Below are 288,358 nucleotides of genomic sequence, written 5' to 3'. Positions count from 1 at the left end.
GAGACCCCTGAGGGGACGGTGTCTACAGCAGCCAATGAGGTCAGAGGCATAGATGTCAACAGGCAGGTAAAAGGCCTCAGTGTTGAGGCAAGAACTCAAAGGGGATTGTATCAACTTTATGTTTTCCAGAAAGCTATGGAAAATCATTAGTTGGATGGAGCAGAGGAGTGAAATTATCTAATGTACATCTTAAAGAAGTCCCTCATGTTTATAGCAGCAATGTCCACAATAGCCAAACTGTGGAAGGAGCCTCGGTGTCCATCGAAAGATGAATGGATAAAGAAGATGTGGTTTATGTATGCAATGGAATATTCCTCAGCCATTAGAAATGACAAATACCCACCATTTGCTTCAACATGGATGGAACTAGAGGGTATTATGCTGAGTGAAGTAAGTCAATCGGAGAAGGACAAACATTATATGTTCTCATTCATTTGGGGAATATAAATAATAGTGAAAGGGAATATAAGGGAAGGGAGAAGAAATGTGTGGGAAATATCAGAAAGGGAGACAGAACATAAAGACTCTTAACTCTGGGAAACGAACTAGGTGTGGTGGAAGGGGAGGAGGGCGGGGGGTGGGGGTGAATGGGTGACGGGCACTGAAGGGGGCACTTGACGGGATGAACACTGGGTGTTATTCTGTATGTTGGTAAATTGAACACCGATAAAAATAAATTTATTATATAAAAGAAAAAGTCCTTCAAGGAAACAGGGAGACGGGTGTGAGTAGATTGTAGTTGGAGAGACCTTGATGGCCAGCATCAGGATGGTAGCATCCAAAGTTGTAGGACAAGTCCTTGGATTCCTGACATATTTGAGGACAAAGCAAAGGTACTGGATAAGGGCCTTATTACATGACACTTGGGCGTAAGATAGAGAAAGAAGGGAGGGAGAGTAATGTGACAGTTAAAAGCACAGACGCAATCACAGTTCTGTCAACATTATATTATGTAACCTTAAAAAGTTATATAAACGCTTGGAATTTTAGTGTCCTCGTCTATATGGTAAAGATTGTAATATTTGCCTCTACTGAAGAATTGTGAGGATTGAAACAAGATAATATAGGTAACATTTTTTACAGTGACACACACATAGAAAGGAATCCATAGATGGTAGTTGTGTGTGTGTATGCACACGTGTGTGTGCGTGTGTGTGTGTGTGTGTAGTAGGGATCATAGGTTGAGGGTAAGTTTGAGGTTCAAGCTTGTGCTGTCTGACTGATGGTAAAAGTAGACTAAGGTAGTCTTTGAGAGAAAATTCATTCAAAGGGAAGAAGGAACCAGGTATGAAAATGACAAGAAAATATAGGAAGGGGAAGAGCAAATCTGACTTGCTTTCTGGTCCAGCTATAGGAGCTCATGTCTGGCCCCTAGGGAGAGAGATTATACCTGTAAATTGAAAAAAAAATTGAAAATAAAAATTAACCCAAAATTCATTTAAATATATCAGGGACCCAAGCAGCACTGCATTGTGCCTTTTCAACAGGGTAGAGAGCTCAGGGGTGCCTGGCTGGCTCAGTCGGAAGAGCATATGACTCTTGATCTCAGGGTCATGAGTCCAAGCCCCATGTCAGATGTAGAGATTATATAAACAAACAAACAGTTTGAGAAAGCATGAGAAAGTTGGTCTGCCATAAACCACAGTCCATTTTGGCAAATTGAGGACTCCAGTGTAGCAATAGTGGTATGGTCAAGAGTTGGCAAAAGCCGTAACAGTGTTTTATAGGAGACCATCATTCCATGTGAAAATGGTAGTGGCTGGCAGAGGCAGCTGGTGTTACATCCAGTGGAGATGGGAGCTGTGCTTACCAAAATAATGGTACCCAGTAGAATTGGCAGTGGTGCTGGTGGGTGGCTCAAAGTGGCTGAAAGGACATATACGTTAGTGAATATGAGACTCCACTAGGGCCATCTGGAAGAACTGTACTTGGAGGGCAAGGTAGAAATAGAAAGAGGAAGAGAGGAGGAGGCAGTTCTGCTGTACTAGGGGGCATTGGTAGAGGTAGGGAGAGGCAAAACAGGAAGTAGTATTTACATTCCCTGGGATCTCATCATATCCAGAGCTAAGGGAAATGGGAAAGTTTGGCTCCCTAAAGATAATAGGGAGGATTAGTAATTAATGTATGTCTATGCCCAAAGCAGTTTAAGTATAGGATTGCTATACTTAAATCAGGAGAGAGGATTTTACAAGTATACTGTGAGCTCTAGCTTCAACCTTACTCGGTTTTATTTTTTAAAGTTTAAATCAATGTTTAGATAAACTTGGAGAGAACATATTTGTCAAATTTACTGTCACAAAAAAGGATAATTGCTAATAATGATAGCTAATATTTATCAAACTTTTCTTATATTGCAAGTACAGATGGCTTAGCCACAGCATATGTGAAAAAGAAAGATTTTAACTGACATGACTCTCAATATAAAAAATAATGTGAATGGTGCCTCCCCCCCAAAAAAAGCCCCAAAGAAATATGCTTTTAAGAGGCATTTTAAAAGCTTATGTTTAAAATTAGGTAGGTAATTGTTGTATTCAATAGTATTTAGAACACACATGAAATGTGTTGTCCAGATGCTATACTTTAAAAAAGAAATAAATGAAGTATATATTTCCAAAGAAGGTGTGAAACCTAGAAAAAGGACTCAAAACTCAGTCCAATGAAGTGTTGTTGAAGGGACAGGAGATTTTTCGTTTGGAGGAGAGAAGACTGAGTAGGGGAACATCTTTATTATCATCAAATACAGCACTAGTCAGAGGAAGAGTGATTATTTTTCTGGATGACCCCAATTGGGCAGAACAGGGATCAGTGGCTGAAGATGCCAGGAGACAGATTTTCATACAATATAATGAAGACATTTCTAAGAGAGATGTCTGATGTTAGAATGGGGAACCTAAAGAGGAAGTGAGGTCTTTTTCACTAGAGGTATCCAATTATAGATGCACAGTCACTTGGCAAGGGCAACAGAGCCAATTTCAGTGTTTGAGTGGGGTCCATTTAAATGGCCCCTTCTCACTTGGAGGTGAGTGGGTTAGATTAGTTGAGGTCATAAAGCTAGTGGCCTGTGCGGGGCTGTGGCGCACCTGACTATATTCCAGAACCACTGCTGATCCCTTCAGTGGCCATAAGTCGAGTGTCACTTGTGTTGACAGAAAAAGAAATACTTTTCAGAAAAGCCATGTAAATGTGAAATCTAAGTCAAGATTCGATTTTCTCTATAAAGATATTTAAAATTGCAAGCATTTCAGAGCACCTGACTGGTTCAGTGAGTGGAGCATGCCACTTTTGATCTCAGGGCTGTGGGTTCAAGCCCCAGGTTGGATGTACAGATGACCTAAAAATAAAATCTTAAAAAGAATAAAATAGAATTGTAAGCTTTTCATGAGAAAATCCAAAAATAAAGTAAAATCAAGAAGTTAGGATAAGCCTTCTGATGACATGTCAATGTCAACATAAGGCTCAAATGGAAGGGATAGTCATCCTTACCATGCCCTAAACATATCTCCAGGTATGAGTCACATCTTTCCAACACAAGCTGAGAGAATACAAACTTCTACACACTGTACATAAGAATCCATATCCTTGTCACCCCTATAGATTTCAGGCATCCTGAGTTAGGACCATGTGTGAGTTAGCTTTGGACTCCACAAAGCTCCTTGCACAGGCCTTTAGATGCAGATGATGCCTTTTACTGAATGAATAAATCAAAACTTTCTGCTAAAGAGTCCCAAGGAAGTGGTTATTTTAATGTCAAAAGTCAATCCAACAGATTATTTGATATCATATATTTTTTAACCTTCTCAAGTAACCTAACCTGTCAAAATGAGTTTCACAGGATAGTCATCTGCATGGAAAGGTAAGTTACACAGTGAAAACCATTCCCATTTCCAAAGAAAATGAACTCAGTCCAAGTTGAATTTATTAGGCATTTATCAAGAGCCTACTATGTGGCATTCATCTGGCCAAAAACTCCATAGGGATTATAAAAATGATTCAGATGTGAAACCCACTTACAAAAAGCTCTCAACCTTATGTGACAAAGTGATAAACTATTGCCAGAGTCTCCAAGAGTTGGTCCCACTTTACCTGCATAAGAAGTAAGTAGGAACTTGGGGGTTGAGACTAAGCCAGCAGAGAAGACAGGAGATTAAGAGAGAGGAGATAGAACTTGGAGACATGATGAGGGGTGGAGCCCTAGCAGAAGAGAAGGTTAGTGAATATTCCCTGGTGACAGAAAGGTATATGTGACCCTTACAAACAAAGAAGTTGAGTATTTAGTTTTATTATCTGATCTTAGTGCAATCACATGGGCTTCTTGTTATTACTATTGAAATCTCCAGTAAAGTTTGCTTTATTGGGCTCTGTTGGGTGAGAGATGTTTGGGATAAAATAAAATAAAGGGATTATATCCCATTCTGGGGCTCCCTTGGGGTCCACAGTGTGAAGAGCCACACAACTGAGCTATGAGGAAGATTGAAAATTTATTAGAAGTGGCAAATAGGGACCAGAATGACTAGCTGGTATATAAGATCCCCAGAAAACTCTGGAAACTTTGGGAGAGACATTGAGGTTTCTTTTAAATGGAGAAAGGGGATATGAGCCAGCCTTGAAGGAGCACACAACCTCATCAAGCCAAGGACTTGGGACTAGACCCGCTGATATATTGTTTTGCAAAGAAAAGAGAAATATGATTTGGTAAAGCAGTGAGATGCGGGTAGAAGAATAAAAAAGAATAATTCAAAGATATCACAGTTTCTTTTGCAAGAGTTCACAACAATGGTAGTGGCATTGATAAGTGGTAGCAAGAGAATGCTTTGGATCTAACTGAGTTAGCAATGATGGCAGAATATTTTTGACACAAACATCCTGGTGGATTTCAGAACTACGGGATCAGAGCTAAGTAAGATTTGGGGATATACAATGGGAATATTAGGGTAGAGGTGATAATGGAAGCCACAAAATGGAAGGCTTCAGAGAAATTGATGTGTGATATTCAAAATTAAGAGGTGACAGAAAATCAAAAATAGCTGGGGAGAAAGAGGAAGCAGGGAGCTAGGAGAGCCAACAAGTCAATGTAATGGGAGGCCAAGAAGAAGCATCATCCAGGAAGTGATTGATCGACAGTGGCAAATGCAACAAAGGTGGAAATAGATAAAGGGGAGCCTACCAAATTTGTATTAACATGTGTATAAAATATTTTACTTTTGTACATAGACTGCCTGAATTCAAACATCATGATCATGATCAAATAACAATCTTGTTGGGATAAATGCAGAGGCAGGAGAAAATATTTTATATTCTTTTTAAAAAAGATTTTATTTAAGTAATCTCTACACCCACCGTGGGGCTCGAACTCACAACCCCAAGATCAAGGGTTGCATGCACCCCTGACTGAGCTGGTCAGGTGCCCCTATATTCGTAAAGATATTCCTAAAGAGTTCATGGTCTAAAAGGTAAAGCAAAGGTCAAAACCAGTACAAACACATACACACATTAAACAATTATGACAGTATTTGCACAGCATGAGATATTTCCAAGTTCTGGCTTATGAACCTTTAAAACCATATTTGATAAAGATAAATTTGAATTTAAGCAAAAGATTTGGATTGTTCCATAGAATTCAACATAATAAATGCCTCCCTAGAGATTTAGCAAAAAGGATTCAATATTTAAGACATATATTTTAGAGAAGTACTAGTATTTAACCCCATCTTCCCAAAATCTAGCATTTAAAAACCTGGTAGATGGGACACCTCGGTGGCTCAGTGGTTGAGTGTCTGCCTTTGGCTCAGGTCCTGATCCTGGAGTTCTAGGATGGAGTCTCACATCAGGCTCGCCTCTGGGAGCCTGCGTCTCCCTCTGCAGGTGTCTCTGCCTCTCTCTCTGTGTGTCTCTCATGAATAAATAAATAAAATAAAAAAAAAAAACAACCTAGTAGGTAATTGGTAATTTGTATATCTGATGCTGGTGCTTTGCATAAAAATAAACCCTATTCTGATGACTGGACATTCTTGTTCTTCAATACCCTTCACTCTGCCTTTGCTGGGAATGTCTTCCTGGCTACCTGCCTCTGAAATATCTAGATTTCCTCTGACTTCCTCTCATTTTTCTTCTTCTTTGCTTTTCTACAGCCCCCTATTGTTGTCCATTTCTTGGTTGCTTGCATACAGAATTCCAGCTATTTCTCTGTTTTACAGGTCTTCATCTTTTAATCTGTGGGACTTAGGAAAGTTACGCAATCATTAACCAGATAGAAAAGCTTTCTGTTGTTATTTGAAAGTAAGGTAAACAGTTGCATAAAACTTATGGAAGCAAGAAACCAAAAATGTAGCACGAATTCCCTCTCTATTTTATGTTTTTATAATTACTGAAGCTGTGTCTGATGATGAGCTCACTGATAATGTGTGGTAGTGACCTTGACAATGAGCCTAGTAGGCCTCCAACCCTAGGGAGTGCAATTGACCATGGCCTCCAGCTGTTGTGCTGTGAAATCTATGGCTGCATTTACACCAAGGTCCGGCTTCCCATGGGCATTTTCCAGCCAATGACTGAGTGTGGCATGAATACTAAGGCAATTTCGACCCTGGGAGACACTGGACTCCTCTGACAGATGACTTTGACTGCAGGACTCTCCAAGGTCTTGTTGAACTTTCCTTAGAATGTATGGCATTCTAGTATGCTTCCACCCAACTACCAGCCTTCTCTCCTTCTCTTGGGGTCATACTTGTAGGACTGCCTGGTGGGTCTTCCAGTTTTTCCTGGTTTCCTCACCATTTTCTACCACAGACCTTTCCCCTAAAAAAATTCTTGCACATCTAATCCTGTCTTGATGTGTGCTTCTCAGAGACCTGGACTGATACACACACACACTCACACTTGCGTGCACACGCACACACACACATACACACCTAGTAGAAGAACAAGGCTTACAATTCCACGGGTCTTAAACCTTGGTCTTCTCATTAGCATTTGGTTCTACTCATACAACCTACGTCAAAATAGTTGAATGAAAGTGATCTTATTTACAAAGAGGGTGATGGTGGCTAAACAAGCAAATCTGGTGAAGAGTCAACAAAGGTTTTATTGAGACTGGTGTTCAGAAAGTCAAATGCTGGAAGACCTTTGCTAAAACTGTATACTCACTTGGCATTGTATTTCTCTCTTATATCCACATATCACCCGAGAGATAGGATTGAGTGAATGGATATTGCTTGGGTAGGGTCTGATTCTCTGGTCTTTAACAAATTTGTTCAACATCGCCTGCATATTTGAGGGAAAAGACTGACTCAGTATTACTATGAAATTGTTCTGACTCAGAGAACAGAAAGTTAGAAATATTTGATTTTCTACAAATGATCTATAAAACTGAGATAAAATTTTTTACTTATCAGATTAGCAAATATTTAAAAGATTGATCTTATCCTGTGTTGGTAAGGGGATAAGGAAATAAGCAACTTCTTTATATTTGTTAGCAGTATACACACGTAAAGACTTTTAGTAAGGTTTATTTGTCAGGATCTTTCAAATTAAAGATGGACATAATCTAAGGTCAAGGGATCCTGTTTTAGAATCTTTTATACAGAAATGTTTGTACAAGAATACAAAAATCTATACACAAGCACTGTCACTGTGGCTAATTATCATGTTATTTTGTAATAACAGCGCAGGAAGCAAGGTAAATGGCCAGCAAGATGAGGTTGGTTATGCAAATTATAGTAGATCCATATGATGGAATATCACATAGCTGTTAACAGGGCTGCCACTAGTTCAGAAGGCACCTTCGCGTAAATCCGAAAAAGCCTCTCCTCTGGGTGAACAAAGCCAAATGCCAGGAAGCACAATTCGTTGAATGAAGCACGGGATAGAATTTAACTTCCATTATCCTCCTCTGCCAGGTGCTCCTTTGCAATGCACACTTTGAAAAATACTTAGCAACCCTGGCTGTTAAAAATAATGAAATAATGTTTTATATTGTGACATGGAAGGCTATCCATGATACTGTTAACCTCCTTTCTCCCAAGAAAAGAAGAAAATATATGTAAAAGAAGAGAAGAAAGTTAGAGAATGTATTATTTGCTTTTCAAATTTTCCCCAAAACTCAGTATCTTGAAACAACAAATATTTATTATCTCACAGTTTCTGTGGGTCAGGATTCCTGGCACAGCTGGACCAGGTCTTCTGGACCAGAGCATCTTGAAAGACTGCCTTCAAGGTGTTGGTAAGGGCTGCAGTTATCTCAAGGCTCGACTGGGGAAGGATCAGCTTCCGAGCTTATGTATGTGGTTGCTGGCAGGATTTAGTTCCTTCTCTGCTGTTGTGCTGAGGGCCTCAGTTCCTCAAGAGCTGTTGGCTGGAAGCCACCCTCACTTCCTTGCTACGTGAACTTCTCCATAAGGCAATTTGAAATATGGCATCTGGCTTCCCTTAGAGCTAGCAAGTGAGGGGAGTCAGAGAAAAGAGTGTAGCAAGATGGGACTCCCAGACTTTATAATCTGCTTTCAGAACTGACATCCATCACTTTTGCAGCATGCTATTTGTTAGAAACAAGTCACTAGCTTCAGCCCACACACAAGGGGAAGAGGATCACGTAAGGGCTTGAACACCAGGAGGTTGGGGACATTTGGAACCATTTTAGAATCTGCTTACCACAGAAAATATGCATTGTAACTGTAAATATGTAAATAGTTATCTCTGAGGCAGAAGATTGGAGGAGGTTTTGCTTTTTTTTAATGTTATTCTACACTTAGAGAAAAAATTGCAAGAATCGTACAAGGACCGCTTTATATAGGGTTTACCCAGATCAACCAAGTGTTTCGATTTTGCCTCATTGCTTTGTCATTCTTTCTCTCTATGTATATGTTCATGTATGTATGCATATTATCTTTTCTTTCCAAACTATTTGAAAGTAAGTTGGAAATACAGTGTCCCTTTATCCCTTAGTATCTCAGTTCTTATTTTTCAGGATTAAAGACCTTTCTTTACTATGGTAAAGTATTAAAATTAATCATGAAAATAAACATTGAAACTGCACTATTACAGACTCAATATCCAAATTTTACCAAATTTCTCAAGAATCCCTTTATAGTAGGACACCTGGGTGGCTCAGTGGTTGAACATCTGCCTTTGGCCCAGGTCATGATCCCAGGGTCCTGGGATCGAGTCTTGCATTGGGTTCCCCACAGGGAGCCTGCTTCTCCCTCTGCCTATGTTTCTGCCTCTCTCTCTCTGTCCCTCATGAATAAATAAATAAAATCTTAAAAAAAAAAAGAGTCCCTTTGTAGCTATCCTTTTATTCTTGGTGCAAAATCCAATCCAGAATCATGCATTTCATTTAGTGATCATGGCTCTTGAGTCTCATGTAATCTAGAATGAGTCCTCAGTCTTTCTGCGTCTTTCCTGACTTTGACATTTTTAAAAAGAGTATATAGGCCAGTCATTTTGTAGAGAATCCCTTAATTTGGATCTGTTTGGTGTTCGCTTATAATTAGATTTAAGTTGTACACTTTTGGCCAGAATACTGCCAGAGCATTGTTACCATTAAAAGCACTGTGCTTTTAATAAATATATATTAATAAACCTATACTTAATAAACAACAAAATCTGTCATCATGCAGATTTATTTTTGTGTATAAAATGGAGCATTTTAATACCAGAAAAAAAAAGAAACCCTGTTTCTCCATCTTTACCAATTGCACCAATCCTTCCTATGACAAATGACAGGATATTGCTTTTGGTGTTTACAGTGGACACTGACCATGGGTTTATTTATTCTGACCATCCTTCTGGTTATAGCATTCTCTTGGATGCTCTAAAGAAAAAGCCAGACGAGGGTGGCAATCATCAGTGAAATGAATAAATACTTTGAAAATGAAGTTTTAACACAGGGAATGACCTGCTAATCTTTAAGGGCTATCAACTGTGATGTTGGATTTCAGCTGGGGATGCCAGCAAAAATTCAATTCTAGTTCATGCCAACATTACCTGGCCAATGATAACACTAGTTAGAGATTCAGCTAATCTTCAAAGGACAAGGAGAACTTTCTAATTTTAGAACCAGCATTTATTCGCGCTCCCAATGACTGTGTGGTTACTCCTAAAGACCGCCGCTAGAGGAATGATAACTAATAAACTTACGGTAGTGGAAGAAAGAAACATGGAGAAGAGGAAATGATAGTAGAGCTGGAATCTAAGAACACATCTTACTCGAAGGTGGGCTATTTTTCCGGGATCTTTGAATGTCATCTCTCTCACTATGGTTCACACACCTTTTATGTAGCCTGACCATGGGACCTTGGCCTTCTGAACTGAAACCTTCCAAGTGGACCATGGATGACAGATAGGCAGTGCAGGTGGGGAGTGTTTAACCTCTAGTCATCTTTTGATTTTGCCATTAGGAAGGGCAAGGGGGATGTGTTTCTGGAATGTTGTTCCTACAGGCACCCAGCATTTGAACTCGTGGACCCTCCTTATGCCATCTGCCACATTGGTCCAGACATCTGCCTTGGTGCTGCAAAGCACTGCCCAACCGGAAGGCTGAATCCTGAGGGTGGCTCGCCTGGCTTGGCTGCATACGGTTGTAGCTCATTCTCTCTCAAGAACATAGAGCTGAATTTTTGACCTCCACTGGCACAGGTTCCCTATCTTCTCTTCCCCAACTGGCGGAGTGCTTGGTCCTGAGCCACCCCACTCACTTTCCACCCCCTTGATTCTCATCTTATTATCAGATTTTCTCCCCTTCTCCTTAATGGGAGACTCGGGGGAAGGGATTGTTTTGGCTGGAATTTGACAAGGCACAGGTGGTTTTACCAGCTGCAAGTTCTTTAGTTCTTGTTGGCTGCCCACCAACTCTTGGTCTTTTCACAGTCCTTTCTGTGGTGGTGGAGGAGGAGGAGGGGCAGGAAGGGACAGTAGGCCCTTGATGTTGTTGTTCAACATCAGCAGCTGTCTCAGGTTGGCATTGGGTCTGGAGCGGTCCTTCAGGAAGGGTTTTTTTTTCCCTCCCCCCTCTGAGTGTTTTTCCCTCTGGGGACTGGAGGGAGCTGGGGGGAACAGCCACGCAAGTGGCAGCTCGGCCAGCATCTCAGGTCAGGGGGCCCAGGGACAGAAGGGCCGCTGGCCGTCCTTGCACACGTCCCCGCCGCCGTTGTGCGTGGCTCCCACACTCACGTGGCTGCCACTTGCAGCCTCAGGAATTCAGGCCCAGACTCGGCTGCTTGCCTCTCTACTCCCTGGCTGGTTGGAGTCCAATGACACCAGCATCGTCTCCCAAAATAGACAAAAATAATCCTCAGCCCGATCTCTCGAATGCCTCTTTTTGAGGAAAGAAAAAAGGAACGCAAAACTTAAAAGCATTTTTTCCCTTCTTCCTTTCCCTTTCCAAGCATCTTTTTGATAGCAACAATAAAACACTTGAATGTGCCAGGTGACCTCTGGTGCCACTCCGTGCACTGTTCTCTTCTCAGCCTTTTTTATTTTGAAAACATTCACCCGACCCCTTTCCTTAGTAGGGTTTCAAGCCCCGGCTGACGCTTCCTCAGACTTTCCTTCTGACCAGGCTCTGCATGCAAAGCTGGGTTCTGTGCTCTCCTTATGTGTGGGCGCTGGCCTCCCACAGGACTCTGAGCCCGCGTGAAAGGGGCCGCCCCGATGTCCTTTATTGGTTAATTCCTCTCCGGCTTCTTGCCTCTGATCCTGCTGCTTCATTTCTCCTTGGCCTCCTCCTCCCTAATTGCCTCATCCCTCAGCACCAGACCTTCATGTGGGCCTCTGCGGATGAGAGCCAAGGGCCGCCGGCCTAGGCTCCTCCAGTGAGGGCGCAGAGCCGGGCGAGGCCTGCAGATGTTGTCTTCTTACCAATTGCCCCTTCCTGGCTGATTTACCTGGTTGTCTCTGGGGGGACGTCCACACCACAACTCCTCCCTCCCCCTTGACATCAATCACATGCTGCCTTCATCTGGGACGGGATGATTCTATGGCTCTCCCGACGTGCCCAAGAAAGCCATGGAGGGCACATCCTGGTGACTCGGTGTGCTCCCGAGTTGGGTTCTCCTGGCCCAGAATTGGCTCCTCTAGAGATCCTAAGCCCATTAGCTGTTGAATAATGCTTTGTTGATACTCCACCACTTTCTGTTTGCTTTGCACACAGAGCATTTCTTTGAAACCCAAACAGCCTGGAATGAGGCACAGGGAGAAGGGAAGGTGGAAGTGTGGTGGGTGTGTTGTTTGGGGATGGTGGGGCGAGGGTGGGAAAGCAGAAATGGCAGGACCGGGAAGGAGAAGAGAAGAGGAAGGATGGGCAAGTGTTTCTGCTTCTCAGATTTTCCTGAGGGACGACAGGGGGGGTGGGGTGGGGGGCGAGGGAGGTGGGAGAGGCTGCTACATTGCTACGTTTGCATTCTCAGAACTTCCGAGACACCCATCATCAAAGATAAGCACAAACATACATTTGAAAGCTCAGTATATATGAATATATATGAATGTTGGATTACCTACTACTCTGGATTTTCTAAACTTAAAAAAGAAAAAAAAAAGATCTTCTTCAACTAGAACAACCAGGAATGAACATTATTTGATTTGGCCAACACCACTATTTTTTTAAAAACCCAAGTTCTGTTTTATATGTCACTGCAAAGTATTCATCATACTTAAGGGGTGCTGCATACACCTGTCCATTTAATAGAGCACACATGCATCTTTCCTATCTCTCTCTGCTTCAAGGGCCCAGCAATGCTAATCTTTAGCAATATTCTTTTTCCAATAAGAGCTCACATCCAATCTGAATGCTAAATAATGTTGTCACGAGGTTGCATGGGCACTGGTTAAGATCTATGCCCAAACTATAATGAATCTCTCTTCTACATAACTGTTATTGTGGCCAAAATTGGTGAACAGCCCATCCTCGAGGGAGCAGTGGGAGGAGACTGGAATACTGTGTTGGATTCTGTCCTGGACATATCTTCGGCTAGACTCCTGGAGCAGTTTAAATCAAGGGCTGGGCTGAGCAGGCCTGAATGGCTTTCAAATGACAGATTTATGGAGGGAGGCCTAATTAGATCATGGTAATTTGTAGTACGACAGTATCTTTTGCTCAAGATCTCAAAGCAAATTTCTGCCTTGATAGGTGAGCAAAACAAAGACCTATGAATGTCAAGGGATAGTCTCGATTTCACAAAATAAATCCTTAGGCAGTCCAGGATAAGAGTCACACCTTGCATGTGGAAAACACACTGCGGTTTTGCTACCTGTTTATATAATTTTGTCTTATTTGCACCTCACAGATTCCAGTGGTGGAGTTAGGAAAGGCAGCCAGTATTTCCCTCATCTTAGAGTAGAGAAAATGGAGGACTTTATTGGTTAAGTGAACTGCCCAAGACCATGGGGTCGGTAGCAGGGTTGATCTTTCCATACCCTATCTGGGTTGACAAGATTTTTTTTTGAGAAACAACGTGGTGTGACTCTAAGCAGTAAGGGCAGAAGGAAACCTCAAGATATGGAGATTCTCCTAATGACCTTAAAAGGGAGCATGGCGGAGGAATTTCAGCTGCAGAGAAGCCAAGCTGGGGAACAGTAGCAGGAGAGCTGGGATTGACATAGATCAAGGGCTTAAAATGGATTATGAACCTGTGTTAGGAGTACGCAAAAGCCTCGAGTTTGCATATCATGGTGTCACCTTGGCAAAAAATACTTTTGTATGTATGTGGCCACTGTGGTGGCACGTCCGTTATCATATAGCTGCCAAGAGGGGCGGTGATGCCCTGAAAGAGCAGGAACAGTAGTGGATGGAATTCCTGAGCGCTCTCCCCAGGGCCTCTCTTCCCTAGATCACAGAGAGTTGATGAGACTGTCCAGTCCAAATGACATTCATTCACTTACTTAATTCATTGGGAATCCACTTCCTGTTGGTTGCTATTGAGGCGATGCATGGATTTTGCCTCTGAGCAGTTTACCTTCCAGGAAGAGGGCCAAAACTTGTGCCTATTTAACAATGAGCAAGGGGGAGAGCGATGCCTGTAATAAAAACAAGAAACCAAAGAACAAACCTTGTCTTGGTCCCTTGTTGCTACTTTAAGTGGTACATCCTCTAGGTCTTTTGTAGGAAATAGATTGGGCTGGGGAGGTGGGCGGGGGGATGGAGGGACTGACTGATGGGCACTGAGGGGGACACTTGATGGGATGAGCATTGGGTGTTATACTATATACTGGCAAGTTGAATTTAAATAAAAATTTTTTTAAAAAAAGAGAAATTGCTTGAGCCTTATTTATTTATTTATTTGTTTGTTTGTTTGTTTGTTTGTTTTTGGATTCTACACATGGCTGAGGCTCATAAAAAGTTGCTTATGGCCAGATGATGGTTGCCTTTTCACTTCTGGTTTCTTGAGGCCTCTTACTGGAAAAGATCTTGATAAACAACTGGCCTATGCCAGTAGTTTGGGGTTTTTTTCATCTCTCTCTCTCTCTTTCACTCTGAACAGAGATACTCTGCCATTTTGGAAATGGAGCCAACACATACCACTGAAGGAACCCATCATGGCCAAATGTCGAGTGCAGAAAAACTTCATTTTCTAATCCTTAAATGTCCCCAGCCTGTAAGGGACAATTTTAAATATGGTCATATGCATTTAGCAAGTCCTAGGATTTGCATTCATTCCTAGGAAATGCATAAGAAGGAAATCAATACAAGGAGTCATGGTCCTGGCTCAGGCTTGCCCTGCCTCCTCCTCAGAACTAACCCTGAGTGGCGCAGACAGTGGGGGGGCAGCTTTGGGGACCCACAGAATCTTGAGACAGTCTCCCCTGACAGTTTAAGCACATGGATTACGACAAAAATCACAAACTGCGGACTTGGCAGATTCTCCAAGAGCAGGAGGGGAAGGTGATAGCCTTCTCCAAAGTCAGAGGAGGGATGGGTATTGAATAAATCACAACAAATATGTGATATGTCCTGTGAATGATATGAAAAATTAAATACAAAGAAAAGTGAAGACAGGCCTTCTCAAATGACAGAGCTGCAGAGAGGGCGAAGGGGGAGGTGGGGAGGGAGGGGGGCGAGGGAGCAGGGGGGAGGGGGCAGAGTGCTAAATTTGTGCAAAGAAAAACACTGATGCTATGCATAGTCTGAAAGATGACATGTTTCCCTAGTCCAGATGGCAGTTTTTTTAGAGTTATACTTGCATTTTCTGATTGAACAGACTTTGCTCGGATACTGTTATTAGTGTTAGAACTCGGGCTCCTTTTTCTCACCAGTGCAGGCTGACACTGCTGTTCAGGTGAAGGGGGGTTCAGAGTCTAGGGGAGCAGCAGCAGCAGCAGCTTGTGCTTCGGGGGAAATGGAAGGACGACTCCCAGGCAGCCGGTCCTGCCACTCCATAAAATGGAAGAAGCTTGGCTCTCCATGCACATTCTCTTTGTGATTTGGAAGACAAATACCTCTGCTTAGTTGTCTCTGAACAGGTACTGCAGATGGTGGGATCCCGATTCTTACAGGCGGTGTTGGGAGCCAGGGAGGCTATTTTACTGTGGGTTCAGCCCTGCTGAGTGGTTAGCCAAGGATGGGCTCGTGGAAGATATCCAGCCACATTTGCTATAAGTAACTCTGAGGGCCATAGTGGGGATGGAGGCTACCGTGTCAGGTCTCACTGAGAATAGATCATGTACTATCTCAGGTTGCTCCTGTGATAAAGCCACGATGCAGCTTGGAGGTATAAGAAAATTGCCAGGTACTTTCTCTTCGGGAATCCCAGGCAACAGGGAATTCCTCAGAATCCTCTCTCATCTTGATACTGGAACTCAAGGGATATCTTTCTGAGATCAAAGAACTTCAAGGGAAGCAAAAAAAAAAAAAAAAAAAAAAAAAAAGGAAGACACAACAATTACTTTCCAGTGTGCTTTGCTTTTCTCGAGATTTCTCGATGATGATGGATGCCCAGTTTCTTTGTTCAGAGATGTCAGCCTGTGAATCAGGGGCAAAGCTCCCTTTTGGTTTTAGTTGTCACTGATGTCTATTTATAGTCACGGCCAAATGTGACCTCATCTTCTAGGTTTTGCAAGCTCAGCAAAGTGAGGCCAGGTTAGCCTGGCCACAGGTCTCCGAGGAACACCCCAGATGCTGCAGTGTGTCTTGTCAGCAATGCCAAGGTTTTTCCCTTTCTGCGACTCCTCAGATGCCTTTCAGCCTGGAGAACAAGGTGATTGGAGAAGCCATCTTTGAGGTCAGAGATAAAATGGAAGTCTCTGGATATGCACAAGAGTTGCCAATTTTCTTTCTTTTCCTTTCTTTCTCTCTTCCCTCTCTCCCTCCTTTTCTTCTTTCTTTTATCTTTCTTTCTTTCTTTCTTTCTTTCTTTCTTTCTTTCTTTCTTTCTTTCTTTCTTCTTTTTTTTCAATTCTGTTTTCTTTTCCTTTTTTTGAAGAATAGAATGGAGAAAGTAGAAGATGGTGAGACAAGGAAGAATGGGACACCTCTCTGATGGAAGAGTCCCCATGGGGCCAGACTGACAAGAGTTTCTAGGGATTTGAGCTGGAACCTGATCCTTTCCCATAAGTATTTAAATATTGAGACCCTCACAGACAACCCATCTGTGAAAATTACAGCTCTTGTCTTGGGAGGAGCCATGGTGTTAGCGAGCTCTGCTTAATTTCACAGTCCATTTCTTGGGGCCCTTAGTTCATCCAGCCACATCCAGGCTATGTGCTGCCTATGTGCTGGGCTCCCTCCGAAGGCACCTTCTCTCTGTTTGCCTGGAGTTTCTCATCCTCGGTTTGAGAAAAACCGACTTAGCAATAAAGCTGGAGCTTTATCATTAAAGAACAACTCCATTGCTATGACATGGTCTACTTCATTGAAATCGATGAAAAGTTCTTTTCCTAACCTGAGTCTAATTTACTAAGCTGTGGATGGCTCTAGTAGTGACCTCTTCCTTCCTATTTCATTCACTACACATTTATTTGGCACAAGCTAAGCAGTGTGTCCTCAAGTCTACAAAGTCATAGGAATCGGTCGCTTTGGTTGATTCAATTGAAAGATCTGTTGAACCAATTGTTCCTTTTTTTTTTTTTTGTATATTTTTTTATTGGAGTTCGATTTGCCAACATATAGCATAACACCCAGGGCTCATCCTGTCAAGTGTCCCCCTTGGTGCCCGTCACCCAGTCACCCCATCTCCCCACCCACCTCCCTTTCCACCACCCCTTGTTCATTTCCTAGAGTTAGGTGTCTCTCATGTTCTGTGACCCTCTCTGATATTTCCCACTCATTTTCTCTCCTTTCCCCTTTAAACCTTTTCACTATTTTTATATTCCCTGAATGAATGAGACCATATAATGTTTGTCCTTCTCTGATTGACTTATTTCACTCAGCATAATACCCTCCAGTTCCATCCACGTCGAAGCAAATGGTGGGTATCTGTCGTTTCTAATGGCTGAGTAATATTCCATTGTATCCATAGACCACATCTTCTTTATCCATTCATCTTTCAATGGACGCCGAGGCTCCTTCCAGTTTGGCTATTGTGGACACTGCTGCTATGAACATTGGGGTGCAGGTGTCCTGGCATTTCACTGCATCTGTATCTTTGGGGTAAATCCCCAGTGGTGCAATTGCTGGGTCGTAGGGTAGCTCTATTTTTAACTCTGAGGAACCTCCACACAGTTTTCCAGAGTGGCTACACCCGTTCACATTCCCACCAACAGTGCAAGAGGTGAACCAATTGTTCAATGTGACTATTCGGTCAAGAGCGATTGCTGCGGCTGTACGTTGATGTGGCCAGGGGGGTGACGTTGCCTGAGACACAGTGGTTTGCAGAGATGGAGTCCCTGCTCACCAATTAGTATGCTAGCCAATGCATACTAAAATGTAGGGCACTTGGAGAACCCCAAGAAACTCGGGGGAAAGAGCTCAGTGATCGGGAGAGACCTGCTGAAGGAAAACCAAAGATCTCATGCCTGGGAAGAGGGGACATGTTCTCCCTTCAGCTTCTACCAGTCACAACCATATCAAAACCATGTTTGTCCATAACAGAGATGAATCCTATAAAGAAGCCTACCTCAATTTTTATGCATGCGTGCATGTGTGTGTCTAAACTTGAGTTTTTCTGAGATGAAAATAACCTGAAATAAAGATGAACGAAATCAAGGTGTGGAAGTGCGCAGCAAAGAAACAGCAGTACAAATATTCTTCTTTCACTAATGTCCCCATAAACTAAAATCCCAAGCAGCTTCTTTGATTTCATTTTTGGTAACTGCAACAGAAAACTGCATCTGGACTGACAATGTGTATACCATGCTTCAGCCCAGTGTGCTCACAAATTGCCAAGTTATAGCAAACCCCCAGCAGAAAGGATGGAGACTTCTCACGGAAATACTGGCAAACCCTTAAGAGCAGTGGCATTTACTGACACTACATCCTAGGAAAAAGAAATGAACTGGAAACTGTACATCAGGGGGATCATCAGTGTCAACCAAGTCCTGCTTTTTCTTCTCACTCCCCTCCAAATAATTTGGCTTTCAAAATTGCATCTGCTCTTCTTTCTTTAGTAGATAGAGCGATGATGCAGCATCTGACTGGAATTCTCCTTTATCCTTCCCTCTCTACCTCCTGGAAATTTGTCCACTTCGAGGCAAATCCGAATTTTGAACAGAAGCAGTCAGGCAAAGTGTTATAGACAAATTTCCACCACCCACATGGGGGAAAGAATCCATTTTTGAGAACTAGACTTTAAATATTTTAGAAAATATCTAATTCCAATCTGGTTTTCCTGTCCCATTTAGAACTCTCTTGGTTGTTTTCCCCAGGCTGTCGGTAAATACTTTTTAAAAAAAAGAAAACAGATTTATTTTCAATATTTGCTTGAATGAAACATGCAGATTTCTTAACCAAGTACAATTGACTTCTGCATATTTCACTGGGCGGGGTTAATATATCTCTGTAATTATGAAAGATCTGCAGCAATTGGAGCTAAAGTGGATGTTAGAACTCTCATAATCCTGGAGCAGTGGTTGCCAACTTTGGGTCAGTGATTGCCTGTGTCCATTAAGTATCATCTGTGTAAAGAATTAATGTTACAGGATGCTGGGGGTGGGGGAAAGAGGGAAATCATCCCTCATCCCTGAAAGTTTGGGAATATGTTCTGGAACATGGAATGTTTAAGGTTTAATTCTGAGCTTTCACTGGGTTCACTTGAAGAAATAGGAGTCTGGTCCCCCACCCTGATAAAAATCAAACAACACAATATATGTATACACATCCCAAACACTAAACAGCAATAACATGGTTGTGTGTGTGTGTGTGTGTTTTGTACTTAGGCCATGTCTATACATGTGAGTCAGCTTGAAAATAATACACCAACATCCACTTAATCTCAGATAATCATTTCAAACAAGAATTCACTAATTCTTTGGTGGTTTTCTTTTTCTTTTTCTTTTCTTTTTTTTTAAAGATTTTATTTATTTATTCATGAGAGACACAGAGAGAGACAGAGACACAGGCAGAGAGAGAAGCAGGCTTCCTCAGGACTCGATCCCAGGACCCCAGGATCACGTGCTGAGCCAAAGGCAGACGCTCAACCACTGAGCCACCCAGGTGCCCCTTCCTTGCTGATTTTCAAAATAAAAGTTTCATGATAGAAATCATCTGTTGTTTCATGTTTTTCCCTACGAGATGAACAAGGACAGAATCTCTATTTCCTATAATACCTGGCCAGGAATAGACATTTACGGAACACGGTTTCCCTTATTTACATGCTGCAGAGAATCACACCTTAATAATGATAGTCGCTCTCACCAAGATAGAGCATTGTTTGCATCTTTTAAAAACATTCATGCTGATGAAAGGATTAAATGGTCACATGGCAAAACTTCTCACTAAGATAGAACAATTGAAAATATGCAGAAAGTCTAGTGCTCTTTAATAAATTCATCTCTGTGCAAGAAGTGCACGCCCAGTCTTTGAAATAATTATCAGTCAGCGCCATGGCACTGGAGTGGGTTCTATCAATACGGAGGTTATCTTTGCTTTGCCTCCGCTGACCCCGAGTGGGGAAGGAAGACTAGCCCGGGCACACCTAATGGCCACTCTCCGTCAAGCAGCCGTGGGAAGGGCAAGTGTACTGAAGCAGCAGAATCAATCACCAGACTCATTAACCCGGCAGCCTCCCACCCCTCCCACGAGCTCCCCAGCCTTTCAGCCGGCCACTGCCCTCCCCTCTCTGCGGAGCAGGCTCACGCAGACCACCTTCGAGGGGCCGTGCACCTGCTCACTGCACTACACTTCCCCGGGCGCTGGCGGCGGGCAGCTGCAACTTACAAGGGAACATCTCCGAAAGAACACCTTCGCTTGCCCCAGCGCACACACGCGCACGCACACACACGCTGGTGCGCATCCACCCACATGCACACGTGCGCATGCACCCACACACGCCGGTGCACAGCCACCCACACGCACGGGCGCGCGCACACACATATGCTGGTGCACACCCACACACTCACACGCATGTGCATACACACGCTGGTGCACACCCACCCTCACACACGCCGGTGCACACCCACCCACACGCCGGTGCACATCCATGCACACGCACGCACGCATGTGCGCACACACATGCTGGTGCACACCCACACGCACGTGCACACGCGCACACACACGCCGGTGCACACCCACCAACCCACACACACACGCCGGTGCACACCCACACACATGCACGTGTGTACACACCCACGCGCGTGCGTGCACACACACGCGGGTGCGCATACACACATGTGGGTGCGCATCCACCCACACGCACACGTGCGCACGCGTACACACACACACGCCGGTGCACACCCACCCACACGCAGGGGCGCGCGCACCCACACACGCCGGTGCACACCCACCCACACGCACGTGGGCGCGCGCACACACACACACGCTGGTGTACACACGCACACACACGCGTGCGCGCACACACCCACCCACACGCACGCACGTGCAAACACACGCTGGTGCACGCCCACCCCCACACCGCCGGTGCACACCCACCCACACGCACGCGCGCACACACGCGCGAACGCCACGAGCCCCCCCTCGGGGCGCGGGGTTGTGGACAGACGCCCCTTTGCTCGCGGGGCGCCCACGGCCCTTGGTCTCTGCGCCCCCCGCCCCCCAGGAGCCCTTCTCGCGGTGCGGAGACGCCCGGCTGCCCGCGCCCCGAGACCCCGCGGCCGCCGCCTTTCCCGCAGCCTCCTCTCTGGGCGCCGTTGGCCAGCCCCGTACTGTACTTCATTAGGCAGCTCTATTTAATGGTTTCAACAAAAGCCATCATTTTAGCCCAACTGCCTTGACTAAATTAAAATTTCCAATCTCTGTTTTAGTGTTCTGCAACCGATGTATACATAAGCAAAACTGGTCAACATCTGCCAGGGGGTTGGCAAAAAGTTCTGTAAAGATGTACTTCACATTTCTGAAGCATGTGCAAAGTAACAGCGTCCTTATCCTCCCGAGAGCTCTCATGGTTTTACTTCACCATTTGTTCAAACACACTTTAGCTGCGTAGAAGCCATACAGTTGATTCTCCCCTTGGTTGCCGTTTTATCTGTAGTGTCATTTTGAGTAATTGGGGTATGGTAGCTGATCAACTTACAGGTTTCTCATTGGCAGAAAGGGACCGTATTGGCACCAAGAAAGAATATGATGGGTCCTCTCGGCGCATAAGCAAGTGTCCCTCTCTTGCACTTGGCTACCCAAGGCCATTAGGAAATAAGCTTAATAAAGCCTCCAAGTGCGGACGTCTTCACTCCTCCCGGGCCGGGGGAGGCACCTATAGAAGAAACGTTGCAAACCAACGTGGAAAGATGGTCAATGTACATATTTAGTCAGTGATCTGTGAAAGTTTTTGAATTAGTTTTTAAAGCTTTGTTAAGACCAGAACGCACAGATGTTGAAAACAAGTTCAGATGTAGCGACAGATGGTATTTGATTATGAAGCAGACTGTTCATATAATACAAAGATGCTGCTTCTGCCATACACAAGTAACTGCAGAGAGTGCAGTAGAAATTTTGGAAGGCAGGCGGTTCGAGAGGGTCTTTGTGCAGCAATAACTTTCCCATTTTCCAGCAGTGCGAGAATTGGGATAATTTTCCCCCTTTCTTTTCATTCAGGGCCTCTCTCTGCTCCTCCACGCCCTGCCTCCCTTTGCAGCCTCTTTCACTCCAGCCTCCAAGACTCCTCTCTCCCTTCCGCCAGTTGCCTTACCTTGCCAACGTGGGCCCAGGCAGCCAGTGTAGACCCGCGGGGGCGCGGCCTCCCCAGACGCAGCCTGAGGCCTGGAGCTGGGAGAAAGAGGAAGCGATTGCTAATGCTCTCATGGTCCGAGAGGAAAAACTCATCTTTCCCGCTTTACAGTGGGAGCTCACCCTTGAAACAGCAGCCAGGATGAGGCCACGCGGGCCCTGAGGTTGCTGCTGGCACAGCGCGAGCGCCAAGACCCGGCTGCCTCATCTGTAAAATGGGGATAATGTTTACCCCACTCATCTCCCAGAGGTGCTGAGAAGATCCTATGGGATGTTGGGTCAGAAAGGGCCTTGAGAAACAGAAAGCGCTCTTCACAGGCATGCGAGTGTCACTGTGGAGGTCTGAGGGTGGGAGGGGGCGGGTATCTTTCATTGAAAGGAGAAATTAGGGCACCTGGGTGGCTCAGTTGGTGCAACATCTGCCTTCGGCTGGGGTCATGATCCTGGATTCCTGGGATCGAGCCCCATTTCAGGATCCCTGCTCAGCGAGGAGTCTGCTTCTCCCTCTCCCCTTGCCTCTTCCCCAGCTTGTGCTCTCTCTCTCTCAAATAAATAAATAAAATCTAAAAAAAAAAAAAATCACCCTGTACCTTGGGAAACCCCACTGGAAATCCATTGTCCCTCTTCCTGCCAGTTCTAGAAAGATGCTGTGGTATCAAAAGTAAGTGAGATGAAGCCAGCAGCACCCCTGGCTGCAGAGGTATGCCCTTCAGATGGTTACTTTCCTTTTTCAGACTAGAAACTTGGAGGATCGGTGACTTGGAGATCATGGCCATGATAGAGTTTCCTGTGGAAGGTTCTGGGTGTGGTGCCAAGAAGCAGATGTGCTTAGAGGAGGACAGTGTGGTTTCAACAGCCTCCTTTCTGCCTCCTTCAGGATCCAAGCTTTCAGGTATAGGTAAGTGATCAGGCCTCGTCTCCAGAGCTCTTGATGGCTCTGTTATTTATCTTTCTCCACACAGTCGTGGCTGGGCGGGGGCTCCAGGGTGGCTGCGGGTGGGGGAGGGAACAGGAGGGAGGTGAGGGCAGCGCCAGTACAGCCTCTCTCCTCTTGCATGACTCGACTCCAAACCCACCGCCTGTCCCCTGCAATCCAAGTCTCTTGTTTTGAAGAGCTTACTTTGTGCCAAATAATATTTAACAAACACAGATGAGCCATAAGAGATGAGGGAGAGAACGAGCGTGCCAAGATGTATTGGAGGAGATTTTGAGGGAGCTGCAGGAGGGAAGGCGTGCAGTTGTAGGTGGGTTCAGGATGCAAGTGGAAGAAGAGACAGAGAGTTTTCAGGCGTCTTCCTACAAAAAAAAAAAAAAAAAAGAAAAGAAAAGAAAAGAAAAAGAAAGAAAAAGAAAAAAAAAAACCTTTTCTTTTTTTGTTGATGTTATTGCTTTACTGATCAGAGAAATCAACCTGGTTCTATTTATTTATTTTTTTTCAACCTGGTTTTATAGAGGCTAAAGCTGATACAATACTAACTTAGAATAAATGCCCAGGGTTTGATTGGCCAAAAAGAAAAGGAACTTCTATTTTCCCTCCAATTTGCAAATGTATATGGAAGCCCACCGTATCTTTGTTGCACACAGAACTGGTGATGTAATTTGTGGGGCTCAGTCCAAAATGAAAATGTGTGGTCCCTTGTTTAAAAATTATTACGAATTTCAAGAGGGTGACTGCAGAGCAATCAAGCACACGTGAGACTCTCTCCTAAGAGTGGGATGCTGTGTGACTGCACAGGCTCATGCCTAGGAAGCCGGCCCTGATTGCAGAGGAGGGATGGAAAAGCAAACTTCTCTGATCACCTCCCATGCACAATCTCTGCAGCACTCAGAAGATACCTGTGGTTTGAGTATCAATTTACTGAACTGTGAGACATTAATAGATGGCTGTGAGTGAGAAGGAGAACGGAAGGCAGGGACCACGGATTCATAAAAGAAAACAGAGTGGGCAAGAAGGTCGGCTGGATGAAAGAGTCAGAAGTCCTAGGTTTATACTCGAATCTTATCACTAGTTGGATTTACGAACTCATCCGTGAAGAGGAATAGCCAAGCGTTCCTGTTCCAAGAGTCTCCCAGGGTTGGTGTGAGCTCCAAGGATGACTATGTGAACGTCAAAGTACAGAGCGCTGGCAAGTCGGTGCCCGTGGCTCAGGCAATGTGTGCAACACGTTGGGAGGTGGGGTGATTAACCAGGATTTAGGATTTAGGTCAGGATTTAGGAGGCCTCCTTCGTGCTCAGCACTGTGGTGAGCGCCGTAGTTACTGCAGTGATGACTCTGGAGACACTGGTGCTTGGAACCAGGCTGATGGATCCTGTCTCTGAGTATTCCACATTCCACAGAGCCCAGAAGAAGAACCTTAAAGGCAAGGTATGCAAGTCCTTAGAAGGTACATAGACCACTCGGGAATGCTCACGTGGGTCGGGAAACCAGCTCTGGAAGAGGCTACGCTAACCCATGAGGAATACAAATAACTGTGAATCTGATGAGCAGAAATAATGTATCTGCTGATGAATCGGTGCTCTGATTAGAAAGCTCCATTAAATGGCAAGACACACAGCTCTAAACAGAGAGCTGAGGGGGAAGAGGTGCCTGGCCCTCGCTCAGGCTCTGTTCCTTGTATCTGGTCTTTCCTCTGTTTTTGATGAGGACTAATGTTTTTGCTCCCCACTCCTGCAACCACCATCCCTCCTACACTGAGGACCAGAATCTCTAAAGGAAGTATTTCCATTCCCTTGGCTAGGACTATGAGGAAAAGACACGTAAATAGCTCACTATTCCCAAAGGGGCCTGATTTGTATGTCCTGCTTTGGGGTAAATTGCCCTATTAAAGTGACAGCACGCAGCTAGCCCATGCCCAGACTCCTGCCCATGGAAACCATGAGACAATAAATATGTATTGCTTTGAGCCACTAAATGTGCGGCAATTTGTCACACAGCCATAGCAAACTGATACATATTGTAATTGTTTATTACCATATAGTAATAACTGCCACTTGTTGAGGGTCTACTGTGCTCTTGGCTTTTATGAGGGCATTTATACATAGTCTCTTAATTCTTCCAACTTGGTGTTGGAAGTACTTGAAGGGCTATTTTAGAGATGAAGAAACTGAGTTTCAGGTAACCTGTTCCAAAGCACAGAATAAGAAATGAGAGGAGGGATTTGAACCCAGGTCCACCTTATCTAGAGTTCATGCCCACGAAGTATGAGGGCAATTTTCTTTCATTGTGGTTTCTTTCTTTCTTTCCCAGCCTCCACCCAATTCATTACCTTCTGGGTTTGGTGACATATCAAGATCCTGCTACATGCTTTGACTCTTCCCCCGCTTGCCCCATACTGCCTCCCCTCCCCCCACCAGTGCTCAGTTCTGCAAAGTGCTCAGAAAACCTAGCCCATCTCCTGTCCAAGTGCCTGGACACCAAGCCCTCCTCAGAGACACATAGCACTCCCAGTGTGTCTCAGACAGGGCTGCCCTAAGAGTTATCCTTGCCACCTCCTGGGTCTAGGATCCAGGAGCTGTAGGCTCCAGGGTTCTTCACAAGAGCAACTTTATCCAGTGCCCACAACCCCCTACTGGACACTGCCATTGACATTGCAGTATGAATTCCTTTTCTAAGGCTGGGTAACAAGTGCTCACAAATTCAGTGGTGCAGTGTGCAATAACAGGGCATAGGGCAGGCAGTAGGAGGGCTTTTGAATCAGACATATTTGGGTTTAAGTTTTGGATTCCTTGAGCCTCCTATTTACTAGCACTTAGCCGAGAGCTAGCACACAGAAGACACTAATTCAAGTTTGCTGAACAAATCAGTGAAGTTAGGAACTACTTGTGATGATGGTAGCAAGAAGGTGGAATAGGAAAAGTTCTGGAAACCAGTTAAGAAGTCATTGTACCCCAAATTGAAGCCAATAATAGCCGTATTGAAACAGCTTCATCCACTTGAAATCAAAAAGCATTAATGACCCGGAGACCGTGTCAGAGAGATCGCCAGCTCGATGATCCTCTGAGTTGGATCAGAATCTTGGGAAGACACTCTAAAAATTTAGATGCTTGGGCAAAACCATCAATACTTAACCTTTACTTAAAGAAAGAAGAGGTCAGAGAAACATTTTTGGAGCTTTTGGATGTTTCTTACCGTTTGAGACTTCAGCTGAGTCAAGTGTATCCGGCAGCCTTAATGAAATGTATGTCTACTAATTTATATATTTTGTGATCGGAATTGTTTTATGATTTGGGATCTGATTTATTTATAATGCTTGTCGCGTTATAGGTAATAAATCACACTTAGTTATACACTGAATAAATCATTGTTGTTGAAAAAAAATTTAGCAGCACAAATTTATTATCTCAGGTTTCTGCGTGTCATGTGAGTCTTGGTAGGGTTTAGTTAGGGTCCTGTGCTTGGCATCTCATCAGGCTGAAATCAAGGTTAGGGCTTGTGATGTTATGTAAGGCTTGAGGGTCTCCTCCAAGCTCTCAGGTCAGTGGGGGATGTAGCCATATAGGTCCTATTTTCTTGTTGGCTGGTGACCAGGGACAATTTTCAGCTCCCAGAGGCTGCCATCGGATCCTTGCCATGTGGCCCCCTCCAGAGACTGTTTACAACAAGGCATTTCAAGGCCAGCAGGAGAATCTTTTTAAGATCTCACCTAATCAGTCTAGGGACACTTAGGATAATTTCACTTTTGATCAACTGCTTGGGGACCTTAATTATGTCTCTAAAACGCCTTCATCCTTGCCATGTAATGTCACCTAATTATGAGAGTGATAGTGCATCATATTTATGGGTTCTGCGTACACTCCTGCATGTACACCAGGGATGGGAATCTTAGGGCTTGCCCACATGTTGCCAAACACACAGAATTTGAAGAAAGAAGAGCCATCTCTGAAGACTAAAGAACGCTGAGAGGCTAAAATAGTGGGTGTCATTCTTAATGGTGCTTGGGGAAACCCACAGGTGGATGATAGCCCTCCAAAGCACGATACAACACTGATGGCTTGGAGTCTCCTAATCCAGAGAAATTTAGGATTTCCTTTCAGTTTGCATATTCCCACAGTTTTCAGAAGCACATTTATTTCCATGCATTTTGTTCTTCTTGTTTATGATGTGGCAAAAATTATTACTATTGTTTCGAGAAAAAAATATATAATGACTGTTTACAATTTTCCTTCTTGTCTTGGTTTTTAACAGGGAATAATTAGTGTTTGTAGAGACAGTTCTTGGGCTTTTAGTTTGTTGTGGAAAATCTAGGTAATGGGCATATGATACAGGATATTTATTTTTTGCTTCCCCTTTCTTATTGTTACAAGAAGAAACACATAATATCATCATGTTTTCACATGTATTTTCTGGTTTCTTAGTTCTTCTGCCCATTGTGTAGAATCTTTCATGTTCTTCTAAAGACATCTTTCTTGGAACTATCAGGTTCCTGTTCTAATTAGAATGAACCATGGTGTAAGGCTGCTGCACAGCTATCAGTCCATCTTCCATATAATTCCTGATTTGTTTTACTTTTTCCTCCCTCCCTACTTCCTTTTTTTTTTCCTTTGGATTTTCACCTTAATTCTGTTGGAATACATCTCAGGTAAACATTTCAGAAACACCACATAGAAAATAGGCTCTTGAATCAGTGCATATTGGAGTGTTTACTCATGATTGATAGTTTGGATTAATATTATATTCTAGGTTTCCATATTCAGGCTCTGGGTAATGTCTTAGGGAGTAACAAAGAGTTCAGGAAGTAAGTAAGAAAAGCATTCAGGCAGAGGAAACATCTATGCAAATGTACTGTGGCATGAAATAACAGAGTATGCCTTGGGAACTAGGAGCAATTCAATGCTGTAGGAGGGATGCACAGGGCAAGACTTAGAGGAAAGGGAAAAAGTATTACGAAATATGGCAGAAGGAACAGGTAGGGATCTTGTCAGCCAGACTAAGGGAATTAGATACAACACTGAAGTGAAAGGGAACTGCAGATTAGTCTTAATCTGGGAAATACCAGAGCTGTGATCCAGAAAGATTAATGACTTACTTAGATCCGTTGTATGAAGAAAGGCCATGAGATCGGAAGAAGAGGAACCAGCGCAAAAGAAGTAGTTCATTATAGCTGAGTGGAGGAGAATGGTAGAGTAGTAACCAGGGACAGATCATAAGGGGTATTACAAAACCACGTTAAGGACTTTGGACTTGATTCTGGAGCAGTGGCAAAACTCTAGAGTGAAATAGAGGGACAGATTAATGCTTAAGAAAAATCACTCAGTACAGTGCAGGAGAATGAATTAGTGTTGGAGTAGAAAGACTGAAGATAGGAAGGTCAATCTCAACATTGTTCACTTCTTGCCATTGTAGAACCTGAGATGCGAGTTGATGGGGCCTGAATTAGGGTACTGAGGCTGGACAGGAGTGAAAGGCTTTGAGTGATTTAAGGAGCATGAATTGACAGCCAAATAATGGTTGATCCGATGTGGGAAATGAGAGAAGAAAGACAGAGTGACTTGTGGGTTCTCAGGTTGGTCCAGTGGATGGATGAATGACGCCATTCACTTAAGAAAAGACATTTTGGGGGGAAGATGTCCTAATCTGGGATAAAGCAGATGAGTCGCATGTGGATCTCTTTCCTTCTCTCCTTAAATATTAATTACTTTTGTCTGTGAAGCAAAGAGCTTAGTATGCTTCTTCCTCCAGAGTGTTAGAACATTCTCCTCCTCACACCAACCTCTTCTAGAAACATCCTCCCTTTGGTTTCCTGGCTTTAGAGGGACCATCTTCTTTCAAATGCTCTTCATTTACTCCAAACATAGGGGTCCTTTACAGGTGCCAAACCCTGGACCGAGAACGGCTTTCCCTCCTCTTGTCACATGATGCTTACCCTTTAGATATCAGTGCCAAGCCGCTTCCTCAGGGAAGCCTGCCTTCTCCCTTCCCAGCCCTGGGGACACTTGTTTCACCATGACCCTTGCCTTCACATTACTAAACTTCTGCACCAATAAAGAATTTTGTATTCTATGTGGTTCCTTTGTTTTTGTGAATAACTGTCTACCTCCCCTAGAATATAGCCTCCACCAGGGTATAAGAACTATGTCTTACTCATCACTGTTTTCATGAAGCCTAGAACAAATGTTTGTTGAAGGAATGAAAGAGAAGAATGCCCTGAAGCTTAGCATAGCTGTGACCACAGAGGCTTTCTGCCCCCAGAGTGAAATGACTCTTCTCAGACAATTCTCAGCAGCTGTTTGAGAAGCTGCGTGGCTAATTCCCAGACAGCAGTTTATCACGGGCCATGTTGGGGCCACGGCACACAGTTCCGGTGAAACTCTAGGTCTCTGAGATGCACGGCTTCAAGTTCTGATTTGGGGAAGCCACGCTTGCTGCCAGGTCACTCTGGACAACAAACCAGCAGGAAGCTTGCAATTTTACCTACAGACAAGGGGGCACGTGTAACTGAAGCACTCCCCTTTTGGTGCATTTGCTCTCTGGAGACCAGGAGTTCCTTGAGGATAAATGGTCATGTCCATTTCTCCCTGGATCCAGTTGAGTGCTGGGCACATAAGGTGAGCTCAATTCAAATGTGCTAAATAAGCAAATGTGTACATCAAATTGGAGCTATTGATTTATATCATTTTTTACAGTAAAATTCTTTTATAAAATTGTTTTAAAATGATAAAAGCAATAAAGCTTGTAAAAACTCAATAATAGAAAGTTTACACAGTAAAAAATAAAAGACACCCTTGATGTCTCCTCTCCAATCCCAAGTATCTACTTATTGTCTGTCTACCTGTTATCTATCTACCTATCGAATCTATCATCCATTTGTCTATCTTGTACAAATTGGTCCAGAGCATTTAGAATCAAACAATAGGCTGGGGCTCAGTCAGTTGGGTATCCGACTCTTGATTTTGGCTAAGGGCATGATATCAAGGTTGTGAGATCAAGTCCTGAGTTGGGCTCCATGCTTAGCAAGGAGTCTGCTTGGGATTCTCTCTCCCCCACTCCCTTGGCCGCTCCCCCCGGGTGCGCTCCTCTCTTTCTTTCCATCAAAAATAAAAAAATAAATCTTTAAAAAAGAAAGAATCAGGCAATAGGACATTTCCTTCTATAATGTGCCCCAGTCCTCACCCACCAGGGCTGGCTAGATATGTAATCTGCGTTATAGAAATACTCTCTCTTTTCCTTGAGGTTGATTGAAAACTCCAGGGTTTGTGGATGGACCTTGGGTCTCTCATCAATTACTCTTTTGTATTAGGTTCTTTCTCCTTATAACACTAAAGGCTACTAAAAGCAGGTAAGCTCTTCTGGGGCACCTCTGCTACTATGAAAAGCTTGGTTGCAGACATTTTGCTTCTGCCTTTGACACTACATTCCTGGCACTCAGAACTCCACAGGCACCCAGGTAGCAATTCCATCCATCCTTCCACTTTAGGGAAACAGCTTTCTGGCCTCCTAAACCTAAACCCTAAATTCCCATCTTCTCTCACCAGGACATGGAGTTGTCTACATCCCTCTCTTAACTTGAGACACAAAAGCCTACATCCTCTCATTTTCAGAGGCAGTGATATTACCTGATAGCTCTGATGGTTAAAGCTTATAAAGTCGCCTGCAATGTATGACCCAAGTTCAATGAGATAAAGAACAGGGTGCGGGAATAGAAGAAAATTCTCTTTCTGCTTCGCTTCTTCCTCCTCTCTCTTCTTTATTTCCCTTTAAGACTGGTACACAACAAAGGCACCAGTCAGGAGTACCTGGGTGGCTTAGTCGGTTAAGTGTCCAACTCTTGATTTCGGCTCAGGTCATGATCTCAGGGTTGTGGAATTGAGCCTCGTGTTGGGCCCCACACTGAGTGTGGAGTCTGCTTAAGATTCTCTCTTCCTCTCTCACTGCCTTGTCCTTCCCCCTGACCTGAGCCATGCGCTCTCTCTCTTAAAGAAGTCACCAGTTAAGTTCTCAATTACTCATTCTGTTAGATGTATAAATAAATATAATTTAAATATAAATAAGATTATGTGATTTACTATTCATAAAATCTAAGAAGCTTCAATTGTAAACATGCCATCAGTTTACATTTTACTAAGAAGAAGAAAATGCTACCTATTATAATTTTTAGAAGCTGTTGATTGCAGGATGCACCACAATTTCAGAAGTATTGATATGTGGGAAAATGATTTTTAGAATCAACAAAATATAATACTGTAGCATTCTGCTCCTAGACTTTTCTAGTTAGTAATTTGCCCTGAAGACCTTTCTGTGTTGTTATATAAAGATCTATTTCATCTTAAAAATTATTCTATTGTATTCCAAATAAGGATATCAAATAATTTACTTAATCATTCATCGACTGATAGATAATAATTGTGGATTTGAAAACAATGTTTTAAATAAAATTTCTTATCTATTTTTGTATATTTTGTGCATATATCCACTTCCTAGAGGTAGAATCACTAGGGCATATTAAATTTTGACAGTTATTGTCAATTTGTCCTCTTAAAAATTATCTATCTATCTATGTATCTTAAAGATTTATTTAGTTGAGAGAGAGAGCATGCATGCAGACAGGAGGAGGCACAGAGGGAGAGGGAGAGAGAATCTTCAGGCAGATTCTCTGCTAAACAAGGAGCCCAACGCGGGGCTCAATCCCAGGACCTCGAGGCCACGACCTGATCTAAAAGTCAAGAGTAGGATGCTTAACCGACTGAGCCATTCAGGCAACCCTAAAAAAATATCTACTTATAGTCTGGCAGTAATGTCTCAGAGTGCCTATTTCCCCATACCCCTGTCAAAACTGGGTAACATCAATAATTTCCATTTTTTCTAATCTAATTGGCAAAAGATGGTATTGTTTTAATTTGCACCTCTCTGATTGAGAGTCAAGTTAAGCATATTTTCACATATTCACTAGCCACATTTATTTCTTCTTTGGCATCTTGACTATTCATGTTCTTTGACCATTTTATGATTGAATGGTACAATTTTTTAAATGACTTATTGGTGTGCTTTGTACAGTAAGGCTAATTAGTCTAAGTGTACCTAATTTGGATCTTCTTTTTATTTTCTCTAAATTTTTCCACTTTTGTTGTTGTTGCGGAGATTTAGCTTTTTTATAGCCACATCTTTAATTTTACTTCTCTATAGCTTCAAGCTGGTTCTCTGTTGTTTAAAATATCTTCCAACTGCAAGATGGTAGAATTTTTTTCCAGAATCTTTGTGTGCGTTGTTTATAGTAAGAGTGTGTGTGCATGTGTATGTGAATATGTATTTTCAACCTTTTGGCCATCAATAATTTATTTTTGCATATATTGTCAGATGGGGATCTAACTTTCTTCCCTATCATTAGCAAATCATCATAATGCTCTTTGTTGAGTAGTTCTGAATGTCTTTTGCTATGGAATATCTTTTTGTCCTGATTTGAAAGTTATTTTTAATTATAGACAAAATTTCTATGTTTACTGTGTCTGTTTCTGGATTTTCTTATGTGCTTTCTTAAACTGTATTTCTCAGTTCTGATTACTGTGACTTCATATTTTGTTTTTCTCTCCACTGGGGCAAATCATTGAAAAAATAGATAGAAATATACATTGATTCTCCAAATCAATTGATTTGCTTGTCCTCTATGTGCTGGGCTTCATTGTAAGTCCTTGAATGCACCCAACAATCTTACTGAACTTCAATGTAGTTGTTAATAGTTATAAAAAGTAATTTTCTTCTTAGTCTTTGATACTTTCTTGGCTTTCTTTGTAGCACTTTCTCTTCCAAGTGAACTTAAAAATTGTTTAAGTAAATAGATAAATAAAAATTATTACATTCCATAGAGTCCTCTAATTTGATTGGGACTGCATTAATTTATAGGGTAAATTGCATTAATTTAGAGAATAAAGTCATCGAACAAATTAGGCAAAATAATTGTTTATCATTTTGAGTCTTCCTGTGCAAAAAGTTATACCTTCCTTTATGTGCCCTACGTTCCCTTTTTAAAAAAAAATGAGGATAATCACAATAATAACTCATAAGATTTCTGAGATTAAAGAAATCATCTAGATAATTCCTGGCACATTATAATGTAATAAACGTTAGCTGCTATTATTATTATTATTGTCTGACTTCATTCTTTTAGGTCTTCTTTATGTCTTTGGAGTATAGTTTTATAGCTTTACTCTTGATATTTTACGTTTGGTTATTTTATTTCCATTGTGTGCTTTCATTGTTTAACACATAACAAATAAATTAAAATGTACATGAATTCTCCAAATACTTAGAGTGTCCTCTATGGGCTTTTCCCAATCTTTGCTTGAGTCTAGCTCTGGTGCCAGTGGGAAGTACCATGTATGGAGAAACAGAAGCTAGTATCAGGAGTTACCATGTGAGCTTCTCTCAAGGTTGACATGTTATCACTCCAAAATCAAACATAAATATATTTTCAATGCTCAATTGTCCACTTAATCTTCCCTCTGACCAGGTCGGATACATTAGAGAATGGGCTATATTGTGTATGGAAGTAATAATTGCCAACAGAAACTCTGAATACTGACTTATACAAAATACAGATCTGACCATCTACTTTGCAAATAGCTATTTAATCTAAAGGTTAGGAAGCAAGTTTGTTTTTGAGACATCAGGGATAACTTAGGATACCCAACAAGAGGATATGGCTTGGTAGATTCCAGCCACTCTTATTTTGCTAAGAGAGGAAGTGGCTAAAGATTACCCAGTCTACCAGAATATTTAGATACGATACTTTCAAACAGAAGATGGTGTATAGGGACCCTAGGTGTCTCAGCGGCTGAGCGTCTGCCTTTGGCTCAGAACATGATCCTGTGGTCCCTGGATTGAATCCCGCATGGGGGCTCCCCACAGGGAGCCTACTTCTCCCTCTGCCTATGTCTCTGCCTCTCTGTGTCTCTCAAGAATAAATAAATAAAATCTTAAAAAAAGAAGAAGATGGTGTATAGCATCTCACTATGCTATGCTACTTAGAATAGAGTGGCTGAAGCTCCCATGCATCTAAAAGAATATCATCTCTCCCTTGAACAAACTACCTGGGAGATTCATCGGTGCATTGGGCAACTGAGTCACATCGTTAATATCAAAGGAAGACTATGACGGCCTCTATGGTATTTAGATTAAAACAAACAAACAAACAAACAAACAAAACAACTCTCCAAGCAAAAGCCTCCATGTGTAGATTTTTTGTTGGCTGTGTCCAGGTCTAGGAAGCAGTCATCCAAGTACAAGTTTATTTATGTATTTGCAGTCTTTCAAATGTCAGTAAAGCCCCCTCAGTGTATGCTCAAATCATTTAAGAGTGAGTATTGCTGTTCTGACCATTGTTTAACTTTCCTTTATCTCTCTTCATTCGTACTATGATGGTATCCCCCCAAGTATCACTGGCCTGATTCCACTATGTCAAATGTATGCGGCAGAGAAAGGGGATACACCAGCAGCTGGAGGAGCTGAGCGGAAGGAAGGAGACTAAAACATATTAATCCCATTTTAAGTAACAGGCACTGTGTTAAATGCTTTCAGATACAATACTGCATTTAATCCTCATGGCAGTCTTGCAAGGAAAGTATTGTTATGATTATTTTCACACATGAAAAAACCGAGGCTTAGAGAAATGAAGATCTGAACCAGGGTCTCTGTTGAACTCCAAAACACATTCGTCCGAAGTGTTAGTTCATTCTAAGCTCCAGCTAGAACGAACAACCAGAGATCTTAGGCCGGGTCTCCAGGAATCTCCGAGACAAGACTTAGGAAATACTGAGGCCAAAGATGAGTCTAAGTGAGCTGGACTTATCCACTTGGCCCCGGGGTTTCTTTACTGGGAGAGTGCTCTGTCAAGCTCTACCCTGATGGGCAAGTCAAAATTCTTTCCAACAGAGTGAAGACCTGTAGTCATCATGGGAATGTTGCTATGTTGTTCTTTCAGCCTCACAATTGGCTTCTTGGATCCGGGTCACAGACTTGTAGGAGTTTCCATCCACAATTTTGCTTAGTCTGGGAAGATCAGATGAACAGGGCTGAGGAAGCTGTAGGCAGACAGAATTAGTGGTAATTCTTTCCCACAATACTGCACTCCATTCTTCTAACATACCTCAAGTGCATGCCCTCGGCCAAAACAGATCTGGCAAGAGGGAGATTAACAATGATGACAAAAATAGTCCCTGACTTGATAAAACAAATATCAACTGGGTCAGGGGACAAGAACTGCCCATAACCAACCTTGGGATCTAATATGTTCTTCACGAGGGCAGGATTGCACCACCTTAAGTATTTCACCTCATGCTAACTCTGAAGTTAGACCTTATGCCGCTGCCCTTGAACTTAGTCAATATTTGCAAACTGCAGGGGGAGAAAAAGAGTATACAGATCAGCAAGAGGGGGTAAATGGAAGATATTCGGGAATAACTTTTTTGGTTTTCAGTCAGCTCCTAATTCCCTGTTGATCTTTCAGAGCTGCCCTTCGGAGACGAGGTTAGGCCAGCAGATGTTTTCTGCGATGGCGTGTGTGTTGTTGGGGGGTGGGGGGTCAGGGGGGGAGGAGGTGGAGTTAGATTTTCATTGAATAAAATGTGGCTTTGTCTCCGTCTGGTCTCCCTAATTTCCTCCCAAGATAAAGATGAGCTCATTTGCACCTATCCGCCTCTAGATCAGTAAACACTCTGCGTGGGTCAAATTCCAGCCCCAGACCCGAGGCTCCGGCACTTCGGGAGCCCAGTGATTGATTTTCCCTTTCCTGAGGCTTCAGGGTGAGAGGTCAGGGCAGGTGGGGGTGCCCGTGGCCTGGATTTCCTCTGCCTCCCATCTCTGCCACTCTACAGGCTCTGCCCGAGGCTCCTGTTCCCAGAAGAGGGAGCAGCAAATCCCAATAGGCCCAGGGTGAGTTTCCTACCTGAGTGCACTTGCTTCACCATGCCCCTCTGTGCCCTGGCTCTGCCCTCCACCCGGACTTCCAGCACGGTTTTCATGTCACCCATATCACAAGTTAATTTTATTTATTTATTCATGAGAGACACACAGAGTGAGACAGAGACATAGGCAGAGGGAGAAGCAGGCTCCCAGCGGGACTCAAGACCGTGGGATCACAACCTGAGCCAAAGACAGGCACTCAACCACCGAGCCACCCAGGCACCCCTCCCTCACAAGTTTATTTATTTATTTTTTGTTTCCTGCTCACTCACCCTGCACTCTGGTCTTCCTAAATAAAGTTGCCCTGCCTCTTTGCCTACGTCTTCCTTCTCTGTGCTGGGGAACTATGAACCCATGGTCGCATTGACCCAAGCAACACATAGCACATCCCTCCTGCACATTTGATGCCCCCAACTTTCCCACTTATCACATGCACCCCCACATCCCACATGGAGCATACTCATCTGAGAAGGCATATCTCTCAGTCCTGTTTGCATCCCCTGCTTGTGTCCCTTACCAGATGCTCCATGAGAGTTGATCTGGGGCGATCAATTTGGCAAGAGAAAGGAAAAGGAATCAAGAACCAAGGGGTGGCATTTAAAATGTCAGTGACCACCCACCCTGTGGGGGCAGCCGAGCCGCCAGGCTTCCCACACCTCATGGTGAACCATCATTCTTCCCTCCTGACCACCTCTGCCTCCTCCCATGTATTGAGCACATTGTACACCAGGCCCTTCGCACAGCACAACTTGTTTACTCCTTCATTTGAGAGGTAGCTGCTATTTTTACAAAAGGTCTGGATTTTATAAAGCCAAGGTTCAAAAGGACTAAAAACCTAGTGAGTCATGGGCTTTGGATGTAGGTATGGCTGGCTCTGTGCCTCCACCTTCTGCAGGTGTCGCTGATGGCTGTGTGAGCTGGGTGGTACAGGCAGGCCGCAGGAGGACACAGGCCAGGCTGGTGGATCCATCCATCCAGCGCAGGACCTCATTTCCTCTCTGTAGTGAAGGGTGTGCTTTCCCTCTGTGCTTTCATATCTCAATATAAATGCCTTGCTTGGGGATCCCTGGGTGGCACAGCAGTTTAGCGCCTGCCTTTGGCCCAGGGCGAGATCCTGGAGACCCGGGATCGAATCCCACGTCAGGCTCCCAGTGCATGGAGCCTGCTTCTCCCTCTGCCTGTGTCTCTGTCTCTCTCTTTCTCTCTCACTGTGTGCCTATCATAAATAAATAAAAATAATAATAAATGCCTTGCTTGCTGAAAAAAAATCAAATGTGTACATTTATTCAGAAATAATAGGGTTATTATTAGGGTTGCCTGGGTGGCTGAGTGGCTGAGCATCTGCCTTTGGCTCAGGTCATGATCCCAGGGTCTTGGGATTGAGTCCTGCAGGGAGCCTGCTTCTCCCTCTGCCTCTCTTTGAGTCTGTCATGAATAAATAAATAAAATCTTTTAAAGAAAGAAATGTATGACATAGATGTGGAAACTTCTCTGTAAGCTAACTGCCTCTTTGCCTACTTCCACTCCTCAGTGGCAGCGTTTATTTATTTACTGTGTGTCCTCACAGAGAGAGTGTCTGTGTGCACGTGCACAGAGATCTAGATCAAGATATATCAGCTTAAACAAAAGAAACCCAAAGTGGAGTCATGTTATATAAATATATTTGTCATGTTTACTTTAAAAAATTGACAACATATTATGGGTAACTTTCCATTTCACTATATGGTTATAGCTCAACCTCAAACTTTTATTGGATACATAATATTTCACAGGCCATGGAATTAAAATACATATCTTACTACTAAAAGGCACAAATAAAACTTTAAAAAAAGCAGAGACAAGATTGTGTGTGTGTGTGTGTGTGTGTGTGTGTGTGTGGCTGTGATAATATAACAGGGAAACTTCCTGAGATCATTTGTTCCCAAGTTAAATATAACTTAAAGAGGAGTAAAGTAACATATTTTAACATTTTACCTACTGATGGATGTTTGTTTATCTGCAATTTTCCCTTGTTACTTATCACCCTGCAATGAATATCTCTGAACATGCCACACAAAATTTAGATACAGTAACTGAAGTCTTTCCTTCTTTTAAGGGAGTTATCTGTGACTCTTCCTTGCTCCATCAGGGCAAGAATTTCTTCTAGAAAGGATTCATGGAGCACATGCAGAGAATTAAGAATCAAGGTTTTGACTTCAGAATTTCTAAATAGGGTCTTAACATTTAGTATTGAGATAATAGTCTTGAAAGTCAAGGCTTTTAATTTGCCAGAGCCAGGCTTTTTTTTTTCCTTCAGTGATAAGAAAGACTGTTTTATGTTCTTTGCAGCATTATTTACAGTAGCCAAGATATGCAAACAACCTAAGTATGCATCTATGGATGAATGGCTAAAGAAAATGTGATGTATATATACAATGGAATATTATTCAGCCATAAGGAAGAAGGAAATCTTGCCATTTTTGACAACATGGATGGACCTTGAGGGTATTATGCTAGGTGAAATAAGTCGGACAGAAAAAGACATATACTGTATGACCTCATTTATGCATGGAATCTAAAGAGCAAACAAATAAACCAAGCTCATAGATACAGAGAACAGATTGGTGGTTGTCAGAGGTGGGGGGTGGAAGATGGGAGAAATGGGTGAAGGGGGTTAAGGAGGTCAAAGAGGACAAACTTCCAGTTATAAAATAAACCAGACACGGGGATATAAGCACACACACACACACACACACACACACACACACACAGAAACAGTTATTGCTGTTTCATTACACATTGGATGTGGGGAGGGGATGAAGTGGAATAAATCTTAAAATTTTCCTGAAAACTAATTTTGACAGAGTAAGGGGAAAAAATGTATGTTTACATGCTAAAAGAAGAGACTTTTGGGACACCTGGGTGGCTCAGTCATTGGGCATCTGCCTTTAGCTCAGGTTGTGATCTCAGGGTCCTGGGATTGAGTCTCTCATCATGCTCCCTGCGGGGACTCTGCTTCTCCCTCTGCCTATGTTTTTGCCTCTCTCTGTGTCTCTCATGAATAAATAAATAAACAAAACAAAACAAACAAAAAAACACAAATGAGAAAAGACTTCTTAGTTTCAAAAGGAAAGCACCAAAGGAATCAAAGCAAAAAGCTTAATCCACAACAAAGAACAGAGTAATAATGAATGAGGAACCAAACTAACTTATCCTCACTGGCTGGAAGTTTTCCTGGACTGAGGGACAGAATGGCCAAGAGACTTAATCAAGCCCTGTCTCTGCAGAGGCACCCTGCCCCTGGTGTCCTGGGCTGAGCCTGAGGCTTGGGGAGAGGACAGAACAGCCAAGTTAGTATGTCTGGGGTTTAGAAGAAGGAATTTGTATCTATGTTCCATCTGGCACTTTGGCTATAGAAGGCATATAGAAATGTCCTGGATCGACATGGTGTGTCTATGGTAAGGTATGGACTTTATGAGTACCGGCCTCAGAGTCACTTGAGGAAAGAGTCAAACATTCCTGTGTCCAGACCACTGGACATCAGATGGCAAAGAATTGAGCCAGTGAGGGTCTGAGAATGCCTCAGAGGAACGTGGTGTGAATTCTGCATCTCAGAAGCCCAATGCAGAAATGAACATTTTAGCAAAGCATGGCACCTTGGTAACAACTCAGAATCAAATGCCTCATGCTTCCTTGCTCAAAGACTAGAGAGGACTTTAGCTGAGAACCAGAAGCCTCCTTGCTAGCCCAGGAACTTAGATGCCCGTCCTGAAGGAAAGGCACAAAAAAGGGATAAAACCTTGTCTGAGATGGTTGAGGATGCCCGATGTGACTAGATAGTTTCTCCCATCAGACAAAAAAGGAGCTTGATATAAGAGTTTAACTTGAGTTCTTAAAAAAAAAGAAAAAGAAAAAAATCATACATTTTAATATAACCAGATACGTGCCTTTGTAATTCCTATGTGCTCATGTGTGAAGATATTCTTAAGACTTGATTGCTGGATGTGGGGTTGGTGAGGCAAAGCCATGCACATTTTAAAAAATTATGGATAATGTCAAGTTCCTCTCCAGTGCCCTGTTGCTTATAAAGGCAGCTCTTGTAAGCTTCACCAAATTGCTTGGGGTGCGTGCTGCCCAACTCACTTCTTTAGAGCATGGTATCTTACTCTTTCCTCTTAGAATATAAACAACCAGGTTTTTATTTTATTTTTTTAAAGATTTATTTATTTATTTATGATAGACATAGAGAGAGAGGCAGAGACACAGGAGGAGGGAGCAGGCTCCATGCCAGGAGCCTGACGTGGGACTTGATCCCGGGACTCCAGGACCGTGCCCTGGGCCAAAGGCAGGCGCCAAACCGCTGAGCCACCCAGGGATCCCCGGTTTTTATTTTAAATTGACATTCTGGAAAATGAAAGTGTCAGTATTCCTTTTACATAGATCAAATAGCCTATTGTTAATTAGCATTACTTTTCTGGATTTCTTTCCCCTTTATCTCCTTTTTTAAATTGAGAGAAATCCTTAGAGCTCTTCTATATGAATCTGGCTTTCTCCAAAGACTTGGCATTTCAAAAAGACATGTTCAAATGAGATATGACCTCTGAATTAGGCAACCCGGCAAACTAAAATGGCCGATGGAGCAAAGGCTACTTGGCCCTTGCTGAAGAAGAAATTAGGAGACAATAGCACATACTGGTTGGGTTAACTGTGCCAACAAGAAATATTTGTTGCCATTGTCATTAGAAGATAGGGAAGACAAAACAAATCAACACATCAAGAAACTTTTTCCTGCTTTTCACCGAGAAGTAAATCCAGATCTTCCCACATCCCAGTTTACTACAAGTAATGAACCCTGCTTGTTTGTAGTATGTTATTTTTCTTCTTCACTACGCTGCTCAACTACATTTATATATTTTTATTTAGGATTTTTGCATTTGTGGTACTAGATGTGGGCTTCATAAAACAGATTGGGATGATCTGTTTATCCATTATGGCCTCTTTTTGAATATTTGATATATTTCACCCATAAAACTATAAAGGCCAGATGCCATTAGACGAGGAGAGACTTTGTATTTAGTTTAGTTTTTTTGACAACTTTTACAATTTCTTCTATGGCCTTGGTTCTTTTAATTATTTTTTTATTACTTAGAGAGTAAAATTTGATACCTTCTTTTTGCTTAGAAATGCATCCACTTCACTGAGATTTCTCACATGTTTAATCATAGTGGTGATTCTACGAATTCTTGAATATCAAATGGAGAAAAGACATAAATAATACTCAATTGGTAATGTATAATGATTCATGAGTTTTTCAGTTGCCTACACTCATACCACGCTTGGGTGCATAATCATTTCCCCTTGTCTGTGCCAGACTTCAAGACTCTTTTACTCCACCTTCCTATCAGTTGCTGACCTGGGACTTTGGGAGAACATTTCTTCTGGTTACCGAATATTTTCCACTTGTGAATAATTGGAAATAGGACCATTGATTTTTGGAACTATTTCCCAACAGGTCAAGGGTAACAACAATGACAAGAAATCCATAGCCCCAATTTTGATGGTCTAGAGCTACTCACACCAAGGAATTTCCAATACCAGCAAAGCACAGAGTACTATTTGCACAAGCAATGGGGAAAACCCAGTGCTTTCTCCACCGGCAGATTTATTTGCAGAGACACAGGCATTTTTTCCAGGGTGGCTGCCAAACTATCTCCTGAGCCTGTCTAGCTAGCACCTGGACTACTCAGCAGGGGGCTTTGCAAATAATACCCTCCCCTTTGCCAGGGTAGAGGCAGCCTGAGTGATTCTGTTTCAGGCTGTTGTGGCACTTTAATCTTTCTAAGCTGCTTCACTCCTATTCTGGGGCTTACCCAAGCATGGCTGGCTGGAGGTGTGGCTACAACAACTCTAGGCCTGAGGCTGAGGGCAAGGGCCTGGGGAAATGGTAAGTGTGAGAGAGAAGCTTTCAGTTCCTGAAGAACTTCTGTATTCTTCAAAATTTGAATGTCCTGGGAACTTGCAATGGGTCTGGGCATAATTCTTCAATCACAACTTAAAACAACATGGCAGGCTGACAAAAGCCATCCACTGCAGGAGAAGAAAGGAAACGAATAGTGATTCGGCACAAACCCATGTACCAGGTTCTGTGCTCTTTTTATGTTGTAAGAATGATCTCTCTTTCTTTTTCAAAGGTTTGACAGAACTCATAGAGGCTGTTATTTAATTTTTACATTCATCCTTAAAGATCTCTTGTTCTACTCAATGAGTCCTGTGTTGTTGGTTAGCAGAAAACTGCTTTCTTTATTTTCTTTAAAGATTTTTTGATCTATTTATTTGAGAGAGAGAGAGAGAGAGAGAGGAAGAGAAAGAGAGAACACGTGTAGGGGCAGAGGGAGAAGCAGGCTCCTCACTGAGCAGGGAGCCGGACACAGGGCTCCGTCTCAGGATCCCAGGATCATGACCTGAGCTGAAGGCAGACGCTTAACCAACTGGGCCACCCAGGTGCCCTGAAAACTGCTTTCTTTAGATAAAGGTTCAGCAGAACTTAACTCATTACTTACTATTCATATTTACGCTTAGGGATCTGCTCCATCACACCTGACGAGATCATTGTTATTTTAAGCAGAGAACTTTTATTTTTCAATGAACATTTTATCATACCTTAGTATGAAGAAGCAGCTCCTCCAGTTAAAAGAGGTCTCAATCTGGTAGCTTTTGAGAGAAGATCATATTGCCTTAGAGATCTGGGGCATAAAAGCCACTGAATTTGATTATCTCTAAAATATCTTGAGTGCTAATCATTTAACTCTACCAGGAAAATCTCCAAGATCCACGGGAGAAGGGTCCCTCCTTCTGGGAGTTCTTACGAACAACTCTGGGGATATTTGGAAGGACTCTATGACTGCAAGCAGGAAACAAGTCCTGGAAAGGGAGTGACAGAAGCCTGAGAGACAGAGCTGCCTTGACAGACAGTACTGCATCTAGGCAAGGTGTAGCCACGAGTGACACCACCCGAAAGACCTGGCTTTATGTTTTCTGGGGGAGGCCTCTAGTCCCTAATCACTCACATTCAGGTGACCTTGGACCTAATATGAAAATGTAATATGTATTCCTGTGCACTATGTATCTTTTTGTGCATATACCACTGGAAGAGAAACACACCAAGTCAGGGACCACTTGTTAACTTGACTAGATGTCTCCTCTCCATGGACAGAGGGAGGCTGGGGCAGCAAGAGGCAGAATGGATCATGAACAAAGAGGATCCAAAGTCACACTTGGCCAACTTTAGAATTTTGCCCTTGCCTTGTCCTGCATCTTCAATTCTCTAAGAAGAAGCAAAAATGTTTCAACAATTTTTTTTTCACATAGGAATCTGTCAGAGAAAGTCAACAGGGTGGCTCCACTGATCCTAAGAATCCTTTAGCCTCCTTTGGCTTCTTCTGGGCACTTAGAGCGGTTAAGTGTCTTGCCTAGGTTTCCTTGGGTAGAAAAGATGTTTAGAAATGAGCTGGTTAAAGGAAAGTCTTCTGGCACCCAAAGTAGTGCTCTCTTGGTTATTTTTCCTTTAGTAAAAGAAGTTACCCTTCAAGATCTGACACCAGTGTCTTGACCCTCCAAAGGGCTATATTGGTGAGGGGAAGGGGGTATAGCACATTTATTTCTCTAGCAATCTTTCACAATTTTGTTTAGACAAAATGTCATTAGTCATACCAACCAGTTTTTAAAACTGTATTAGTTCTTTTCCTTTCTATATATGTCCCCTGTATTTTATGACTTTTATTTCTCATTTCAGGACAGAATTCTTTTTTTTTTTGTATATTCTTTTTTTTATTGGAGTTCAATTTGCCAACATATAGCATAACACCCAGTGCTCATCCCATCAAGTGCCCCCTTCAGTGCCCATCACCCAGTGACCCCATCCCCCTGCCCACCTCCCCTTCCACTACCCCTTGTTTGTTTTCCAAAGTTAGGAGTCTTTCATGTTTTGTCACCCTCTCTGATATGCCTTTTAAAATACAGAAGTATTCGTAGATACCAGGACTAGGCAATATGTGGCAAGTATTTGATGTTTTCCTGTGACTTTTATTCAAGGGCATCTATTCGTTAACTTAGCATGTGTTAGTAAATTAATTGTGGAAATGGGGTGCTTCTTAGCTGTTAGTCTTTGGGAAAAACTTGTAAATTATTTATGATGATAAATGGCGATCACAATGAATAAACCCAACATTTCCTTTATTATTAGCTTGTAGTGCTTATACTTTCAAGAATAGCAGGAGTACTGGCAGACATGGGGACATCTGTGGAACAAGGCCTGTGATCAGGGGTCAGATCACTGTTGAGAACAGCAGTACATATTGTTCTAGACCAACACCACTGGATAATTTAAAGTCACAAAATAAACAATTTGGTGCTATATTTTCAATAATAATAATAAACCTATATTTGTTATATTTAATAAATTATTTATTAAATAAATTAATAGTTTATTTAATTTATTATTTATAATAATAAATTTATAATAATTTATTTATTAAATAAACTAATGTATTTAATAATTTGTAAACAAAGACACTCTTCCTCTTCCACCTGCTTTTGGATGGAGGAAGGCATTTGAAGTAGTATAATGACTCTTCTATCTTCTTGTATTTATTTAAAACTCATCTGCAAAGTGTCTTTGTTTCCTCCAATCAGAGAATAAATATTTTGGCATAGAGAGACGCACGCTCTTTTGCCCAATTAAGTTAGGAGGACTGGAATTTAAATTTGTGCCATTGATACAAAAATAACTTTAAATGGAAAAATACTGTTATTATTTAATAGTTTTGTTATTGCATTGATTCTAAGCATCTTTGCATGAACAGGGTCAAGATATCATTTCATCTCAGGTGAAAGCAAAAGAAATCTGAGATTAAGAAGACTCAGTCTACAGTAATATGGAAGGCAGAAAGGGAGGTGCAGCTGTGATGTATAACAGAGTTAATTTCAAGTAGGTAAAAGATTTTTGCTAATTATTCCTGCTTCTGGGGCACCTGGGTATCTCAGCCCTCAGCTTATCATGATCTCAGGGTCCTGGGATGGAATCCCATTATCAGGCTCCCTGCTCAGTGGGAAGTCTGCTGCTTCTTCTCCCTCTGCCTCTCCCCTCTGCTCCTATGTGCGTGTGCGTGGTCTCTCTCTCTCTCTCCCTCAAATAAATAAATAAATCCTTAAAAAAAATTCTTTCTGCTCCTAATTCAAGGATAAAGAAGACAGGATTTTAAACCAACGTGAAAGAGATAAAGGAAATTTTCAAAAGCCACAGGAACAGTGGTCTCAGTATCACACATGCTGCCAGTCATGTTTAAAGGAACATTCTAGAAAAGTTTTGGGAAATTTACATTAGTACTTAGTTCCAAGTCCAACCAGAGTAGAAACAATACGAGCTCCCCCTCCCCATATTTCAAGTGACCTATTTGCCACTCCTTGACTTTTGGGAACATCTCTCCTTGCTCTTAGAATCGTTAGACATTTGCAATTGTTGAATTAAATGTAGCTCACAATATTGTTTTGAGCCAAAGCTTTTATCATTTTAAAATTTTGATGGCTAAATAAAGTTCAATCGGGTAGAAGAGGTGTTTTTTTTTTAATTTTATTTATTTATTCATGAGAGACACATACATACAGAGAGAGAGAGAGAGAGAGAGAGGCAGAGACACAAGCTGAGGGAGGAGCAGGCTCCATGCAGGGAGCCCGACGTGGGACTCGATCCCGGGTCTCCAGGATCATGCCTGGGCTGAAGGCTGAGCTAAACCACTGAGCCACTGGGGGCTGCTCGGGGAGAAAAGGTTTTAAAGAGAAATCTAACCAATTACTACAACTGTCTGAAGAAAAAAAGATCATTCCTAGGAGTTGCATGCATTTATGTTAGACTTGTGTAATTAAACATTTTAATGAAAGCAAAGCTCTATAATGGATATTGGTCACACCTTGCCTGTTGTCCTAAAATGGGACTTGGACCCAAAAGTTAAATGTTTCATTTTTTTTAATAAAATCAAACGGCACTGAGCTTGTAATGTATATTTTATTTTGCACAAGCTTGCATATATACTGCACATACATTCAGTTTAAGAGAAGATGGAAGGCACACAAGGCAATTGGACTACTGTATCCTTTAAGTGGTACAAAGCAAAAGGTAAAAGTTTGGAGAGTATACAAAAGCTTAAAACACACAAAGTAAAACCCCCTACCCACCCACCCCCCAACAACTTTTTTTCTGTTTTAAAATTTAGTAGCTGCCAAACTAAATTTTTGTACTTTTATTTTAAAATCAATTGTCTACTGCACCTTTTTTATTTTCTTTTTAATATGGACAGGGAGTCTCATTTTTTTTATCATATCAATTAATATTACAGTACATCCTTGGTAATACAAAATTGTACACCTTCATCAAATAAATTAGGATAAATTAAACCAATAAATTATGCAAAGTCTTCAGAACAATAGACAACAACAAAAATCCACAATTGAAATTGCCTCTAGCTAAAAAAAAAATCAAAAATTGACTTTATCAGTTCAGTTATTGTACTATATTCAAATCAAAGGGTCTTTATTACAAAAAAAGAGCTTAATAATGCTATTTACAACATATTGCTAAATAATATAAAGGCAGTGTTTTGTCACGGTTTATACTATATACATATGAAAAATGGCTGGGACAACATTGGGAGAAGCCATGACCTTTGATTCTTGTAGGTAGCGCTGAGACCAACCCCAAATACAATTTGTTTTTCTAATTCTAATTTTGAAGTGGTAATATACAATTTGAAAATGCTTTTCCCCCCCCACGTGGAGGATTAGAATAATTCTAAAACACAGAATGAATACATTTTCACAAAAGAGGGCCAGTCTGTTTGCCTTTTCTGCTTCTGTCTGTGCATTTTAGAGGGTGTCAGATTTGAGAGAGGGCTCAGTTGAAAGACTCAAAGTCCAGACGCTTCCAGATCCTGTTATATTCTTAGAAGGATAATTATAAGAAGATGCAAAGGTTAAATACCAGTTTTGATCCCAGCTCTGAATATGAACATTTTAGCTTTAGTTTTATAGATGGTTTACAACCAACGGATCTACAGAAAACAAAACTGCATTTCCTTCAACAGAACATTTAAGTGCAATGCAGTAACCGCTTACTCATATAAACCAGTTACATTCTTTTAAGGGGAGCTTTTTGAAAACAATGCTTCTTGCAATTTGCAAACACAGAGTTTGTACCAGAAGGAAACATTTGTACTATTCACACGGATGAATATTCTATAATATACATGGCAAAGAGATTTTGCTCTGTCCTCACATGTACACTGCTTTCAGGGAATCTGTAAACCACTTTCTCTTTGATGAATTTATGATTGCTTCTGAGGGACATCCTATTTTTTTGAAGCCCCCAAATCTTTAGCTTTATGACTTAGTATTAACCTGTATATGTGTGTGTGTGTGTGTGTGTGTGTGTGTATGTGTGTGTGTACGTGTATGTGGTGGTGGGGGTTTCTTACTAAGTGTTTTCATGTACATAGAAAAGAAATTTCCTAAATTTACAGAAACTGCATTACCCTTGCCCTTGACATCTGATGAAAGAGACTGTTATCTTTTAAAAGTAGAGAGCAGGATTTTCAAGAATGCTTTCAACTGTCTATACAGTCACTGTAGTGTTCCTAATAAATTCAACAGATGTTGTGAGAATGTAGTTATTTATTAAAATCTCATGTCTTACGTAACAACAGCCATGAGGTTAAATATTTACATTGCTTTATAAAAGTTCCCCTCTTGCTTTAGTGTTTTTGTTTTGCTTTTTTTTTTGTTGTTTTTAACATTTTTAAAAATGATATCCACCCACTTCCCTAGCACAGCAACAAAGATTCTGCAAACATAAAACACTTGAATTAAATAATACTCGGAGGCACAAAGCAAACTTCAGGAACATGTGGGTGAACATTTTCTTAAATAATTACTACATTCTACCATCTTCCACGTTGTTTTACCATTTAATGCGAAACGTCCTCATTAAACAGCCAGAGATACAGTAAGAATTAAATGTTTTGTTGTTGCAAATAGAACATTCTTTTCACAAAACATAACAAATGTCTAAAATAGGTCCTTAAATCTAGATAGGAAAAGGTAAGCTTTCCACTTCACACGCATATATATATGTATATTTTTACATGTGTGTATATGTGTGTATGTGTCTTTACGTTCACACACCCGCACACACATATATAGCACATGGTATGAAATATTGCTTCTATACTACTTTTCATTAGGCTAAGAAAACACAAGATTTGCACCACAGTTACAAAAAATTGGCTTCTACAAGAATTTTCAAAACTCGAATGCTGCTCAAACAATTGAAGAAAAAATAATTTGCGGTATCAAACTGTTCTAAAAATTCTCTTCTTCAAAAACGTATTCTCCCGCTTTGTTTTTAAAAAGACACAAAATATGCATAGCTATCAACGTTATGTCAAACAGCCAGAAAAAAAATCTAGTGTTTATTGCAGCTGTAGTAATTGGAAATAAAGTCAAAAAGATGAAATCGAAAGCCACAGAAGGCACAAGAACAATTGTACTTGTGGGAAAAAACTGGTATTTTGAAGGATTTTTAAAAATCCCCCCGCTGGTGCATTTTAGGTCTAGGCACAGACTATCACCTCAAGTGTATATGCAAAAATAATTTAGGGTTAGCAGAAAATAAGTGGTAATGTGGTATTTCAACATGCACTTTAGACTTCCTTTTTCCTATGTAAACTGTCCCTCATCCTCCCTCCCACCTTCCTAGAAAGTTAACTTTCTCCCAGGCAGCCAATTTTCACTTGGTGAGAGTTGAGCTGAGATTTGAAAGATGGTGATTAAAAAAAAAGTAAAAAATAAAATAAAATAAAAAACAAACCAAACCAAGCCAAACCAAACCCAAAATTGTTAAGTAGGAGTTTTGAGAGACAGACTTTTGTCACTTTCCAATGCACTGGCAGGCACAAGATTTTTGTGATTGTAAAAGGGGAAAAACCACCTACACGCAGAAGTGATTGCGTTCTATTTTCAGAACAAAGAGGTGAGTTTATCCTCATGCAAGTTCTACTCGAAATAATTTCTATGCCTCAGTGAACCTTGAGCGGATATGATCACAGATAAGCACATCAACATGGGTGGTGACACACACTTTTGCTTAATTTGTCTACTTAAATTCGAAAGGCAGGGTAAAATAATACTAAAGATCCAAATGAGTCTGGAATCAATACCGAATGTGCCCCAGATCAGAAGATACTAGCAGTCTGTCTGCGTACAGGTGAATACACTCCGGTCTTGCCTTTTACCTTGCCAATGGCAACATAATGTTGATGTGAATTACTTGGAACAGCAAAGACCCACTTGCATAATGATGTGAACAATGAATTCATACTCTTTCCCATGAAGCAAGGCAAAAGAGTGTGACCACAAGTTGAGATTGCTTCCCTACTTTGTGCTGATTGGGTTTTTTTTTTTTTTATTTCAATGTCATGATTACCTGAACATGTTTTTCTTTTTTTTTCTCCCTCAAGCAAGCCAGAATGAGAACAAATTGGATCTGCTGGCTCTGTGCGTGCTACGTAGGGGAGCACGAGCTGGACAATGCATTTGGCTTGTGGGTGCGGAGAGAAGCCGGTAGTGTTCAAGCCTGCGTCGCTGCCCTCTGTCCACACTGTGAGAGTCTGTGAGCCTCCCGAATGATGCAGGGCATCATAGGACTGTGCCGTTTAATTTAAAGTCAGCAGGTTTTAAGGCTTTGTGCTGACAATAATTGCCTCCATACATTCCTGTCCATCAGCAGAATTTATAAACGATGTTAAATTACCGCGATTGGGTCAGCTAGTAGTCACATGGGTCAACCTGCATTCTCCAGAGTCAAATGTAACTTTTATGAAAATTAAGGAAAAATGGTATTTGTGTTCAATATAATCTAAATACCAGGTTTGTTCCTGTGTCACTTTAAGTGTGTATCAAATGACCTAAGGGGAGGGGGGGGGTCTGGAAAAGCCTATTAGAATGAACAAGGAATTCTTACTGCATCTGCACACAAAACCCATCTGAGAAAACAAGCGTGAATGCCATATGACTTTTTAAAAGCAAGTATGGGACACTGTACACCTTTGAAAAACTGGAAAAAGAGAAAAAAGGAAGAAGAGGAGAACCATTGAAGAAAGCATAAAATAGCAGCTAGCTTTCTTATGTGTGCTGAAATTGTATCTTTTGGGTTAACCCCAACCTCTCCTATGCTGTCTCTACACTGTTCACACATTTTGGTCAGTACTAGCTTCTGAATTCGAAGAGACTTTATCAGTTGCTTTAAAATGCTGTACCTAAAATGAAGAAACACTTCATTAGACTGTCACCACTTTGAATATCCATCCGGGTAGTGTGGAATCGTATACGAAAATAGGTCATTCTTACATGTGCTCCTCTTCGGAGGTGAAGACCAAGTCAGCTAGCAGCTGTCAACAAGAGTCTAATGTAGGCAGGAGTTCTATGGTCAACTTGGGATGTCCTTTATTCCTTACTAGAGAAAGGTATTCAGAAAATAGTGTTTTTGGAAAAAAGTATTAAATATTAAACAGACATCATAACTCTTTGAAGCACATAAACAAAGTTGAGCAAAGAGTACATTGGAAACGTATGTGCCTTTTTAATATCTGACGTAAGATAATAGAAAATTATGCCATAGGGGTTTTTCTCTATGAAAAATGACATGTACTCACTCATTATGAAGAACCAATTGTAAAATTTAGAGAGGTAATTTGAAGATCAGGTATGAGTTTCCCGCCTCATCTTGATAAAGAGTCAGTTTTGTGTAGAATTGCTCTGCCTCCGTAAGAAACTGGTACTAGTTTGGGCTACCTGCCATTTCTCTTACGGAAAGGCTTGACAGTGACTATTTTTCTATTTGAAATCTGGCCTTTTGGGGGTAACTTGTGAAAAGTGAGCCGTTCATCTGCCACTGACATTATTTTTAAACATGTAATAAAAAGCGACTTAATGGAGTTCCAACCAAACAAAATTATTTAAGTTTACGTAGTGGTTTCATTGAGTTTTCTGGCCTTCTTAGCAGTAAAAACGAGAAACACACCACCGTCTGTGGAGTGGTGCTGTGTCCCGGGTCTCCCTCTGCCAACTGCCATTTGTGATAAACCATCAATCAAGCAGAAGCATCTTTAAAATGCCTTTCCTTGCGAATAGAGATTTTACACACGTCAACATTCTTTTTTTTTCCCTGAAAATTAACCCTATTTGAAAGTCTCCAAATGTTAAGGGCCTCGGGCAAAAGTAAACTAAAGACCGATGGAAAAGAACCATCCCCTTGCAATGGAAAACCAAAGAAAATGAGTGAAAGATGATGAGGAGGAACTACCAGCTGATTTCATAACATATCCATGCCTCCCATACACATATATATGAAATCAAAATCTAGACACGTACAACTCGGACATCCAAAGGGGACTGCTACTATTCATACATTCGAAAAGAGTTGTTGAAATTTCTACTCATGAAGCAGCTCTTGTAGGCAGTTCGGGGATTTGAAAATCTCAGGGACTTCACTATCCAGCTTGCAGATGACCTTGTATATGGCCTTCTTCCAGGAAGGATCAACATCTTTGCCTGCGATAATGGCATTGAAAAACTCTCGTAATGTGATCTGCGCAACTTCCAGGAATCTCTCTGGAACCTGCTGATACAAGGAGACAATGGCATTAATAAAGTTTTCAGTTTCAAGTCTCCAGTTCTTCAAAGGAAATTGAGCTAAGTTCTTTCTTGCAGAAAGGGGCTTACATGGCACCTGCATTTGCTAAAAATGGCCGGCCTCTCTTCTCTTATGTAAAGTCGTTATATATAGTAGCATTGTAATGTAGGGTGGACAGCTTTGTGAAGTCTTAGAAAGGGCCTTGGGGAAAAAAAAAAAAAGAAAGAAAGGGCCTTGGGCAAAGGATACACGCAGACACACGGAGAAACCAGGATTCCCTTCTGAATATTCAGGTAAGAAAAGGGGACACGCTGTTGGGATTCCCCACTTCACCAAACAGGTGTATTCCAGGGACAAGTCTCTGGCTAATCTTTCAGAATTTGAATCCTATTTTCTTTGGATTTCCATTATGAAGACGAAGCATGTTCCCAAAAATAGAATAAGAAATCACTGGCCTTTGATATCAACGAAACCCCTGTAAATGAAGAAAACCTAAAATCTGTTTCCTACTCAGAGCAGCAGAAGAGTGTTGACCTGAGTGCTGAATTGTATATGAGAGTAATATGCACCATGAAGTACCCTGCATACAGACAGGGCTAAGATAATGAAATGAATGCTGAGTCCCAAAATACCAAATCTGTACTGAGTCCTAAAATTCTACCTCGGAAATTACTTTACTTTGAGATTAGGATCGCTCCATAAGAGTGATTCATGCAGCTGATGGTAACAACGAAAACTAACATTTCTGGCGTGCTTATTACGGGTCAGGCGCTGTGTTATGTACATGAATCATGCCATTCAATTCTCCCAACATCTCCATAAGGTGTCATTGTCCCCTTTTTACTGTGGGGAAAACTTGGGCTCAGAGAGATCAAGGGAATTTTTCAAAGTCCTTACATTCTAAGACCAATATCCTCCAAATATTCTTTTTATTTTTAAAAAGAGTTAATTAATGAATTTAATTTATTTTTTAAAAATATTTTATTTATTTATTCATGAGAGACACCAAGACATAGGCAGAGAGAGACCGAGACATAGGCAGAGGGAGAAGCAGGCTTCCCGCAGGGAACCGGATCCAGGACTCCATCTGGGGACCCAGGGATCACGACCTGAGCCGAAGGCAGATGTTCAACTACTAAGCCACCCAGGTGCCCCATCAATTTATTCATTTTAGAGAAAGAGAGAAAGAGACAGAATGCACGTGCTGGAGGAAGAGGGTTGGGGGGCAGAAGGAGGGGACATGTAGACTCTGTGCTCAGCAGAGGGGCTGAGTTCCCGACCTGAGCCAAAATCAAGAGTTGGATGCTCAACCGATTGAGCCACCCAGGCGCCCCTCCAAATATTCTTCTTAGAATCCCTATTTGCTTATCCTTTTCTTCCACAGCAACTATTATGTGCATGGGTGTGTGTGTGCATGTTCTTAATTGTTTATTTAATAGTCTGACCTCTTGTCCAGGGAAAGGGGTAGCCATTGATGTACTTAGTATTCTTTGTCAGTTACTAAAGGTAAAAAAGCATGGCTTCTCTTTCCCCACACCAAGATAAAGGATTAGCAGAGCCCTTCTGTGAACTCTTAATTTTCCAAGTACACATGGACACTCAGTAGATTTCTTTTAGTAGGGTATGTATGCATTAGTAATGTTTTATTTTTATAGTAAGTGCAGATACATGAGGAAGTAAATGTACTATAGTTGTAAGTGTAGATAGATCTGTCTGCACATACACAAGAGGTGAAAAGATTTTCATCCCAGTTCACATATGCCACTTTATCAAATAAAAAGGAGGTACGGTCACGTCGAACAGATTTGATCTCTTTCTCCCCTTTGTTTCTCAATTTGTGCAATGGACCATTTTATAATGATAGTAACTATTAAAGAAAACTAAAATGATCACCAAGCATCTCTGTTTTATATATTTAAAATTGGACAAAGAAATTCACTCCTTCCAATGGTAAGTAAGTCACTTGTCTTTTGTAAAAAAAAAAAAATTAGTAATTTCCTAGAAAAAGGGATCCCTGGGTGGCGCAGTGGTTTAGCGCCTGCCTTTGGCCCAGGGCGTGATCCTGGAGACCCGGGATCGAATCCCACGTCAGGCTCCCGGTGCATGGAGCCTGCTTCTCCCTCTGCCTGTGTCTCTGCCTCTCTCTCTCTCTCTCTCTCTCTGTGACTATCATAAATAAATAAAAATTAAAAAAAAAATTAAAAAAAAATTTCCTAGAAAAAGAAGGGACCCTATCTGGGGCCTATCAGAGTCTAGAAAAAGCAAAAAATTTGAGAAGTCCCTTCCAAAGACATATATATCATGTCCTGAGAAATGGCCAGTTTCTCAGGACATAGCTCCCCAAAATCATCCAGACACTACCTCCTCCCCACACATCCCAGGGGCCATTCCCTGATGAGAATTCATCTAGATTTGCTGCAGAAGGTTGGTGATTTCTCCCCTAAAACTCTTGCAGATACAGGATAGGAGGGATAGGAGGAGCCTGGAGAGATTAGCTCTCCCACTCACCTCACACCAAATAAAGAGTCATTAAGCAGGCTTTCTGAGTACTCTCCCCTCTTCCCTCAAAGATAATCCTTCACATTTTATCAGCTGGGCATTATTGAGAGAGGGAATCTGGCTGGAGAACAGTAAGGCAGTACAACTACCCACTCTAACTACTTGGTTTGGGAGCTGTTAGCCAAATGCTACAGAAACATAATCATAGGCATTTATTAAAATAAACAATTCAAGAAGTGTGGTTTTCCTGGTCACTGGCACCAAAGGCATGACAAAGATCTATGTTCCTTGAACACTTGGGGAACGCAGCATGGCATGGCAGAGAGCTGTGTGGGGCACAGGGTACGGTGGCCGCTCCAGGGGAAGTCAGAGAAGAACGGAGCCCCTCCACACCAAAGGGCCCCACAGGAGGTCTGGAGTACCAGGGCCCAAAGGGAACAGAGTATTGTCTGAGATCCTCAGAGGAGAGAGATGGCATCAGCTCTAGAGTTGGGAGGGAAGCAGAGTTCCAGGATTTGCCTGAGGGCAAATAAAAGTAACTTCTCGGGGTGAGGGGGTGGTGGGTTATGCAGCTCCCATCTTTTTTTATTTTATATTTTATTTTATTTTATTATTTTATTTTATTTTATTTTATTGCAGTTCCCATCCTATTATTACCATTTGTCATGCCTGTTAATGGTTTTTAGTGGGTTTTATCTTGTTTTAAACATTCACTTCTTTTGGTGGTAATCTTGGGCCATCCTTCACCATCTTTTGTATTTGTGTCTTGTGTTGTTTAATTTTCACCTACTTCTCGCTAGCTGTAGAACTAGCTAGCAATGAACTTGCCACAAGACTTCTCTAGATAAAGAGCCACAGTTTCTATTCTGTGTATTTCGCAAACCACCCCTGCCCGCAATGATTACCTACAAAAGTTCTCTTGCCTAGTCTTTCAGAATGAGAACTTGTTTTCTGCTTTACTCCATACTGCTCTGGAGTCCTACCTACCTTCTCCCTCAAACTTTTTTTTTTAAAGAAATTTTAAAATAATGCCCCCCCAAAAGATAGCATATGAAGAGTTGGAATCGATCTCAAAAGTCAATTTTTGTAGATAAGAAACTACGAGACTCTACAAGATGAATGAATTATGAGAACAAGAGACTCATGAGAAATAACATGTCCAGGTGTCTAAGCATTAAAGCATGCTGACTCCTTTTTAATGCATTTTCAGTAATTTCTATTTAGATAGGGCATCAAAACCTTGACAAGCTACGGATCTGTGTCTGAGAAAAACCACAGAAGAGCTGGTAACTTCAAAATCAATGTGAACAAAGGATTCCCAGGAGGAAATTTAGGTTATTGGTTTATGTTTGAGAAGGGATGAATTCTTTTTGAACAAATGAAATGGTTTGCTAATTTAGTGCTTACTTTGAGGCAATACTTCCCACAACAGATTGGGCTGGTTTAGAGCAATTGATAATGAGATCCTCTAATGCTAGAGCAATTAATCTTTTTTGGTGGCTCCAGAAAGGTAAACTGATGAGTAGCAACTGATCTTTTGAGAGAGTGCCAAGGAATTCATCCACAGGTAGAAATAGCACCCATGGGAAAAGAGACCCTCACCTTTCTGCTTTAAAACTTTCCCCAACTCCATTTAACAGAGTAAGGGGTGGAGGAGTCCTTTCTGATTTTTTTTTTTTGTGGGGGAGGGACTGTCTTAGAATTCAGGCTTATGAGAATGATGTTGCCCATATTTTTCTGGACCTCTTCACACCTAATGGATTTCCAATCACTAATAAACATCTGCAGAAAATCCCTTAGTGACAAGTAATCCCTTATCTAGGTTTCTTTTAATAGAACCCAACAATCTGCAGAATGAACCCCAGAGTATCTCCTCAGCATCAGGTGGCAACAGTCAATCAAGTCCCTGGAATGCAAGACAATGCAGGCTGCTGGGAGGGGGGAGGGAAGGCCATGCCTTTGGACATGCCACAGGGAAAAAACAAAAGGCTTCCAAAGTCTCTGGCTGGAACTCTGAAGCTATTGTGGGAGCTGCTGTGCCGAGTGTTCTTCAGGAGAGGAGAATGGAAACTTTGCTTGATAAAAAGGCATCCCAATATAGGAACCTCACCCCAAATGGTCTTGCCTCTCCTTGCCTTGATATTTGGAGGAGAATATAATTGCCATGAGGTACTTGAATGCACTCATAAATTTGAAGGGGGCTGGCTATCAGCATCTACCAATTTCATCACAATCTTTTGTACTTGAGTCTCCTCAGAGCAAGCAAGGGCCTTATGGGCTTTGATAAAATGGGGAAATCGGAAGGATGTTTTCAAATCTGCTCCAGCTGTGGCTGAGTTGCGCGGGTGCGCGCACGCGTGGACACGAATACACATGCACGCACGCACACTCACGGTGTGTTGGGTGTGCGGCTGTTTTGTGGTTCTTTTTTTTTTTTTTCCCCTCAGAATGAGTGGCAAAGACACATTTTTCCCCTGTCTTCCTCCTCCTCTTCCCAGTTGCTTTACCTTCAAGGATGATTTGTTTTATTAAACTGACTGTCCCTAGCCTCTGCAGTACATAATAAAAGCCTGACATAGCAGGCTGCCTGCCTTCTGTGTCCTGCAGACACTCATCATAAGTGTCAGGACATACCAAGGTTAGTGGTCACTGGAAGTGTGCTCGCTGGCCCAAACCTTGCCAAACGCTCTTGGCAGCTGAATGAATGTCACAGAGAATAGAAGGGGAATTACAAAGGTTAAAAAGAAGACAGCCTCTCCTATTTTCTGGAGACAGAGAAGCTGATTTTTCACACCTCTGAAATATCCACAAGCTCATCCCTTGGCCTTTTGCAGGAGACCTAAACCTGGCCCCTTGCACAGTTTCCCACGGATACCTCTCCATCCTCAATCCCCTTTAAAAATTGGTCCACTGGCCTAATTTTATCAGCAAAATGATCTTTGTTGAAATGGACAGAAAACAAACCAGGCGTAGAGCTGTCTCCCCAGCCCCTCCCCAATAACCAAAGGCTCAAATGGCTTTTCGAGGTTATCAATAGGTTTCAATCTTATCAAGGGAGATCCTCTATTCAGTTCATCTCTTTAACTATTGTTTTTTCAAACTTACTTCGACAGGGAAATGTAAGAGGGGACCTGTGTATAGACAGGAGATGGAAAAGTAACAACGTGGCTACTATTTTGGTGAATTAGTTTGTGTGTGGGTTTCCTTTCTTCTTCCTCCTCCACTTTTTTTTTTAATACTATAAAAGGACAATAAAATGCTGACTGTAAGAAGACAATGTCAAGGAGAAAAGGGTACTGGTATTTTGGATACTCTTCACTGCTCGCCTTGGAGAGAGAGTTATTCTTGTCACAAACCCTTTTGTCTGCATCTGCTGACTGCTTGCCTGTAGCCAGCAGCATACTTTAACTGTTTTGTCACCTCCTAACATCACATGCATCAGCTGTTGGGCTTTTGTTACGGGTATTGTAGAACTAATCCACTGTGGCTGTTCTACTGTGCAGTAAATAAAACAGAAACGGGCTTCTCAGACAATTCTGCATGAATATTTCAGATGGCTTTACAACTCCAATTCACAAAATCAAATAAATAAATAACTCCCCCAGCCTCTCCCAGCCTCTACCCACACAGAAACAAAACCCCTCGAACTAGACCCAGATGCCTCCAAGTCAACTGGATTGGAGACACTGACTTGAGCCTTCAAGCAATTGTTTCAGTGATGTTGAAAGAAGAGTGCTCTCTAAACTCAAACGCCGTGGTGTTCATATTTACTATTAGTGTTAGACACATCTAAGTTCAAAAACTGGGTAAGCAGCTTTGAAAATCCGGAGAGTTGCTTTTCTCCTTGGGCTTTCAAAGAAACCAAAAAACCCAAAAACAAAACAAAAATGAATGTAATGCCCTCAGAAATATATAGTTAGAGTTGCCTTGTCAAATTGCTTTCACCGTTTCCATCTGCGTTTTCTTCCCTCCCACTTCTCTGAAAGGGGTCAGAGGAAGATGCTCGTGCATCTTGTTCATCCCAAGAGTCTCTTCCCAAAATGTTTCACCTGTGCAGGAGCATGAGAGTCGCACTTTGGGCTGGGGCTTTCAAAACCGAATTTGCATCATGAATTCTCTCTTACAGGGTAAACAACGCACTGATCATAAATTGCGAGGCATTCTCTAGATGACTTCTAAGTGTCTTTGGAGAAGCTAGGAAGAGAAAGGGCATCTGCTCGTGTACACGCACACACGCACATGCTCAGAGAGGTCCTAGAGAAGGAGACAAAGTTGAAGTACTTTCCCCAGCACTCATTCACCCTGGTGTGCACATGATTCCTCTAAACAAACTCTCCCATCCCCGCTGTTTGTTAAGTAAATATTGATCAAGGAGAGACCTAGCTCCTGACGGCAGTGGCACAAGCTGGGGACTTACACTGCAGACAGAGTGGACTTAAATGGATAAACTCAGATGCTTTAGTAACTCCTCAAAGAGATTATCAGATGAAAAGGCAAGAACAGATATGATATTGCTGCCCCTTTCCACCGGTGCATTCTCACTGAATTTTCCTGCCAGGCAGGGGAGGAAACCTGGAGTTATCAACTATGGTTATAAGATGCTGTTATGGAGGGTCTCCCTTGCAGCCAGGCATGCATTTACTGTGTGTGTACATCTCAGGACTAACTGGCCCAGAAAGAAGACATGGCACTGGATGCTGCACGGAGTGCATTGTGGGATTGTGTCCCAACGTCCCCGGTGGGAAAGCAAACGTGAATGTGCTTTGGAAAGCGTAACATACCACCCAAATGTAAGGGGAGGCTTTGAACCTTTAAAGAAGAGTCCGATTCCTGGGAAGTATTTCACTGTGGTTAGTAAGTGTGTGCAAAGCAGTATTTTGAGAGATGCTCTGAGTACGTCTGCTTGAGCAATGTTATTGGCTGAGTCAACAGGTTGAGAAAGTTGCTTTGTGTTTCCTAAGTTTTATTTCAGTCATTTCATGATTGTGATTTGAATCTCTGTCAGGAGCTGAAGGAAGCGCCATGTGTGCTTCCCTTGGGAAGGCCAGTTTTACAATGATCACTAGAGATTAGGTTTTGTATATTAATCACTGAGTGCCACAGTCAAAGAACGGGGTATTATACCTAAGAGTTCCCACTAAACGGCTACATGGCGTTTAAATTTTATTAGGATGCTCACACCTATGTTTGGAAGGCCTGGCAGTATCTGGGGAGCACTGGCTGCGAAGCCACTTGCCAATGCCTGCCTGGTTATACCAGAGGAAGATTCTGGTTGTGGCAGCAACCAGGCTTCGGACTAAAGCCTTTTTTACTCTGATGCTCCAAGTGGCGTTCAGTGTTTGGGCACCCTAGAGGACTGGCTCAGCATAACGCCCATGCAGTTTTAGGCCTAAGAGTGGGGCTCACTTCCTAGTTACATGTTTTGCCACTTAAATATGTGAGGAGTAAATGCTTATAGGAAGTGGCTATAGTTCAAGGCTGTCCTTAAAAAAAAAAAACAAAAAAAAAAACAATAAAACAAAAACAAATCCACCCCCCCCATGTTTCCTCTAAGCAAGGGAACACATGGCAATAACAGTCTGTGTGTATATATATATGGATATATATATATATATATATTTTTACAAACCTTCAAAAGAACAATGTTCTGTTGAGCAAAATTCAGTAGCATTCTGTAAACATTAATTTAAGCAAATCAATACACTCAGTGAGCTAAAGCCATATTGCAAGATAAACTGGCCAGAGTGCCACTTTGTCAAATAGATTTTCGTTTTCTCGGCTAGATAAAGACAGTTTCAAAACGGGGCAAACGTGTTGCAACCAAGGTTTGAAAAGTATGTGGCCTTCAAACAGCCTGCTTGTTCCTACTGCAAAGCTGGATAAACATACTTTAAAAATGATAAGATGGCTTAGAATTGATTTGGCTTTCAGATTGTACGTATAGTAGATTTCTTGGTTGTCTCACAGGAAAAGGATAAAACAAAATCCCATGCATTCAGAAAAAAAAAAATGTACTTGGGAGAAGGGGTTAAATTGTCTTGAGAAAAGGAGCTTTGGGGGCAGTGTCAGTTGGTGCTTGACTTTAAAAAAGAAAGGAAGAAAGAAATCTTTATTCATGCTGACCTGATGGGCAACAGGCCTTCTTGCCAAAATCCAAAAGCCAAACTCTCTAGTGGGTTTGGGATCAGAGGTTTCAGCTGGTGGAAGCTGCTCGCGTTCTGTGCACACCACGCAATGTCATGTTAATGTGCGAGGGGTGGGGGTGGGGACAGAATGGGAGGGAGACCCACACACAACGGCCCCCAGGTTGCTCCCAGCCAGCGTGAAAGAGCTGCAGGGATAATTAGAAAAAGTGGCAAAAGGGAAGCATGTCTCTCCGTCTGTCGCTGCAGCAGGGACATACATTGGGCTTGTGGCAGGAAAACTTCCAAGTGAAACGGCCTGACATCCTCCAGGGCCATACCAGTCTATACAACCAGATAGGACATGGTGGAAATGGCCTAGTGGAGGAAGTGTAATAAAAAGAATGAACAGTCATGTGGAAATTGCAAAAGAGGGAGGGTAAGGATCTACCCTGAATGGACAGTGGAACTTCATGAACAAGCATCAGAGGAAGTGGACTTTGGTCCGTAGTGTGGGCAGAGAGGGGCTGCTACAGGCTGTCACCCGTTGTGTGGGTGAAGTGAAGGACAGTGAAGGAAGGACTGAGGCACGCCCTGAGTATTTTGTTTCCTCACCCGCACGGAGTCTTTCTCTTTTAAAAGTGGCTATTTAGAAAATCCAAAATTCCTACACCTCAATGAGGTTGGTAACATATGTGTTGATAGAAACATCGTGTGATGATCAAGAACTGTCCTTGGATGGGGCGTTTTGACTGTGAATAAAAAAGAATGTCTTAACATCTACTCTTCCTGTTAATAATTTGTGTATACTTTCCAAACTGTATAAACATTCCATTGGTAACTCTGTGCAGCGATATCAAGATAAATAAAACCATCTCTCCCACAGCCCCAGAGAGGGAGGTACTTAACTGGCTTGCCGGGAGTAGAATGGCAAATGTCATTATAATACACTCTGTGACAACTTAAAAATTATTTTGTGGGGCTGAAATTTGGTTCACCAAATATGATTAAAATGGCTAGTTTATTTGCTCATGCTTGGAAGTCTTGGTTGTATACGTGCCAGGAAACACAACGACTGTCATGTTATTTGTGGTGATGGAATAAAATTTCCTTCCCTCCAAAGCTCTGCACGTGTTTCAAAGAGTGACTCCAAGTTTAAACAATGAACACATAAAATTAAACAAAAAGAAAACCAGAAAAAAGGTATTAAAAGGGAAAATCTAATACTTTCCTAATCTCTTTACCCCCAGGATACATTGCAAATACTCTTGGATCTGAAAAAAAAACTGGAAGCTCTCCACTGGAATTATGCAGCTGGTAGGCTATTCAGGTAAGACCTGGATCAAGGCTATTCCACCAAAGAAACAGGGAGTTTAGGAACCTCAGGACGAGGAGAGAGTTCATGTTCTCCAAAAGGGTGAAACGATCTGAGCCAGAGGCTGGCAAACTTTTTCTGTAAAGGGCTAGATAGTAAACACACGGGCTTTGTGGGCCACATTCAGTCTCTGTTGCCCATTCTTCTTCTTGTTTACAACTTTTTAAAAATATAAAACCATTCTGAGCATGGAGTCATAAAAAACAGGCTGAGGGCCAGATCTGGCCCATAGGCCATAGTTTGCCAGCCTCTGCTCTTAGCCAAACTTGAGGGCTGAGAATGAATGCGCTTTCATTCTTCACTAACCCTGTGCGCCTCACTGGGTCACCACACTACTTGTTCTTGCAGGGTAGCTGGGATTGATTCGCCCAAATGCAACCCGCAGTGTCACGTCATTTCTCAGGTGTACCGAGGGCTGCGCATGTCGATGGGAACAGAGTGGAACCACACCCAGAGATCATCAAGGACCAGTCTTGCTTGGTCCACCAAGACTTCAGTCTTGCTCCACCTTGATGAGGAGCTTTTCCTTAGGAACTTTCCTGCCAGTAAACACTCAAATGTACGAGATGGAGGAATCTGTATTTCCTTCAAAACCCATCAAATGAATCAACTCGATATTTAGATGGAAAAATAAGCAGCGTACTGGTCACTCTGTAGCGTTAACTAACTTCCTTTCAAGGCAGCCTCATGAATTATGTGGCATCGGTATCTGAGTTCAAGACAGGCTGGGAGTGCTTAAAGTTTAACTTTTGCTACAATTACCGGGTGAGGCGGTAAAATAAATAGGGCCAAGCTTGGTGCCATTCTTGGATGGGAGATTATCCAAAAACAACAAGACATAAACTCTCCAATATTGCACGAAAGGAAGCTGGGGCACAGATAATCCACAGTTACTCCTGTTTCGTTCGAGAATGCATTACGTGATTGTTTTCTGCAGCAGGTTTATCTTCGTAATTAAGCTTTGCCTAGGCTAACATGGAAACTAGCCTGCGTGCCCTGTATTCATGCTGATAGAGCATATGAGTGAGGAGCCCAGGGAGAAACTGTTAGGAAGTGGGGGTTCAGGCAGGACGATGAGAACAACATTACTCGTGGCGAGCACCAGAGCAGGCACTGTGAGATACGGGTGATAATCAAAAGAATGCTTCCGAGAACACCGGATCCTGGGAGAGACGGCCACTCTGCTAACAATAGAGCATGCATCCCAAATAAAATCGAGGCTGCTCTGAGAAAGGGCTGGGATTAAAGGCCTCAGTCCCATCTTTTGGTTTTCACTAAAAGATCTTTGTTCTGCTGGAGAAATTCTGTTTTGTTTCTGGAGTATTCTATTGGTCTCTCCTCCACAATTACTCTTTGCAAAAGGAAGGATGAGCTATATTTCAAAGCAACCTAAGAGCTTGGGATTGGCTCTGAAATTCCTTTTTCAAGAAAGGTAAATAGTTTGGAAGAGGGGAGAAACAGATTCCCGAATGGCCCCAGGAGACTTCGGGAGCCCTGGACCCATGCCAATACTGAATGGGACTTGAGGTATTGCCTGCGGTGGGGCATCTTAGGATGCTGTCAGGGGCATTTTAGGATGCTGTCAGGGATTGGCACTTGCAATGGCCCTGCCGGAAGGCAGTTACAGGAGTCTACATCCAGGTGATCATGTATGCCATCAGGCCACTGCAAAGGAGAAATCTTTGAAAATAGTCTCTATATTAAAAGAATGGTAGTGGCCTTGAAACCAGAGCCTTTTATCTTCTTCCACCCACTTCTGCTTCTGGCACCACACAAACCCCTACACTTGTTCTCAGTCAACATAGTACCTTTTACTAAAAGTCACTGTTAGAACCAGATTTTACTTTAAAATGCTACAATAGCCCCTTCCCCCCAAAAATACAGAAGTTGGGGGCCATGACCCTAAAAAGATGAAGACTACATATCCAAATGACTTGTGTGAGGATTTAATACCTGCCAACCACAAATGCATGAACACACACAAAAACCCAGTGGGAAAGACTTTCATGATGGAGATTACCACATTGGGAGGCCTTAAAATAAAAGGTGGGTGACGCTTTTGCAAAAGTTTCCAGCCAAGCCTAGTCGTGAAGGTAGTTATCCGAAAAACTCCTTCTGACCCTTAGAAGAGGGGAGGTGCTGTCTATCATACAGAGGTTAACGCATAGCGCAAATGCTGGCTATCTGGGTGGAAGTGTGGCACAGTCTGGATATGGGTGGGAACCGGTCTACAGACTCTCCCTCAGTTTGTGCAGTTCTGTGCCATCTCCTAGAAAACCCACTTGCACGAGGGCTTCACCGACAAATGTCCTCATGGTTTGGCTGCCCTAGCCAACACAACAGATAAAGTGAGCAGCAAGTATAATGATGCGTGCCAATTCAGTCAATAAATGTTTATGAATTTAAAAAATTAGTCTCTATAATCCCAGCAAGGGAGTTGCCACGTCTCCAAGGGCACTGTTGAGATTTAGATCTGCAAAGCGGGCCTTGGGAGAAGGCTAAAATGGGCACCCTAGAGATTTTCACTGAGATAATTAAGCCACAGCAGAGCCACAAGGGTGTCAGTGGCCCCACATGGACACCATCTGGATTCCTAGGGGCTCCACAATCACTGCTTAAAGCTGTGCATCATGCCTGGGATTTATTTAAAGAATGCAGAATGTCTTTATTCTAGAATCACAGAATTTCAGAGATAGAACACAGCTCTGTGTTTAATCTTATCACTTCACAGGTGAGCAAAGGACAGCCGGACAAGGCAGGTGTTGCCAGAGGCAGACCCTTCCATCCGGTGCTCCCTCACCCTCATTGCTGCCCTTCTCATCTGGAACCCACGACTCCAGAATCCTGGAGCCGTTCCAGGTTGGTGTCACCTTTACAGCCACACCTGGGGCAGGAGGAATCACTTTCTCTTTTTCAAACCAGTTTTGCATTGACTCTTTGTCCCAATTCTGATGAGAAGTCCCTGTTTGCTCATTTGTTTGTTTGCCTATTTAGGGTCAGCAGGAAATGGTGCAATAGTTGAGGTACTGATAACAGCAACATGGTAACTTTTACTCGGCTCTATGGATTAATAAAAGCAAAGCCTTATACAGCACTAACTTTGTACTACTAAGTTCACTTAATTCTCAAGACAACTCTGTGAGGTAGTTGCTATTATTTTCCCCATTTCGTAGACGAGGAAATTGAGGCACAGGAAGCGTAAGACACTTGCCAAGGTTTCAATGCTAGGAAGTGGCAAAGCTGGGATCTGACCCCCGGAACCAGTTCCAGAATCCATGCTCTTAGGCTCTGCATTATTATTAGTTCAGGACCTGACATTGCAAAGACTCCCCAAAGGATTTCCTTCTTAGGATTTCAAGGTTGTGCTTTCATATGAAATAACACCTACTCATAAGTGAAGAACATTTTCTTTCCTGCCCGAGAATAATTTAGAGACCAGAGCTTTCTCGCCTTCCTTATCATTGTTACAGACTCAAGCCCAAGACTAAGGCCATGTCTTCGTGATATTAAATATTCTGATACTTTATCTACAAAGACCCTAAAAACATCCGGACAGCATGGTGGATCTGCCCATTTTTTATTTGGCTGGTTGTGCCCTGTAGACACATTCAGATTTGTCAGAATACTGGCCAAGAGTCACAGAAATTGGTCTCCTGGGATCATTTTTAACCAAAAAGTGTTCCTGAGATATTACTCAAGAAATCCAACTTCTGAGGATAAACTTTTGGGACAAACAAAACAAATCTCACTGGGTGTGCGTGAGAGAGGTACAATCACCAAACTGGTGTGGCTGCCCACAGCTGGAATTCTGTGCCATGGTCTAGTAATTGCGACCGTCCCTCGCGAGGGCACAGTCATGCCGGAAGCGCATTACAGAGGGCAGCGGAAATGATCAGGGGCAGCCCACTTACTGTATGAGATTAGACTTTTAAAAAGGATTAGAGCCCCTTAATCTGGAGAGATGAAGATTAAGAGGGAGGAATGATCAAAGTCTATAAAATCAGAAAGGAAATGGAGAATATGGCCACAGTCCTGTTCACAAATCCCAGGATATTATACCAAGGGAGATCCCTTTGGAGTTCCAGGGAAATCACTTTAAGAGCCATAAAAAGAAGATACAATTTTCACAGCAGGTAATAAATTTAGAGAATTATTATCTTGAGGAGTGGTATACTCTGAGAAGGCAGTCAGATTTAAAAAAGGTTTAAATAAACCCATGGGTGATAAAACCGTAATGAGCTAATAATAGAAGGCTGGGAATGTTGCGGCGACATCCTAAGTTTTTCGAAAATGATTCCACGAATGACACGTACCAGCCTCTCCCGACAGGCTTCCTGCCCGGGGCCGGGTAGCCTACTGATCTGACCACCTCTCCTTCCACTCTGCCAGCCAGGTCGGTCCTAAGATTCGGAATGGGGCTCGGTGACTGGAAAGCATAGGGGCCTGGCACAATAGGACAACTCATTCCTTGCAGGGAGTTTCCTTTATTCCTTACCAATGTCTCTGTCCTAGGGTCTGCCCGTGATGCCCATAAACATATGAACTTAATCCTTAAAAACGAAGAATCTGTGTTTGACTCAAAGATAGGGACGTTTCAAACATCTTCTGTGGCAGCGACTGGGAGATAAAAACTGGTTAACCTCTCCACTGGCGAGGCTACTCAGAGTATGCTAACACAGACCAATTAATTCAAATTTAAGGGGAAATTAAACATCCCAATTATGGAGCACCCATCACAGCCCAAGACATTAAACTCTGAAATTTACTGCAGTTAATGGAGAAACCAGCACACCTTAACAAAAGCTGTGGTTCTGTGAAATACACGGAATAAAACTTAAGGGAAATGTTTTAGCTCCTTCCTAAAAGAGCCAAGTGTTAATCTAAATATCTAATAGTAGGTCTTGGGGGGGAGGGGGTGGGCACGGAGAGGGGTTAGGGCTGCAGGAGGCAGGGGACTTGGGTCAGGGGTCGAGTGGAGATGAAGATCCCATTCAGAGAAAAAGAACCCTTAGACTGACCATGACATGCACAGTGAAGCCTGAAGAATCTTTTCCATACTCGTATTTTCCGCTCTTTTCCGAAAACTGGTAAAGTGTGGCAAAGCGTCGGAAGCAAATAAAGGAGCCACGGAGAGGAGAGGAGTGGCGTGGATGAGAAAGGCACCGTCCCACAGGCGGTATCTAGCAGCTTCCAGTCCCCACCCCATCTACCCCATCTACCGTCGTAAACTGGGAGCAGGCCCTTGGTATCTATTCCAACCGCAAGTTTTGAAAATGTTAGTCCTCGTGGTGGGGAGCCTCAAAGTCACAACCCATCCGGGGAGCGGAAGAGCAGGAAGGCGGCAAGTGGTGGGGGACGGGTTCAGGGGTAGAGTCCCCCCGTTTCTCACTGTAGACTCGGGAGTGATCTGGGCAAAAAAACCGGGACATCTGGAGTTGAGAAGTCGAGGGAAATGGGGGAAGAACCGGGAAGATGAATACATGATCATCAGCCACACAAAAGAACGGAGCGAAAAGAAGCCGGGATTTGGGCCCTGGCGTCTGGCAAGGAGGCCGGCAGCAGGGCTAATGAAGCATTTGTGGTGTGGGACGTGTGCCAGCGCAACAAAGAAGATGTGCTTGGGCTCTGCAGATGTGCCAGGGCCCCCAGAGCAAAATAATGACATAATCACCATCAGTGTCACAGACCAGACTGTACACAAGGTGACAGGGGAGGGGGGGAGGACTCGCCATGGCCCGCGGCGGCGGCTGCCCCGAGGCCTGGGACGCAGGCCCAGCTACCTGCCTCTGCCTCCAGCTGCGTCTTCAGTCCTAAGGTGAGGCTTTGTCCCCACCACCGGTGGCTGGGGCTCAGCTGACCCGAGTTACTCCTGAGGCGGGGGCAGGAATCTGACAAGCCGATGAGAGCTTTAGACTGGCGTGGAAAAGGCTGACTAAAGAGAAGCCAAGGGAGGAAATGGAAATGGAAGGAGTTTGGAGACAAACTCCCTCTGTCTTCTTTCAAGTTCCGTGCTCAAACTTTTCAGGAACCTGGCCCTGGCCATCCCACCTGAGCATCAATACTGATCCCGGATGGCAGCGGTTCATGTTAGAAAGAGAAGGCAGGGAAAAATCTGGGGGATCTTGAGGAGGGGGTGGAGGGGAGTGGGGGGGAGCGGATGGTCCCCCCTCGGCGCGAGGGTGCCAAGCAGCAGGCAGGCCGGGGGAGGCGGCCCCTGCCCATCTGGAACGAGGAGGTCTCGCAGAGGGCCCTGCACCTGCCCGCGGCTCCGGCTCGCTAAGGTGGGTGTGTTAGTACAGCTGTCTGGCTTTTAAGTGACTTTTGTCGGTTTGAAAGTGAAAGTCTGTTTGAGGAGCTGCAAGAACAATAGCCCAGAGCCCGGAAGAAGAGCTCGCAGCACAAAGGACTCCCGACTACACTCGTGTCCCTTTTCATTGCTTCTGATGAAAGATTCATAAGAATAACTTTAATTTTTTATGACCCCCTTTTTTGGTATGACTATATTAGTTGTGTCAACTTCCATGCACAGGTTCTCTTTAAATACCAAAAGGTCTGCGGGGAAAGTTGTTCAAGGAGGCTCCGGGGACAGAATCAGTTCTGGGCACCCTTATGGGTCCCTTCCTGCAGGAGGAGCTGCTCTGAGAGACACAGAGATTTCCTTGAGGTAGGCCGCCCCTCAGCCTCGACGTCACCGTACACACTACAGTGAAGTGATCTTAAACCTTCCTAATGTGCCAGTTCAACCGCTCTTTGGAAGAACAATTATATTTGTTTTTCTTGGCTTCACCCTATTTAACAGGAACAGAAGTATAATCATCATTAATGGTCCTCTCCTCCTTTACTTCTCAAATAGCTGTCTCCGCATCGCATCTTTAGTTTGTGTCTCAGGCGAAAGCAGGGGCTGGGGGGCACACGGATTGCATTGTTTTGTGTCCTGTTACCAAACAGCACTGAAGACTGGCTCCAGGCAATCCCTGAAGGGGATACGGGTATTTTTAAATGACAACGGTCTGGTCTGCGTTGAGGAACCGAAATCCTGTGCGTCACCAAAAAGAACGTTTGCAAAATTCCTTCTCCTGGCAGATTTATGCTGAGATACTTAAGAGAAATGAGTGACTGAGCCCTAAATTTTCTGCCCCACGGCTGAACGAGAACCAAACAATTACAGTGAAATCAAATCCAGGGGCGGGAGGAGGACGAGGAAAATTTGATTTAAAATATTATCTGCCCTGTGAAAAGGGATCACCAACTTTTTGAACGAGCGTCAGGTCGCTAAATGAGTTTGCTTAATCTAGACGAAATAAACAGGCTCCTTTTCAAAAGGCTGTTAGAACTTCTTCAGACATTTAATCCGGGATGGGCCGAGCACAATGATAACATCCCACCGAAAGCTCCAACCACCACCACCAGCGGCTCTCCGCAGAGAACTTGCTCCCTTTCTCCTATTGATAACCCTTTGTGGGGCGAAGAAAAAGAGCAGAGGCAAGGAGAACTGAATGTCAGACAATAGACATCACTCCACACTGTCTCTGAACTTCCCTCATCTCTGAAGGACAATTAATTATGAAGGCCTTAGGGGTAGGTCGAAGCAAGGGAAAACCCACTGCCATCCCAGCACCACGGCTGCCACCTCTGTATTTGCTAAATGGCTTCTCCTGTTGGGGTACAGCCACCCAGAGAGCCAATAGATCATGGGGGGGGGGCGGGGAGGGAGGAAAGCAAAAGATTTTTTTTTTGTGTGTGCGTCTGCCCTTGTATAATTCTATTCTCACTGTGAACTCATCCATACACAAAACACAAGGACAATTTTTTTTTTTTAAAGAGAGAAAAGCCACAGGGTAGGTTGCAGCAGAAACGGCCTCTCAGTGGTGTGTTAAAAAGGATGGTCTTTTCACCAAATCATTTCACAGAGGCAAAACAGACAAACACAAAGAGTTGAGACTTTTTCTCCGACATTAAATGGAGTAACTGATAAGGTCAGACATATGATACCTAAAGACATGAATCTGTGAACTCTTGAAGTCAAAGGGCCTCTCTGTGCTGAGGAACAATCTTTCAAAGGAAATAGATCATAGAACTCCACTGAATCCGCTTTAAACTTTATGAAGCAGGAGGAGAAAAAGCTCTAAGTAGGGAAGCTTGACAGAAGAGCCTTGAACTATTTTCTGAAGGAAAGATGAGACCCTCCCTAGGCTGCCACAAAACATTTTTTTTTTCTAAAGGCTCCTCTGAACTTTGATATGTGCCAAGACACTGCCATTGAAAGCTGTATAATTATGTGCTATAGCCACTGTAGAAAATGCTTTGTTCACCCCAACAAAGGACAATAAGCAAAGTAAAGCGACGTTACACTGTATCTTTTTCTTTAAGAATGTTGAGAAAGGTCATGGAATGCTATAACTAATAAAGCTGTTGAGTAAGGAGGTTTTAAAGCTGATCTTACTGTGCTTGAATGTAACCCAATGACAAAAAAGACACAGGGAGCTAAAAATGCAACGACATTACCAAATAGATGATAAATCAATGGGCCCGCTTCATTATACTGATCAACACCTTGAATCCCAAAAGGACAGTGGTGCAAAAACGAAGCTCCGTGCGTGCGTGCACCATCCTGCCTCTGCTCCCCCCAACACCCCCGCCCCACCCCCGCCCCCAACCCCTCCAGCCCACCTCGAAGCCGGCATCCTTACTGTTCTCTCCCTCACACTTCAGGCCATCATTCTGTACAGGAATATGTTCCCAGACAGCCAGCCATGTGTGTACATATATTTAGAGAACATTCATTTAGTCTCTTAAAAGATCAATTTGGCTTGTCAGTGGCGGGACTGGCAGGGGAAGAAATGGTAAGAGTCTCTTTTCCTCCTCGCCGCCCACCAAGGGTGTGTGTCATGTGATCACTCAAACGGCTCAGCGGCTCGGAGGCCAAAAGACTGCAACAGCAGTAAAAGGTTTTCGCTCATGTGCCAGTTTTCCAAATGATCACTCATATTTAAGTATCTATTTGGAGCGGAGGGAAGCGCTTCCTAAATCCACCTGTCCTCATTTTTCTTTAAAGAGATGACAATGTGAATGAGAGATTTCCAAATGCATTAAATCTTCTAAAACGTGTGTTGTGCGGGAAGCAGGAGGGTTGGGCATAGGGGCAGGCGGGGTGGAGAGAATGTATTCAGCACATGTATTTCAGTGTGTGTGTGTGTGTGTGTGTGTGTGTGTGTGTGTGTGTGCCGGGTGGGGGGGGCGGTGTGATGTGAGGGGTGCTGCTGTTCTTCTTTTCTCTTTCTAAGAGGAGAGTGTGACGACACAGAAGCAGGCCTGCAGAGGTACCCTCCTTGGCCGGTCAGGTGACACCTGGGAAAAAGTTGAACCGTGGGCTCTGTGATGGAGCACCTGCTCGGTGGGATGTCAGTATTTCAGGAAGTGGTTTGGACGAGCCCCATAATCAAGGAACTGAGTTCCCCGTGTTGTTTTTTTCTCAGCCTCCCAGCCTCCCACCTGAGTCTCTTTAGGGACGGCAATGGGGGCTAAGTGCTCTCCCAGGGCACGTGGACCCTCCTGCAGATAAACGGCTACCACTGGCAGGCCTGTGAGGGATGCTGGCTGAGGCCGGTGGGGACAAGAGCCACCCTCTGGTCCTGCAGATTGACAGACAGTCCTCGGCGCCCCCTTGGAAATGGACAGCCATCCTTACCTTCCTTCCTGTCCCGGTTGTGAGGGAAGCAAAAAAGTAATAAAATCCAACTCATCTGCCCCTAAAGTCAGAAGTATCAGTATGATTTAAAAACTGGGAAGGGATCCCAACCCTTCTTTCCCTCCCCATAAAAAAATGTTGGAACCTCTTCAAAGGGAAGTGAGAACGAAGCAGGGAAATATATACCATAACACCTGGAAAGACAAATTTATTGTTGCCAATCTCATTAAACGTGAGAAGTAGGAGAGAGATGCAGCCTGTCATTAAACCCCCCTCTCCTGCACACCTTGGCACACTCACCTTCAGAAGCGAGATGCCCCACCCCGTGTGAGGTGGCCAACTTCCCTTCCTCGGGCAATACCCGGGGGCCCCTCCCCCTTCAGTGTCTTCCACTCCCCTCCCCTGGGTCTTCTCAGGCTCTCACCACACTGGGGCTGAGCGCTGTGCCAAGGATCTTGGCCATTGTGTAAACTGATACAAAAGGCAGAACAAGCCCTCCTGTCACTTCGAAGGTCCTGACTCATAAAGGCCAGGAAATGCAGGGTTCTAGAGGAGGAGAGAGATGCAGGCCACTCCCTCCTCGCTAGTGATAAACCTTCCCCATCTGCTTTATTTTCCGGGAGGCCAGGGGTCAGTAACCACTCTGGCCTTGAAAGCCATGAGCAGCAGGGGCTGGAGGGGGATGGTGCTAGGCAGTGACAGAGGTGCCACCAGCAAGCTTATGACAGAGGCAGAGACAGCAGAAAGCTGAAGAGAGATAAGCAGCTGCAGAGAAAGAAGGAAGAAGAAAGTCATCGAGAAGGAGGGAAAGCCTTGGTTGGCTTCATTCTCCCTCACCCCTCTGTCTGCCTGGCTCTACTGGTTCCCACCAGTTTAGAATCACTTAAAAAAAAAGGTATAAAGCTTTAGGCAAACTAAACTTTTTTCTCATATTAACAACCATATGGTTATTATTGCTCACATTAAATAAGTTAACAACGGGAAGATATTCAGAAGAGTGCCTGGGACATAGCACAGTCAAGAAACGTTAGTTATTTTGTTATCGTTACAAACTGATTGAGAAACTTAAAAATCCCATCAGTAAGCAGTTCTTTTATTTGACTAACTCATACTCAACTGGGTTAATATATTCCTTGAAACTGACTGGATCTTTGGGCATCATGTAGCCATAACTTCAAAGTCTCTCTACCATATTTCGTCTCGGTTTAATGAGAAAAAAAAAAACAAAAACCCAAGGTATACAGTTCTCTACTTTGCCATCCTCTTCACTTGCTCCTGTCAGACTACAGATTCACTTGATCTCAAGAGGAGAAACTTAAATATAAAAGTCAAGCAGTGCACACAGTATCACTTGAGACATTCAGCTGGAGGTGCCAGGTCTACTTGTGGCTCGTGGCCACGACCCACAGTGGTAAAGCTACAACGATAGGACCAGTGGCTTTTTAAGCATCTCACTTAAGCGCTGACCTCCATGCACAAAGGCACAGAAAAGAAGGGATCATCTTATCTGAAGCTTTTGTTAGTAAATGCGCCAAACTGGGAGGCTAAATTAGAAGCTATTTAGTGATCGTCAGTGGCGGCGAGTATGCATATGTGCCTGTGTGCGTACGTGTGAGGGAACAGCACAGAATCCATGTTCCTGCTTTCTTTCTTACCACATTTCTGGAAAGATCCTAGTTTTTACTGAAGAAGGAAAAGACCCAGAATAGACCAAGAACTTGTCTGAAGTCACATGAGAAGTGACAAAACTGCTCCCCGGGCCCCATACTCCTTGCACTGAAGCAGTCTTAAAATAGACACTGCAGATAAAGGAGAGGTGGCCTGGCTGGAAGTGGATATGATTCACAAAGAGAGAAATATCAGATGTTAATCATATTAAAGGAGGATTTAGATGATGCTAAATGGAGCAGCTTGTTGGGTACCTCTTGATGCCAGCCGCCCCTGCTTGTGTCATTTCGGCCCTTATGCTGTGAGCAGGGGATTAAATTCCAACCAGGTAAGGTTTAAAAACCCTAAAAATCCTAATGTGCACCGTAAGGATTTGTCCTCTCGAGTATATTACACAGCAAAAACGCAGAACTCATCTCATGAATCTTGGACAATTCTTTTAGGAAGCTTGACTCATGCTGCCAAACAAATATTTGCCATAATCAGCTGTAAAGAGCTCACTAGCACACAGTTGAACTCTCTTTGGGTAAAGTTGAGAGCAACAGACTTCTCAGAAAGGGAGAGGAAAAGAAATCGAAGTCTTCATAAGATTTCTTTAAAATGTTTAGCCATAATCCTATTCATCAGCTTTAGAAGAAATTCTGCTAGAGAGTAGTCAGGAGAAGAAACCAGAGCTCTCCTACAACAGACTTTAAACACAGAGACTTTGTAATGGTGAAGAAATCCAAGGAGGATCCCCACATTTAATGTGTTCAGCCAAAGAAAAACTTGGTTCATAACACTTTTAGCAAGAAAAACATATTAGTCTTGGAAAACAAAGATAAATTGGCTTGCAGTGCAACTGTTCAAACTTTCAAGGGAAAACCATGACTTCGCCACAGCTAAGCTCCCACCTTCAGGGCCTGATAAGCCACCATCCCTGATCTGCACTGCCAAAAACCTTGTGAGAAGGGCCCCAAGAGGAATGGGCAGACAGGGCGGTGGGAGGGCAGGTCCTTTTATTGACAAGTCTAGACCAAGATGCCTTTCTCTTTCTTTGAAGCTGCCAATTTCCTGGGTGTTTCTGGGTGCCTATCTACGTGAGGAAAGCAAGAATATTAATGTAAGGTCCCCCTGTACGAGGAGATATAAGAGAAGAAAATTCTTATCCTCAAGATACCCAAGAAAAGGACCAACTGTGTCAAGTCATCCATAGCCTATCTACAGTCACCAGCGGGGGTTCAGCCCGCAGAACCCTTGCCACGTTCCCACCTCTAACTATTGTTGCCTCAGCCAGCAGGGCTCAGCAAAATGCTTTTGTGAGGACTAGGAGATTCGCTAGTGTTGTCTCATAGAGAGTCATCACGTTGCAATGAAAAATGTTTGCTGAGGCACCACATTAGCCAGTAAAGAAACGCCTTACTCATAGCCACACATCTTTCATTGTTGTGTGGCTATTGCTTTCTGGGAATCGTCTACAACGCTTCGTGTGTATCTAGAATATGCATGTTGTAGATACGTGTGTGTGTGTGTGTGTGTGTGTGTGGATAAAAAGCAGCATGCCTGTGAAGTTACACATATGCGAGATACACACACTAGACTGTCCCCACCAGAGAACAAAAACAGAAACAAAACCATAAAAAGATGTTGATGGCTCTCTTATAAGACGTACTTAGTATAATTCTCATACCATTTCTTCCATAAAGGAAAAAAAATGCTGATTAAAGTAGAAACCACAGAATCACTTCCCCATCAACCTTTCTAGACTTTTTTTAGAAAACAACTTTTGCGGCTATCAGTGCACACAGCATATGTCAGCTCAATCGACATGCCAGGACATAAGTAGCAAAAAGGCCTATGAAAGTGGAGACCTCTTCTCTGGAAAGGGAGTCACTGTGAGTGGGTCCCTTGCTGCAATTTCCTGCGAATTCTCCAGTTCCCTTTGCTATGGCCAATGGGTCTTCATACAGCAGAGCTGGGGAAAGGGAAAGGATGGAGAGGCAGGTCAGCTCCCCGTGACTCTGATGGGAACCAGACTGGGGGCTCCTCATTGCTACTCTACCTCTTATCCTATTGGGGGATGCTTGTGTGAGATAACAAGACTACAACTGATTTGGGGGACACTGCTAAAGAAAATAAATTTTTCAAAAAAAAAAAAAGAAAAAAAGAAAAGAAAAGGGAGATGACCAAACAATAAAGATGAGTTCCTACCTCAAAGTCATTTGCTTTATTGTAGTGCATGTTCAGAGCCCTGTACAGCTCACAGTCTCTGGTTATAGACAGCTCTTCGGTACTGGTGACTCCATCGTTGATGGCTTGACGCGCATACTTCTCCATCTGAATGTAGTAAAACTCACGGAAATTGCTAAACCACTTGATGAGCTGAGAGGTAATGCATCTGTTGAACTGTCAAATTTAAATGTTGGAAAGGATAAGAACATTGCCATTTTCTTCATTCATTCTTTAAGCATTTGATGTATTTTTAAAGTTCTCCTCTCCTTCTTCCTTAGGTATGTTTTTGATTCCACCAAAATGGTGGCAAGAGGGCTGGTGAAAGCAGTAATACAGTTATAAGAGATTGTAAAACCCATCAACAATGGAAATCCCTTCCCAACCCTTTGCATTTCAAATGGAAAACTCATGTTCTAAATCTGATTTTCCTTAAGAAGCTGAACATCTTATTTTAAACACTGCTGGAGCAAACAGTATTTGTAAACTTCTTAATGGCAATTCATTCAAGCCACAGAACCCTGGGAAGAGTTGTTACTTTCAAGTGCAGACTTCCCCCTGCTTTTCAAAAGTTCATGTTCTGCTACTTTGCTTTTACGAAAAGACCTACGTTGGTACCTGGTTTCCCTAACCGAAAGAAATCCAAAAAAGGATTTCTGCTTTTCAGAAAAGAAGCACCAAGGGAAAATTGTGTTCAGCGCCCATTTTGCAGCGAGCCATGAGGGAGGTGGCAGGCACCCCGAGCAGCAAGAGGGGCCCCACCAAGCTCCTCCCCAGAAAGCAGGCTCAGCATCTCAGCATCATGCTGCCATGGCTTTGCACTGTGTCTGTGAGCATCTGTGCTTTATCTTGATTTATTTTGTGCATCTGTTATCGAGATGTGTCCTAGGGTATCCGAAAAGTCTAAAGAGAGGTTATTTTTTGGGGTCTGGGAATGCTCTAAACATTTTTTCCATATAAATTGACGGTAATTGCTTCTTTGCTTTCTGCCATTTTGGCTTATGGAGGGTTTCCTAGGAACGCTCTACTTTTGGATAGCGGGGGAAACCTGCACCAGAGATGGTGAGCCATGTGACTTCACCACTAGCATGATTTCTTTTTTTAAATGAGAATTTGTGTCATCACATGACAGCCTTGTACAATGCTGGAAAACAGCTTTTGCACCAAAGGGGAGGAATCTGGCACTTGCTTATTTTTTGGTGATGGGTGATCCCCATGGCCATCCAGCTGTGACTCCACTTTATTTTTGCACACGGTACTCACATCTGTCCAGCCAGACGGCCGCACCTGTTTGTACACTTCCTACAGCCAGCATTAGGTAAGGCCCACGCCCCTTTCTGTTGGAGTCTATGCTGTTTGGAAGGTGTGGTTAAGACGTAGTACACAGACAGCATAGACAGAAACTTTATTACATTTTTTTTTAAATGCCAAGTTACCATAACATGATTAGGCTTTAAAACTTTGTTTACCAAGGTTTCCTGATGACCTTTTAAATGAAGATGTCTTCCTGGACTCACTGCAAATGATACCATTCTTATTGACAGTCCTCTGTTCACGGTAAAGGACAGATGCATCTCAACTTGCCAAGTCAAAACCAATAAATCCATAGCTTTATATCAGGCGGGCTGACAGACAACCCCCTGCCTTTTGTCATCACAGGCATTCCCTTCCCTGGGCCCCCAGAAAAAAGATGTACATTCATCAAAAATCAACAAAGACCACTTATCAAACATTGGCCATGAGAACATCCAGACTCCCAACAAGATGACAGCTAAAGTGTGTATTGGGGCTGTAATTACTACACAGAAAGTTGTTTCTATACTAGCAAAGATAATAAATGAATGAAAATTTATGACAGAGAATGGACGTAACAAGGAAACAGAAGCAGGGAGGCTGGTGTTTCTCCCAAAAGGCCAACTTGCATCATAATTGCCATGGAGTTGCAAGGGCCCTTACAGATAATTGACCAGAAAATGATTAAGTCATCAGCAAATCGCTTCTGCTTGCAAGAGTTCAAACATGTACTTAACCTATCCAAGAATTATATTTTCACTCTGTGTGTCTGCTCTGTCTCTATTCAGCCTTGCGGGGAACCCGATTAAAAAGACAACTGAAGGACCCCCGTTATCTGATCTTCTGGTTGCCGATTTCAATAGAACTTAAACCCATTACGATTTGCTGAACTTGGAGTTCTTTCCATTTTATCTCAGCAGTAAAATACACTGTCCAAATTTCCAGACACTGAGATAAGGACTACAGGCCCCCGTGACGGCTTACTGTTCCTTTTTAATTCTTTTAGAATAAGAAACAAAACATTACAAAATGATAGCAGGCTGTGCAGTGGGGAATGAAAATTGCTTTGACATGGAGATTAGGCTTCTGCATTGTTACAAGACATTGTCTCCTATGGACAAGAGTACTGTAGAGGAAAAAAATAGAAGGGTATTTTTTTTTTTTTTTCTAGAATGGTCATGAATGACCTAATGGGGGAGGACAAAAACGTAAGTGCACTTGCCATTATTTAGGAATGAGACATAAAGGGAGATTTAAAGCTTATTGTTACAGAATGGAAATACCAGAGAGAAAGAATGGGCAAAAACAACAGACTCCCCCGACATAAGACAAGTGAAATGACCAGCACAACAGCTTGGAGAACAGGGTTTCCCTCCACCAGAAGTGCACTGAAATTTGTTCTGTTTTTAGTTGCTGGCAAAAAAAGCAAAGGCCACCCCTCCCACCCCCCACCGCCTCTTTTCCAGATATTCACGCTGCGGGAGAAAAAGTGTTAAACTTTAAAGAGTTAATTCCCCCCCCCCCCCTTTCTGTAGTGGCTTACAAGAAAAGGATCAATTGTTCTATCAAGGAAAGCTCTGTAGTGTGTTAATGTGTTACTGCAAAAACTAATCGCTACAATAAAGAGGCTGTGTTTCCACAGTGTGTGAGTCTCTCTGACTTTGATTAATGCTTCCCACGGGACATCTCAGCCTCAATATGGGCTGAAGAAACTTCCTAAATATTCAATGAGCATGGTCAAAAGATGTATAAAACAAATCAATCTGACACCTTAATCTGGCTAGGCAGCAGTTGACTCAAGGGGTGGAGGGAATGAGATACATCATTTAACACTGCCGGCTTGAAAAGCTGTGAGCGTCTGTTCTTCAAAGCTAAAATGACACTGAATCTGTTGTACTTAGTGGTCTAAGAGTTATTAGTTGATACATTAAAATCAGCACCCAGTAGTGCACAGGAAGATGGTGGGGCCCATTGATCCTTGGCATGTCTCACACATTTGCCCCCTTGCTCTTCTCAAAGGATTTTGAAGCTCTGATGAGCTGAGCTTTTTGTCTGGCTAAATGTCGCAGGGAGGGGATGGAGTTGGACTCTGTGAGAACATGGAACTTTGTTTAGATTCTTACTCTAGGAATTAGACCAAGTCAGCCCTGGTTTCATCCTTCATAGAGATCATTCGCTGGAGAGCTCACACCAAGCCAGTGTCTGACGTGTACGAGGTTTTCTCCCACCTCTCTCTTTCCAGAGTAATTTAAAAGCATTCACCTCTTGCTCAAACAGAAGTCACTTGTGGAGAGGGAAGCGCTCTATCCCTCCCTAAGGAAAAATGCAAGGCAGGGTGTATCACCCTGGCTGGGCTCACCTTCTGGGGTGGATCAGAGGATTCACTTGGTCTAGTACCATCTTCTAACTGTGTCTCTGATGACACCTAGGCTACATTTTACTCACGAAACAAAATATTTTCCACTTGTGTTGTTTCTCTCTCTCTCTCCCTCTTTTTCTTTTACTTGCAAAACTAACTTCTGATCCCCATTTGAAATGAAATGACTTTTATGACGTGGAAAGGTACATTTTGTTAGGATTAGGGATTTTCACTTAAATGAATGCAGCCACAATCCAGTATAGGCCTGTGTCATTGTGACAAGTCTTACTTGGCCCACAGACACATGAACATATCTTTCTCAAGACAGGTGATGCAGGCTGTCACTTCTGATAAACTCCTAAGGTCCTTCCTCTAGTTTCCAGGGATCTCTTAATTTTGTAGTGGTTATCTTGAATCTACAGTGAAATTAAATTTTGGATTGCCTATTCATATATAGAAAAACATCTAGTTATTTCCATCTTGCAAATTGGTATCCACCTTTACATATCTCTACTTAGAAATAGATATGTATGTGTTTATATATCTACACCCATTATATCTATGTGTACAACATTATAACATAGGCATAAATATACATGTGTATGAGCATATGCATCGTCAGCATTCAAATTCTGGATTTTCCTTAATATTAAAAAGTCCAAGAATGCTCTACCATTGTTTTCTACAAAGTTTCTGGAACACGGTGCCCGGACTATCCTTCCCTTTTCTATGCATGCCTTTCCAATCTCATCAGCATAAGCTTAGGGAATACAAATTCATTTATTACTAGCCAAAGAAAAAACATAATTAGCAAAGTTAAAAATGTATAATTCATTCCAAAAATAAAAGAGAAATGACCTTCGGTGATTTTCCGCTATGCATTATATGCCCTACTGTTTCCCCTCCATTAGAGTGGATAATTGGGAATTAACCAGACTCACGTATACTTTAACAGCCTCCTCTCTCAGTATGGATAGAGAATGGAAAGAATCTATAATCTGAATATTAGTGCTTTTTTTTTAAATAAAATATTCACCCTGGTATTTAATTGTTGTTTACATAGTGATTATTTGCAAAGCTGAATTACTAGATGTATTCTAAACGAATAGGAACAATTTCTTATAAGTTTACACTGCAGTGCATTTATAAAGATTACAGATTAACTACTACAGATTAACAATCTCCCCTACTCTGGCCTCCCCCCCACCCAACAAATGTTTCTAATATTTACATCTACAGTTGGACAGTGTTGCTGGCTCAGAATGGCTGCTGCTTTCTATCCTCCCAAGTGGCTGCATTTCAATGGTAGGTGAGAGACCCCTGTGTATGAGGTCTGTAAAGCTCTTTGGCCTCCTTCTGATGAAAAGCACTATCTAAATAACATAAGGTATTCTCATTATTATATCACAACACTGCAGATCATTGCCCTAAAGAGGAGTGGAGGAGGTAACATGGGCACCTAGACGCGCGCGCGCACACACACACGTGCACGGTAACACTTTCTCCCTCTCCTCCACGTTCTCCCCTTCTTCCTGGAACTAGAGTGTTGAAAGGAACCCCCACCCTAACCCCAACCCCAAAAGAACGAGGCTCCAGAAGCTGTCCAGTCTTCCACCAGTTGACAAATTCCTTCCCTGGTGTCTGTTTCAGATGGTCTCCCCACAAAGTCCAACCCCTTTTCCTGGCCTATACTGTGTCACTCGGCCTTTTCTGCACTTTAATGATTCTCAACCAGCCGTTCAAATTACTGCCTCTCTGTGCCTTCCCATCCTGCCCCGTATGTTGGCCCTAAGTGGGGAGAAAACATGCCTTCCACTTAAGGAGCTCAGCCAGGGAAGGAGAAAGATAAAAGGCTGAAGTTGATACACAATTCAAAAGCAAACAGGAGGGAAAACAGAACTTTTCTTATAAGGCCAAATAAAACATCAGTGAAGGAAACTAAAATGAGTTGGCCTGCAAAAGGGGGCCAATATAGCAACTGGCCATTGGGCACGGCATGGAGGGAGCGCTGGAGCAACAAGCATGTTTTGGCAGCTCCCGAGTTCTCCGTGGCAGAAATAAGAACTTGTACATATGGGGGTGGGCAGCAGGGGGTGGGGGGGAAAGCACCCAAGCCTAATAAACTAATCTCAGCTAATGTAATGTTTATCAAGTTCCTCGGATAATGATACCATGCATGTGATTATCATCATCAAAACCCAATCTATGTTTTAAAAAGTTGCAGATGATTAACACAACATCAAGTTGTTGCAAACAATCACTTAAAACCCACACACAGACACAGACGTGCGCACACACATCCACACACACACAGAACCAGGAGGTCCCCATATTCTGTAGAATGAGGGAGGCTGCAGCTGTAGGCCGACAGCTTTCATATCCTCATTTGAATAATGTGTCCTGAATCTGTCACTTTATTCATTCTCCTTATGCTCAGTGTACTCTACATCAACAACAAATTAAGTTGTAAATAAGAGACAATCATCACTTTTGTTTTTAAGCAGCTACTGCATAGAGAATTTCAATGTACGCGCCTTTCGACAGGGGGAAAAAGAGGTGCTAGAGTTTGCTTTCATAAGCACAAATATGGGGAAACCAACAGAAACCAAAACAGAAACAATTTACTGTTGCTGAGGGGAGGGGAAAAAAAAAACCCATTCTCTAGAGCACACCCCTCCGGGGTCGGCTGAAATTTCTTCCAAGAAGTTACTAAGACATATAAAGACAGAGGCTAGGACTGCTGGCTCACACTGGAAATGCACGTGACTTGGTACCAGCCTTCTGGTCTTAGGGGGCATCTTTGCCTGGCACGGCTTTAAACAAAAAGATTGAGCGCATTAAATCAATTAGAACACAGGTGTATCAATGGATTGATTTTACACTCATGTCCACTAACTTCCAAGAGTTCAAATCACTACCACGTGCAAAGAAATTGAAAAATCACAAAAGAAAGATGTCCTTACCTTCACATCGGAGAAGTAGGTCTTCAGCATATTTGAGCTGGGATAACGGGTATAAAAGAACATGAGCTTTGCTTTTTTCAAGTGATTGGGTGACAATCCTTCCTGCATGTAGGAGGCATTTGGTTAAGGAAAAAAATTTCTTTAAACACAAATATCCACCACCCACCACTCCCCCAAAGAATCTGGAGGCCCATCAAGCAGCCCGGGGAATTGTGGAAGGTAAATGGCACACTGGCCACAGAATCCATCACTACCTTGCTGCCGCTTGCTCAAAATGACCATTGCTTGTCAGAATTTGCCAAGAGTGATGGTGAGGATGTACAATGTGGTCGCAGAATCTTGGCTACTCCGTGGTGAGGATGGCAAAGCATTCCCCCCGTTTGAGATCCTGATGTTACCTATACGTTCACTTGTTGCTAAGGAGACAAATGCACCCAACACGTATCATACAACTCTTATCGTAAGAGTTATTTTTCTTCTTCGCAATTACAGTTCTGTTTGTTCTTCTCTCCACACTCTGCAGTTTACATCAAATTATTATCCTAATGTGCGGGAAAATATAAAATGCATTATTTTGAACACTGTTAGCCAAGCTTCATAGTTTACCTTTTAGCGCTAATCTAATGGAGCATCTTGACTCACTTTCTTCCTATTTTATTATTATATCCTTTTAATTGTTTCCTTTTAAATAATAGCTAAAAGTTAGGAGGGGTAGTTTTGGCACAGAGAGCGCAGGGAGGGGGTGTCGCTTTTGTTAAAGCAACGATCCAAAACCAAATACAATTTGCCTCTCCTGGATTTATAGTTAACTCCTTTGAGAGTGGCACAGTAGTTGGGGCTAACAAATCAATAAATGTGGGTTAGCAGATCAATAAATGGCCACTTACCCAAAATAAGAAGGCCTATTTATCTGGAAACATCATTACCTTTTAGATCTGTAAACAGCAGCAACTAAAACAGTTCCCAAGAGAATGTGAGGCTCACCATAACAATCCAGGCTTCCTGATTCTCCCCCAGATTCTTGGCACTCCTCAGCAGACTCAGAGCTGGGATGGCTCTGGTCACATCTGTGCTACAGCCTGGCCCTGCCATTTCCGCAGCAAATTAATGGCTTTATAATTTATCAGAAATGAAGATGCACGTGGAGAAAATCAATGTGGTCCCCCACAAGGTCAATTAAGGGTCCTTCCTAGAAGCTTCTCTAAGGATTTTCTCTTAAAAGAGAGTATGAGAAAAATAAGGAAGAAAAGAAAATCTGCACTTGTGTGTGTGTGCGCGTGTGCACACACATGCGTGCACACGCACACACACATTTTACCACGCAACAAAAATGCCACACCTGGCGAAAAAAGGTCAAACAAATACACGCATTTTAGGAAAAGTCAACGTTTCTAAATGACCTCCATCAAGAGCAGCGTGACCAATCTTAGGAAGAGCGAGAACCAGGAAGTTAGTAGAGAAGCGTAATCAAATTAATACTGATAAGCTCTTGACTACTTACAGCAGGGTGTTTAACCAAATATTCTGCTGAGGATTTGATCAATTAGCATTCCCTTTAACATCGTGCAATGTTTAAAAGATCACCTTGGTTTGTAATTAGAAAAATTAAACCTTGTGCCTCCCCCAGACCCCCTCCCACACCCCCACCACGGAGAATACACACTGAAGGAAGAAATTTCGATTTTCTATCTGTAAGCCAAAGCAGCTTAACTGAACTTGTGTTTTTGTTTCAGATCCTTAATGATCACAAAGACGATAATTTATGACTGACATACTTCTTGTGCCAAGGAAAGAGCTGAAAGGCCCTCCAGTAACCTCCATTAGACTGGTAGAGAAGACTAAAGGAGCCCGGCACACTTCAGGACCATCTGTCCAAATGGGTAAGTGAAATAATAGTGGCAAGCTGTCTCGTCTTGCCTCGTGATAAGAGTTTTCAGGCAAGTCTAAACTTCAGCAGACGTTCTCAGATCTGGGTTCTAATCTTTTCTTCAGATGCCCAGATTAAAAAACAACCTTGCACACTGAATTATTATCAGGGGAAAATACCAAATTGTCAAAAATGTGGTCTCCTACAAAACACCTTGTTTTGCTGTGGTTCTCAGAGATACAGCTACCAGAACTTCCTGATGCTTTCAATATGCTTAACATTATGCTTCGATGTTTTAGTTCTTTTTATTTAAAAAACAAAAACAAAAACAAACTCTCCATCTTATTTTGATCAGGATTTGGAGGCTTTTTTACTTCATGAAAAAAATTATTCTAATTCCAGTGTCTCAAGTCCGTTTTGCTTTAAAATGTTTCCTGTTGGTAATACTTAGAATTGATCAGTTGAAACGGAACACAGAATAAATCTCTATCTCCTGCTCATCGTGTAATTAAGATAAAATTCCCATAAAATATATGTTTCTAATAAACTATTAAAAATAGCTAATGAAACATTTAAAAGCCAACAGTTAGATAATCCTTTTTTTTCCTCCTCAAAATAAATCTGAACTGACCAATTGGTTAATTTCCCTTTTAAGTGCTTGTGCTGAAAAGCAACTGTTCTTCCAAGAAAGCACTAGCTGTTTCCAGGATACTTACACACGCACAATGACTCATGATGGAATAGATTCAGTAAACATACAGCTGTACTGAACACGAGCTAAGCTCCATTCAAGGCCAGGAAAGAAAATGAGCACAAATAAATATTAAGGAGGTAAGGGGGGGTGGGGCGAGGGGGATGGAACGCAAACAAGATCTGTCCCGGCAGCTCATGTGGCTTTGCCTCAATTCTCTTAGCCATAGCTTTGTGAAGACAGATGACATTCAATTCTATGTGTAATGCAAAATAGACAATAACTACTGAAACTTGAGACAGCTGCCAGGTGTAAAAAAAAAAAAAAAAAAAGAAAGAAGAAGAAAAAGGGAAAAAAAGAAAAGATGATAAATCCATAAATTAATGAAAGACATCTGCTCAGGAATATAAAAGATCAGAGAAGTAGGGTACTGCAGCTGAACCTGAAGCGGTGTTCAAACAACCTGAGAATCTGAGTGTTGTCTGTTTACCCAGCACAATATAACCTTACCTACACAGCAGTGGCAGGGGAGGAGCAGAGGTGGCAAAAAGGCAAATGCAAGAACACATTGTGAGGCCTGGAGGAAGGGAATTCTTTTTTCTTTTTCTTTCTTTTTCTTTTTTCTTTTCCCTCCAATTGAACTCCAAATTGTGGCTAGAGATTTTACCAGCTGCAGTTCCAACCAAATTGGATTGGGGCTCCTTACTCACATTTTCTAAAAGGCTTTGAAACCCAAAGAATTTTCGCGGCCTCCTTAGGCTCTGATTTGCTGTTTCTGAGAGGATTTCTCTCCCTCAAATGGGGAGAAAAGGTCTAGACTGTCTCATTTCATGAAGGTGCTAAAGCCAGTTGTTACTCCAGTAAGAAGTTGAACGCGTAAGATGTGTCACTTATAGAAAATAAAAAGAATTCGCTTAGTAATTTTTTTTTGTGGGCGGGGTAGGAACCAAGAGTCTCTCGGTCTTTAATATAAATGTTTTCCCCGTAGCTCTTACAACTAATACAATTAATATGGCCCCATAAGGCTTCTAAAAATGTCTATGGACTATTTCACATATCAGAAATTCATTTTTAATCCATATGTTCCCGTTGGATTTTAGTTTCAAATTACCAAACAATTTTCCTTTCTAAACTTGTGTTTTCAGCGTTTCCCCTAAAAGTCAGGTAGGGAATATTGGCTATCACAGGAAACTGAGCTCAGTTTCCTTACCTGCACATCTTAATGGCTCATAATACTACTCTTGCGCTTTAACTGGGTGCATGCAAATGTCTGAGGCCCAAACAAGGCTATTTTTCTTGAGATGCAAAGAGGATGAATGACAAGGAACATCATGAAGAAAAACAATTGGCTGGCTGTTTCTTTTGGAATTTGAATAAAACTTAATATTTGATTAAATAGATTCATTTGCAAAGATACTATATATATATATATATATCCAAGATGTGAGTTCTTGGAGCAGGTGCACTGACATTGCTTCCAAACATGCACACACTCACTACTTCCTATTAGAAAGGATAACGAGGTAGCGCTTTTATATAGATTATATATGCCTAATGTGCTGAATTTAGAATGGATTTATCTGATAAGCTGGTATTCTTAATAGTTCTTATCTTGGCTACTTTGTTCAAAGAAGCGGATGATGCCCTTTGAAGCGGGAAAGAATCATTCCTTAAGAAATTATTCATTACTATTTGGAAAGCCATGACTACAAAGTAAAACATAATGATCATCATAGAGGTATGATTTCATCCCATTTCTACTCAGGTCTATTGAATTTTTTCCTAGGAATAACTGTGCTTCAGGGCTCAAAGATGGCCCTTACACACCTAAAACTGAAGTAGACACCACTCCCCAGGATTCCCAGAGCATTCTTTAAACTAAAAGCTTGGCAATTTTGCTGCATGCCATCAGGTAAATCAAGGCAACAACAACTGCCATACAAAGATGGAGACAGGAGAAAAGAAAAATGGGCCGAGTCTCCCAAAAAAACACTCAGATTCTCATTGGCTTCAGAATCGTGGGGATTATAGAAAGGGTTGCTGGCCTATCTTCTTCCTGAGAAAGAAGGTATCAATGAGATAAATGGTTAAAAGTACAGCATGATGGAGGAGAAAGAAACAAGAAGATAGAAAGCCAGAAGGTGGGAGATGTAATCATTAACTGCAACAAGAAGCCAAAATTATTTAGCTCCATGAAAGAAACAGCTCCAGGGGTAAGCAGCATTTCATATGAACACAGGTGTTTGCAAGCCATCCTGTTCAACAGACTCTTATATTGGTAGCAGAGGGAAGTTATTCAGCTGAAGAAGCAACTATATTCTCCTTAAAGCCTTTGATATGTATAGAAATAAAAGGAACTTCTTTCAATTCAAATCCTCTAAATTCCTCAGGGGATTTAGAGAGCCTGAGACAATGAATGTAGCCAACACTTAAAGCAATCTAAAAGATTTTTTTTCCTAGAAGACCCAACTTACTTAAAAAAAAAAAAAAAAGTCAGAGGCAAAATGATCCAATTACAATGAAAAGTCTAGTAAAAAAAAAAAAAAACTGGTTAAAGAGTTTAGTTGGCACGTATGGGACTTTGAAACCTGGTTTGAAATATTTCTTGAAATAGGTATGTTCCTTTCCTCTCTCTCTTTCTCTCTCTCCCTCTGTGTGTGTGTGTGTGTGTGAGAGAGAGAGAGAGAGAGAGAGCGAGAGAGAGAGAAAACAACCCACCATCATGACTACTGCCTTCAAAATGAAGTAAGAGATGTATGAGAGCAAGAGGGGCTAGCGCTGGACCTCAGCCTTGTGTGCACCTCAGATGCTCTTTCTGCCAATGATAGAAAACCATTCCAGGCACTGCCATCTTCTTGCTTGGCCTTTCTCATCACCAACATTATACGGCAATCATTTTGACCAATGTTTGTTAACTGTTTACAATGTGCAAGGCACGGTGCTTGGTGCAGCTTTGATTCATGGCTGGTAGTTTAAATTTTAGGTCTTTGAAAGGTGGAAGTTAAATCAGCAACCAAACCAAGACCCAATTTCTATTTATATATCCAAGTCCTCAACATCTTTATCTTCCTTCCTCGCATGACATTATTCTCTTCTTTCTCACTGTGGAAAGAGACTGTGTTTAACTGCCCCAAGTGGGTCTCATACTTGTGGCTCTCATTCACCTTATCAGAAATCTTCACTACCGTCCTCAGAGCTGGTTAGAAGGATGGCCTTCCCCACATAGAAAAAAATATATTTCCATCATAGCTGGGACTTTGCACTTACGTGGCAGCCTCTGGAGTGGGCTTAGATACTAAAATGTCAATCTCTAGTCATCAGGACAATTGCTCAAAATCCTCAATTTAGCAACAGCCAACTTAATTGCTAAATTTTATGTCCATCTGGCAATTGATTATAAAAGAAACCTGCCTCTACCTGCCCCCAAATGCTACTATTCTACGACCCCAAAACACCAACAACCACAAGATTTTTAAAAATTTACTGAAAGGAGCAATTTACAGAGAAAAAAAAAGTCAGTTAAAAATAACTGGAGTTCAGGACAAGTCTAATAAAAAATACAACTGGCATCTCTACCTAAAAGTCAGGTTCAAAATATAAAAGAGTCATAAAAAAGAGCCATTTTTACGTCGAATACAGCTGAGTTTTATATTTAATTGTGCTCTCTCGCTTTCCAAAATAATTTGCTTTGTGTATGTTAGGACAAAAGATTTCTGTGTATGGCTGAACAGAGGTTAATCATGCATAGAGGCAGCTGCACCAGACCCAAAGAACAGACCTTGGGTGAACGAGAGAGAGAGAGAGAGAGAGAGAGAGAGAGAGAGAGACCAATGTCGTCTGAATAAATCAGTACCTGTATATTTCCTTAAAGAAACAACCACAACAAACCATGTCTCACTTAAAGATTAAAGAGAATCTCTTTCCACCCTCACTGCCCCCATGTTCAGTTTCTCCCACCCAAGCCTCCCACCAGTAAAGTGCTCTTCATAAGATTTAATCAGGTCTTCTTTACACAGCCCAGGAGCCTTGCAGATGGTTTAAAGGGAGAATTCTTCTTATGGAATCTTAAGGATCTCAAAACTGACTTTTCTCTTGGCTCCATTATAAAACTTAATACCCTAAAAAATCGGATAGAATTCAATATGACAATGAGATTTTTGTCCATCTCTGAATCTAATCCTAAAGAGAGAGAGAGAGAGAGAGAGAATATACAGGAAGAATAGCAGAAAAAGCACTGCTGAAAAAGCACATATTAAATCCCAGCTCTTCGAGGCAATTAACAACTTGTGAAAGTTGCAAAGATGTGGGTTTCCCGTGAAGCTTTTGTGCGATCAGAAGTGCCACACGTGTGTTGATGAAAGCCTATTACTCCGGATAATAGGAAAGATTGCATTCCTAAGAAGATACTAGTCTACATTATTCTATATATTGTGGAAACCTGACCTTTGGGGAAGCCTCTTTTTGTTTTGTTTTCCTCGAGGGGGAAAATAAAAGGATATTGCACTTCCCGAATAAGGTGAGATTTCGGACATGTCTTGAAGATCGCCACACTCGGACTTGATGAGTGACAGGGAGAGCCCTTCTGCGGTGCTGGGTGGGTGTGCTGGTGAACAAGGATGGTGGCTCAGGTGGTGGGATGACATCTTGGTCCTCAGACTCGTTGTCTCCCTAGTTAAGTCTAAGGATTCAGGAGAGGCTCTGTCTTTTCCCGAGAAGGAGCCGGAGGGAGCACCTAATGGACTCTGAAATGGGTAGGCCATCAAGGGAAGGGGGAAGGGGTGGCGGAAGGTGGACGTGGTGAAGCCCGCGGTGGCAGAGAGAGGCGACTGGTGCAGGGGCTGGTGGTGGCCGCCGGCGGGGGGGCCGGAGGCGGACTGGTCGGAGGAGTTTTTGCGGACAACCAGGGGCAGCGCTTCCGTCTGGTCTGTGGAACTGGGCATCTGCACGTTGCCAAAGGTGTCCAGGGGGTTCGGAATGATGACGTCGCCAAAGCACTGCAGGCGCTGGTTGGCGGTGTGGAAATTGTGGTTTTCCCCGTTGACTGCAAATCGGGCCTGGGGAATCTGGAGAGGCGGGAAGACCTGAGGAACCTGGCGGGAGGGTTTGGCGGAAAAGACTTTGACCACAGTGTCCACAACTTGCGACATGGCAGTGTTCAGTTCCTGCTTCAAGGTCTCGGCCAAATGTTTGCCTTCTGGTTGTAAGGAGTTTGGCCCGTGATCTCTTTCTTTGTTGTTGCCTTCTCGTTTCGGCTTGTTTTCAGCCAGCTCCTGCTCCCTGATCAGGGCTCGGGCTCGGTCGATGAACTGCCCTGGGTCCAGCTCGCACATCTCGTTATCTGACCGGCCCACGGAGTCCTGCGCCCTGGCGTCCAGGATCTCCGAGCGCATGCTGTCTTCAGACAGGTTCCCATCTTCATCATTTTCAGAATCGGTGCTGTCATAGATTTGGTAGAACTTCTCCTGCAGCTGGCGCAGCTGTTTCTGCATGTCCTCCAGCTGCTGCTTCAGCTGTCGGCGCTCCTCTCGCTTCTGTTCTTTTCGGGCTGAAACCAGCTGCTGGAAACTCTGTTGCTGCTGCTGGGGCAGCTTCTGCTTGCGTTTGTTTTCTCTGTAACTTTCTCGGGGACTCACAGACTGCGGGGCCATCTCTCTTTCATTTTCATTGCCCCTTAATGCCACACTGGGGGAATGGCTCATACCCCGAATGATATTCTCAACCCGGGCGCGCTTTGCTCTCAGGTGCTCATCACATAAGCGATCCATATCAAACTGGCTCATAGTAGGCCTGCCAAAAGGGGAAAGACACTCTGGGGGGCTGTCTCTTGAAGAGTTGCTGCATATATCCTCCTGATGTACTTCGGAGCCTGTACTAGAGAGACCGCTGGCTTGGAAACTGGGCTCCGTGCCACCATTTTTGTTCATGTTATTTTTCAACAGCTGGGAAATTATGGTTGCTCCTGGAAAAGGCATCATGGCATCTTCATACGAGTTCGCCCTCTTCAGCAGCTTGCGGAGTACATTTGACTTTTCCCCATCTGCATGCTGCACCACTGAATACTCAACATCCTGCTCAGAACCTTGGGGATTCATGGCACTAAAAAACGTTGCTCTTGCCTTAGCAAAAAATGCAGATGCTGTCCCTACCGTCCTTTTCACTCCAATGTCAACTCTTCTCCTCTTGGTTTGCCGGCTTAAGAGGGCTGTGCTGTCATGGTCAGGCATCACTGGACAGTTATTGTGCCATCTTCAAAAGCTCGTCAGCTGGGCACAGCTCAAGAATCCCGGGACCCTGGCCAACAGAACAAAAGGACTGATGAATCATTTTCTTTAAATTTCTCCAAATTTCCTGACCTCAATCCTGAATCAAATGCAAAATGCATAGGCTCTGGGATTTATGGCACATTACAATTATTGCAATTTATTATGCACTCTGCTTGAAATGAAACATTTTTAAATATTTCTGCTCCACTGGTTTAAGATGGATTAAGATTAAAAAAAAAAAAAAAGCAAAAACTGCTTAAGCACCAGTAATATGATTCTCTTTCACAAATGCCTAAAATGATACTGTTTATCTTCAGAAGAAACGGTAGATTATAAGAACACAGCCTCTGACAACCAATTGATTAAATTTTGGGTACTGAGATTCATATTACAAAAGAAGATGAAAGTGGTCTATACTTAAGAAATAAGGTTAAAATTTGAGGCTGTGTGAAATTTGGAGGAAAAATTCCATTTCTGAATTAAACTTACGGTGATTTTAATGCTCTTAATGGAAGAAGACTTGAAAATAAATGCAAATACTTAACACTCCCCCCCTTTTCACAGATTTTTAAACTACTTTTGTCATATGTGAAATGGGAAGGAGAACACCCCCATCAGCATCTTTCCAATATAAATGGTCAATTTAACATTGAAATAAATGCACAAATACTCATTTTACAAGTCTGCTTATTTAGCATAGATATGCATTTTTATTAGTAAAATCACATTTGAAAATGGTATCTGTTGCTATATTTTAACACAAGGGTAAGAATATTTATACATTTTCATGATGTCCTTTTGATAAATTATTACAAAGTTGGACTCACTGCAAAAGAAGGGAATTGTCACGTTTTAGAAATCAAAATGTGGAACAATAAATTGAGTTAGGCAAGGATAAATACATCTTCAGTATCAGTTTTCTTCTATTCAGATCTGCCAAAATCTGTTCCAATGCCTAAGGAAACTTTAACATACACTGTTTGTGAATCGTATTTCTTATGCCAAATTAAAGGGGAAAAAAAGATAAATAAAGAAGGAAACAGCATTAATCAAAATACACGATAAAGAGAAATATCGTCTCTGCATATGAACTTCCATTGTTTCTTGAGGACACAATATGAAAAGAATAGCTTTCCTTGCATGTTATAAAAGGCACTTGACATATTTTGTGACTTATTACCTAGTGATACTAACCCCAAATTCTGTATAAATCTAAGATGTCGTATCTTTTTGCTTACAATTAACATTTTATGAAGAAAATGAAAATATTTTTTTCACACAGGGTTTATCTCATATTAAACTTCACGTTTGCTTAACAGAGCACATCTTCACAATAACAGGGTCTATTGCCAAAGGCAGCGTGCAGAGTGTTTGGAACAGCTCCCATCTCTTTCGGTTCACCTGTAAAAACATCTACGTGCTCCCTAGGACTGCATCTGTGGCTAGTTTTAAAGAATGACTATCCATGCAAATAGGCATAATTTCAGCATGAAATAACCTGTAAAAATCAAGAAAATGCTCAATGCTTAGATGACAATGTGTGGGTTTTTAATTTTTTTTTTTCAAGCAACAAAGATTTCATCCTGCATTCCTTGTTCCTGGTTTCTACGTGAAGATACGTTTTTTTTTTTAAAAAAAGCCTGTTTTAGAGTATTATGCAAGCAATATGATGCTTCTTTATATTTTTTGTATACTTAAAAATAAAATACTTTTTGTACGCCTCAGGATAAAATTTCCTGAAGTCAGAATGGAAACAGATCTTAAGAACTTCAACACTGGGTTCAAAATTGGTTTCAGAATGATTTTGAACCCTCAACACATCAATAATAAAACTGTGTTCAGGAATATCAAATGCAATGACAAATATTTCACTGACACATTAGATCTGATAAATCAGGTATAGCGATCAGATGAGAAAAAGAAAAAGACCGAGACAAACAAGAAAAGGGATGAATTATTTCAAAGCCTAGAAAGACTTGCACACTGGGGGTAGGTCTTTGCAAGGAGGACTTTGGTGTGTGTATCTCAGCTTTCCAAAAATAGAGTTCATTGCCATTATTAAAAATTTTTTACCTCTTTCCTTTTTGTGTGCAAATCCTTTCCTCTTTAATATCACCTGAAAGGCACATGAGTCTCCAATCAAAACGGTGAACAAACTTTCTGCAGTCTTTTTTCTTCCTCTGTTCATCTGAACACCCCATCTGGATTTTCCTCCTACCCATCCTTGCTAGGGAAAGAGCATCTCTGAAACAGAGGCTCAGAAATGACAGGCTGGTGTAAGAGATGAGCACAAGGTCATCCCCAGGCATCCTTCCTTTCCCAACTGCCATTTACCTCTGCGTCAACTGCACTTCCTCTCATCTAGCCTAGGTATCAACAGCTGCATCCCTGCTTCATGCCCAAGCCAGGAAGAGGGCTGTGCTCTTCCTAAGGTGGAAAGACATGATACTCTCATCTTCAGTGGACAGTGTTAATTCGACATGCTTTGGGGTCTTTCAAGAACAAAATATCTTGCAACTTCCTTCAAATTCACCAAACTAACCTGGTTTTTGCAATCCCTTTTTTTACCCAGTCAGGATTTTTGGATTAGATAATGACTTGCCTTCTGTTTTGGGCTAAGAGAATTTAAATATTTTTAGGTCTTGTAAAATGTCCAGCGAAGATGTAACAAACAGGACAAAACAAATAGGAAAAATTATATATTCCACTAAGACAAGGCACTATATCAGTAGGCACAAATAAATATATCTCTCCACATAGCTAAGGCCTAAACTTAGAACTAAAGGTATGGTAGTAGTACACACTGGAATCATAACTCATGGAGGCAAGAGACGACATTAGGTAATTGTAACTGTTTGACGACATTAGGTAATTGTAACTGTTTGACGTAATACTTCATTAGCATCTTGATTCATAAACAAGATCTATACGTGAACATACTGACCACAGAAGAAAATGTTTTGTTAAATGTCTGCAATAGAAATTAAATCACTTGAAAACACTTTTAAAGGCGCTTCCATGAATTTCCCAATTCAGAATTTAGAGATGCTATGGACTGACTGACTTTATCACTCATACCATCTTGGCCCGTTAAGATTTGTAGAAATTCCTTTATTTCTCAACATATGTACTGCCACAATGTTTCAACTACAATTACTATTGACTCTTATTGTATTTTAATTTTAACATTAATTTTGAGTTTAACCAGGCAGCAGGAAACCTTTTGATCAGCACTTGTGAACATTAATATCAGCAAGTACGCAGAAAAAAATACTGATACAGAATTTGAACCCAAATGTATTATTGTTTGGATACGCATATTCTACTCCTGTAAACTCCTCTTTAATATTAAAATTCACATGGAATATTTTTATTATTAAATATTTTGTCATACCATTTGGTATTTTACTACACAGATGCTTTAATAATTCCTATACGATGAATATCTTGACATAGCAGATTCCTCTCAGAAAAATGTAAGGACACATATCCAGGTAAAATCAAGTCAGATTTTAACTACTCCAAAAGATTCATTAAAACCTGAATTATCTGACGTCTGTTGTGTAATTTAACATGGAGAATCCGAAGAAACCTGGTGAGTTAATGTTAGAAAAGAATTTTCAGGGAAGAATTTCAAAGGAACACTGCATCGTGAAGTAGAAAGTGGTTAAGTGCTCTACTTTAATAGAGAAGTTATTTGGGGGAGGGGAGTACAACTTTTACGTATCTATCTGGAATCCAGATTCTGGACAAAGAAGTGTTCATTATGGTAATTATCCAAATAGTTCAGACAAATCTTTTATGAGACAGGGGGAGTGTAAGGTTGGCATGGTTTCCTGTTTGGATTACTTAGATTATCTGTCTTTGTTGATAAAATTATTTGAAGAAATTGCTCAAGCCTACACTTTAGTTCTTATAGAAAGCCACCTTTGAATGGGCCTCGAATCTACTTGGGTCAACCTGGTTATGAAATTTCAAGTGGAATATAACTAACAAAGAACATTTTAAGCCCATCTGAAAATCAGTAACTCAAAGGGGAAAAAAAACAATCAGATGATTTGATTGAGGTCCTCTCCTCCACCAAATCACTAAGCTGCCCTCTTCACTATATTCCAGAGTTCATGTCTGCTAATTAGCAACTTCTCCTTCAGAGATGTTTCTGCTTATTGTAAGGTTAAAAAAGCGTTTTATGTTTAGCTTGAAGAAGCCACTTGACACAAGTTAAATCTTCAATGAACTAAGATTGTATTGTCAAATCTTCTATCAGGCTTCGAAATTTCCTATCACAATAGAGTTCTCAAATCACAATCATTTCACTGAAAATTCCTCCATCCTATCAAAAATTCCCTACATTTTTCACCTGTAAAACGAACACACTATTTTCTGAGGCATGCTGAAAATATTTATCTGTACTTATCTAAAAAGCAATAATTCACCAAATTAGTAAATGAGAGAAATGATCTCAAGAAAAAACACGCTTTTTTCTTTTTGTAGAAACTAAAATACTCTAAATGTCCTTGGAAGCTCTAGAGTACACTAGGCAATAAGGTTTGAGAAATTCTTTATGTATATGTCCTTTCTGGTTTATACAGGTACTTAATTAGAATCCAATAATAATGATACATCACACACAATCCATCTTCATATTGTAAAACCAGTAACATTTTATAATTTCTTTGTTAAACCTAAACCTAAAATTCCTTACATTAATAGATGAAAATGCAAGACAATCCCTGAAATGATATAAGAAATTCTTTTTTTTTTTTTTTAAAAAGGGGGACTATTTGCACTTTGAACAAATAAAGAGCAACCCTGGCAGCTAGCTTACGCTTTAAGATCGCAAGTGCTACTTATAGAGAAACCATGCTAGGAAATGAATAAAGTGAGAACAAAGATGCATGTTACGTATGCATGACTTTTTTTCCCACAAGGTGGTGATTAAACTGAACAGAATTCTGCATAATGGACACATAAAATATCAATAAGTACCAGGCGCAGATAACCCCTATTAAAAATAAAGCAAATAGACATGTCCATAGATGACACGAAAGAACTTCGAAAACATCCAAGGAAAGTATTGGGGGAGGGACTTTGATGTGTAAGTCTAAAGAGTAAATACACATGCTATCTCCTTTTCATGAAACGATGATCATCACCCAAACGGCAGAACCAACCAACAAAACCATCCTCCATCTAACCTATTTCTATGTGACACAAGAAGTCGCCTGTTTAAAGAAAAACTTAAAAGGTCAAGTTTGAATAATCCAGCTACAGTGCTTACATTGAATTCTCAGTATCTTCCCTCAACCATCAAGCCACAGCCCTTACCTTCCCCTATTTTGCCATTATATGGACAAGTCCATGTTGTAGCATATGGACACATTAACCCAAATGCTCCTCTTTTCCCTCCTCACCACACACAGCCCATTTTATTCTGAAAATACTCAGAAGTTCTTGCAAGAAACTCCTCACAGAGCCCACTGCCTGCATCACGCATCAAACAGAAAAGCGCAGTTACCTCTCACGTACTTGAGATTTTCCTTCTCCATCAAAGTAATAACTAGGACATCTGGCACATGTCTGGTACAATGACAGGCTCATTCTACTTTATGAGAGTATTTAACATACGACTTGAAAGAGTTTATGCACATACCTATTCTTTCTGGGCAGGGAGAAAGCACGCTAAAAAGATAAGCTTTAACAACAGTAACACTTTCAAATGACTTTGGTATTCTTGGCAGTTACACACACCACCCATGGCTGCCCAAAACACACACGCACACAAAAGACGCTCTCACCCACCCCCCTTCGGCACCGCAGACCTGGGAGATAGGCATAAAGTAGAGAGGGAAGCAAAGGGAAAGTCAATCTCCCTCCACCTGCTGCCTGAAGTGGGGGTACTGGCAGCCGCCTGGCAGCCCAAGTCTGAGACACAGCCTCAGCAGCAGCCTGCCAACATCCTTAAGAAAAATAAACAAACACAAACCAACTCGCCCCCCACCCCCAAGCAAAGAACTCACATGGCAGGGCTCAAAACATAACAACAGCCCAGTTCCCTTTAGTCCGGACAATCCTATTAACCAGGGCACCCATAAATTCATAAACGTCTGCAACCCCGGAGTGCGCATTGTGGTCTGGAACTGTACAGACACACACAGACACAGAGGAAATTTGCACCTGTCTTTCTTGACACAACACACCTGTCAGGCCCTGCCCATGCACAGCACTCTACTAATAGACCTCTGCCTACCTAGTTTAGGAAAGGAAATTATTTTTTTTTTTTGTAAGGGAGATTATAGGTGGGCGGGAAGGAGGGTGGGAGGAAGGGGGAGAGGGAAGGGGGGGAGAGGAAGAGACAGAGAGGGAGAGAGAACAAGAGAAGACACTTCTAGCCTTGACTTTGAGAGAAGGCCATCCTGTGCTTGCACTGTTTTTATAAGCTCAAGGAGACAACACAGACCTTCTTGGAAAAATAAAAACAAGCAGGTGAGTTCCCAGCCTTCCCCCAGGCGGAGTAGGGTTCTGGATTGCCAAGAACAGCAGTTCCACACTCCAACCTGCCTCTTTGGGCTATTTAAGACGATCGCCCAACCCCTTCTCCTTCTCTGCCAGCCTGGAGGACTCTCAACTTCCGAAAAAAGCTGAGAAGTGGCGGGAGACGTGTGAGTCTCTCTCTCGAAAGCGACTGCCCCGTTACCTCCCCTCCCTCCCGCCCTTCCACACACATCCCCCCCCTCATCCCCCCCCCCCCAAACCAACTCCAATCCACACTTTCCACCGACGTTCAGTCTTAGCAGGAGTGAGCGGCTTGCCCGCCAGAAGCACCAACAACTTGCTAAACTGGACTTTGGGTGATGTCTCCCCTCCAACGCCCCCCCCTCCCCGTCCTCCTCCTCGGCCCTTTGGGCCAGGACAGCAGCTCTTCCCACCCTCCTCACCATTCTCCCCGGTAACAATTACCCTCACCTCTGATCTCCTGCGGCCCTAGTCCTCCGAACCGGGGCAGAGCTGCAGGTACCACCCAGACAAGAGCAGATCCGCGCAGCCCGACAGCACCGCCAGCCAGCCAGCCCGCCAGCCCGCCCGCCAGCCAGCGGGGACTGCGAGAGTCTTGGCCTCGCAGATCCGCAGCCCAAGAACATCCCCTACCCCCGCCCGCCCCGCGACCGCCCTGGCCCCATCCCTGCGGCTCTCGGGCCCCATCCCTGCACCACGCCACCTCCGGGGGCTCCCGCCGCCGCCTTACCCAACTCCACTTGACCTAGCCCTGGTTCCTCCGAGCTCGGGAGAGGGGCGCCGCGCTGGGTTTCCCGGGACCATCTCTCCACCGCTCCAACCCCGATTTCAACATTTCGGCTTCCACAGCGTTTTGCGAGGAAAAGTAACAGAGCGCCCTCCTCCTCCTCCTCCTCCTCCTCCTCCTCCTCCTCCTCCTCCTCCTCCTCTTCCCTCTCCCCCTCCTCCCTCCTCCCCAGCCAGCCCTCCGCCGGGGTTAAAAAGGAGAAGTGAAAGGTATGCAAATGACAAGCAAATTGGAAGAGCCTGGAAGAAAGGCAGCTATAATAAACAAGACAAAGAGAAAGGACCAGGGGACTTAGCACGGGAGTTTTAACCCCGGGGAGACGGGAGCGAGGAGGCTCGGCGGAAAGCGGGGATCCAGGCGAACAAAAAGCGACCCGGTCCCCCTCGCGGTCCCTCTCTCCCGAGAAGAGAGGGCAAGAGAAAGAAGGAAAGGAGGGCAGTCGCCTCCTCACAGCGCAGCAACAGTACACAAAAGGTGACAAGATCAGCGACAAGTCCAGCGCTATCAGCCTCCCCCCTCCCCTCCCACCATCACCGCCACCGCCACCGCCACCACCGCCACCGCCACCACCGCCACCACCACCCCAGCCACCAGCAGGAAAGAGAAAGAAATAAAAGCCAAGCGGATCACTTACTCTTAGGAACTGGGAGGAGCGGAGCGCTGAGTTCCACGGAGGCTCCTGCTTAGAAACTGTTTAGAGGCTATTTTATTAGGATTCATTTAAATAACAGCATTTTCTCCTGGAAAAAAAAAAATGTTTACACGGGTATGAGTAATGGGAGTCTCTTTGGGAGAGTCTCTTTTTTCTTTTCTTTCTTTCTTTTCTTTCTTTCTTTCTTTCTTTTTTTTTTTTTTTCTTCTTCTCCCCCTTCCCATTCAAGAACAAGCCAGGACAAGTGATTCTGGAAAAGGGGAGGGGACTGGCCAGAGGGAGCGAGGATACTTACGCGGTTGCAGAAGGCAGTGGGACCCAGCGTGGTTTTGCCGGCAGGGAGAGGAGGACACGCGCGCGCACACACGCGGCGGTGTCTTGCGGGTGATGAATGTGATAATTGGAGCGGGGCCGGTGAGTGTGCGCGAGCGGGGCGAGCGGGGCGAGCGGGGCGAGCAGGGGCGAGGGGACCGAGGGAAGGGTGGGAGGGGAGAGGAGAGGCGAGGCAGGAGGAGAGCGGGGAGGAGCGGAGCCGAGAGGGGAGAGAGAAAGGAGGGAAGGAGAGAGGAGCGCGCGGAGCCGAGCGGAGCGAGCCGGGCGGAGCGGGCGCGGGAGCGGGAGCGGGCGCGGGTGCGGGCGCGGGCGCGGGAGCGGGCGCGGGCGGCCCGGCCAGAGCTCTTTGCGCCGCTGCGCTTCCCCGGCTGCAATGGTGTATTATTTCAGAGCGCTCCCTCGGCTGAGGGCTCCGCTCCACAACAAGATTTACTTTAAGACACAGCTGAAGGAAACAGGAAGACTGCACGTCACAGTCTGACTGACGTACCCGGCCCCAGCACCCAATCGCGAGGCGCCTTCGGATTCAAGGGGGGATAGCGAGGCAAGAGAACTTGGGAGGAAAAAAAAATATAAAAGGGGTGGGGGTGGAGGGGCTGGGAAGAGAGGAGGGGAGAGGGGGGCCCCCCTGCGCTCCCCCCTCCCCCGCGCCTCCATCCCCGGCCTCCACCCCCCACCCCCACCCCCCTGCCCCCGCCCTGCCACCGCTTCGGGGCGACGGGATCGCCGCGCCGGGGCCGGAGCGAGCCATCTGCGGGCACCGTGCAAAGCGGGCGACGGCGCGAGCGGCGCTCGGCTCGCACTAGCTCGTCCAGGACGCAGGTCCTTCTTCTTTTTTTTTTTTTTTTTTTTCCACCCCCTCCTTCCTTTCCCAGATACAGCTGATCCAGTTCGCCGAGTGGCCGAGCGTGGAGAGCGGACTTGGGTGGAGGAAGGCACAGAAAAGTATATTGGAGGAGGAAAAGTGGGGCTTTAGGGGTGGGGTGGTACAGGAGGCGGGAGTGGGGTAGCTCCAGTCGTTCCACCTTTTAAGTGATCATAGATAGTATCACGAATACATGTCACCCTTGCTTCCGTGGAGAGGCGAGGTGGACAGTGAATTACAGGTAGGTTTGGGATTAAAATAATAGGTGCCAGAGGTTGCACTTGGGATCCGCTGCATCTGGTCGAGCAGATCAGTATTGGCTGAGTTCCAGTTAATCTCCCGTCACAGTTATCAGGAAGAAGAATATTTGCCACTGGTTATTTGGATTGTAGGTGTAGCAGCCCTTTTCTGTTGTGGGGAGTGTGTGTGTGTGGGGGGGGGATGTTGCAGACATTACCTCGCAATTACCCCTTACTAACTGACTCGCCCCAGAAGGACCAAAGAGAGAGGTTTCATATAGAGGTACAGAGTTCTGACGCCTGGGAAACAAACCTTAAAGTTTATTAGGTAAGAAATTTCAAACGCTCAGATTTCAGGCTTCAACGTAAAGCTGTAGGAAATTCACTTTGCTTTGACATTTCTTGGATGAAAAATAACCAGCAAGCTTTCTTTAGATAATGGGGCTCTTAAAGAGCTCCTTGGGGGTTTTGCAAGTTGCAAATGCTAAAGGGCATTTCTAGCCACAGCCACGACGTGTCTTTCACCGGGCACAGTAAACGGCTTTTAATAAAGCAACCGCGTTTATGACCTAAAGACCCTATAAAAGCCAGGACTTACAAGGTCTGCGAAGCAGAAACATTCATACCTAGTCGATTAGACACTCAGTTTTTAGGTAGGATGGGGACAAGTATCTTTCCTATGTTCCTCGAATTCAGGCAGATCAAAGGTTGAATGACGTTGGTTGGGACAACAGAGTGTTTGTGAGGTGTGTTACAAGTACACTGGCCGACAACTACCACCATCTTCTGCAATACATGCACGGGCGCATGCACGCACGCGCGCGCGCGCACACACACACACACACACACACCTTTCTTAGGACATTTACAATTTCAGCCTCACATTCGTCAAAATGTGAAGAAGTCTTCTCTTTGAATAAGAATAGAGATGATAACGTGCCTGAGACTAGACCCTGTAGGAAACTTTTGGCACGGAATTCAAACATTGAAAAGAAGAAAAAAAAATCAAGCTGGCCAGGGTAGGTGTCAGGGATAAGAAAAGAGACTTGCTTGAGCATCCCCAGCCTTCATTCCTCCCTTTCCACCGCCCCCAGACACTCCCTCCACACCATCACGGAAACAACACAGAGGCATACAAACACACCACTCACACTTCCAGTGACCGGCTATTGTATCAAGTGTTATAATCGAGATGTGACAATTTAGGCTGGGAACAGAAATAATCTAGCAACATGCCCATTAGATGCAGGATGGAATAATGCGTCTATTGGTTGGGTCCTTTCGAGGTAAGCGGGTGTATTGAGCGCGGAAATGTGGGTGCTGTTGAGAGGATCAAGGCTACTTCCTCTCTTCTTTCCCGTCCTATTATTTTCTTGAAGTAGCCTAGTTTGTACACATATTAGTGCCAGCCCACAGATGAACTGGTAGGAGGAAAGGATATATGCCCTCCACACCCTTAAACCATCTGCTCATTTTGACGTTTAAAAGGAAGGAGGGCAGGGAAGGACGAGGGGGACAAGGGGGCAGAAATGGAGCGAGAGAGCGAAAAGATTCAGAGTCTGGAAGGAAATGGCTTGAACTTTAAGCCCACAAGTTCTGTCAATTGCACCTAGCGCTCCGATGCACGTCTTGCACACTCTTCGCCCGGGAACTGGCGGCAGGAAAAGTTCCCTGCGAACCCCAGAAAGCCCTCTGTCACTCCCGGGGCGCGGTGGGGGTGGGGGGCGGGAAGGCAGGCCGGAGTGGAAGTCGGGGTAACCCGCTTGGCAGACAAGGAAGCTCCCCCACCCCCCACCCCCTCAGCCCCCCCAGCCAACGCAGCGGAGGCTCGCGGCTCGCCACGCTCTGCCGCGGCAGTTCGCAGCCCGCAATAGGGCGCAGGAGCGGCTGGTTGAAATAGGAGCGCGCGCGACGCCGGGCAGGCGAGCTCGGTCCGTAGTAGCCCAGCTCGGTGAGCTACGTACGCGGAGCCCTGTCCTGTCCCCTACTGTCGGGGACACGTACAGGCCGGGCTCCTGGCAACCTCTCTTGCCCAAGCCGCGGCGCTCTCCCAGGTCTCGGGCCGCCCTAGAGCCAGGCAGGAGGCCCGAGCCCCCTATCTCGGGCGACTCCCGGTTTGTTTTCTGATAGGGGAGAAGCGATCAGTCAGGTCGGAGCCGAGAAGTCGCCTAAGATATTGGCTCCATCTCTGAAACCAGCGGCCAAACCTAGGGTCAACCCCTTCTTCCGCCCATTGGCAACATAAGCCCTTTGGCAACATAACCCCAATAACTTAAAAGTTAACGCAAGTTCTGACCCGTCTTCCAACAAACCTCATCATCCATCCATGCAGACTTGCATGTACTTATTTATGGGAAGGGGGATCTGCTGTGAGTTCTTAGTCAAACTCTTGCAGATATCACTTATGCATCTGGTTCTGGGTTAAGCACACTTTGCTTTGACATCTCCTCGGTGTTATTTCAGGCCCCCTGCCCGCCCCGCCCCTCCACCGTTCTTTCTTAAAGCCCTTAGAGGAAGGTAGGAGGGAAGATTGCATGTAAGAAATCTAAAACCTTACAAAGAACCGTCGTCAGATCCGAAAACCAATTCTGGGAATTTCAACCAGATCCAGCAGACAGGCCAACATGGGCGTGGATTTCGGGAGAAAGATGCTGAAGATCCCTGCCTGGACACACAAACACACACAAAACCATGCACTCTCCACCACCACCACCACCACCACCCTGAAGAGGGGAAGAGAAAGAAATAAAAACCAACTCCAGGGTGCAGGCCGGCCTGCTTCCGGCTGTCTGGAGGCAGACTGACCGCCATTCTCTCATCCCCCACCCCCTACCCCCTGTGCCCAGTGTGACGCCAAGCCCAACCTGGATCTGTTCTGAAAAGGGGGGGGGGGGTTGTGAAATGCCACAAGATCAGTAGCAAGTAGCAGCTGCGGCGTTTCTCTCCTGGGAACCCCACTGCTTAGAAGCCTCCCGAGTGATGTTTGTTTAACCAACAGCTTTCAAAGTAAACAGAGGCCAAGCGCTCCAAAGAAGTTGAAATATAACCCTTACAAGAATTTGGGGCCGCAGCGCTGGCGGAACAAGTAATTATTTTAAGCAATAAAGCTTCCATCCCCAATAAGGGTCCACCACGGTGCCCAAAGGAAACTAAAATCGCCCTAAAGATATAAATTCATCGAAAGGACTCATGACAATAAAGTGACCTCAAAGAGCATCACCCTTCGTCCACCCACACACCTGCGGGGTCGGTCGTCCGTGAGCGAAGGGGGCACACAACCGGCTCGATTTGTGGGAAGTGGGCGAAAACCATCGAAGGGAGGGTACATTCCCTGCCCCGGGAGTAGAAAAGAGTAGGCTGGGAGCTCTGCGCCGCCAACCCTGGCTTTGCCTCAGGCACCGAACTTTCCAATATCAAGATATTAACAGATGGCGGTGAGCACATGGAGGGCTGTTACTTACATAATCCAGCCACTCCGCCCGGCCGCGCCGAGCCCGGCAAGGCGTCCGCCAGGCCGCGCGCGCGCCTCCCGAGGGGGGCTCCTGCACCCCCCCACCCCAGATAACGTGTCCTTTCTCCATCCCCGCCCGGCTCTTCGGGGGCTTAGCATTTGGAGAGGTCGTGCTTTCAGAAAAACATTCGCATCGATCGGGTTGTGCTTTACCGTCTTCAGTGCACCGCGGTAAAGAAGCTGGGAGACCCAAGGGCAGAGGGGAGCGGAGCGAACGCTCTCGGGGAGAACCGGCCGCTCTCCCTCCGTATGGGGCGGGGTGGGGGGTGCCGGGCAGTGGAATGGATGTCCGCAGTTCCCATCCCTCCTTCTTTGGCTCGGAGGAGCAGGTCTTTCCCAGTCACTGAAATACAAAGGCCGGCTCGGGGCCGCGGCTGGGGGCGGAGGGGGGCGCGGGGCGGGGTGAGGGTGTGAGTGCGAGGGGACGCCTCTGCACGCGGGGGCGCAGTGGGCAAAGTTACGCGAAGCCTCCGGGCACCGCTCTGCTCCCGAGCTTCCGCGGGGCTTCAAGCACCGCTCCTCGCACGCGGGGAGTCCCTGGCGCGCGGCCTCCGCGGCCCCCGCCGCGCCCCGCCCCGCCCCCGCGGCCCGGGCGCCCCCCGCCCCGCCACGCGGCGTGCCTGTGTACCTCCGCCCGCGTGTCGGGGGACGCGTGTGTTTGCAGAGCCTCTCCCTGACGGCGCCTCCGGCCGCCGAGACCCGTGAGGATACGCCTGCGTGGGGTGGAAAAGTTTCGGGTTGGGAGGGAAGGCTGGGAGTCGCCTCTCGGGGCCCCCGGCGGGAGCGGGGGCTGCCCGGCCGGCGGCTTCCTCCCGGTCTCCTTCCTCCTCGCTCCCGGCCCTTCCTTCCTCGCCGCGGCCCCGCGCTAGGTGTCGCGGCCTCTCGGCCCGGAGACCGCGGGCGCGAGATGCTGCGGCGGCGGCGGCGGCGGCGGCGGCGGCCCCGCGCTGCGAGCAGAGGGCACGCCCCTCCGGCCCGCGCGGCTCCCGGGGGTCCGGGTCGCCCCGCCGGGGCCCCACGGGCCTCGCCTCCTCCGGGGCCGCAGCCCTGCTCCACTGGCCCGCGCTGGGCACACGCCGCGCGCAGAGGGCAGCCACCTGCTCCCCGCGCTGCGCCGGCCCGGGGACCCCCGACGCCGCCGGGCCCTCGCCCCCGCCCTCGCGCACGCCCTCCCCGCCCCCCGCCCCCCGCCCCCAGCCCGCCGCCCGCCTGTTGCTGCGGGGGCCTTTCCCGCGGCGGCGCGCCTGCACCCGGGACGCGCTCCACCTGCGCAAGGGGGGCCCTCCCCGGGGACCCGAGGGGGGCGTTGGAAGGGTTGCAAACCTCCCCTCCCCCTTCTTTTAATCTCAGGACATTTGGCCGTTACTCCAGCTTCTTTCTTTGGTCTTCCAAGTCCAGGGTGTGAATTCCCCTGGGGGGGGGGGAGTGCTCCATGCGGGGTGGCTTTTGGTGATTTGGGGGTGATAGGACTTAAGTCATCCTTCCTGTCCTTCGTACTAGGGTTTTACTCGGGAGCGGGCTAGAGATAAATAGGTGTAGGCCTGGCAGCAGAGGAAAAAGAGAAGGAAACTCCCAGTTTGGATTTATTTGGTGGTGGTGGTGGTGGGGTGGTGGGGTGCGGGGGAGCGAGAGAGACTCTGGAAAGTTGCATTTTGTTTAAATTAGAGCAAGACAAAGTTGAAAGGCAGATTTCTGTAATTTTTCTGGTGATATTTCTTTTATGAAGTATCTAAGTGTCTGTTTGTCATCATTTTGAGATCAAAAGGAAAATCCATATGCTGCAGAGGTTTTTCGAAATTGCTATTTAAATATGTTTTAAATGTTTTATCCAACATGGAGAGGGCTGCTCAGCGGTAAGACCGGTGACAGGGATAGCAGGATGGTTTGATGTGGAGCTGTGGTTCCCGAGAGTGGCGAGTAATCAAGAATCACCAAGGGAGCTTTTAAAAAACAAAGATTTCTGGGCCCATCCCAGCCAGGCAATCCGTGGGAGGACCTGGGCATCTGGGGGTCATGCTGTGTTTCCAATTACTGCTCAGTGACTGACTTCTGGGACCTTAGGTGTGTTACTTAATCTGTTTGAGCCTCAGTTCTTTTCATCTGGTAAGTGGGGATAATATCCAACTTACAGAGTTGCAGCGAATTTTCTTTAAGTAAAATTGCTCAGCGCATGGCTGGTGCTCAGTGAACCTATTTTGTCTACAAGTATGTGCTCTACACACTCACACTGATCCATACTCCTTTTATACAAAACTCCCCCAAATATTTTGATGAAGCTAAAAGGATTGTCATTTGATATGTACACATATGCACATTTTAGCATATGCATAGGTGCTGCTTTGGGCTCTTTATGTATACACCTCTCACCTTTTAGGGTGCAAACCATAGGATTAGTGCCTGTTTGGCAGCTAGGCTCTGTGCTCTTGGACCTAGAACTGATCATCCTGGCAGACAGGAATCACTTACTGATCTGAAGTCTGCTTTTTTCTTTCTTTCTTGTTTTGGTCCTTTCACCTTCCCTGCTTTATAGATGGCAAACCTTTCCTCCAGAAGGAACCAATGAAACTGCAGGACAAAAAGTTCTATTCAAGAAGGGAACAAGAAGAAGGGGAAAAAAGATCAACAGTCCTAGGTAAAGCTAAAACAAATGTGTATCATCTGTGGTATATTTTTACATGTCTGAATGAACGACTGCCCCAAATCTCTGTAAACTACAACCCTTCATGAACTTCTGTTCAAACCAATGAACACAAGCACACCCCAACATCATTACGAGGGGGCCCAGCCAAAGACAGCTGTGAGAAGGCAAAGAAAGATAGGCGGGCAGGTGCCATCCCTGGCTGTGACTCTGCAGTAGTGTGAGAGGAAGAAAGCCAGAGAAAGGGAACACGCTCAACGAGCAGAGAAACATCAAGAAGGCTGACAGTTTTAGAACTGGAGATGGCTGTGAGTAGCTAATTATACATCCCCAAAAAGGTATTTGCTGGTACCCTCCACAAGCTTGAGATAAGTAATTAGGGTGTTTCTTGGGCCAGGATAAGGGACAGATTGCCAGCTTGGAGCATCTGCGGGACCAGTCCTTAGTGAATGAACCCAGGGGTTGGGAGGAGGCACTCCCTGAATGAGAGAGAGTTCAAGCATCGCCCCTCGATGCCTGTCCTCCTAGGGTTTGTGGATATCTTTGGGCAAGTGTGGAAGATTGCTGCTCTCTCCTGGGGGAAATGCCTGTGACTCTAGAGGACAAAACAAAAAACCTCAAGACAACAGTAGGGAAACATACATGTGGGGCCAAACTGTTGGGACACAGGTGACACTGACTTCTCACTCCCAGGGTAGAAGCAGCACTTTGGCCTATATTTGAGATCCAGGTAGAGAGATTGGGGGAGGTGGAAGGGTCGGCGGGGGTGGGGGGTGGGGGGTGGCAGAGGATGAGCAGGGTAGAATGGGGAGTGGAGGGCAGAGTTTGGAGCAGCAGGGGTTGGGTAGGAAGAGGTGTTGGTGGGGGGTGGGAGTGGAGTGGGTGGGGGTGAGGAGAGAGTGTAGGTATATGCCCTGCAGAGTACAAGTCAGAGAGGCCCTGGGGTCCAAGGGAGCAGAATTAGGGAGAGACTGCAGTTGGGGGTGCCTGTGACTGGAAGGAGACCAGGAGCACCAGTTCCTCTGTGAGGTGGCTCACTGAGGGCTGACTGGGGGGTAGAAGTGTGTCTGGAGGGCCAACGGGGAGGCAACCGAAGAAAAGGTCATGAGGCTACATGGGACCTTTGCTCATGCCAGGTGAAGGGCGTAGTGACAAGACTTCCTCAGGCCCTCACTAGCCTGCTGAAACTTCGGAAGCCACTGGCTGGCTTGCTCCTCCTGGCTTGACAAGAAGGCCTGGGGCTGTACTTGGAAGCTGCTGCCTGGGCCCTGGGGCCATGAGGGCCAGCAGGTGTACAGCAGCAGCACCTGGCTCCCTGCTTCCCCCTCCCTCTGCAGACTGGGCTCTTCACCCCCAGCGGGGGCCTCCCCTGCAGGCCTCAATCCCTGCTCTAGGCCCTGTATGGCTCCCCTCACCCCAGGTCATCGGCCCTCTTCTTTTCCCTCAAAGCTAAGGCATCTCCTCTACGCTAATCTTCTGGTGGTGGTGCCTGGGAGCAGGTACCGGGCACGAGGGGGTGCGTAACCCAAAGTGGACTCAAAGAAAAACGGAATAATACAATTCAACAGATAACTAATGTTTGCAGCACATGGCTAAGAATGGCAGTGGGTGACCGTGTTGAGGGAGCAGAGCCAACTGGAAGACTTAGGGTCTTGGTCAGCACGAGTGGATAGTTATGTGTTTGATTTAGTTGGGTTTCTGAAACTTCAATTAGGAGCACAAGTGTGAAAGAATCCGGAGGAGGGGCAAAGTGTCCACACCTCCTCCTCTCAATATCCTGGTGTTCTTTCAGGGAGAATTGAGAAGGAGGCAAACGGACATAGCAACAAGCACTGATAGGTATTTCAGCACTTATTGAGCACCTCCAATGTGGTGACTGTGCCCCATGTGGGAGGCTCAGTGCCGCCATTTTCCTCATTCTAAAACGCCATTGATGATAGGACGCTCAGGCTATCTAAAAACGGCTTTTGACAGAAAAAGAAAACCTGAGGACTTTAAATGCACCATGGATTTATCTCAGTCTGAGAAAAAGTGAAACTTAGAAGTGAAGAAAGAAAGTATATTAAGTGTAGGTCTCTCCACAGCCCTGAGAAGAATCATCCCTACTGTACGGATGAGTAGACTGAGACGGGGGAAGGTTTCGCCACTTGCTCAAGGCCACAGAGCCAGGAAGTAGCAATCAGGATTGGCACCCAGGTTGGCCCTGCTCAGAGCTAGAACAGTTTCTCCTCGGGCACAAGACCCCTCCGCAAGACTGGGCTTTGTCAGCTTTCTCCTGGCCCCTGGTTCTGTCTCTACCCTTCGACCATCCACACCCCCTCCCCCACCCTCTAAGCTATGGAGATTTCCATGAGGAGAAAGTAATTCATGGGGGGAGAAAAGGTACAAAATAGTCAAATTACATTCTTCAGATTCAAATAGAGTCTTTAAAAGGGTAAAAACCATGCATGCCAGGTTTTGCTGTGCGCTGCAGGAAGTCGATGAATTCAAGGATCCCTGTATTGCTGAAAATAGAATTGTAAAAAATAAAAGGGGTGGGGGGAGAAAGTGAACGAAACTAATCCTATTAAACGTGGTAGCATGTTTTTGTGGCACGCAGGGAGAGATTAAGCACAGGAAAGGGGATAAGTGCGGCTTCAGTTTCACTAAACTAATGTGACAACTTGTCATTGGAAATCTTTGCAGCTTGTTAGTAGATGACTAGCTGATTCAGAAGTGTTTTCTATCATTCCCTTTGTGTCTCCCGTGAGGAGTTTTTTTTTTTTAAATTTTCTTTCTTTTCCTGTTTCTTTCTTACTCATGCTGCTCTATTTTGCTTTTTAATCCTTCGTGTCTCCTTCAAGTCAAAACATTTAGCTGGCTCTAATCAAGATTGGGTTTTGAAGATGCCCTTTGACCTCGAGTGGCCCGGAGAAGCCCCGGAGGGGGACTGCCCTCCAATCCCCAGCCCAGGGTCGGTCTTGCGGCTGGAAAACCCGAGCTTCTGGCTAACACTCGTATTTCAGATTTTATTTTTCAATGGCCCTTTCCCTTCCTCCCCCCTCCCCTTCCTTCTTATTCTAACCTCTTATTCTCTCCCATTTGCCTTGCATTTCCAGGCTTCTGGTTTGGTTTCCACCTAACCCCCTTGCTCACTTTCCCTTTCTTTTCTCTTTAGTAACTTCTTTCCCTCACCTGCTCACTTTCCCTCTTCTCTTTCATCTCTCTTAGAATTTCTTTTCCCTTTTCAGCGCACCCCAAAGAACTCTCTTAGTCTTTCTTTCCTTCTGGGAAGACAGCTGGATACGTAGAGAAACGTTGTGAATCCCTTACGGTAGTTTCCACGTTGAAGTAACCCCCACCGGAGGGGGCAGGATCCTGGGGGGCCCTCCTCCCCCAGGGCCTATCACAGATCTGCAGGGAACAAAAGGCTGATCTCAATCAAGAGGAAGCAAGAATTTTAGGCTCGGGCACTGTCTTTCCAAAGCAGGTGTCTAGCGTGTTTGGAAATACGGCTGACCGGCCCTCTGTCTCTGGCTTTGGCCTGGCTCCCTCCCCCGCTCTTACTTTCCCCACTGGCTGACCACCAGAGGCGAGATGTTGAGTCAATGGAAAAACAACATTCGCCAACATTAAAGGGAGACTGTTTGGAAAAGGAAGGCCCTGCAGAGGTGCAGAGGAAGCCTGTACATTAACACGGGCCACCTCTTATCTGGGGCAGCTGGGCCCAAGCCGCCCGTGCTGATTCCCTGGCTTTGCCAAGAGACCTTCAGCAGAGAGGCCAGGCCGCCTTGCAGGGGCGGGGTGGGGGGATGGGGGGGGCTGATCCCTATCCAGAAGCAGAGCATCACCAGCACTTTTAGAGACAAAAAGGCCTTGCTTTTCTCCCAGGGGCTTAATGGGGGAAACCTGCATCAATAAGCAAAGTCTTGCAAAAGGCAGCAGTTCTCTGGGCCTTTGTCCCTGGATGCTGCTCACTGCTCCTCACCCGAAACCCAGCCCCTAGGCCCCTCTTCAGTCTTCAGTCCTTTTGAAGACTCTCAAGTGCTGTAAGGACCAACAATTCTGACCTGAATGTGAATTATAGGGAGAGACGAGCTAAAGTGACCCAAAGGAGAATTAGAAAGAGAGAGAGAGAGAAACAAACCAAAAACCACGTGGGTAGGTTCACCCTGGCTCTAAATTGCTTACCGTTAAGTCTTGAGCCAGCTCCTGATGGAAAGATAAGGTAAATCCTTAATCAGTCAATAATTAACCGAAGCTCCATTAATGGTCTAGTCAACCAAATCCTGCTGACACCTTCAGAACCCTGCTTCAGTGGGAGGGTTAGCTGGAACCTTTCAATAGACCCCACTCATAGATCACACATAGAAAGAGGTGTAAAGTTCTGTTTTTACCTGCCAGTGAAGTCTTTTCTTAGGCTCACTTCTTTGGATGACTTCTGCAGATTTCACTTTTGGAAATCTCGGTGTGTGTGTGTGTGTCTGTGTGTCTGTGTCTTGTCTGTGTTGTGTATGAAACAGCTTAGAGATCCATTCTGGTTCCAGGTCCGTTTGAGTCAAATCCCAGATGTGTTCTGATCGTTACTACCTCACTTTTCCTAGAGGACCATATTTTTTCTTTCCTGCTTTCCTCATCAGTTTGTAGTTTATTCCCACTGTCTGTGGATATTCCTATTCTTAGGTTCTCAATGTCAATGCCTCTTCAATTTGTGGTAAAAGCAGAAACGCATCTTAAGGGATAAACAACCACGTAGCCCTACCAAAGCATGAAAATAATTTTTTCGATTTTAAATAAGTAGAAGTTTAAGGGACTAATAAATATTGATTTTGGTCTTTCTGGTAGATCAAGTTATTTTTACTTCCTACAGAAGCAAATTTTTAGGAAGAGGGGCTTAGGTCTTAAATTGTTTTTAATTTCATTTTTTTCTTTTGCTTTGCTTTGTTGTTCTGTACAGCATCTAGTGTGTTTTGATATGCTGTTAGTTATACTATTAGATGAGAAAAATCAGTATATTAAATGTGATTTGAATTTTTCCTAAGGTCAAGCTGTAGGTCACGACTGAATGCCAGTCCGTGAACTTTCTCTGTAATTTTGTCTACTTAAGGCATTTGAAAAACAAGTTCTTGGGGCTCCTGGGTGGCTCAGTTGGTTAAGTCCCTGCTTTCAGCTTAGGTCATGATCCTGGGGTCCCGGGATCGAGCCCCATGTCAGGACTCCCTGCTCAGTGGGGAGTCTGCTCTCTCTCTCTCTCTCTCTCTCTCTCTCTCTCGTAGATAAATAAAATCTTTCAAAAAAGAAAAAAGAAAAGAAAAATATATTCTTTTAGATACTGAGGAAGTGGGGTACAAAAGTAGTGGTTTGATATGAACCCATCTCTGTCCCAGGAGAAAAATAACAAAAATTGAATGCTTGGTTACTAAGGTATCAGTGGTGTTATTCCTGCATGTCGGAGATGGTTCATCCATTTACACTTCTGTTGGTCCCACAGCTCAGCCTCTGTGATCACCAACACATCATTCTCCCCTCGTAATAGAACTCAGTAGTCTGGGTGCTCAATTAATCCTTGGCTGCTTGGGGGAGTTGCCAATGAGTGGAATTTCTGCCAATGATCTGTAACACCCTTTTCAACAAACATTAATTGAATGACATTTCTTTTTTCCTCAAACCATCCATCTGTCCTTTCTTATGCAACTGTTGAGTTTTAAAAGGGTAGAAGGCAAGCTTTCTTTTGGTCACAAGTTTGACTTAAGAAGATAATCTCTGAATTAAAAAATATGACCTACTACAGCCTTTTAAATAAGTCTAGAAGATTCACCAGCCCGAAGCAACATGTTAAATATAAAACTCATTAGATCCAGCCTTCTTTTTCTGTTTGCTCATTAAAACTTCCTGCTCCCATGAAGGAAGTTGGTAAATGGCTCGATTCAATGTTGCTATGATCATTTGGGGGTACAAGTGGGAATGGGAAAGGTAAAAAGAAAAACAGTGAGAAATTTTTAAAAAAACTAGTCATTTAATTTGCAGGTAAACAAATCTAGGACCCAGTTTTCTTGCGTTTTATGTTAACTTTCGATTGTTTTAAAATATCGAAAAGTATCTCACCTATAAGAGTGCTGTTAAGTAAAGCAGAGGACATACATCAACTTGTCTGTGTGGTCATGTTGCTTGGATATTAAAATGAGCTTTTTAAAAAATGGGACTAGAATCTATTTCCCAACAAGTTGAAAGGCTTCTATAATTACACTAATAATTTTTGGGTATCATATTAATGAGGATAGGGAGATGTAGACCTTGACATTGGCATGTTTAGTTACATTCACTATGAAAAAATGTTGTTTACCTCTCGAGAATTTCTTAAGAAAAAGAAAAATCAATCTCCATCAATGAGCAATATTTTTCTCCCCAAGGGATATTGATTTGAACATTGACTTCACAATGGGTGAGTTATTTCCCTCAGACCCCCTGTTATGAATTGTTAGGTGACATGTCTTTTATGAGCCAATAAACATGCTGTTTCTAGTATAGTAATCTTGTCGGGGAGATTCCAACTTCTGAGTTGTGGCTGGTTTGGAATATTTTGGCTTTTGTGTGTTTGCGTTAAGTATTTCTATGGGATGTAGTCCAAGTTTAAAAAGCAATATCTCTCATCTTCCTTCCTTTTTTAAATGGAATATAGCTTTTTTCGACATTCTGAGGGAAAATCAGATGCCAGTGAATAATTCTCTTTTTTGCTTGCTCCTCAACTACATGTCCTCTCAGCTTGTGCGTGGCCCCGTGACTCATGTGTAGTCATAGAAATGTCTTCACGATTCCTTTTTCTCTCTTTATGTAATGGTACAATATTGGTATCTCTAATTTTGAAAATAAACCAGATTCTCAATTTACCAGAGAAACCAGTATGTAAAGGAACATTGTGGTGAATGGAAGCAGGGGAAAGGATAGGTGGGGTCAAATTTTTGTTAACATGAACGCTCATTCTTCAATTTATCTGTTAGGATTTGTGTATAATGTATTTCCTTAATGAGCTTCTTAAAGGGCGAATTTAGAATTTATATTAGATCGCCTTTGAGTTTATTCATCCATCCATTTATTCTTGAACAAATATTAATTTACACCCGTATCGTGTGCCAGACACCGTGCTCTGCATTGACAATAATGATAAGTAAGACCCATCTGAGGCAGTCACAGTGTGGTTGAGAAGACATTAGGTCTGATAGTTATGAATACATGTTGACAAAAAATACTTTAGGAGCCTCTAGACTTAGCTTCATGGAAGCTGGGAGTATCAAGGAAGCCTTCAGGGAGAAGGTGAGCATAAGCCTAGTTAATTAATCAGGCCACGGGCTTAGGAGAGGAACAGAAGTGCGGGTCCCTGTTGCATAGTGAGAGAAATCTTAAGCAAATCACTGTACCTCTCTGAGCCTTAGTTTCCTTGTCTGCCAACTGGGCATAATCACACTTGCCTAATGAGATTGTTGTAGAGATTAAATGAGAATGCATGGAAAGGCCTCAATACTGTGTACAAAGTAGGCACTCCATAAACGTTTGCTGCAGAGGTATAGTAAAGTGACATTATAGCACACCCTAATATCAATCCAACAGATATTTATTGGGCACTGACCTGGTGTCATGTCCTGGATGAGACACCAACAGCGTCAGGAGACACCATGAGGATGGAGTGAGGGATAGGAATGACAGGCAGCTCGTGTAGGGATGGGGGAGACACACTGCTTCTGTGCTTGGCAAGCCAGAGGAGGTCTCTTACTGTGGAGTTCAGAGTGCCAGAGGAGGCCTGGTGGAGGAAGAGGCAGCCAAAGTTTGTCCTGCTAGACCAGGAAGGGCCTGATGGAGCCATGATGGCCTCAACACAGGAAAGAGACAAGCAGAACTTGCTCATTTGTGATTTCTCAGTTTCCTTTAGGTTTTCCATGGGTAGTCATTGCCCTTCTGTAGCTAGATTACAATTTCTTAGGAACCCCCCCCCCCAAGATTCTCATCTGTTTGCTGTTGCCAGTTATAATGTGGTGCCTCTGGTATATGCCCAACAAACATGGCTAGATCTTTATACTTGCCTCTTCTCCACATGCTGCAATATTCTAGTCGGTTCTTACGCCCAGTCAGTTTCAGAATGCTCAGATTTAAAGGCTTGCTTTTGTGCTTATTAAAGAGATTCATGAATTGGGAATTGTGATCATGTCACTGCCTAAAACTCTTCATATTGCTCTTAGGATAAAGTCCAAAATCCTGAATGTGCCTGACAAGACTTTGCATAATCTGGCTCCTGTCCTGGGCTCCTGCCTCATCTCCTGGAACTGCCCATCCTCCCAGAATCTCTTGATCTTTTAGTGCCACTAGCGCCCTTATACGTATGTTGCTGCTGTGTGTGCAAGCTCTCCCCAAACCGCTCCTCCAGACGAGCTCCTTTCTTTAGGGTCCCACTTCAAAGTCCTTTGTGCAGGAAAGGCCTCCCTCATTTTTTAGGTTAGACGCTGGAAGAATACAGGCTCACATCACCTAAAGTTTTCTTTTATTCTGCTTACCACAAGTGAAATTAATTATTTGAATGTAAGACTTATTCATCCAACAGATATTCTCTGAGATCTTAATGTGGCCTACATGTTGGGACTACCACACAGGAAGACAGAGTCTCTGCCCATGGAACTTGTGAGTGAGGCAGTGAGCAAGAAGCAAATATAAGGATGCCTGGGTGGCTCAGCAGTTGAGCATCTGCCGTTGGCTCAGGGCGTGATCACGCGTTCCTGGGATCGAGTCCCACGTCAAGCTCCCTGCATGGGGCCTGCTTCTCCCTCTGCCTGTGTCTCTGCCTCTCTCTTTCTCTCTCTCATAAATAAGTGTCTCCCATGAATAAGTAAATAAAATCTCTTTTTAAAAAAAGAAGGAAATATAGATGTGATATAATGTCAGACAGTGAGACTCGGGACAGTAGTTAAACTGGGTAAGGGGACAGAGAGGGCTGAAGATAAGTTGGGAATGATAAGAGGGAAAGCCTTTGGTCGTTTCATTTGGGGAGAATTCCTGATGCCCAACACAACGCCCCGCATCTACACAAGTACCTGACAAATATTTGCTGAATGAAAATCATGTTGGTTCAAGTAGATCTGAAGGAGCAAAGGGTTGAATAAGGCTAATCCAGTTATGCCTGCTTCTCCCCAAGTTCCCTGACTGTATCCAGGACAATGTCTGCCTGTGTGTTCACCCCACATTATGTAGGAATCCACGGCGAACCTAAGTCCCTGTTAGAGTTGACTATAATCACACCTTTTGTGTGGTAGTGTTGCACATTTTCTTCTTAATTGCCCTGGGCAAAAAGGCAACTGGTTGGTGAATGAAATACTTATGCTTTGAAGAATTGATGTTCTAATCAGTTCTATTTATACCAATGATCAACCATTTCTCAGTGAGGAGGAGGAGAAATTTTTCTGTGATCTCTGTGCGTCGAAGTGACTAATGAAGTCAATCTGGGCTTGGCAGATTTTGCCACAACTTGGACAGACATAGCCCTCATGATGTTGTGTTGCTTCTCAGCTTGCTGGTGCTCTGGTTCCCATTGCAATGATCTCATATTTTGGCATCTTCCTTTCAAAGTGTTATCTTCCCATTTTGCATGATGGCTCAGGCTTAAGGCACCACCTACCACTTTTCTTTCAACCAACCTTGTCTTCGTAACAAATATTCTGAAGACCAAACATACTCTATTAGTTTTATTGTTTCAATTTTGGTGGAATGGGGAAAGAGGGAAGTTCATGCTCTCACAATTTTCTTCTTTAGTCTGAATGTGAGAATTGGACATTGGGGCTCTGTGTGAATTGAGATTCAGACAAATCGGGTCCATTCTCTAGTCTTGGTTAAAAACAGTTTGCACAGCATGAAGGAGATGAGCAATAGGAATGGTTCCTATTCTCTTCTGTGGACCCTAGCACACCTTTCCTATTGGGCTGTCACCTGGCCCCACTTCTCCCATGAAGCAGTGTCTTTCCCTGCCCTGGGGGGGCCCTTTCTGGTTCTGCACTTTTATAGGAGTCTATTGCTTTGTTCACACCAGTCTTTGGACAGAAAAAAAAAAAAAAACAATCAAAGTCCATACTCTAAGTTCATTTTGGCTCTAATCCCCGCTATTTTGTCTGTCCCACCCCTTTCTCTCTTATGTATCACACTGTTTATCTCCACAACCAGATCCCAGACTCCCCAACAGAAAATCACATAGTTTCTATCTACCCTTAACCAGCTCCCTCAACCACCTTGTGCACTAATCAGAGGTCTTCCAATCATTGCTGCTCAGGGCTTGGGTAAGAAAAAGATCAGAAAGAAACGGAATATATTTCCAGCTTCACACTCTTTCCTTCACTCTTACCAGTTTGTAATTATATATTTACTTATCTTTTTACATATTGACTGCTCTCCCTTCCCTCAAGCTATAAGCCTCATAAAGGCTGGAAAATGTGTCTGCTTTGTTGACCAAGGTATGCCTAATGCTGGCCAGAGTAAACATGTTTAATGAATCTCTGTGGAATATAGGAGTGAATATAGAGAAGAAGGAGTTCATTCAGGGTGGATTTTCATTTACCCTAAAGAAGTGAAATGAAAGCAAACTTTGGTGGTTTTGTTTAACTGTGGGCGAATTGGTATGGACCAAGAAATTCAATTAACTGTATTCATCAATTTTTGTTTCTGGGCTAGAATCATGAGACTAAAACTCCAGAATTCTTGGTTCTACCTCTTTTGTGGCATTAAAAAACAAAAACAAAAAAACAACCCCCCAAGCCCAAACCTTGGCATATTACACCACCCAGATTTTTTTTCTTTGTCTCCAAGAAGGCTCAGCTGAACGGTAGATTCCTCACCCAGCGCAACAATCACAAACTCCGAAAACCTCAGCTGCCCCAGATGATGTCACAAAACCCTTAAGAATGCTCACTGCTGAGTTGGGCACAAGTCCAGCAAACACAATTCTTCCTGCCAGTTATTCAGGGTCTTTGACAGATTAGGTGGTCTTTTTTCTTCTTCTGCTGCGTCTTTTTTTTCCAACCTCTTAAAAGGCAGTTCAGTTTACCTCTAAGCAAGACATTAGCTCTGGCTGCCCCAAATAACATTTTAATTGAAGTCTCAGTCCAAACAAATGCCCAGCCTCTTTATTAACCCCAACAGTGTAATTTTTCAACCTAAGACTGATTCAGGGGCAAACTGTCTCACCGAGGCTGCCACGCAATGGGACATGGCAGTTTTCCTCAACCAGTCTCTTTTCTGACCTTGATTTGAACCTTAATCTCTTCTAACGATGTTTTCTTTATTAGCGTCTCACAGCCGTGGCACAAGACTAATTTTCCTGGTTTTAGACTATCAGTTTACAGAGGGATTTCATTCCCCTTTTTGCCCCACAAAGTAACCAAGATTTCACGGACCAATTTGGGAAAAGGAAGGTAATATCTATTCTTCACATTTGTTATGGTTTATTGGTTGGTTGGTTTTTTTTAGATATAGTCATTTAAGTGGCTGCTTTGCAAAACGTTCTGTAGAATTTTAGATTGTATTTTTGATGTACATTAAAGTTTAGGTACAAAGAAGTCATACCCTGAATTGTCAGAAAACCCCCCAAAAGAAACAAAACTCCTTTAAATGATTTCAAAAGAGTTTTCATCAATAGCCTGATCCACACTCATAAAGGTGAAAACTAATGCTATTATCTGAATAATTCAGGCAAAAACAATATGTTTTTATTAGAGACCTCTAATCTTTTAGGGGAGATCTGAATTATCCAGATAATTGCTGCAATTCCTTCCTTCATTTTTATGCTTAAACATAATCAATGAGTAATGACAGAGAAAATCATTTTTCTTCATTATACCTCCCCATTTTTTTGACATTGGTAAAATGATCCAAATTAGAAAGAAAAAATGCACATACTTTTCAATAACAGTGAAAAAAATGTGTTTCTCTATTTGGAGTATACCTTAATATAGCAGAACTATGTAGGTAGAAAAACAGTGCTTATGATCATGTGCTCAATTAGATTTATTATAGGTTTTTGTACTTTTTAGCATTAGCATGAAAGCATATTGGTTATTATTTTTTATAACCTAATTGGAGGCTTTGTATCTAGTTACCCCTCTGTTCTCAGCTTAATACAATAGTTTGTTGATTGCAAAAATTACATTTCTGTGACTTTAAAGTCCTAGAACTAGGATTGCCATTGAAAGTTGAGGATTCAGTCTGGTGTTTGGAGGGCAGGGACCATGTGCCCTCTGGGTGTGAGGAGGTAGGCAGCTGGGAACAATTGTCTGTCCCCTGCGGTGTTCAGTGGCATTAGCAGCATGTTGGCACGATAAACTTTGCCTTCATTTCACTGGCTCAAACAATTAGTGGGATTGAATCAGAGTTCTCCTAGATCATAGTTTATTATATGTTATTAAATTCCATTATTCAAGAAGTTGCTGCTATGATTATAAAACTTCCCAACATATCCTGCAAAGCCCTCATCTCCATTCCTGGTGCATTTCCTTTTACATTTATCTTTTGCTTCTCTGATAGACAAGTTTTTTTTTTTTTCTTTCCCCTTGGTGCTTATTTAAAGAGCTAAGAGCTAATTTGAAAATACATCTACGAAAGGACAACAGAAATGAGATGTGAAAAAAAACTGGACGAAGATTCTTAATTAGTCCATTATTTGACACGCACGATTTAACATGGTATGCTTAGCATTGTGCATTCCCCAAAAGAACAAGGCTCTTTTTTTTTTATCCCAAACTTTAACTCCCTCTCATTCATTATATCCCTTCTTGTCACTTTCCATTAGCTGATCATGACATCCTTTGCTGGAAGGGCGAGCAAGCAGATTACTTCCAAACTGGTGTAAGTGACACTCAAAAGACTGGCCTAAAGGGGCTTCTGTGGCAGCAACAAGCTCCTCAGCCCCTGGAGTTGGAGAATGTCATTTCAATAATATATTGGAGTCCGTTGTCACATCATTTCTGTAGCAACTTGGCAACTTCCCAGAAGTGGCAGGAATGGGTCTTCTACTGTGATAGAATCTGATGTTATCACGGTCACTGATGAGAGCAGTAATTTGTTAGTATAGTATAATAATATAATTAATAATTATTATTAATAGTATATACTATATATACTATATACCGTGTAATAATAATAATAATACTATATATACTATATACTATGTACTAATTATTATTAATAGCAAGTATACTGAATAATTAAAATTCATATTATTATTATGCTGAGCCAATCTAATCCTTCTAGCTAGTGTCTTGCATTTTACAGATGAGGAAACTGAGGACCATAGTAGTTAAATAAATTGTCCATGGTCACACAGCTGGTAAGTAGCAGAGCTAGGGTTTTAATCGAGGTCTGGCTGACTCCAAGCTATGCCTCTTTTTGTTAAAGCAAGTTATGCATAACACACCAACTTTTAGGAGACTTCACCTAATTTTATTGCAACTGAGAAATAACCCGTCATCAGGCACTTCTGAGCAGAGGTGGGGATAACTGAAAAAGACAGTCAGGGATTCAACACACGGGAACAAACAATGCCAAGGGAAGAAGTGCAGAATCTGACGCTCTGATCAGGTCAGCTCTGGGGGAGTGAACCATTCCCAGCTCATCATCCCTGCCTCCGTCCCCCCAGCCCACAAGCCCTCCTCTACTCTCAAAGGTCCAACCTCAGGAATCATCCTCAACCCTGGAAGGGCATCCACCTGGGAAGACCTGGATGGTTGCAGACAAAAGGTGTATCCTATTCATCCACAGCAGTGAAATCTGATCTGAACAGCCCTGGGACCAGTCCTGGCTGCCACTCAGACCCTCCTGCTGGCTTCTGGCCTCTCAAGCTCCTCTGTTCTTGAGAAAACAAGTCTTCTTCATTAACCAAATTTTACCTTTTTTCCTTCACATGAAGCACGTTTTAGCTTCTTTGCCCAGCAACCTTTGAAATATTTTGATTCTAGAGAACAGGGAAATACAGAGCAATCCATTAAGTACAAGTGACCTGCTTTTCTACTCCCAGGAGAAAATTCAAAGTCCCATGATATCTATCTTTTAGGTTTAAGCTACACATATATGCTGGGCTGTAAAACATGGTGGTAATAGGATAAACTCTGAAGTCGGACCACCCAGCTTTAAGTGTAGACACCCCCACCAACAGTGTGACCTAACCTCTCTGGATCCCAGTTTTCTCACGTGTCAAGTACCTCCGTCAGAGAGCTGTTGTGACAATGATCTAATGTGCATGAAGTAGCTGGCCCATGGGAATCACGTCCTGCATCTAGTTATCGTTCCGTATGTGCTGGTCAGTGTTCTCGTCTTAGCTGCTGTTTTTTTTTTTTTTAATTTTTATTTATTTATGATAGTCACAGAGAGAGAGAAGCAGAGACATAGGCAGAGGGAGAAGCAGGCTCCATGCACCGGGAGCCCGACGTGGGACTCGATCCCGGGTCTCCAGGATCGCGCCCTGGGCCAAAGGCAGGTGCTAAACCGCTGCGCCACCCAGGGATCCCTTAGCTGCTGTTTTTGATGATGCTCCAGACTCCTTGATTCCAAGCCTGTATTTAAGTTCATCCTCAGCCATACTTCTGTCCCTTCTCAGTCCGTGGGGCGTGATCAGCTTCCTGCTTACACCTCACTGGTGATTTTCCAGGTCTCAGTTCCTGTCCATTTAACCATAACTCTTAAGTAAGTGCCTCCAGCATCTTCTTTCCACGCCTGTGTGATGGACGCATTTCTGCCTGGATGCCCTGCTCGCCCTGCCTGAAACCGAGGCAAAGCCTGAGTGCAACCCTCCTTGTTCAAGGCTGGACGTCCTTGAAGTGAGTGCTGGTGGAGGCAGTATCACAAGGGTGTGATCATAAAGACAGCAGCAGTGTCACCCCACAATTTTGGGACCTCTGGAATGTCAATGAAAAACTAGCCTCCCGATATACAGATGTATACAATACCACAGCGAGTGCATTTGTTTAAATCATTTTAAATGTAAAAGAAATAATGATTAAAAAAGTCTTTTTAAAAAGCCCTCTGTCGTCAAGGCCACCTTCCCAATGATCTTTGTACCTCGGAGAAGGGGGGAAATTGTACATATGTATGTGTATTTTAACTGGGGGAGTGTGTGTGCTGGGAGAGTGGATGGCCAATGGCAGGAATGGGGAAGAGGGAATTATATTTAATGAAACTGGGAGTTCACATGGACCTTTCAGACTTAAAAAAAAAAAAAATGTTGGTTTTACATGCCAAAGTCTTGAAAGGGACTTGACGGCTCACGGCTTTGGTGTATTTTTCCAGATGGCAGATGCCATTTTGTGTTTTGCATAAACTGACTAAATTTGCTTGCTCTTTGTACTTATTTCAGAGGCAACCATTCTTTTCTTTCAATAGGACAGAAGAGCTCCTTGGCACTGGAACCCTCCTGGTCTGGTGAGGGAGGGATGAGGGATGCTCTGAGGACACACAGCCATCATCCAAAACTTCCTGAGTTTGGAGCAAGGCAAGAGGTTGGACCAGAGCTTTGGATCCACGTTGCCTAAAGGATGGTTCAGACTGTGTGAGCGAGTCACAGAAGGTGAGCTATGCAAAGAACTTTCAAAAGTTATCTTTCCTGCCCATTTTTATCTCCACAGAGGACAAATAGGTTCGTGGCACTCTTATTTCAAGACCTCTACATCTTACTAATTGCCGGTTGTGTGATCCTGAAACTTAATCCCTCTGCACTTCAGTTTCTGAAAAAAAAAAATTAGGATGATAGGAATAAATAACACTCATCTCTTAGGATTGTTATGAGATTCCATGAGTTAATCCACATAAAGGATTTAGAACAGTGCCTGGCATCTAGCAAGTGTTCAAGAAATGTTGGTAATTATTATTTTTATGATTCATTTCTGTGGAAATTTGCATGTTTTCCCCTTATTTTCTGAGGATCGACCTGCCCGACTCCCGTTGTCATCATGCCAACTCTTTGGGTTGTTTTTATGGAAATAGACTGATAATAGAGTGGTTCAGCTGTCGGCTTTGCAGAACAGAATCAAGTTGAAGTTCTTGAAGGAACGATCAGTAGCTACATCTCAAGAGTGATTTAGTGTCTCCATGCCTCAGTTTCTCCATCTATAAAATAGGGATAATAATAACCATACCTGCTTCACAGCATTTTTGGGAAGAGTAAATGTGACAGTGCTTGCACAATATCTGGCAAGGATGTAAAGCATGTCAGTATTGTTATTGTTTTTGCTGCCCCAAATATACTGAATAGTGCTCTTATATTCAAAAGTACCCCTAGGAGCTTGTCAGGGCTCCAGGCCTCTAGCTTCATGTCAGCTACCTCACCAGAAAAGAGAGCAAACACAGAAATAGAAAGATGCTGTGAGGCCATGGCTTTACTGGGACTCTTTGCCAAATAATGACACAGAATTGACAGAGTTGAGTCTTGCTCAACATGGATGCCAATTAAAGTTAGAAAACTCAGATTTCTGAGCAGACCAATCCCCACTCATTACATTGGGGATTATTCCAAAGGACAGGAACTATTGGGATAGGAATTGTGGCCTTATTTTTCAGTCCTACACCCCCCAAAATACAGCATACAGTCAGGGAGGCTGTGAGGGAGCAATAGTCATCCGGGCTGGTCACCTCTCATGGAGGAATCTGGCATTTGCACATCATAAGTATTTACATTTCGCATTTTCAAAAACTGCTTATTTTTTTCCCCTTCAAACTGAAAATGGATAAAAGTTGCATCCGCGAGTGATAGAGGCCCCTCTCTGATCGTGTTATCGAACAGTTGAAAACTGTCTGTATCACATTCATCATTTTCATCCAGCGGTGATGAGTAGTCTCTATTAATAACTGAACAAAGAGGAAAAAAAGGAACTCTAGAAACTCTCACCCCAAAGCCAACACAAAACCTGAAAAAACCCCGAAGAACTTAGAAAAAGGGAGTGGGAAAAGGGGACACCTGGGTGGCTCAGTAGTTGAGTGGCTGCCTTTGGCTCAGGGCGTGATCCTGGGGTCCTGGAATTGAGTCCTGCATCCGGCTCCCTGCGGAGAGCCTGCTTCCCCTTCTGCCTATGTCTCTGCCTCTCTCTGTGTGTCTCTCATGAATAAATAAATACAATCTTTTCCAAAAAGGAAGTAGGAAAAGCATCACAAACCTTGCAGGTACCTTGTTTGCTCTGTTAGATCTTTCTGACCCCCCTTTCTTCTGCTGAGTTACTTCCCACAGTGAGAATAAGATGAGAATAAGACTTGAGTTGGGAGAAAAGATGCATCTTCTCCTTCTACCCTGGGATGCGAATGCTCAGCAGGAGACTACATTTCCCAGCCTCTCTTGCAGTGATGGGGGGGGGCGGGGCACATGACTAGTTCTCATCAGAGGACCAGGAGCTGAATTGAAGAGATGTGTGTCACGTTGGGGCTCAGTTAAGACTGCACGTAGCCTGCTCCCTCTCTGTCTCTGTCTCTGTCTGTCCATCTTCTGGCTAGAAAATGCCTTGATATCATCCATGCATAGAAGACATAAAGTCATTACCTGGAAGGAACGTGAATTCCTGAATCACTCCTTGGAGAAGGGCAGCCCAGAACAGCTGCCCGACCAGGACTGTCCACATGAGACTGTTTCTGAGTGAAAAATAAATGTTCATTTGTTAAGCCCCTGAGTGTTGGGGAATTGCTTGTCTTATCCGCAGACATTACTTACTTTGACTGTTATAGAAATTGATAGCAGAAGGGAGCTCTAGAAGCAGTTACTTTTTCTTCTCACCTTCGCTTAAAAGGCAGTCAATTATTTCCTGATACCCTCTTCTTCTTCTATTATGTTGTCCAAAGCAGCCAATAATAACCAACACGTGCTACTTTTCACCTCTAAGCTCTAGAGTCACATGGTCTGATTTTCAAGTTACTGAAAGCAGCAGTTTTGCCAAGTATTTTTCCACTGCATGATATGGATCTCCAGCCATCCAGGGGAATGTATCTGCTTTTTGCCACTTGACCACGGAGTCAATGCCACATATTTTAGGGTTCTTTTGCAGGACACCGTACTGGTACTAAGTATAATAGTCGAGTTTAGTCAGAAAAATGTAAGCCTCTTGTGGCAGATGCAATGTAATGTGTTCACCAAAGGATCTATTTTCTATGGACACACGGGAAGATCATAATCCCCTCTCCTCTGCAATTTAATTGAGGCCATAGGACCAATTCTTTGTAACGAAGTGTAAACAGAAGTATTGTACTCACCTTTGATCCAGGGAGGTAAGAGTACGTGTATGTTTTCTTTTGCCCCCTCTTCCATGGAGATCTTGAAGGACACATGTTCCAGATGGTAGCCAGAAGATAGAAACCACTCAGCCCATGACCTGAACAAGAAATGACCTGTATTTTGTTATACTAGCCAGGGTTTGAGGGTTGTTTATTACTGATACATACTCATTCACATTCTGAAATACTCAGAGTATTTCATCAGGGAGGAATTCAGTGTAAGGAATTAGAAAATTATAAAACCAGAATCACTGGGATAGCCAGGGAATGAAGAGGAAGGGTGCTCTTGCTAACTTTCAGGATAGGTGAAAGTGAAGGCTCACCAGGACATCAAGTTGCCACCGATGATCTCAGCTGCCTACAGCACCGATGGGGGTGAGGCTAGGAGGATGCTCGGAAGCTGACACATAACCCCAGGTCTGCTTTCTGCCAATGCCCACACACCTGCTTGTAGCTACTGATAAGGAAAAATGGCTTTTTCCTTCCACTTTCCGATGATGGCAAGAGCATCTCTCAGTGGCACATGGTACCCAGAACCCCACTGCCAAAAGAACCTGGGAATTTGGTTGTCAGGCTTTCAGCCCTTATGGGACAGAAGGGAGCTTAGAAGGACAAAGATGGTACTTACTGAGTCTCGATGAAAGATGTCAGGCACAAATGCTTCTTGTCTTTCCCATAGGAAACCCAAACGGTCATCCCTCCATAACTCATTTCCTTTTCATTCTTGAGGACAGATGTTGATCAATTCTTTATTCCCGGGTACCAGACATTACCAGGAAAAAACCCAGAAACTTGTGAATTGATTTGGATGGAATGACAACAGAATCAATAGCAAATAAGAAAGTTGTCCCCATATATTTAAGTTAGATTTCAAGGGTCCTGTTCATGGAATCTGATGATTCTCTCTAACGGCTGCCCTAGTTTCTTCCCCAGCTGAAGCGATTCTCCTTCCTCGTCTACTCAGAGTGACCATGTAGTGCTGCTACAAGTGACAAGTGACAAGCTTGAGCTCAGGTCCTGTCCACATAACCAAAAAGAGGAGGATTTGATAATGATCAAAGTATCATTTGATCATTAAATAACATCATTTAAATAACCATTATCACGGTTATTGGATCCATAGAGATTGCCAATAATGTGTGTGTGTGTGTGTATATAATGCAGTTTAAAACAAACATATATACATCAAATTGGTTGTGTAGAGTTAGTCAAAGTGTTTCTATATTTTATTCACTCGGCTTTGAGCATGGCTTTTGTGCTTTGGCAGAGCTGGGATTTCTTTGAGAAAATGGGGCTTATGAGTTCACATAGGGGCAGAGTGGGGAGTATTGTGTAAGTGAGGAGGGGATGAGGTAGACTCGGGTGTTAGAAAGGACCTGTTCAGCCAGAAGAAAAGGATACTCAGGAAAGGGAGGGCCAGACCCTGGTGTGGTTTCATCTAGAAAAGGCACAAAGTTAAAACCCCGTGGAAGATTAAAGACATCCTCTTGATATTTATTTTCCTCATCAAAAAAAGGTAAGACTATTGTGCCTATGGTAAAAATAATAGTAGAATGACTCAGACTTATTTACAACCATCAAAGAAATGAAAGATATGGATCATGTCACTAATTAATCTTATTATCATTATAAAGTGGTGACCATATCCAGCTGAAATGTTGTGTGCATAATAGCACAATTATGGGGGATGTGATGATGTAACAGTTGCCAGTGCCCAGTATTTAGCCTCTCTTTTCCATTCCCACCCACCCTGATCTATGGCTATATTTAGTTGTTTTACACAGTGTACCTGGACCAAAGTCTATTTTACAAAATTAAAAGAATAGAGAGAAGTTAGTCTTCATAGAAAAACCAAGCTCCCTAAAATCTATTTCCCTTGGTTACCCATGTTCCTTCTTGGTAAATGTATTTTCTCCTACTTTGCACCTAGAATCATGGATGGAACACAATCATGAGTTTATTTTGTGTAAAGGGAAGTAGAGCATTGAGCAATCATCTAATGAATGCAGTCAAGATGGTTAGTGAATCTGGAAAATTCCACTCTCAAAAAAAATTTACTTTCTCTACTCTGTAGCAGATTTCCTCTTGGCCTTAATTATCCACAGAGTTGTCCAATTTTCTGATAGTCTTTACCATTGTTGACATCACCTTAATAATTTATTTAATGGATTTCATGGGTTCATTTGGGAACCCTTTATTCTAAGGGCTGCTTTTATAAATTATTCAATAAGCATTGAACACTATTCCAGTTATCTGTTGCTGCGTAATAAACGACTCCAAAACCTAGTGACTTAGTGCAACAATTTATTATTATCACTCTTGGTTCTTAAGGTCGATGGCTTCTGCTGCTCTTACTTGAGTCCCTCATATGGTTGCAGTTCTATGGTAGCTGAGGCTGGAGCCAGTGAAAGGTTTCCTTATTCATATGTCTGGTGTGGGACTAGTCAGGAATCTTTTTCTCTTCACATAGTTAGCTTGGGCTCCCTCAGAGCCTGTTGCTCTCTTGGTAATCAGCCTTCTTGCATGGTGACCAGCTTCCCCCAGTGCAAATGCTCTAAAATCCACATACAAGTTGCAAAGCCTCTTAAGGCCTAGCCTTAGAAGTCATATAGGTCAGTTCTTCTACGTTTTGTTTCTCAAAGCAGTCACCAGCCAACCCAGATTCCAGGAGTTGGAGAAATAGAGTCCCTTTCACAGTAGGGGGATGGCTTGTGCATTTGAGGAAGGACAGAAATGATGGCGGCTAATGACAAGCTATTGAAAGTACCTACCATGTGACAGGCACTATGATAACGTGCCTGGGGAAACATGTTGAATTAAACAGGCATGGTCTCTGCCCTTGTGGGGATTAAAATCCATCTTAGCTTTAGTGTTTACTTGACAGTTTTCACAATCCACTGCTGAGCTAGATAAATCTCAAAAACAAGTATATTTGGCTATTAAACTGGTAAGCGGTAATATGATAATTTGTGGTCTAGTCATTTTGACTTCTTCAATAACCACATTGAATGAAATTTGTGATTATCTGATCCATAGCTTGTGTGATCCATTTGATGAGCTGATCGGTGCATGCATTCTCTAAAACACCTAAGCAAAACTGGGATGTCATCTGTTGCTTAACACATTGAGTTCCTGCTGTGAATGGAGGCTAAAACTAACATTTTAAACTTGTGGTGGGGAGTATCTAAGACACCGAAAAGGCAGATTTTTGTCCCTGGTGAGCTTCCATTCCTTTTGACCATGAGTAGGTGGAGCAAGCTGTGGCCATTACAAAGGAAAATGTGGAACCCAGAAAATGCAGAAGAAACGAGACAGGCCGTGTTTTCCATCTCCCTCTGGAGAATTCTCTTTTGGAGAGAGATAATAGACTATTCGCCTCAGTTTTCTTCCCTCCTATGTCATTAAAGGAAGGTGATCTAGGTTCGGTAAGTAAAAGGAGATTTCAGGACAGGAATGTTGACAGAAGAATTGGTGGTGCTCAGCAATCCTCAGGTCTTATCGTTTTTGGCATAGTTTAGGTCCATTTCACGGTAACAGCTCTGAGGGGCTGGGGGAGGGGGCTCATGATGACACAAGAGATCCCTTGACATTTCAGAAACAAAGGTCAAAGCCTGAAAAGGCCCCAAAGCAGGCAGAAATTCCTGCACACGCTTGTCAATTCCCTGCCATGAAGCTGGTATCATATTATGCCGCCTTAGATTACGTCTGTGCATCTATGTTATCTCACCTGCCATGAAAGGACATTACAGGGGATATTTTAGGTAAAACAACAACAATAATAATACATACTTTGCCTTAATTGCGTAGATATTTTGAGCAAAACTAAATTTTGGCTTAAGTGCCATATAACAAGGCTCCTCCATTAACTTTGACTTTGTGACTCGTACTTCATCAGATTGGATACTTTTCTCACACTACTGAATCTTGTGTCCCTTGGGTATCATTTGCTAAATTAAACTTCTTTCCACTTTTCATGCCAGTTTATTTATCTGTCTGAAATGCCTGTCCCTATGCCTCTGGAAATTCGTAATAAATTTTAATTATACCTTTCTCTTCATTTGGCCAGTGCATATTTATTTCAAGTGTTTTGGGCTATGTTGTTGTTGTGCGCCTGCTGATAGATGTATTGCTTTATAACTTTTTGTGGGCACCTGATTTGCCCACCTTCTTATCAGATGTTAAACTGAATGGCAGGAGCTTCCTTATATACAGAAGTATATGCACATGCGTATGTGTTGTATATGCATCCATACATGCAGAGGGCACAACATGCTCCATGCTCTACTTTCTTTCTGTTAAAATCAAGCATATTTTGTAATTACCTGATGAATTGGATTAATACATATGTGTAGTGGGATTATTCTGAGTTTTAAAGTACCTCAACTACATATTCACAAAGATGAAAATAATCTAAATTATTGCTCATCTTTTCTCTGGGGAAATTCTTTTCAGGAATTCACGATAAACCAAAGTACTTCAGCTATGTGAATAACTGTGATTGATTATTTGTGGCAAACATGATATTTTTTCTTGAATTATGGAAGTCTTACTCTTCAACTGAGGCTACCAAGCCTTTGACGTTTCATGTCAGCCTTATGGGAGTTTATCAAGGTTTTAAAAAATTGGAGAGGACTATGAGCATGACTTGGACGACTTAAACTCTTCCTTTATAATGTATAGCTATCTCCCTGTTCTGGCTCCTAAATGACATACAATATTTATTTATTTATTAGAGAGAGAGAGAGAGAGAGAGAGAGAGGCAAAGTCACAGGCAGAGGGAGAATGCCTGTCTCCATGCAGGGAGCCCGATGCAGGACCTGATCCTGGGACTCCAGGATCATGCACTGAGCTGAAGGTAGATGCTCAACTACTGAGCCACGCAGGCGTCCCAGTGACATACAGTTTAAGTAGAAACTTGTGCTTGGCCTCAGGAAAAATCTCCTAGCATGTGTCATCACCACTCTTCCCTTTTCTAACCAATTTGCTGTCCCTAAAACCTTTTCATATTACAAAGTTTGATGCTGCCACAGCCTATGTGCTAGGTCAGGGGCACTGCAAGTTGTCTGATTTTAGGGTCACCAAGAAGTATTTTCTATCCTTCAAAAATCATAAATTATCTTGACATCCCTGATATTACAGTAACATGAAATAAACCTTTCTTCTCCTAATTAGGCTTATACTGAAAATGCAAATCCTGCTGGAAGCATTCATATAATGATGGGTCCTCATTCACATAAGATGATCATGACTGATGGCAGATCTTTTTTTGAAAACAGGTTTTGATTAGGGCAAAGTAGTGATTGAGTTTGGGACAGTGGTAGGTCACTGCATTCTTAAAGCAGCTTGTTCAGAAGTAGAATATTGATACCCCGTGGAGAATCCAATATGATCCCTCGATGTGCAGAAAGGAGATATTAAGTCTTCTGTTTATTTTAAAATTTTCATCTTAGGGGGCACTTGGATGGCATAGTGGTTGAGCATCTGCCTTTGGCTCAGGGTATGATCCCTGTATCCTGGGATCAAGTCCCCCAGTGGGCTCCCCACGGGGAGCCTGCTTCTCCCTCTGTCTATATCTCTGCCTCTCCTCGGTGTCTCTCATGAATAAATAAATAAAATCTTTTTTAAAAGGATATATGTATCTTATATATATATAAGCTCACAGCCCAACATGGGGCTTGAACTCATGACCCTGAGATAGAGAGTTGCATGCTCTACCAACTGAGCCAGCCAGGTACCCCAGGGTTTGTATATTTTTGATGCACACAATAAAGTAATACACATGTAATTTATAAGTAAAAACAGACAAGTTGCATATACCTTAAGTATTTTTACTGATAGAACTGTGTGATCTGAAAGCTTAGCATCCACTGCTTATGCAGGGTAAATATGGGTAAGGTTATTGTGAATCTACATGGAAGAACAGGAAATAGTTACAGAACAAGTGTTTGCAACCTCAGAATCCTCACTGCAGTTATTAGTGATTTCAGTTATTGGATCAATAGGGAGTTTACTAACTCTCAACCTGACGCCAGTCCCTTTTAAGATGTCAAGAAATTGCTCAATTTTAGGATGTTGACCAAAGAAAGTAGATTTTAATCATGCTTTTTTCCCTCCTATTTTGTTTTCTCAAGGGTCTCATGGGAACAGAAAGTTTTGAGAGAGTTTACTGTTTGTGCAAGATGACTGGTTGGGTAAAGAAGTCCAAAGTTTATGATCTGCAGAACAAATAAAACCTGGGCAAAGGTAACTGAAACGAATGTCTCCCATCTTGTCCCTTCAGCCTGTCTAAGGGGATGTTTGCGCCAATGATTGCATAACTGAGAATCTAATCTATGTGTGTCAAATGGAGAGGAGGCACATTTTAGACTCCTACTGGTTAAAAATAGTCACTGCCAGTTATTCTTCTTGGTTTGATAGGCAATTGAATTGTGGTGTCTATACAGAAAGCATATGAAATATCTATTTGTTGATGGGATTATTTCTAAATATCCAGGTGTTGCTTGTCAGACAGCATCAGAGTAGCTAAAAATTCTAAAAAATTAGAATTTTTTTCTCCTTCTCCTAAAGTAGACACTGCAGAGCTCTTGGGAAATACTAAAGTAAGTTTACCAGTTCATGGCTACTCTGGACTTTTGTGGTGGTGATGATTAATGACATCAAGGACCATTGGCTTGTTCTTGTGATTACTCCACAATAATTATAAGTATTCGGACTGGATGACTTCCAGTCTAAAAGACTAGACAACTAGACAACTAGTCTTTTAGAAGATAACTTCCAATGCATAAATGTTGATGGAACAGTGGAAAGTTACTGAGTGGTTGAGGTTAAGAACTTACTATTGGAGAAAAAAAGAACAATGCTTTGGGTCTCAGAGATCCTTACTGATGAGATATTGACTGAAACATTACTCTTTAGTTTGACTTTTCTGTTGTTGTTGCTTTTGTTGAAACTTGAAGTTTTTTAAGCCAAGTAAAGAGGCATTTTATATAGAACAATCATGAATTGTGATAAGGAATGAGCCAGAAGCCCGTTTTGGATAGAAGCTAAATAAATTAAAGAGGTGACCTCTAATTTTAAAATTAGGTACTGGAGAATTTTATAAACTTTTTACAAGTATATTTATCATTCAAGAATTACTTTCTCAAAGAAAATTTTAAGGAGGAGATTAAACATGAAGAACAAACCAATCAGAGTGAGATCCTCTGCCTAAATTTTGGATGGCTGAAGAAATCCTAATTGATTTGATAATGTGTTGCATGAAACCCACACAGAATTGTCTCTGCCTGTGTATGGTATACTGGTAGTTAAAACTAGTTAGTGTCCAGATTATCTGAATAACCATAAGTTTGTGGTTATAATTGTTTAAAAAGAAAAACCCCATAATTTTCCAGTGTGGAAAAGACAAATTCCAATTTCTAAGCCTAAGCCTTGCTATGACCTATTGTTTGGAATTTCACTCATGACCAACTATTCACATGGAAAAACTAATTACAGTATAAATTTAGCTTAGACATTTGGAGGTACTTCTGTAGACTGAGACACTGGGCTGAGTGGCAAATGGGTTGGTAGTTTCTGGACTCTTCCAAAGTCCAGAGTAGACAATTATCTTTTGGAGGTTATAAATTTGTCATTTTCCCCCCTGGAAATAATGACCTTTGGAGGGTCCATCAACTCTAGGATTTTCTCAGCTATCCATCCAGGGCTTACAACATCAAGTGTGTGAAATTATCTGTTCTGCCTTTAAGAGGAACTACTTACTGAGAAGCATTGGTGACTGGGGATAGGTGTATACTGAGATAATGTGAGTTGCAGGAGTAGAGATGATGGAACGGTTCATGATTCAAAAATGGGCTTTGATTACTGGGCATTTACCCCAAGGATAAAATGTAGTGATCCAAAGGGGCACCTGCACCCCAATGGTTATAGCAGCAATGTCCACAATAGCCAAACTATGGTAAGAGCCTAGATGTCCATTGACAGAAGAATGGATAAGGAAGATGTGGTATATATATATGTGTGTGTATATATATAACAGAATACTACTCAGCCATAAAAAAACGAAATTTTGCCATTTGCAATGACATGGAGGGAACTAGAGGATATTATGCTATGTGTAATAATCAATATGAGAAAGACAATTATCATTTGATCTCACTCAGATGTGGAATTTAAGAAACAAAATGGAGGATCATAGGGGAAGGGAGGGAAAGATAAAACAAGATGAAATCAGAGAGGAGACAAACCATAAGAGACTTAATCGAAGGAAACAAACTGAGGATTGCTGGAGGGGGTGGGGGGCAGGGGGATGGGGCAACTGGATGATGGGCATTAAGGAAGGCACGTGATGTGATGAGCACTGGGTGTTATATAACACTGACCTCTAGCTCTGAAACCAATACTACATTATATGTTAATTAATTGAATTTAAATCAAATTCAAAAAACAAAAATAGGCTTTGAAACCCATGGAGCCTATTAGATGGGTCAATGAATAATAATACAAACAGTACTTATAAACCCAAGAACGTGAAGGCATTTGATGAAGAAGATGACAGAATGGAAGAGGAAAAAAAAAAAAAAAGGGACAGCCAGAAGGACAGAGAGGGACAGGGACCAGAGGGCCCGAGCCCGAGCACGGCGGAGGCGCACGGCTGGCGGGCTGCACGCTCAGAGGGCCTGGTTTTCCAATCTGGCACTGGGCTTGATGAGTCTGTTTATTCAGCTATGGTATCAGACGTTCCCTTTTCCTGCCCGAAGAAGTCCCCTTTGAAGAACTGCTCTGCTGGGGAGTAGCTTCCCCTTGGACGGTGACTCCTGTTTGCAGACCTAAAGGGAAAGAACTGGAAAGGCCACGAGAATGTTCTTTAAAGCGATATTCCAGCGCCACGTGAGGGGAGGATGAAATGGCAGTAAAAGATTTATTTCCCGGTTGAGGTATTTTTTTCCCCTCTCAAGTGAATGTAGCACTGAACAAAGGTGTCACATGAATGCGACAGGGGTCAGATGTTCTTGGGGACCTCCGGGTCTGTGTAGTGGGGTGGGAGAGAGCACTGTGCGGAGCGGGAGCCCTTCCAGCTTCTGTAGGCCTGGAGAGAGTGGGGGGCACACCTGCTGGAGTCGAGAGAGAGTCGGAGCGAATTCAATAGGCCCCGACACCTAGTCTTGCAAGTCTGTCTCTGCAAAGGAATCGCTGGTGGTGACTTAATCAGAGCACCGGCCTATACTTTCAAAGCCAAGCAGCAGAGAGAACTTGAGTGAATTGGGAGACAATATTCATTACCAAATTGGGTAAATCAGAGGTCAAAAATTTCACTTGGGGGCTTTACTATTAATTTCTTACAGCTCAGCGGCACTTTTTACTTTTCAAAGTAGTTTTTCATCTAGCCCTCACATTAACCCTGTGAAGTAGCTCATGTTGATGTCAGGATCCTGAATTTTTTCTCTTTGGAAAAAGGATGGGGCCAAAGAAAGGGAGATGGTTCCCTAGCTCATCACTGACAGGGGCAGGACGACAACCCAGGTCTCCTGACTCCGGGACCAGGTCTCTTTTCTCTGTGTTCTTGCGACCTATACAAAGTGACGATGGGAGTTTCAGAAAAAAGGAAGGTGACATTCTCCATCTCCTCCCAGGCATGTAGAAAGTTGCTGTGACTTTGAAGCCACTGCTTTGCTGTGTCCAAATTCTCTCTCCGGGACTGGCCTTAGGGAGGAGATTCAAAGTGAAACCTTCAGAGGGGGAAGTCTCATTCTAGTCACTGTGGCTGCCCATGCCTCTGGTGGATTTGTTCAATCTTTGCCTGTACCACATAAAACAGGAGCTCTCCAGAATGAAAAGGGTTCTTTGTTCCATCTCTGAGATGAACCCTTTGAGTAAGAGATGCCACTTCACGGTGAGGCCTGGCTTTTCCAGGAGAGGGGATGGGACCCACATTCTCTTCTTGATTCCTGGCTGAGACTCGATGGCTCACATTGACTCTGGGGCCTGGAGGTAAGGTTCGTGCAAAAGGGAACTCGGGGCACCAGCAGTGCTTGCTTGAGGGGTCAGAGTGAACCAGAATTTCCTTCCAGGGAATACAGATTTATGTATGTCAGGGCTCCAGGGAGAAACTCAAAAGAGGTCTTACCTACTTGCTGCCTTTTCTGCTTTGACACACAGAGCCTTCTATTTTATCTATTTCTGGATGGTTGTCTTCTTTCTACATGTAGATCTGCAGTCGCCCAACATTAAGCTCTATCTTGTCATTATTTGTGTCCTCTAAGACTTCCTAGGGTTTAAAGTATCTGATGAATGAATGGGAAGCCATTTTCAGCCAAGTGCTTATTCCAGGCTCTCTCAGCCTATAGTTCAAATCCAAATCACCAGGGAAATAGGCATGTGTACTTTGAAATAAGTCTCAAGATGAATCTCATGTGCACCGAAGTTTGAGGATTATTGTTTTATCCCTTTTCTCCTTAGCTCGGACCCCTCTTGGTAATAGAACAACGCTATAAGCACAGTCTCAGATTTGTGTGATGTTTTCTAATTCACAAGGCTTTTTTCACACATTGGTCTAATTTAATACTAACGTGATGGGGCTGATTTAACAACAGCCCTCTGATTTGGATCCCTTTCCCATTCACTTTTCAGATGAGGAGACAGGAATGAGAGTCTTTGGATCACATGACAAGTTCCCGGCAAAGCCTGTGTTCATCCCAAGTTTTGTGATTCCAGGTACCATGCTTTTCCCCCCATTACCCCTGTGGCTCTATACCTTTGTGAGTGTTGCTGTTATTGGTGTGGGAAGTGTTATTCCTGATAATACTTACTGTCTACATAGCTGGGGACAGCTACTGTGATACATGTATAAAGTCAGGAGGAGCTAACACTGTGTATTCCTAATGAAGTCTATGGTAGGATAAGTGGCTAAGACTAATAAGGAAGTGTCCTTTCACGCAGATATTACAGTATAACATTTTTGGTCAGTATCAACTTGGAAAAGCAGAATTGAGACCTAGTGAAGGATGAGGGTTCTTCGAGAGAAGGACATCTGGTTGTTCACCTGTGATTAAACCATATTCTCCTGACTTCATTTAACCAGGGATGGAGAAGGGATGGGACTCAGGCTGAGACCCTAGGAGTTGCTCTGTGACCTGGAGTCCCAGGGATGATCAGGCCAGCTCTACTGGCTGTAGAGGTTGGCTGTTTGAAATATCTGTGAGGTTCACAGCTAGGGCCAACCAAGACAATGAGGAAGTGGTGTGGACATACAGAATGTCATGAAGGGGAGTAAGTCTCATCTCATTTAATTCAAAATGTCCCGAATGCTCCAAAGTTCTAGAGAGCATGTAGTCATGCTTCAATGATGATTTAATGGTTGCTAGAATATTCTAAACAAAACTTTCTGGATGGCTGTTTACTCTCTGATTAGTTACAACATACAGACAGCCTTCAGAAATGGAGACTTGTCAACTAAAAGAAAAGGTGGGTCTGAAACTTCTGCTAGCACCCAATTCTCTCCCACTTAGCTGCGGAAGGACCTCTAATTTAATCATGGAGTAATAGATGATTGATATGACTGTACCCTGATTAAAAAAGGTTTCATTTTACTTGTGCATGGTACATGGAATTAGTTAAGGGTTGCATAGGAAAAGAAGTGATGGGCTATTGTTCACATTAAATTATAATGACAGCCTTCCTAACCACTGTGTATTTATTATGTAAGAAAAGAAAATGTCTAGTAAAATTCTGTATAGGTTAATAACACCTTCATAATATACTCCTTCTTTTCTATTGACTTGAATAGCCCTCCTACTGACTTTTAATGGATTATTAGAGTTAATTACATCAATTGCAATATAATTGATTCTTAAATACTATGTAGAAACCTCATACAATTATGGAAAAACAAAAGTTATCTAGACATCTCAGATCAAAAAAGATTTGGAATTCCTGCACATTTAATTTCTGATAATCACTAGTCAGTTTGGACATTAAGATTGCATGGTGTCCTGTTTTCCCTTTGCTAGGTTTTGACAGAATTGATAGTTTTAAAACATTTAACTCAATATGCATGGAAATATAAGATTAAAGCTGTGAATGCAATTTTTTTCTAAAAAAAAAAAAAGATCACTTCATGGCTTAAAAGCTGAAATGTGTTACCTGCCTAACATTGACAGAAACAAACTCAAGGGAAAATCAAAAGTGGATTTGATGTTGAGTTTTAGAAATCTCTTCTCCACGGGTGTAAAGATTCCTGTGGATCTTAGGGTTTGTTACCTGAGGGCTTTAAAATATGACAAGGGGATGAATTGTGCCTAAAGGGGCAAAAAACCCAAATTCCTTGCATTTTATTACCTAGTCACAGGCTATGTATTCTAATGTCAAAACCACTGGTTGAAAAGTGAAATATCATTAATATCTGCTATTTGATGTCATATATATCAAAAGACGTTCCTGTAATAGAGTTGTATGAATGTAACCTTTTCATTTTTAACTGATTTGGGGAAAGTAGTTTGTGGGTATTGACACAGTTATCAATGTGAGTTTTCTAAAAGACTCTGCTGCTTCACTGATACAGATTTCTAGATCATTCTAAAATGGTCAACAAAGAAATGTGTCAAAGCTTGATGCAGTGGGAAGGTCACTGGAATGGGAATCAGCAAACCTGATGTTTTCTGTTACTATTTAGCTTGATAATTTAACCTGAGTGGGCCTTAAAGTTCTCTTCCATAAGATGAGAGAGTGAGCAAGCCTCTAGGCTTTCCCTACTGTGAACTCTCTTGCCTTTGAACTCTTGGTAATCTTATTTTCTATAGTAATTCATTTGATTCTTAACATAAGCTAACTTATATCAATATGTATATTGTACAAATCAATATGCCCTATATATATATGGATATATGTCTCATCTGGTTAACTAGGTTATGCATTTCCAAGGACAGGGACCATGCCATATGTCATCTCTGTGTGCTTATCTTATAACATTTACTATGGTATCCTAGTAGAGAATGGCTACTGTTTGGTTGGCTGAGCGGCCAGTCAAAAGGAAGTATTTCCATTTTCCCCTGAAATTCTTGATATAAAAAGAATAATAACAAAATATCCTACTCATTATAATAGTTTAATTTTCAAAACTGTTGTAAAGTTTTATTTTATGAAATTTTCTGCTTTATTTTTTTAAAAGATTTTATTTATGTATTCATGAGAGACACCGAGAGAAAGGCAGAGACACAGGTGGAGGGAGAAGCAGGCTCCACACAGGGAGCCCCATGCGGGACCCAATCCCAGGACCCCAGGATTGCGCCCCAGGCCGAAGGCAGGCGCCAAACCGCTGAGCCACCCAGGGATTTCCAAATTTTGTGCTTTAAATCAGATGAATTTAAGATGTAAAATTTGATTTGCTGTTTTAAAAAATAAATTGCAATGCAATTCCAGTAATGGAACTTGAGCAGTCTATTCTAAAGTTCATCTGAAAGAGCGACGCATGACAATAGCTATGAAAAACAAACAAAAAATTTAAATGAGTGAGGACTTGCCCTGTAGTGGTGGTCAGAAGGAACTATTCATCTTAAGCAGTATACAGTTGTGATATAGTCCATGCACAAGTGTCATGATAGAGAAATCAAATAGTCAAAAAGATTACAATCCTAAGAATATAGGAGAGTTTAACAGATAATATGGAGGGATTTTGAATCAGTGGCTGAAGAGCGGACTGCTCAATAAATGGTGTTGGGACAACTGGCTCTCCATCTGGACTCCTACCATACACAAAAGTAAATTCCAGATGGAATAAAGCTCTAAACATAAAAATCAAATCTATACAAGTATTGGAAGAAAATATGAATGAACCTTTTTTCTTAAAAAAAAATCATCTTGGGTCAGACATTCTTTGTAAACAAGATGAGAAACCCAGGAGTCATTAAAGAAAACCTCACAGAGTTGACTTTATAAAAAAAAAAAAAAGTAATAAAGTTAAAAGAGAAATGACAGATTGGGACAAAACACTCGAATCATACATTACAGAATAAAGGGTGTTACAGTCCATTATTTAAAGAGTGCTCCCAAGTTAATGAGAAAAATAAATAACATACTTGAAAATGGCAAAAGATAAAATAAGCAATTCTCAGGCGAAATTGCAAGTGGCTAGCAAATGGCTGAAAAATATGTTCAACCTCATTAGTTGTAAAAAAAAAAGTACAATAAAAGGACATGAGCTGTCTTTTTTTTTTAACCTATCAGATTGGCAAAAAACTAAGGGACCTGATTTGCTATATCAGTTAAAATGAATGAATATACCATATAGGCCATGAAGGAGAGATGTCAGTAATATGTTGGTAGGTTAAAGAAGCAAGTTGTAGAAAATTGTACATTATATTATGTTACTTTCATAAAACTTCTTAAAAAACAAATTTAAGTAGAATTTATGTTAATAATTAATTATTTATGCATTACAAATACCCAACATTATCTTATATGGTAGCTATCTTTTGGAATAGCACTATAATGAGAGTAAGCATATATCTGTAATCTTTGGATTACTTTTTGGCTGGAAAACATTCCTTTTATTATGCTTTATTTAACACTCATCAGGCTGAATAACTGATCCTTAAGAGACAGTTACAAGTCATTAGTTCAGGGGTGTAATTGAATTGAGTATTTTATTAATACAGAGCAGTATTTTATGGCATTTCAGTCAGCTCTGATTAAATTCTTCAAATCAATCCTGTTGAATTGGGTCATTGAAAGAGGGTTCTGGCCCTAACCCATGGCTGGGGTTAGGATCTGGTCAGGACTCCTTTAATCTTTAGGTTCTTGGGTTTTGTGCAAGGACTGAGGTAGAACTGCGTCCTCTGTCAGCTGTGATTATCCTGTGTGACATCCAAGGACACCCCATCTGCCCCAGGAACATCCAGAGTGTTAACTAAATCACAATACCCTGGAACCCAGGCCATCAGCACTGTTGAACAAGTCAATGTAAATAAAGTCTTGTGATTAGTTTGAACTTGCTTTCAAGTTGTTTGTTAGCAAGGAGTTAACAAGTTCAGACCTTTGGCCATCTGGGTCTTTAAGGAAAGCTTTTTTCCCCATTCCAATGACTTCCTGTTCATGGGAAAATTAGAGGAAATGAACCTCTAACAGGAGGATGAACCCACCCTTTTCCAGTCGTGTGGCTTAATTTGTCAGGTGTAATATTGGCACCTGGTGGCTTGTATTGGCTTCCTGCCCACCCTTGCTGGGGAAGTATCCACATACTTGCAATAGGCGGTAGAAGACTTCAAAGCCATTTGTAAGAGAAAGGATATTGTCATTAAAGAACTTAATGGTGAATACTCCCATTTAGTGATGTCAAGATAAAAGGAAAATTTTAAAAACACATTATCTAGAATTTTTTTCTGATGTATCATATGACCTGTTAAAACAAAGTAATGTAGTTGATTTAGTAACAATACATTTTTAAGGATATGTATTTATTGACTGAGTGTTTAGCTTTCTTGCTTTTGAGAAATTAACAAAGGTGTCAATTATTTATAAGAAGATAATGAATTGCTTCTTTAAGGATATAATTCTCTTTGCTCAAATTCACCTTTAAATAGGTACTCTATTTGTGTTTACTAATGGAATTGTTTCTTTTGAGTCAAAAGGGAAGAACTACAACAATATCAAGTGGATCTGGTAAATGAAAAAGAATGATATGGGTTTTCAGAATTCATTAGGAATTTTGGATGGGTATAGCTGATTCAGTTCCATACCTCTCAATTTTCAGCTAGAAATAATTACTGCCTTTTGAACAATGGTATACTTAATTGTCCAGCAATTCAAGGTAAATTTATCTATGAAAGGGGATTAACCAAACTATAATCAGTGGTCATTAAACCATAATAAATTCTACATAACAAGGGAACTTATTTTAGTTTTTTTAATTAATGTAAACTATATTAGCTTAGTAGATCTAAAACTCCCATGGCAGAGTCAACATTCATAGATATGGACGACAATAATGGTTAATCCCCGTAAAGCATATGTTCATGGTGTCCTCATTGCAAACCTTAATCAGTAATTATCATCAAATGATTAACAAGTTTTTAGTGGCCTGACACAGTATCAAAAAAAGTTTTATAAATTATTAATTGAATAGATATTTGTTGAATATTTAGTCTTTGGAAAAGTGTAGAATTGGATTTGCTCTGGCAGAGGGGCAACACTAAGGACACATTACCAAGCCCCCTCAACCCTAAGCGTTGATGGCAACTTTCCACAGATCTTACCCTCTTTTACAATCTCCCTGGCTGGCAAACCTGAATGACATGAGCAATTAGAAATAATATGTTTTGTGATATAAACTGTAAAGGGGCTGGGGGTCCAGAAAGAGATCAATGTTGATTGAATAACCTTTGAGGAAGAGGTTAGTTTGCTAAATCTTAAGGATGAATAATGTTTAGATAACCAAATAGGAAAACAGTGGACATTTTAAGTGAGTGGGGGCTAGGGATGAATGAGTAGGTCCTTTGAGCAAGTAAGGGCAGAGGACTCCAGCACTGGTTCCAGGTTCCTGTGTGGAAATAAGGGAGATGGGATTGGCAGCAATAATATGAAAGTTCTTGTAAGCTCAGCAGAGGAATTTGGGTTTTGAAGTATGAGATGGGGGTGGGGTAATGTGATTTGAATAGTAATTTAGGAAGATTTTTCTGGCAGTTATTTACAAGATGACTATAGCAGGGGACAGGCTGTCAGGAGGGAAGATTCGTAAGGGACTCTTGTGAGAGAGAGAGTTACAGGACAACTCCAGTTGGTGATGGTGGAAATGGAGAGAGAAACCAACTCAAGAGACATTTTGAAGGAGGGAAAGATGGGACAAGGTGGCATTGAACATTGATTATCTATATGGTTAAAGATAATCCCATAATTTCTACCCTAGAAGGCTGGATAATTGATAACACCACTGATCTCTGGATGAAGGAAAATGATGACTTCAATTTTTAGACAGATTATATCTGGGATTGATTGGGATGTTCCATAGAACCATCCTATAGGCAATTACAAACATGGGACTCACTCCCCAAGTATCTAATTATTAATGTCTTTCTGTGCATATCAAGACCAGCTCAGGCCTTTTCCATATGATGTTTTTCAAGAACTCCAATATACACTCTTCTTTCTCTTTGTCAAACTCCTGTAGCATTTGCAGCATGCACTATTTGTGAAGCACTCGATCATACACATATCTGTGTTCTTGTTTAATCAGGTCAAACATGAATACCTATCTTGTTTTGTCAGTAAAACTATAAATGCCTGGAGGGTAAGGATCAATGTTCCTCTTGCATCAGTTAGGAATTATATTGTACTGCTAAGAACAGAAGCTCCCAAACAGTGGCTTTAAAAAAATTAAGAGTTTGATTTTGCTCCTATATAAGAAGTATAAAGGCACGTAATCCCTTTTTAATAAAGATTTTATTTATTTATTCATGAGAGACACACAGAGAGATGCAAACACACAGGCAGAGGGAGAGGCAGGCTCCATGCAGGGAGCCTGATGTGGGACTCGATCCCAGGACCCTGGGATCACAACCTGAACCAGAGACAGACGCTCAACCACTGAGCCACCCAGGTGACCCTGAAGGCAGGTAATCCTAAAGTGATTTGGCAAATCTTGATAAAAACAAAGACCCAGCCTCCTCCTACCTTTCCACTGAGCCATCTTAGCATGGATTTGTCACTTCAGAATCACAAGCTGGCTGATCCTTTTCAAGTAAGGCATCAGTGTGCCGACAGGCAGAAGGGGAAAGGCAAAGAGCATATGGACTTTCCAACCTAATCAGCCCTCCTTTTTTTTTTTAAAGATTTTTTATTTATTTATTAGAGAGAGGGAGAGGGAGAGGGAGAGGGAGAGAGAGAGAGAGAGAGAAACAGGCAGAGGGAGAAGCAGGCTCCATGCAGGGAGCCCGACGTGGAAACTGATCCGAGGTCTCCAGGATCACAACCTGGGCCGAAGGCAGCGCTAAACTGCTAAGTCACCTGCGCTGCCCATCGTGTGTGTGTGTGTGTGTGTGTGTGTGTGTGTGTGTAGTGAAGTGGTTTGCATTCTTGCAAAACATTTATTTTTTTATTTTTTTAAATTTTTTTTATTGGAGTTCAATTTGCCAACATATAGCATAACACCCAGTGCTCATCCCACCAAGTACCCCCCTCAGTGACCATCATCCAGTCACCCCAACCCCCCACCCACCTCCCCTTCCACCACCCCCTTGTGCATTTCCCAGAGTTAGGTGTCTCTCATGTTTTGTCACCCTCACTGATATTTTCACTCCTTTCCCTGTATTCCCTTTCACTAATTTTTATATTCCCCAAATAAATGAGACCATATAATGTTTGTTCTTTTCTGATTGACTTATTTCACTCAGCATAATACCCTCCAGGTCCATCCACGTCGAAGCAAATGGTGGATATTTGTTGTTTCTACTGGCTGAGTAATATTCCATTGTATACATAGACCACATCTTCTTTATCCATTCATCTTTCGATGGACACTGAGGCTCCTTCCACAGTTTGACTATTGTGGACATTGCTGCTAGAAACATCGGGGTGCAGGTGTCCTGCTGTTTCACTGCATCTGTATCTTTGGGGTAAATCCCCAGCAGTGCAATTGCTGGGTCATAGGGTAGTTCTATTTTTAATTCTTTGAGGAACCTCCACACAGTTTTCCAGAGGGGCTGCACCAGTTCACATTCCCACCAACAGTGCAAGAGGGTTCCTCTTTCTCCACATCCTCTCCAACATTTGATGTTTCCTTCCTGTCTTGTTAATTTTCCCCATTCTCACTGGTGTGAGGTGGTATCTCATTGTGGTTTTGATTTGTATTTCCCTGATGGCCAGTGATGCAGAGCATTTTCTCATGTGCCTGTTGGCCATGTCTATGTCTTCCTCTTTGAGATTTCTCTTCATGTCTTTTGCCCATTTCATGACTGGATTGTTTGTTTCTTTGCTGTTGAGTTTAATAAGTTCTTTATAGATCTTGGATACTAGCCCTTTATCCAATAGGTCATTTGCAAATATCTTCTCCCATTCTGTAGGTTGTCTTTTAGTTTTGTTGACTGTTTCTTTTGCTGTACAGAAGCTTTATATCTTGATTAAGTTCCAATAATTCATTTTTGCTTTTGTTTCCCTTGCTTTCATAGATGTATCTTGCAAGAAGTTACTGTGGCCAAGTTCAAAAAGGGTGTTGCCTGTGTTCTCCTCTAGGATTTTGATGAAATCTTGTCTCACATTTAGATCTTTCATCCATTTTGAGTTTATCTTTGTGTATGGTGCAAGAGAGTGGTCTAGTTTCATTCTTCTGCATGTGGATGTCCAATTTTCCCAGCACCATCTATTGAAGAGACTGTCTTTCTTCCAGTGGATAGTCTTTCCTGCTTTGTCGAATATTAGTTGACCATAAAGTTGAGGGTCCACTTCTGGATTCTCTCTTCTGTTCCATTGATTTATGTGTTTGTTTTTGTGCCAGTACCACACTGTCTTGATGACCACAGCTTTGTAGTACAACCTGAAATCTGGCATTGTGATGCCCCCAGCTATGGTTTTCTTTTTTAATATTCCCCTGGCTATTTGGCTTCTTTTCTGATTCCACACAAATCTTAAGATGATTTGTTCCAACTCTCTGAAGAAAGCCCATGGTATTTTGATAGGGATTGTATTAAATGTGTAAATTGCCCTGGGTAACATTGACATTTTCACAATATTAATTCTTCCAATCCATGAGCATGGAATATTTTTCCATCTCTTTGGGTCTTCCTCAATTTCTTTCAGAAGTGTTCTATAGTTTTTAGGGTATAGATCCTTTACCTCTTTGGTTAGGTTTATTCCTAGGTATCTTATGCTTTTGGGTGCAATTGTAAATGGGATTGACTCCTTAATTTCTCTTTCTTCAGTCTCATTGTTAGTGTATAGAAATGCCACTGATTTCTGGATATTGATTTTCTATCCTGCCACACTGCCAAATTGCTGTATGAGTTCTAGCAATCTTGGGGTGGCGTCTTTTGGATTTTCTATGCACAGTATCACGTCATCTGCGAAGAGGGAGAGTTTGACTTCTTCTTTGCCAATCTGAATGCCTTTTATTTCTTTTTGTTGTCTGATTGCTGAGGCTAGGATTTCTAGTACTATGTTGAATAGTAGTGGTGAGAGTGGACATCCCTGTCATGTTTCTGATCTTAGGGGAAAGGATCCCAGTGCTTCCCCATTGAGAATGATATTTGCTGTGGGCTTTTCATAGATGGCTTTTAAGATCATCAGCCCTACTTTTAATGTGGTTCCCCAGATGCTCCAAGCCATTGTACTGCTTATATTTTGTTAGTCAACAGCTAGATATATAGCCATTCCTGTTTGCAAGTAATGCTACAAATACTGTTGTTTTTTTTCTTTTAGGTGAACATATTGCTTTCTCCAACAAAATCTGGGTTATTTTAATGAACAGAAGGGCTATTGACAACTTGTAGGCAACTAATTTTGTTTTCTGTCTTTGTCTGTCTGTCTGCCTGCTTTTCTCTTCCATTCTGTCTCTATCATTCTATATAAAATTTTGTTCAGACACACAGATGCACACATAAATGGAGGGAGAAAGATTATGCTCTATGTCTATATCTTTCTTTATATGTATTGGAACAATACAAATAAATGTATCTATATATAATAAATGTGCATATGTATATGCGTATACACACAGAGGCACATTTCATTTTATTGTGCTTTGGAGATATTGCATTTTTTACAAATTGAAAGTTTTTAGCAACTCCGTGTCAAAGAAGTCTACTGGCATCATTTTTCCAACAACATTTGTTGGCTTCATATCTCTGTGTCACATTTTTTTAAAAGATTTATTTATTTATTCATGAGAGACACACAGAGAGAGGCAGAGATGTAGACAAAGAGAGAAGCAGGCTCTGTGCAGGGAGCCTAATGCAGGACTCAATCCCAGAACCCCAGGATTACGACTTGAGCTGAAGGCAGATAGATGCTCAACCACTGAGCCACCCAGATGCCCTCTGAGTCACATTTTGGCAATTCTTGCAATAGGTCAAAATTGTTCATTATTATTATATTTGATATGGTGATTTGTGACTAGTGATCTTTAGTGTTACTATTCTAAGTATTTTGGGGCACCAGGAAACATGCCCATGTAAGTCAGTGAACTTGAGAAAAGTGTTTGTCTTCTGACTGCTCCACCAATTGGCTGTTCCTCATATCTCTCTCCTCTTGGGTCTGTTCCCTAGGACACAACAATACTGAAAATAGGCCAGTTAATAACCCTACAATGACCTCTAAGTGTTTAAATGAAAGGAAGAGTCACATATCTCTCACCTTAAATCAAAAGCTAGAAATGATTAAGCTCAGAGAAAAGCATGTCAAAAGCCGAGAACAGTCAAAAGCTAGGGCTCTTGTGATGGTTAGCCAAGTTGTGAATGTGAAGGAAAAGGTCTTGGAGGAAATTAAAAGTGCTGCTCCAGTGAACACATGAATGAGAAGAAAGGGAAACAGCCTTATTGCTGATATGGAGAAAGTTCTAGTGGTCTGGAATGAAGATAAACCAGCCACAACCTTCCGTTAAGCCAAAGTCCCATCCAGGCCCTAACTTTCTTCGGTCCCACTCAGGCTGAGAGAGGTGAGGAAGCTTCAGAGGAAAAGTCTGAAGCTAGCAGAGATTGGTTCACGAGGTTTAAGGAGAGAAGCCATCTCCATGAAGTCAAAGTCCAGGGTGAAGTGACAAGTGCTGATGTAGAAGCTGCAAGAAGTCATTGAGAAGATCTAGTTAAGAGAATTCTTAAAGGTGGCCACGCTAAACAACAGATATTCAGTGTAGATGAAGAAGATGGAAGAAGTTGCCATCGCAGCTTTTACAGCTAGAGACAAGTCAGTGTCTGGCTTCAAAGCTTCAAAGGACAGGCTGACTCTCTTTGTTAGGAACTAATGCAGCTGATGGCTTTTTATTAAAGCCAATGTTTACTTACCATTCTAAAAATCCTGGGGCCCTTAAGAGTGATGCTAAACTGACTCTGCCCATGCTCTGGAAATCAAACAACAAATCCTGAGTGACGGTATATCTGTTTACAACATGGTTTACTGAATATTTTAAGTCCACTGTTGAGATCCACTGCTCAGGAAAAGATTCCTTTTAAAATATTACTGCTCATTGACAATGCACTTGCTCACCCAAGAGCTTTGATGGAGATGTACAACAAGATTAATGTTGTTTTCATGCCTGCTAACACAACATTTATTCTGCAGCCCATGGATCAAGGAGTTATTTGGACTTTCAAGTCTTATTATTCAAGAAATGCATTCTGTAAGGCTAGAGCTTCCATAGATAGCGATTCCTCTGATGGATCTGGGCAAAGTAAATTGAAAACCTCTATACTTATTGGATCATATGGTATTTCTATTTTTAAGTTTTAGAGGAATTCTTCCATTCTGTTTTCCACAGTCAGTGGCTGCACTAATTTACATTCCCACCAACCGTGCGTGTCCCTTTTTCTCCACGTTCTTGTTATTTTTTTGTCTTTTTGATTTTAGCCATTCTGACAGGTGTGAGGTGATGGTTGAGGGGAGTAGGAGATACAGGCTTCCAATTATGGAATAAATAAGTCATGGGAATAAAAAGCACAGTACAAGGAATATAGTCAATGATATGTGATATAAATATACTTGTGGTGAGCATTCTATAGAGATACAGAATAATGCACTGTGCTGCACATCTAAAATTTTTTTAAAAGATTTTATTTATTTATTCATGATAGACAGAGAGAGAGAGGCAGAGACACAGGCAGAGGGAGAAGCAGGCTCCACGCAGGGAGCCCAACACGGGACTCGATCCCGGGACTCCAGGATCACACCCTGGGCCAAAGGCAGGCGCTAAACCACTGAGCCACCCAGGGATCCCCCTGCACATCTAAAATTAATGTAACATCGTATGTCAACTATACTCATAAAAAATTTAAAAAAATATTAAATATCAGAAAAAATATATAAAAATATGAAAACCTTCTGGAGAGGATTCACCAATCTAGGTGCCATTAAGAACATTAATGATTCATGGGAAGAGGTAAATATATCAACATGAACTGGAGTTTGGAAGAAGTTGACTCCAACCTTCATGGATGACCTGAGGGGTTCTAGACTTTAGTAGAGGAAGTAACTGTGCATGTGGTAGAAATAGCAAGAGAACTAGCATGAGAAGTAGAGCTGAAGATGGGACTGAATTGCTGTGATCTGGTGATAAACTTTTAGTGGATGAGGAGCTGATTATTATGGAGGAGGAAAGAAAGTCGTTTCTTGATGGAATCTACTCCTGGTGAAGATGCTGTGAAGATGGTTGAAATGACAACCCAGGATTTAGAGTATTGCATAAAATTAGTTGATAAAGCCACAGCAGGGTTTGAGAGGATTGACTTCAATTTTGAAAGAAGTTCTTCTGTGGGTAAAATGCTGTCAAACAGCAGCACATGTTACAGAGAAATTATTCATGAAAGGAAGAGTCAATCAATGCAGCAAGCTCCATTGTTGTCTTGTTTTAAGAAATTGCCACAGCTGCCCTGACCTTCAGAAACCATTAGTCAGCAGCCATCAACACTGAAGCAGGACTCTCCACCAGCAAAGATTATAACTTAGTACTGTTTAGCAATAAAGTATTTTTAAAGGTATGTATATCGGGTTTTTTTTAGACATAACACTATAACACACTTAATAGACTAGAATGAAGTGCAAACATAACTCTTATATGTACTGGCAAAACAAAAAAAAATAATTTGACTTGTTTTGTTGTGATATTTGCTTTATTGCAGTAGTCCAGAGCCAAACCCGCAATATCTCTGAGGTGTGCCTGTTACATAGATCGATAGAGAGATTTGCTATATCTATCTCTATTTGAACATTCATACGTACACATTGTTAAAACTGTGCAAAATTGAATAGAAGTTACAATAAAAATAATCTGATCTGTTAAATATGATGCTAATTACCATGCCTGTCGTAGTTACATACAAGTGGAGGTATTTTTATCTACTTATTGGTGTTATTTGTACAATAGTAAATTAAGTTATTTTCTGTTGTATGGCAGCTTTGATTAGTTTTGTTGTGCCTGTCAACAACATCACTGTTGATAAGAATGTCTCACCGACCATAGCCTCCCATTTCTTAGAAGTTAAATGTACTGATTTAGTAATGGCCCAGGGTTTAGTTTCTGCATTCTTATCTTTCCGCTTTTGTTCTCTTCCACTTCTGTGATTTAACCAGTAGTTTTCAAACTGTGCAACATGTTTTTGAATCTTGTAAGTATCATCAGCACATAGGAAAAGATGAAGATTACACCAGATAACCTAAGAAGAAATCGGTGATAATTCCACACAGTTGTGGGCATCCTGGCAATGTCATAGAACCTATGGAAGTCTCCCCAAATTTTGGGTCTTCCAGTTGTCATAGCTCCTACTGTGTCACTCTTCACCACCCTGACTGTGCTCTCTTATATACTCCCAAGCAATGACTTGATCATTTTATGAGCAGAGCTCTGACTAGGACTCAGGTCACAATTTCAGGTTCAAAGCTCTTTCTACTATGTTGTCCGTGACAACAGTAAAACAACGATGGCAATTTATGTTTTTGTAGAACTGTACAGAGTGCCTCACCAATCATGCATGGTAGACAGAGCAAATACTATTGATCACTTTTAGATAAGGATGCACTGTACAAAAATCATGACCAGTGGTGGATGATCGGTAATTGGGAGGCTGTCTCATACTCATTGGTCATTGGAGGAGCTTCCCCTCTCTGACTCAACTGGCAGCCATTAACCAGGCTAACAGATCAGAATGCCCCAACCTGAATCCCTTGTATTCATCAGTTGGGATAAGGTGACATTTACTTACAGTGCCATTTCCTAGCCAGTTTCCCTATTTCCCTAGTCTTAGCTAGAGTAATTTTGTCTTGGTGGTGAAACAGCCAAATCAATAAGAAAAATAAAAATCCACTGTCCCCTCTTGTTACACATCATTGCTTTCAATATGGCACTTGAGATTTTAATTTTCTAAGACAACATTATCACTTAGGGTTTCGGCATCTCTTAATCTGCTGACTGATGGAGTGTGTGGCAGGCATTTTCACACCAGGACCATATGGGATATAATTACCTAAGCATTACAAAGGAGATAGATATAGGAGCAGTTGCGCATCTATTATGGGGACGACAACGCTTAGGATAAGAAGAGTGGTAGCTTAGATCGATGGCAGTGAAATAGTTAAAGGCAATCAGTATTAATTGAAACTCCCTTGTTTCCTTGTTTGTTTTCTTTTGAAACCTTAAAGTTATCCAAATGGAGTGTTAATTTAAAAAAAAACTGTTTTCTTGGGAGAAGACAATATTTTGAAATGTTTTTAATTTATGAGAGCCCGTTCCCTTCAGTCTCCCATTGCTGCACGAGGTTGAACAAATGTTAGCTGCAACTAATTAATTAAGTTTGCAGAAAGTAGCAGCAGGGGATTGGAAACTTGAAGTGGAAGTGAGCTTTTTGACTGTAAACATGTTGCCTGCCTAAGAGACAGTATCTGGACTGAGTGGTTGTTGAGTTATCCAAAGAAATGCAGTATCTCTGGGAAATTCAGGCTTGGCAAAGAGCAGCAAAGAACATTGGCTCTTACTGGTAAATCCATTCACTTCTGTCCTGGGTTCATCTCATGTGTTTTGCTGGGTTCTGGCCACACAGCATGACTATGCCATCCTCTCGGCGATGAAGGTGGCCCCACAGGACTTGTCCTCAGAAGAAAAGGAACTAATATTTGTGAGTACTTTTTCTCTGCCAGGCTCTTTATATATATTCTTTCCTTTCTTTCTGGAAAGCTGATCTAACTCTCTCATTTGACAGATAAGAAAAGTAAGATCAGAATTGAAGAACTCACTTGGGATCAGTTTATAGGCAATGAAACTGGGATTCGAACCCAGACTAAGCTGATGCTGGAGCTTTTTCACTGCCAGGATGCTCCACTGCAGGATAGGGTAGGCAAGGGCTGCAGGGAGCCCTAGCAGTCTCTTGCCTGGCTTCCCTTATGGCCGAGGGAAATGTAACTCAGGGGAAAGACATGGGGCCATGGAATGTGGAAGGGTGATTGTCTGACCTGAAGGTGATCTGTAGATCACACCGAAAAATACTGAGTTAGATTCCTGAGCAAGATTCCATGAACTTGGGTCCTCGTGGCCTTCAGATTACATTGAGCTAGTCACCTTCCTTCCCTCAAGAATTTGAACCCAGACATCATTTCGGAAAAGGTGAAGGGATTAAAGCTGAAAAGTGATGATACAGAGAGAGGGGCCATGGTGGTCATAATGGATTCTGAGAGATTTGAGCTTAGGATGGATTGGAATGAACATGATGAATCTACAGAAAGGGTTTTGTTTTTAATTAAAAACTCCATGCCCATCCTGGGGCTTGAACTCATGACCCTGAGATCAATAGTTGCTTGCTCTGCTAACTGAGCCAGCCAGCCACCCCTATAGGGAGCTTTTTGTAGAGAGGAGGCAAGAGCAGAGGCAGAGAGACAAGAAGGGACAAAACAAATTGACGTAGAGTCAACTCCCAGTCTTTGGAGCTGCTTCAGTTCCCAGGGTCTTCATGTTCCAATCATGATGCAAGGCATGGTGATCTCACCATTACCAGCCTACCTCTTCAATTTCATCATTTTGCTCTTTGAACTGCCAACACGGGGCACTATGACTATATAGATTAGAGACTTGTAGGAGAAATTTGTTAGAAATGCAATAGACCAATTCAGCATGATGAAAAATTCGTGGACTATCTGAGGAGAATTGCACATGGTTTTCTCAGAGATTAAATAATACTTAAATCATCAATCTTTTATTGAGTTTTTGATGGATAGTCCTGCTAAAAATAATCAATACAAAGTAAAAATTACACTACCTGGACCTGTACTTGGCAAAATCTATTAGAGTCTAAAGCTTGCCTGAAAAAAAAAAAAAAAAAAGGAATGTTCTTGACTAAGTTTAAGCTGGCAAATTCTGAATGAGTGAAATTAAACTTGGTAGAAACTATGGTTGCAAGTGAAAACTCACAACAGCTGATGCTATGGATGATGTAATCTCATATGGACAAAAATATGGATCAAGAAATCAAATCTTGGTTGTAAATTTATGTGGAAAAATTGAACTAGGTAAAAATCATGTCAATAAATAAGAAAAATGGAAAATACTGGTAAAGCTTGCCTATTCTATATAGAAAATTATTTGTGGAATTAATTTGGGCTAATGGGAACTTCTGAGTAGTATGTTGTGGCAGGCTACTGGCTCCCACTGTAACAACTAAACAAAAATGGGATTAATTGCAAAATTATATTTTCAAAGACACTGGAGAACTAAGAAGCAAAAAGTGTTAGATAAATTGAAAACTCCAGAGGGAAGTTCCCTTCCTAGGTTAGCTGAGATTCCTGGCCATTTATTTTCCTGGGGACAATTGTACATATGGTCACAGGCTGAGGTCAGTGGGGCTTGGCCTAACAGAGGAATTCTGCAGGGCAGAAACAAACCTGCTGAGGAAGTTAACAAGCTAGGATCTAAAGGAGCACTAAATGTCTTAGTCGGTTTTCTTAAGGGACATCTGCTGAGTGCTGGAGTGGCTCAAGAGTCTGTGAGGCTAGGCTGGGAAAGCCAAGTCTTCATGCCTTAAAGCGCTTTGAAACTCGCTCCCATGATGGAAGGGCCTACAGCAAACAGTTGTCCTTGAGATTTTTGAAAACAGAGGTGGACTTTTTCTGATTGAAGCTTCAATCTGGCTCAAAGTCAGCTCAATTCCTCATTGGATGGAGGTGATCAGTTCCTCTCCCCATCTGCCTTTCAGAGGAATGCACAAACCCTCTGGGAGAAATAACAAAGACTTCAGTCTCTCAGGCTTTTTACACGTGATGCTGCCTATACAGTAAAATATTACGAGGCAGGTGAAGAAGCAGAAAAACAGGACTAGCAATTAAGAGAAAAGCAAGGAATAGAATTTAAACCCCAATAGATGATCCAGATATAGGAGTTCATTCAAAGGTTTTAAAATAGTGAATATATATATGCTAAAGAAAATGGAGGAAGTGATGTATGAAAGAGGTGAAAAGATGGGAGAAGAGCAAATGAGAGTTTGTATATAAAGGAATCAACTAGATGTTCTATAACCTAAAAATATTATGTCTGACACTAAGACTTCACTGGGTGAGTCTAATAGCCAAGAGACAGCAGAAGACAGGATTGGTGTACTCAAAGGCAGGCCCCAAGATAATACCTTAACTTAATCACAAGAAAAAAAATGAAAATACTGAACAGAAGAGATAGATTAGTCATAGTGAAATATTTTCATACATATATAAATTGGTCCCAGGAGGGTAAGAGAGCGACAACGAGGAGAAATATTTGAAAAGATCATTGTCAAGTATTTTCCAAAAACTGGCAAAACACAGAAACCTATAGATTCAAGAGGCTCGGCAAACTCCAAGCAGGATAAAGTCCCCTACCTTTAGATACGCCATGGTGAGGATGGCAAACCAGAGATACACAGAACCCATGGAGTTTGCTCTAGAAAATAGCCTCTCAATGAAAATTCACTGATGTTGGTATTCCTTTGATTAAAATGTTTACATTTACAGATACAAAAGCAACATGGTCCTGTAGTCAGAATTGGAGGAGTAAGACTAAACGAAAACGAAAGGCAGGGTTAAGGAATTATCTTTTTCCTGGTATGAGTGAGTTTGTTCCTTGCAATCAAAGAGCCTGACTGAAATCCTTCTCTGAACATTTCTGCTTTACCAAGCCTCTTCTTCCCTTACATGATCATTTTAGCATTTTGGCTGCAGGCAGGGTTTTCAGTTTTGCTTTTTTGCTTAGTTGGCTCTCCTGAATCCTGGAATTCCTAGATTTTCAAAGTGGCATTTCTCTTGCTGTTGCTGTTTCACTGAGTGAGTGAGCAGCCTGGAGTGTTCTGGTGAGAGAACCGTCTTAGTCCCTGACCCTGAAAAGCAGTGTCCAGTAGTCAATCACTTTTGCCTTTGGGGTCTGTTTACTGTGGTTGGAGCAGACAGGCAGGAAGGAACAGTACAATGGATTGTACTTACTATTCTGGGTTTGCTCAAGTGATTTAAAAACTTTTTTTTAAAGATTTCATTCATTTATTTGACACAGACAGAGAGAGACCACAAGCAGGAGGAGCAGCAAGCAGAGGGAGAGGGACAAGCACACTCCCCCACTGAGTAGAGAGCCCAACATGGGGCTCAGTCCCAGGACCCTGGGATCATGACCTGAGACGAAGGCAAATGCTTAACCGACTGAGCCACCCAGGTGCTCCCTAAGGTGATTTTTAAAAACAGATACTACGTAAATATTACAAAACAAATACCCCTAACTTAGAGGCAGGTGGATAGGGGGAGCATACTTAAAACATCTGGAGAGAGATGGAGATCAACCAGTGTCCTATCTTCTGGTGCAGATGAAGAGATAGATGTGTCTTATGAATAATTGTCAGTGTTGACATATTTCCAGTTATGCCTTGCTGTAGGTCTTAAGGTGCCTTGCTTGCCTGCTTTCTTTTCCCTGTCCGGTCCTTTAGCTGATATTAGACAAAACTGGTACTAGATCGAGATCCTCATGACATAGCAAGTGCAGTCTAGAACTATGATCAGCTGCTCCAATCAAGAATCGAGTGTGCTCATATGTAGCCCTTGCACATAACCTCCCTCATTATTCCACTTCTCCCACAGATTCTGGGGGAGATTGTCAAGACTGTGGCCCTTTTATTTGGGTCCCAGATTTCCTTCCTAGCTCTTGCTATTCTCTCTCCCAAGAGATAGATCCTGGTCTGATGCTCCTGGCCGTTATCTGGGATTCATTTCCATGTACTCTGACTGTCATTCATTTGTTCATTATTTCCTTTAATGTTTTTATTGATCACTCACTATGTGTCTGCTACCCCACTAGGTGCTGAAAATGCAGTGGTGAACAAAATGGTGTAAACTTTGTTCTCAAAGTGTTTATTGTAGTGGGGAAGAAAGACATTAAATAAGTAACCAGACACATAAGTATCTGATTATACATTGTGATAAGCACTATGAAGGATGAGAACAAAATTCTGAAAGGAAATATCAAGCAGATCTAATGTAGATTGGGTTAGGGACCAGAGAAAACCTTCTGGAGTCAGCCAAGTGAAGATTATGAGGTAAAGTGCTCCAGATTGAGAAAAAGCAGGTGAGTGCCTCAGTGGTGGCACTGAGCTTGGCCTCTCTGATGGGCTTTCATAGTGGCCAGTGAGATTAGAGCAGTGGTCATCCAGCCAGGCTCTAGGAGTTTCCTGTGGCTGCCATAACTAATCCCCACAAACTTAGGGCTTCAAACAATAGAACTTATTTTCTCATAGATCTGGATGCCAGAAGTCCAAAATCAGGATCATTGAGCTGAAATCCAGATGTCAGAAGGGCAGCATTCCTTCGAGAGGCTCTCCAAGGGATAATCCAGTCCTTACCTTTTTCAGTTTCTGATGGCTGCCAGCATTCTTGTGCTTGTGACCACATCACTCCAGTCTTCGATGCTGCAAGGCTCTAGATCTGCAAATCTCTCTGTCCCATCTTCATGTTACCTCTTCTGCTGTGTGTGTCCAATTTCCCTCTGCCTCTTTTTTTTTTTAAAGGCCACTCGTCATAGCATTTAGAGCCCACCTGAATAATATAGCGTTATCTCTTCATCTCAAGATTCTTAATCATATCTGCAAAATCCTCTTTTGGCATAGAGGGTATCATCTATGGGTTCCAGGGATTAGGACATGATACCTTTGGGGGCTGACATGCAGCCCACTACTCTAAAGTGTACTCGAATCTCTTTGGAACTTTGAAATCTTCATTGCTTAGGCTCCACTTTAGACTAGTTTAGTCAGAATCTCTGGGTGAGGCTTAGGCATGGGTATTTTTTAAATGCTCCCCAGGTGACTCTAATGTGTAACTATGGCTGAGAGCTATGGATTAGAGTAGAACGAGGGAAGAGTGGTTAGGGTGGCAGGCAGGAAGCCATCACCGTTTGGCGAGCTCTGCTGCCCGTTAATAGGTAAGACCCCTTAGCTAGCAATGCTGTCTGAATGAAGCCCTCACTGGATGTGCCTTTTTGAAAGGTTTTGTGATTTACTTCCTAGTGGGTCTTGGTCCTGCCTCCTTCAGTTCTTCCTACTTTTGTCCATCAAGCTGACACCGAGTTTCTAGAGTGTATGACACCTGAATCAGTCCAAATTATGAAGAATATATAGAGCTAATAAACTGATGGAGATCGAATTTAGCTGGTCTCACACAAATGTAGAGTTAAGTGTGCTGGAGTTGTAAGTCCAAGTCTGGAAAGCACATACGGACGTACATTTGTAAATTTATAAAAACCATGTCAGTCTGCACTGCAAACCAGTGTTCAAGGCAGGCCCAGGATTGGGGAAACATACTGGGAGCCTGGGCCCTCCAGAGCTTACTACTTGTTTTAGTCATAAAAGAGAATTTTTTTCAGGCACTTGGGTGGCTCAGTTGGTTAAGTGTCTGCCTTCGACTCAGGTCATGATCTTGGGATCCTGGGATCGAGCCCCACATTGGGAGCCTGCTTCTCCCTCTCCCTCTGCCTACTGCTCTCCCTGCTTGTACTTGCCCTCTTTCTCTCTGTCAAATAAATAAATAAAATCTTTAAAAAAGAGGATTTTTTAATTTCTCACTGTACTCACTTATCAATAAAAATATTCATTATTTTTTCAATGAATATATTTGGGGGAAAATCAGAATTCGGCTTATGAAGATCCCCATAGCTATCACTAGCCTTGGCCCTAAGGACAAACCCAGTCTCACAAGCACATAGGCATGTCACTTGGGAGCTATGAGAATGTCCATGTAATCTGCTGAGAATTTGCTAATCTGAGAGAAAGGTCCAATTTAGGGAGTTCCTATAAAGCCTCCATAGCTATTTGCTGGTAGAGTGACATTTTCAAATGGCAGAGAGAAATTCCCAAGCCCAGCTCATTACTGGGCCACTGGGGATTAATCTGAGGGCAGCCATTTTTGCTTCTACAACCACTTAAATTGTCTCTGGGGAGGTAAAGATGCAATGATCTCACTTTGGAGGCTATGGTCTTTTCATGGTCAGATCTACTAATAGGCTTCATCCACAAGCAATGTTGGTCACGCCCGGAAAGCATGAGTTGCATTTTTAAGTACTGGGAATGTTTAACTGGAAATTCTTGGTGGACGAGTCCAAGGTCTATGTAGCATCATCCTCCTGACCCTGTGTCACACCATCTCTAGCACAGTGCCACCTTCAGTTTGTTCCTACTCGTTGGTGACAATCACCTTAACCAGAGCTGGACATCATGAAAAGATTCAATGAAAACATGGTGCTTCTTTTGGAAAGTCCATCTACCACCTTCTTCCTCCTAGCTACCCTCTCCTTGTTTCCATAACTATGTACACCAGATTATTTCATAACACTTGGTAAAGACATTAAAGTGTGTCTGTTTACTGGTGGGCTACTCTCTGGGTACTCTTTCAATTTAGGGGGACTGAGCGGTGTTGTTTTTTTTCCTGGATCCTTGGTGCTAAGCATGCTCAGTGTTCAATAAAAATATTTGAATTTCTGTTGGGCTCCCTTTCAGAGACCTTTCAAAACAATTTTTATTTAACATATCCTTCCTTTTCCCAAATGGCAGTTTTATGTCTTGTGAATATCTTGCCTTTTGTCTTGATTATCTCATCTAAGTGGAAACCTATGAGTCACATGTTAATCACAAAAAATTCTTTCCCACTAAGATCTGGCAGGTGGTCCCAGTAATACCTTTCTTATCTAGGAAGCAGTTCAATTATTTTCACCTATGACAAAATACTGAACTCACTCAGGAAGAGAGGATAGAGGGATTGAAATCGCTAGCTCCGCCACCCCCATGTGGGGTAAGGTGTCTGCAAACAGCCTTGCTCTCAAGCATAAATTCCCCTCTTTTCTCTGAAGAGGGGCACTGTCCGAGGCATTGGCATGCAAACACTTGCAAAGTGAAAATGGATACACTTCCACAGCTCCTCATCCCTGGCCTCCGGAGGACAGCTTGCCAACCGTGCATGCATGTTGGTTTGGCACCGAGACAAATGTTCCCTGGAGCATAGATTGAAACCACCAAGCTGATATCACATGGGACGCCAGCCAAATCCTGACCTTGTTCTCTGTAGGTGAGCGGCTGTGGAATTAACCTGTGATGGTCTCCTGCTCCCGCCCTGTCGGTGGCCTGGGTTTTTGTTTTTGGTTTTCTTTCTTTTTTTTTTTTTTTTTTTAATGACAATGTTTGAATCTTATTGCTCTCCTTGCTCCCCCGGGTATCTAGCAGCCACAAAAACACTCTCCTGGTCTTGGCTTGTGAACAGTGGGCAGCTTCTTGGCTCCAAGAAATGGGCAAAATGCACGATTTCTCCTTGCCCGGTGTCTTCTTGCCCTTTGAGAGAAAAAGGCCACTCATGGACTGTTCCAGAATCGTGCCTGGGTGGCAAGGCCTGTGGGCTGGCAGCGCGGGTGTCTGTGATTGGTGTCTGCTCCTTTCGCCTCCTCCTCCTCTGCATTTTCTCCCTCTGCTCCAACTCATCCCATCCCCTTTTTTTTTGTTTCCAACACTTATTTATTCAGAGCTTCCAATATTCTAAGTTTTTCATGAATTCAGGGCTTTAATTTAGCATGTGGGGTGCTGGCTCTTCCAGCAAGCTGCTTTGGTCATTATTTCCAACTTGAGGGAATAAAGAGGCAGCAGGGTGCAGTGGGAAGAGTGGGGGCTGGAAGCCAGCAGGCCCGGTACTAGTCCCAGCTCCACTGCTAACAGGCTGCGGGACCCTGGCCGGGACACACCCGGGCTGCTAGCCTCGGGGTCCTCTCTCCACAGTTGGGGTGAGGAGTTTGAACACACCGATTGCTGAGGCTCGTCCCATTTACTCCTCCTGGGGGGTTCACGGTCTATGTGAAACCCATATGGGGTTGTGCCAATCTCACTTCCTTCTTTCTTTTGAAAAACTTTATTGTTACATGAGTGAATGAAGAGATGTGAGCAGAGTCCCTAAGCTAGATTTCTCAAGTGTGGGATATGGTGGGGGGAATCTTTCTTTATATCAATGTCCAGAGGCTCAGAGCCTGGAAATGAAATTCAAGACGCTTCCTCTCTTGAAATGTGCAACTGTCTTTTCCACCCGGATAAGAAAAAGAGGCGAGCGGTATTTGCTGCTTTTCTTTTTTTAAAGAATCCAGTTTCCGTACTGTGGCATAAGCACATATAATTGTTCAAGAAAAATTGTACTTTTGGAAGGAAAAGGTTAAAGTTGGCTACTGATATTCATCAGGAGATGGATATTTAATCTTTAATCTCTTGTCCGAGGCCTCTACTTTGGATCAACTCATTATCCCGAATAAACGATGTGTCATTCCCATTATTTATGTTTCACTGCAGCCAAAGTATCTGGACCTCGTTTTAGTAAGCGCCATTCATTTCGACCCATTCAGTATTAATCTCCCTGCTAACATCTTTCCTGTCCTATGTGCTGTCCCCTATTTGCTTTTATGTTTTCTGCAGAGTGTTTATAAAAGGATAATCTTTTACAAAGCAGACAGAATTTTTGTGTATAAACTGCTCTGTTTGAATGCCTCATTGATATACCATCTAAAAACTGAAGTGTTCAGCAAGATTAGCAAAGCCCTGAGCTATTGAGCTCGGGAACACATGAGAACCAGTCCCTTCTCTACAGGAGGCAAAGGTGATGAAAGATGCCTTTGCTGTCGCGGTCGTAGCAAAAGCAGAGCTGTTGCCCATACAGGCCCTGATAGCCCTAGTTGCCCAGAAATTCAAGGCAAGCAGCTCAGAAGTCTCTCGGAAAGGGATAAAGAGTGCGGTGGTCCGATGACCTCTTTCCTGGAATTTTCTCGGCCAATGCCATGGCTGTACAATCGCTGAATTTGCATGGAGTCCCCACTTCAGTGAATCTCCTTTACCAATGTGCCTGTGCTATCTTCAGGCTGTTGCTCAAGTGCTCAGGGGGGTTTGATGATTTGTGTTCTTTGGGTCTACCTTGTAGAAAGGGCAGGAGGAGCTAAGCTAGGATCCGAAGTGGGGGGCGGTCTCTCCTGTCTCCTCCATCTTCTCTCTCCAGGGACTGGGATCTCATCCAAATGGCTCTCTTTTGCAGGGAGGAGAGAGAGATCACTGCATTTCACAATGGACAAAGAGGGTTCCTTTGTGGAATTTTGCATGGCATGGGGTCCCAAATATGCCACTGATAAAAAGACTTAACAGATGGACTCTGAGAATAGGAATATGTTCAAGAAAAAAAATTTTTTTTAAATCAGTGAAAGGGGGTTGTGAGTCTGGCCACTATGGGAGCCGAGCATGGGAAGCCGTACTGAGCACAAGCTTTGTACCTTAGATGGGGCAAGTGCTGCTGGTAGAGATGCATGCAAGCATCTGAAACACAGCCTGTGCTTGGGCTTTTTGTTGGCAATGCTATGGGGGGAAGAAACATCCCAAGATGCGCCATGCCAAAAAGTATACGTGCCTTCGAAGAGTAATTTTTCTAACAAATTGACCGCTTGCTCACTCAGTAGGAAGGTTTGTTATTTTCTAAGAAGCGTCCTTTGTAGACCTGAGATTTTTGCCTACCTTCCACATTTATTAGGGAAAAGTTCAAAACGGACATGTGGTCATGCCATTCTAATGGCATAAATGCTTAAATGCTAAGGGCCTGCCAAATGTCTTCTGAAGACCTGAGCTATTAAAAACACCCAGAGTGTATCCATCAAGACTCGGTCAACAGTTCAGCACTTTTTAGGATTTTGTTTTAGCTCACTACCACTCTGGTTGGCCACTGATCATGGCATTCACTGGGATGGCGCCCCTTGCCTTGATCTGCAATCCGCACCACAGGAGGGCTGACCGACACTTGGGGAAGATCTTGAATCCTAGTTCTTTAGGGGCACTCTGCGTGGCCTGTGGGAAAACTGACTCCAAAGGACAGTTCTATCTCACCTTTGGCAAGAAAGCTCTGTATTTGGGGGTGATGGAGGGACTGGAGGAAATGGGAATTCTTACAGTGCGCCTGGCCACGTGTGATGACCAAGACAGTGATGAGGTTCTCCTGACAGGGACCGAAACTCTTGATGGTAGGGAAGCTCACTGTGTGGGCTTCTTTGGCTTTGAAGAGCCCCCTTAACAAGATACAAAGTGAGCTCCTCACACAGAGGGGCTGCTTCAGTTATTCAAAGCGTGGATCTCAATGGAGCATCGTTTGGAACTTCATTTCATCTACTTTCCATTCCTTTTTTTTTTTTTACACCACTCTTTTTCTTCTCTCCTTTTCTCTTTAATTTTCTTTGCTTCCTTCCCTCCTGCCCCCTCCCTCCCTTTCTTCCTCTTTCTCTCTGTCTTCTCCTGTCTCCATCTTGGAGCTACTGGGGATGATAGAGTTTAGAAACATGATCCTTGCTTTGAAAGGGTGACAGTTAAAATAGGTAAAACCAGCCAGCACAAAAAACGTCTCACATTAGGATGGCCAATCGAGCTCATTGGGCATTTTCACACCTGTCACTTATTAGCCGCTGCCTGGAGCCCTGTGCTGAGAAGATTCTGAGTTCAGAGCTGGGCTCAAAGGAAATGACTGTCCTGATCAACTGGATGTGACAGCAAAGGACATAAAGGGAGTGGGAAGGAGGAGCACTCATGGCAGACACTCGCCATCCTGGGTCTAGACCAGGGTTTATCAACCATGGCACCACTGATATTTGGACTGGGTAGTTCTTTGTTGTGGGGGCCTCCTGTGCACTGTAGGATGCTTGGCAGCATCCCTGTCGTCTATGCACTAGATGCCAGTGGCACCCCTATAGTCACGACAACTAAAACTGTCTCTAGGTATTGCCAGATGTCCCCTGGAGGGTAAAATTGCCCGTGCTGTAAAACCATGGGTCTAACTAATTACCACCGGACTAAATATAGGGAAGCAAATGAGAAAGGTAAAGGGTGCTGGAAGGATGTGGAGCCCTGTGGAGGCTGGCCGTGTGGGAGGTGTGGCATGTGTGTGCCGGCAGAGAACTTCTCACTCTTGTGGTCTGATCAGCTGTGTGCTGTATGCTGCATTTCCACAGTTCCAGGGTCGTATCCATGACTAGACCAGCACCTTGTGGAATAGAGCCTGAGATCACAGCAGTAAGGACTGAAGTCTACTCTAGATTATCAATCCTAAGATTGGTGGAACTCTGGATTCTACTCCTGCTGTCGGTGGAATGTTCTGTGCTAGAGATTTCAACAACTACTGATGTATTTGATACACCAAAGGCTTCAGGATTCATTCAAAGTGCCCAACTCGTTTCTAGACTCTGTTTCAATGTATGGCACTGAAATTTCAGCACGGGTCATTTCGGAGAATGTGATGCAGTAGAAAGGTCTGGGTTTGACTTTGAGTTCTGCTCATTGCTCAGAAGCTTGAGACAACAAGCAAGTCACCTCATCTCCCTGCCCCTCAGATTGGTATGTGTAAAGTGTGGATAGTATCTCCTGCGCAGCAAGGTTACCATGGGATGATGTAAACCAGAGGCTGTCTCAGGAATTGGCACAAATTAGAGAGTGAAAAAAAAAAGCATTAGTTGCCTTCCTTCTTGCCCTTCTTCCTCTGAATCTTGTCATTCTTCTAGGTTAAGATGGGGGAAAGGATAGGGACTTCTGGTTTCTGACAAAGGTTTCCTTGAAACTGCCTTGGAGCACATTCTACCCACTTTCAGAACACCAACTGATAATAAAACCTGTGTAAGCCTCAGATTGGACTGAAGGATTGAGTGAGTGTATGTATCCCTGTCCAGTATGCCCCCTGAGCATCGCTGGTACTTGAGAGCATCCTTCTTCATCCTGTGCAATGGGAGGGCGTGATGTGGGACCATTTCCCTAGCCCAGTAAGTTGTTGTTTGTTTGTTTTGGTAAATATTTTATTTATTTATTCATGAAAGACACAGAGAGGCAGAAACATAGGCAGAGGGAGAAGCAGGCCACTGCGGGGAGCCTGATGCAGGACTCGATCCTAGGGACCCGGGGTTCACAACCTGAGCCGAAGGCAGACGCTCAACCACTGAGCCACCCAGGTGCCCCCTACCTAGTCCAGTAAGTTTCTTAATAGTTAATAAAAAACAAAAGTCATCTCAAGGGACCAAAAGAGAGAATGTATCTATCATCCTAGACAGTTTCCTCCCAGAAGCCCATTGGATGGAACCATGAAATCCTCAGTATTTAGATGGGAAGGGACTTCTCCAAGGACGTGAAGCCCAGCTCGTTCTTTTCCCAGATGGGAAGGGACTTCTCCAAGGACGTGAAGCCCAGCTCGTTCTTTTCCCAGATGAGGTTTCCCAGATGAGGTTCCCCAGCAGGGGCTCACCTGACTAGCATGGCCATCTTATTAGAAGCAGTCTTGGGACCAAAGCTGGGGTCTCTTTGGATCTGAGAGCTTGGCCTGAGTTCACAGGGCCATCTTCTCTGCATTGAGCTGCTTGGCTTGTTCTGCCCTGTACCAAATGAAAGTTATTGATGGATTTCTGCCCTGCCTTATGGATTTAGTCCTTTATTCCTAAGCAGGCCAAGTTCACACATTTTTTTCAGTGCCGCTACGGTCATTTGCAGGTGTATTTACATCACAACCTTACCACTTACTGACTCTGAGGCACTGGGCAAGTTACTTAACCATATGAGCTTTGCATTAGTCAAAGTTCTCCAGAGAAACAGACCAATAGGAAACTATCTATCTACCATCTATTTATTCATCTATTTTTCTGTGAAATACATACATACGTATGTATGTATATATGTGTGTCTATATATATATATATATATATATATATATATATAGGCACACATACATACGAAAAAGAATTGGCTCACAAGTCCCAAGATATGCAGTTGCCAAGCTAGAGACCCAGGAAGAACTAATGTTTTCATTTGAGTCTGAAGGCAGGAAAAAGCTGATGTTCCATTTTGAAGGCAGTGAGGCTCAGAGGAATTCCCCCTAACTCGAGGGAGAGTCAGCATTTTTGTTCTGTTCAGTACTTCAACTGATTGGATGAGGCCCACCCCATTAGGGAGGTTAGTCTGTTCAGTGTACCAATCAAACATTTCCTCCAGAAACACCTTCACAGACACCCCCAGAATAATGTTTAACCAAATATCTAGGCACCCTGTGGTATCTAGGCACCCTGTGGTCCAGTCAAGTTGACACGTAAGATTAACCATCACAAGCTTCTATCTCCTTCCTCATTTGAGGAATGTGGGCAATAATTACATTAATAAGGTTAATGAGGGAAACCTGGGTGGTGCAGTGGTTTAGCGTCTGCCTTTGGCCCAGGGCGTGATCCTGGAGACCCGGGATCGAATCCCATGTCGGGCTCCCGGTGCATGGAGCCTGCTTCTCCCTCTGCCTGTGTCTCTGCCTCTCTCTCTCTCTGTGTGACTATCATAAATAAATAAAAATTTAAAAAAATAACAAGGTTAATGATAACCTTTTCTTGATCTTATGAGTTAATAAAAATAAAAGTTAGTGAGTGCCTATTACAGTATTTCAGTAAATGCTATTGTTATTGCTATTGTTATTGGAAGCACTTATGGATAGGGACTAAGGTCCAGAGAGGAGATGCAGGTGCTGAGGGCTTCAGGACTCTTTGACCTGTGTCGTTGCACACATGGCCCATGCTTGGTTTAATGCACCATCATCACTGTCTCAAAATGCTTAATAATTGTAAATAAGGGGTCCTGCATTTTCCTTTTGCCCTAGACCTTGCAGATTATGTAGCTGGTCCTGGAGTGAGGGATAGGAAATCTTTAAAAAATGCCCAGTGAGATGTTAGGGAGCTATCTGGGCTTGGCCACATCCCGGATTCCTCTCCCTCCCCCGCTGAATTCTGCAGGCATGAAAACTGCCACAAGACATTCATTTTTAATGACTTGTTATGGGCTTCTTAGCAATATATCTTTGGGTATTAAGGTGTGGAGTCAGAGACTTAAAATGATTGATGTCTTTGCTCCACACAAGGGGTCTCCCACACTTACCTAGTGCCAGATATCCACTGGGGAAATTTATGGGAGCTCTTGGCAGCCTACGCGGCCATCAAATATTAATCAAAAATATGTAATAACTAATATATACTTAAAGAATTGAAGAAAATTAATATTCAAGGGAAGCATTCAGGGACCCATAAAAATAACAAATGCTAAAGAGACTCAGTCAAGGTTGGCAGGTTCAGAGCTCACCCTGTTCTCAGACTTGCTTGGAGACTCTGGGTTCGCTGGCTGATCCTCAGATGCTGAGATGGCAGGAAAGGGAACTTAGTGCTTATTCCATTGGATCTGGACTCTTACTAATGCAAGGAGTGAACTCCAACTTCAGGACACTGCATTTCTACCCCTACCTATCTTTTCTCTGTCCCTCTTTCACATAGCACCGACATACCATGGTGAATTCTCTATGGGATTCTCTTCCAGCAGGCCCTTGAGCATCGATGGACTGTGTCTCACCTCCTTATGCATTTTCAACACCTAGGGCAGTGGCTTGCACAAACTATTAAGTTGGACCATACGATATGTCCACTTGTGTGGGTCAAAAATGATACTTGTGTGGGCAAATGACAGTTTGACGTGTCTCAACTTTAAAAATCTTCAAACTAGGGACACTTCGGTGGCTCAGTCGGTTAGGTAGGTCCCACTCTTGGTTTTGGTTTAGGTCATGATCTCAGGGTTGTGAGAGCGAGCCTTGTGTCAGGCTCATGCTCAGGGCGGAGTCTGCTTGACCCTCCTCTCCCTCTGCCTCTCCCCCTGCTCCTTCTCTCTCTCCGCCGCCTCTACATAAATAAATGAAATCTTTTTTTAAAGAAAGTTTTTAAAATTTATTTAAGAGAGAGAAAGAGAAAACATGAGCAGGGAGAAGAGGGAGAAGCAGGCTCCCTGCCGAAACCTGATGCGGGACTTGATCTCAGGACCCCGGGATCATGACCTGAGCTGAAGGCAGACGCTTAACTGACTGAGTCCCCCAAGTGCCCCTCATTTTTGTATGTCTAAATTAAGTTTTACAACTGGTGTGCACATTTAATGTGGTAGCAGAGGAGTTTTTTTTAATTCTCAAAAACCAATCAGTTTTTTAAACAGTAGTACCTTAGAACAGAGAACATGGTATAGGGATATGGGTGCGATGGAGTAGAAGGAGCACGTAACTGGCAGGCAGGGAACATGCTGTCATCTCGGCTCTGCCAGTACTGGCCACATGACCTCACGCAAGCCACTTGGCCTTCCTGAGCCTCCATCTCTTGTCTTAGAAAATGAGAGAATTGAGCTAAATGACACTGAAATGCCATGCATGTTCTACATCTCTACATGGAATCTACTGCAAGTAAATGTGTGCAGGATCATCCTCCACTAGCCTGGCTTGAGCCTCAGTAGCTCAGGGGAGATTAAAGGAGACACAGGCAAGACCTCAGCCCCAAGCATGCTGCACATCCCTCTCAATCCCAGACCCTCTCTGCAGCTCTCCAAAAACACAGACTGGATCCAAGGCGTCTGTTCCAACATCACTTCTGTTTACTCCACCATCAGGATGGTGTCATTTAGCCGGAGCCATCATTCATAGTCACACCAAATGGCCCATGGAAGAAAAGTTGGTTACACTCGAAGAACAGATGACAAGTGACAGGCTCCGCTCCTGATTTTCCATAATAACAGAAGAGACCAGCAACTGCCATGGTGGTCCAACACCCAAACCAACCACTCCCTTCCAAGCAGATGCGATCTGCCCATCTCTGCTCCTCTCTGGGAATAAAGAGTCTCCCTTGTCCCTGGTGAAGCGGGGCATCCTGTGTTTCCATGGACAATATTGGGAAAGCCACACACATGAGCAGCCCTGCTCATCTGAGTTCTGCTGCTAAATAAGGGGGTGAAGGGGCTGAAGACCAGAAACATGGGAGAGAAGAACGGACTGTAGAAGATCTCAACGAAAAGCAGCAATGGGAAACAGCTGAAATAACTTTGCCAGTGCCCAGGCAGATCTACTTTTACACCCCTTTATTTTGGCAGAAGGAAGGCAACATGAGACTTCCCCAGTAAATGACTGCAGAGTTGCTGCTGCCCATGGGATAATCAGAAGTTTCAGTCACTGAAACTGGGAATTAGGGGGACTCTCCCAGTATGCTCTGTGGAGGCCATTCAGTTCTAATAAAAGGTTCTCCTTAGGAAGGCCAGGTCCAGTTTGAGCATTTTTATTTTTTTATTTTTTAAGATATTATTTATTTCTGCAGGGAGCTTGCTTTTCCCTCTGCCTATATCTCTGCCTCTCTCTCTCTCTCTCTCATGAATAAATAAATAAAATCTTTAAAAAAAGAAATACTAAAATGAGAATGCAATGAGAGATAGTATGGAGTGGTGAGTAAAAATGTAAGTTGTGGATTTCAGAAATACTGGACTCCCTTTCTAGCTCCATCGCTTACCTCTGGTCTTGAGCAGGCTACTCTCTGCATCTCAGTTTTATCATCTTGGGGCTAAAAATAGTACCTACTTCCAACAGTTGGCACGATCTGTAGGTGAGATAATATATATAAAATGCATGCCACAGTACCTGGCACATAGTCGGTGCATGATAAATTCGGACTCATCATTTGTATACGTGTTTGTGTACATATATTGTATCTGTGCGTGAAGGAGGTGGCGGAGGAGTACTTAAGAGATGATAGCAAATACAATTTTGGGGATGGCTGCTGGGTCTGTTTCAGTTTGCCTGTGAAGATATTTTCTGAGGCATGACATAGTGCCATACACCTTGGTTTCCAAAACCATTTTCTGTTAAGGCTCTAAGCAATGCTGAAATCTATCTATTAATAAGATATGCTGTTTCTCATGTTTTCTGTGTCCTTTTTAGCCTTCTCCCCCAGGGTTTAGTAAGAATTAAAGGAGATTATTCATGCAATGTGCTACAAAGTACATTTCATATATACATATTTGCTTTGCACATATCTGACATGTAGTAACTGCTCATTAAACATCCAGGCTATTGCTATGATATAGAGCCTACTGTGGAGTTGTATGAGAGAGGGGAGGACAAAATATAATTAATTTCACAAGCAACTTTTGGTTCATCTATCTGGATGGCATACAAATCTCCTAAGCATCCTCACAACCCATTTGGGAGAAATAGGATGTGTTCTTTCCATTGTACAGATGGAGTAACCGAGAGATTGAAAAGTGACATCACCAACAGGCGGTGACCTAAGGAGTCAGGGCCAGAACCAGGTCTGGAATACAGACTTCCTGGCTCCTGACCCAGGTTCCCTTCTGCCATCCAGCCTTCACCGGGAGGCTGGAGGGACCAGGGAAGTGTCTGTTTCAGGGCTCTCTCAGTTGCCCTTGGAAGTTTATCATCTATCAACTGAATGTTGACCAAAAACACACTAATTCCTGAGGAGACCTTACAGGATGTCCTGTTGAGACTTTTCCTCCTTTTTTGTCAGTGCTTTGCTGGCAGATTAAAATTCAGTGGACCCCATTTGTAGGAAGTCTGATAAAATATTCTCATCTCAATTGCAAACAATTTCTCCATCTGCCACTTGGCTGAAAGGATCAGACTCAAACACCCTCACGAGAGAGGAGTGATACCAACAGAGGAGGGTACAGGAAACAGCGAGGTTTTGTGTCTGAACACAATGTCTACCTGGTCTGTTGTCTGATGGAGCTGATTAGTCAGCTGTTCTGCAGCTGGTTTCTCTCTACCAAATTGACTGAATCTGCCTAAAATTACTTTTGTTTATTATTTAGTATCTTGTAGATGCAGCTCTATATATGCTGTGCATGGGTATTAAGAGAAAATAATAAATTTGGGGTTGGAGTATGGGCACGGATAGGCTAGGGGAGGAAAAGACTGGAGGACACATGAAGCAAGGTGAGCAAAGCTGGACTCCCCTTCTGATTTGGGACAGGTGATGCAGTTTGCAAAAGATATTGAAGGAAGTCAACATGATCCACTCAGGAAGGTATTCATAATACCTGCTATTTGCAAAAAAAAAGAAGAATGTTTGAGGGTGAATAGGATATGAAAAAGGTGCCTAGATTTGAAGTGTTGAGGGAAACATTCCTTCATTTGGTAATCCTTAGCAAATACCAGGCACTTTGCTGGATCCTGGAGATGTGCTGGTGAACAAGAAGAAACAGGGAGCCTACGTCTTGGAACTTTCGTCTTAGCGAGAGAAAGCAACAAGAAAAATGTGACCACTGTCATGAGTCTTGAGAAGGGAATAAGGAGGGTATGGTGATGGAGAGTATCAAGGTAGGGGACATGGTGCTATTTCAGATCAAGGAAGTCCTAGAGAAGAGGATTATAGGCAAAAGAACTTCAACTGCAAAGATAAGAAGAGACATTTGGGCACATTCTAGAAACTACCCGAAAGACTACATAGGGAGGAGAAGATGACAAAACTGAAATGGGAATCTAGATGAGGAATGACAGTGGTCAGACTGGGATGTGCAGTAGGATGGAGACAAGTGGGTAAATTTAAGATCTTTGGGATGAAGGGTGGGAGGTGATGAGATTAATGGTTTAGGTTGAAGGAGTGGATATGGGAGTCAAAAAACACCAAGAACTTGGTAGATGGTGGTGCCACTCACCATGATAGGAAGCACAAAGAGAGAATAACTTTGCAAAAGGCCGAATAGAGAATTTCATTTGGGGGCTGCATAATTTGAGGAAAATGTCCAAGTAGACGTGCTAAGTGTGTGTGTTAGATATCTTGGTCTGGAGCTCAAGAAAAACTTTGGGTTTATGACCTGCCAACTATTAATTTAAAAAGAAATAGACAAGTAAAGTATTATGTGTATTTAGAGAATGAAGCAATTAATTCAAGTGAAGGATATATAGATGCCCTTAGGGACATGTCAAGTCCTGCAAAGGCCGTAAGCTTTAAAAGATCAGAGAGCAGATAGAAAGAGAATTAGAGAAATGCTTTTCTTTGTATGGTGAAAAGGAAAAATTGATGATTAGTGATATCAAAATGACTATGCTTCTAAATCCTTTTCCAGAGAAGTTACCTGGGAGAAGGCACCAGGTAAGGTCCGCTTTTTCATTAAGAAGATGAATATTCAAGCCATAGATTGAGAAAAACCATTGCAATATAAATGTGATAATGATCTCATATTCATAATATGTAAAGAACTTCTACAAAACAATAAGAAGACAAACAAAAAGAATGGGCAAAAATCTTGAACAGACATTTCACAAAGATCATGTACAAATAGCAAGAAGGAGATGAAAAGCTGTTACTCATCAGGGAAATGTCAATTAAAACCCTAGTGAGCTAATATTTCACACACACGAAAATGGCTAAAACCAAAAAGACTGTCAATACCAAATGTGTGCATGTGGAACAACCAGAACTTTCTTTGATATATTTGCTGGTAGGAATGTAAAATGATGCAACCATTTTGGAGAAGTATTTGGTAGCTTCTTAAAAAATTGAACATACAGCTACTGTATGAGAAATACTACATTCTAAGTATTTACTCAAGAAAAGTGAAAATGTGTGCACAAAGTGACTTGTACAAAAACGGTAGCAATCTTAGTTATGCCCAAAACCTGGAAACAGCCCAAATTTCTATTGACAAGAGAATGGGTAAACAAGTAGTAGCTTATCCATACAATGGAATACTATTCAGCAGAACAAAGGCACAGACCACTGATTAATGCAACATCCACTACTTGTGTGAAAGAAGCCAGACAAAAAAGTACATGGTCTAAGATTCCATTTATATTAAGTTATAGAACAGACAAAATTAATCTGTGGTAATAGAAATCAGAAAGTGATTGCCTGGTAAGGGGGATAAGGAAGCTTACTGGGCTGATAAAAATGGTCTGTATCTTATTTAAGTGGTCGTTACATGGGTGGATACAGCTGCAAAACTCATTGAAACAAATGTTCAAAAGTTTTTATTTTTTGCATATTTTTATTGGCAAAATATTTTTTTAAAAAAATTTATTTGAGAAAGCGAGAAAGAGAGAGAGAGTGCATGTGAGTGGGGGGAGGGGCAAAGGAAGAGAGAGAGGGAGAGAATCTCAAGCAGGCTCTGTGCTGAGTGCAGAGCCTGACATGGGGCTCGATCTCACAACCCTGAGATCGTGACCTGAGCCCAAATCAAGAGTCAGACTCTTAACCAACTGAACCACCCATGCACCTTAAGATCTTGCATTTTACTGCATATAACTCATCCCTCAATTAAAAAAACATCCAGGTAAGTCTAGCTTCAAAGCCTGCATTCTATAAGTACTTCCCAATTTTAGGGGGCGAACAGAAAGCAACTATGTGGGGGAAATTAATTGAAATGAAATAGGTGAATTTAAATTAGCAGGGTCTAACAGTCTTGCTGTCTGAGTAACGCACATAGTCTCGGCCCACAGCTTCTCAAGTTGATCTGTATTGATATTAGATGAATATCATGTTGCTGAATTAGAGATCTGAAATTGTTTTTGTGGGTACAAGTCAGTACAGCCTACATTTATGTGGCACCTACTGAATGCTAGGCCCTGGGTATACTGTATTTCCTAAAGTCACCTGTTGGCTCTCCAAAGGATAGGTGTTTTGGCTTCTATTTCTCTGGCTTCTTCCATGGTAAGGCTTTGCTCCTCCCTTGATTGCTCACAGAATGATGTCTGCACAGAGTGGGTGCTGAATAAATATTTTGTGAATGAATGGATGAAGAAATCAATGGTGAATATCAAGTGTGTCATAATCTTTATGCATGTAAGAAGTCATGTTTAATTTCTCTGTTTAAAATAAATGTCACCATAGGGGCACCTAGGTGGTTCCATTGGTTAAATGTCCAACTGTTGATTTTGGCTCAAGCCATGATCTCAGGGTCACGAGATTGAGCCTTGTATTGTGCTCTGCACTCACCGTGCAGCCTGCTTCAGATTCTCCCTCTCCCTCTCCTCACCACCCCCACTGTCGTGCTCACTTGCGCTCTCTCTCTAAAAAATAAATAAAAAAGAAATAAATGTCACCATATATCTGGCATTAAAAACAAAACCAAAACCCTCACCAGTTTGTTTTTACTCTCTGTACATCAGAGTAGAACAAGTGAAGAGAGTACAGAAAACAAAATGCTCTCATTTTCTGTCCCCTTTGCTTCCGGTAATAAAGGCCAAACTGACAACTGGTCGAGTGACTGGACTTTGGATTATTAAAAAAATATTTTGCAAGAAATAAGCCTGGCGTATATGACCCAACAATGAGATAACCTACTTTCGTAAGAATGACAGCAACAGTTGATATTTCTGAGTGAAAACACTACCAAAACGAGAACCCAAAAAATCCCTCCCAATCTCAAAAGGCGATGGGATAAAGATGGGGTTGAATTGAGCTGCCGATGCCAATAGAGAGAGCCTTTGGAAGATGTGATTAGTGAGGATCTTTTATCAAAATTTAGTAACTGCCAATATTTTTTACATGGCATATAGAGTGGCCAAATAAATCACTTAATGATTTTAAATACAGAATATATTTATAGAAATAAAACAGAATTAACCTGGGTCAAATGCTCCATCCTCTGAATGCTTCTCTTAACACTATGAATTAGCTTAGTGATAAAAGAAAATAAGTTTAAATAAATCACTATGTTGAAAAATAGAATGTAATTGATAATTTATGAGTCAGCAACCTTAACTTAGAAAGAAAATCTATTCTAATTGTATACATTTGATTTCAGATGGCAGATGGAAGCTTGTTACATATTTGGAATTTTTTATGTGATTAAAATTTATGTTCTGATTCTAAGATTTAAAAGCCCGGGTGATATGTGTTTATTGAATATTTTAATAAAATTTTAAAATTCATTCCTCACAAATTTAATGAAGAAAAAGATGCATTCTATTTGTCTCTCTTTTCCCACGGGATTTATGATTTCTTGCAAGAGTAACCAAGTCTAACATAAAATGGAAAACAAATATTGTTGTCTTAAGAATAGAAATAATAAAAAGTGGGGGTGTGGTAAGAGGGCGAGTTTCAAAAGAGGGAGAGTTTGTTGATGCATAGACTTTCACACCGTATACTGTTCAACTGACATTGAACCACAAATTTGGATTTGAGTTTCCTGATGACCAAGGCAAAAAGGGAAACACAGCTTAGTGGCATGCTATATAACACAATTTATATTAACTATATTGACCTTAAGCAAAAGTATCCTGATCAGGAAAAAATCCACAATTATTAGGGCTAAAAGAGAGGGGCGTGTGTGTGTGTGTGTGTGTGTGTGTTGATTTCAGGAGACTGAATAACAAAATGGACAATGTTCTCAACACTATCCCTTTAGCAAGATTAATAGAGAATTTTGTTCTGAAATTTCTTCAGTGTCAACTTGGAGGAGGTAGTGCAGTGTATGAGGAGAGCTAGGACAAATGAGGATGGTTTGGGCTGCAAACTCTCTGCCAGGTGCTCCAGAGAACATGCTTCTCAGGTAAGTGGAGCTATAAAGAGTTTAAAGAGTTGGGGTTTTCTGGGAGGGTGTCAAGCAGTGATCAGTCAGCTTTAAACATCATCTTAGAGAAAGAGTATTGGGAGACGTCAGTGAAAATTGAGAGGCCGAACCAGGTGAGGTTGTGACACAGGGGGAAGGTGCGAAGTGGCTGATGACTGCAGGGAAGATGAAGTCCCTCCATACCAGAGAGTCAAGTTGCAGTGGTGACCCGGCATCTTTGAGCTTGGCAGTCCAAAGACTTGACATTACCTTTTGCTAATTGGGTGTCACAGTGAAATCTCTTCACCTTTCTCTGAGTTAGTTTCCTCATCTCAGCAACGATAATGGGGAGGAGGAGATTCCCCATGCCCCCCCATCACTTCCTCCCCCATGCCTGATGTTTCTTTCCATGTAGAAGATGTGTTATCCTGGATCCTGTCATTGCTTTGCATTATTCACTCCAGGGAAGTGCCTTATCTGATTGATACATTAAGGAAAAATAAACTGGACAAGTTGGACTCACCTTTCTCCTTTTCCTTCTTGGGAGCTATATCTGCCTGCCTGCAAGTAGAGTTTTCTTCCCTCTGTACGCTGTACAGGCCATCTGCCCGGTTCAACATGCCCTGTGCCTGGGAAGGCAGTTCAGCCAAGTTCTGTGCTCACTCTGAGCAGTGTCCTTCCATTTGGCCTTTATTGGTGGCAAAGATTTTATTTTGGCTTCTATCTGCCTCTCTTGTCTTATTTATCAATTTGTTCAGATTTTAGGTGGAAAGGGGTGTTATTTATTGGCCCCCTCTAGAGAACCCAGCAGGGTTAACTAATTTTTATTCTTTTATTATGTTTTTAGAAATCTCTCTGTCTCTCTCTAGATATGTATATACATATGTGTATGTAAGTGTGTATATACAAATATATAGAGAGAGTGCATGCACAAGGCAGGGAGGGGCAGAGAGAGGAGAAAGAAACTTAAGCAGGTTCCATGCTTAGCATGGAGCCTAACACAAGGCTCAATCCCACAACCCTGAGATCATGACCTGAACTGAAATCAAGAATTGGATTAACCAACTGAATCACCCAGGTGCCCCAGGGTTACTAGTTTTTAATCATACCCAATGTCATATTGAGTGTGAGGTCTGAACAAGATAATGTCACAGTGGTGGTATGGCATGCAGTAGTTGGCGTGGAGAGACCCTGTTGGTTATTGCTATATTGGCTGTTTTCCCCAGATCCCTTCAATCCAGAGGTATATTGAATAACACCAATCATAGTACCCATCATAAGACAACAGTCTCCAACACTGTAGGAGAATCGGTGGAGTCTTGGGCATTTTCCCACCAAATCCTTACATCCTGGTTCCAGCGGCCTGCAGATACCTGACAAGTACCCTTCTTGAACAGCTGCCCTTCTGGGGCTACCTACAGTGTCTTGCTTCTCGGGGTGACCCCATCTGTCTTGGCTGCAGATGTGGTTTCTACCTTAAGATTCTTTCCAATACCAACATCAAGCCAAAGGCTTATCAGGTGAAAAAGTCTCACTGGCCTCAGGGTGAAAAATACGGGGTCTCTAGAAGCAGGTGCCAAATCAATAAATACCAGGAAGGGCCAAATGTTAAAGGTCCTCTTGGACGCATGTGTGGGGTACAGAGGATGGTGGAGAAGGCTCCCCTGGGCAGCTTTTGTTGTTGAAGAACAGGGCTGACACAAACACCATTTCTGGAAACGTGGTTTCCCAGCGTGGCTTCATGCGCCTTCTCCATCTGCTCCAGAAGCATTATTCTGGGCATCTTGACAGGAGGCCTCCAAATGAAAAGAGAGAACAAAAAAGTGCATTTTTTATCGTCTCCAAATACCTACAGCTCAGGGATATGAATGAAAAACACTTATCTTGTGACCTTTCAGGCCCTATTGCAGGAGAAGGACAGGAAAAAAACCAAACCAAAACAAAACCCGACTATTAAAACAAACACAAAAGGCACCATCTTGTTTCTTTTCTATCCTTGTTTGCTCTTTATTTAAAAGGGAAGAAAAAAAGAAATCTGGTATTTAAACCAACCTGTTGACAGACTGTTTGCTTTTATTTGATTTGCACTTCATTTGCATGAGTAAAAAGTATAAGGACAGTGTTGTGACTTAACAGTGAGTTAGAAACTATTAGAGAGGACTTGATCATTAGCTTCTTTGTCATAGGGCAATTGTATCTTGCTTTCAATCACCAAATGTTATTTAAAACAAAGCTATGGAGATTGATAGAAAATACAGATTCTTTCACTTCAGGGCAGGCTGAATCAGCTACAGACCGTAGATAAAACTTACCAGATCCCAAAATGAAAAGGAAAGTGACTGCTAGGTAATTAGTGTCTACTTAGTCAAGGACAAAGGAGGAAGGCACCAATACCATCTATCAGCCAGAGGAAGAACACTGCCTTCCTTCTCCAAAAAGAAGCTCTTCTTGTCTTGTTACTTTCCCATGGATAAGACACAGAAGTTTGTGGAACTCACCTGATGATTCAAGTGATTCTTCCCCAGAGGTAATGCCTGGGTTCTGGAAGGAGTTCTGCCTAGAAGCTCCACTCTCCTTAAGGCCAGCCCCAAATGTAATTGGAGTATTAGGATGTAGCAGGCGTTCATGGTAGGGTTGCTTTGGCATTATTTTATCTGGGTCTATCCTCAGACTTCTAGGTTTCCCATAGGACCAAATTTTCATTGCGAGGGTATTTATATTTTAACGGGGATTGAAACCTTGGCTTTTTCTGAGAGTAAACATTCAGGAATCTTCAGGACTATGGATGGAGAAAGGTTTGAGGCAGGGAAGACAGGTCTACTTAGAAACCGCTGAAGTCCCACCACACACAGAGAATTTCCCAGCTTTCCAGGGGGCCAAAAATTTATGTTGATGATGAGAAAAGTGTCTGGATTTCAAGTTTGATTAGTAATATTTGCTAAGGTATGAATTTGTTGCATGTAACAGAAACTCAAAATAATAGTAGCTTAAATAAGGTACACATCTTTCCCATGGGACAGTGTGGAAGAAGCACTCCAGTACTCATATGGCAACTTTGCTCTTTGAGATTTTGCAGGGGCCAGGGCTTCTGCTAACTTTTTGCTTTGCCTTCCCAGGGTATGGCCCATTTCTTCTTGATCCAAGGTGGCTCAACCACCACATGCACAATTAAAACAATGGGAGTAAGGGAGGAAAGGGGAAAGGGATGCATGCCTCCCTTTAAAGACATGATTCAAAATTGCACTGATGACTTCCACTCACATCCCATGGGCCAGGCCCTTCACACATGGTCATACTCAACCACAAGGAAGGTTGGAAAATACCATCTTTATTGGTTCGACCATGTGCTGGGGTTTTGCCTCTGTGAGAGAGTAGGGAAGTGTACAGCTGTGATGAGCAGTTTGGGTTGAAACTGTTTTAAAGCAGAAGTTGCTCCCTTGGGAATACAAATAGGGATGTTTGTGTGAGGTTTAGGGGGCATCCAGGATAAGAAGTCTGGATCATCATTCTCTTGTGACTTCACTTCCAACATTTTGGTTTTATGTGTTTCCATGACTGCTTCCAATCTAATGTATAAACCTCTATGTTCCTTTGTATTTGTTTGCTTTGTTTTCAACTTTGAGTTTAAAAAAATATAGTCACTTTCTATTCAGATGATTCAACTGAATAATCACCAAGTGATCAAATACTCTGAACTATATGACATGTGAAGTATGGGAATATAATGCTCAATAAATTGTAATATCTGCCCTCAAGTATCTTAAAGTCTATAGTAGGTTTTCTCAGTGATGAAACTATTGATGTTTGGGGCTGGATAATTCAGTTTTTTTGGGGGTAGTGTCTCTACCCATAAGACATCAGTAGCCTCCCCCATCCTAGCTGCAGCAACAAAAAATGTCCTAAGACATTGCCCAATGTCCTCTGCAGGTAATAATCACCCCTAGGTGAGACTTCTTGATTTAAAGAGTGGATCAGATCACTGGATCTCAGCGTGTTGTTCCTTGGCCAGTAACATCAGTGAAATGTCAGAATCACCTGAAACTTGGTAGCAATGCAAATTTTCAGATGCTACTCCTGCAGGACTGAGTCAGAAACCCTAGGAATGGGGCTTAGGAGTCTGTGCTTTAACAAGCTCTCCTGGTGATTCTGAAGATTCTGATGCTAAGGCTTGAGAAAACTAAGCCAGATCACTCATCAACCTGAATTTCTTTCTTTTCTTTTTTTTTAATAAAGATTTTATTTATTTATTCATGAGAGACACACAGAGAGAGGCAGAGACACAGGCAGAGGGAGAAGCAGGCTCCATGCAGGGAGTCCGACGTGGGTCTCAATCCCGGGTCTCCAGGATCAGGCCCTGGACTGAAGGAGGCGTTAAACCGCTGAGCCACCCAGGCTGCCCATCAGCCTGAATTTCAATTCAGTGTAGGAAGTGGTGTAGAGAAGGCACATACTGAATGTCATGGGAACCCAGAGAAGGGCAGCTGATCCAACCTGTGGAGGTGAGAGGAAACTTGTCAGGGTAGACAGAAGTGTTATTTGCATCCTGAAGTGTTCTGTAGATTGTAAGCAGAGGTAGGAGTGGAGGAAGAAGGATAAATAGCATGAAATAAATCTACTTGGGAGCTGAAGGAGCTCCTTCAGGAGCACAGCGCATTAGAGAAGTAAGAACAGTTCAGTATTGCTAGATTGTGACATCCTAGGTCAGGAAGTCCTGGGCTTTGGGACTGGAGGGGCAGGCGGGAACTTGGTCACAGCGGGTCCAATAACGTATGTTGAACAATTGTTGTTTTTAAGCTGCTCAGCCTCTGAACCCCTTTCCAGGGTGTGGACACTACATTTATGCATGCACCTTGGTAGGAGGCTGAGCTCTTCCTGCAGTAGAAAAATTGAACTTCCAGAAGCCAACTTCCCGCTGCCCCAGAGCAGGTAGGGGGTGTGGGCACGTACCTTCGGCCTGCCAGGCAGATGCCCCCTTCCAAGCTTTGATCCTGAAATAAAGATGAAAAGACAGTGGGATACTCAAGCCAGTGGTGGTAGAGGTGTTGAGAGCAGTGTCCACTGTGACGTGCCCCTACCACTGTGACGTGTGGTAGGGACATTCTCTCTGGGTTGGTCTTCAGGCATGACTTGGCCCATGGTCCTGGTTCTCTGCATTCCTTTGGTTCCTGCATATTTCTTACCTGGTTCTACAGGCCTTCTGGTGAGTCTGCAAAGTACCTTTCAATAAATTCCTCTCCAGAGCATCACTAGCTAGAGGTGGTGTCCTCCAGAGATTGCTTGCAGGTGGAGAATGAAGAGCCTCTGCAGAAAGGGAAAAGAAATATCACCAAACATTTATTAAGCACTTTATCTAGATTATCTCCTAATTCCCCAACCAACCCTTGAGGAGATACCATTATTTCCATCTTTACTTTATACATGGAAAGCTGAGTTTTGAACCTGGGAATTCTGTCTCTATGGCCTGTTTCCCTGACCATCATGCCCAAAGCCCAATCTGAATCCGAATCTGAAATTCCCTTCAAGGCTTGTAGCAGTCATCAGATCCCCACCACAAAATGACATCCTTCATCAACCTTGCCTTGAGTCCCTGATGACTTTTCTGTGTGTTTTGAATTTTACTCAATACTGTGTCTACTCTCTGGCCCACATCATCAGTCATTTATTTTCATGTCATCCTAGAGTTAGTTTGTAGCTCTCTGTCTTCCTCTTCTGTCTGTATCATAGCCCCTTGAGGATTCTAATCGTAACTTTGCCACTCACTAAGAGATGGTCATAGGGCAGATACATTGACGAAATAAGTATGAGTTTGCAGCATTGCTGTGGGCAGGAGTGGTCTTCAAAATGCCACATTTAACAACTGGTTCACAAGGGTACTGGCCAATCAGAATAGTCAACGGCTATAAATATCTGGAGTCTGTGTACCACGCAAACAACTGAACGTTAGCTCTGATTGTAAAAAAAAAAAAAAAAAAAAAAAAAAAAGATGATTTTCTTCGTAAGTTGTACAGCATAACAGAAATCCCAGGCAGTATTATTTTGCCTGCTATGTCTCTGTTAGCTGCCACAAAGCCTAGTGTGTTCTTATATATTTGGTAGGTGCTTAATTCAGCTCTGAAGTGATGGCTGAATGACCGCTTTAATCACCATGGTACCCCAACCTCCCACAGGTGAGTATCAAAGCCAGTAATTCCCTATTTTGGTTCAATAATAATACCCAAGATGATCTCTTTGATTACATGGTAGTGAGGAGGTCATGAGATTTTCAAACAGTTCTCCCCCTCATCCCCCCCAACCCATACTTAACTTTGATTCACTGATTTGAACACCAAGTGATACATACTGAGCGGCACCCTCAGAGCAATGGAGACTGGGAACTAAGGAACAAAGTAAGAAAGCCGATGAGGTGAGTCTAGTCTCAACTTTCCTGGGTCACCTGGTTCAGGTGAGGTGATCAACAAGCATCCTACTCTGCAGCAGGACTGGCCTGCATTTCTCCAGGCAAGGCAGCAGCTCCTTGGATCACCCAGGGGATCGGCCTCAATTGCCCCAGAGCCCACCCACCTGCCTGGCACTCAGAGTCTGTTGCTGAACGTTCTTTTCATCCTTCTGTTCCGTCTTCCAGTGCTCTCACGCCGACAGCTGCAGGAACACATGGAGGTTGCTTGGCAGCTGCTAGACACAGATGCTGGGCTCTGTAATGTACTTTTCCCTCCTCTGCTGCCTGCTTCAGAGTGTTTCTCTGGCTTCCTGGATGTCTTCGTTCCTGCGTGTGGGTGGGGTGTGCTTCGAGGTGCTAGTGGGGTGTGAAACCTTGGGGGATTGGTGCTGCTGAGCAGGCAGGATGGCTGGGTCCTTAAGATTGTCTTTGCCTTTTTTTTTTTTTTTTTTTACACACCAGTGTCAGTTTTTAACTGTTCTGCATGCCTGAGAATAGTTTCAAGCTGGCCTGGAGGAAAATAATGCTGGGGTGTTCTTCTCTCCACCCGTGGAGCACCTGCTTCATCCAAGTCTTCATTATTTCCTAGTTGCCTTTCTACAAAAGTCTCCTGGCTTAACTGGCCTCTGTGCCTCTGACTTGTGCCTTTTCTTCTTTCCTGGCACTACCTTCCATGGTGCTACCAGGGTGATTTTCCTATAACCAGATCTGACTGCATCTCTCTTTCTCTCTCTCTTTTAATCCTCCTAGCTGGCAAGATAAAATATGAACTTAGTGTAACTAAAAGGCCCTTCATGACTCATCTCTGCTGCAGCCACATCTATTTCGACCAGAACAAATCAGCTGTTTTTATTTTTTTTTTAAAGATTTTATTTACTTATTCATGAAAGACACAGAGAGGCAGAGACATAGGCAGAGGGAGAAGCAAGCTCCCTGTGGGGAGCCCCATGTGGGACTAGATCCCAGGACCCCAGGATCACGACCTGAACCAAAGGCAGTCCTTAACCATTGAGCCAAGTGCCCCCAAATCAGCTGTTTTTAAACTTGGTCTTGGCATTCACTAGGCCTAGAAATTCCTTCCTTCCTCTTCTTATCTGTTCATCGGGTTCACTCTGTCTGAGCCAGAGAGATTTCTAGGATACTCTCTTCTGGGGGTAGCCTCTCCCTCAGCCTGATCCTTGGTGGGACATGCTGGAGAGGTTGCCAACTGAGCCATCTCCATTTGGAGACGGTCATTCAGACAAAGCTGCTGATTAAGCACGCTACTTGGTGCCAGTTGCTGGGACACAAGTGTGAACAGGAGAGATGGCACCAGTCCCCAAGGAGTTAATCAACTGTTGGACAGATGAATGAGAAAGCACAGAATTAAATACAGAATGAAATGAGCTTGATGATAGAGGTGAGTATAGGATGTTCCAGGAATTAGGTAGCCTCCCTTCATGCCTCCTCCTATGAGCCCTACAATACAGTTGACCCTTGAACCACATGGGGATTAGGGATGCCAACCTACTGCATAGTCGCAAATCTGCATATGAGTTTTGACTCTCGCTAAACTTAACCACTAATAGCCTACTCTTGCCTGAAAGCCTTCCTGATAAAATAAGCAGTTGATTAACACCTATTTCGTGTACATTTTATATACCTCATTCCTGCAACAAAGTAGACTAGAGAAAATAAATTGTTATTAACAAGACCATAAGGTGGGTAGCCCGGGTGGCTCAGCGGTTTAGCGCCACCTTCAGCCCAGGGCCTGTTCCTGGAGACCCAGGATCAAGTCCCACATCAGGCTCCCTGCATGGAGCCTGCTTCTCCCTCTGACACTCCGCTCTCCCTGTCTCTCTCTTTCCCTCTCTTTCTCTCTCTCTCTCTCTCTCTGTGTGTGTGTATGTCTCTCTCATTAATAAGTAAATAAAATCTTTAAAAAAAGAAGACCATAAGGAAGAGAAAATACATTGATAGGATTGTACCGTATTTATATTAAAAAAAAAATCCACGTTGAAAGCATACCTGTGAAGTTCAAACCCATGTTGTCCAATGGTCAACTGTACTTTGTATGCTTTCAGTTTGTCTCCCCAATAATCACCAAGTTTTTTGAAGGCAGAGACTGTTTCTTATTTAAATAGCACCCCTCGGGGATCCCTGGGTGGCTCAGTGGTTTAGCGCTGCCTTCAACCCAGGGCGTGATCCTGGAGACCCTGGATGGAGTCCCACATCGGGCTCCCTGCATGGAGCCTGCTTCTCCCTCTGCCTGTGTCTCTGCCTCTCTCTCTCTCTCTGTCTCTCATGAATGAATAAATAAATAAAATATTAAAAAATAAATAAATAGCACCCCTCATGGTCACCCCATGCCCAGCACAAAACTCAAGAAACAGTGGAAAATCAAGTTGGACAGTGGCACCTGCATCTGCCAGTAGTACCTGCATATCTCAGTAGATGCACACTGACCAGTATTGTATCTACATGGAGATGGCTCAGCAGGAGACCCTTTGTTTGGGGCCACTGTGTGCCTGTCCAGATCAGCGGCAGCCCCAAGGAAGTGTCCTGGAATCCTTTCGAGTTGAAGGACACAGGAAAGAACACATAGGAAGTTAGAGGGCTTGTAGGTTCTGGAATTTTTCTACCTTGTTTTGGGAAATGAAAATCTTATCTTTTTATAGGGCCATTGGTCCTGGGAATGGAGAACTAATGATCACTCCACTTAGTTCTCATCTTTTCTCTTTCCCTTAAGAACCCCTCCCCTCTGCTTTACTTTTCTTCAGCTTCTGGCCAGAGAAAGCATTTGTTAAAGGAAATTAAATGCTGTTTACAAGTATTATTTACATCCATTTAAAATAAATTAATTTTGAGAAAATGACAAGTGAGAAGGAAAAACAAAACCTTGTGTGATCCCACCACCCAGAGCTGTGTGATGCATTGCTGTTGATGCGTTGATGCCCATTTTCCCAGATTTTTCTCTACAGATATGTAGAGACAAGGGTTTGAATAAAGAATCTGGATTTGGGCTGCCTGACTCTGAAGCCAGGCACTTTCTTAGACAACATTTAACAGCTTATATTCTGGTCGAACCACCAAATGCATTACCTAGTTTTGTTATTACAAAGAGTATCATATTATGTGGCGTATGGAATCTGTTTTTCTCGTTTACAACATCTTGCTATGTATTATAACATTTTTCTAAGTCATGAAACTTGACATTATTCTTATAATAGACGTGCAGTATTTCATTGAATGGATATCACACTTTTTAAAATAATATAGTTGTGCTAGATATTAGGTACTTTTTAATTTTTTACTATTTTAAAGACCAGTATGATGAAAATCCCTACATAACACGTCTCTATGCACTTATATGGATATTCCATCAAGACAGACTTAGAAGTGGACTTACAAATCGAGGGTATGCTCATGTGCAGGGTTTTGGTGGATGTGGCCCCCTCTGAGGGTTACTCCTCATGCTGTGAAAAAGAGCCCTCTCCTTCACACTCCCATCTGAACCAATACTGAGCTCTTAAATTCTTTCTAAAATTTGCATAGTAGGGCAAACATGACATCATGTCATTTCTATTTGCATTGCCTTAACTTCCAGTGAGGCTGACTTAATATATATACATCATTGGCTATTCATATTTCTTATTTTCTGAGTTGCCTTTTTGTGTCCTTTAGAGCCTCCATTCTGACTTTGATGAGATGATCCTGAATGTTACTGAGATTGGATAGTTTTTCTCTGTGGAAGCCCTGGACCCAGGTTAGCTTTGTGAAGTAATAGTTTCAAGAGGCATTTGCCCAACCTTCTCTGCTATGTATATGCATTTTCCACTAAAAATGTCTAACAGGTTATAAATTCGACTTCTCTGCACTTTGCCAGGGACGCGGTTTTAATACTAATGAAGACTTTTGTACATCTCAGAGCAACGGCCACTTTTACAGACTAAAAATTGCTGAGTGATATCTGGTTGTATATATGGATCTACAACCTGATGCATTCCTAAATTTTCCTCTATGGTAGGTGTTGGCATAGCTGGGTACACATGTGTGCCTGTCTTTACATGTCTGGGTCTTGAGGTGAGTTTGGGAAACAGTGTGTGTTGTTTTGGGTCTCTGTGAACTATCAAGGTATCAGTGTGTGCTTATAACCTGAATCTATCTCCTAAGGGACATTTGGTTCAAAATTTACTTCTTTCAGGAAGACTGCCTTGATTATCTGCCCATCCTCAGGTTACTTCTCTAACTCTCAACTTCTTGAGCACATGCACCTCACAGCTAAACTTGCTAATGCGTTGCTAAAAATGTGCCCTCGATGTAATTCCTATGTAGTAGATCTCCCAGGAGAACCCTCTGCCTTTGGTTGTGACCGTTTTGAAGTGAGTCTCCAAGCTTTACCATATCCCCTCAAGACAGACCCAACCCCCCAGAGCATCAGTGAGTAATAGAAAACTGGCTGTGACTTTGGGGAGATGAAGGAGAATGCTACAAGATACAAAACCCAGCAATGATTAAAGACAGAGATGTTCACCTTCTCTTGGTAGGGTTTCCCTGGGTCTCCTTCTCCCACTCTCTGAAACTCTCTTTGAAACGGCCACTGCATATCTCTTCTTTTTCTTTTCAGAGAAATGTAGCTTTCGGGGCACCTGGGTGGCTCAGTGGTTGAGCATCTGCCTTTGCCTCAGGGCATGATCCTGGGGTCCCAGGATCGAGTCCCATATCAGGGTCCCCGCAGGGAGCCTGCTTCTTCCTCTGCCTGTCTCTCCCTCTCTCGCTGTGTCTCTCATGAACAAATAAATAAAATCTTTAAATTAAAAGAAAAAGAAATGTAGCTTTCTTCTTAGTCGAAGACATCAAGTGATCCTAATGCCTCGGAAGGCAGGCCAGCATCTTTTCAACAAAGTGAGTCTCTTTCTATGGGAGAATGTGCTGCTAAAAAGAGCAAGGTTTTCTCTAAGTTGTTTTGCCAAGCTGTATCTCACAAGGATTTGTTTTGTCCCTGCAACCAGTTTGATGACCAGGAACATGTCTTCCATTCATTTTGTCTCCTGTCTTCGCCTCCATTCATCCTAGTGCTTCCTCCAAGGGCTGTGTACAACATATATTCTCAGTAGATGCACACTGACCAGTAGGGAATGTCTTATAGATTTTCATTACTTAGCACAGCACATGGTACTTAGAAGGGACACGAATACACAGGCAAATGAATGATGCAGGCTTGGTCTGGGTGCACCACAGTGCAGTGAGGAGGATGGCGTGACTAGCTGGACCCTATGCTGCTGTGGTACCCACTGCTTTCCGGGGGGCTTGGGCCATCAGCTCTACAAGGCCCATCCATTCGTTGCCTCCTGTTTTTCTTTTTTTCCTGCAGAGTTCTGGCACAGTCTTCTTGTCTAATGCCTTTTGTATCTTCCTTTATAAAGGGTTGGGCCAAACCAGGTGGCAATTTCTGAGATCTGTTTCCCAGAAGATGGCCATCATGGCACACCACCTCCTACCTCTGCCATCAGTAATGTGGTTCCTCCCAGCCTTTCCTACATGGGACTTGAATTATCCGGGGCCTTTCTGAGGTCTTACTTCTCCCTGTTTCTCCACAGGCCTCTTTTGACCCCGCAAGCATCCAGGGGAGGAATACAGAGGGAGACAAAAGTAGAGATACATTGATTGCATAAAGGGCGAAAGGATCAGGACAGGGCTATGGGAAGGAAGAGAGGATTCCACAGGGAAGAAAGGTAGGCCTATTCTAACTGGAAATAAAGACAACTGGATGATTGGGTCAAATCCATCTCTTGTTTTTTTTTTTTTTTTTTTTTAATTTTTTGGTATGGCTACTTCCTCTGCGCTTCTTCTTGACTTCCTTGTTATTTTTTCGGAGACACACAGAATGAAAAGTGCCAAGCAAGTATGAAATGGTGGGAAGTGACTGGAAGTCAGAAAAGAATTTGGGTATATCATTATATCTAACACCTAAGGGAGTCTAGAGATCCACCTAGATAAAGAATCCATCACCCAGATAAAGAATCAAGCTAAAATCCCTGCACATAAAGAATGTGTCTTGGCTAATTCTCGCTCAGGAGACCCTGTGCTTTGCTTTGCTTCTGTCTCCACCAATAGTGGCATCTCTCGTGGGATCAAAGAGAGCATGAATGAATGCTAATTGAAGATTAAGGTTTTCTTTTACAACAGTTTTTAATGACCACCAGTGTTTTTGTCTTTTTCTCTGAGGGCCTCTGATTGTAGGGCTTGCAAGCCTGGTGCATCTGCTCTTGCCTGAATCAAACTCATCCTGTACATCTTTAGCAGAAATCCACGCTTTTCATAAAACTTATTTGATTGTGGTGAGAACTCTTGACATGTGTTGACATCTTAAATTTTAAAGTATACAATACAGTACTGTTAACTATAGGTATGATGCTGTATAGCAGGCCTCTAGAGCTTATTTATCTTCTTAACTGACACTTGATGTGGGTTTGTTGTAACCCTCTATTTCCCCCTCCCCTGGTGATTACCATGCCAGTCTTTGATTCTATGAACTTGACTATTTTAGTTACCTCACAGAAGAGAAGTCAACGTAAAAGACATATCTGTTCATCACTTGACAAATGTCTTCGAGGTTCTCAAACCCATACATTTAAGCCCCTGCCCATTCTTTTGTGACAGGGTACATGACAGAGCTCGGAGTCTTTGCCCATCTCTCTTTTGTCCATATTCTAGCCCCTTCTTGATCATTCACTGGCCTCCTGGGCCTTGGAGCCCTGTTCCCTAAACCCATGGTGCTCCTCTAATCTTTTCCCTGTGACCCCCTCCTTCCCCAAGGCCCTGCCTCCAGCCTGCCCGGCCCTATGAACTGCACCTGCTCCTGGAAGCTTGCCTGCCACCTCCCCACCTGGCTCTCCTGCCTCTCCAGGCACCCAACCTGCACTGCTGAGGCCCCTGCCCAGACCTGCCCTGCTGAGGCCCCTGCCTGGCGGGGCATGGTGCCTCTGAGGACTAAAAATAGGACTGGTATAAAAGAACGGTGGGACCCAAATAAAGTCTGAAGCAGGAAATATAATGATCCTCCAAAAATATGATTCTGGTGCTTCCACAGGAGCCCTGTATCGGCTTCAAAGCATGTGAACTATCTTTATTTTGCATTCAAACTATCTTTTGGGGCCAGGTTTCCTTCATAACACAGCTTATTGCAAAAACGGATCTGAAGCCCTAGGGAGTTTATCTGTAGTTAGGTGTTTTTTTTTTTTTTTCTTTCCAGTAACTGTGGGTCGGAGGTATTCCAGCCATTATTAACTAAAGGACTACTCTGTTTTATGACATCTAATCAGGTGGACATCCCACTGGGAGAACAGATTGTGTCCTTTTTTTCCCCTCTGAACTGAGGAGATAAAGAGATAAAACTCATACGTTGTTTTATTTTTTTTTTTAAATCAACAGCAGAGTCCCCTGTGAGATCTTCACGTGAGCCTGTTATGCATGTGAGCCTGGGTTTCATGGGGAAACCTAAGGGTTTGCGAGTAGGACATTTTGTTCTCTCAATGGCTGTGCTTGGTCTGGTCCCTTCTTGAAACACCTCTTAAGACCTTTTATTTGTCTTGAAACTTCCTCCTTCAAACCAGGAGATGTCTCTTGGTTTTAGAGCTTTGGGATTTGTCAACAAACTTGTGTTTCCTCTGCCTGCCCTTTTCATGATGGCGTAAAGTCTCTTCATATTCCCTCAGGGACTGCTTTTGGGGCCATGAGCAGGTCTAATTCCTTCAGGCTGTACTTACACAAAGGTTTCTCCATCTCCATGATCCTTTTAGAATCTGTCTGAATGCCTTCTGCCCATTGGCATTTCCATATGTGCATCTGCACCCGTCTTGTCTTCCTTAACTTCATGTCCCCAGAGGACAGGAAACACTTTCCTAGTAATATCTCAGCCCAGTGTCTGCCAAGGTGCTATGCCTTGATAAGCACTTAGAAAATTGATTTTGGTGAAGAATTTAGAGCTATGACTTTAAGGCAAGTTAGTCCGATTCAGTGACTCTGGCTCATCAGACCTCAGGCCTCAAGAAACTTCTAGGAAGAGACTCCATTAGTGACCAAGCTTTGATGGGAAAGTAGGAGAAAGATTTCAGAGTGAGATTTAAGGGACTCGGAAGGTTAGGTACTCTGTTTGCAGCTCTTTGATTTAAGGCATATTGTTTGTTAGAAGGAGGGCCCACCTATACCAGGTGGGTCATCACACAGGCTCTGGGGCTGGACCACGGTTTGCATCTTGGCTCTGCCGTTTCCTAGATGTGTGATTTGATCTCCTTGTGCCTCACTTTTCCTGTCTGTAAAATAGGGATTTTAATAGCTCCTACTTAACAGAATTGGGAAGATAAACTGAATTAATATTTCTAAAGTATGAGAAGATGCCTGGAAAGAGTCAGTGCCCAATAAACAGACAAGCATCATTCCTGGGCAGGACATAGATCGATGTCACACTCTGAAAAATACTAACGTGTGAACGAATGGCTCTTTCCCACCTCACGCAGGAGACAGTTAGTAGACAGCAAGAGCTCCTGGTAGCTCAGAGCAGTCAAAAACAGCCCCAGGGAGGGCTTTGTCTCAGAAATAAATAATACAAAGAACAAAGAACACTATCATGCACTGAGCACCTAGTCTAGGCAGGACCCTGTGACCAGGGACATTCAGTCTTACAGCAGCCTTGTGAGAAAGAGGCTGTTTCATTCTATAGATAAAAAAGCAGAGACTTGGAGAGTCTGGCTAACTTGCCCAACAGTACATAGTCAGCAGAGGATAGCACCAGGAGTCAGAGCTGGTGCTCTTACCCCGTGGATCCTCTATGTTTTCATCCGTGTATACCGCAGTGCAACTTCCGATTTAATTTCATTTCTCAAGTGAGTATCATCATCACTAGGATGCTGGAGTTCATATAACCAGTTAGGAATTTGGGTTAGGGAGAGGGTGCTAAGTTAGAAGTCAGGAGACCCCGCTGTTGGTCTAGCTCTGCCACCTACTATACCAACTGGGACAAGCTAGTTACCTCTGCTGGATCAGAGCACGGGAACTGAGAAAGCCTAACCTGCCTATCTCAGCAACTATGATGAGGAACAAAGGGCATCACTCACATTCCAATTCGTGAAACAATGAATGCTCACTATAGGCTCAATCCTACGCGAACTGCATTTACCCATATTTTTCATTATTATAAATTAACTTAGGAAACACTTAAAAAGTATGATAGCACACTGTCGTTGTGAATTAGGACAGCACGAACCACTTTTTCTTAAGGGCCCTATTGCCCCTCCCCAGGTAGGCTAACCATTAAGGCTCTGGAGCTGGGAGACCCAGGCGTCTATTTCAGAGAGCCCTCCTCACTCTCCAGACCTTCCCTGGCTTTCAGCCTGCGTTTCCCAACTCTTCAATGCACAATAAGCATGTTTAGAGTTGTTTCAGAACCAGGATGCCGGCAAAGCTGGGAGGCAAGCTGAAGACCCACCGTGAGGATCTCCATGAAGATGAGGTTCTCATATAGCACTGCTTTCTCTGCATCCATCCGCTTGCTGTGGTGGGCTGTTGGGTCAGTTCCTTGCTTCATTAAAAAGAAAGATGTCAAGATGGAGAAGGAAGAGTTTGGGAGTGAAAAGAAAAATACAAAATAAATCTAGGGTTTGTCCTGACTGTTCAGTGCCCATGGTGGGTGGTTTGTTAAATAGGTTGACTCTCCTCCCTGGATAAAGTTTGCCCGTGCTTGGTTTTGCAGAGGATCTCCTTGATTCTGTGCTCTGTCAGGAGCCAACTCTTTTCCCCTCGCCCCCTGGGAACAGAGTAGTAGCACAGTAAATAACATGTAGTCTCAGGGCTGACACGCTGCAGCTGACATCCGGGAGGACCTGAGGGAATGTCTCCATTCGACTGGCTGACCTCTGAGAACAGGAGCAGGATCCTCTTCAATTCTTCATCGATGGTCCTGTGCCGGGGTTTAGAAAAGGTGCTCAATCTGCGTTCAGGGACTGAGTGAGCCCAGCAGAGAGCATGCATGGAGTGCTGGGTTATCCAAGGGAGAGAGTGAAGTAAAAAGACTAACTCACGCCTCTCAGAGAATTTCAGCTTATGGCAGGTGATCCCATCCCTCCGTGACAAATGTAAAAGACAAACCGATTTTTATATGTGCAAACGGTGAGATTTTGATATAAAAAAAACTAAAGGTTGTCACTAAGTAAAAATGCAAGAACCAAGGGAAATGGAGGGCGAATAGAGATTTTTCTTGGATGTCAAGGCTGCGGGAGAAGCAAATTCCTCTGGAAAAGGCCCAAGCAAGTAGCATTTCCCATCCCTTCCTTTTTCAAAGGCCGGTTTTGTTGGGTTTTTAACTGAGAGCCTCAGGATGGAGGGAGAAGCTATCTTCTCAGCACAGTTTTCTCCCCCTTTTCCAGAGGGAAGGCAGATTTGGGAAACTGGCACTGCCCCTGCCCAGATGGCAGCCAGCAGCTGGCTCTGGCAAGGGGAAGTTCTCACTCTGGGCTGCTGGCTGCCCGGCCTCTCCCGTTTCCCCAGCAATGCCGCCCAGGCCATTGGAAACGGGAGAGCGGGAGAGGCCGGCCGTGCCAGCAGCTCCTCTGTGCCCTGACCTGCCGGTTCTGGCTCCGACCCCCAGGCCTGCAGCCGGGGAGCAGGGGGGGCGGCGCCCCGGGCACTAGCCCGCAGCCTTGGCCGCTGGGACCACGCTGAGCCCCAAGGTGGCTCCTGATGTCCAGGGGCCTGCAGCACGGGGGACCCGGGGTGGCGCAGTTCCAGAGAGTGTGGCCTGGCCACGTGGCCATGGCTGATTTGGGGTCCAGGGGCTCCAGAGGATCCCCTAGTCCCCTGCTGCTCCATCTCACGCCAGACTCTGCCCCTCCCCTAGTAGCCCCTGTGGGCCCTTGATTCCTTCACTGTAGGCACATTTTCCCTTTAATCCTTCCCACTCACATCCATCTCTTTCTCCCCTCCCTCCCTCCCTTCCCTCTCTCCCACCCCCCTTCCTCCCCTCTCCCTCTCTCCCTCCCATCCCTCCCTTCTTTCCCTTCCCTCCCTCTCTCCCACCCCCTTCCTTTCCTCCCTTCTACCCCCCTCCTCTTTCCCTCCCTTCCTCCCTCCCTCCCATCACTCCCTGTCTTCCTCCCATCCTTCCATTCTTTCCCTCCCCTCCCTTTCTTTCTTCCCTCTCACCCCCTTCCTTTCTCCCTCCCTCCCTCCCATCCCTCCCTTCCTTCCATCCCCTCCCTTCTTTCCTTCACTCCCATTCCTCTCTTCCTTCCCTCCTTCCTTTTCTCTTACTCTCTTCCCTTCCCTTTCTCCTCACAATGTCTGTCCCATCTTTTCTTGCTTTCCTCCTCCTGTCTTTCACTCTTCCAGCAAGTACTGACACCGCGTTCCGGATCACACTGGGTTCTGGGTTCTGAGGGTGCATGGATATAATCACACTTGGCCCTGCCCCTCGAGGGGGGCTCACAACCCATGAGGACATTTGTGCACGAGATGGGATGAGCTCAAGACAATTAACGACAATAAAGTGTGTCAAGTACTATAAAAGCACACAAATTACTAGGAAAGAGCCATTAATGTCTACCTGACCCATTTTGGGGGAAAAGTTAGCTGAGGTGCTGCCATTTTTTCAATTTACTTGCTCATGCTTCTTCTTATGTTCCTGAGAAGAGGTTTTATGTCGCGAAGTCTCGTTGGAAAAAAATAAGAGGTTTCCTTTTTGTTTTGGTTCCTGCGTATGACTCAGGTCCTGAGGTTTTGAATTTTTATCAAGTCGAATTTTATCCATTTTTTTCTTTTATGGATAACACTTTTGCAGCTGTATCTAAGAACTTTCTGTCGACCCCAAATGTTGCAAAGGTTTTCTATATTTTCTCATAGAAATTGATAATTTTGTAATTCCATTTACATTTATGATCCATTTTTGTTAACCTTCCTATAAGGTATGTATTGAGGTTTTTCTTCTATTTTATTTATTTGGACTTATTTATTTTAGAGAGAGAGAGAGAGAGAAGAAGAGCACGTGGGGGGAATGGGTAGAGGGAAAGAGAAAGAGAATCTTAAGCTCTGAACTGAGCATGGAGCCTGACTCGGGACTCTCTCTCATGACCCTGAGATCATGACCTGAGCCAAAACCAAGAGTCGGATACGTAACTGACTGCACCACCCAGGAGCCCCTTCTTTTTTTAACATTAAAAAATAGTGTTTCCAGCACCAATTTTTCCAGTGCTATTTGTTTATACTATCCCTTCTCTATTGAATTGTCTTTGCACCTTTGTCAAAAGTAAGTTGACCATATTTGTGTGGGTCTATTGCTGGATTCTTCAAGAGAGTGTTTTTTTTTTAAGTTTTTTTTTCTTTGTGTGAGAGAGAGAGAGAGCAAACAGGGGGAGGAGCAAAGGAAGAGGGACAAGCAGACTGTGCCGAGTGCCCAGCCTGATCCGAGGCTTGATCTCAGGGCCCTGAGATTGTGACCTGAGCCAAAACCAAGAGTTGGATGCTTAACTGACTGAGCCACCCAGGTGCCCCCAAGAGGAGTATTTTTATGTCCAATATATTATTTCATGCACACTCTCTGTCTCTGTCAGAATAAAGGCATTCCTACCATGCAAATAACACAGTATATATGAACTAGAGCTATGACTTGACTGGGCTGAAGAAAAGAAGTTTGGCAAACTAAGACTAGAATTCACTTTGCCACTGATCTCTGTGTGACTTTTGCATTCAGGACTTTTTGATCTTGAAAAATACAGGTGAGGCTTGATAAGGAGTGTCCTAAAGATTAATGAGGGGGAGAAAAGCTGGGATTTGTCTCTTCAGCATCGAGATACTCGTGTAATTCCTTCTGTCCTGTTTTAGGGTGAAAATATTTGGGGGTGGATGGGTGGGGAGCTGCAGTGAGCCTGTGATAATAAGTGTATCGTTAGATTTCAAGCACTTTAAAGGAAGGGCTGTCTTCTTTTGTAAAAGTGAAGCTTTTCTTTTTGCCCCCTACAGTAGACAGCAAACAGGTCTTGAGGGTCCCCTGTTAACCTTCTGCTGCACGAGGTCAAATACAAGAATTACCCTGGAGAGCCTTATCCCCTGTTACATTTCTTTGGCTCCCCTTTACCCGTAGAATTATTCTTTTACAACTTTGGAATGAAAAGCATGCAAAATGGTGTCTTCATGTTGCTTAAATGCTTTCCACCCATGCCACTCATTTCTGATTTTTCATGGCCTTAAACCACCATCTGCTGGGAGGGTGGGAAGGACACTTGCAAGGTTGTCACGCCCTTCCCTCCAGCCTCTGCCCGGCTGCACTTGGTCCATCACATGAAAAGCGTTGTTTGTCTTTCCCTGCATGGTTTTCGGGATTTAATTCCCATCCTTAGAAGTTTCCTCTTTGGGCCCCGCCCAGTTCTCACTCCAAGGACTATGCTCGCGGGTGATGGACGAGGAGCCTTCATTCATGCCAAACACCCTGGGAAGCTCACACCGTGGTAATCATTTGGCGTCTTTGATTAACTTGGCTTTCTTTTCCTTCATAAATTGTTCAAACACTGAAAGTCCAAACACTAACACTGAGGACAGCCTGTGATTAACCTCCCTCCACTCCAAGAAGTAGCCAACATCAGTGATTCTTCCTTTGAAAATAGCTTAACAAGTTTTTAATACACCAAAAAGACTTTTGCCTGTAGCCCTCTGGTCATCTATTTTCCTTAATAGCCTTTTATGAGGGACCTTATCAAAAGCTTGCAAGGAAATCCAAGTAAATTATGTTCCTTGGTTCACCTTTACCTACTATTTCATTAACTTTTTCAAAAACAATATGACATAGTTTTCAACATAATTAAAGGGGTTGGGAAAAAGGGAACTTTGCTTAGGCCTTGACAGTTCCCATAGTTGCTCAGGGGAGCTGGGTCACTGCTCACGTTCTGCCTCTGCTTAAGGACACTAATTCATTTCCCAGGCTGTCTGGCGAGGTCAGCCACTAGTTCAAGGTGGAAATGACAAGTTTTTAGGCTTTCAAGTGTGCAGGACTCAGCTCTCCAGAGAGCGCAAAGGAAGGAAACCACAAGTTTATCCAGGTCTGGCCCAGAGAAAGAGGAAATGATGGGGAAAATCAAGACGAGGGCAGGGGGGTGGTGTCTCTGTGGAGGAGAGAGCTGGCCTGGGAGAGTCTCTGATATTCCCAGACAACTCTTTATTGTTTGCATGAGAAAGGGAGGGGCTGCGGAACATAGAATCTCAGAAGACGCTCAGGGCTCAGTGTTGGGGGCTCAGTGTTAGGGGCGTGGGGAGAGCAGGGATGGAAGGCCAGAATGATGCAACGGTGTGTAGAGGCAGGTAGAACGAGGGAAGATTTAGAGATGAAAGAACAAGTCGTAGCACTATTCAAAATGATGGCTATCATCATCCTCAGAACTGCGGTTGTATTTGTTGAGTGTTTCCGCGTGCAAAGATGTGCTGGGCACAGGCCCGTGCCTATCATGTGTAAGTACCACAAGTGGGGAGGGAAGATATCATTACCCTCATTTATAAATGAGAAAAATAAGGCACAGAGAGTTCAAAGGCCTGGAAGTTCACACAGTTAATAAATGATCACATTTGGGAGGCCACATCATCCCTCTATTTCTGAACGACATGGATTTTCAGGATACCAGCTAGTCAATTCTTAGCCCATTCCAGAGCAAAATTCTCCCATGAGTCAGATATTCTGGTTAAATCAATGTTCCTAACATTCTTTTTTTTTTTTTTTAAGATTTTATTTATTTATTCATGAGAGACAGAGAAAGAGGCAGAGACACAGACAGGGAGAAGCAGGTTCCCTGCTGGGAGCCCAATGTGGGGCTCGATCCTAGGACCCGGGATCACGATCTGAGCCAAAGGCAGATGCTCAACCACTGAGCGACCCAGGTGCCCCTCTAAATATTCTAATTATGAATTGCCAGTTTCATAAAGTATCATTATTCAATTGTTTCAAAAAGGGCAGTCACTCTTTAATTTGTACTAAGATTCACAAAGGCAGGTAAAGTTACAGTCCTCCAAACAGCTTTATGAATCTTCATTTTCAATGGCCTGGGAATTTGGAAATGTTTGTTTACAAAGGACTCTGGCTGACAAAAATGCTAGTAAAATTGGCTTTTAACGTAGAAAGGAATAGTAAGGAAAAGCTAGAAAAGCTTTCATTTCTTTCTGGCTTCTTTCTTGGTTTCCACTGGCTCAAGGCCTATTTTTCCTTATGTCCTGAGGAACTGGCCATTTTTATTCTTTTCCACAACTGCAGAAAGCCCACCATAATTGTCCTACCACATGCTTCAGACTCCACAGGATGTGATGTCTGCATCTTGTCTTACAAGCCTTTCTCTGAGTGTCTTCTGAAGACCTGCATGCTCACCCCAGATGCTCCTGTAGGCTGGGTTTCCAAGTGATCGTGGCACCTCACTTTGTGGCTTGTGCATGCTCCTTATGGCATGTCCAGTGTCTAAGGGAATAGGCAGGTATCTGAAGGCACCTGGGAGAGGCTTAGCCACCCAGCTAATAAGCTCCCCACTGCTGTTTCTGATTTATCAAGACAATGGTCCTTAAGACCAGGAGCCTGAAAAGCTGAGGAACCAGAAAGGCAACTTGGCCTTTTCTTTAGAGAATTGAATGCGTTAATTGGAGTGAATGCAAATGTGGCAGCCAGAGAGAAAAAATAATTCTTTCCATCTAGTGTCAAAATCAGGAAACTGAGGGAAAAGGAAGACACCTCCTGAGTGAGGAGAGGAGATGATGTGAGCTGCTGGGTCTCAGTAAAGTCAAATAAAGTCTGAGGGTGGCAGTTTTGATGGGACATTTTGGTGTCCATTTCCAGGCAACAGGAGGCATCAGCTTGGTGTGTTCATCAGGGGCGCAGTCATTAGGCAAGTCTCTGTGTGAAATGCTGGGCCATGAGAGGCAACAGAAAGGGTCCTACCAAAGTCGTGTTGGTGCATTCCAATGCAAGTTCCAGTACTTTCTCTCTTCGGTGAACTTGGAAAAGTAAATCTTGATTTATTAATCAGAGTTTGAGTTTCCTCGTCTAGAATGTAAGAATAATGCCTGATTTACCTGGTAAGTTTGAAGAATACTTAAGATAGTATATGCAAAGTTTCTGTAGCAAATTATTTATTTCCCAGGAATTTCTGGAATTAAAAAAAAATTATCTCTTTGAGAGAGAGAGAGAGAGAGAGAGAGAACGCACACAAGCAGGGGGAGGAGCAGAGAGAGAGGGAGAGAAGCTGACACTCCACTGAACGGGGAGCCTGAAGATTGACCTCACAACCCTGAGATCGTGATTTGAATCGAAACCAAGAGTCAGATGCCTAACCGACTGAGCCACCCAAGTGCCCCTTTGCCAGAAATTTCTGATGTGTTATTTTTATAAATGACAAATATAGATTCATAGCACAACTACATGCATGACTTTGTGTTTTTTTTTTATCACAGGTATATCTAGGAGATACTGTGGGCTCTGTGATAGACCATTATAATAAAGCAAATATTGCAATAAAGTGAGTCAAATAAATTTTTTGGTTTCCCAGTACCTATAGAAGTTATATTTATGCTATACTGTAGTCTATTAAGTGTGCAATAGCATTATGGCTAAAAAACCAATATAAATACCTTGATTTAAAATTACTTTATTGCTTAAAAAACACAAACCATCATCTGAGCTTTCAGTAGGTTATAATAATTGCTGGCAGAGGGTCTTGCCTCGATGTTGCTGGCTGCTGACTGATCATGGTGATGGTTGCTGAAGGCTGGAGTGGCTGTGGCCATTTTGCAAAATAAGCCAGCAATAATGTTTGCCGGATCTATTGACTCTTCCTCTCATGAATGATTTCTCTGTAGCATGTGATGCTGTTTGATAGTATTTTGCCCACAGGAGAACTTCTCTCAAATTTGGAATCAATCTTCTCCAATCCTGCTGTTTCTTTATCAACTAAGTTTTTGTAATATTCTAAATTCTTGGTTGTCATTTCAACAATCTTTATAGCATCTTCACCAGGAGTAGATTCCATTTCAAGAACTGACTTTCATTGCTCACCCTTAAGAAGAGCACATCATCTCTTAAAGTTTTATTGTGAGATTGTAGCAATTCAGTCCCATCTTCAGGCTCTGCTTCTGATTCTAATTCTCTTAGTATTCCCACCACATCTACAGTTGCTTCTTCTACTGAGGTCTTGAATTCCTCAAAGTCAGGGTTGGAATCAACTTCTTCCAAACTCCTGTTTATGTTGACATTTGGGTCTCTTCCCATGAATCATAGATGTTCTTAATGGCATCCACAACGGTGAGTCCTTTCAATTAACTTTGCCCAAATTCATCAGAGGAGTCATCATCAATGGCAGCTACAACCTTACAAAATGTATTTCTTAAATGATAAGACTTGAAAGGTGAAATCGCTCCTTGATCTGTGGCCTTCTTCCAACTTCAGATCCCTGCATTCTCTTGCCTCTGCAGAATGGATGTTGTGTTGAAAACAACATTAATGAAAACAACATTAATCCTATTGTACATCTCCATCACAGCTCTTGGGTGAGCAGGTGCATTGACAATGAGCAGTAATCTTTTGAAAGGAATCTTTTTTTTTTTTTTTCTGGGCAGTAGGTCTCAACAGTGGGCTTAAAATATTCAGTAAAACCATATTGTAATCCTGCTGTCATGCAGGATTTGTTGCTCCATTTCTAGAGCACAGGTGGAGTAGATTTCACATCATTCTTAAGGGCCCTAGGATTTTCAGAATAGTAGATAAGCAGTGGCTTTAAGAGAAAGGCACCAGCTGCACTAGCTCCCAACAAGAATCAGCCTGTGCTTTGAAGCTTTGAAGCCAGGCAATGTTTTTTCTCTGTAGCTATGAAAGTTCTAGAGGGCATCTTCTTCTAAGAGAAGGCTATTATGTCAACCTTGAATGTCTGTTGTTTAGCATAGCCACCTTCATGAGTTCTCTTAGCTAGATCTACTGGGTAATTTGCTGCAGCTTCTACATCAGCACTTGCTGCTTCATCTGGCACTTCTATGTTACGGAGATGGTGTCTCTCCTTAAACCTCATGAACCAATCTCTGCTGGCTTCAGACTTTTCTTTCACAGCTTCCTCACCTCTCGTGGCCTCCATAGAATTAAAGAGATTGGAAGCATTGCTCTGAATTAGGCTTTGGCTTAAGGGAATGTTGTGGCTAGTTTGATCTCCTATCCAGACCACTAACACTTTTTCCATATCAGCAATAAGACTGTTTCACTTTCTTATCATTTGTGTGTTCACTGGAGCAGCACTTTTAATTTCCTTCAAGAACTTCTTTGCATTCACATCTTGGCTAACTGTTCAGTGCAAGAGGCCTAGCTCTCAGCCCATCTCAGCTTTCGACATGCCTCCCTCACTAAGCTTCATCATTTCTACCCTTTGATTTAAAAGGAGAGACCTGTGAATCTTCCTTTCACTTAAATACTTAGGGACCTTTCAATACTGTCATGGCTCTGGGAGTAAGGAGGCCTGAGGAGAAGGAGAGGATGGGGAATGGCTGGTTGGTGGAACATCAGAACACCACAAGATTTGTCTAGTAGATTTACTATCTTATATGGAAGTGGATCATGTTACTCCAAGACAATTATAATAGTAATGTCACAGATCACTGATCACAGATCGCCATATCAAAGGTAAGGATGATGAAACAGTTTGAAATATTGTGAGAATAACCAAAATGTGGCACAGAGACACAAAGTGAGTGAACACGGTTGGAAAATTGGTACTGATAGATTTGCTCTATATAGGATTGGCACTAACTCTTAATCTGTAAAGGATGAAATGTTTGTGAAGTGCGGTAGGATGAGGAATGCCTCTGTTCTCTCCACCAATGGTAAGGAAAAAACATTTTTAAGTGGAAAAGTAGTGATTGAATTTCTTCCCTCCAATTGGACCTATGATGTAAATCCCTCAAAATTGTATAATTTAATAATAGATGAAAAGCCATACAAAACTATATAATTTAGATGACATTACATGTATTTCTGTTCACTAGCACTGTATCACTTAAAGCATGGGTAGAGCTTCTGGGCATTTTGACCAGCAACTTTGCATCATTAAGAGTCAGGGTTAGAAATCACATGCACTACACTCAGCTGAACTAAAAGCATAGAGCATGTTACTTTTTTATGTAATTTTTCATTTTGCTGTGATCCCTTGTCCCTTTCCTATGGGGAGGTGGAGATGCACAAGATGGGACTTAACCTTGACAACTAAAGGAACCCTTTCTCACATTAACAAGAGCCTCTTTGGGGTAAATGTCAGTCTTTTGGGGCTGTTCTTCCCTCCCACCTGGCAGCTATAGACAGCATTTGGTCTTGGGAGGATGCTGTCATGGTGGGTGGGGATAGAAGCTTGGATTGGCTTGTTGCCTCTAAGTCCTTGCTAGTCTTTACTGCCTGATAGGTTTCATCTGTTCCCTGGGAACCCTGGGCTGGTGGCCACAAAGGAGTGGCTCTTTCATCTGGTCTTTTGGGGTTTCTGTTTAATCCTGCTTGTGGTCCTGGCCATTTGCTTCTGATGGTGGAGTCCTTGCACTCTGTGGTGTGTTGTTCCAGCTCCAGATCCCTACATGTCCTCTGACCTCTCAGCACTGTATCCTCTCACAGGACCATAGGGGAACTTCTGGATTCCATGTATACCAAGTACAAGCCTTGGGAAGCCAGAAGGTCTACTTCAGGACATCTCAACAATTCCCTCAGCCAGGTTAACCTATCCAGCAATGGTACCATTGCTGAGGGTTTAGTACCCATGCAGACGCTGGGAAGGGGAGAGCAGGATTGAAATTCTCCTGGTATGTTCACAGGAAGGCAAAGAACAAGCCCTATTGCTCTGGGGAATTCCTAGTGCGGGTAGCCTCAGAAGTCAGGCTATGTACCTAGCTCCTAGTTTCCTTTCTTCTTTCCTTTTCTTTTTTCTTTTCTTTTTTTTTTCACATTTTCCATTTCTTCCTCCTCCTTGGTCCAGAATACCTTCAAATTTTCTCCCCAAGCAGGTAAGAATGCCCCTTATATTCTAAATTCTCTACTCCTGTAAAATTCCATATTTTTACTCAAAGTACTGCTTTGCTTCCATACATAGAGGAAACTTCTGAAATTTAGAAGTCCCTTTCTCTCAAAGCTTAGCTTTCAAGATGATCATTTTACGAAGCACTCACACACAAAAAGCAATACTAATTTGATGATAAATGTTGGCCAATAACTTCCTTTTTTTCGCTGATATTTTGCCTATCACTTAAAAACTGGGAATCATAGATTTATGGTTGGAAACTATAAGGAATCATGATTTAAAGGAAGAGGAAAATTATATCACTTCAACTTAAAAAATGATACTTGATACGTATGGGTTGGAGATGACCCACCCTGGTTGTTTTAAGCCATTCCACTATTTTAGTGGAACTTAGAGGAAACATTAGGGAAGGAAGGTGCTTTGCTGAAGGACCCATCAAAACTGTGAGCATATTAACCAGTGTGTGCTGAGCTTGGAAAAGTGGACACTAGACAATGAGTATGCTAAAATTTCCAAAGATGGGCTTTTCCTGGGCTGTCTGCCTTTCTCATCAACTAGATATAATCTACTCATTTACTTACATATTCTTTTCAACTCATTGTAAGAGTGTATCAGCAGTCTTCTTTGTCTCTTTCTCTCTCTCTCTTTTTATATTTTATTTATTTATTTGAGAGAGAGAGAGAGAGAGGGAACACAACCAGGGGGGAACGGCAGAGGGAGAGGGAGAAGCAGGCTCTCTGATGAGCAGGGAGCCTGATGTGGAACTCTATCCCAGGATCCTGAGATAATGACCTGAGTTGAAGGCAGACACTTAACTGACTGAACCACCCAGGTGTCCCTTCTTTGTCTCTTTTTTAAGGAGGTGACCTATTCACCTTGCCTGATTTGAAGACTACAAAGTGCTGCAATTCTGCTGGGAAAAACTTATTCAGAACTTTGTTAAACAAATTAATATTTAACAAATATTCATTAGGCACCTGCTTTGTGCCAACCCACTGTCCTAGATACTTGCCATGTCTCTGTTGTAGTATCACATATGGAGTAGAAAAAGAGAACATTTGAAAAAGGAAATAGAAAGACAAGGATTATTGCATTGGAAAAACACAAAATACACCGTACCTTATCAAAATCATACAAAAGATATACATTTAAAAATTTTCCTCTATGTACATATTTTTGCAATTAGTAGAATCCATTATAATAGTGTCTGTATCAGTACCCTCTGGAAACACAGTGTTCCCTTTGGGAATGGGGTTTTTGCCCTTTTTCATCGAAGGATTAAGTATCATTTTACTCAGAATGAATGTGTAGCCCTGGTGATAACATTCATTTTTCCTTAGTTGCTCTCCTCTCCTGTCTGACTGTCTCCTCAGTATTCTTTACTTAACCAAGCTTTATGGAGAAACATCTCCCTTCCTCTGGCATCCGCCAAACTCATAGAGTTACCTTCTTCATGGAACCTTCTTTGACTCATCCAGCCAATGCTCACAGAAATTCCCTCTTTGAATTCAAAGAGGGAATTCCTGTCACATTCCTGTCATGTCAACCTTATATAGTTGGCCTCTAAACTAGAGGTCTGGATCTATCTTATATTAAATTTCTTTTTATCTTTCATAATGCCTAGAAAAATTATAGGCCCATTGCAGGCACAAATAAATAAATAGGTGTAGACTAATTTAGTACACTCAGGGATATTAAAATTGTCAATACCTAGTATGACATGAACACTGACCATTAAGGATACTGCTGTCAATTTATATTGAGTGAAAATCAGCACGCTCTGTATGTGTGTGTGTGTGTGTGTGTGTGTGTATCTCAGATGTTCACACTATTATACAGGTTAGATATATTATCCTCTATTTTACAGATGAGAAATGAGGCAACTGAGCTTCAGAGATGTTCAAATTACTTGCTCAAGACATATAACCAATGCAAGACCCTAGATCTCTTTTACTCAAAACTTTGCTTTTTCCACTGTACTACTACACTGCTTACTACTTGTTGGTAAATCAGGTCCTCTGTCCCCTTGTATTGTGGTGTGCCTTTCAAAGGAGAGGGGATTGGTGGCTGGTGAGTCTGACTAGAGCATGTGGATAACCAGCTCACTTACATGAAGCCATCTCCATTGTGGGGACCTGCATGGTCATGACAAATTGCAATTTACATAGTAATCGCTTGTGTTATACAGATTTGGTTGGAGAAGGTCATCTTTTGAAGCCAAAGTTCTGGTAACTTGTTGGATGAATCACAGTGGGTCCCGTGATACCTCTTACTGTTTTAATTTTATATTATTTGCTAAGTGGGAAGAAAATTATACTGGCCTTAAATTCTTCATAAGTAATTTCAAAGGGTTTTGAACCTGCATTTTTAATATAAAAATAAGATATCATTATTGTCCAATAATGGACATCTTGTTGATGACTGAGAAAAGTAATCTCTTCTCAGCATGGTCAGTCATCAGTAAGGAGTCAATGACACATTACAAATCATGACACATTATAATACAGGAAGGAGAGCTCTAAGCTCATCAATCCCATTTCCTATTCCTGAGCACACAGGAACATTTTATTTCCTCCTTGCTAGGTTGGGGTCATGTGACAGGGTTCTGGCCAAAAACTTGGGACAGAAGAATATAAACTACTTCTAGTCCTGCCCCTAAAAACATCTTAAATGGTATTCCGGCTTCACTTCCCCTTCTACAGTGTTCAGTTGCCACTGGTTTAAGATTCTAATATCACAGAGTGGAAGGAGTTTGGGTTCCTGAATCATTACTTGGAAGAAAACCTCCAAAGAGAACTACCAGAGTTGCATTCACAGTGGCATGAGGGAGAAATGAAGTACTGTGTAGACCACTGAGATTGTCGTTATAGTAACAGGGATTTATGGCTGTAATACAGAAACTGGTACCAGAAGTGGGGTGTTGACATAACCAAATCATATTCCTTGACTGTCATACTATGTTAAATATATATTTTTGGTTTAGTAGTTCAGTGTCAGGCAGAAAGGCAACTAATACCAGAAAATGGAAGATAGAACTTCAGGTTATGCTGTGACAAATCATATAACTATTGCCTGCTATTAATTGGAAGGCAGCCACATGCACAGTTTATACCTTTAGGGGAAATGGTTAAAAACACAGAATTTCAGCAGTGTTTTTAGTATCACAAGAAATCTAGATGTGTATTGAAAGAAAGAGGTGACTCAGGAAAGCATCATGAGTTTGCAAGCAGAAATAGAATACAGAATACAGAAATTTGGGCTGTACTATTGGAAGAAATAAATTTATTTTAGACTCACTCAGTAAGACATGGTACCAAAAAGGGCTTTAAGTGACAAATATCTAGTAAGAGTTCTCAATTGAATGGAATTTTTTGAGACAAAAATCAAATCAAGGGTACGGTCTTCCCATCTATTCTTTCTGAGAGCCTCAATATCTTTAGGTAATTATGCTGAGAGAAAGAAAGGCATGGATGAGAAGGGGCAAAGAAAAAAGGTAGATTTAGTAGCAATGTCTAGAAAACAACTGGGTGTGGCTGCTGGCACCTGGACCTGACTGGAAGCAGATATATCCTGTGCCTTCCAAGTTTTTGAGGACTGCATTACCAAAGAACCCAAGGGCCTAGACCTAAAAATTCCTTCTTTGTTCAAGGCTTAAATAATTCTTGAGTTCCCAACCCATTCCAGACTGAGCAGAAGTCAAGCTTTTAGAGTGGCACTGTTCCTAATGAAGGGTGTTCTTCCACACTTCATGCGTGGCCAAGGAGAAGAACAAAAGAAGGGAGTCCTTTCTAGAGCAAACTCTACACACATCCTCCATGTCCAGAGGATATGGACTTCACAGTGCTGACCCAGAAGGGTTTTAGCTTGGCTATGGCCCATAATGCTGCACACCATCCATTCTTTCCCTTTTCAATTGGATTATTTGTTGTTCTTTTCTATCATTATAAATGGGTTGTGATGGTGGGGAAGTTGAGAAACAGATAACTTGTCTTTTTAATATGTAGTACTATATAGTACTAGAGGTACTATATCAGACTGATGGTGAAGATGGTGCATCACTCAAGTATTCTGGACATGATGTAAAGGTGGTGACTGGATGGAACCTTGACCTGTGAGGTGAGTGAAAGGAAGAGTATAATGGATATTAGATGTCCAGAAGAGCAGACTATGGCAAAAGTCTTTCAGTGTTCACCACTTTGGTTTTTTATTGGGTATAAGGAAGGTTACATCTCCCAGGCTGCCTTGAAATTAGATGGGCCATGTGATCCTGAGCTTTGCCCAGTTGTATATGGGCAGATGATGTTATTTTGAGGCCACCTATATTAAAACCTGGTATGTCTTGTTTTTCTTTCATCTGAAGAGCTGGAAGCGAAGGACTCCAAGATGGAAAAAAACACACAATGGAAGGAGTCCAACCTACACCAGATGTTCGTGAGTAAGTAATAGCCTTGTACTGGGTTCTAGTAGTCATATTTGGAAACTGTATTTTATAGCAGCCTACACTGATTACCTTAGCTAATATACTAAAAGCTGGAAGAGCTCTTCATTTCTCTTGAAAGGAGTGAAATTATCCTCCTACCACATCATCGACATCACCATCATCATCATTGTTCAAAAATACTTTTTGAGTATCTTTAACTTGTCAGGCACCGCAACAGAGGCTGGAAAGCAAAGAGAAATGAAACATTGTTCCTGGTCTTATCCGTAATCTGGTGCAGGAACATACAGATAAACAGATAATGACATCAAGAATTATATCCTAAGTGTAACACCATTAACATATGATATAGTTCCTTCTGTGTGGAGGTGGGGTGGGGCAGTGCGAGGTACAGACCTCATAGAAGTTACATACATATCAGATTCTAAGGGATGGAGAGGGATTTTCTAGGCAAATAGGTCAGGTGGAAGGCATTCTAAGTAGAAGTAACTATTGGTGTGAAGGCCTGCAGATGTGCAAGGAAGTCTTGCTTGCTTGCAAGCAAGTCAGGAAAATGAAATTGATGTCTACACTTGGAGGCAGAAAACATTCATCATTCTCATCATCATCATCAAATGTATCATTTTACCATCAAAATTATTTATTAATTTCCATACAGAGTGACCACATGGATTTGATTCTGTTCTTCAGAGTATCTTAGGCCAAGGGAGTGTAGGTAGAGTTGCCCTATAGTATGCTCTATTATTTACTTGCCATGTAATAATGGCCAAGTCACTTAACTTTTCTAGATCTTACTTGTACTGTTGTACCAGAGAACTCATATTTGTCCTTTCTGACTTGTGGAATTGTTATGCAAATCTGGTAAATAAAATATGAGAAACCTGATTTGAAAAAACATATCAATACCATAATATATGCATATATATATATGTATATATATTTATTTATTTAACAGAGAGCGAGAACAAGCAGGGGGAGTGGCAGGCAGAGGGAAAGAGAGAAGCAGACTCCCTACTGAGCAGGGAGCTTGACGCGGGGCTCAATCCCAGGACTCCAGGATCATGACCTGATCTGGAGGCAGACCTCTAACTGACTGAGCCACCCAGGTGCTCTATATGTATATATGTTTAAAAGACAGTTAATGAAGGAGGGTTGGGTGGTATGGGCCATGGTCCATAGCAATTTCTATTGCCATCACATTAAAGGACCCATTTTACTTCTGTCTGGTGGCCATTGACTGGTATCCTCAACAGACCCTACCTATTGGCGCAACTGCGGTACACCGGGAGGGAGAGCCTCTCTCCCGGCGGGGGGGGGGGGGGTAGGGGGGGTGAGGGCACACTGACATAGAGAGGTCCGTGTGGCAGTCCAGACCAGGTGGAGATGTTTGTTCAGTATGCACGAAGGCAGTACTGCCGGAGCAGGAATAGGGATCAAAGTTTAAGAAGGAAATAAACATTTTAGTCAGAGGGTGGCTGCTTTGGAGGGTGAGTGGGTAAGGCTTGAGAAAGGAAAAACAAACAACCTGACCTGAGGCCCAGTCAGGATGTGAAACATAAGCGAATAAGGACAAGGGGTTCAGAACTAAGGTTTCAAACAGTGAAGGCATTGGCGGACCACCTATAATAGCTGTCCCTTTTCTATGGCCTGGATAGCACATTTTTTGCATCGCACCTGTCTCTGTGGCAGGATAGCACATTTTCGTTTGTACATAATCATCTGGGACGTGACAGAGTTACGAACCTCGATCCTTACACTGAGAGCTCCAAGTGAAATAAACACTTGGTCAGTTGCTTTCTGCCATCTGCCTTCCTCCCCATTTCTACCTGTGGAACACACTTTAAAGCTTCAGCTTGGCAGTGACTCTCCATCTACTAAGGAGGCCGTGCAGCAGGCATGGGGATGCCATCAGCCCCCTTGATTGGAAAGAAATGCCTCAAATACCCCATTTTCTCCCAGTGGTCCATCACAGAGCTGTGCTGCATGGAGTTCTCTAAAACCTTCTTAAGCCTATAGAGATTATTCTAATCTATAACCTTGCAAGGACACAAGTCCCACGTAGGCAGCCACTTTGTAAAGTAGTACTTCCATGTCTTTGAGATCCTAAACCTGCTTCATGGAAACGTGAATGCATCTGTCTAGTGTTTTGTTTTATAATTACACTAGACATTTATTTAAAGTAATACAGTGGTGCCTGAGTAGCTCAGTCAGTTAAGCATCTGCCTTCGGCTCAGGTCATGATCCCAGGACCCTTGGATCGAGCCTCACATGGGGCTCCCCACTCAGTGAGGAGTCTGTTTCCCCCTCTGCCTCTCCTCTTTGCTCATGCTCTCTCTCTCTCTCAAGTAAAATTAGAAAGAGTCTTTTAAAGTAATCCATTTGCAGCTCAAATAGTTCTAAATTGTACATTTCAAATTTACCCAACCTTTTAAACATATTTTAGGGCAGCTGCAACCACAGATTTCAATTCTGTGATTATTTCTTTGCCCATTCTTCTCTCTCCTTTCTTTCCTGAATGACTTCTTTCAGATATTTCTTCTTCTTTCAGATAATTCTACTTTTTTTAAAAAAATTTTATTTATTTATTTATGATAGTCACACACAGAGAGAGAGAGAGAGAGGCAGAGACACAGGCAGAGGGAGAAGCAGGCTCCATGCACCAGGAGCCCGACGTGGGACTCGATCCCGGGTCTCCAGGATCGCGCCCTGGGCCAAAGGCAGGCGCCAAACCGCTGCACCACCCAGGGATCCCCTAATTCTACTTTTCAAAATAGAATTTATCCTTCTCATATTTTGTCCACTGCTGTTAAAGAGCAGATCTGCTGCTTCATGGTCAGGTCCAGTGCTCTCTTAATGTGAAACATCCTGTCGTTATAAAGGTTCTCAGGAAGGCTTCGTGCAGTCTCTTTCACATCATCATTCTCATATACTGTATCATCTCGCATTAACCCCAGTTTATGGAACCCTGCAGCATTGTAATAGCATTTTCAAATACGCTCTAGCCATCGGCTTGATGCTGCAACAGCAGGCCTGCTCACCATTTTGACCTGAGGCTGCAGCATTGAATGCTTCTAGTATTTTGAGATTGAGTAAACCATTTCATTTTTATCTATTGAGATCTTAAAGATTGTGGCTGAGGTCTAGAGCTTTGTCTTTGTAATCTAGGCCTATATGACATTATCTAACAAAAAGTCACTAGCAATGCATCTGAGAAGCTTGTGCCAAACACAACCCAGCCTAGGGACTTGGGTGACGTTGTGTCCCATCCAACCCATCGATAAATCCTTGAAGCTCTAACCCTACCCTCCTCCTCCCCCCACTTTACAATGCCCTCTCTTTTACTTTGCATTGGAATTAATGGTATAAAGAGCTACCTCCTCATCTGAGTAATGCTAATTCACCTCCATCCCTGGTCATTTGCTACCTATTAGAAATATCCTGACAGCCTGCATCTCATTACCATCGCACCAGGTCTGGCTCCCAAGAATAACCTTCTAAGGAGGATGAAATGTACGCCAGTGGCATCTAATACCAGGGCATTCACATTCATATTTTTAGCAGCATATATCACTGAGCCCAACCTTTAGTGTACTCTATGTACTTTTAATAATCTCCATAAAAGCCTGATTTCCAATCCCTAGGCTCAAGCTGACAGTGTAAATAAAATCACCCAAATCCACAGGGTAAGAGAAATGAAAATGACAAGGATTAAAATTTGGTCAAACCTCTTTCTTTTTAAAAATTCTGCTTCCCTTCCAATTGGATCACGACCCTCTGTGTGCTCAGCTTAAGACCAGACGGTATGCTTTCACTTTTATTCCTCTCTGCAGCAGGCTTACAGTATTTAGTGAGAGTCTGTAAAGAATGTGTGCTGGGTAGAGAGTTAATACCATAATCCCCTATCGTTGGGGTCAAATGCTGAATAGAGCAAAAGAATTAGAAAACATGTTACATACAATGGCAGGAAAAAATGCATCAGCACGCTGTTCTGTGAACGCGAGCATCCATCACCCGCAAGTAATGGCCACGAGGTAACAGTGCGTGAGAGATGCGGGCTTGGAGTCTACTTGTGCACAGAAGCCGGTTGGAGACTTGAGTGCAAGTCTTAATCCCCGTATACTCTGGGAGATGTTGGTCACCAGTTTGAATTGCTTCTTTCCAAGTACCTGCTTGGATTCAGTTCCTAAGTAACACATTTAGCCGCTAAATTGTTTCTCAGAGCCCAACCTTCAGCTATCTCTTTTCACTCTCCAGCAGTGGGTATGAATATTGTTCTCAAAGTGCTGTAATACATCTGTCTCTGGAGGATTCTCTCAACGAACAAGTAGAAATTTGAGGCACCGCAGGCAAAAAGAGTTGAACAGCCACCTTCCATTGTATCTTGGGAAAGTCAACCGAACTCCCCCGGAGTAAGATTACAAGCAAATAAATAACTTTGTCTGGAAGTTCTACACAGAGAAGTGTGTGTGTATGTGTGTGTGTTTGTGTGTAAATGGTTTAACCAAAAAGTGGCAAGTTGACTTTATTTTGAATAACACCTTTTGAAGTAGTCACTATTATAGATCAGCGTTTTACAATTTTTGTTTATTTGTACACTTATGTATAGTTAAATTTTGGAGGCATCAAGTTCTATAGTTTTGACAAATGGCAGAGTTGTGGAAGCATCACCACAATCAAGATACCACATGGTTCCATCACCCTCAATGATCCCTTGTGCTGTTTCTTTGCAGTCAAACCTTTCACCCCCAACCCTACAAATCTTAAATCCTTATATATAATTTTACATATGTATAGCTTGTGCAATACCCAGAATGATGCCCTGAAATCATGTTTTTGTACATTTGTTTGTGATAAAATAACCCAAAACAGCATCATCTGCACATTGTAAACAAGGTCTTGTCTTTTCTTTTCTTTTTTCTTTTCTTTTCTTTTCTTTTCTTTTCTTTTTTTTTCTTTTCCTTTTTCTTTTTCTTTTTTTCTTTCTTTCTTTCTTTCTTTCTTTCTTTCTTTCTTTCTTTCTTCTTTCTTTCTTTCTTTCTTTCTTTCTTTCTTTCTTTCTTTCTTTCTTTCTTTCTTTCTTTCTTTCTCTTTTATATATACATCAATAACTAGAGAGCCAATGTTCTCTGGTCCGAAAAGGCTTACTTATTGCTCAACAAGTTCAGTGAGTACAGGGACAGTAATCTCACTATTGTGTCAGTATGAACAAAGGTGCTTATTAAATGTATATTGAATTGGTTTTTAAACCATGGATTGAGTAATGATTTTTACTTAAAGTTTTAAAAGCTCATAACAACTGTAACTAGAAATGTGACGTTCATAGTGTTGTAATTGTACCTTAGAGACAGCCAAGAAGGAGAAGTGAGGTATAAGGAAGGGGGGAAAGATAGTGCGTGTTTGTGCATGTGTCTACATGTATGTGAGATGACATCATACATTTGCTAGCTCATTAATGATAAAAATCGTTTTGTTTTGCACATAACCAATGCTGTATATGTATATGACTCAGTGATTAAAAGCTAATGACCTTAGGAAAAAACTGATAGAAACATTATTCACTAGGGTTTTGAGTTATATTTGTGATTTTTAATCTTTGTTTACTTAAATAAGACACCAGGATTTATATGAAAATACTGAGCAAGATTGGGTTCTAACTAGGAAGTATAAGACATGTTATGAGTAACTCAGCATATCTGCTGAGCATATCAGCATACAGCATATCTTTCCTGGAGGGGCATATTGATGAAATTACTAAAGACATCTTATTTCAAGCAAATAAGTCATTATTGTTTAAAACAGAAAGATTAACGTGTCCTTAATTTTATGCATTATCTTATCAATCTTTCTATTAGCCCAAAATCAGCTTTATTGGCTATTCCTCCTCCACTTGACATTCCTTTCCCCATACTTCACCCCCATACTTCACTCGTTTTCATCGAGAAATCATTTATACCCAGAATTAGATACTCTCAATCTACATCTCCAACCCAGGTTTTCCTCCTGAGTTACAGACACATATTTCCAACTTTCTACTTGATATTTCTCCCTGGATATTCCACAACTTAAATTGTCCAAAATGGAGCTAAATATCAGTCAAACCAAATGGTTCCTCCCCCATAGAATTTTCCATATGCTTCCATTAGCTCTTATCTCACTTCCTGTTTCTTTCACTGGACTGAAGGCAATGAACGTGTGTCTTTTCCCTAGTGCCTGGCACAGTGCCTGGCATCTGGTAGGCATTTATAAATATTTGTGGAAGGAATGAGCGCACATGACACTCATATGCATATAAATAGGGATTTATTTCCACCCTAAACCCCAATGTTTATGAATGGTTTTTAAATGGATGAGTAGCTCTGATATACATATAGATATAAGCATTTGTTCTCACATCAACCACCAACTACCATATCTACATAAGTCTGGAGATCAAATAATGTCTGTTTTATGCAGCAGAGGAAATAATTAGCACATTTCAGGTTTTTTCTACTTTTTCTCATTGGAATCATGTTCTTTTTATTTTTTTTAAGATTTATTTATTTATTCATGATAGATATAGAGAGAGAAAGAAAGAGGCAGAGACACAGGAGGAGGGAGAAGTAGGCTCCATGCCGGGAGCCTGACGTGGGACTCAATCCTGGGACTCCAGGATCGTGCCCTGGGCCAAAGGCAGGCGCCAAACTGCTGAGCCACCCAGGGATCCCAATCATGTTCTTTTTAAATTCAATATTATAACATAAGCATTTTTTATGTGTCTTAGAAAGTTTTACATATTATTTTCTCTGATTGAATAATAGTGCCTTGGAGAGAAGTTCCTCCTGCTTTCTCCAAAAGATTAGTTTGAAGCATCATGATGACCTCCTGTGGAACCTATTCCTGTTCAACAGTCTCTACTCTCCATCAGTGATTCTCAAAGTGTGGTCCCTGGACCAGCAGTATCAGTAGCATTAGGAACTTGTTAGAGTTGAAAGTACTTGGGCTCCATCCCACACCTTCTGAATCAGAATCTCAGGCATGGAGCCCAACAATCTGCTTTAACAAGCTCTCCAGGTGATTTCAATGTACAAAAAAAGTTTAAGGACTGCTGTCCTACACTTTCCAGTGAAGGAACCCTGAACTTTTTTTTTCCCACCCATCTCCCCCTATTCAGTTATGTCCTTTATTAATTTCATATTTAAAAAAGGCTTCTATGATTGATAATGAGTCTTTAGAACAGGGCCAGGCTTCTTTTGCCTAAAATGTAATTATAAATGTGGTGTAAGGCAATTTTTTTAACAGTTTTAGCAACAGAAATTTTCTTCAGAGGAAATACTATACAGAATCCCTGTGTGTGCACATGTCAGATAAATAGGAATTATTGTGGTTGAATATGGTTGAAGGGGTGGGGGAAATAGTCCATCCACTTCACCTGGCTTCTGCCCACCCAAGCCTTTCCCCCATGACACCTCCAGGGAACAGAACTTGAAAATCACAGAGGCAGTGGAAAAGCAACAAGATGAGGAGTCAGGAGACCTGGGCTCTAACTTATTTCTTTGGGCAATTGATTTTTCATCTCTGAGCCACATTTGCATCATCTGAACATGACGGGTAATCTGTAATTCTTCATCTAGTTGGAAGTTTGTTTTTTATTTTTCATTGTTTAGCTTCTGATAGAAAGAGACCTGGACTGTCTTGAAAGTTCTCCCTTCCTTGGAAACACAGGAATAAATGTTGGCTTTGCCATTTGCTAGTCTTCTGTCTTCTACTTCAGTATTGACTTCCAGGCATTAATGAATAAACAGGGCCAGGCTGCCACCATTAGGAGTGCCAATAAAGAGAAGAAAATCTTCCACCAGAGTCACATTAACATTGAACAGATTTTCAACCCCAGCATTTGACGGGGGATGTGGGCCGATGATAAGGGCATATGTGAGGAATTTAGAGAAAAGCAAAACATAGTTGCATGAGCATTTTCCTCCGCCTCCCCTCCACCTTCTCTTTAGTTCCTCCCCTCTCTTCTTGCTTCTTCCCTTCTTTCCTCTCTTCCATGGAGACCTTGCAAAGTACTGTCCTACAGTCACTCTCCCCACATCGCATAAACCAACTCTCTGCATGTCCTTGTTACTCCCAAGGCCAACATTTACAAGGGTAGCAAAACATCTAGGTGTACTCAAGTATCACAAGTGTTACATTCATGCTCCCTGTTGAAGGGATCTCTCTATTGCCATCTTTTTCTTTTTCTTTTTCTTTTTTTTTAAGATTCATTCATTCATTCATTCATTCATTCATGAGAGACACACAGAGAGAGGCAGAGACATAGGCAGAAGGAGAAGCAGACTTGATCCCAGAACCCTAGATTATGACCTGAGCAAAAGGCAGATGCTCTGCCTGAGAGCATCTCTGAGCTCTCACTCAGAGCATCACTGAGCCACCCAGGCACCCCTCTTTGCCGTCTTCTTTCTCTCTGAACTTCTCTTGCTCCATTCACGCTTCCATCTCTTTCTCCTTTCAGTTCCCCTGACTCTGCCTGAGTCAGTGAGAAGTGAAGCCACTTCTTAGAGACAGCTCTGAGCTTCCTGGTGGCTATCAGAGTCAGGGTGAGAGGTGAGCCTGGGTCAGACTGTGCTATCATTGCTATAGACTGAAATGTTTGAGTCCCTTCAAAATTCATATGTCAAAACCTAATGCCCTGTGTGTTGGTGTTTAGGGGTGGAGCATTTGGGGAGTGATTTGTCAGGAGAGCAGAGCCCTCGTGAATGGCATCAGTGACCTTCTCAGGGACCCCAGACAGAACCCTCATCCCTCCTGCCATGGGAAGATGCAGTGTGAGAAGTCCGCCATCTCTGAACCAGTAAGTGGGTCCTCACCAGACACCAAATCTGCCAGTGCCTTGGTCTTGGACTCCCACCTCCAGAGCTGTGAAAACCAAATCTCTGTTGCTTTGATGCCACCCAGTCTGTGGGATTGTGTAGCCAGGACAGACTAAAATACCTGTCCCATTGTAAAGTAGGATTTTCATGTGTGTGGAAGGGAGGTGGTGATGGGAGAGCAGGGGAGACCTGAAGGGGCAGGGTGGGCATGGTCTTATACTCTTGAAATTTTACTCCCATAGTCTCTTCCTTTTTAAAAAAAGAAATTTATTTATTTATTCATGAGAGAGACAGAGAGAGGTAGAGACCTAGACAGAGAGAGAAGCAGGCTCCCTGCAGGGAGCCCAATGTGGGACTCGATCCCAGGACCCCGGGATCATGACCTGAGCCAAAGGCAGACACTCAATCACTGAGCCACCCAGGGCTGTTTCCACAAAGTGTCCTATGACACCTCTGGAAAGAAAGCCATTGTGGCCTCTGCTCAGCAAATGGTGAGGGGCTCATCTTCTGAGATGCAGAGAACCTTGCTCCATCCGTCATTCCCTGGTGTGTCAGAGGTTTTGACAGAAATACCAGACGCACTTTAATTGAATTTGTGAACCAAAAATGGCCTGACAGGGAAAGCATATTGATAAAATCTATGTTACAGCTTACATTTTACATTCGACTGTACTACTTAGGCACATACACTTAATTTTTAAATGGGATTTAAAAAATGGGACCTACATGTCTGGGCTTTTGCTTGTGTTTATCATACGGAAACTAAAGTACTAAACTGCTTGGTATGGACAGCTGGCAGCCTTATCCACCCCCTTTCCCTCTCTCTCCTATATTTTTAGCTCCTCACCCTCCAAGCTTAGTCTCCTTTTTTTTTTCTTTCTGCATGTCAATGGGTACAAATCTCACCTCATCCATTCTTTGCCCTTGTGCTTCTTGTTATTTCCTGGTCTACTTCTTTCCTCTCAGTCAGATAAGAGTTAATACTTGGGGTTCACAGTGGTGCTCCTGCTGTCTTGCTCACAAGCACGTATGAATCCCCAAGCTTCCCTTACCCCCCACACCCACTCTGCTGAAACTGCTCTTGCTGGGTCACCCACCTGCAGTCAGGATGACCTTTGGCCTCCTTAAGAAAAATTGATTTCCTTCTTGAGTCCCTTCCTTCAGAGCCCATGGCCCTACTCTCTTCAGAGTTTTCTTCAGAGCTCATTCATTCCTACTCCCTGGCCTTTGCATGCCAGTGCTCCCTGCAGTACTACTGTCTGCTGTCCACTGCCTTTCTCTGCTCTTTACTTATCCTGGGCAAAACCATCCACGCCCAGGGATTCAGCCCTCACCTACGTGCTGACACCTTCCAGACCTATATGTGCAGCCCAGGTCTGCCTTTCTTGGGCTCCAGACATATTTATTTTAGAATGTCTCCAATTAATAGGTACATCAAACTTGGTCCTGTTAATGAAGTAAAATTATCACCATAAGTTTTAAACCGTGATCCTTTTGCTTGGTGACGGGCACCATCCAGATACAGAGACTCATCCTAGACTCAGCTGAAGCTATGTTCCATCAGTCAGACCCTCCTAACACTATATTTGATCATTTTCTCTGCTGTCTCCACCAGCTGCTATCACTCCCACCCAGGTTTTAGTTTAGACTGTGTCCACTTTTCATCTGGGCCAATGCATTCTGGGCATCCTGCCTTCAATTTCTCACACTTTGAAGTCACCTTCTATCAAATCTCTAGATGATCCTTCTAAAACAGTGTTGTCCAATATGGTAGCCTCTGGGCACATATAACTGTTTAATTAAAGTTAAGTAAAATTTAAAATCTAGTTCCTGGGGTGCCTGGGTGGCTCAGTCAGTTAAGCATCCAACTCTTGGTTTCGGCTCAGGTTGTGATCTCAGGGTGTGATCTCAGATCGAGCTCTGCATTGGGCTCCATGCTCAGTGGGATGTCTGCTTAAGTCCCCCTCTCCCTCTCCCTCTGCTCCTCCCACCTCCCTCTTCCCTCGAGTTCTCTCTCTCAATCTAAAAATAAGTAAATAAATCTTTGAAAAAATAAAATTTAGTTCCTCAGTTATGCTAGCCACATTTTAAGTACTTAATAATTAGCCCAAGTGGCTAATGGTTACCTATTAAGCAATACAGAGAGAGCATTTCCATCACTGCAAAAAGTTCAATTAGACAGTGCTGTTCTAGAATGTGATGTAACCATGTCTTATCCCTGCTTGCTTCCATGCTGATTCCCCACATACTTCATTTTTTTAAAGATTTTATTTATTCATGACAGACAGAGAGAGAGGCAGAGACACAGGCAGAGGGAGAAGCGGGCTCCATGCAGGGACCCTGGCGTGGGACTCGAACTTGAGTCTCCAGAATCACACCCCAGGCCGAAGGTGGCACTAAACCACTGGGCCACCGAGGCTGCGCCCCCACATACTTTAGATGAAACTCCAAACTCATTAGCTTGGCAGGTAGGCTCCTTCCTTTGGCCCAATCTCTCTCCTACTAAGGGAGCGATAGGCCCTCCCCTTGAACCTGTGCTTCACTCATGTCACCCCACTCCTCCCATCCTTATGCCTCTGTGCTTTGAATAATGCTGTTTCTGCCCCTTAGAAGGGCTGCCTTTTTCTGTTCCTTTAGAACTCCTGTATATTCTTCAAACTCAGCTCAAGCATCATTCCCACTGTGACGCTTTTCCTTGCCTTTCTGGGCAGAGTTTAGACTTGGCTTTCTGTAAATTTCCACTGGTAGCTTATGCTGCTATAACACTCATCACTAAAAAGAAAATTCTATTGATTCACCTTGATAGTCTAAATAATGCCCCCTGACTCCGACCTAACAGACAACCATGTCTGAATCTCCCAAACTTGTGAATATGTTGCCTTACATGACAAAAAGGGACTTTGCATGTGTGATTGAGTTAAGGACCTTGAGATGGGGGAGAGTATCATGGATTACCCCTCTGGGCCCAATAATTTAATCACAGAGGTCCTTCTGAGAGGGATGCAGGGATGTCGAAGTCTGAGATAGAAAAAGGATATGGGATGAGGGAAAGCAGAGTTTGCAGTGATGTGCTTTGAGTATGGAGGAAGGGGCCATAAGCCAACAAATGAAGGTAACCTTTGGAAGCTCTATGAGTCAAGAAAACAGATTCTTCCCCAGAGCCTCCAGAAGACACACAGCCCTGCTGACCCATTTTGGACTTCTGACTTCCAGAATATAATAGAATAACTTTGGGTTGTTTTCAACCAATAAGTTGGTAGCAGCAAGAGGAAACCAATATATTTACTCTTTCATCTATTCGTTGATGCATCTATACCACGTGTCATTTCATACAGATTTCCTAAGTGCCTGCCTTGTGCCAGACCTGGTATTATATGCTAAGAATACAATAATGAATAAGATCCAATTATTGTCGGAGGAGGTATGATGGGGCCCGGGAGAAAGCAGGAGTCCTGAAACTTGGAATTGTGAAGGGCTGCCGTCTGAAGTTGAGGCTGTTTTCTGCAGATGGCACAGGGCCATTGAAGGTCTTTGCCTTATTAGTTCATGATCAGATCTTTGGCTGCCGTGGTGTGGAAGTGAACTGATGCCGTAGCAAGAAGACACACCAGGCTGCTTGCAATAGCGAGGTGAGAAATGATGAAGGCCAGAACCATGGGAGGGCGGTAGCAAAGTGGGTCTGGCAGTATTTGGGTGCTATTTCAGAGGTAGAATTGATGGTATTTTGTAATCAATTAGATACTGTGCCTGAGGCAGAATCCAAGATGACTCTGCTCCAAGATGACTCTGAGAACGGGTGACTCTAAGCTCAGTGCCTGGCACACAGTGGATAAGAAACAATTGTCTTGAATTGAATTGTGTGGCAAGAAGACAATGGAGTAGATCATCACTGGGAGAGAAGGATGATGCCAATGAATCTGAATAGTGGAGGAAAATAAATAGAAGAATAAGTGTGTGTGTGTGTGTGTGTGTGTGTGTGCGTGAGGCGCAGGGAAAAGGATGTGAAATATGTGCCCTGTTACCCTGTATGATTTTTACTGCTCAATTTAAGCTTTTGTTCTTTAAACTAGAACCATGTTTAGAGACAGAATTTAGAAAACTGTATACCCACCCTGAAGATGTCAGATTTCTCTCAATGCCAAGTTTAGCTACTGTTGTGATCTGAAATGGTTTGGGGCAGGGGAAGGAGAACAAGTAGTTTGGGTTGATTTTTGGTGCATTTGCTGTAGCATTCTGGAATGAGGGCAATGTCTCTGTTTCCTTCCCTTACCCATTCCCCTTTGCTATGGGCAAGCCTCGTGTCTACACCCAGAAGCGGAATGTGCTCTGGCCCTGTGTGGGGTTATTTGCACCCTACCCTCGCCCAAGACCGCCTGCAGTGACCACATGGTGGTGAATGTTCACTATATTGAAAGGGCATTTGTGATTTCTGCTCCTCCAAGTGGCATCCTGGTTCCACCACCCTGATGGGAGGATATATACAATTATTTAGCAAAGACCCTGAAGCCCTTGTTTCCCATCAGCCTGGCTCTGTGGCATATTGACTGTGTCCCCAAACAGTCAAGTAAGGCCCTTGGTGGGTGGGCCAATCTCTTCTTAGATTTGTGTTCACATAGAATATTATTCTAAGAGATATTAATTGTGACTCTGTAGACTGAGGAAAGGGGAAGAGACCTATGGTCTAATTAGTTTGGAAGATTCTGGGTTTAACAAATGTACTTAAGTCTGGAGAACTTCCCAGAGTCTTTACTTTACAAATATACTCTGTAAATGTCTAAGAATGAGGTAAAGATGTTCCTTAATGTATTTGACTCCAGAGCACTAAAAACATTATGTGACAAAGCATTCCACGCAACAGAGTTTAGAAAGTGTTGTCCTACTGAAGCAGTGGATGTCCATGATGTTCTTGTATGCCAGGCACACTCGGCAGGAGGCCACAATGATGACAGTTAGCTATTATCCAACTTCACAAAGTCTCCAATGGGCTTGAATCACTAAAGATAGACTGAAATGGTAATTGGACCAATCTTTTTGTTCTGACACTTTTGGTTTGGATTTGAACTCACTTTGCTGATGAGCCAGGATACAGTTATAAATCAGAGCCACTACTATCATCATTCCATAGCCTTTTAAAAAAAAGATTTATTTATTTATTTGAGAGAGAGAGAGAGAGAGAGAGAGAGAGAGCAAGCAGGGGGAAGGGCAGAGGGAGAGGGAGAGGGAGAGTGAGAATCCTCAAGTAGACTCCCTGCTGAGCTCAGGGCTCGATCCCAGGACCCTGAGATCATGACCTGAGCTGAAACCAAGAGTTATATGCATACCCACGTGACTAAGCCATGCAGACACTCCTCATCATTCCATATCTTTTCACACTTCTCATTTCCTTCCCCTACCCCCCAAAGCTCTTCTTATAATAAAACAATCCATGCTGGTTTCCTTCCTAAAGATTGTTTTAAAAATACCTTGGAAACACTAGGTAATTTACTTTGGATATTAGAGCACAGTACAATAGTATCTTGTTATTTATGTTCTGCTTTTCTTAATCCCATGTGACTACAAATGCACAGTATTTTGCAGTTTTCAGAGATTTTTATCATCTAGTATTTCATTTGATCCTTAAAACAACTTTATAAGGAAGAGATGATGAAATCACATTGCCTTAGTCTGTTTGGGCTATACTATAACAAAACACCACAGAATGGACGGCTCATAAACAGCAGAAGTTTATCGCTCACTGTTCTGGAGACTAGAAGTCCAAGATCAGGATGCCAGCAGGGCAGGGGTTCTGGTGAGAGCTCTTTTCTAGACTGGAGATGGCTGACTATTTGCTTTGTCCCCAAACAGTGGAATAGGCTAGGGATCTCTCTGGAGCCCCCTATATAGGAACACTGATCCTATTTATGAGAGTTCTACCCTCCTGACCTTATCACCTCCCAAAGGCCCTACCTCCTAACACCACCACAGCAGGCATTAGGTTTCAACATATGAAATTTGGGAGGACACAAATATTCTGTTTATAGCACCCATTTTATATAGAAAAAGTGAAGCAAATCTATTTGGGTACTTAGCTTGTGCCAGGGATTGCGCTAAGTGTTTTACATATACGAACTCATTTAAAACTCTTATCAATTTTCTGTATTTAGGACATGTTGTGCTCATGTCAGAAATAAAGAAGGTGGTGGTAAGAGAGTAAAGAACTTCTCCAAGGTCACATCACTTATACCAGGAGGTCTGGTGTTTAAACATGTTTGTTTAGCCCCCAAATCCACTCTCTTTCCACTGTGCCATCCTGAAAGACGAAGCTGTGACCAAGGGCAGGGAAAGATTGCCCACATTCACACAGGGAGTTGGGGAAAGTGCTAATTCACTTGACTTTTAGTCCAAGGACCTCTCTTCTACATATTTTTGCCAGGTCACTGGAGGGCATTTTCAAGAATAAGTAATGACCTGTGAAATGTCACTGACAGCAGCAACAATAACAACCCAAAGACAGCAATGGGAAGGAGGGAGAATGCTGGGGCTCGCAGTCTCCTGCCCGCCCCTGGACAGCCTCAGCGTGGCCAAGTAGAACTGATCCTGCATTTCTGAGAAAAATGCCACCCAGACTTCCTCCTCTCGTGTCACATAGGTAAGGGGCTGGATAGCTGTGGTATAAATAAGGGGTTTGGGCTCTCCTCACCTATTCTTGTCATGACCAAAAAGTAAATAGAGCATATTCTACTCCCCACTCTCCCTCTCCAGGATTACCCACTGTTTCCACTCATCAGATGCCCGCAATTTGGGGACATTTAGTGGGTCCCTCCTTCCGGCAAATCCCCTTGCTGGTGTGGTAGGAGCAGTGGTAGAGGTGAGTGGGGCACATGTTCTCAGGGCCTGCAGTCTCGATGGAGAGGCTGGGTGTGAAAAGCACTACTGAAGAGGTACAGACTGCCAGGGAAGCAGGAGTTGAGGCCCTTCAGGGGATGAAGAGGTAGTTCTGGGCGTTTAGCACATGGAATGTCCACCATAATCACTCAGAACAATTGCTGAGGGCGCCCTGCTTACATTTACCATGTACTGGGTTTGTGTGGGGGGGGGCAGGGATGTTGATTGTGTAGCCCCTGAAACACAACCACAGTAGGGCACATTTTTGTTGCCACCTTCCCCAACCCACAGCCCTCCGAAAGGTTTCCTTGAAACCCGGTTGGAACAAAAAAGGTAGTGCTGTTTCCATACTCTGCTTGCACCCCAAGAGCTCCTTGACCCACACACCACAGGAGACTGAGTTGTGGACCGAAAAAGAGAAGGAGACTGGTGTGTATGGTGTTTCTGAGTTCCTGCCCTCCTCCCCAGGGCCTGGGGGTATCCGTGTTCATCTTCTGCCTCTGTTTCCCAACTGTTCCTTTCCCCTAATGCGGTGGTGGGCAGGGTCTGAGCTTGGGCCCCGTGCAAGATCACTGCTGTTGGGAATGAGAGGGGGGAGACCCTTGTGCTTCCTTCCATGATCATTCAGGCCCTGTGGGCTGTGCAGAGATAGAGTGGTCCAAAGGGAAGTCTACTGGATGGAGCAAAAGCTAAGAGGAGCCAAGGTAGTGGAATCTGTCTCTACCTTTTTGGATTATTTTGTCATTCGTGTATTAGCGTCTTCACTATTGAAGGAGGATCTGTAGGTCAGGACTGACTTTGGCGATTAATGAAAACTCAGAGGATAATGAGGGAAATTAAAAAAAAAAGGGGGGTTTAGGCTTCTCAAAGAAGAAAAGGCACTTTATAAATCCAAGGCAATTACCGTCTCTTGGGTGGGAAATTCCAATGGGCTCATCCACATTGGCCGCACTTGTGTGTGCCAGTGCCCAGCGATTCCCCCTCTTGCACATTTAGGCTTTCAGATCATTAGGCTGCGAGAAGCAAGCACTTCCCTTGAGGAAACACAGAGTCGCTACCCTCACCATTCTCCCAGCCTTGCCACTGAATCAGGGAATCTCTGAGAATCTCTGGAAGGGACTTCAAAAATCATTTAGTACAGCTGCCAGTGTATTCCCTCGATAAAGCAGACGAGTGGGAATAGAAAGTAAAAGTGCAGTTAATTCTCAATTATTTGGATGTAGATTCTCTGCAGGCATAGAGTGCAAAATTTGTGTCTTTGGAGATAGTGATCGGGTATCTTCTTATCTGTTCCTTTTCCAAGCTAAACAATCACAGATCATGTTAGTGGTCCTTAGAGGACTGATTTCAAACTTTGGGAATCACAGAAATTGAAGCTATCTTCATCTAACTAGGTTGGTGCTGCCTTCATTTTCATTCCAGAAACTTTTGGCTGTGCCCCATTCAGAGGGGATTGACTGCATTTGAAATGGGATGACAGAGGAATTACTCTCACTGAGATTACCCTTCAGCTCCATCCCAGAACTGAGAGACTCTGCTAACTGCTATTGCCATAATGACTAGCAATCACGGCACAATCACGGAAATGAATTAAATTATTAATTTCAATAGCACCCCATGGTGCATTTATAAATTCCACCATCTGGGGAACATAAATATGGAGGTCCACATTCTATACTTGGAGGCATGGTGCTCAGTGCCAAGGGCTGCATCTTTGAAGGCAGTAAAGATTTTTCAAGATACTATATGTGGAGCGGCAAGCTGTGCATTTGAGAGGAGGCTCTGTCCCTGGGTCTCTATTAGCTTTACCATTTATTTAAGGCTCTCTTCTCTCTTAATTTTTAACCAGTTCTTATCTTATAGACCCAGTGTGTAAAAATCCACAGGATGGGAAATAAAATAAACCTCAGAGCTGAACTATTTAGTTCCTCACCCCCTTTTCTCTTCATTGAATTTCCTTTTGTCCTCCCCCAAAGTCTCTTATTGACTAGCTTCAAATATGTAAATCTCTCTGCTAATAAGTTCTTCGTACTGAGACAGCTCTTCTTGGTTTTGAATGTTTTCAAAATCCATTTAAAGCTTTAAGATAATTGTTTCTGAAGCACAAGGGATAGAGGTCCTGGAGTGGTGTGTAACCTACTCCAATAAAAGAGATTTAACTTCCCTTCCTTATGTGGAACCATTTGACCAGATGTTGGGGTTCAGCAAGCCTTCCCTGTTTGCCATCTGTGACATCCCCAAGGGCTAGTGAGAGAGGGGCACTTCTAAAGAGCATATGTAAATGATTTCCATGGAGCCCTGCGGGGGCACGGTAGGCCACCTTCTTCCTACTATGGATTACCAACTCAAAGCCAAGAAACCTCCCATACCTCTGTCTCTATGTCACAATTTCCTAATATACACAACTGGATTTCTAAGTAATGAGTTCATGTAAGAAGCAGAAGAAGAATGTATAGCCTTCTATAGGATAAATAATTCTATGGCACCAGTGGTGGTGTGCAGCTCTTGATCTTTTAGCTCTCTGTGCATACAGGACTTTGAAATAATTTGGGAATCTCTAGCTGATAATGAAGAGGACTATTGAACAGTAGAGCTGCTCATTTCAGTGCTTCTACCTGGGCACATAGACCCAGATAGAGCTTAGTCCGTTCTGTAAATTAAGGTAGGCTTGTAGGCCAGTGATTTCCAGTCAAATCTGAGCGTTTCCCCCTGACCCCACGCTGCCACCACCAGTTGCTGATGTTCACTAGCTTTGATATGTGAGGTTATGTGAAAGTATTTTGGGACGGGATGTTTTTGCAACTGTCTTGTAGGTTGGTTCCCTTTAATTCCCTGTGGCATCACACATCAGGGTAGTTGGGGATATGGTGATCTGAAGCTTTGGGAATAGGTGGTTTGTGCCTAATTAGATTTTCATTTCTTCATTGTTTCAGATGCCATTCTCAAAACATAGCCAAATTAGCTTATTATTTGCCATTTACAACAAGAGAATAAACAGAACCGGCGATCACAGTGGATTTGCATAAAACTGCTGATCTTCATGACCAGGTCCTTGCCAATAGTTTCCCTTTCTGTCCCTGGATTGTAGACATTAACGTTCATCAAATTTGAGGAGCTAGATCTCTAGGGACTCCCATGTCCTGAGTTCATTAATGGCAACGAAGGACCCCAAATCAGTCATGTCTGCTGTTGAGCCCCAGGATCCCCCACCTCAGTAGAAGTGAGTAGACTGGGGTAATTACAGACGAAGTAGTGATATAAGGAGGAAATGTAGTGTGGTTGGAGTTAGTGGCCTGAGGAAAACAACATACATGGCCTCTGGAGTGTCTATTTGCTGTTATAAAGGGGAAGTGTTGAGGCAGAGACCTTCCCCTGATCTGTAAGAGTTTAGTAGCTGGGAAAAACTACACAAAGTTATCATTAAAAAAAAAAAAAGACATAATAAACACCAAGACTCTTCAGCATCTTGCTCCCTGCGTCCAGCAATGGGAAGACAGTTGGCACTGTTTCTGAGGTGAAAATCTTGAACAGCCCTGCTTTGCTATCAGAGCCAATGCTGTTGAGCCTGGAGGAGCCAGTGTAACTTTGCTTTGAGCCTAAATTTGCTTCTGACTCAAACATCAGAGGAAACCTCTCTCACACAGAATTGAGAAGCTTTCTGTCTTAAGGTGAGCCTGTCACAGCTCTTAGTAACTGCAACTCTTCTTTTCTCTCTGGGTGTCAGAGTAGCTCACCCTAAACCACCAGAAGCTTTACATTAATGAGCTGAACTCCTCTGAGGCCCAGGTCAAGTGGCCTGCCCAAGGCCATGATGGAGGGCCCGTGTAGACTGCAGGCCCAGCAAGCATGGCTTCCTGCCAGACAATGCCTCTCCCCCACAGTCTCCTTGAATCTCGCTACCTGGATAGACACACCATCTGACACTGCCCCGCAGTGAATAAAGGAAAAGAAGAAACCAGTGTTTCTTTCTGAGATGAAAGCATATGGTGCCATCAAGGCGATCAAGGCGGGGAGGCGGGGAGAAGGAGGCCTGGGAAGATTCAAAAGTATGTTGGTTATATCTGTAAGGACAAGTTGTATAAGAGAGAAGAAAATGTTTTCTTGCTTCTTGGGAAATGTCTAAATAGCCCTTCACCCCAGGAAGGGAAAATAACTGCCTGAGTGAGGACCAGCTCTATTGACTGGCACTTCTTATTCAAAGGTAATTGCTTACCCACGTGACAACTTTCAGTTGAATTTTTCCTTATAATAAGATTTGATGGCCAATTTAATTGGTTTCTTGGGCTACAGGATAGGGAAGCTGTATAGCCCTATGAAAAATTATTTAGGGAAATCTAAAGAAAATTCAGACATTGATCCATTCTAAGAGGAAATTGACAATCATCAAAACAAGATCTTTGTAGGACTCACCTGGCTTCTCACACCACTCTTCTACTCATATGCTTCCTGAGTTTTTCATGAGGGAAGCATTATCAGATTTTGCTTCTTGCTTCTTTAGGGAGCTTTTCTGAGGAGGTCTGAAGAGGTACCATTCATTTGCAAGGGGGTGGAGTGAGGGTAGGGGAGGGAACCCTGGTTGCTCCAGGCCCTGCCCAGCTGCCCTGCAGGCTGAGTGCAGTATCTCCTGGCACACCTGTAACTCATTCATGGAACCTGGGTGTGTTGTAACACACCTATGAGGGAATGCTATTCTTCTCTATTTAGATGTGCTTATTGGGAGGCTCTGGAAGGAATAGTGGCCCTGCTTTACTCATACCTCTGAATGTCCAATGACAAGTTTGTCCCTGACACTGAAACTTTAGGGCTGTCTCCAAAGCTCCCAAGAAACTAATCATTGGAGTCTTCTTCTTTAGGGAAATTGAGTTGCGTGTGGATTTCTCAGGGACTTGCCTGGGTGATTCTATGTGGTCATTATTGGATATTATTGGGTATCACAGGACATTACTGGGAATCATTGGATAATCTATGTGATTATCGTGTGACTAGATCAGACCCACTCCTACCTCAAGGCCCTCTCTGGACCCTAATAGGGAAAGGGCTAATCTGCTTATGAAGAAGGATGGCACAATATGGAGCTGTCCAGAATCAGGTCTAGACCCTATGCTCCAGTTACCCACATGTTTTGTGTTTGTTTGGGTTTATGATGCTGGCTCCCTGACCCTTTCAGGTGAGGGGATGTACTCTAGGGAATGTACTCTCAGTCAGAGATTTGTGTGTATGCACTTTACTGGGGAGTAGTCTCAGAAACAACATACTACAAGGGACCAAAGGAAGACAGATTGGGTAAAGGGGCAAGTGGAACTGTGATACAGTTATAACAGAGGCTTGGCCAACTTCACAGTGAGCTCTAGAGCTGAGATGGCCTTTCAAAGTTGTCCCAAATGGAAGCATGTGTGCCAGGAATTTTTGTACTTCCTGATCCTGAGTGAGCTAGAGGAGTTCTCCAGAAGTTGGTCAGTATGGCAGCTCTTGACAATAGAGAGGGGCAGCTGCGGAAGGGTTGCATTTTAAGTGAGGTGGAGCCCTTCAGTTGAGGGAAATTTCCAGAGAGGAACTCAGCTGTGAACTCTCAGGAATCACCTCACAATAGCTGGTGGAATAAGTGTCTTGGTTCTTTAAAAGAGAGAGAGAGAGAGAGAGAGACTCCCGTGTGTGTGTGTGTGTGTGTGTGTGTGTGTGTGTGTGTGTGTATGTGGCTGGGTGGCACACCATGGCAAACACTAGAGCCACCCCTGAGCCACTCAGATACACTTCATTTGCCTAGTAAATTTGCCCATTCTGGGAATATCTCCTCTAGGATTTTGGATGGCCTCTTTGAGAAAATTTACAAGATTAAGATTAATGTGACCAATTACAGTTTCTACTATCATTGCTGGTCTTCAGACCACAACTGGCACTCATCATCTTTTTCCTCTACTACTGATTTCCTATTTTCCCTTAACATCTGTGCCTCTGCCCTCAGTTGGTACCTAAGTCTAGGTGGCTTACCTGATAGAATGATCTAGAATCTCATTTCTGAGGGATATGAACCCCTAGTCACCATGTCCTCATCAGACCATGACTTGCTGGCCTTATCTATTTGCCATCAAGATTAGGCAGGAGAGTACCAAAAAAGTTCTCCAGTGAATCAACTATGTTCCATGTGTTTTTTATTTTGTTTTTGTTTTGTCCATAATATAAGAGTCCACCTCATGATCAAGGTCAGTTATCCCTACCAGTATACATTTTCTTGCCTGCTTGTCCCTGGGTATAAGGATCCTGAAGTGACCAGTTGGCAGCTGTAGCCTTAAGCCTCAATGATATTTTTATTGTGTTCTTAATAAAAACATCCCCACTCTGGCAACCAGGACCTCTAGACCCATAGAGTTTAAAGCTGTGGGGATGGAAAATTCCGATTTCTCAAATGGGCCACTAGCAGTGATGGTGAGCAGGGCTATTTCTACTTCCATTTTTTGGTCTACAGTTCCATGAAGTCTCCCTATCAGGGTACAGCACCATATAACAGTTGTTGATTTAAGACGTATATCTCATCCTGGAGAATAGTGTCCTGTTTTTGCAGGTATCACCAAGCAAGCACTTCCATTGTGCCCTCAAAAAAACATTTCATTGCTTTTTTCACATCTACAGATTCTGTGTGTTGTGATATTTCATAGGACCACTGGATCTTTTGATTGTATACCCATGGCCACACCTCCTTTTCTATAAACTGGGTCCCCTAATCAGAGGTAACATTAAGTGAAATATTAAGTGGGTAGTAAGTGACATAATAAGCGTCATATTAAGTGGATGTCAGTAGATTAAACATCTGTGGTCCAGCTGGCCAAAGCCTTGCAAGCAATATAGGTGTTGGCTTCAGTCAAGAAGAAATGTTACCTAATCCAGGGTGAAAGGGATCCATTTTTATCAATTTACCACAAGTGGCTGGTTGGTCTTCATGAAGGATAATGCCATGTAAGGGGTTCAATGCTGGTCTTTGTGAATATCGAGTTGGACATTTGGCAGTGACAATTGCGTTAGCTTTCGAGAGTGGGAGCCCATACTTTAGAGCATATGCATGCTTTCTATTCCTGTCACAATGGCTGTCTCATTCGTGAATCCATCATACCAGGATTAGGGTGACTAGTGATAGTGGCTGGCTGATATCAGCTGGCCTAGTTATTATGTTCAGTTAATTATTTAGTTGGCTATTTATTCCATGATGTTTACTCTCTGATGGGCATTAACACACTATAAAAATATTTTCATATTTCATGCCCACTCCTATAGACTCATGTTTCTCAGATTTTCTTGTCTCTAATCTTCTAAACTCTTCATTTTAGATCTCCATCTATCCAAGTCATTCACCACTATTCATGAGTCTAGGTATATTCTACAGATGATATAGAAATTAGATGAATTTTCTTTTCATATATAATTTATGATCACACATACCACCTAAAGTTTTGCATTTTGGAAGGCCTTCCCCTTATTGCTGATGGCCACCAGTTAATGGAGTTGTATAGTTCATCAGGAGTACATTTTCAGATTGTACTTGCATACTAAGCCATCCATAAACCAAGTTTGTTTTTTTTCTCACTTCCATTAGGTGGTCATAAGGTGCCTCTCATGTGGTCATAGATGTGAGGTGAAGACAAATGCAACAATAGTGGATGACATGGATTTCTGGGGCACCTGCTTTTGCAGTTTGTACTGTCTGACTCTACTCATATCTGACCCTGAATATTCTACTTTCATCTTACAATTGATGGCTTTTGTGTCTGATCAAACTTTTATGACTTGGTGGATCTGATAAAACCTCAGATACCTCTGAGGGTACCTTTGGCTGCATGGTCACATGATGTCTTACGGTCAATGCTTCATCTCTACAGGGCCCAATAGCATGCAAGGAACTCTTTTTTGAATGGTGTCTAGTTCTTTGCTATAGATGGTATATCCTTGCTTCAGAAACTTAGGGTTCTACATTCTGATTCTTCTTCTAGGGTTTGCCATATACTCTGCACAACATCTTTTTGTACCATAAGATCCAACAGGTTATATAGAACAACTGGCAGCTTGCTTGTACCACAGTCTGAACCTGCTGCACGGTCTTTTCCTTCTCTGTGCCCCACTCAAAGTTTGTGAATTATGCTGTGGATTTCTAATTTCTATATCAGCAAGTTTCAACCACTTGTTTGCCAAGTTTTGTTACATTTTAGATGACCTGCCTGCCTCAAATTATTACTGATGAATACCCAGATTCTCTCATTGGCTGGCCTTGTGCCATCTAACATGACTGTCACCCCTTACTTCAAGGCCTTTACTTATTGTATTTCTCTTGTCAGATTGACCCTTGTTAGCTTTATCCAATTTCTCACCTTTCTACATAAAACCCTACTTTCACTATGAAGACTTTTTTACTTTTTCTGGTAGGTCATAGCTCTTCTTTCTGCAATCCTAGGCACATCAATACAAGTTGACACTAACATACCTATTATTGAACAATGCTTGCCCTGTGCTTCACGTTCATTAACTATTTTTACTCTGAAATTAAGATCTCTTAAGGAAGGGGTCCAAATATTCCTACATTTTTGTAAACACAGAGATAGTATTCTTTGTGAGCTCTAGCTGATGGAACTATTCTCTCTTTATCCCAAGGCGAAAACCATCGAGGCTAGTAGCACCGCACCACCCAACATATACCATGAGGGCTAAGGATATACTAGAGTCTACACTTATCTTCTCTATACCCAATCCAGAAAGATTCTATGCATTGATAAACTTGTCAGCATTTGTGCAAGCTCATGAATTATTAGTTGTCCCATCAAATTGTTTCAATTTGGAAATTTTGCCCTTTTGCTAGGCACAGTGGTCTGATTGTGCTGCCAATGTGCTTCTCTTAAGAAGACCGTCAGAACCTGAGTCTGGCTCTCAGCCCCTTTGACTCATGTCAGGTGTCCTAGGCACCATTTACCAGGCAATCCCCTCTCTCAGACTCTAGATCAAACCTTAAGTTTACCCATGAAAGATTTAAGGAACTACAGCAATTATTGTGATTCAAATCCTCAGACTTTGGACTAGAAAGCTGAGACCTTGGCCTGATTTCTGAGGTGTTTGCCCTGGGTCTGAAAGCAGGATCCTCTTGTGTTATCTATCTCAGAAATGCAACCAATACTCCAGGATCTGTCTTATTGAGAGTTTATATCATCTTACACATTGCCTGATTCTGCCTAAATCTCTGGGCCTCCTGGTGTTGACCTCAACTGGATTTACCAAGTAAAAGTTTCCTCCGTATGTTATATGAAGTCTCTTGACACCAATCTTTTGCCTAATTTTCACGTAAGTCCACAGTCTACCTGTTGGATTCAATTTCTTTCAAGCCTATTTTAGAATCTGGCCTTTGCCTACTCAGGTATGGAAATGGGGTTTGTCCTGAACTTCATCCTTCTCAGGTTGCTCTGGACTCTTATATAATTGAGACATATCCTAAGACATGATGAGAACAAGTGTTGTTAAATTCAGATGGTTCAACATGAGGTCTATTGGCAACATCACAGCTAAGGCATGAAGAGAGAGGACAAGCAGAGGGAGTTGAAGCCTGTGGCTAAATCCAGGGAGAGCAGCACAATGAAAAGGCAGTGTGACAGGCAGTATGGCACACCAGGAGCAGTTCAGATGGGGACAGTTCAGGTGGCAGGGCATGGTGTCAAGTACAGATGGAGACAGGAGATGGCAAAAACTACATTAATGCTGATGTTACGGAGATGTGGGGAGTGCTAGGTGAGTGTAGGCTCAAGTCCCAACTCAGAAAACGGAGGGATGGACCCAGTTACATAGTCAAGGCCAGTATTGTAGAGCGTGCCATAGTGAGCACTCAGGTTCCCAGGACTCTTGCCAAGACTTCAGGTACCTGATCTCCACTGTTTGAGAAACTGAGATACTGAAATACTTTCTTTTCTGATAAGGCAGTTAGGATAGACTATGGAAAGAAACAAGCCCAAACTCTCCATGGTTAAAATGATAAAGGTTGATTTCCTGCTTACTCTGTCATTAAGAGGTGATAGCCTAAGGTCAGGAGCAACTGTCATCCACATAGACATCACTCAAGATCCTAGGCTGATGAGGTGCCATCGTTCCTATGCTGACATATTATTTGGAGGCTCAGGTTTGCCTCTGAATTTATCACTGTAAAAGCTAGAGAATTGAATATAAACAATCAAATGTTTTAGACTCTTCTGATCACATTTTACTGGCCAGAATGACTCACATGGGCACACTTCAAAGGTAAGGACTCTGTAATCTTCCTATACCTGAAAGTAGAGGAGAATGGGATATCGGAAGATTAGCAATGCCTATCAAATTGAGTCAGAATCAACTGATAAACTGGACTTTGCTATGGCTATGAATTGCATGTATATGCTTGATGGAAGCTGGGAGACACTTCATTGTTGTCTCATACTGGGAAGAGTAGAAAAGTGGGAAAGGACAGGGTAGCTGTAAAATCCACAGAATTAAAAATCCTTTATAAGTAAAATATATTCTGAAATATAGCCACAGTTTGTATTCTGGAACTGATTCACCTTTGGATGGACCAGCTCTACTTCTGGGCATGTGTCTTCTCATTCACTGCTCTTAGTATATAAGGACAATAGAAACTAAACCCAGCCATCAAAATTGGCTATTATTCTCCAGAGGAGATGTTTCTACAATGAACTGTCCATGTTATATTTCTACTTGTTCTCATTATGTAAATAACATCATATGTGAGCTAGGTGGCCCTGCCTAGGTTTGCAGCCCATGGCTATAGACAAGCTCCATAACTGGTCTGGGAACTGAGCTATCTTCTTTTCTTTATTAACACCATGCATTGACTGACCAACTCACTTATTGTATCCTGAGAACTTACTGAAACCACTTCAGCCTTCAAAAAAAAAAAAAAAAAAAAAAAGGAATACAACTAATTAGATGTAATTCAACCTATTTCTTTTAAATCTTTAAAAAGTATATACATACAACAACATGCACAGAGACATATATACAAATTTGCTGCCTTTCAGAACAAGAAAGTTGTACTTCACAGTTTAAGAACCACTTTGAAGAACCTCTTGGGTGTCCTAGAGTAACAACAGTCATTTCAATTGTAAAATCCATTGTGGAAATCTCTCTGCCATAGATCCCTCAGCAGACACTCAAAAAGAAGTGCTCTGTTCGTCAACAGAGCTTCAAGTGTCAGGACTAACGGTGTGGAAGGGTTTCAAAGAGGAGTCTAGGGATGGCGATTCACAACTGCAGAAGATTCAAGTTGGCTCTGATATGAGAGTCTTTGTGAGAAGCACACTCCAGCACACTCTAGCAGATCCATCCTGGGACAATGCTTCCAAAGCCCGCATCACCTTCCAGCTTGGAAACCACACTGACAGCAATTCTTGTTAGACACAACCAACCATACAAGGAAGGAAGATTCTTAGAAATTGCTTGTGGATGTTCATACTGTATTTATTTGACTAGAGAAGTATTTGCTTCTTAACAACCAGCAGTTGTGGGCTTTTCTTGGCTCCAGGTGAAGAGGTGACTTCCGTCTTTGATTCAGTGTTCATAATTGGGCTGTCTGTTAGCAGAGGTGGAAAGAAAACAATGCTAATGAGGTCAAGGGTTCAACGCCCACGTGGGTCAGTTAGCTTTCCTTTGTTCTTTGGCCAAAAAGTCTGTACGGGCATGCCTTGTTTTATTGAGCTTCATTATACTTCATGACACTTCTCAGATATTGTGGGGTTTGTTTGTTTGTTTTTTAACATATTGAAGGTTCAAGACTTTAGTGGAGGAAGTTATTGCAGATGTGGTAGAAATAGCAAGAGAATTAGAATTGGAAATGGAGTCTGAAGACGGAACTGGATTGTTGCAGTCTCATGATCAAACTTGAACAGATGAAGAGTCGCTTCTCATGGATGAGCAAAGACAGCAGTTGCTTGAGTTGGAACTTACTCCTGGTAAAGGTGCTGTGAAAATTGTTGAAATGACAACAAAGGATTTAGACTATCATATAAACTTAGTTGATAAAGCAGCAGTAGAGGAGTTGGTGAGGACTGACTCCAAATTTGAAAGAAGTTCTACTGTGCGTAAAATGCTATCAAACACCACTACCTGCTGCAGAGAAGTCATTTGTGAGAGGGAGAGTCAATAATGTGGCAAACTCCATTGTCTTATTTTAAGAATTTGCCACAGCCACCCCAGCCTTCAGCACACCCCAGCCACCCCAGCCTTCCTGATCAATCAGCAGTCATCACCTCAAGGCAAGACCGTTGGCAGCAAAAAGATTACAACTTGCTGAAAGCTCGGATTATGGTTCCTTTTTTTTTTTAGCAATAAAGTATTTTTTAATTAAAGTATATACATTATTTTAGACATGATGCTATTGTACACTTATTACACTACAGTATAGTGTAAACATAAGTTTTATGTGCACTGGGCAACCAAAAATGTCATTTGACTCACTTTACTGTGATATTTGCTTTATTGAGGTGGTCTGTAACCAACCCCCCAATATCTCCAAGGTTAGCCTGTAGCCTCTGTGTCCAGCTACTATGAAGACAATAGTGATTGGGAGAGAGAAAGGGAAAGTAGATGACTCTCTAATCTTAGACTTCCTGCAATGAACAACAACTCCAAGTTCATGTCCTTTTGCAAAAAAAGTCACCTTCAGAGTTGGAGGACTACCTGTTAAGAAGAAGCAAGGAAAATGAAGGGTATAGTTCCATAGTGGTGTTACGGAGTCTGAAGCTACAGAATCAATGCTTGCAGCTAGAGCATCAGCTTGGTCATTTAAGCCCATAAAATGAAAACAGCAACAGACATATCATGATTTACAGCCAATTTTCAATTTCTTATTAGCCAAAGTTTCAAAATTTTCTTTTTTTTAAAAAGATTTTATTTATTTATTCATGATAGAGAGAAAGAGAGGCAGAGACACAGGCAAAGGGAGAAGCAGCCTCCACGCAAGGAGCCTGATGTGGGACCAGATCCCGCGACTCCGGGATCACACCCTGAGCCGAAGGCAGACTCTCAACCGCTGAACCACCCAGGCATCTCAGTTTCAAAATTTTCTAGACATTTATGTATGGAGTCAAAGCGAACTGGTATGAGTTTTGTGCCTTCTTTTCTTTCTCAGTCACTGTCAATTGGAGAGTCAAATGAATGATGACATGCTCATAGATAGCTGGAAAGAGGTTTGAATATTCCCACAAGTAAGGCTCAGCCCTGGAGTGACTTAAATCTGGCTTTGTAATCACAATTCACGATTCCCCCTGCTATGCAGTTTTCTCAGAATTACTGTATCTTCTGTAATGCTGTGTAGCAACATAAATCAGAGTAGGCACTAAACCAAGCATGGGAAAAACTATGGGCTTCTAAGTTGACCTCATGACTCCTTCACTGTGTGTGTGTGTGCGTGCGTGCACATGTGCATCTTTGGGAAAGCAAATTAATTGCTTTGAGCCTCAGTTCCCTTGCTTGTAAAATGGGGATATTAACATTTATCTTATAGGACTGTTGGAAGAATTGTATGATAGAATATGAAGAGGTCTGGCAAGTTCAGTGTGGTACCCGGCATATTGCAAGTGTTTTCCTTAATGACAAGCGTTCTTATTATCAACATTGCATATGTTTATTTTAATTGTTTGGCAAATTTCCCCCACTTCTTTTGCAAAACCAAACGTGTAGAGCATCCATTAACAATACCTTACTAGCAAATGCTACTGATCGCCTTCCCATATCACTCAGCTCACCTGAGCGATTCACCAGCAGCTACGATAGAGAGTCCACATCTTTCCACCTCAGGAACCTGGGTCTTTCCTCTTTGCCTGAGGACTTTCAAAGGCACTTAGAAAATCTAGAAGCCTGAGAGTTTGTGCTCCTAGAAGCAACCTCACTCTCCACCAAATGAAAGATGCCTGCTGTTGGAGTGATTCTGAGATAGATTCCATATGATTTCTCCAAAGATTCTCAGCAGGACTGACCCGAAGTTGTCCACAGGGCAAACCCCCTCATTAATGCACTTTTTTTTTGCATTTACTTTACTCCTTTCTCTGACTCACTGTCCCTGCTTCTTCACTTGTGATTCCTGGATTCATTTTGCAAATGAATTCCTAGCCCCCAGTTTCTTATCTTGGGATTGTTTTTGAGAGAACCCAAACTAGAACACGTACCTCATGGTGTTTTTATTGTTATTTATTTTTGATATTTTATTTATTTGAGAGAGCACAAGCAGGGAGAGGGGTAGGGATAAGCAGGCCCCTGCCCCTGCTGAATGGGGAACCCCAGGATCATGATCAGAGCCGAAGGCAGACATTTAACTGACTGACCCACCCAGGCACCCCTATTTTTATTTTTAAACTTATATGCAGTATACTTCATTTTTTTGTGTGCAGTTCTATGAATTTCAACAATGTATATGTTCATGTACATACCACCACAATTAGCATACAGAACTGTGTCCTCACCCTAAAAATTCCATCCTTTTGCCTCTTTTTTTTTTTTTCTCCTTTTGCCTCTTTGAAGTAAAACCATCCCCCACCACAACCCAAGGCAACAATCCCTTATAGGTTTCTTTTCCCAGAATGTCATGCAGTGTGATACCTTTCACAACTGGCTTCTTTCCTCAACATAATGCCTTTGGGATTCAGCCATGGTGCATGTGTCTCATTAGGTTATTCCTTTTCGTGGCTGAGTAGTATTCCATTGTACAGGTGTAAGACAGCTTGTCACTTCATTGTCGAAGGACATTTGGATTGTTTCCAGTTTTCTAGGATTGTAAGTAATGCTCCTCTAAATATTCACGTAGATTTTCATCTCTCTAGGGTAAATACCTAGGAGTGGATTTTTTTGAGTCACATGGTAAGTGTACATTTCACTTTATAAGAAACTGCCAAAGTTTTCCAGAATGGCTATCCAATCTTGCATGCCCACCAGCAATCTGTGAGAGTTCTAGTTACTCCACATTTTTGCTAACACTTTGGTTGGCATTATTTTTATTATTTTAGCCATTTGCATAGAGATGTAGTGGGATTTCTTTGTGCTTTTATTTTTTTTATTTTTTTATTTTTTATAAATTTGTATTTATTTATGATAGTCACACAGAGAGAGAGAGGCAGAGACACAGGCAGAGGGAGAAGCAGGCTCCATGCACCGGGAGCCCGACGTGGGATTTGATCCCGGGTCTCCAGGATCGCGCCCTGAGCCAAAGGCAGGCCCCAAACCGCTGCGCCACCCAGGGATCCCTTCTTTGTGCTTTTAATTTACATTTCCCTAATGACTAATGATTTTTGGCACTTTTTTTTTCATGTGCTTATTTGCCATAATATTTCTTCTTTGGTGAAGTGTCTGTTTAAATCTTTTGCTTACTTCTTTGGGTGATTTACTTTCTTACTCTTGGGTTTTGAGAGTTCCTTATATATTCTGGATATAAGTTCTTTATCACATATGTGATTTATAGATAATTTCTCTCAGTCTGCACCTTGCTTTTTCATTATCTTAATCATAGGGTTTTTAGAAGGACTGGATTTATATTTGTAGTTCTTTGAAGGTAGAATAAACATGTTACATACATGTCAATTTAGGCATATAATATGGAGAAGTTTGACTTGGCATTCAGATACCCTGGGGTTTGAATCCTGGGTCAGTCGCCCACTAACTCTTCTGCCATGAACCATGCTGTGAGTTTCCTCATCAGTAAATGAAATAATACATGTCAGAAGCCTAGCCCCAGGCCAGAACATTGTGAACATTCAATAATTATAAAGATTCTATTCATAGCACAACATTCTTTTTCCTCTCTCAGCCTTTGCATAAGCTTTTTTTTTTTTTTTTTCTAAGATGACTCCTATTTTAGGGGCTTTGCTTGACACGCCCAATGGGGGCCAGACATCTCTTCCTGGCACTCCCACCACCTTTTAACCACTTTCCCTCACTGTGTTTTAAGCAGAGTGAGATATGAGCAACTTAAGGCCCAGGCTAATGTCTTTATCCTCAAAAAATAATTCCAGGTTGTGTCTGATGAATGAATGAATAAATGAACAAATTTATCTTATGCTTTGTCTGAGAGTTCCCAGTAGACATCCCTCTGAATGTTGCCAAATTCAGCCCCTTTAAGACAGCCTTAAACACCCGACAGGGATGTCTGTGACTTACACTAGGACGCTGCTCACGCTCCGCCAGACACTGTATCTTTGACAAGTTGGATGCCGAATGGAGAAACTTGAATGCTCTGCATCTATTTACTTTTACCACATGCCATAAAAATTAAAAATACATTGTACCACAAGTGCAGTATTTAGTGTTTCACTTTAATTACATTCAAGTGTGTTGCTAAATAGTCTTGAGAAAACCTTAATGACCAGCTGTTCTACCCTTTTCCCATATGTCAGAAATGGTTTCTGAAATCACATTCTGGGACAGTAAGGTTGTATAATTAGACAGTGTATAGTTAACACTTCTAGATTTTCCCCTTAAACTGTGGACCCTTTACGCTAACATATTGCGTGATTCTGCTAGTTTGGCGCAATGCAATTAAATGACGTGCCAAACAGCAACCGAGATCTGCAAACTCCATCAGACTTGTTATCATTGCATCATTATTTCTTTATATCTTTTTCATCGTCAGGATGGCGTTCTTTTGTGTGTGTGTGTGTGTGTGTGTGTGTGTGTGTGTGCTATGCAATATTCAGCATGTTTGGCTGACAAATAAACTTAGTAGAGGGCTGTAAATTTTTAATATTCCCTCTATAATGCCATTTATCTTGCTAGAATTAGATGTAAGAGTGGCTTTTGCATCCTTTTGAACAAAGAGCTATCGCTCAAATACACAGCAACCATTTAAGAAAACAAAACTAAACTAAAATTCCCCAAGGTCATAATAAAAGCCAATACTTTACATCGCTTTTGGTGAGGAAATGGGGATTTTATGTACCCCCAAACTGGATTTGGGAGGTAGAAGATGTTGAATTTAGACAATTGGTTATTGTGAAATAAAGTCATTACTTACTTGCAGTTGCTGGACTCTGAGCTTACTGAGTTGTTTTGAAACCATAGTAATATTTTATTTGATTAAATTCGGCTAATTCTTTGATTTTTTGAGTTTAGGCAAGAGACTGAAATAGAAATACAAAATAAGGAAATGAAAAAATTCTATCAACTAATAATATTCTTTGACTTCCCTTCTTCTCCCCTAAAGAAAATGCCATTCACATCATCCCAAATCCCAAGTCAGAAGTAACTCTGATTTCTGATTGAGAATTACGCAGATAAATACATTAAAACCAAGTCACAGCTGAAGCTTTCTTGAGTCCTTAAGCAGAGTGAGATAAATTCATTAAAAAAAAAAAAAGGCTAAGAGAGATCTTTGCTGTTCTAAGACAGACTTCCAACATTTTTTCCTTCTAAGCCTGAATTTCCAGACTTATTTAGATGTAAGCACTGACAGCTGTAATCATGTTTTAAATCTTGCTTTGTATTCTTAGTTATAATGTTGTTCAATTAATATTCAGAATAATGGAAGTGATGTGCCGTTTTGAAAAAGACTTGAATACAGTCCAATGCTTTGGGAAACTGACTCTCGAGAGGATTAATCAGCATTTAAAACTTGCATTAATAAAAATCTGATCTTCCCCCATGCGGCACGCATAATACTTTTCGTTTTTAAACATTTAGTTTAATAATACAACATCCTTTGTCCTGATTTTTAAAGGGATTTTAAAATTGAGCTCCTTCAGATCAATTCTGCCTTGACCCTTGTACATAATTGGACACTTGCAATTTAAAAATATAAGGATGCTCTTTTGCATGGTGCACTAAACTGAATTTCCATTATTGAAGAGAAGGGCAATAGTGGATGACAACTTTGTACTTAACATTTCAGTTTTTCCCCTCTTTTTATATCCAAAGAATTTTCAATCTTTCTTTAAAGCTCAATTATCCCAGCCCAGTCCTCAAGAGAAAAAGAGATAAAACTATCTTTAAATAATGAAAAATGAGCACAAGGAATAGGATCTTTTGCTGGAAATGGTATATGTCAAACAATATTGATAATTAGTGGTCTCTTTTTATTTGTTTTTAAATAAGCATAAATAACACTGAGTTATTTACATGGAAACAAGGATTGGGATTCTAAATTTAAAATAAAATAACATGATGGAGAATGAACTGGGACACAGTGGACTAAGGGCTCTGTTTGGCTTCTAGCTAAATGGGAATGAAATCAATTTTAGAAACAGGGAAGAAAGATTATTGTGAAAGCAGAATAGGCAAAAAACAAAAATCAAACAACCCCCCCCACCCCAACCCAAACTGTTGTTTTATCCTAGTCAGATAATTGGTTGCTTTACGACCAGAAATCAAGTCAGGTGAGCATATGCTTTTGCCCGTTTTCTCTCTCTTTAGACCAACGGCTTGCTCTCTGGCCTGGGGCCAGCTGCTTTTCCTCTGCTGAGACCCTGTCTGACACTGCTGATCAGAGGGAGAGAGCAAGGTCTCCTTCATGGTGCTAACGGGGGCTTGGAAGGATTTTAGTCTTCCCCTTGCCTGATTTTAGAAAGATCTCTTAGCTTCTATAATGAAGTAGTAGACACTGCAGAGCAAATTCTTATCTTATTAGGCAAATAGTCAATAAATGCTTATTGAAAGAATCTCTTTAAGAGCCCTAATTAAGTGCCTGCTGGCCTGCCATGATTGGACTCGTTTCTGCTCAGGAGAGTTTTGCTCACCTGGCCACCTTTCCAACAGAGGGGGCACTGCTTTTCCTTGAGCAGCAGCTTCCTCTGGTCTCCTTGAAGTCAGGCCACTGCTCTGAGTTGGGGAGTGGGGGCGGGGGGTCACTCACAGAAAGCAGCAAGGCCAAAGGAAAGGCCGGGGTTGCTGCCCCTGGAGGAAGCACTAGGTATGATAGGGAAACGTGTGAGCATTGGAGGCCAATGCATTTTATCCACAGACCGAGGACATTTGTGCAGGTGATGGAGAGCTGGTCTGAATGGAGAGCATGAGGGCCCAGCTCTGTCTTTTGAATAGGAAAGGGCCTGTGTTTCAAAAGTCTAGTTTGCAGACTATTGAAATGATTTTTGTTTGTTGGTTTGTTTTTCTTGCTCTGTAGCATTTTTTTCTCCACCTGTGGCTATCAGGGAGGTAGGTGACAAAGCTGGGCCCCAGACCCCAATGGGTATCCTGCCCCAAAGGGTATCCATACCCCAACGGGTAGCTAGAAGGAGTGGGGCAACGAGGACCTGCCCCCTGCATACACTTTCCCAGATCCTGGCATTTGAGGAATTTGTTTAGCTTCTGCGGGTGGGAGTGGGGGTGGGGGCAGATTTTACTACCCCTGTTTTGTGGTCAGATTTTGAATATTTTAACAGGCTCAAGGCTCACTCTGCTCTTAGCTCAGGATGACTGTTCTAAAATTCAGACAAGATTAGGTCAGTTCCTTGCTTTAAAATGTAAACGACTTCCCTTAGCCTAGAAAAGAAATCTCTGAGCTTTAGCATTACCTTGCCTTCATTATCTGACCCCAGACCTCCCCTTAGGCCGTATCATTTCTTTTTCTTCCACTATCCCCAGACATCTTGCACTCAGATCCATTGCCTAGGCATCATTCATTAAACATGAGTGCTTTTCCTGACTCAGTGCCCTTGCTCAAATAAAACCCCCTCCTCTGTGCTTTTCCCAGAGAGCTCCTGCTTTACTGTCAGTGCCCAACCCAAATGCTGCCTCTTCTCCATAGCTCTTCCTGGGCTCCCCTGATGCTCTCTTCTGCTTCTGCCTCCTTCACCCCACCCCCCGCTCAAAGACAATTAGTCACTCCTATGGCTGTGTTCCCCTGATGATAGCATTTATCACTTAGGCTATAGGTACTTTTTGTCATTGTTTCTCCCACAAAACTGTGTGTCATGCAAGAATTGGAATACTCATTCTAAAGTTGTTATTTCATAAACGTTTGATGAAGTGAATTTGTCTTCGATGAGCACAAAGTGTATTTCCAAATCTTAGAACTAAGAGAATATCAAATAGTTTATAGTTAAAAGTTGGTTTATTTTCCTTAAATCTATCGAATATAATAATATATGAATTAAGAGCCTAGACATACCTTAGAATTTAAAAACTGTCTTTAAAAAGCTATGTATTTCTTTGTTACACCAGATCCTAAGATGTAGTGGTACATAACATAATCATGGACATATCTATTTTTTTTTTCTGATCTCAGAAATACTTAGAAAGCAGGTAGATTAATTTCTTAGGGTAGACTGGATATCTAGGAAAACTCCCTACCTTCCATAAGAACGGAACTTGAATATGGATCTCTGCAAAGTATTTGATCAGATTCAATGTTTTTTTTTTAAGATTTTATTTATTCATGAATGATAGAAAGAGAGGCAGAGACACAGGCAGAGGGAAAAGCAGGCTCCCTGCAGGGAGCCTCAGGTGGGACTCAATCGCAGGACACCAGGACCCCAGGATCATGACCCGAGCCAAGAGCAGACACTCAACCACTGAGCCACTGAGGTGTCCCAATCAGATTCAACGTTAAGCATTGTATTGCTTGCAACAGAAGGTGAGATTGCATTGAAGGAAGTTTTTTGCACTATCATGTGGATGGGAAAACCGTATTCCTTCTGTTTTTATCTGTGGTGGTGTTGATCCCACACCCTCCAAAGTCACGATATTTTCCAGGCAAGTAGATTTCAAGCCTAGTTGCCTATAAGAGTCATTTAGAACAGGACATGGAAAACTATAGCCCACAGGCTAAATCCAGCATGCTGTCTGTTTTTGCAACAATAAAGTTCTATTGGAACACAGCTACACCCTCTTATTCTCATGTTATCTATGGCTACTTTCATGCTACAATGGCAGGGATGAATAATGGCAACAAAAGCTGTAAAACCCACAAAACTGAATATATTTGCTATGCGGCTCTTTACAAAACAATGTTTGCCGACCCTTGACCTACAAGTTTCATTTTCATTTTGTTTTTTAAATAATATAGATGCCTGAGCCCTGCTATAGATCAATTAGTAATTTTTTTTTTTTTAGATCAATTAGTAATTGAAGGGTTATATTCTGGTCATTTGTATTTTTAAGAAGCTCCATCCACATGTGATTCGGATTATAGACTCCTAATTTTTATTCCTCAAGAAGTTATCCATAGATCATGCCAAACAAATTCTCACAGCACAAGGAATAGCTCCCTAGGTGAGCACCTTATTTTACCTATCTTTGTATCCATAACACCTAAGACAGCTCCCGCCATAATTAGATTCTGATAAGGCTTCTCGTAAGTGAATGAGTGAAGGACCAGGGGAGCCGCCTTAGATTGCAGATGCAACTAGAACCCACTAAAAATCACAATCAACTGCAAGTACCCTCTTAGGCCCTGGATATGCACCCTATTCTTTTCTAGTGAGCTTTCTTTCTTTCGTCCATCTCCAAGCTAACCCAGAAAGATACAAATGCTACTGATTCTCTGTGGATCTGAAATCTAAAAAAAATTTCCAAGAGTATCAAATGATGCATGCTTTGGTCTGCATAAACATGGTCATCTTCTCATTGCTTGGGACATTCAGGGAAAAAAAAATCAACTCATCATGAGAAATGGTGCAGATGGTATATTTGGCATCACCAGCCTGCATAGATCAGAGATGCATTTATTTACATGAGTTTGTTTGCATTGTGACCATTTATCTGGGCCTTTGCTCACATTTAACCTTTTGAAGGGTCGGGAAGGAGTGAGCCATTTTGCCCTTGGGATTGGATGGAGCAAGCCCCTTATACAGATGATGTTTGCATTTCCTCCTACCTGCAAAACACTCATTTCTTACAGCATCAGAAAACATTTGGTTATGTTATCTCGTGGGTCCAGGAGGAGTGTGGAGTGTGCCAAATTTAAGAGCCATTGCCAAATGCCATGGTTTGCATTATGTAGACAGCATGCCAGTGGAACTGGCGCTAACTAGTTGTAGATTCAAGCTCTGGCCTCAGAGGCAAAGGATCCCTGTTAGTCATTTCCAACTGGGATCATGCCCTTTGCCTTTGGTTATGAGATATCTTTGTGTCTGTGCACAAAGCATGGCCTGTAGGCATAGCAGATTGACCACTGTGACTGACCTCTTCTAGGCTGGGACAGTGAGCCCCCCAAAGTGATGCTAAAAAGGCCTCAGACCTCATGGGTGACTTGGAGATGCTGAAAAACAGTGCCTTAGAAAGGGCCTCAGAGAACTTGGTGCTAGAGCTGGGAATACCATGTGCTGGGGCGAGTCACTGGAGCTCTCATCTGCAAATGGGCACAAAGTTACTGTCTCGAGCTTTGGTTTCCTCATCTTTCAACAGGGATACTCAGAGTTGTTAATGACAGCCCAGCTAGTCATACAACACACCAGGCTCAGTAACTGGCACCAAGTAAACTCGGTGAATGTTTTAATTATTACTATTATTATTATCGTTATTACTGGTAGAAGCAGCTTGCTTATTACACATTGTAGATGTGAAGATGGAGCAGATGATGTCCTCTGTGAACGTGCAGAACTCGGCAATTGCTTCAGGAAGGAAGGGTAAGTGCTTCTAAAGCTTACTTACTCGTCAAAGCACATTTCAACATGACTCCTTGGACAAGCATCGGAAATTTTTTTTAAGATTTTAATTTAATTCCAGTTAACATACAGTGTTCTGTTAGTTTTAGGTGTAGTCCATACATCATCGGGTGCTCATCACAAGTGCACTGCTTCATCCCCTTCACTTGTTTCCCCCTTCCCCCCCTCCTGCCTCCCTCTCCTCTCCTCTCCCCATCCGTTCTCTACAGTGAAGAGTTTGTTTATTGATTTGTCTCTCTCACTCTCTTTTTTCCCCTTTGCTCATTTGTTTTATATCTCAAATTCCACATGTGAGTGAAATCATATGGTATTTGTCTTTCTCTGACTTACTTATTTTGCTTCGCATAATACTCTCTAGCTGCATCCATGTTGTTGCAAATGGCCCAGTATTTTTGAAATAAGAAACTCCTGTTTATTTTTCTAAACTCTTGAGAGATGCTATCCGTGGGCAAGCGATTGTTCTGACGTGCAGTGTATGAGTGAGGAGGTAGTCGATGTGCTGGCGGGAATGTTCCTGAGCGGAACCAGGGCTGCTCTGGGCTGCACTTCCATCTATGTGTGAGGTGGTCACAGAGGGAACGCGAGAGAAGTCATACCGGAGAAGGCAAGTGTGCAAGCCATCTACCTGGAGGAGCATCAGGACAGAGAAACAATTCCCTGATTTGCTTAAAAATGTGTTACTTCATTTGAGCTTCATGGTTCCATTCAACAGTTGTCTGTTGCTCTCACACTGTATCTAAAGGCATACAAAAGGGGCTGTGCTTTGAAGAAGCAGAGTAAAGTTCTCTCTCTCCCAGTTGAAACATGAAAAGATAGAAGGAATCAAGGCTGCCCTTGAAAATGATGAGAGGATATGGATATATTAGAGCCTGGTATTTTTTCTAAGCACATTGCAATGTTGCTTCATGGGGAGAGATCATTGCCTGGTGTTGTCTATCAGGTCTTCATGAGGAGTCTTAAATGCAACTGGAAGAAATTCCAGATGTTCAAAATGACAGCCACTGGTCATGACAGTTGTGTCTCTGAAACTCTGGTGCCACACGCCTCACGGTTGGGATGCCCCCAGATGCTCTGCAAGGCCTTGATCACACCATCTGAAACACTTGCCTGGGTCAAACAATTTGGTAAGTCAGGCCAGTCAACAATAACTAGCCTGTTCTCTCACAGCTCACCTGGCTAGTGAAATTCTAGGTGGATAATAGGTGCTCCATAAAAACTTAAGACTAATTTAATAATGATATATAATATTTGTTAAAGACTTACTAGACCCCAGGCCCTTTCATATGTACATTGCATGTGTTGATTAATAATATCCTCCCAACAGTCTAATGAGATAGTTAGCATTATTATCACCATGTTTAGAGGTGAAGAAATGTAGCCTTTGAGAACCTAAGCAACTTGGCCAAGGGTACACAGAAATGGCAGGGTTGGGCAGACTCTATGCCCATTAAACCATACGCCAACAGCCCTACAAATTTGATTTAAAAGTAACATACATGGTGCTGGGGTGGCCATGCATGTTAAGCGTCAGGCTTTGGCTCAGGTCATGATCCCAGGGATCATGGGATTCAGCCCTACATTGTGATCCCTGCTCGGTGGGAAGCCTGCTTCTCCCCTGCTTGTGCTCTCTGTCGTTCTCTGTCTCTCAAAGAAATACATAAGATCTTTTAAAAAAAAGTAACATGCAGCTCTCTTTCTTTCTTTCTTTCTTTCTTTCTTTCTTTCTTCCTTCCTTCCTTCCTTCCTTCCTTCCTTCCTTCCTTCCTTCCTTCCTTCTTCCTTCCTTCCTTCCTTCCTTCCTTCCTTCCTTCCTTCCTTCCTTCCTTCCTTCCTTCCTTTCTTTCTTCTTTCTTCTTTCTTCTTTCTAGATCTTATTTATTAGAGAGAGAGAGAGGGAGGGAGTACGAGCAGGGGGAGGAGCAGAGGGACAAGCAGACTCCCCACTGAGTGAGAAGCCCACTGAGGGGCTCAATCCTAGGACCCTGAGATCATGACCTGAGCTGAAGTCAGGTCATGCTTAACAGATTGACCAATCATGCACCCCAAAAGTAATATGCAGCTTTCAAAAGAAACAAAATGTTGAATTAGGAGAGTATCTGCTTAAGGTGTCTCTTTAACTGATTGCATTTAATTTTTGGCCTGACAGATTTTTTTTTATGGGTATAACTTTTGTAAAAACCTAGTAAAATTATGCAAAATAAATATTACAGCATGTCAAGCAGGTGCTCAATGATTGGCCCGAGGCCATGGAAAGAAGGAAGGAAGGAAGGCAGGATGGAGGGAGAGAGGTAGAGGGAAGGAAGGAAGAGGCAGTAGAAAGGAAAGATATGAGACTGACTTGATGGTATAAATAGAAATTGTGTGCATCATTATAAGTTCTCCGATTTTCTTTCTTTATGCTTTCTGCTTCTTTATAGTGGGCTCTTCTCAGAGAAGGGGCTAACAGTGACCCAACACTGGGCATAGTCTGTGTCCTCCAATGTGGGGGATGAGGTAGTGCAGAATTATGGTAAAGAAGGAATGATGTCTCCATTCACTCCGTGTGCAACTGCGCCTCAGGCACCAAAGGGAAAGCTCCGATAGGCATTCCCTTAAGCCTGGGAACAGGAGTGAATGATGGCTAAACTTGTCATCCAGTCACATCTCCGGGGTTCTGATTTTCTCAGCTCGCTGCCATCCTCTGCTCTGGCAGACAGGAGGCCTGGAGAAGATGGGGAGTTTGGGGCACTGCCTGTATCCACACCAGCCACCACCACTCAGCAGTAGCAGTGGATGTAGAAGATCACACCAAGGTGGAGAACCCCTCCTGAACCCGAGCTGATTTCAGCTCCACCAGCAGAGCAGACCACACAGAGGGAGACAAGGCTGCGACCCTTGCCAGCGGAAGCTGCTGGTGGATGTACTACACAGAGCTGAGAGGCTGAGGAGTGGTGATGTTGGGGGGGCCTGGGGAGCGGGCTCTTGGATAGCACTTTGCAGAGGGATTGGATGGTCTCCAACATCTAGAAGGGTTGCAAGTGAGATGAAAGGAGAGATTTCTGCCTGAGAGGAAGAAGCATGGCACACACAGGTCCCTGGAGAAGAGAGAGAAAATGGAAGGCACCCAAGGACAGATGCTTCTCATGAAGAGGTGTTTAGCTCTTCCAGTGGAGAGGGAGGTGTGTGTTGTGAGCAGAAGAAGCACATCTCATCTGTGTAAAAGTGCCCAGAGTTAGAACTCTCCTAAAGTGCTTTGGAACACAAAAGAAAAGAGTATATACCTTCCAAGTGACAGAAGAGGGACTGGTGGGTGACGCAACTTGCTAAATCTTTTTCACTGTTCATGGCTGCCACTGCTGGGGAATTGACTTAAAGAAATGGATGGCTTCTGTGTGTTTTTGTCCATTTTGACTTGTAGTACAAGTTTTTCTTTTTTTTCAGGGGTACTGTGGACTAACTTGTGTCCTCCTAAAACTCATGTTAAGCCCTAATCCCCAATGTGACTGTATTTGGAGTAAAAGTAAGTAATTAAGGTTAAATAGGGTCCTAGGGGTGGCACCTTGCTCTAATAAGATTAGCGTCCTAATGAGAAGAGATACCAGGGAGCTCCTACTCCCTTGCCATCACGTGAGAACACACAGCGAGAAGGCTGCCATCTGCAAGCTGGGAGAGGGCTCTCTCCAGAAACAGGACCTGCTGGCACCTCGATCTGGAATGCCCCGTCTTCAGAACCATAAGAAAATAAATTCCTGTGTTTAAGCATGGTCTGTGGTATTTGGGTATGTCAGTCTGAGCAGACTAAGAAAGGAGAAAAAAAAAAAAGAAATGTTCTAAATATCTGTAAGCTCAGTCTCCCATAAGCTGTGCTCAGAGAAGATTGTAAAGTGGAAGACTGTAAAACTTTGGCTTTCTTTATGGAGGCTGAGGGATTATCCTCAACTGCTCCAACTAAGCCCCAGTGTTTGTATTTGGGAGGTCAAAATTTATTATGAAAAGCCTGGATACGTTTTTGAAAATAAAAAATTGCTGTACGGAAAGTAGCACTGTAAAAGCAGAGAGTGAATAAAAGATGAGAGAAGGAACCTACGGGGGGAAAAATCCTATAGCTAGTAAAGAGTAGAATGCTTGGGCCAACGTTAGTACTGAGTATTGCCTTAAAAAAAAATCCATGTTTTCTAAAACCAACTCCAAATGGAATCATATAAACCCAAATACTAGAATCAGGGGAATTTTCTAGTGAGGGAGAACATTTTGATAATATTAGTAATTTAGTTTTCTCATAAGGAAATAAAAAGGAAATTAATTCAATGATTTGTTATGAATAGTTACAAAAATGTACAGTTCCAGAGATTAGTGGGGAATACAGTTCCTGCTGGAGGCAGCAATTCTCTGTTCTGCTGAAGGGGATGAGTGATAATGTTTTATTTGTGTTTGAGGTGGAAGAGGGGAATGGGAAGCTCTCTGGCTCCCGTCCCCTTGTCCTGGAAAAAGTACACACATATGTGGAATATATTTCCTGCTTTCTTGCCTTATTGATTTTCTGTTTTCTTCTTTTATTCCTTTGGTAATATTTGCTTGAAAATTTTTCCATCTTTATTGAGATATAATTGACATGTAATATTGTGTTCTTAATGTACGATGTGATGATTTGATCTGTATATATTGCAATGTGATTACAGCAATAAAGTTAGTTAATACATCCATCACCTCACATAATTACTTCTTGTGTGTGTGTGTGTGTGTGTACTGAGAACTTTTTTTGTTTTTAAAGATTTTATTTATTTATTTAAGAGAGGAAAAGAGAAAGGAGGAGGGGCAGAAGGAGAGTGAGAAGCAGATTCCTGCTGAGTATCAGGGACCCTGATGCGGGGCTCGATCCCAGAACCTTGGCATCATGATCTGACCCAAAGGCAGACATTTAACCAACTGAGCCACCCAGGTGCCCCTTGAGAATGTTTAAGATCTACTCTCTTAGTAAATTTCAAGTATATAGTATAATATTGTTAACTATTGTCACCATGTAGGATTTAATGTACATTAGAGCCCAGATATTATTCATCTCAAAGCTGAAGGTTTGTGTCCTTGGACAACCTTTACCCATCCTTCCCACCACCCCCGCCCCCTGTGCAATCACCAATCTACTGTTTCTATGAGTTAAGGTTTTTTTTGGATTCTGCATATAAATAAGATCATACAGTGTTTGTCTTTCTCTGGCTTATTTCATTTAGCATAATGCCCTCAAGGTTCATCTATGTTGTTGCAAATGGCAGGACTTCCTTCTTTTTATGGCTGAATAATATTCTGGTATATGAGTGGATTATACATAGATATCTCACATTTTCTTTTCATTCATCTGTTGATAGACACATTGTTGTTTTCACATCTTGGCTGTTATAAATAACGCTAAAATGAACCTGGGGCACAGATATCTCTTCAAGATAGTGATTTCATTTTCTTCTGATATATATCCAAAATAGAATTGATGAATCATATGGTAGTTTATTTTTAAGTCGTTTTTTCTTTTTTTTTTTTTTAAAGAAATCTCCGTACTGTTTTCCATAATGGTCATTACCATTTATATTTCCACCAGGAAATGTATTCCACCAAGAAATGTATTCCCTTTTCTTTATATCCTGGCTAGCACTTGTTATTTGTTGTCTTTTTGATAATAGCCATTCTGATCTATGTGAGGTGATGTTGCCTTGTGGTTTTGATTTGCATTTCCCTGATGATTAGTATGATAAACGTGGAAGATCTTTCCACGTACCCGTTGGCCATTTGTAAATATTCCTTGGGAAAGTATCTATCCAGGTCCTTTAACCATTTTTAATTGGCTAATTTGGGTTTTGTTTGTTTGTTTGTTGGATTTTGTATTGAGTTTGACGTTCTTATGTATTTTGGACATTAACGTCTTACCAGATACACGGTTTACCAATATTTTCTTCCATTCCATAGATTGCCTTTTCATTTTTTTATTACTTCTTTGACTGTGCCAAAGTTTTTTAGTCTGATGTAGTACCACTTGTTTATTTTTGCTTTTGTTACTTGTGCTTTTGGTGCCAAATTCCAAAAAAAAAAAAATCATTGCTACTGCCATTGTCAGGGAGCTTACCCCTCTATGTTTTCTTCTAGAACCTTTAGTTTCAGGTCTTACATTTAAGTTTTAATCCATCTCTAGTTACTTTTTTGTGAGTAGTGTAAGATAAGGGTCTAGTTCATTCTTCTGCATGTGACTATCTAGTTTTCCCAACTCCATTTATTGAAGAGACTTTCTTTTCTCCATTGAGTATTATTAGCTCCTTTGTCAAATACTAGTTGATTATATATGCGTGGGTTTATTTCTGAGTCCTAAATTCTGTTCCAGTGGTCTATGTATCTGTTTTTATGCCTATTTATTTTTATTACCCTAGCTTTGTGATAAAATTTGAAATCAGGAAGTGTAATAAGTTCAGCTTAGTTCTCTTTCTCAAGATTGCTTTGGTTATTTAGGGTCTTTCATGTTTCCATATCAATTTTAGGACTTTTTTTTTCTATTTCCATAAATAATGCCATCCAAATCTTAATGGGGATTGCACTGAATCTGTAGATCACTTCGACTTGTATGGACATTTTAACAGTGTTTTAGATCTTCTAATCCATGAATACAGAATATCTTTTCATTTACTTGTGTTTTCTTTAGTTTCTTTCATCTATGTTTTATAGTTTGAAAGAATGCAGATATTTTACCTCCTTGGTTAAATTTATTCCTAAGATACTATTCTTTTTAATGCTATTCTACATGCTGAGGTGGGGAGATGGTGTCTTTATTTCATTTTAAAATAGTTCCTTGTTAGTGTATAGAAATGCAACTGATTTTTGTATGTTGATCTTGTTGATTAGAAAGGGAAATGAGAGCTGCAGATAGGCAAATAAGAGATATCCAAAGAGAAAACGAGAAAAAGAAAGAATGAAATAATCTGTGAAAGATGCTGCCAAGAAGGGCCAGAAGGATGTCTGTGTGGTTCTGGCTAATGAGAGGATAGGTCAAGGAAGGCTGTGAGCAGGCTTTATGCATCCAAAGCTCACATGAACTCTGTGCTTGTGCAGATGAAGAACCAGCTGGTGGTTTGAAAGTGGCTGAATCTTTCCCTGCAAAAGAGCACAGAAGTGACAAAGGCCATTCAGAGTCTTGTGAAGATCTCGTCAATCCAGGGCACCAGACAGGAATTGTCCAAAGAGATTATGAAGGCTGGTATCATGGAAGAGACAGAAGAGGACACTTTTGAAAGCATGGATGATCTGGAAGAAATGGTAGAAGCAGCAGACATGCAATTGATAAAATTTTGTTTGAAATTACAGCAAGAGCCTTTGGCAAAACAGCTAGTAATGTGACCAATATACTTCTGGAGATCAAACCTCCAGGAGGAATAGCCACCTCAGAAGATAAGGAGTAAGAAGAGGCCTTGGAGGCCATGCAGTCCTAGCTGGCCATGCCCCACAGTGTGGGTCTGCCCATCAGGCTCTACATGGCCCACCTGTCAGATCACATACACTCCTCTGACAGCCAGTTTTTTTTTTTTAAGATTTTATGTATTTATTCATGAGAGACACAGAGAGAGGCAGAGACCTAGGCAGAGGGAGAAGCAGGCTCCTGGCAGGGAGCCTGATGTGGGACTTGATCCCAGAACTCCAGGATCATGCCCCAAGCCAAAAGCAGACAGACACCCAACCACTGAGCCACCCAGGCATCCCTGACAGCCACCTTTTTATGTGTTTCCTACATTACACCTCTGTGATAAAGCATTGCATTCTGGAGGAGGTTCTTTGCTAAGATCTCTTCACTCTCTGTACAGGTTTTGGGATCTCAGTGGGATTGTTCTTATAAGAGGTGATGTAATAAATGCATCATTTTCAGGAGTATAAACAGAATTTTTTTTTTTTTAGGAGAAAGGCAGAGAAATCTGTCTTCTCTCAAAGCACTTCTTTTTGTTGATGGTTTCTTTTTTAAATTTAATTTTATTTAAATTCAGATAATTAACATAGAGTGTTTTATTAGTTTTAGAGTTCAGTGATTCATCAGTTGTATCTAACACTCAGTACTCATTATATCACATGCCCTCCTTCATGCCCATCACTTAGTTACCCCTTCCCCTACTCCTCTCCTCTCCAGAAACCCTCAGTTTATTTTCCAAGAGTTAAGTGTCTCTTATTCATCTTATTTTATTTTTCCCTCCCTTCCCCTATGATCCTCTGTTTTGTTTCTTAAATTCCACATATGAGCGAAATCATATGATTGTCTTTCTCTGATCCACTTATTTTACTTAGCGTAATACCCTTTAGTCCCATCCATATCCTTGAAAATGATAAGATTTTTTTTCTGATAGCTGAGTAATATTCTGTTGTATATATATTCCACATCTTTTTTTATCCATTCATCTGTCATCTGGACTCTTTCCATAGTTCAACTATCATGGATATTGCTGCTATAAACATAGGGGTGCAGGTGTCCCTTCAGATCACATTTGTATCTTTGGGGTATTTACCTATATTTCTGTATTTTAATTTCTTGAGGAACCTCCATACTGTTTTCCAGAGTGGCCACACCAGCTTGCATTCCCACCAGCAGTGTAAGAGGGTTCCCCTTTCTCAGCATCCTTGCCAACATTTGTTGTTTCCTGACTTCTTAATTTTAGCCATTCTGACTGGTGTGAGGTGGTATCTCATTGTGGTTTTGATTTGTATTTCCCTGATGCCAAGTGATGTTGAGCATTTTTTTCATGTGTCTGTTGGCCATTGTATCTCAAAGCACTTCTGAGAATAGGGTTGATGGCCGAATGATGAGGACTGTGTACATTTTTTGTTGTTTGTAAAACACTATATAAATAGATTTTAATAAATTTCTGCTTTAACTCAGAAAAAATTTTTAGAGTTTTTTATATATAAGATCATGTCATGTGCAAAGAGAGACAATTTTACTTCTTCTTTTCTGTTGGATGCTTTTTATTTCTTTTTCTGCCCGATTGTTCTGGCCATCACCTTAATACCAAAGGTAGATAAGTCCTCTGGCTAGGACTTCCAGTACTGTGTTGAATAGGAGTGGGCACCCTTGTCCTGTTTCTGATCTTAGAGGATAAACTTTCAACCTTTCACCATTGAGTAGCTGTGAGCTTGTTATATATGGCCTTCATTATGTTGAGGTATATTCCTTCCATACCTAATTTGTTAAGAGTTTTTATCATGAAAGGATGTTGAATTTTTTTTTAAATGATCCCCCCATCTATTGAGATGATTATCTTAATTTTATTTTTTATTCTATTAATGTGATATATCACATTTATTGATTTGCATATGTTGAACCATCCTTGCTGGAATGTGTGTGATCCTTTCAGTATGCTGTTGAATTCTGTTTACTTGTATTTTGCATCTATATTCACCAGGGATATTGGCCTATAGTTTTTCTTCCTTTTATTGTCCTTATCTGGTTTTGGTATCAAGATACTGTAAGTAGCACCAATGGAATGAATTTGAGAGAGTTCCTGGTCTTTAGTTTTTTGGAGAGTTTGAGAAGGACTGGTGTTAATCTTCTTTAAATGTTAGGTAGAATTCACTAGTAAAGTAATCTGGTCTTAGCTTTTCTTGGAGATTTTAAATTACTGGTTCAATCTCCTCACTTATTACTGAGTGTAAAGATTTTCTATTTCTTTATGATTTAGTTACACCAGTTGTATATTTCTAGTGATAAATCTATTTCTTCTAGGTGATCCAATTTGTGGCATAAATTGTTCATAGTAGTCTATTATGATCCTTCGTATTTCTGTGGTATCAGTTGCAATTTTATTTGAACTCGCTCTCTTTTTCTTGGTTAGTCTAACTAAATATTTGTCAACTTTATCTTTTCAGAGAACTATTAGGTTAAAAAAATCTTTTCTTTTGTTTTCCTATTCTCTATTTCATTTGTTCCTTCTCTAATCCTTAAAATTTTCTTTCTTCTGCTTACTTTGGGCCTAGTTTTCTTTTTTCTTTTTCTAGTTCCTCATAATGTTATATTGTTTCTTGAGAACTATATTTTCTTAGTGTATGCATTTATAGCTATACATTCTCTTAGAATTATTTTATCTGCATCCCCTAACTTATAATACGTTGGATTTCCATTTTTGTTTGTCTCGAGATATATTTTGATTTCCCTTTTGATTTTTTTCTTTGACTCATTGGTTGTTCAAGAGTGTGTTGTTTAATCTAACTGAATTAAACACTTTTTCTTTGTGCCCATGAGATAAATAAATGGTGAATGTCACTATCAGGATACTTGCTATGCTGTATGTGTACATGCTGTATGGATATATTTCTCTACATGTGCTTGGAGCAAAGAGTCTGTGTTATTAATCTTTATGTTGCCAATGGTTGCACAATGCTTAAAAATGGGTTCTGGATGGCCATATTGGTTTTTGGATAAAGAAATAAAGGAAAGAGTATAATAAGTTTGTTATTACAGGGAGACCAATAGATTTGAAAACAAATACGTTCATTTAAGGCATTGTAAGAAGTCCACATAGGAGTGCAAAAAAAGAAAGATGATCAGTTTTAAGTGACAGGGTGGTGGCATGAAAAAGATTCAAAGGGTAGGTGATTTTTGAGATCATTTAAAAAAGATAAAATAATGTTGGTTTGCTTGACAGGGATAGGGGAGGAGGTATTAGATACATTGTAGGTAGATAAAAAAGCTGAGCAGAGATCTGAATCATAGTGGCATGGAACAGTATTGTGAATGGCAGAGAAGTTTGCTGTGATGAGAACAAAAGGGCTGCACAGAAGTTTGGTGAGAGAAAAGTCTAGAGAAGAATATCTGTATGCCATGCTAAGGAGTTTGGACTTTATCTCAAGGGCAGTGGAAGCCTGTGAGAGGTTTTTTAAGCACAAGTGATTTATTTATTTATTTATTTATCTAACTTTGATTTGCCAACATAGAGTATAACACCTAGTGCTCATCCTGTCAAGTGCCCCCTCAATGCCTGTCACCCAGTCACTCCATCCCCCCGCCACCTCCCGTTCTATTACCCCTTGTTCATTTCCCAGAGTTAGGAGTCTCATGTTTTGTACTCCCTCTAATTTTTCCCACTCATTTTCTCTTCTTTCCCTTATAATCCCTTTCACTATTTTTTATATTCCCCATATGAGTGAAACCATGTAATGATTGTCCTTCTCTGATTGACTTACTTCACTCAGCATAATAACCCTCTAGTTCCATCCACATCGAAGCAAATGGTGGGTATTCATTGTGTGTAATGACTGAGTAATATTCCATTGTATATATACACCACATCTTCTTTATCCAGTCACCTTTTGAGGAACACTGAGGCTCCTTCCACAGTTTGGCTATTGTGGATGTTGCTGCTTTAAAGATTGGGGTACAGGTGCCTTGGCTTTTCACTACATCTGTATTTTTGGGGTAAACCCCCAGTAGTGCAATTGCTGGATCGTAGGGTAGCTCTATTTTTAACTCTTTGAGGAAACTCCACACAGTTTTCCAGAGTGGCTGCACCAGTTCACATTCCTACCAACAGTACAAGAAGGTTCCCCTTTCTCCACATCCTCTCCAACATTTGATGTTTCCTTCCTGTCTTGTTAATATTCACCATTCTCACTGGTGTGAGGTGGTATCTCATTGTGGTTTTGATTTGTATTTCCCTGATGGCAAGTGATGTGGAGCATTTTCTCATGTGCTTGTTGGCCATGTGTATGTCTTCTTTGGTGAGATTTCTGTTCGTGCCTTTTGCCCATTTCATGATTGGGTTGTTTGTTTCTTTGCTGTTGAGTTTAATAAGTTCTTTATAGATCTTGGATTCTAGCCCTTTCTCTGATATGTCATTTGCAAATATCTTCTCCCATTCTGTAGGTTGTTTTTTAGTTTTGTTGACTGTTTCTTTTGCTGTGCAGAAGATTTTTATCTTGATTAAGTTCCAATAATTCATTTTTGCTTTTGTTTCCCTTGCTTTCATAGATTGCACTCAAAACTGTTTAAATTTGTGTCACCCCAAAGTTATAGCCTGCAAACCTATCTTGCTACCAGGATCTATCTACTCTTAGGCTTGGAGTAGTTTTTATTTATTTGTTTTTTTGTCTGTTAGTTAGGGGGGAGTGTGCCATAACAATGATTTTTATGCTAGTTGTGTCTCTCATTCTTGATCTATATAAAATGTTTACTACATGCCAGAATTTTAGCAATTAAAAAGCATAATAATATCTGCAAGAAGTTACTGTGGCCAAGTTCAAAAAGGGTGTTGCCTGTGTTCTCCTCTAGGATTCTGATGGATTCTTGTCTCACGTTTAGATCTTTCATCCATTTTGAGTTTATCTTTGTGTATGGTGTAAGAGAATGGTCTCATTTCATTCCTCTGCATGTGGCTGTCCAATTTTCCCAGCACCATTTATTCATCAACAAGAGAAAAAACAAGAACCATATGATCTTCTCAATAGATGCAGAGAAAGCATTTGACAAAAGACAGCATCCATTCCTGATCAAAATCCTTCAGAGTGTAGGGATAGAGGAAACATTCCTCAGCATCTTAAAAGCCATCTGTGAAAAGTCCACAGCAAATATCATTCTCAATGGGGAAAAACTGAGAGCCTTTCCCCTAAGATCAGAAACATGACAGGGATGTCCACTCTTACCACTGTTATTCAACATAGTACTAGAAGTCCTAGCCTCAGCAATCAGACAACAAAAAGAATAAAAAGCATTCAAACTGGCAAAGAAATCAAACTCTCCCTCTTCACAGATGACATGATGCAGTATGTAGAAAACCCAAAAGACTCCACCCCAAGATTGCTAGAACTCATACAGCAATTCAGCAATGTGGCAGGATACAAAATCAATGCCCAGAAATCAGTGGCATTTCTATACACTGACAATGAGACAGAAGACAGAGAAATTAGAGAGTCAATCCCATTTACAATTGCACCCAAAGCATAAGATACCTGGGAATAAACCTAACCAAAGAGGTAAAAGATCTATACCCTAAAAACTACAGAACACTTCTGAAAGAAATTGAGGAAGACACAAAGAGATGGAAAAATATTCCATGCTTATGGATTGGAAGAATTAATATTGTGAAAATGTCAATATTACCCAGGGCAAGTTACACATTTACTGCAATCCCTATCAAAATACCATGGACTTTCTTTAGAGAGTTGGAACAAATCATCTTAAGATTTGTGTGGAATCAGAAAAGAAGCCAAATAGCCAGGGGAATATTAAAAAAGAAAACCATAGCTGGGGACATCACAATGCCAGATTTCAGGTTGTACTACAAAGCTGTGATCATGAAGACAGTGTGGTATCAGCACAAAAACAGACACATGCACACCTATCTTGCTTCAATGGAACAGAGTAGAGAATCCAGAAGTGGACTCTCAACTCTATGGTCAACTAATATTCGACAAAGGAGGAAAGACTATGCACTGGAAAAAGGACAGTCTATTCAGCATAAGTGATTTAAATAGAACTACATTTTGTTTTTTGTGAAGGAAGAGCTCAGTTGATGATTGTGTTCAGGAGTGTTTGACAAGGTTAATATCAGAATAGATGAGTGTTTTAGGGTGAGGGAATAGTGGGAAGAATGTGGAAAATCTAGCGATCAGAAAAAGCTTGGTTCATGAAGCAAAACAAAACAAAAAACATTCAGAGCAGAGATACTGTACAAGATGCTCCAAAGAGAAATGATTAGGGTCATGCTGCAGCAGGGAGCACAGAAGAGAAGAGAATGACACAGGGGAACTTAAAGAGAAAAGACAGCGTGTGGCACTGACTGGATATGCAGACAGTAGACGGGGCTCAGGTGACCCCTGGTATGGCTTGGGTAACTTGGGTGGACAGTTATGACACTTAAGACAATAAAAGAGCAGATCTGGGGAGGAGTTTGATCAGTGGGGCTTTGTACATCCTGTTTGGAGGTGCTTGTGGAATACCAGGTTGAGATGCCTCAACAGGCAGTATGTAATTTAGGAGTGGGGTTTGAAACAGAAATGACAACATTGGTGTCAGCAGTGTATAGACCACTAGAAGTTCAGGGAGTGAAAACGATTACCTAGGGGGGATCTCATTCAATGTATTATGAAATAAAAACACTACTAAAAATAAAACCCTGGGTGGAGGGAGGATTTAAGAAACAGGCAGAAGGAACCAGAGAAGGAACTGGTGTATTTTGATATTTCTGACTGGGAAGGAGAGAGATAGAATAATAGGAAATCAGAGAGATTTAAAACCAAAATGAAGACCTGAAGGAGTTTAGAGTTTACGAATCAACAAAGGAGAGAGGTGGCAAATGGAGCAGAGGTAAATACTTTATCTGAAGAGAGATGATGGAATTGGATGAAAATGGGTAAAGGGGTTGATCCCATACTGAAGGGTAAATGGAGAATCCCATGAAGCTGGAGGAAAGGGAATAAACTGGGGAGACAATAAGGAAGACTCCAGAATTAGCTATAGATTAAAGGATGGGGGTTCCTACCTACTAACCTGTATTTTCTCAGTAAAGTAAGAGTTAAGTTCACTTGCTGAGAGAAGGAGGGCTGATGATTAGAAAGAAATAAGAAAATTGGAAAAAAGGCAAAAGAGAAACTTTGGAAATTGGGAGAGGACCTGATCAGGTATAAACATACATGTGGATTGGAGGGGTCCAATGGAATCCCATGTACTTCCTCACTTCCCTGATGGAAAACACAGTTCTATCAGAAAAAGGATAGAAATTTCCAGAGCACATGAAAGCTTCTAAATAACTGATGAAACAGAAACTATGTATTCTATCTTAATAAAGTATAAAAAGCCACAAAGGTTTTATGTCAAAATGAAAAAGAAAAGCCAAGCAAAGTAACAATTGGGCTGTGTTGGGATTGGGATCACTAGTGTCCAAAGATCAAGGATGAGAGACACAACTAGCATAAAAATCATTGTTATGGCACACTCCCCCCTAACTAACAGACAAAAAAACAAATAAATAAAAACTACTCCAAGCCTAAGAGTAGATAGATGCTGGTAGCAAGATAGGTTTGCAGGCTATAACTTTGGGGTGACACAAATTTAAACAGTTTTGAGTGCTTAGCAACTCAGCCCTAAGAGCAGTGTCAGATGGTAGATGGCCAATCTGACCCAAAGCTGAGGGTTTTTGTATCCTATGCAGCAGAAGGACAGAGCAGAGGGTCCTTCCCTGGAGAAGCAGCTGAGTCCTAAGTGGAAGGCCAGTGTCCAATTAAAAAGAGCATTGGATCAAAAGCTTCAGCCTCCTGTCCCAGTAAAACAGACAATGTTCTGGTCAGTCTAATCAAAACAAAAAGATATAAATTAAACATTAATCATCAATTTAAAAAGCTGTTCACAATCGAGCAATAGAAATGTTCTATCTTGATATGATTTAAAATTCTCTCTGAGACAAACAGTCAATATGATATTTAAAAGTAAAGTAGCAGGAATATTTTTTTTAAAGAGCATTCTTACTAAAGGTAAGAGCAAGATAAAAGATGACATCACAGTTATTCACTTTACACTCTTCTGAAGTTATAGCCAATGAAGAAGGGCAAAAAAGAGAAATAAGAAATATAATTGTTGGAGAAGAAAGAAAAAATTATTATTGACGGACAATATGATTGTCTACCTAGAAAACCCATGAGACTAAACTGAAAAATTATTTGAACTAGTTAGGAGTTTAGAAACATCGTTAGTTATAAAATTAATATATAAAATGTTTACTACATGCCAGAATTTTAGCAATTAAAAAGCATAATAAAAGAATTCCTGCTCACTGGAGTACTTAATTTAAAATATCTAGGAATAAATTTACTAAAAGTTCTGCAGAAGCTACATGAAAAACAATTGGAAAATTTTACTGAAGGACATTAAAAAGAAAACCGAAATAAGTTGACTGACACTGCTGCTGTATTCATCAATGGTGGAAAATGGCAGTATAAAAATATTGTTAGTCCCCAAACACATGTATTAATTTAATGTGATTTATATACAAATCCCCAACTGTTTTATGAAACTAGTTAAAATTATTATGATTTTACCTACACATGTGAGCTTATTCTCATAAAAGCCAAGAAAAAAACTGAAAAAAAAAGAAATTTGTACCGTCAGAGAGCTATAAATTATTATAAATGTACATTGGTACATCATCTAGATGTATAGAACCAATATAGAACCAAAAGTAAACCCTCGTATAATGAAGAACTTAGACTATGGTAATGTTGAAATTTAAATTGGTAGAAAAAAAAAGGATTGATTATCCATTATGTGGAGCTACAGAAAATGGTTAGCTATTAAAATCACATGCTCTACTAGACCAGTGTAAGTGCCTGTCTGGATTTGCCAGGCTCCACCAGCCTCCAGAGCACAGCCTCCATTGCTCCTGTCTGTCACATAGGATGTACAGCAGCTCCAGCACCCGAGCTGTACACAGCTGATTCCATGGAATCCACCCTTCCCTAGCAGTACTGGGGTAAAACACCTCAGAAGCACAAACTTTTTCCTTAAAAGAAAGGATACAGAGAATTGACAGATCACTTCCTCCCTCCTCATCCTCTCTCTGCTCCATTGGACTCAGGCACTGGCTCTGTCAGCCTGTCTGCTGACACCCTGCATGACTGAGCAATGGCTGTGTTTTCCCGTGAAGCCATGGCCAAGCGTGACAATAATGCACCACCTTTGATTTTCTTTCCTGCTGCCCTTCCTCATTTTCCCTTTCTTCTCACTCTTGATACCTTGGGATCCCTCTCCCCCAATACTCTTACCATGTAAGCTTTTCCTCAGGTTCTGCTTTCCAAGGAACAGGGGCTAAGACACGGTCTTTCTTTGCACTGTATGCTAAAATACATCATAGATCTATGAGAACATTACAATGTAAAAACAATGCATAAAATATGAAAAATAAAATATTAGTTTGTCTATAAATATGTATGTTAATGAGGTGTGGAAAATATATCATTTAAATTATTTATTTATTTATTTATTTATTTATTTATTTATTTATGAGAGACCCACAGAGAGAGGCAGAGACATAGGCAGAGGGAGAAGCAGGCTCCCTGTGGGGACCTCTATGTAGGACTTGATCCCAGGATGCTAGGATCGTGACCTGAGCCGAAGGCAGGTGCTCAACCACTGAGCCATCCATGTGCCCCTGGAAAATAATTTTAATGCAAAAATTTGATAGGTTTAACTTTCCAAATTTTAAAAATCTACAGATTAGAAATATCATAAACAAAATTAAATAACAAGAAACAAAAAATATGTGGAATACCTTTGGTTGAAATAGATTAACATAATATATTGGTGTAGGCTTATATATAAAGAGTTTTCATAAATCAATAAAACATGTCTCATTAGAAAAATAGACTAAGGTTTGAACAAGTGATTCACAAAAAAGAAACACAAATGATCCAAAAACATATGAAAAAATATTCAGGCTTACTATAACCTAGGAAATACAAATGAAAACAACAATGATTTGTCTGAGAAGATTTGCTAAGATTAAAACCAAAGATAGTGTCACAAATCAGAGACGGTGCATCTGTACTTTTGCAAACTACTGGGAGGTCTGTAAATTGCTACATTCTTTCTGGCAATATGTATCAAAAGTTTAAAAAATGTTCTTATCCTTTATTTTTTTTGATTTTTATTTATTTATGATAGTCACAGAGAGAGAAAGAGAGAGAGGCAGAGACATAGGCAGAGGGAGAAGCAGGCTCCATGCACCGGGAGCCCGATGTGGGATTTGATCCTGGGTCTCCAGGATCACGCCCTGGGCCAAAGGCAGGCGCCAAACCGCTGCGCCACCCAGGGATCCTCTGTTCTTATCCTTTAAACCAATAAATCCACATATAAAAATTTATGCTAAGGAAATAACCAGAGATCTAAGACTTATATGGAAGTACATTCTAAGCCACATTTATAATAAACATTCGGAATCAAGATAAATACCAAAGAAAGGAACTGTCTAAATACATTTTTGTGTATTAATAAGATGGGATTCTCTGCACCTACTTCAAATTATGGTTTTGAAAATATGGAAGGTTATGGGAAAATGTTCTCAATATAGGCTGGAATATAAAAAATGCTTATAAAACTAGTGCAAAATAAACTTTTAATTAAAAAGAAAACAAAGGGTTTACACAATATGTATAACTCTTTTCACATCTTCTCCAAGACAAAACTTAACTAAACTCAACAAAAATTAGAAGCACAAACATTAAAAAAAATAATGGCAAATCACTCAGTGGTTTTATTTTTCTAGAATAGTTTTTGCTCTCATAACTGTAAGATATTATTTTAAAATGATTTGGACCATAGACCTAAATGTGAAAGACGATATAAAAATGCTAGAATAAAACATAAAATCAAACCTTTGGGACCTTGCAGCAGGCAAAGATTCCTTAGGATATAAAAAGCTCAAACCATTAAAGAAAAAAAAAAGGTGGCAATTAGACTTTATCAAAATTTAAAATTTTGCTTTCAAAAGATATTATTAAGAAATGAAAAAGCAAGCCAGATGAAACATATTTTCAATACATGTATTTAACAAAGAAATTGAATCGAGATTATATGAAGAATCCTTACAACTCAAGAAGAAAACTTGACTTTGAAAATAGACAAAAGATTTGAACATGTGCTTTACAAAAGAAGATCTGCAAATGGCTAATAAGCACATGAAAAGATGGTCAAAATCATTTAGTTATCAAGGAAGTACAAATTAAAACCACAATGAGACTTCACTACATAGTTGAAATTTAAATGGCTAATAATACTGAATGTTGACAAGGATGTGGAACAAACAGAGCTCTCACATATAGCTGTGGGGATGTAAAATGGTGCCACTACTTTGGAAAGCTGTTATTTTCTTTAAAAGTTAAACATATTCCTATCATACCACCAGCTGTTCTCTTCCTAGGTATTTACCCCAAAGAAATAAAAACATATGCACACACAAAATATTGTGCACAATGTTCATGACCATGTATTTGAAATAGCCTCAAACTGTAAATGATATGTGTTCATCAACAGGTGAATAAATAAGCAATAAGTACACTTATACAATCGACTATTACTCAGCAATAATAAAGTGAATTGCTGATATATATATATATATATATATAGATGAATGATACCAATATGAATGAATCTCAAAGTAATTTAACTAAGTGAAAGAAATCAGATACAAAAGACCACAAACTGTGTGATTATATTTATATAATATATTTATATATTATAATATCAGTATATTTATATAATATACTGAGGGATGCAAATTGGTCCAAATTGTCAAGAAACATCAGCAGCTGCCTATGGCCAGGAGTAGAGGGAGGGATGGAGGGTTAAGGGACACAAGGGGGGGATTATGAAAGTGTTCTACTTTTATTTTTTTATTTTTTAAAAAAATTATTTATTCATGAGAGACACAGAGAGTGAGAGAGGCAGAGACACAGGCAGAAGAAGAAGAAGGCTCCACACAGGGAGCCCGACGTGGGACTCGATCCCAGGACTCCAGGATCATGCCCGGGGCCAAAGGTGGGCGCTATACCGCTGAGCCACCCAGGGATCCCCATGAAAGTGTTCTATATCTTGAAGATAAGGACATTTGTCAAAACTCACTGAATTGTACACTTTAAATGGATACAGTTAATATATAATTATGTAAAAAGAAAGTTAATTAAAATTTTTTTTCATGTGTTCCTTGCTGGATGAAATCTATCAAATCTTGATTACTCCTTTGCTTATTGTCTTTTCTCCCATTTAATTTATATTATTATAATAGACTTAGAGACACAACTATAATTGCTTCTGTGTGTGTATATGAGAGAGACAGGGAGAGAGAGGGGTGGAACTGAGGAAGAAGAAATTGAAGATTCCAAAATGCTAGAGGATTTTGAAGAAATTCTAGAAGCATAGAATCCAAAATCCAGGTGGAGGTATGGGAGCTGGAGTCAGGGGGGGATCTAAGGTAGACGCATGAGAGTCAGAAGTAGCCATGTCCTATGACCTCAGATGTTCTACAACTTGAAGTAACATGAGAGTCCTGAATGTGCAGGTAGTTGGGGAGAAGGGGGGTGTACTATAGAAGTCACTGAGAGATAAATAAAGGGTTCAGTTGGAACAGGAGGGGGTCAAGGGATGAGCAGGAAATTCCAGACCAAGAGGAGCCCTCTCCATGTTCTTAGGGGGTGTTCAAGCCGTGTCTTCTAGGATCTACTTGAAGGACAGCATGCTGCTGACCACTGTTTATCATCCCCACTTCTATTGCTCACCAAAATCTCACAAACTTTTGACAAATGTCTAGACTTTCACTGTGGAGAAATTAGAAAATGGAGCTGCTTCTGACCTGATTATCGATAGATCTTTGTCTGGCTTTCTCAAGCATCACTGATGAAATCGTGATACTCATGATGGAGGTCCACCTCCAGCAAGCAACAACCCCGGTCTTCTCTTACTGAAGGATTATGTTATTTTGCCTATAATATGTCCGTTAAAAAGAGCCTTTGCTTTTTACTGGCATGGTCAAAATGTAGTCCCGCTAAGGAGAATTCTTTGTGCCTACTAAGTGGATTGTGAAGTTGGAACAGTGACTGAGAAGAGCCATGCCAAATAAATTTTATTTTAATGACTTCGGTCTGTATCATCAGTCTTAGATAATTGTACTGCAGCAGACATGACTTTCTTCCAGAGGCAGACTGTTAGAATGCATGACATAATAATGCCATGATCAATCTGACCTAGCCCTCACCAAGGGCAAAGAGGTACAGGTTCACAGACTCCTATCACTACTGTTGAATGATACATCAACACGGTGTTTGGAGGTGATCTATCAATCCCAAAATATATTGTTAAAAATAACACCCAATGAAAACAAATATTTGGATCCTTGGGCTCCTATAAAGAAGGCAATTAACAGATTATAAATGGTATAGACTTCTGATGTTTTGATTTGGGGCTTCGGAATTTGAACTTAGGTTGCTGAATCATCATTGCATCATTATTGAGACTATAGCAAAATTCCCCTCCCACCTTACCCTTACTTCTATTTTTTTTAAAACCAGGTAGAAAATGTATATATGGTACTTTCCAAATATTAGTATCTGATCTCTCTGTGATTAATTGCGCACTTGATTAACCTTAATTGCCAAGATAGCAAGAAAGCGCTCTCTTAACTATTTTTTGATGTTTTGTGTTTGATCATGGTTGTGGAACAACTAAAAAATATTGGTTTCAGGAGAGAATAATTAGCCAATTAATTAATTGAGGTCTGTTTATATTTTTGTTTTCAAGGCATTTATTGGTCTTGACTAAAATAATTCCATTTTCATTCAAGTCATTAAAGCCCATAAAGGGGCAGTGAGGCTATTACGTTGAGGCATAGTGTGTAGCTGGGAGAGCATGGAGTCATGCAGAACTGGCTCCATTTTTAAAGCTAAAAATGGTATTGAAAATTCCAAAATACTAAGGATTATTACGTGGAGAGAAATATACCTAGGGCTTCTAGAGGCATAGGATCCAGGATACCAATTGGGCCTGAAAAGCTGTTCTGAGGGTTTTTGTATGTATTACATTTAATCCTTAACAATAGCTCCCTGAGGTAGGTCTTATTATTGTCCCTATTTTTCAGAGGCGAAAACTGAGGCATAGTGAGATTAAGTAATATGTGCATATTCACAGAGCAAGTCACCGGGTAAATAAGGATTTTTATCCCTATGATGTGGGCTGCTATTCTTATTGGTGTATTATCATTAGGATAGCAAAAGTAGCTAGCATGATGTCCTTCGTGTAATAGGTGCTTAATAGGTGCAGAAATATGTTAGGTAGTATTAATTTATTTCGATTTCATAGTAAGACAAAGCCAACTGATGTTTACAGATTTCAAGGTCTCAAGCCAATAGGAAGTGGTAATCCTTAAACACAGTAAAGACAAGAAACTGAAAGACATGCTTTGTTCTTCCCCGCTGTCGTCGGCGTGGTTGATAGAGGACCCCTACTCTGTAACCAGAGTTGCACCAGAGTGTGTGGTGATGAGGTAGGGAGGAGGGTAGCCTGCTCCCATTGGTCACATAGAGGTGGGACCTCAGTTCTTTGGTTTGCCCCTGCAATTTTAAAACAACCAGTTAAACCAGTCGTTTTGGAGTAGAAGTGGACAGATTCATACCTATTAGGCAACACGTGGCAAAAAGCAACCACATCACTTGGCTGATGGCTTTCAGTCAAGGCTCCCCAAATTAAGAAAGCCACTGAACTGGCTATTTACTTACTTTGAGACCCTAAACTCCCAGCTATTTTGTTAAAGGAGTATAACCTAAGGACAGGAGTATAATGTAAGGCCGAGGCTTGGCCCATTAATTTTCCTGTGTTACTGGGGAGAGTGGGGTGGTGGAATGGGGTGTGGTGTGTGGCAGTGAGTAAGGTGCACAACTGACTTGATACTTTTTGTTTTTTTCAAGGTACACCTCGCTGAACTAATCTCTAAAGAACCGTACTTAGTAGTGTATTTACTTAAAAACTAGCAGATTTATAGCTTCCATTCATGCAACAATGAAAGATTTTTAGCCGTTCTTTTATTTGAATTTGATACCTTATATGCCGTCATTACATACATAAGGTCTGTGATATTTAAGTAGATTTTTATTTAAATTTCATTTTGCTTTTTAGCGATTTTTGTCTCTTGTTTTTACCTTTGAAAGGGCCATATCAGGGCTTACACAGTTAATAAAAGCGAACTAAAGCAAATAATCACCTTCTAATACTTCTTTCAGCATATTCTAATTTTTTAATGGAGAAAATGCATTCTTAAATTAAATATGCATAATAAGGAATACTAATAATAAGAATAAAGTGGAATATGTGAGAATGAATCTAGTGTTGTAAGCAAATGCATTTGATTTGCTAAGGATAAAAGCTGGCTCGAATCAGTAAGAATCCGTGCAAAAAAGAAAAGCCTCATAATGTTCATAAATTGTCCATAATTGTATGGATTTTAAATATAAAAGTTGGCAGTGGCAAAAGCTAAAAGCCATTAGGAAATATACCATTGTGCCGTGCACTTGGAGCAGTAAGTCACAATCGTATGAAAAAAAATCCCTAGCTAGAGTTTTCTAAAATTTTGATAACCACACTTGAAACTTATCTTGATGTTTACTACAATGCATGCATTGTTCAGCATGGCATGGCCTAATGCATATATGAATCATATTTGAAAAGAGCTACTAATTAACATGAATAGTCTTCTTCTGTGAAGGTCGTTTATTGCAAAGTTCTATTTTTTTTTTCAGCTGAATATTGCTAGAGGAGCCCTCAACAACAGCCATTAGTTTAAGAGACTAGTCTGTTTTCTGCCTGGCATTGAGTTATAGTTTTAAAGAGTCTTTTTCTCCTGCAAAGAAGCCATAAAAATAATATTTAAAAATAAGAGAAAGAAGAAAAGAAAAAAAGAGGGAGAGAGAAGAGAGATCTTTCTCTTCTTGAGCAGTACATCCACTCATGAAGTTTTATCCTGTCATCAACTGTGTTCCCGAATGAACTTCTTGTTATAGTATTTAAGACTTATTTGTTTAAATTATTAGACTTCAAAAGGGATTGATCAGGAGTTTTTCTTTGAAAACCTCCCAAGGATTCACTGGGAATGTCCCTGAGATTTTTGCCACAGAAGTAAAAGTGCTTTGGGGTTAGGTTCTACTACTTTGCACTGAAGGAACTTCCAGAACCTTCCACGGTTTCAATTTGGGATGCGTAGGTTTTTTTGGCTTAGATGTTTTAAGGAACTCAGCCAGGATGAAGGGATTTCTAAGGACTGTTGGGAAACAATATTACTCTGTGCTAAAAACCTCTCTTAGCTAAAGATCTTCAGTCAGAGTTTTGTCTCCATTTGTCATAGTTAATTTTATGTGTCAAATTGGCTAGGTTACGGTGTCCAGTTGTTTAGTCAAACTAAACAGACTGGGCCAGTCTAAATGTTGCTGTGAAGATGGTTTTTAGATGTGATTAACATTTAAATCAGCAGACTTTGAGTAAAGCAGATTACCCTCAATAATGTGAGTGGGCCTCATCCAATCAGTTGAAAGCCTGAAGTAGAAAAAAAAAGTTTTCCCAAAGAAAAAAGAAATTCTGTCTCAGGGCTGCAGGGGGGAAACCCTGCCCGAGTTTCCAGCTGGATTTTGGACTCAAAACTACAATGCCAACTCTATCCTGAATTTCCCACCTGACAGCCTGCTCTGTAGACTTGCCAGACCCCACGATCCTGTGAGCTAATTCCTTAAAATAATCTTTTAATCTCTTTATCTATCATCTATCTGTCTATCTAATATCTATCTATCTATCTATCTATCTATCTATCTATCTATCTATCATCTATCATCATCTCTATCCTGTTGGTTCTGTTTCTCTGGAGAACACTGACTAATCCAATATACCATTTAAGTAAAATTGGAGTAAGTTTATTGGACAAAACATGCTCTTGACCTCCCAGAAGAGAACTGGGTTTGGGGCCGGGTTTGCTGGGGACAACAAAAGGACTGAAGAGCCAATCACTTTGTGGTTATTGCCTACATAATACCAGATAACCTATTTGATAAATACATACATTACTTTTACTGGTCAATCTGGTTAGAATAAGTCCCTGGAATTTGTCAATTAAATGCATTTTTTGATATCTGAAGACTGTGGAAGTGCTGAGTGGCTATTATGGGAATGGAATGAATCACCCCAGCAAGGCTTGGCTTTTGGAAATATCAAGCAGCAGTTCTCACTGTGACTTTGTAATGTATACCTTCTTAAGTTTTGTACCATGCAAATGCTTTAAAAGACAAAATTAAATAAAAAGCATCTAAGAGGCCCTTTAGCTTGTACCCACTTGCCCCAAATGTCTCACATTGCTAGTTAGTTATGAAAGGGGCACAAATATGGTAGGAGAGGGGGCCAAACCCCTCAGATATCACCTCTGTCATCTTCCTGATACCCACCCCCTTCATGAAGTCAATGTATAAAATCGGTATTTATTGATGGTTGATAATGTACAAGTGCCTTACTCAGCTCCACCCCTGCCGTAAAAAATACCATAGACTGTGCCTTAAACAACACTTAATTATTTTCTGGAGACTGGGAAGTCCACAGTCAAGATTTCTTTTGAGGGGTTTCTTCCTGGCTTACAGACAGCCACCTATTTTGCTGTGTCCTCACGTGGCCTTTCAGTGCGTGAATGTGGAGAGAAAGACTCCATCCTTATGATCTCATTTAACCTTAATTACCTCCTAAAAGCCCTGTCTCCAAATACAGTCCCATTGGGAGTCAGGGCTTTAACACATGAATTTATGGGGGTGGGGACACAATTCAGTCCATGACAACAAGACACTTATTTTGTACTCAAGACATTTCTTTATTGGGTACACTCCTGGAGACTGCAGTATTATAGGGGGTACTGGACAAGAGGACAAATGCTATACCATGAAGCAGAGTGAGATAATTGTTACAAGCCAGGGTCAACAGGACTGTAAGGAATGGAGTGGTTGCATACAGCTGGGTGATCAGGAGAAGCACCCAAAGAAGAAGTCCTTGTATTAGACACTAAAAGGAGGAGGGACTTTGGCTAGTGACAGGATGGAGATGATCAGCAGAGTGAAGATTGACATAAGACAAGCAGCAGGAGAAGAACACAGGATGGAAATGGTCAGGGAAGACGAGTTGTTCCAGATTGTCTGGAGTTCACTTAAGTGTGGCAGGGATTGTAGTAAGAAAGGTAGACTGAGGTCAGAGAACACAGGGACCAACATTCCAAGGGACTTATTGGAAGGGTATTGGTGAGTCACCAAAAAATTTTGCCCAGGGAGGTGCTGGTTATTTTATAAACTTCCTTTTACTGCTACTGAACACACTGCTTGAAACATCTTTACTGGAAAAGTCTGATTTTACCATTAAGAAACTGATTCCTTCAAAATTGGGCCATTCCCTTTCCAGATGGAATCTCGCCCTCTCACAGAAACATGTCTGTGGGGGTAACCTGACAGGGGCTGGGCAGACAGTCAGGGGCAGGAAGTGGTAAGGCTCTTGAATGAAGGAGTTTTCTCAAATGAATAGCAGAAAGGATGTTGCAGTGCGTTTTCCTGTTGGGGAAGTTTAATTCTTCATGGTTTGCTTGGCTGTCAGAACGCTTCACATTTTTATTTGTGAACATACATGGTGATCATCCTTAAGACAAAAAAATCTGATGGCAGGTCCCTCGATGCCCTTGTTCAGAGCAGATGTTGCAATCAGAGCTGGGCTTTCAATTCTCACCTCTGAGATGTTGCAAATTGCATTAAGAAGCATCTCTCCTGGTCTTCATGTTTTACATATAACTTAGTAAGGTAATGTTGGGGAAAGGGGTTGAGATAGACAAACTTAACAGATTTGTAGATCACTAAGACAGAGCCATCATCTGTACTGATGTAATTACTCACAGCTCATGTGACAATCAAAATATGTCAACTCAACAGGGGAATCGAAAAAAAAAAGATACATGCTCAGTTCATCAATATGGTACAGTTTTGCAATCCCAGAAGGTTCAGAAAAATTTAAAAATTACTTTGTGTGTGTGTGTGTGTAGTGGGAGGGCAGAAATAAAGAGATGGCAGAAGCAGAGAGGGGCAGCCCAAAGAATGTCTTCCCTTAGAAAATGGTAGGGCTCAGAGGATTAGGGATCCCGAGCTGGGGAAGTGGGAAATGAAGTTCTCTTGTCCTGCTTCTCTTCACGATGAGTTCTTCTCTCCGGCATCCCTGATGTGGGGCCATCTCACCTCTCCTTGAACCCTTCCCCAGGCTGAAGTTCGAACATTCCAACTTGTTGTTTGGACTCTGTTGGACATAACCTAAGTCTGCATGGCAGGGTGAAAATTGGATAAACAGCCATGCTGACTCCAGGGAGATTTTTTTTTTTATGCAAACATCTGTTTCTTGAATTTGGCCAAGGTAAGGCCTAGGGGAAGGCGGAATTTCGATCGATGAAATAAGATCAAGAAGATGCTGCCTCATTTTTTTTTTTCCTCTTTCAGGGAGTATAAACCCTGTCTCTTTCCAGCATTACAGAGGGAGGAAGCCCTTTCCAAGTTTCCCCTGATATTGGCTTTATGTCCAATTCTAGTTTAGATGAGATCATGTGGTAGCTTTTTCTGGTACTTTGTTGTACTACAGATGTAACCTGCACTGAAAGAAATCCCATGCATGCATATAAAAATATGAATTTAGAATAAAAATAAATAGAGCAATCAAAAAATAATTATGATGCACTTCCCCTGTGCCCAGCACTGGGCAAGACACTAAAACATATTACAAGTGTGGAGGACTGAACCCTCCCACGTAGGCAACCCAGAGTTTTAAGAGGGAATTGAAGTGATAAAGAACAATGAAATACAACCTATGATTTAGTACTAAATTGTAAGGGACTAATGTTAGTAGCTTAGTAGCTGTGGTTGCCTGTAATAGGAGAAGACAGGGTGGGCCGCCCAAGCTGGAGAAGGCTTCAAAAGGGAAGCTTGAATTATGCAGGATCTTTAAGGGGCTGAGAAGCTCTGAACAGGCGGAACCCGGGAGAGGATCATTTCCGCGGGAGGAAATTTCAGGAGCTGGCGAAGTCAATTATCCTGTCAATTGATTGTCTGCTGGCTAAGAGCTAATTGGGTAGGACATTGTTACCCTCATTTACCAATGGGGAGAAGAAACTGGGTGACAGATAAATAACAACACCAACAATAACTAATACTCATTTAGCACTTACTATGTTGCAGGAACTGTTCTCGGCACTTTGTGTGTTTTGAATTATGTATGGCTTATAACAAGCCCAATGTTGTCCAGCCTTGGGTAGTTAGGCCAGCATGGGTCAAGGGGCCAGCATGGGTGGTCATAGCTTTGTAGAGGGATGGCTGGAAGTGTGGTCGCAGGGACCTCTCCCCAGGCTCCAAGTTCTCTTTAGGCTAGCTGACTGGCCAGAGGATAATAGGTAGGTACTTCTCTTATTCCTTCTTTAGACATGATGAAACTGAAGCACAGAGAAATTAAGAGACTAGCCCAAGGTCACACAGGCAGTAAGTGGCTGAGCTGGGATGAAACCAAAGCCTCTCCAGTTCCAATCCCACAGTCTAAGATGCTAAATAAAGAAGGAGAGCAGAAGCATGGTGAGCAAAATATTATTGACCTTGCAGGATGGATGGGTGCTACATGGGGGAGAGGTTGCATATAAGGGGGAAGGGGAGGCAGACAGGCACTGTTTCACTCTCAAACAATTGTTTCTGTGAACTTGTGAGAACCCATAATGAATTTAAGGTGTGAGTTTGAACACCAACATTCAGGCTTTGCAAAAGATTTCGGGACACCAGTGTTATATAAGGTACACACTGAGCCCTTCCAGTAAAGAAGAAAACTTATCAGAACATTGGTCTCAAGATTCCCCACCCATTCAGTCTTCAGGGATAGGGCCGCTGGAGAAGAGACACACAAAAGCAAATCCATGCCACCTTACCTCCATGCAGGTTCTTCTCTTACTTGTTATTAATTTTAAAACATTCCTTAGGTCTCTAAATTTACCTTGTACATGGGTTTTGGTCCCTGGAATCCAGTGAAGACATAGGATCGTATGGGCCCTCTTTGTATCTCGTGATAGAACCACCAACCAACCAGCCAATCAACCAACCAACTAACCAAACAACCAACCTAATTGGGAAAAAAAAAAAAATCAATGATGTCAGGTTGGTACTCAGAACTGGCTAACAGGCTACACGGGGAAAAGAGAGAAAGTGATGTAGTCAGAGGGGATCCAGGCCAGTTTTTCCTTATCCAAATGCCCTTCCTTTTACAGATACCATATTGCTAAAATTCCCTTAGTAATGATTCATTTCTTTGGGCCTCTTTTCCGTAATAAAGCCAACAAATCTTCCAATGGAAAAAAACACCTAGCCCCGTAGTTTTAAACAGCATCTTAAACAGAACAATTTATTTTTCTTAAATGAATTCTTTTTTCTTTAATTTTTAAAATATTTTATTTATTTATTTGAGAGAGGGAGTGAGCGAGCAAGTGAGCATGAGCAGGGGGAGGGGCAGAGGGAAAGGGAGAAGCAGGTTCCCCACTGAGCAGGGAGCCTGATGTGGAGCTGGATCCCAGGCCCCTGGATCATGACCTGAGCTGAAGGCAGACGCTTAACTGACTGAGCCACCCAGGCATCCCTTAAATGAATTCTTAATAATAAACTTGAAATACAAGACAAAAGATGAGCTAGTCTGGGGAAATCAGGTGCCAGAAAGAAGTGGGAAGTTCCTCTGGCTGACTTAGCCCCTGCCTTATCCTCCACGGTAGCTCCTGAGGCACTACCTTGGTGTCGTGGACTGTGGAACTTCATATGAAATCCTTCATGCACCTTGTTCAGGACACAAGCAATGGCCTACCCAACTAACCAATGGCTTAGCCAAATCAGGTTTCATTTTTCTCACAAAAATAAAGGTCTGAAGGGATTGAGCTGTCAGTTTGGGTTCAGTGGCTCAGAGATCTCAGAGCAAATGTCTTTGTGATTTTCTTGCCTTTGTTTGTTTGTTTTTTTTTTGTTTTTTTTTTTTTGCTTGCTTGGTTTGGTTTGGTTTGGTTTGGTTGTTGTTGCTGTTTTTGGCTCATGATCTAAAGAAAAGGAGGTTACTTTGGCTCCAGCCATCACCCATTTGCTCAGGGCAGGAAGAAGATGGGAGGGCAGTGCCAGCCGTATCTGTTCCTTAAAATCAAGAAACTAAAGGCTTTCCTGAAAACTTCCAGTAGACTTCTGTTGAGGTAGTTTTGGCCTGAACTATGTCACATGGCCTCTCTAAGATGCAAAAGATTCTGGGAAAAGAAATATTTAATTAGCCCCATTGCCACTAGAATATTGGGGTCCTATTGTCAAGGAAGAATACAGGTGTGGCTATTGAACCAGTGGTGTGAGCCGCAGCCTGGCTATTCTCTTTATGGACTTCATAAGGAAAAGGTGAGACTTGAAAGTTTTGTTGTAGAGATTGCACAAAAAAAGAACTTATACTGGGGAACTAGTGACTTCCCTTTGGATGGGAGCAAGCAAGTTTAGTTCCCTGTAGGTTGTTGATGGAGAAAGGGTACTAAGAGGAGTAAAGAAAGTGATAGAGAAGCATTGAAGATAAATTATTGGGAATATGTGGGGCACTCCATGCAATTTGGATGGAATGTAATAATTTATCAAGTAGGATATCAGATATTCTGGAACAATGAGCCTAATAACTAACTTCTTTAAAAATATAGTATTTTTTTAAATATAGTATTTTGTTTCAAGTGTAAGCAGTTGTTGGGTTGCTCAACCAGATACATTCACTTGATTTTTTAAAAAGATCTTATTTATTTATTCATGACACACACACACATACACACGTACACACACAGAGGCAGAGGCAGAGGGAGAAGCAGGCTCCTTTCGAGGAGCCTGATGTGGGACTCGATCCCAGGACCTGGGGATCACGACCTGAGCCAAAGGCAGACGCTCAACCACTGAGCCAACCAGGTGCCCTGATACATTCACCTGATTATCCAGAAAATTGCTTTGTGGAGGCACAACTGAACTTATTAGTGAATGACAGAATGGAGGTAAATGTCAGTAAAACAGGTTTCAGAATGCACACTCACACACACTCACACACACAGCAATAAAGAAAAAGACCAGTATGGGGTGCTTACTCTATCAATAACTTTCTGCTAAAAAGTGAATTTTGCTCCCAGGTCTCTCCCATCCTGCTAAGCAGATAATCAGGGGACAGTTTATCATATCTGTTTTGGGGTAGAGCTATGAAACATTTTCAGTGGAGAGCATGAGTGAGCAGGGACTTGCCCTGAAAAACAGAACAAAAAGAAATTATTAATCATGTTTCCCTTTGTATATTTACTGTTTTGCTTCTGAAGGGGGTATTAGTCCACTAAGAGATATGCCAGATGGGTAATCAATGTGATTTTAAATTTTTATAGAGATAGAACAGAGCTGCAGCTTGGATTTTTTTTTTTAGAAGGTACTTTAGCTCTGCGCATTTAAAAACAAACATCTTCGCATTAGAAGGTTACTGTCTTCCATGCGATGATGTTGAATATGTTCTTAAATCCTTTTATTTTTTAAAAACTGGCCTGATGGAATAGAAGAGCTGAAAGGCCTACCAAATGGACGAGAAAAGCTAACCCGCAGAGATGGAAACTGGGGTCCCCTGCAAGGAACGGCTGAGAGCTTTATTTAATCGTAATCATTATTATATCAAATGAACAAACAGATCATAAATTTCACTTCCCTTTCCTTGCTTCGCAGTCAAGGGAGATTTACTTTGTTCTTGCAATTCTTGGGCTAGAAGGAAATTGAAAGGAAGCACTTTCTGAATCTCTTATTTAAGCAAAGCAAGTGAGATCTTCAGCTAAAGTGGCTGCTTGGCCAAAGAGACAGGCTTGGGAATGAGATCACCTTATGGGACCAGGCAGCAGAGCCAACGCCCCAAAGGACAGTGTTTTTAAAACTGTGGGTCCTAAAAAAAAATAATTAAAAAAAAATAAAACTGTGGGTCCTGACACATTAGGGAACCATGAAATCAATTAAGAAGGTTCTGACTGCTTATTATTTCTTAATCCGATAGAGTTGCACAGAAGAGAACAATGTTGAATAAAAAATATAAATGTGAGTCACATGTAAGGATATGCATTATTTATGGAATTTTTGTTCTGATAATAAATGTGTGTCCTCATATAAATCATATTTCTTTACATGGGTCACAGTCAAAATAGTTTGGAGAATACTGTGGCAGAGTTAAGTGTAAGAGGACAGCTGTCCTTTAGCTGACAACCTCAGCTGGAAGGGACGGGGGTGATGGAGTGTCTGGGGTCCTCATGTCCCTGCGAACACCTGCCAGGGCTAGTAACACAGTTAGCTGTGGGTGTATGCTTTCCCAGGATTCTCACACAAATATTCTTCCACACGAAATTGAGAACATTTTTGCCAAGTTACCCATCCAGAAACACCATTGGGAATTTGATTGGGATTGCATTACATTTATAACAGAACCTGGGAGAGAATTGACATCTTTACTTAGTCGAATCTGCTAACCCAACTGTGTGGGGCCTTGTCCGCACTTACTCTAGTCTTTTCCTGTATCCCTTGGCTCCGTTTATGTTATGTTATGTAATTTTATTTATTTATTTATTTATTTATTTATTTATTTATTTACTTAATTTTTACAAACGCTCTTCATTTTTTACTTGTTGACTCCCATGTATCTGGGATATTTTTTTCCCTTATGAATATACATATGTATTTTTCTGTCCTGATACCATTTTCTTCAAATGTACTGACCTCTCCAGCTCATTGAACTTGTGGATGTCTTGCATGCATTCCTGCTTCTGCTCATGCTGTTCCATTGTGCAGAAAGCCTTTCCTCACACTGCCTGAGGAATGTCTGCACCCTAGCAGAGCTGTCTCTCAGGAGGCCTGCTGCAATAACCCACTAACGAGTCTCTCAGTGTCTCCTCTTACCCGACTGCTGTTCGCCACATAGCCATTGGGTTGGTCTTTGAAAATATAAATCAAGATCCTGTCACTTTCACTTTCCTCTCTAAGACATCTGCTGGCTTTTATTGCCTTTGCAAACATCCAAACGCCATTCAAGACCCTCAAGGCTTCCCATGATGTGGCTCCTGCCCACTTCTCCGACCTCATCCCCTGGACTTTTTTCCTCGTCATTTGTGATGATTCAGCCACACTAGCTTTGCTTTAGGCCCTCACATCCCAAGCTCGTGCTTCCTTTGGCACCTTGGCTATTGCCTATTCCTGTGATTCCAGGATGCTCCTGCTCCTGACGTTCATGTGGCTAGATCCTCTGGTCATGTAGGCACCATGTACATTTTTAACTTTTGATTTTGAGAGGCCTTTTCTGAACCCCAATAGTAAATGGTACTCTCCACACATCTACTCTCTATGTATCATCTTCTTTTTTTAAAAGACTCTTTAGTATCTGTGATTTTCTTATTTCCTTTCTTTTTTATCTGTTTCCCACTCCCCCACCCACCACCTCACACAAGAATGAAAACTTCTCTTGAGTGGAGACTCTATCAGTGATGGCTATCTCTCCAGCTCCACAAAGGCACTAAATAAATGTTTGTTGAATTAGTGGATAGTCCTATAAAGTAGGTACTATACCAAATACAGAGCACAGAAAATATTCGGTCCTTATCTTTAGAAAGTCTACACTTGGAAGGTGACACTGAAAATTGCCTCTCACTTTTCTGAAGTCATCTTATTGTGTATATGTATGTGTATAATCAGGGTTCTTTTTTCTGGGTCACAGCTTCCCACTGTGGGGTTCTGTGAATCTAACACACAGCCTCGGATGTGTCATCTGGTCCTCCCTCTTCTCAGCCGTCCCTGAAGCTTGGGTGAAAAAGACTGGAGAGCTCTTCCCTGCTCTATTCCCCCCCTCCCCAGTTCTAATATTTCCATTACCGTTCTGTCAAGCAGTGGCCCAGCCAGGACTTCACAAGAAAGGGAATTCTATGAGAAGGCCTGAGTTTGTGGTGGCCTCTACCTTGTCACTGCAGGCAGCTCTCTGGGCATAATTTTTACCAGACTGAGTCTATTCTGTGGTAAACCTAACTCCAAAAGCATCACTAGAAAAGTCACCTTAATGCAAATAAGAATAACCCTGGGCCCCTTGATTGTTATCTGGGGAGGGGTTTTCAAGTGTTCCCTCTGTGTGGTGGTTCCAGCATGCCCCAGGAATTTTTTGATTAGTAATTATCATGGAGCCTTCACGAGAGAGCTCACGATGTACTAGCCACACTGTGTCAAGATGGCTCAGAAGATTATCCCTCTGAAATATATTGCTTTTATAAGGCAGGTGCTGTGCTCTATAAGAAAGAGTAGAACTTAATGAAAATAATGATGTGCAAAAATCTTTGTTGAGCATCTGCCATTTTGGAATCACTTATTTGGCCCTCTATCCTCACCCTATGGTCATAGGCCCTCTGTGGTGATACACCAGTTAAACTTGTCCTGTGATAGCTTTACACTCACTGCCTACTTAACTCTTACTGTATTGTGTGCTATTATACCAGATTATCAAAATAGTCGACATACTGAACAATTCACATTAAGGTATAAATACATGTCTAGTTACAAATTTATGTGCTATCCAGGGTGATGTAAGGAAGTGTTGAATCCTTATATTATATACCTGAAACTAATATAACACCATATGTTAACTAACTGGAATTAAAATTAAAAAGATAAATACAGTAAAAATAAAAAAATAAGTAATAAATAAATAAAGTTATGTACTATCTCTCCCAATGGCAAACCTGAAATTTTATGAAGCTCCCCAAGTGTTAATTAAGGTGAGCTGAATGATAGGAATTTCAGCTACTAAGAAAGGTGTTTTCCAGATCTGTTTTGGACATTGCTTACCTACAGTGTGTATACACAGACATCACTTTTACTGGTAAGCTATCCAAATCCTCTTGAAAAAGGTTAAAATTGAACTGCATATGGTTTTCGCGAATTGTCTTTGGCAAAGCTTCTAAGTGGTGATTACAGAAATTCTTGTGCAAAGTCAGAGAGACTAGACTTCAGATTTGCTAATGAGACAGCTCTGCGTCTAGCTGTGTGTGGCTGTATTTATCACCCCACACACCCGAGCCATACTCACATGGCACCAAGACAGAGAAGGAGGATTATTATTCTTACTAGTTTTCAACAACTAAAGGCAGTCAACTCTGCAACAGGGGTTTTATGTTTACGAGCAACAAAGCCAGATAAAGAGGATCTCTCTTTCGGCAATATTACACTAAATATGTAACTTCTGTTAATTTCAGTGCACTTTCTCTATCAAATTTTGAATTTGACCTTCTATATGTCTAAGGAAATGGGGAAAGTCCACAGGGTTAGTTTCATGGTCAAGTTTTCAAGTAATTCAACTAATAGTGTCTTATTCTGTTTCTCAGCAAACAGCATTCTGTTAAGTTGGACCATATGAAACTGCTGCTTTTGTAGGTCAAAACAGTTGAATATTAGTAATTTCACATGGTTAGCCTAATCTGTTGTTGCATACCCTAAGAATAATGTAAAGTATCCTGCCAAGCATGAATCCTGTTGAGCCAGGGGAAGCTATTCAGTTGCAATTCATGCCAGGATTCCTATACAAAATAGAATAATGTTAAAGAAATGAATCTTCTTCTTCTAAATACTGCTTTTTAATAAATGTCTCTAATGAAATGAATTTCCAAGTCAATGTTTAAGCCAGGCCAAAGTTTTCTCTTTGGCCTTTCTTTTAATACAGGCATACCTTATTATTATTATTATTATTATTATTATTATTATTATTATTCTCCCCTTTTTGTGCTTCCCAGATACTTCTTCTTTTTTTTTTTTTTTACAAATTGAAGGTTTGTGGCAAATTTGTGTTGAGCAAGGCTATCGGCACCAGTTTTCCAACAGCCTTCGATACTTTATGTCACCGCATTACATTTTGGTACTTCTTGCAATATTTCAAACTTTTTATTATTAGTATCTTTCTTATGGTGATCTGTGATCAGTGGTCTTAGATGTTACTATTATAACTATTAATCAATAAATATTATATGTGTCCTGACTGTTCCACTAACTGGCTGTTCCCCACTCCATCTCCTCAGAACTCTCTAGTCTCTGAGACACAACAGTATTGAAGTTAGGCCAGTGAGTAAGAGGCCTAACTTCAATAGGCCCTGCAATGGCCTCTAAGTGCTCAAGTGAAGGGAAGAGCTGCACATCTCTCACTTTAAGTCAAAAACTAGAAAAGATGAAGCTTGTGAGGAAGGAATGTTGAAAGCTGAGATGGGCTGAGAGCTAGGCCTCTTGTGCCAAACAGTCAGGTTGTGTGAATGCAAAGGACAAGTTCTTGGAGGAAATTAAAAGTGCTGCTCCAGTGAACACATGAATGAGAAGAAAGGAAAACAGCCTTATTGCTCATATGGAGAAAGTTCTAGTGTTCTGGAATGAAGATTAAACCAGCCACAACCTTCCCTTAAGCCAAAGCCTAATTCAGGGCAAGGCCTTAACTCTCTTCAGTTCTCTGCAGGCTGAGAGGTGAGGAAGCTGCAGAAGAAAAGTCTGAAACTAGCAGAGATTAGTTCATGAGTTTTAAGGAGAGAAGCTGTCTCCATAACATAACAGCGAAGGTGAAGTAGCAAATGCTGATTTAGAAGCTGCAACAAGCAATTGAGAAGATCCTAGCTAAGAGAATTCCTAAGGGGGCTATGCTAAACAACAGATTTCCGATGTAGATGAAACAGGCTCCATTTGGAAGAAGATGCTACCTAGGCCTTTCACATCTAGAGAGGAGAAGTCAGTGCCTGTATTCAAAGCTTCGAAGTATAGGTTGAGTCTCTTATTAGGGGCTAATGCAACTGACAACTTTCTTTTAAAACCAACGTTCATTTACCATTCTGAGAATCCTAGGGCCCTCAAGAATGATGTTAAATCTACTCTGCCTATGCTCTATCAGAGAAACAAGTCTGTATGGCAACACATTTGTTTGCAACATGGTTTACTGAATATTTTAAGCCCACTTTTGAGCACTACCAACTCAAAAAAAAAAAAAAAGATTTCCTTTCAAAATGTTACTGCTCATTGACAATACAGCTGCTCACCCAAGAGCTCTGATGAAGATGTACAACAAGATTAATGTTGTTTTCATGCCTCCTAACACAATATTCATTCTGTAGTCCATGGATCAAGGAGCAATTTTGACTCTCAACTCTTATTATTTAAGAAACTTATTTTGAAAGCTGTAGCTGCCATAGATAGTGTGATTCCTTTGATGGATATGGGCAAAGTAAATTGAAAATCTTCCAAAAAGGACTTACCATTGTAGATGTCATTGAGAACTTTCATGATTCATGGGAAGAAATCCAATATCACCATGAACAGGAGTTTGGAAGAAGTTGATTCCAACCTTCATGGATGACTTGCAGAGGTTTGAGACTTCAGTGGAAGAAGTAATAGCCAAAATGGTAGAAATAGCAAGAGAATAAGAATTAGAAGTGGAACCTGAAGATGTGAGTAAATTGCTACAATTTTGTGAAAAAATTTGAATGGATGAGGAGTTGCTTCTTATAGATGAGCAAAGAACATGGATTCTTGAGGTAGAATCTACTCCTGGTGAAGGTGTTTTGAAGACTGTCGAATTGACAACCTGGGGTTTAGAATATGACTCCAACTTTGCTAATTGAGCAGCAGTAGAGTTTGAGAGGTTGGATTCCAATTCTGAAAGAAATTCTCCTATAGATAAAATCCTATTGAATAGCATTACCTGCTACAAATTGCTCATGAAAGGAGAGTCAATGGATGCTGCAAACTTCACTGTTGTCTTATTTTAAGAAATTGCCGCAGGGATACCCGGGTGGCTCAGTGGATGAGTGTCCGCCTTCAGCTCAAGGCATGATCCTGGGGTCCTGGGATGGAGTCCCGCAGCAGGGCCCCTGGAGGGAGACTGGTTCTCTCTCTGCCTATGTCTCTGCCTCTCGCTCTGTGTCTCTCATGAATAAATAAATAAAATCTTTAAAAAACAAAAGAAATTGCTACAGCCACCCCAGCCTTCAGCCAGCCACCACCCTGAACAGTCAGCAGCCATCAGCATTGAGGCATGACATCCACCAGCAAAAAGACTATGACTCACTGAAAGCTGAGTTATATAAAGAGTTAGCATTTTTTAGCAATTAAGTATTTTTAAATTAAGGTTTATGGATTGTATTTTTTAGACATAATACTCTTACACACTTAATAGACCATAATGTAGTATAAACTTTTATATGTACTTTTTTAATTAAAAAATTCATTTGACTGGCTTTTTTTGTGACATTTACTTTATTGCAGGTGTCTAGAACCAAATCCACAATATCTCGAGGTATGCATGTAATTAGACGTCAGAGTCGCCATTAGAATGTGCTGATGGCAATCTAGAACATGAGGAACATGAACATCCAGGGTGGGAACTTCCTTATCTGGAGGAAATCTGCTACCCAGACAGGTATGAAGAGGACAGGTTAGTGGTCCAGGAACACCGAGTATAAGCACCTCAGTCCTCATTCTGAACAATGTTGGGCTCAAAGTATCTGATCAGTTGCTTGGCATATAATAACAAGGTATTAAGGTATGAGTCAAATCCTGTAAATTAAGCTAGATTTTGGTTTTCATCCAGGAATCTTTCCAGGGGTGACTGATGTATGTAGTTAAATTCAGGGGTAGAGGGGAAGGATACGAGCCCAAAAAGGAATAGTTATGTAAGGACTAGGTGGGGTCTATGCCCTTATGTTAGCAGATTGGGTTAAGGGCATGGCTTCAGGTCCTAGACAGGAGTCCTTAGCAGGGTAAGCAAATAGAATTAAAGCTTCTTATTTGTAAGGTTGAGGTGCAGTTTAGGTGGATACTTAATCCCAAAATGAAGCCAACATACTAGCAGGTTCAGCTAGAACTTTGGAACTACTCAAGCACCATGATTTTCCTCATCAGATTTGGGATCCACATAATTTTTGGCTGATAAAGATAGCTTCTGTGAGACCAGAGATCTGGGTCTGGGTCACGGAACTCAGAGCTTAAGAGTAGGTCAAGTTCAAATTCACTGGACACAGACTATTGCTTCCTGCCATTCAGGAACAGAAAGGCTGGAACATGCATGTGGAGACCATCAGTAGATCCGGTTATGAGGATCTGGGGATGAAAAATATGGAACAACCAAGTAGGGGCTGACACTCTTGGTTCATATTCACCCTAAGACTCAGTTTTGGGTTGCATTTGTCAACTTTTTATTGAGTATCTGCCATGTTCCACATATCAAATTAGATTCTTTAATTCCCTTAATTCTCATAATAACTTCAGGAGGACAGTGTATTATTTCAATCTGAGAAAGCAGGGAGTATAATACTTTATCCATGATTATGGGAATAATAGTTACTGGAACACAAACCCAAATCTTTATGTTTCCTTAGGAGAAGGTGTATTCATTTCCTATTGCTGCTGTAACAAATTATCACCAATGTAGTGGCTTAAAATGGTACACACTTATTCTCCTATGGTTTGGAGGTTAGAGGTCTAAAATCAAGGTGTTGATTTCTCCTGAAGACTTAAGGGCAGAATATGTTGTCTGGCTTTTTTTTTTTTTTTTTTTGGCTTCCGGAGACCACTTGCATCCCTCGGCTTGTGACCTCTTCTTGTATCACTCCAACCTTTTGCTTCTGTCTTCACACCTGCTACTGGTTCTCATCTCTTGCTTCCCTCTTATAAGGACTTTTGTATTGGATAGGGTCCACCTAGATAGTCTGTCCATCTCAAGATCCTTAATATATCACATCTGCAAATTCCTTTTTACTGTGTAAGATAACATATTTGCAGGTTTTGGGAATTGGGAGGTAGACTTGGGAGGTGGGGGGCATTATTCTGCTTACCACAGGAGGGAATGGAAAGAGGGGCTTTGAACTGGAGAGGCAAAAGTGGCCAGACAGAAGGGAAACTATTCTATCCCTCTGAGGTTGATGTGGGGCAGGGAGAAAGAGCAAAGACAAGAGTCCCTCAGCATGCAGGAACTTCAGTGCAGCAGAGCTGCAGGAGAGTGGTTCTCCGTAGGGAAGGTCCATTGATAGATGGGTCTCTGGGCTGCTCTTTCCCAGAGCAGCAGAATCTAGAAACAGGTGGCAGGACCAGTTCTCTGCAGCAGCATCTTGTAGCTAAAGAAAAAGTCCTAAAGGTGATGATCATCATGTAGAAAGGCACATCTACTCCCCTTGGCTTTCTGGAAACACACAGGCCAGGTCTCTTGTGTGATCTCATAGAGTAGGAGAACGGATCCCCTCAAAAGACTGAGATTGAATATGTGGTTGAACTGACCAGTGGAGATTGAAACAAGGTGAAATACCATCATATTTGGGAGTTTTTAAAGGAATATGGCATCAAACCTTAGCATTGTGATTTTAAACTCCTACCTCTTGGAGTTGCAAACTTTGGTCACAGCCATAGCAGGTAGAGGGGCCGCTGAGGGCAGAGAACAAAGCATTTTCAGCAGGTGTGCTCCAAGCAACCTCCATTGCTAGGACTAAAGATGCAGAGTATCTCACTTCGAAATGCTCCTTAACTCTGGGTCTAACCCTAAACCCAACAACCAGCTAGTTAGTCGGGCTCCTTCGATGGCGGATCTTATCTGAATAACAATAACCAAATTAATAAGTATACCCAGCAGGGGTGCTAAAAAGGTGGTCGGGTATTCCCAAGAGGAAAATTAATTTCTTTTTATAATCCGCCTTAGTTTATTTCACATATTCATGACCCGCCCAGTATGTTTTTTCTTTATGACGAGCCATAAAAATGACAAAATACATTAGCCAAGTTCTTCGTTTCTGCTAAAATGACCATATTCAAAAATAATAACAGAGACTTGTATCAGCGATGCAAAAGATGCATGAAGTAATTGGGGCTTAATTTGTACACAAACTGTCAAGGCAGTTTTCCTCACGGCCTGCATCTTCTGAATTCATTAGTCTCTAATTACGGCCAGTGGGGACCAGCAGTTAGAAGGTTAAAGAGGTTCTGACAGGCCTAATCATTGCTCAGGAAGCTGAAAATGTATGCAAAGTCTCAGCAGATGGGGTGAGAGCGGCTTCTGCCAAGTGATAACTGTTATTCCTTTGCACCTCCAAAGCTGTCATCCTAATAGGCACATTTTAAATTTATTAATGCTCTAGTTACAATGCATACACAGTCTCTAATGGTATGTCATTCTGAGTATATAAACTGAGCAATTAACACATATTACCTGGTAATGGTAAAATTATTTGTTGCCTGTTTGATTTTTTTTTTTTTTTTTTTGGTTGTCTCCTATTCCAGGAAGGATTGCCCCAGGAAAAGCTTCCCTTTGTTAAAATAGAAGCAAAGCCACATTGTAGATGGGTTTCTCTTTTTACTTGGATAATACAATCAATCTGAAGGCCTTCGGTCCAGGTTTTCTGTACTTGGACCTGTATCATCTGTCATGGACTTGGGGCCTCCTGCATCAGAATCTAAGAGTTAAAGACAATGCAAGTGAGATGCTTCGTCAGACTTCTCGGGAGTGGCAGAGAACTCCAAGTTGGGAGGAAATGACCCTTGAAAGTGAGAAAAGGCCCAGGGTCCTGGTTCTTGTTTGTGACTCTACATTAAGTCATAAAAGGAGAGGTAGCGTGCACTTTGCAATTTCCAACTCAAGAGTCATCAATATCTTACCCTTCATTGGTGGCCTCCCAGACTTCAATCCTGATTGCTTTAAAGCTAACTAATCACCAGCAAGAAGAGTGTGTGTGTGTGTGTGTGTGTGTGTGCTTTAAACAAACGAGGTCTCTTGTCTTTTCTGTGACTATAGCCATGACATGGGAAGGGCCTTTAATTAAATGCAGCACTTAGTGCAACAATTGTTTGCGTGTAGGAGGCCACAGAAATGGAGACAGCTGGAATGGATAGTCTCTAAATTGTAGGCTTTGTCAGGACTACAAGATTCATAAGCAGTCCTAATAGCATGATAAGGTGTTAATCTCAGCAACAGAGCAATTATCTGTCCAGTGACTGACCGCCACTCTCTGTACCCACTAGCCCGTTTCAGTTAATTGATTTACACTGTATGGAAGTAATATAACAACAACAAAAAAAAATGTCGCAGAGACTTTATGTTAATTAAAAACTGTGATTACATTTCCCTACTAGGTGATGTGTTTGAGATTTTCGTACCACCCAGAAAAGATATCCAACTATTAGATAATAAGTTTTCTTTGCCTGAGACCAAATAACCCATCCATTGCAGTTTCTTCAATGGCTAAAAGAATAGCCTCGGGTTGATTAACAGACTTGAGTTGTGTGACCTCGGACAAGTGTCCTCATTTCTCTGAGCCTCAGTTTGCATCGTCCCCAAGGTGAGAAGTTGGCCCAGACCGTCTCTGACCTCGAAGATCTTTCTTGGTTCTCAGAGTCCATACTTCTCTGAGTTTGAGTGCTGCGTAGCCAGGGCAGGAGGACATCATTGAGCAGGAGCAATAGTTCTGAGTAGGTCAGCTCTTTTATCTTCTACTTCCTATTTTCACCTTGGAAGTTTAATCTGCTTTCTGACCATCCTGTTTATTTATAACTTTTTTTTATATGTGCACAGTGGATTTTTCCGGCCCCTTTGCTATATATTTTTGCTATACGATATAGGTATTTATTTCCAGAGAAAAAAACTGTCTCAGCATCTCTTTAATGGGAAATCCAATGAAGAGAGTCTAGACATGCCCTGCAGTGTCCGCTGACTTGGTGTGATGTAGCTCTGTAGGGAGAAGGGACATCCTGGGGCCTCTGTGGGCTGTAAATATCTGGGGTCTGCTCGTGTGGCCTCACCTATGCCTGTGAGAGTAGACCCCAGTTTGTGTCACTGGTTTCCCCATCTACAGAGTGGGTGCACTGGGCTGACTGTTCCCTCATGTCTGTTTCAGTGGCAACTGTTGGTGACTCTTGTTCTTTCTGAGAAAAATAACTTTTCTTGAAATTAGGACCTTAGAAGGTAAAAGGATTTGAGAGAAACCAGCAGGTTGAGAGAGAAAGAGCAGCCTTGAAAGCCATTTACAGGAGCAGAGTTTGCCTGAGAAAGCCTATAATGTTGTGGATGGCAAGTCATGGTGTGGGCCATGAGTTATTCTTCAGTGAGAAGAAAAATAATGGTTAAGAGTAGTAGCCAAAGAAAGCTAAACTTGGTCTTGGTATCTACCATCCCATACCCATCCTACCTCTGCCTTGTCCTTCCAGGTGCACCAGCAGACCTACCTCAACTCTCCTAGGAGTGTCACCATAGCATGCTCTGCCCTTAAGGTGAATGAGTTGTGGTCAGGAGGCATTGTTTTTACACAAAGCCTTGGTCGTCAGGTATCAGGAGGCTTCCACTAGTGGGTGTCAGTAACATGTAGGGTGTCTGGGGAAACAAATCCCAGCTCCCTGCACTTACAGTCACTTTGTCCACATACACCCAGTGACACACATGCAAAAGACCCTAGTCATGGCAGGTCCCTGGAGCTGTGACTACTTCAGAGTCATGCAAGCCCAGAGTTAATCTTAGCAGAGAAGAAAGTTAAGACTGCAGAGTGGAAATCTATTCGTGTAATTTCCAGACTCAGTTCTGGAAAATGGATACTAGAAGCAGTATAGAACCCGGATCTGGTCTGCCTCAGTGCTGGCCCTGGCCCTGCCTCATGTCTGTGTATCCATGAGCAGGACCCTTCACTTGCCTGTACCTCTATTTGCCCTCTTATAGGGAGAATAATTGCATTTCCCCCCTAAAGCTGTTCTGAGGATTAAAGGAGTTAATGGATGGAAAGTTCTTGGAAAGCACTGGTTTAATGTTCACGATTGATTCTGGTTCTGTTAATCCAATGTTAATTCTGGATCATCTATGAGGAGGCTATGTATAGGTATGTGATCTGTGCAGTAGCAAAAGGCATATTTAATACTCTGTTGTTGTTATCTTGAAAGTCTTAGTCATTTTTGAACAAGGAACCTTCCATTTTCATTTTGCACTGGATTCTACAAATTATGTAGCTGGTTCTGTCTATAAGACTGTGGTGCTAAAATCTAAAGTCTATGTAATGTTGATACCAAAATGGCCAACCTTAGCGCTGAGAAAGGTCAGATGTTCCCTTGAGAGAATTTGATACTTGAGCTAAAGTAAATATTTTATGCACATTTGCATGAAGCCAGTGATTACTTGTCTTTACTGATATAATTTGATATTAATATTGTTCATTTCTATTTGTCCTTCAGAGGTAGAATTAGACTTCTATGGTTGCCCAGTATTAAAATGAGCAGTCATGAGATCTTAAACTTTGAAAATTAAAGTATGCTTCTGGGGCACCTGGGTGGTTCAGTTGGTTAAGCATCTGAGTCTTGATTTTGGCTCAGATCATGAGATTGAGTCCCATGTTGGGCACCACACTCACTGGGGGAATCTGCTTGGGATTCTCTCTCTCCCATTCCCTCTGCTCCTTTCCCCCCATTCTCTCTCTCTCTCTCAAATAAATAAATCTTTAAAAAATAAAAAGTATGATCCTAAATTTCTTGTATTAATTTCTAGTTGTGTCTTATAGATTCATTATTTTTTCTCCTAAAGATGGAGATAATAGAAGTTCTCTACATCCTCTAAAGTGCCCATCATAGTCTTGGCAATTAGTCACTAGTTAGGAAGTGATTTTAAAGTTGTCCAATAAGATGGTCACTTACCTCATGAGGGATGGTGAATGTATCTGGGTAACAATGAAGTGAATATGTGATCAGCCCCTCCGCTATCACATATGTGGACTGTGCTCAGTTTGTGAGCTTTGATTAAAATTTAAAAGCCAGGCTGGGGGAGGGAGGATGCTGCTGGTTATTTTTGTGGAAATTGCCAGCAACCATTCCATGAAGAGCAAAGGCTCTTCCTGATGATATTCCACTATCGGCCCTTATTAATCTCCAGCATATGGGAGTTGAAACGTGCGACTTAAGAATTATTTCCTTGTTGCCTCATTTTGCAGTTGAGGAGACTGATACCAACAAAAGTAGAGCTATCTGAAAGTCACACAGCTCACTGGTGCTTAGCAAAGGCTTCACAGTGTCCTAGATCATTGGATGAAGGATGGCCCATGCAGTGGGGTGGAGTCCCAGGACCCAGACGAGTTACCTTGGACTGCCCAGTGATGATGGGCTGGGTGGTACGTAGGGCTGGCATTGACTACTTCATGGAACAATGACAAGGACGTCTCATTCCCAACTCAGTTTCCATCTCTCACCCGGGAGAGGCCAGAGATTTCTTAAGCTAACATTTTCTCTCTCCCGGCTCTTATCTTCATCCTAGCCATACCATTTTTCTGGGAGACCTGCATACAAGTACGCCTTCGAATCTTTCTGTATTAACATTTAGACTAGCAGCCTTTGCACATAATATTTGAGTATCGGCAGTCTTTGTTTCTGGTGCTGTGAAAGGTGAGGCCTGTCTAGCTGTGAGAAGGGGACCTGGGGGTTATCCCTGAAAGCATTTGATGAGTCCAAAAGAAGGGGAGCATGGATGTCAAGCATATTATTGATGCTTCAGAGCCTTAACTATAACCCAGGAGTCTTACTTCCCCAGATGCCCTGTAACTCCTTTTGAAATTGGTTCCATTTATCTTTTTACTTGTTCTCTTACTTGGAGAGACATCCCTCCCCTTCCCCTACTTCTTCACTGGTCTGGCACTGCCTGGAGGGGGCAGGGGCCTGCTGGGAACAGGGTCCCAGTGTCTCCTGTCAGTTCTTCCCTTGAGAAAAGCAGCAGGCCTCCAGGCAGCCTGTTTGTACCATTGCCAGCATAGCAGGAGACAGGCATCAACACACAGGCCTGGGGAGGGGTCCTCATTTCTTGGCAGAGTAGATGCTGTGATTTTTTTTCATAAGGCACATGGCTTTAGGTGCTACCTGTCAGGTGAAGGGGGTTGAGAACCTGGGGCATCAGGATTCTGTTTACCAGATGGTGCTGAACTAACAAGTGAGGTCAAGGTCGGCGGAGGTGGGGTGTAAATCAGTTGCTGCATGGATTTGGTTGTTCACTTGAGGGTGTGAGGCAGACACAGCCCTACAACTGGGCTAGGAGAGAGGGTGCATCATGAGGGAGGCAGAGGGCCCTCACAGGATCAATGAGGGAACAGAGCCTCATGGTGTGACTTGATGACAGCTTTGGTGCGATTGCATTCCTATAGTAGGCATGGGGATCCAGGATCTTTCTCACTGAGATATCAGATGTCTGTAATGCTTGTTGCCTTTGTGCTTATGATAGTCTTCAGAGATTTGAGCAATTGGAGCTAAATCTTGACAGGAATGAGGGTGAGGGGGTGAGACATTCGATGGGTAAGTATCTTCTAAAAGTCCTTTCCCAAAACTAAAATTTCAGAGGTATCTGGACTTTTCTCTTACCAGGTTTGTGAACT

At 42.2% G+C, this 288,358-nt stretch overlaps 1 protein-coding gene, 1 long non-coding RNA gene and 2 pseudogenes across 14 annotated transcripts; 2 read left to right on the top strand and 2 right to left on the bottom strand.

Annotated features, from left to right (window-relative positions):
* Nucleotides 1-46,170: 46,170 nt before the first annotated feature.
* On the bottom strand, nt 46,171-99,474 carry PROX1 (prospero homeobox 1). Of its 8 annotated transcripts, none has more exons than XM_035718799.2 (6): nt 99,115-99,474; nt 98,802-98,907; nt 89,101-90,892; nt 82,044-82,151; nt 75,411-75,605; nt 46,171-51,856 (listed from the first exon to the last, which is right to left on the bottom strand). In XM_035718799.2, exons 3-6 carry the CDS (start codon nt 90,823-90,825, stop codon nt 51,668-51,670), a joined length of 2,217 nt encoding a protein of 738 aa, XP_035574692.1. In that variant the 5' UTR covers nt 90,826-90,892; nt 98,802-98,907; nt 99,115-99,474; the 3' UTR covers nt 46,171-51,667. The 8 variants fall into 8 exon arrangements, with proteins under 8 accessions (XP_035574692.1, XP_025285696.1, XP_035574695.1 ...); XM_025429911.3 differs by having other exon boundaries at nt 46,171-51,853; nt 99,115-99,459; XM_035718802.2 differs by lacking the exons at nt 98,802-98,907; nt 99,115-99,474 and adding exons at nt 92,938-92,980; nt 98,111-98,245.
* On the top strand, nt 99,086-247,075 carry LOC125755397 (uncharacterized). 6 transcript variants are annotated; one of them, XR_007411838.1, is made up of 12 exons: nt 114,849-117,825; nt 121,784-121,967; nt 130,783-130,894; nt 135,278-135,361; nt 204,005-204,079; nt 208,337-208,491; nt 212,769-212,912; nt 219,344-219,559; nt 219,673-219,778; nt 242,283-242,351; nt 243,331-243,514; nt 245,057-247,075. It is a non-coding gene; the product is annotated as an uncharacterized LOC125755397 (long non-coding RNA). The 6 variants fall into 6 exon arrangements; XR_007411840.1 differs by lacking the exon at nt 243,331-243,514 and having other exon boundaries at nt 114,850-117,825; XR_007411837.1 differs by lacking the exons at nt 114,849-117,825; nt 208,337-208,491; nt 212,769-212,912; nt 219,344-219,559; nt 219,673-219,778 and adding exons at nt 99,086-99,233; nt 106,298-106,399; nt 121,053-121,221.
* Nucleotides 206,558-207,123, bottom strand: LOC112648416 (cytochrome b-c1 complex subunit 7-like; annotated as a pseudogene).
* Nucleotides 247,076-248,694: 1,619 nt separating the features above from the next.
* On the top strand, nt 248,695-275,127 carry LOC112648924 (charged multivesicular body protein 3-like; annotated as a pseudogene).
* Nucleotides 275,128-288,358: the final 13,231 nt, after the last annotated feature.

This window comes from Canis lupus, chromosome 7, assembly GCF_003254725.2.
Source record: "Canis lupus dingo isolate Sandy chromosome 7, ASM325472v2, whole genome shotgun sequence".
Lineage (NCBI taxonomy): Eukaryota > Metazoa > Chordata > Mammalia > Carnivora > Canidae > Canis > Canis lupus.
The sequence above is the reverse complement of the archived record's forward strand: the minus strand, read 5'-3'. Positions and strand labels throughout refer to the sequence as shown.

Coding starts and splice junctions, on each gene's coding strand:
- PROX1 (XM_035718799.2), bottom strand. CDS start 90,825: ATGCCTGACCATGACAGCACAGCCCTCTTAAGCCGGCAAACCAAGAGG. Junction 82,152..89,100: donor CACCTTATTCGGGAAGTGCA/ATATCCTTTTAT, acceptor AATGCCTCCTAC/ATGCAGGAAGGATTGTCACC. Junction 51,857..75,410: donor ATAAAGCAAATGACTTTGAG/GTAGGAACTCAT, acceptor TCCTTGTATCAG/CAGGTTCCAGAGAGATTCCT.